The sequence below is a fragment of the Meles meles genome, chromosome X (genome assembly GCF_922984935.1).
Source record: "Meles meles chromosome X, mMelMel3.1 paternal haplotype, whole genome shotgun sequence".
NCBI lineage: Eukaryota > Metazoa > Chordata > Mammalia > Carnivora > Mustelidae > Meles > Meles meles.
The window spans coordinates 76,249,823-76,538,180 of record NC_060087.1 but is presented as its reverse complement, the minus strand read 5'-3'; the positions used below and the strand labels follow the sequence as shown (position 1 = coordinate 76,538,180).

The following is a 288,358-nucleotide window of genomic DNA, read 5'->3' as shown; positions in this document are numbered from 1 at the left end:
AGATATGTCTCCAAAGGCCAAGGAAACCAAAGCAAAAATGAACTTTTGGGACTTCAACAAGATCAAAAGCTTTTGCACAGCAAAGGAAACAGTCAACAAAACAAAAAGGCAACCCACGGAATGGGAGAAGATATTTGCAAATGACAGTACAGACAAAAGGTTGATATCCAGGATCTATAAAGAACTTCTCAAACTCAACACACACAAAACAGATAATCTATCAAAAAATGGGCAGAAGATATGAACAGACACTTCTCCAACGAAGACACACAAATGGCTATCAGACACATGAAAAAATGTTCATCATCACTCGCCATCAGGGAGATTCATATTAAAACCATATTGAGATACCACCTCACACCAGATAGAATGGCCAAAATTAGCAAGACAGGAAACAACATGTGTTGGAGAGGATGCAGAGAAAGGGGAACCCTCTTACACTGTTGGTGGGAATGCAAGTTAGTGCAGCCACTTTGGAGAACAGTGTGGAGATTCCTCAAGAAATTAAGAATAGAGCTTCCCTATGACCCTGCAATTGCACTACTGGGTATTTACCCCAAAGATACAGATGTAGTGAAAAGAAGGGCCACCTGTACCCCAATGTTTATTGCAGCAATGGCTACGGTCGCCAAACTGTGGAAAGAACCAAGACGCCCTTCAACGGATGAATGGATAAGGAAGATGTGGTCCATATACACAATGGAGTATTATGCCTCCATCAGAAAGGATGAATACCCAACTTTTGTAGCAACATGGACGGGACTGGAAGAGATTATGCTGAGCGAAATAAGTCAAGCAGAGAGAGTCAAGTATCACATGGTCTCACTTATTTGTGGAGCATAACAAATAACATGGAGGACATGGGGAGATGGAGAGGAGAGGGAGTTGAGGGAAACTGGAAGGGGAGATGAACCATGAGAGACTATGGACTCTGAAAAACAGCCAGAGGGTTTTGAAGGGGCGGGGGGGGGGGGGTGGGAGGTTGAGGAACCAGGTGGTTGGTAATAGGGAGGGCACGTACTGCATGGAGCACTGGGTGTGATGCCAAAACAACGAACATTGTTATGCTGTAAATAAACAACACCAAAAAAATAATAATAATAATAGAAAATAAAAAATAAAAAATTCAAATAAAAAAAAAAAAAGAATGGCTGTGCCAGAAAGTGTGGAGTAATTTTAGAAAGGTCTCCTTAAGTAGGTGATATTTGAACTAAGACCAATTTTTCTAATATGTGGCATTCTTCTGACTTGCATTTTTATATTGTCCTTATAATTAGATTTTTTAAAAAAATATACATTTTAGGTTGTATTTTTTAAGTTTATTTTTCTTTTATTTGAGAGAGAGAGAAAGTGAGTAAGAGAGAGCACGAGAGGGGAGAAGGTCAGATGGAGAAGCAGACTCTGCATGGAGCTGGGACTCGATCCTGGACTCTGGGATCATGACCTGAGCCAAAGGCAGTTTCTTAACCAACTGAGCCACCCAGGTGCCCCCTTATAATTAGATTTTTAAGTAAAAACATATTTACCACTTTTTTCTTTAGGTGGAGCATTAACTGTGGTCTTTAATTTTTCTTTAGATTGAATAGGAAAGGAAACATACTAATCTACTCTCTCTGGTGATTTGGAAAAGTTGCAAAAATACATTAAAAAATTAAAAAGAAAAATGATCACATTATTAAGGTAAGCAAACTTATATGAAGTACTTCTTATTTAAAAATAATAATGCTAAATTTCAAGTACATAAAGTTTATTAATTCTTATTAATAAAACATATATTTGATACACTTACAAAAATACAAAGTGAAAATATCTTAGGAGATATATAGGACATCATGAAAAGGTGTCAATATATGCATTACATCATTTCCAGAAGAAAAAAGAAGGAGAAAGAAATAGAAAATATCAAATCATAAGGGAAGAGAGCAAGAAAAAAAAGGAACAGATGAATTACAAAACAGCTAGGGAATAATTTTAAAAATGGCAATAAGTATTAGAGGAAAAGCTCTCAGTTTTTCCTCATTGAGTATGATGTTAGCTGTGGGGTTTTCATGTATGACCTTTATTACATTGAGGTATGTTCCCTCTAAACCTACTTTGTTGAGAGTTTTAAACTAAATTACAAAAAAAGAAACGCTTGGTTCAAGGCATGAATGAAAGTACATGACAGGTCTTATTTTATTTGAACAAGTTTTCTGCCTTTAATCACATCCTTACAAAACTTGATGCATACCAGTAAAATATATTTAAATGGTCTTTCTGAAGTTTCTATAACCAGACCGTACTATTTATCTCTTTCTAGAGGTCTGAAAAACCTTTTTTGACTTAGAATGTGTAGACAGCATGGGTTTCAGGAAGTTGCTAAATTTTACATTAAAATTGTTATCTTCTCATAACCTTGAATATTATTTTAAGTTCTAAAATAATAATAACATTTTCTTGATGAAAATCCATCATTGAGGGCACCTGAGTGGCTCAGTAGGTTAAGCATCTGCCTTCAGCTCAGGTCATGCTCAGAGGGGATCCTGCTGTTCCCTCTCCCTCTGCCTGCCATTCCCCTTGCTTGTGTTCTCTCTATCTCTGTCAAATGAATAAATAATCTTTAAATAAAATAAATAAAATAAAATCCATTAATGAAGTGACTGGGTGGCTCAGTTGGTTGAATAGCCATCTCTTGATTTTGGCTCAGGTTGTGATCCAGGGTCCTGGGTTTGAACCAGTCCATACTGGACTCTACTCACTGGGGAGTCTGCTGAAGCATTCTCTCTTTCCCGCTCCCTCTGCCCCTCCCCCTACTCACAAGCTTTCTCTCTTTCTAAAATAAATAAATAAATCTTTTGAAAAAACCCATCAATGAATTCTGTCATTAAAATTTAAATCTTAAATCCTTAATGTGGTTTAAAAGATTCTAAAAATTGTAGATTTCTTCCTCTCTGACCTTAGGTTGCCCATCTCTCAATCTCATTTACTTTGTTAGAGCCACCATGGCATGCAGGTTAAGCTCTTCCCTGTTTCAGTGTATTTGCACATGGTATTTTACAATGTCAATACCAATGTCATCTACTACTTTTCTGTAAAGTTGTGTACCCATAGTCACCCTCTATCAGACTGGGATACTTTAATTTTTTATAATGTTTACCAGTATATGACAATATGTCATTTATCTAGTGGTATGCAGTATATTGTTTACATTCTTCTAAATATAAGTATTATGGGGTAAGAACTTTGTCTTTCTTATTAACATGGTATCCTTTGTACCCAGAACAGTATCTTGCATACAGTAGGCACTCAAAAAATGTTTTTTGGATGAATGCAAAGGCAAACAAGTTTGTATGTTGCTTTGGATCAGTGTGTTGCCACACCACCAAATTTCATTTGTCCTTGTCTTCAAAATGATCAAGCCTATACAGTTGTTTTTTCACTTTTAATTTCATGAAAATCTGCCATAAGAAATCAATCATGAGAGTTCACAGGTCTATATGTTACTTTTATAATACCATAATTACATTGAAAAATAGGTTTTAAGATAGATGGCTATACCAATTCAGGTGGCCTTGATTTTCTTTCTTTTTTAATTTTTTACTTAAATTCTAGTTAGTTAACATCTAGTGTAATATTGGTTTTAGGAGTAGAATTTAGTGATTCTTCACTTACATATAACACCTAGTCCTCAACACAAGTGACTTCCTTAATACCCCTCACCTATTTAGCCCTTCCCATGCCCACCTCCCCTCCATCCACCCTGAGTTTGTTCTCTATAGTTAAAAGTCTCCTATGGCTTCCTTCCCTCTCTTTCTTTCCCTTCCCCTATGTTCTTTTTTTTTTCTTTTGATTCATTTCCTTATGAAAGTGGCATTTTCAACATTGTAATTGCTTATTGTTTGTTTCCCTCAATGGCACTAATTCAGCAAGTATTTATGTGTCAAATATCTTCTTAGATTTGTGATTCAAAGATAATACATACTTTATTCTTGAAGATCTCACAGTGTAGTGTAACTAAGCTTAGTGCAAAATAACATTTTGTTACCATAGTATTATAGCTTATATGGCACTTTCCTAACCAAAATCTTCACTTAACATGGGTTCTTTCTAATACAGTGGGAAAGTTAGTACTGTATTGTCTCTGGAGAATCACTGTCTGATATGTAAAATTAACCTCTGCCCCTTGCTAGTTATGAACTCATTGCTGAACTTCCATGTGTTGTATTTTTCATTTATAAAATTGGGGACAAAGAAAGTATTAGTTGAAAAAAAAAATGAGGACAATAAGAGTAGCTACCCCATAGGATTTTTATGAGGCAATTTAATGATATAATCCATGTAAAACACTTAAATTAGCACAGTGCCTAACACATAATATGTTCTTAGTAGATGATAATGGGGTTGATGATGATGATGATGATGATGATGATGGAAATGATTAAAATGGTTTCTATTTTAGAAGTACTGCTATCCAGGGCAGCTGGGTGGCTCAGCCACTAAATGTCTTCCTCTGGCCTAGGTCATGATCCTGGGGTCCTGGGATCACCCTGCCTTGGGCTCCCAGCTCTGCAGGAAATCTGCTTCTCCTACTCCCACTCCCTCTGCTTCTGTTCCCTCTCTTGCTGTGTCTCTCTCTGTCAAATAAATAAATAAAATTTTGAAAAAGTGTTAATGTTAGAAGTTCTATCATCCAAGCAGCCTGAGTCATTTGAATGGAAAAATAAAAAAAAAGAAAAGCTTCAAGAGTTAGGTTAAAAGACTTCAGAATGTTAATTCAGCTTGTAAACTACTAAAGAGCTATAGAGGCAGTTAAATTTTAACTCATTTAATTCTTAAAATTTTACCAGCCAAGTGTAACTATACATATGTTACACATGATTAAATTGCAGCTCAAAGAGATGATAGAGCTTAACCAAAGTCATACAGGTAGTTAAGTGGTAGAATCTGAATTTGAATTGCAATCTGTCTAAATCTTAACACAGTGTACTTTCCATTATAACTCTCTGCTTAGGCAGAGAATATGAAAACAAAATTAACAAAATGTAGAATGAAATATTGTATGTATCATAAAAATGCATAAATAAATTATTATGAGAATTCAGGTAAGCATATTTTGAGCCTCTTACTAATTTCACCCACATTTATTGTACAATATTTTCTAAGCACTATGTTAGGGACAAAATGCAAAACCAACATACTATGTTCTAAAATATAATATTGTGTATTTAGTTTTGAGTTACTTAAAGACATTTTGGTAGAGATGAAGACAAGATGGCGGGGAAGTAGGAGGAGGCGCCTTTTCAACCTGTATGCTTAAATGCGCTGATAATCTACCAAAGAAGTCCGATCACCCATGAAATCAGCCTGAGATCAGAATTATACACATCTGGATCTCTACAGGAGCAGAAGATGCCAGTGGGCAGGTAAAGTGGAGTGGGAACGTCGGACTGATATTGGAAGATAAACAAAAGGGGGAGGGAGCCACCAGAGGCGACTGACTGGAAAGTAATACCCCAATACGAGAGTGCCCTGTGACTGGGGACCAACATTAACTTGGAGTCTGGTTGAAAGCACTCAAAAAGAGCAAAAGATAGTGGAGGGAAAATTGTGGGAATTTGGGAGGTTAGGGAAAGGGGCTTAAGTCCCTGGACCCAGGACAGCCTCCCCTGGCACTGAGCCAGAGAGATTGCGGAGGAGAAACCAGGTCTTGGTCCCTGAGCCACCAGCGGGCCTGAGAACGCTTGGGGTCCAGCAACTGTGAGGGGCTGGGAGCCTCACCAGACAGCAAAACCTGAGATGCGCACATGCCCCACACCCTCCCCTGGGCTAGGTGCATGCCAGCTCGGTGCTCTTAGACCAGTGTGCACCACTAGGTGCACTCTGACCTGGAAGGACCAGGAACAGCCCAGCGCTCTCTGACCAAAAAGACCAGGCACTCCAGCCAGGTCAGTGGGAAAATCTCAGTGTGCGATTGTTGCTTGGAACCTCTCTGGCAGTCTGGCGCTGCCCAGACAGTTGCTGCTGCTGTGGTTTTGGGTAGAAGGAGGAGATCCTGCACCTCCAGGGACCGCGACTCAGAACCTGCTCTGCCAGCAGCTCTGCAACACCCACAGGGAGCAATCTGAGGTTTCTCTCTGAGAGGGAGGGCAGTGTGCAGTTTGCTTTCCTCTAAAACTCCAAAAACCATCAAAAACTGTCAAGGCAAGAGAAAAACAAACAAACAAACAAACATAAAAACATCCAGAGAACAAAAGCCTAAAAAACCGGTTTCCTCAGAGGCCACCCCCTTGAGGGGGGCTAGAGGACTTAACTCAGGGTACATCATTGACTGAAAACCCACGTGACAGGCCCCTCCCCCAGAAAACCAACCAGGAAGGAAGAAAAAAAAAGGACAACAAGAGAACAGCCATCACTACTTCATAGATACAACTTTTATTTTTAACTTGTTCCCACAATTCTGGTTCATTTTTTTTAAATAGATAATTTTTTTAACCTATTCACCATCACAGTGAGATGTCCAATACATCAAATTCCATAATAACCTTCTAACCTGAACTTTTTGATACATACACCCGTGTTTTTCTTTTGCTTTTCTATTTTTTTAATTTTTTAAAAAATTTTAGTTTAGTTTATTTTTTCATATTTTTATTTTCTAATATTCATATAGATTTAAACTTCAAAGTAACCCCCTTTCCCCAATGAATGCTACCCCTATAGGTAAACCAATTTTTAATCTCTCTTTATCTTAGAAAAGATGTGTCTTTTAACAATGATATCAAGATACATCCAGGAAGAATCAAAATAACCTTCCTTGCCCACAGAGAATTTATAACCACTCTCTCATCTTTTTCTTCCACCAGTGTTTCTGTGCATTTGTGTTTGTCCTGATAGTATATATATCTTGTACTTGGGGTTCTTTTTGATGAGGTTCTTCCCTTTTTTTGCTTTTATATATATATATATATTTTTCCTCTTGTCATATACTTTTATCAATCTTTTTTTTGGTCTCTTTATGTTTGTATACTTCATAAATCTTACCTTGGAGCCCATTTGGGCTGAGCCTTTTCTATCTTCCCTTTTTTTCCTCTCTCTCTCTCTCTCTCTCTTTTCTTTTTCTTTTATTTTTTCTCTCATTGGGGTGGGTAATCCTGATTGCTCAGAAGCATTCAAGGGTGCACCTTGACTGCACCACTGTCAATACATCCAGCTACATCCGTTCAGTCAGCTCTCACCAAAATGACTGAGAAGAGGAATGCCCAACAGAAGAAAAATACAGAGGATGGGCCTTCTGCAACAGAGCTAATGGCTATCGACACAGACAATATGTCGGAAAAGGAATTCAGGCTAACAATTATCCAGGCAGTAGCTAGGTTGGAGAAAACCATGGATGACCAAATGGAATTGATTAGGGCAGAACTGAAAGCCACCAGGGATGATGTTCACAGTGTTAGGGCAGAACTGAAAGCCACCAGGGATGATGTTCACAAAGCTCTCAATGAGTTCCAATCTAATCTAAATTCTCTAAAAGTTAAGGTAACTGAGACAGAAGATAGAATTAGTGATCTGGAGGACAAACAGATAGAGAGAAAGGAACAGGAGGAAGCCTGGAGCAAACATCTTAGAAGCCATGAAAACAGAGCCAGGGAAATAAATGATGCCATGAAACATTCCAACTTCAGAATTATTGGAATCCCTGAAGGGTAGGAGAAAGAAAGACGTCTAGAAGATATAGTGGAACAAGTTCTACATGAAAATTTTCCCAGTCTCACAAATGGAACCAGCATTCATGTACTAGAGGCAGAAAGGTCTCCCCACAACATAATAGATTCTAAAAAAAAACATCTAAGCACCTGATAGTAAAATTGAAAAATCATAATTGTAGATACAATCTATTGAAAGCTGCTAGGACAAGGAGGCTCCTTACCTACAGAGGAAAGCCCATCAGAGTAACGTAAGACCTGTCCACAGAGACCCAGAAAGCCAGAAATGGCTGGCAAGATATTTTCAGGGTACTAAATGAGAAGAACATGCAGCCAAGAATACGTTATCCAGCAAGACTGGCATTCAAAATGGATGGAGAGATAGAGTTTCCAAGACCGGCAAGGCTTAAAAGAAAATGCAACCACCAAGCCGACACTGCAAGAAATTTTAAGGGGGGGTTCTATAAAACAGAAAAAAATCCTAAAAATATAATTGAACAGTAATATAGAGACAATCTACAGAAAGAAAGACTTCAAAGGTAACACGATGTCAATAAAAACGTATCTCTCAGTAATCACTCTCAATGTGAATGCCCTAAATGTGCCCATAAAATGACTCAGGGTTTCAGATTGGATAAAACGATAGACCCATCCACATGTTGTCTACAAGAGACTCTTTGTGAACCTAAAGATACACCCAGACTGAAAGTGAAGGAATGGAGAAGCATCTTTCATGCCAATGGGCCACAAAAGAAGGCCGGGGTAGCGATCCTCATATCAGATAAATTAGATTTTAAACTAAAGACTGTAGTCAGAGACACAGAAGGACACTACATAATTATTTTTTTAAGATTTTATTTATTTATTAGACAGAAATCACAGAGAAGCAGGCAGAAAGAGAGGAGGAAGCAGGCCCCCCACTGAGCAGAGAGCCCGATGGGGGGCTTGACACCAGGACCCTGGGATCATGACCTGAGCTGAAGGCAGAGGCTTTAACACACTGAGCCACCCAGGCACCCGACACTGCATAATTCTTAAAGGGACTATCCACCAAGATGATTTAACAATTATAAATATCTACGCCTCCAATATGGGAATACCCAATTACATAAGAAAACTATTAATCAAGATAAAGAGTCATAATGAGTGCTCGCTTCGGCAGCACATATACTAAAAGAAGAGTCATAATGATATGAATACATTAATAGTAGAAGATCTTAATACATCTCTCTCAGTAATAGATAGATCATCGAAGCAGAAAATCTATAAAACAATACGAGCATTGAATGAAACATTGGAACAGATGGACCTCATAGACATATACAGAATGTTCCACCCTAAAACAATAGAGTACTCATTCTTCTCAAGTGCACATGGAACCTTCTCCAAAATTGACCACATACTGGATCACAAAGCAGGACACAACTGATACCAAAAGACTGACAATATTTCCTATATATTCTCAGATCACAATGCTTTGAACCTGGAGCTCAATCGCAAGGAAAAGATCAGAAGGAAATCAAACACCTGGAAGCTAAAGACCACCTTGCTTAAGAATGCTTGGATCAACCAGGAGATCAAAGATGAACTTAAACAATTCATGGAAACCAATGAGAATGAAGACACTTCGGTCCAAACCCTATGAGATACAGCAAAGGCGGTTCTAAGGGGGAAATACATAGCCATCCAAGCCTCCCTCAAAAAAATGGAAAAATCCAGAATACACCAGCTGTCTCTACACCTTAAAGAACTGGAGAATCAACAACAAATCAAACCAACTCCACATGCAAGAAGGGAAATAATCAAGATTAGAGCAGAGATCAATGAGGTAGAAATGAGAGATACAGTAGAACGTATCAATGAAACTAGAAGCTGGTTTTTTGAAAGAATCAATAAGATCGATAAACCACTGGCCACACTAATCCACAAGAAAAGAGAGAAAGCCCAAATTAATAAAATTATGAATGAAAAGGGAGAGATCACAACTAACACCAAGGAAATAGAAACAATCATCAGAAATTATTACCAACAGTTATATGCCAATAAGCTGAGCAACCTAGATGAAATGGATGCATTCCTGGAAAGCCACAAACTCCCAAAATTGAACCAGGAAGAAATTGACAACCTGAATAGACCGATATCTAGTAGTGAGATTGAAGCAGTGATCAAAAACCTCCCAAAAAACAAGAGCCCAGGACCTGACGGATTCCCTGGGGAATTCCACCAAACTTTCAAAGAAGAAATAACACCAATTCTCCTGAAGCTGTTCCAAAAAATTGAAGCAGAAGGAAAACTTCCAGACTCTTTTTATGAAGCCAGCATTACCCTGATCCCAAAACCAGGCAAAGACCCTACCAAACAGGAAAATTTCAAACCAATATCACTGATGAATATGGATGCTAAGAATCTCAATAAGATCCTAGCAAACAGGATCCAGCAGCACATTAAAAAGATTATCCACCATGACCAGGTGAGATTCATCCCTGGGTTCCATGGACGGTTCAACATTCGCAAATCAATCAGTGTGATAGAGCACATCAATAAGAGAAGAGAGAAGAACCACATGGTCCTCTCAATTGATGCAGAAAAAGCATTTGACAAAATCCAACATCCATTGCTGAATAAAAGGCTTCAAAGTGTAGGGATAGAGGGAACATTCCTGAACTTCATAAAATCTATCTATGAAAGACCCACAGCAAATATCATCCTCAATGGGTAAAAACTTGCAGCCTTCCTGTTGAGATCAGGAACACGACAAGGATGCCCACTCTCACCACTCTTGTTCAACATAGTATTAGAAGTCCTAACAACAGCTATCAAACAACAAATAGAACTAAAATGTATCCAAACTGGCAATGAAGAACTCAAACTCTCTTCACAGATGACATGAATCTCTATATGGAAAACCCCAGAGACTCCACCCCGAAACTACTAGAACTCATACAGCAATTCAGTAACGTGGCAGGATACAAAGTCAATGTACAGAAATCAGTGGCTTTCTTATACCTTAACAATGAAAATACAGTAAGGGAAATTAGAGAATCGATTCCATTTACTATAGCACCAAGAACCGTAAGATACATGGGAATAAACCTAACCAAAGAGGTAAAGGATCTGTGCTCAAGGAACTACAGAACACTCATGAAAGAAATTGAAGAAGACACGCAAAGATGGAAGATCATTCCATGCTCTTGGATCAGAAGAATAAATTTGTTAAAATATCTATACTGCCTTGAGCAATCTATACTTTTAATGCCATTCCAATCAAAATTCCACCGGTATACTTCAAAGAGCTGGAGCAAATAATCCTAAAATTTGTATGGAATCAGAGGAGACCCTGAATTGCTAAGGAAATGTTGAAAAACAAAAACAAAACTGGCGGCATCACGTTTCCTGATTTTAAGCTTTACTACAAAGCTGTGATCACCAAGACAGTGTGGTACTGGCATCAAAACAGACACATAGACCAGTGGAACAGAGTAGAGAGCCCAGATATGGACCCGCAACTCGATGGTCAAATAATCTTTGACAAAACAGGAAAAAATACACAGTGGAAAAAAGACAGTCTCTTCAATAAATGGTGCTGGGAAAACTGGACAGCTATATGTAGAAGAATGAAACTTGACCATTCTCTTACACCATACAAAAAGATAAACTCAAAATGGATAAAAGACCTCAATGTGAGACAGGAATCTATCAGTATCCTAGAGGAGAACATAGGCAGTGACATTTTCGATATCAGCCACAGCAACTTCTTTCAAGATATGTCTCCAAAGGCCAAGGAAACAAAAGCAAAAATGAACTTTTGGGACTTCATCAAGATCAAAAGCTTCTGCACAGCAAAGGAAACAGTCAACAACAAAAACAACAAAAAGGCAACCCACGGAATGGGAGAAGATATTTGCAAATGACAGTACAGACAAAAGGTTGATATCCAGGATCTTCAAAGAACTCCTCAAACTCAACACACACAAAACAGATAATCATATCAAAAAATGGGCAGAAGATATGAACAGACACTTCTCCAATGAAGACATACAAATGGCTATCAGTCACCTGAAAAAATGTTCATCATCACTAGCCATCAGGGAGATTCAAATTAAAACCACATTGAGATACCACCTGACACCAGTTAGAATGGCCAAAATTAGCAAGACAGGAAACAACGTGTGTTGGAGCGAATGTGGAGAAAGGGAAACCCTCTTACCCTTTTGGTGGGAGTGCAAGTTGGTGCAGCTACGTTGGAGAACAGTGTGGAGATTCCTCAAGAAATTAAAAATAGAGCTTCCCTATGACCCTGCAATTGCACTGCTGGGTATTTACCCCAACAATACAGATGTAGTGAAAAGAAGAGCCCAATGTTTATTGCAGCAATGGCCACGGTCACCAAACTGTGGAAAGAACCAAGATGCCCTTCAATGGACGAATGGATAAGGAAGATGTGGTCTATATACACGATCCAGTATTATGCCTCCATCAGAAAGGATGAATACCCAACTTTTGTAGCAACATGGAGGGGACTGGAGGAGATTATGCTGAGTAAAATAAGTCAAGCAGAGAGAGTCAAGTATCATATTTTTTCACTTATTTGTGGAGCATAACAAATAACATGGAGGACATGAGGAGATGGAGAGGAGAAGTGAGTTGTGGGAAATTGGAAGGATAGTTGAAACATGAGAGAGTATGGACTCTGAAAAAGAACCTGAGGGTTTTGAAGGGGCGGGGGGGTGGTAGTTTGGGGGAACCAGGTGCTGGGTCATAGGGAGGGCACGTATTGCATGGAGCACTGTGTGTGGTGCAAAAACAATGAATACTGTTATGCTGAAAATAAAAAAAAAGAAATATACTGTAGAAAAAAATAAAGACATTTTGATGTGGTAGTGCTGTGTGTGTGTGTTGTGTTTGTATGTTTGTGTTATGCTTGATTCACAGGAAAAAAGTGCTATGCGCACTCAGACATGCACACACATACACTTTTTAAACAAAGATATACAAAGAAAGAAAATTTCTTCATCCTGAAGATTATGGACTATTGGCTGTGATCTGGTGGGAATATATTAGATTTAGGTGAGAATCAGCTGAGACATATATTGAAATTGTTTATTTATTCTGGAAATAAGGAACCACAAAAAGAAAAATGGCCATCTTATCTAAGAAACATTTTAAATGTCTCTACATTTGCCTTAAGCAAAGAAGACAATCATGAGTGGTGTAGAGACTCCTTTTGGAAGTTATGATAAAGACTTCTGTATGATAAAGTAATGCACAAGTGGATTGTTATTTTTCAAAACTACAAGTTATTTTTCAATAACTACAAGTTATTGAACCTCAGCAGAATCAAATGTATTTATTGACTGTTTAACATTCTTAAATGGTTGGCTAATCTCTGTGTACCACATACTTGGAACTATAGCCCTGTTCTTTCTGACACAACACTCAAAATAATTTATAGGACAAGAGTAACAACTGACATTTACTATAGTTAGAGTGCTGTAGTAAGATACATGGATATTTCAGATGGAAATCTTTAAGAAAGGGGACTTTTTAAATTTGTTCTCAAATTTGACTTGGGTTGAAACTTACAAATCTTATTAAACAAGATAAAAAATGGAGAAGTTTTTCAGTTAATTACAGAACATTTTAAGTACCATGATGAATTCACTTCCTAGTTACATCCATTTTAATTTTATTTCTAATGAAAGATTCAGACCTCTCTTGTTACCTTTCCATTTTAACTCCTTCTCAATTCATGAATATACATAAAGAGAAAACTATTTTCATATCAACACTCCAATCTCCCAGCAATCTTTTCATCATTGGAGAGACTCCTATGATGTTTCTAATCACATTTTCCAGAAACAAAACTGTATCATGAAATCTGAATTCCCAAAATTTCATTAGGAAAACAATGTTATTTCATTTTCTTAATCTTTTGATGCGCACAATAGTATATTTGATACCAATAATAATTTTACTATGATGATTTCTCTACTAACAGAACATACTGTATTAACAAAATTCCAAGGATTATCATTTTTAGTGGAAATTACTAGGGAAGACCTATTCTATAGTATCTGATTATTGTATAATATTCTATATAATGTGGGTATAGTGATGATTTTGATTATGTTCCTCAAAGTTATTAATGATCACCATTATTTTTATTAAAATTCTGTGACATTAAAATGTCAAGTATTTTAAATTTACTTGTTTTTTAAATTTTTAAAATTTATATTATCTTAAAATGATATTTCTCATTATTGTACATTTTACAATTACATGTATTTTCTACAGTTCAAATTATACTAAATACATCATTGCTTATTTTCCTTTTCACTTTTAATGTTATATCATAGTGTTCAGTGTTTTTACAGTTTTAAAAATTATTATAATTTTAATGCATGCTTAGTTGCTTATAATGTTCATATGAAATATTTTAAGCTGTTTGCTTAAATTTAGTAATATAAGTTATATCATGATTTTTACTAATTTAAATAGCACCATGGAGGATTTTGGTGCTCTTTTTTTGCTTTTAATAATTTTTTTCTCTTTTTAGAAGAAACATCAGTGACTTGATAAGTCATGTGTAGAAAATTATGTTTGAATACATAAAAAACAACAAAACATTTAATTAGAAAAATAGCAGGCAATACTACTCAAGAGTTTAAATTTTATAAAATATGCTTCACTTTGTCCTTTTAGCAGTGTTCTTCCTTTTAACCTTCCCTGGGATTATCTGAAATTATAGACTATATCATCTTATACAAATATTTTCTGTTTAAAACATTCATTTTTTTGTTTTCTAAAGCAGAGTTCATGTATAAACACAGTACACAGTACAGACTTATATGGCAGCACTTAAATTCCACCATCCCCCAAATAATTTATCAGCAGAGCTAATGCTTCACAAATATACTTCCTTTGCATTCTATAACAAGTAAGCTTGATTACTTTTTGTTGCCTTCTTTTTCTGTCTCCAAGTCCTCTTCTGCTTCTTATAGTTCACATTCATATTCTGGTATGTGCTCTTCAAAAAAAAATTCACTACAACCATCTAAATCATCTTCACTCATTCTACCCAACAGGTAATTCTTGGGGGAGATGCCATCATTTATGAAAGGATTTCCTTTACTTTTCATTTTCATTTGTGCCATGAACTCAGTTAACATGGGGGTCCAACTTTCAAGACCTTTCTCTTTCTTCCTTTTTGTATTCCATATTGAGTGTTCCTTATTGATTCTACACACATTTGAGAGCAAGACAGATATCATGGCATTAGTACATGATGAACTGTCTAATCTTAAGCTCCCTGAAATAATTTTGCATAGTATCTTCTTTTTAATCAGGGGGCCAAAAATCAGAAATTCCCATAACCAGTCAATCACTGCTAGAGCTGCATTTCTTTGCCTGTAACAAACATCATAGGTGGCACATTTATTAAGCCTGCTGGGACATTCCATGATTGGTGCAGTATTATTCACAATATCCAAAATATGGAAATAACCCAAATGCCTATTAAAAGGTGAATGGATAAAAAATATGGGGTGCATATAAACAATGAAATATTATTCACCTATGAGGAAGGAGGATATCCTTCCACTTAGGACAACATTGATGGACCTTAAACACATTATGTTAAGCTAGATAAATCGGATAAAGGAATGCAAATAATGTATTGTATCACTTATATGTGAAATCTAACAAAGTTAACCTGCCAAAAACAGAGTGAAATGGTGACTACCAAGGGATGGAGGAGCAGATAAGACTGAAGGGTTTAAGGGTACAGACTTATAATGAATAATAAATAAACCCTAGAGATTTAGTATACAGTACAGTGAATGTAGACAATAATATTATAATTATGTAATGTGAAAAATACTGTTACAGTAACAATCATATTGCAATATACAAATGTATCAAAGTAATATGATGTATGCCTTATACAATGTTACATGGCCAATTTTTTTTAAAAAAAGATAACTCACATACGGTGCATTTCTGTGACATGGCTTTTGCATGCTTTAACTGTTCATCAGAAAGAATTATCTTCCAATATACTCAGCATACTGAATATTATTGGAAAGTTCCATGTTCAGTTCATGGATCTCAAAGTTCACTTCAAAGGTGCAAAAAAAATCTGTCAGTGCTTTATAAATAAGCCTATTCAATGCCCTTAGAAGCACATGGTTTTTCTTCTTTGTTTTCATTGAGACATTCTTCATTACTAATTCCACTTGCATGGTTTATAAGTAAAATGAGATCCCAAAGAAGTCTTTTTTTTCAAGATTTTATGTATTTATTTATTTGTCAGAGAGAGAGAGAGAGAGAGAGAGAGAGCACAAACAGGCAGAGTGGCAGGCAGAGGCAAAGAGAGAAGCAGGCTTCCTGCTGAGCAAGGGGTCTGATGTGGGACTCGATCCCATGACCCTGGGATTATGACCTGAGCCAAAGGCAGTGGCTTAACCAACTTAGACACCCAGGTGTCCCAGCAAGAAAAATTCTTTGTATCATTTTTCCGCCTGAGGCAAATTTCCTGAGCAAGTTCTTTTTGCTCTGGGATACAGAGAAGCCCAGTGTTACAGCCTTCCAGCACTGCATGAAGCCCTGCTCAGGGCCCCCATTAGGATTGTAAGTAGATGCTCACATGGTCCCCTAGCATGCCACTCACTTGCTGCCATCTCTACGCAATGTGGACTAAACACAAAACTAAAAAACTAAACAACAACAACAACAACAACAACAACAAACTTTTAAAGGCAGAGTGAGGTTTCTGGTATTCATAGACAGTTCAGGACTTGCCAAGGACAGAGGATCCTAGGGAAGGGTTGCTGGAGATGTTTGTGGGAGTGTGAGGCAAGTTGCAGGTGAGATTCACACAGATGCAGAGTAAGTGAAACATAGGCAGAATTATTTCTTGAGAGTAAAGTCCTAGAAGTGGAATTACTAAGTCAATTTTAACATAATTATGACATTCATTACAAAGATTTTACCAATTAAATTAGCCACATGAAATAAATTGCTACATCAGTTTCATTCCATTTTTGTCAGATTGAACATTATTACTTTTTTAGCTCCTGCCATTTTAGTTCTTGTAGTTCCCTCAATATAAATTTACTGAGCTTCTTTTATATGTCAGACACTATGCTAGGTGCTGGGAATAGAAATCTGAATAAGACTGGATGTCTGCCCTGGATGAAGTTATGGCCTACTAAAAAACAGTTGTGAAAATGAAAATAGACTTAACAAAAATTACTGTTATGAGACTATGAAGAAAGTACTATATAACCACCATAGATAAAGCAATTAACATCATTCATGGCAGGAGGGAGGATTTCATACTAAAGAAATACTCTCTGATTTTGGTGTTGAAAGTAGAATGATGCCAGCAAAGAAAAGGAACTTCTTTAAATGACCATTAGAGGGAATACAAAATCAAAAGCATACAATTATAAGACATTATAGAACAGAAGCACAGGGTGCCTATGGGAGAGTAGAAGATTATTGAGATTGTAGAGATTGTTTAAAGACAGATTGTGAAGGCCTGTGATAAAGAGATGTATTTCAATCTGTTGTAAATGGAGTAATTACAATGTTTTTAATGAGAGGTATAAAGATGATATTATTTTATTATAAAGATGCAATGTTTTCAATGTAAAGGATGGAAAAAGACCGGTTTAATGAAGATGAGAAGTACTTCCAAAAAGTAAAAATGAAGATTGAGAGAAAAGACCAGATTAGAGATATTGATTACATAAAATCAAAAGGATTTTGTGATCATTTGGATTTGGAAGTGTATGCCAATATTGGTGTAGTTTCTGGCTTGGAAACCTGAGTAAATAGGGATCCCATTAACTGATATCGACAGTAGAGTAAGCAGGAGACTTATGATTCTAAAGATGATGAAGTAACTTATAGCAGAATAATATTCCTGTTATGAAAAAAAATAGAAAACTGGGCACAATATAAAACCATGTGTTTAAAAGCATCATAAGAGTGTTGAGGCAATTTGAGGGGAGAAAAAGAAAAGCAAACATTTTGAGAGTCACTTTTTCCTCAGATCATTTTTCAAATCTTGCTGTAAAGATAAAGAATGAAAATTTGAATAGAAGGATATAGTTAAGAGGTAGAGAAGGTAAATAAAGTTTCAGGCAATCTAACAAAGCTGGAGAGAAAAAAAAAATTAGAGTTCAGGGATGTGAAGTCATTTGTAACTGAGAAGCCCAGCATCTTGAGAGAAAGGTAAGTACACACACACACACACACACACACACACACACACACACACACATGAATTTGACACTAGGATTTTTCCTTGAGGTATTTGTTGATTTCTTACACTATGCAATGTCAGAGGCTAAGAAACTAAACAAACAAAAATACTTTTAAAGGCAGAGTGAGGTTTCTGGCATTCATAGGGAATTAAAGTGAATTAAAACAGTTCAGGACTTGCCAAGGACAGAGGATTCTAGTAAACACCCCATACTTTCACTTGGGACCCCCAGAGTACTATTCCCCAGAGGAAGTAAAACAGGGGTAGTCTAAACTTAAAAACTGCCGCTCAATTTCAAGGCAACTCAGTCCCTAATTTGATTAATATGCAATCACACACTGAGATTTTCCTGCTGGCCTGGGCTGGGAGTTCCTGGTTAATATGATTTACTGGCAATTTTTAAATTTAAATTCAATTAGCCAAAATGTAGTACAGCATCAGTTTTTGATATAATGTTTAATGATGGATTAGTTACATATAACACCCAGTGCTCCTCACAGCACATGCCCTCCTTAATGCAAATCACCCAGTTACCCCATCCCCCCACTCACCTCCTTATCTGCAACCCTCAGTTTGTTTCCCAAAGTCAAGAGTCTCTCATGGTTTGTCTCCTTCTCTGATTTCTTTCCATTTGGTGTTTCCTACCTTCGCCTATTGTCCTCTGTGCTATTACTTATATTCCACATATGAGTGAAACCCTGATAGTTGTCCTTCTCAGACTGATTTATTTCACTAAGCATAATCCCCTCCAGTTCCAACCATGTTGATGTAAATGGTGGACATTCTTCCTTTCTAATGGCTGAGTAATATTCCATTGTATATATGAACTACATCTTCTTTATACATTCATCTGTTGAAGGACATCTCAGATCTTTCCACAGGTTGGCTATTGAGGACATTTCTGCTCTGAATATTGGGGTGCATGTGCCCCTTCTTTTCACGACATCTGTATCTTTGGGGTAAATATCCAGTAATGCAATTACTGGTTTGTTGGGTAGCTCTATTTTTTTTTAAGATTTTATTTATTTATTTGTCAGAGAGAGTGAGAGAGAGAGAGAGCACGAGCACAGGCAGACAGAGTGGCAGGCAGAGGCAGAGGGAGAAGCAGGCTCCCTGCCAAGCAAGGAGCCCGATGTGGGACTCAGTCCCAGGACGCTGGGATCATGACCTGAGCTGAAGGCAGCTGCCCAACCAACTGAGCCACCCAGGCGTCCTTCTTGAGGAACCTCCATACTGTTTTCCAGAGTGACTGTACAGCTTCCATTTCCACCAGCAGTGTAAGAGATTTCCCCTTGCTCCACATCCTTGCCAACATTTGTTGATCCCTGCTTGTTAATTTTAGTTATTCTAACTGGTGTAAAGTGATACCTCATTGTTATTTTGATTTGTATTTCCTGGATGGCAAGTGATGTGGATGTGTCTGTTGGCCATTTGTATGTCTTTTTTGGAGAAGTGTCTCTTCATGTCTTCCGACCATTCCTTGACTGGATTATTTGTTTTTTGGGTGTTGAGTTTGAGAATTTCCTTATGGATCTTGGATACCTGCCCTTTATCTATAACTCCCAAACTCATTCAATGAGGCCAACATTATCCTGATCCCAAAACCAAGCAAAGACTCCAGTAAAAGGAGAATTAAAGACCAACATACCTGATGAACATGGATATCAAGACTCACTGCCACTTTATCTGCCTACCAGGGTATAATACTATATTATGTAAATTTTCTCTAGAAAATTGAACAAAATCCAGGGCCTCTATACTTTTCCAGTCACAATATCCAGCATTTGACCAAACAGTGTTAGATATGCCAAAAAGACAAAATGAAGAGGAAAAAATAATAATAGAAACAGGTTCATAAATATCCCCATTTTTGGAATTTTCAGACAAGGACATGAAAATGTTCTTGAAGTACACATATCAAGATGGAGCTTTTTAATCAGGAAGAATTATAAAAATAACAAAATGCTAGTTATCTGAAAAAATGTAACAATTAAAGTAAATAATTAAATAGACATGTTCAGGGTGCCTGGTAGCTCGGTTGGTTAAACATCTGCCTTCAACTCAGGTCATGATCCCAGGGTCCTGGGATCAAATCCTATGTCAGGCTCCCTGCTCAGTGGGGGAGCCTGCTTCTCCCTTCCACTCTGCTCCCCCTGCTCCTGCTCTCTCTCTCAAATAAATAAATAAAATCTTTAAAAACAATAAAGTAAAATAAAATAAAATAAATAAGTTCAGTAGAATATAGAATTAATGAAATAGAAAGAGAGGTATAAGAAGTATGTAGGCTGAAGCACAGAGAGGAAAAAAAAAGAAATATATAGGAATGAGTATAAAATGTGTATGGGACATGGTGAAAATGACAGATACTTGCAATTGGAATTCTAGAAGAGAGGATAGGTTGGAAGTAATATTTGAAGAAATAATGGCTAAGAATTTTCCCAAATCAGCGGAAGATATTAAGACACAGATTTAATAAGCTCTACAAACCCTAAACAGATGAATTAGAAATAAAACCACACTAAGATATATAATGCAGTGAAATTGCTAAAAATAAAAGCAAGGAGGAAAAACTTTAAAACTTCCAGGAAAAAAATTACCTTCAAATGAGGAAACATAATACTGACAAGTGACTTAAATGAAAAATGGAAACCAGAATGCAGTAAAGTGATGTGAAGGGTTAAAGTAATTGGCAAACTAGGATTTTATACTAACAATATATCCTTAAAATATGAAGAAAAATACATTTTTAGACAAACAAAAAAGGTCAGATTATTCACTGTCAAGTTATTCTTACTAAAAAGAAGTAAGAGAATTCTTCAGGTAAAATAAAACTGGTCCCAGCTAAAATTATGGAATGCAGTTTTATTTTTAAAGCATAACAGAGAGTGTAGGTATGTGGGTAAATATATAAATGAATCTTGATAGTAGAAAATGTTAATAACATCTTAAAAAATAATTCTCAATACTGTCAGGGAACTGAAACATGCTACTCAAGAAAAAGCAGGAATTGTACCTGACCACATTTGATAAGAAGAGCTGTTTATGAGGCTAGTAAGAAGGGGTTAGTCAATGCCCTCACAGTCTTCCCCAGATGTCAAGGCAGCACATGATGTTGGTCCTCTACGTTAGACCTTAAGCTATGACTGACTTGTTGATGTTTTCCTATTAATTTAAATTTTAGTGATGAATAAGATTTTGGGTAGTAGGGTAAGTGTCTTCCTAGGAAATTAAGTAGGTACCCAATGAGGAAAGAGAGTCACAGTGTAAGTTGGTTATCAAAAATGAAGTTATGGGGTGCCTGGGTGGTTCAGTGGTTTAAGCCTCTGCCTTTGGCTCAGGTCATGATCCCAGGGTCCTGGGATCGAGTCCTGCATTGGGCTCTCTGCTTGGGGGGAGCCTGCTTCCTCCTCTCTCTCTCTCTCTCTCTGCTTGCCTCTCTGCCTACTTGTGATCTCTCTCTGTCAAATAAATAAATAAAATCTTTAAAAAAAACAAAAATGAAGTTATGATCAATAAATGCAATTGAGGGCAATGTGTGTGGCATTGGTATAAGGAGTGCATGCATTTCGCAGGGTCTATAAATTTAAGCTAATCAATGTATCTTGCAATAATGACACCTAGCTAGGGGTCCATGTGCCACTTTGTTACTTCAATGAAAGTGTTGTAGGAGCCAGTTATGCCTTTCAATTAAACTGGCTGCTGGGGCCTATAGGAGAGGTAGAAGTTCCATTGGACACCATCTTCAGGACCATAACATCGCGTGCACTGAGAATTTAAATAAGTGCCTTTATCATTACAAGTACTCGCTGAAACTGTAGAGAATATGGAGTATCCTGGTGAGATCTTGTATTAAGATCTTAGTATTTTTAAAGGCATATGTTACCTTGATTTTTATTTTGAATATTTGTAAAGCAAAAATATTTCAGGAGTTCTTTAGGCCAAACAAGATGTATCAGTTTCCTAGAGGTACTGTAACAAAGTATCTCAAACTGGGTGGTTTAAAATAGTAGGAATTTATTCTCATACAAATCTAGAGGCTAGAAGTCTATATTGAGGTGTTGGCTGGGTTGTGCTCTCCATGAAGCCTCCAAGCAAGGATAAAATTTTGCCTTCCAACTCTGGTAGCTCCGAACATTCCTTGGTTTGTGGCAACATAACTCCAATGTCTACATCTATCTTCTCGTGAAATTCTCCCTAGATCTTTGTTTATGTCTTTACTTAGATGTATTCTTGTAAGGACATATTGGATTAGAAACCCACCCTAATCCACAAAGATCTCACCTTAATTACAACTGTAATGATTCTGTTTCCAAATAAAGTCACAGCCTGAAGGACTGAGACTTAGGATAACAATGTAGCTCTTCTAAGGGACACAATTCAACTCATAACAGAGGACAACTCTTTGGGAATGACCTAAATCTTTATAAAAAAATGTATTGATGGTCCAATTGTTGGCAAAGGCATCAAGTGATAAGATGCCTGCCTGAATTTCAGTCAAGTATGGTAACACTTTAGTCCCATCTTTTATCAGGAAACTACTGGTTAAAAAAAATTGAAAATGAGCAATTTTTCTCTGAGCTTAATCATGTCTAATGACGGTCATGCCATCTGTAAAGGGTATTGATATTCACTCAGTTGATCAGTAGAGGATTCTCAGGTAGCCAAGGAATCTAAAAGAGGAATGAACTTCTCCAAAACTATAGCAAGAGACTGAGGACAGGGAAAGCCATCCTCTCCTGCAGTTGGGAAATTCCAGAGGGCTCAAGTTTGCCTCCATTCTGTATCACAGGTCTCAATAGCCATTCTAAGCTTGCAGAATGCTGCTTCCATGACTTAAGGCATAATGAACAGTGACAGATGGAGGGTAACAGGATTAGGGTTTATGAAATCCTCTATTTCCAGGAGAGCCAAGCATATGACAAGTTATTGATGCTGTAATAGAGTACAGTGTAGGGTTGAAGAGAACAGTTCTTGAATCTCTCAAGGCAACTCATGAACCCCAGAGGCAACTCATGAAGACATGAGAGGAGGTTGTTGAAGCCTATACAGTGTCCTCTGAGGGAACTGATGGTAATACATATTATATATATGCACCCCTATGTTTATAGCACCATTATCTACTATTCCCAAATTATGAAACAGACCAAATGTCTATCAATTGATGAATGGTTAAGGAAGTGGTAGATATATACAATGGAATATTATTCAGCCATAAAAAATAATGAAACCATGCCATCCATGCAAGTGATGGATGGAACTGGAGAGTATTATGCTGAGCAAAGTAAGTCCAAGAAAGACAAATACCATATGATTTTACACATATGCAGCATTTAAGAAACAAAACAAATGAGCAAAGGGAAAAAGAGGGAGAGAGAGAGAAAGAGACAAACCAAGAAAGAGACTCTTAACTATAGTGAACAAACTGATAGTTACCAGAGGGGAGTTGGGTAGGAGATGGGTGAAATAAGTGTTGGAGATAAAGGAGTGCACTTGTGATGAGCACTGTGTGATATATGGAATTGCTGAATCCCTTAATTTTACACTTGAAACTAATACAATACTGTATGTTAACTATACTGGAGTTAAAATAACATTTTTTTAAATGTGTGTAAGCAAATAAATAAGTAAATAAAATAAGGCATTCCTTCCTGTCCTCTGTTTTATATACAGATACTCCCCTAAGATTACAGAGGATACTATATTTAAATTTAATGGAATCCCAATGTATAATGTAATATGATCCCAGGATTAATTAAAGATAGATACTAAAGTTGCCAATTAGTACATTTCAGTGGATGTTAAAGTTAATTCAGAACCTATTTTGTAGAGATACAAAAGCCATTTCATGCCCTCTTATTTTTTTTATTAATAAATTATTCTACTAAATTTTAGATTGCCAATTGGACAAAACCATGGATCTCTGTTTCAGACTTTTGGTTTCTGTCCCCTGTATCCAGGTTTCTTTCTTTTCTTTTATTTCCTCTTTTGATACAATAAGAAATATACATTTGGTCTTTCTTTCTGGTTCCTAGCACATTAGTGCTCCTAAAATCCTTTGAATTTCCAGAATAATAAGAGAGTATTTTGCATGCTAATAGATTATTGGTGGTTAGAGGCCCCTAGATAGTTTTAGGATAAGGGCTTGTTGCCAAAAAGACCAAAGCATGATTAGAGGGTTGAAATTTTGAGCCCCACCTCATGACTTCCAGGTAAGGGAGAGAGGTTGGAGGTTGAACTAATTTCCAGTAATTTGATCAATCATACTGAATAAAACTGCCACAAAAACCTCTAAATGATAGAGTTCATAGGATGTCTAGCTTGGTAAACATATGAAGGCACTGGGAAGGTGATGTGACTAGAGAGTGTACGGAAGCTCTATGCCCTTTTCCTCCATACCTTATCCCGTGCATCTCATCCATTTTGCTGTTATTGAGTTGTATTCTTTTTTTTTTTTTAGCTTTTATTTATTTCTTTGACAGACAGAGATCTCAAGTTGGCAGAGAGGCAGGCAGAGAGAGGTGGGGGGAAGCTGAGCAGAGAGCCCTATGTGGGGCTCGATCACAGGACCCTGAAATCCTGACCTAAGCTAAGGGCAAAGGCTTTAACCGACTGAGCCACCCAGGCACCCCTTGAGTTGTATTCTTTATAATAAACTAGTTATAATAAATTAAATGTTTTCCCCAATATTGTCAACCATTATAGAAGATTATAAACCTGAGGATACATCTGGTTGTTCAAAAGTACACATGGTAGGAGGGAGGAGTCAAGATGGCGGAGAAGTAGCAGCCTGAGACTACATCAGGTAGCAGGAGATCAGCTCGATAGCTTATCGAAACATTGCAAACACCTACAAATCCAACGGGAGAGCGAAGAGAAGAAGAACAGCAACTCTAGAAACAGAAAATCAACCACTTTCTGAAAGGTAGGACTGGCGGAGAAGTGAATCTAAAACGACGGGAAGAAGGACCCCGGGGGGAGGGGCCGGCTCCCGGCAAGCGGCGGAGGAACGGAGCACAAAATCAGGACTTTTAAAAGCCTGTTCCACTGAGGGACATTGCTCCAGAGGCTAAACCAGGGTGAAGCCCACACAGGGTCAGCGTGGCCCCAGGTCCCGCAGGGTCACAGAAGGATCGGGGTGTCAGAGAGTCGGAGAGCTCGCAGGTATTAGAAAGGAGAAGCCAGCTGCAGAGACAGAGCCGAGGACTGAACTCTCAGCTCAGGGTTACCTTGAACTGGTCGCTGGCTGTGTGAGCTCGGAGCGCGGCTAGAGGCTGGGGATATGGGAGTGATTGGGTGCTGTCCTCTGGGGGCGCACTGAGGAGTGGGGCCCCAGGCTCTTGGCTCCTCTGGGCCGGAGACTGGGAGGCCGCCATTTTCATTCCCGTCCTCCGGAACTCTATGGAAAGCGTTCAGGGAACAGAAGCTCCCAAAAGCGAACCCGAGCCGATTACTTAGTCCGGCCGCCGGTAAGGGCGGTGCAATCACGCCTCGGGCAAAGACACTTGAGAGTCACTACAACAGGCCCCTCGCCCAGAAGATCAACAAAATATCCAGCCAGGACGAAGTTCATCTATCAAGGAAAGTAGGTTCATTTCCTAAGACAGCTGCGCAATTCCAGAGGAGGAGAAAGCAAAGCACGGAACTCATGGCTTTCTCCCCATGATTCTTTAGTCTTGTGGCTACTTAAATTTTTTTTTCTCTTTTTTCAATTTTTTTCTTTCTTTTTTTTTTCTTCTTCTGCTAAATTTTTAAAGCTTTCACCCTTTTCTTTTTTAACGTTTTTTGACTAGTTTACCTAAATATATATATTTTTTCTTTCTTTTTTATATTTTTTCTTTATTTGTTTTATTTTTTTAATTTTTTCTTTTTTTTTTCCTTTTTCTTCTTTTTTCTTTTCTTTTTTTTTTTCAGAACCTGTTTATATCCCCTTTCTCCCCCCCACAATTAGGGATCTCTTCTGACCTGGTTACAGCGCATTTTTCTGGGGTCTTTGCCACCCTTTTAGTAGTTTATTTGCTCCTTCATATCCTCTTATCTGGACAAAATGACAAGGCGGAAAATATCACCACAAACAAAAGAACAAGAGACAGTACCGAAGGCTAGGGACCTAATCAACACAGACATTGGTAATATGTCAGATCAAGAGTTCAGAATGACGATTCTGAACATTCTAGCTGGGCTCGAAAAAGGCATGGAAGATATTAGAGAAACCCTCTCTGGAGATTTTAAAGCCCTTTCTGGAGAAATTAAAGAACTAAAATCTAACCAAGTTGAAATCAAAAAAGCTATTAATGAGGTGCAATAAAAAATGGAGGCTCTCACTGCTAGGATAAATGAGGCAGAAGAAAGAATTAGTGATATAGAAGACCAAATGACAGAGAATAAAGAAGCCGAACAAAAGAGGGACAAACAGCTACTGGACCATGAGGGGAGAATTTGAGAGATAAGTGACACCATAAGACAAAACAACATTAGAATAATTGGGATTCCAGAAGAAGAAGAAAGAGAGAGGGGAGCAGAAGGTCTATTGGAGAGAATCATTGGAGAGAATTTCCCTAATATGGCAAAGGGAACAAGCATCAAAATCCAGGAGATGCAGAGAACCTCCCTCAAAGTCAACAAGAATAGGTCCACACCCCCTCACCTAATAGTAAAATTTACAAGTCTTAGTGACAAAGAGAAAATCCTGAAAGCAGCCCGAGAAAAGAAGTCTGTAACATACAATGGTAAAAATATTAGATTGGCAGCAGACTTATCCACAGAGACCTGGCAGGCCAGAAAGAGCTGGCATGATATATTCAGAGCACTAAACGAGAAAAACATGCAGCCAAGAATACTATATCCAGCTAGGCTATCATTGAAAATAGAAGGAGAGATAAAAAGCTTCCAGGACAAACAAAAACTGAAAGAATTTGCAAACACCAAACCAGCTTTACAGGAAATATTGAAAGGGGTCCTCTAAGCAAAGAGAGAGCCTAAAAGTAGTAGATCAGAAAGGTACAGAGACAATATACAGTAACAGTCACCTTACAGGCTAATAATGGCACTAAATTCATATCTCTCAATAGTTACCCTGAATGTTAATGGGCTAAATGCTCCAATCAAAAGACACAGGGTATCAGAATGGATAAAAAAACAAAACCCATCAGTATGTTGCCTGCAAGGAACCCATTTTAGACGCGAAGAAACCTCCAGATTTAAAGTGAGGGGGTGGAAAACAATTTACCATGCTAATGGGCATCAGAAGAAAGCTGGGGTGGCAATCCTTATATCAGATCAATTAGATTTTAAGCCAAAGACTATAATAAGAGATGAGGAAGGACACTATATCCTACTCAAAGGGTCTGTCCAACAAGAAGATCTAACAATTTTAAATATCTATGCCCGTAACGTAGGATCAGCCAACTATATCAACCAATTAATAACAAAATCAAAGAAACACATCAATAATAATACAATAATAGTAGGGGACTTTAACACTCCCCTCACTGAAATGGACAGATCATCTAAGCAAAAGATCAACAAGGAAATAAAGGCCTTAAATGACACACTAAACCAGACGGACATCACAGATATATTCAGAATATTTCATCCCAAAGCAACAGAATACACATTCTTCTCTAGTGCACATGGAACCTTCTCCAGAATAGATCACATCCTGGGTCACAAATCAGGTCTCAACCGGTATCAAAAGATTAGGATCATTCCCTGCATATTTTCAGACCACAATGCTCTGAAGCTAGAACTCAATCACAAGAGGAAAGCTGGAAAGAACCCAAATATATGGAGACTAAACAGCATCCTTCTAAAGAATGAATGGGTCAACCAGGAAATTAAAGAAGAATTGAAAAAATTCATGGAAACAAATGATAATGAAAACACAACAGTTCAAAATCTGTGGGACACAGCAAAGGCAGTCCTGAGAGGAAAATATATAGCGGTACAAGCCTTTCTCAAGAAACAAGAAAGGTCTCAAGTACATAACCTAACCCTACACGTAAAGGAGCTGGAGAAAGAACAAGAAAGAAACCCTAAACCCAGCAGGAGAAGAGAAATCATAAAGATCAGAGCAGAAATCAATGAAATAGAAACCAAAAAAACAATAGAAAAAATCAATGAAACTAGGAGCTGGTTCTTTGAAAGAATCAATAAGATTGATAAACCCCTGGCCAGACTCATCAAAAAGAAAAGAGAAAGGACCCAAATCAATAAAATCATGAATGAAAGAGGAGAGATCACAACTAACCCCAAAGAAATACAGACAATTAGAAGAACATACTATGAGCAACTCTACGCCAACAAATTGAACAATCTGGAAGAAATGGATGCATTCCTAGAGACACATAAACTACCACAACTGAACCAGGAAGAAATAGAAAACCTGAACAGGCCCATAACCAGTAAGGAGATTGAAACAGTCATCAAAAATCTCCAAACAAACAAAAGCCCTGGGCCAGACGGCTTCCCAGGGGAATTCTACCAAACATTTAAAGAAGAACTCATTCCTATTCTCCTGAAACTGTTCCAAAAAATAGAAACGGAAGGAAAACTTCCAAACTCATTTTATGGGGCCAGCATCACCTTGATCCCCAAACGAGACAAGGATCCCACCAAAAAAGAGAACTACAGACCAATATCCTTGATGAACACAGACGCAAAAATTCTCGCCAAAATACTAGCCAATAGGATTCAACAGTACATTAAAAGGATTATTCACCACGATCAAGTGGGATTTATTCCAGGGCTGCAGCGTTGGTTCAACATCCGCAAATCAATCAATGTGATACAACACATTAATAAAAGAAAGAACAAGAACCATATGATACTCTCAATAGATGCTGAAAAAGCATTTGACAAAGTACAGCATCCCTTCCTGATCAAAACTCTTCAAAGTGTAGGGATAGAGGGCACATACCTCAATATTATCAAAGCCATCTATGAAAAATCCACCGCAAATATCATTCTCAATGGAGAAAAACTGAAAGCTTTTCCGCTAAGGTCAGGAACATGGCACGATGTCCATTATCACCACTGCTATTCAACATAGTACTAGAAGTCCTAGCCTCTGCAATCAGACAACAAAAAGAAATTAAAGGCATCCAAATTGGTAAAGAAGAAGTCAAACTATCACTCTTCGCAGATGATATGATACTATATGTGGAAAACCCAAAAGACTCCACTCCAAAACTGCTAGAACTTGTCCAGGAATTCAGTAAAGTGTCAGGATATAAAATCAATGCACAGAAATCAGTTGCATTTCTGTACACCAACAACAAGACAGAAGAAAGAGAAATTAAGGAGTCAATCCCATTTACAATTGCACCCAAAACTATAAGATACCTAGGAATAAACCTAACCAAAGAGGCTAAGAATCTATACACAGAAAATTATAAAGTACTCATGAAAGAAATTGAGGAAGACACAAAGAAATGGAAAAATATTCCATGCTCCTGGATTGGAAGAATAAGTATTGTGAAAATGTCCATGCTACCTAAAGCAATCTACACATTTAATGCAATCCCTATCAAAATACCATCCATTTTTTTCAAAGAAATGGAACAAATAATCCTAAAATTTATATGGAACCGAAAAGACCTCGAATAGCCAAAGGAATATTGAAAAAGAAAGCCAAAGTTGGTGGCATCACAATTCCGGACTTCAAGCTCTATTACAAAGCTGTCATCATCAAGACAGCATGCTACGGGCACAAAAACAGACACATAGATCAGTGGAACAGAATAGAGAGCCCAGAAATCGACCGTCAACTCTCTGGTCAACTAATCTTCGACAAAGCAGGAAAGAATGTCCAATGGAAAAAGACAGCCTCTTCAATAAATGGTGCTGGGAAAATTGGACAGCCACATGCATAAAAATGAAATTGGACCACTTCCTTACACCACACACGAAAATAGACTCAAAATGGATGAAGGACCTCAATATGAGAAAGGAATCCATCAAAATCCTTGAGGAGAATGCAGGCAGCAACCTCTTCGACCTCAGCCGTAGCAACATCTTCCTAGGAACAACGGCAAAGGCAAGGGAAGCAAGGGCAAAAATGAACTATTGGGATTTCATCAAGATCAAAAGCTTTTGCACAGCAAAGGAAACAGTTAACAAAACCAAAAGACAACTGACAGAATGGGAGAAGATATTTGCAAACGACATATCAGATAAAGGGCTAGTATCCAAAATCTATAAGGAACTTAGCAAACTCAACACCCAAAGAACAAACAATCCAATCAAGAAATGGGCAGAGGACATGAACAGACATTTCTGCAAAGAAGACATCCAGATGGCCAACAGACACATGAAAAAGTGCTCCACGTCACTCGGCATCAGGGAAATACAAATCAAAACCACAATGAGATATCACCTCACACCAGTCAGAATGGCTAAAATTAACAAGTCAGGAAATGACAGATGCTGGCGAGGATGCGGAGAAAGGGGAACCCTCCTCCACTGTTGGTGGGAATGCAAGCTGGCGCAACCACTCTGGAAAACAGCATGGAGGTTTCTCAAAATGTTGAAAATAGAACTACCCTATGACCCAGCAATTGCACTACTGGGTATTTACCCTAAAGATACAAACATAGTGATCCGAAGGGGCACGTGTACCCGAATGTTTATAGCAGCAATGTCTACAATAGCCAAACTATGGAAAGAACCTAGATGTCCATCAACAGATGAATGGATAAAGAAGATGTGGTATATATACACAATGGAATACTATGCAGCCATCAAAAGAAATGAAATCTTGCCATTTGCGACGACGTGGATGGAACTAGAGCGTATCATGCTTAGTGAAATAAGTCAATCGGAGAAAGACAACTATCATATGATCTCCCTGATATGAGGACATGGAGAAGCAACATGGGGGGTTAGGGGGATAGGAGAAGAATAAATGAAGCAAGATGGGATTGGGAGGGAGACAAACCATAAATGACTCTTAATCTCACAAAACAAACTGGGGGTTGCTGGGGGGAGGTGGGATTGGGAGAGGGGGAGGGGGCTATGGACATTGGGGAGGGTATGTGCTATCGTGAGTGCTGTGAAGTGTGTAAACATGGCGATTCACAGACCTGTACCCCTGGGGATAAAAATACATTATATGTTTATTAAAAAAAAATTTGGAAGGGGTGGCGAACCATAAGAGACTATGAACTCTGGAAAACAACCTGAGGGTTTTGAAGGGTCAGGGGTGGGAGGTTGGGGGAACAGGTGGTGGGTAATGGGGAGGGCACGTTTTGCATGGAGCACTGGGTGTTGTGCAAAAACAATGAATACTGTTATGCTGAAAAAAATAAATAAAATGGGGGAAAAAAAAGTACACATGGTAACCTGGGACTTGTGATTGGCATCAGGAATAGAAGTCTTGTGGAACTGAGCACTTAACCTGAGAGTTCAGAGCTAATTCTGGTTTGTTAGTATGAGAATTGAATTCTGGGACATATAGTTGATGTCAGAATTGGTTGCCATGTGATAAAATGCTCACTCATTTGGTGTCAGAACTGTTGTGAAATAAAAACCATTCCCTTCCCTACCTACCTCCTTCTTTTCTCTCCTTCTTTCCTTCCTTCCTACCTTCCTTCCCTCCTTTCTTCCTTCCTTTCTTCCTCTTTCCATTCACCCCTCCTCTCCATTCCTCCTTTCCCTCCTCCCTCCTTCCCAGTTGTGCGAACCCAGTGGACTGCCTATTTCTTTCTCAAGGCAGTGCCAGTCACTCTCTCTAGAGTGCCCATAAAAAACTAGAAGTTAATTACAGGAAGAACACTAGGGAATTCAAATATAAGGAGGCTAATCACCATGATATTGAACAACTAATGGGTCAGAAAAGATGTCAAACTAGGGCCATCTGGGTGGCTTAGTAGGTTAAGTGTCCAGCTCTTGATCTTGGCCTAGATCTTGATCTCAGGTTTGTGAGTTCAAGCCTGTGTTGGGCTCCACACTGGACATGGAGTCTGCTAAATCTATATCTATCTATCTATCTATCTATCTATCTATCATCTATCATCTACCTATGGATAGATAGATAATATTTGTGTATATATAATATATATATATGTAAAAGTAGAAACCAAAAATTACATTGAGACAAATATAAAAAGAAATGTAACATACCAAGATTTTTATGATATAGCAAAAGAAGTTCTTAGAGTGAAGATCATTGTGATAAATGCCTATATAATGAAACAAGAAAAGTCTCAAAAAAAACAAAAACAACCTAACTTTATTCCATAAGGAAATAATAAGGAAGAATAAATTAAGCACTATTGCCCCACTACACCTGGCAATAACAAAGTTATTAGAAGGAAGGCAATCATAAGAATTAGTACAAAAATAAAGGAAATAAAGGAGAATAGACACATTAAAAAGAGCTTTTGAAACTAAGAGCTGTTTCTTTGAAAAGTTTTTCTTTTAACTGACAAACCTTTAGCTACACTCTCTAAGAAAAGGTGAGAGAGGACTCATTAATATAAGAAATAAAATAGGAGACTTTACAACTAATACCACATAAACTCAAAGATCATGAGGCTATTATGAATAATTAACACCAACAAATTAGACAACATAGAAGGAAGGACTAAATTCCTAGAAATATATAACTTACCAAGATTGAATAATGATGACATAGAAAATCTAACCAGACCAATCATTATTAAGGAGATTGAATCAGAGGGAAAGTCTCAGAGGATGGCAGAATGGTAGGATCTTGAGCTCACCTTATCCCACAGAAACATTGAGGCAACAGCTACATGTATACAAATAATTATGTAAACAACCTAAAGTCTGGCAGAACAGACCTTCCACAGCTACGTTGGAAAGAATGTTATATCAGAAAATGTAGGAGGAGCAGAGACATGGTAAGGAACCAAATCCCTGCTGCCACTAACCACAAATGGAAGAGATAGCACAAACATGGAGAATCAAGAGTGTCAGACCCCACACCATCTTGCTGGCACAACCATACTGGGAAGATAACTCCTCATAATGTTGAGCTTTGAAAACCACTGATAATGAAACCCAGCAGCTTTAAATATCAACAAGGCCTAACTGTGGGACCTTTAAAAATCAATAGGCTTAATTCCAGGAGAGCTGGAGGTTGATAGAAAATGGAGTCCCTGCCCATGAATTGGATGGACAAGGGTCTGCAGGAGATTTCTCCAAGAACAAAATTGCTATCAGATGCCAGTTTTCTTCCTCTATCCAAGCATGGAGAGCAAAACACTTCTGGGAGCCACTTGTAACACTCTCCAACTACCTTACTAACAATGCATGCTCCATCTAGGTGTTCTTATGTAGACCTGCCTCACCCAACCTACCAACCTGGAGAGGCATCATTCCAATAATTTTTTTTTTTTTTGCTCCTCTAAACCTGGCAAGCAGTCCCAGGCAGGACATGGAGACAAATGAAAATGAAATCACAATGGTCCAAAATCTTTGGGATGCAATAAAAGCAGTTCTAAGAGGAAAATTTATAGTGACATTACCTCAAGAAACAAGCAAAAAATGCAAATAAACAACTTAAAGTTATACTTAAAGAAACTAGAAAAGGAAAAACAAACAAAACTTAAAGCTAGTAGAAGGAAGGAAATAATAAATATTGGAGTAGAAAAAAATGAAATGCAGACTAAAAAATTTGAAAAGATCAATGGAACCAAGAGATGATTCTTTGATAAGATAAACAAAATTAATAAACTATGAGCCAGAAAATCAAGGAAAAAAGAGAACCAAATAAATAAAATCAGAAATAAAGGATAAAAAATAGCAACTCAAAACACAGAAATACAAAGAATTATAAGAGGATATTATAAAAATATATATATGCTAATAAATTGGACAACTTAGGAAAAATGAATAAATTCTTAGGAACATGTAATCACCCAAAACTAAATCAGGAAGAAATAGAAAACTTAAACAGACTAATCATTACTAATAAAATTGGATTTCTAATTAAAAACTTCCAACACACAAAAATTCAGAACAAGATGGCTTCACAGGTGAATTCTACCAAACATTCAAATAAGAGTTAATACCTATTCTAAAATTATTCCAAAAAATAAAAAAGGGAAGAAAACTCCCAGACACATTCTATAATGTCAGTGTTACCCTGATTTCAAAACCAGACAAAGGCACTACAAAAGAAGAAAACTGTAAGTTAATATCTATGATTAAGAGAGATGTAAAAACCCTAAAAAGTTATCAAACGGAATTCAATATATTAAAAGGATCATTCACCACAATCGTGTGGAATTTATTCTAAGAATGCAACGGTGGTTCAATAATTGCAAATAACTGTATGCTTATCTCAATAGAGGCAGAAAAAGCATTTTACAGAGTATAACATTATTTCATGACAAAAACTCAAAAATGGGTTTAAAAGAAACATAACATAACAAAGACCATATTTGAAAACCCGGCAACTAGCATCATATTATATGGTAAAAAACTAGGTATATTTTCTCTAATGTCAGGAATATTAAAAGGATGTATACTTTTACTATTTTTTATTAAACATAGTGCTGGATGTCCTAGCTGCAGAAATGAGACAAGAAAAATAAAGACATCTAAATTGGTAAGAAAAAATAGTACTGTCACAATCTTCAGAAGATATGGAAAAGCTAAAGATTCATTTTTTTTCTAAGATCTTATTTATTTATTTGACAGAGAGAGACACAGCGAGATAGGGCACACAAGCAGGGGGAGTGGGAGAAGGAGAACCAGGCCTCCAGCCAAGCAGGGAGCCTGATAGGAGGCTCGATCCCAGGACCCTGGGACCATGACCTGAGCCAAAGGTAGACGCTTAATGGCTGCACCACCCAGGTGACCCAAAGCTAAGGATTCTATGAAAAAAAAAATATTAGAAGTATTAATGAATCCAGTAAAGTTTCAGGAAAAAAAATCCAGGAAATTGTTATACTTCTATGCACTAATGATGAAGGAACAGCAAAAGAATTAAGAAAATAATTCCATTTACAATTGTGCCCAAAAGAATAAAATATCTAGGAATCAATTTAACCCAAGATATGAAAGACTTATATTCTGAAAACTATAAGACATTGATGAAAGAAGTTTAAGATGACACAAACAAATAAAAATATATACATTGCTCTTGGATTGGAAAAAAAAATACTGTTGTTAAAATGCCCATACTACCAAAAGCAATCTATAGATTCAGTGCAATGCTTATCAAAATAACAATAAAATTTTTCAGAAATCTAGATCAAATAATCCTAAAATTTGTATGGAATGACAAAAGACCTTGAATTGCCAAAGCAACCTTGAGGAAGAACAAAGCTGGAAGTGTCACAATCCCAGATTTCAAGATATGATACAAAACTATTGTGATCGAAACAGTACGCTGCTGGGACAAAAATAGACACATAGATCAATGGAACAGAATAATAAAGAACCCAGAAATAGAACCATATAATATGGCCAATCTATACAAAGGAGATAAGAATATTTAATGGGAAAAATGAAACTCTTCAATAAATGGTGATGGGGAAACTGTATGGCTACATAAAAGACTGGACCACTTACATAAACAAAAGTAAAATCGAAATTGATTAAATACATAAATGTTAGACCTGAAACCATAAAACTCCCAAAAGAAAAAATAGGCAATAGTTGGACTTCACTTGGACATCAACCTTAGCAATGAATTTATTGATATGTCTACTCAGGCAAGAAGGAGATAAGCAAAAGTAAACATAAAACACCAAAATAGAAAGGTTTTGCACAACAAAGGAAACAATCAACAAAACAAAAAGGCAACCTACTGAATGGGAGAAAATATTTACAAATTATATATCTCCCCAAATATATAAATAATTAATATAACTACATCAACAAAACAAACAATGAAACTGAAAAATAGGCAGAGGTCCTGAACAGATTTTTGCTTTCAAAGAAGACTTACAGGTGGTCAACCAACACATGAAAAGATGCTCAACATCACTAATCATCAGAAAAATGGACATCAAAACCACCATAAAATATCAACACACACCAGTCAGACTGGGTGGTATCAAAAAGACAAGAAATAACAAGTGTTGGAAAGGGTGTAGAGAAAAGGGAATCTTCATGTGTTGTTGGTAAGAATGTAAATTGGTGCAACCACTCTGGGAAACAATATGGAGGTTGCAAAAAATTAAAAATAGAAATGCCATATGATACAGTTAATTATACTACTGGGTATTTATTCCCCAAAATGAAAACACTAATTCAAAAAGATGTATGCATCCTTATGTATATTGAAGTATTATTTATAATAGCCAAAATATGGAAGCAACTCAAATGTCCATTGATAGATGAATGGATAATAAAGATGTGATATATACCTATATCTGTATTTATGTGATATATATCACATGTATATATTTACTACATATATTATACCATATATCATATCATATGATAAAATATATATTTATGATAACATATATACAATGTATTATGTATATGAGAATATTATTTGGCCATAACAAAGAATGAAATTTGTCATTTTCTACAACATGGATGGACATAGAGGATATTTTGCTAAGTGAAATATGTCAGAAAGTGAAAGACAAATACCATATGATTTCACTTACTTTTGAAATATAAACAAAACAAAACAAAACTCAAAGAGACAAAAATGGACTCTTAGATACAGAAAATAAACAGGTGTTTGCTAGTAGGAAAGTGGATGGAGAGATGGGTGAAATAGATGAAGGGGATTAAATGTTACAAACTTCCAGTTATAAAATAAATAATTAACAAAGCGATGAGTACAGCACAGGAAATATATTTAATAATATTATAATACTGTTGTATGGTGACAGATGGTGACTACACTTAATGTGAGCATTCAGAAATGCATATACTTATCAAATCTGTATGTTATATATCGAAAATTAATACAACTTTGTATGCCAATTATGCTTCAATTATAAATTAAAGAAAGACATTTTCCCAACAAACAAAAATCCAGGACCACCTGACTGGCTAATTATGCCTAACATTCAAAGAATTAATACAAATCCTTCTCCAATTTTTATAAAAATAGAAGAGAAGAGAATGCTTTTGAACTCATTTTAGAAGGTCAGTGTTACCCTGATACCAAAACCAGACAAGAATGCCACAAGGAAATAAAATTACAGATCAATATACCTGATAAACAGATGCAAAAATTCTCAAGAAATATAGAAAAAGAAACTGAACAATTCATTTCAGAGATCATACACCATGATCAAGTGGGATTGATTATAGGAAAGCAAGTGTGGTTCACCATTTGCAAAGCAGTCAAAGTGATACACCATATTAACAAAATCAAGGATAAAAAGGATCATCTCAATGGATGCAGAGAAAGCATTTGACAAAATTCAACTACACTTTATAAAATGTAGGTATAAAGGGAATGTTCCTCAACATAATATAGGTCATATATGACAAGTACATAGTTAACATCACACTCAAAGCTGAAATCTCTTTCTCTAAGGTCAGGAACAAGACAAGGATGCCCACACTAACCATTTTACTCAACATAGTATCGGAAATATTTGCAAATTATATATTTCATAAGGGGCTAAGACAATCCTAGCCAAACAATTAGGAAAGAAAAATAATCCTAGCCAAAACAATTAGGAAAGAAAAAGAAAAGAACATCCAAATTGGAAAAGAGAAAGTAAATATTTCACTATTTACAAATGATATGATATTATATAGAGAGAACTCTAGACTCCATCAGAAAACAAATAAATGAATTTAGTAAAATTGTGAGATATACAAAAAATGTGCTGCATATCTGTACACTAATAATTAATTATAAGAAATTAAGAAAGCAATCCCATTTATAATTATAAATTATAAATTTTTATATATACCTATATATTCATATACATATATATATGAATATATATATTATATATATACTTATATATATTTATATATATACCTAGCAATAAATTTAACCAAAGAAGTGAAAACCTATACATTGTAAACTACATGATGTTAATAAAAGAAATTGAAAGAGATGGGGGAAAAATGGAAAGATATTCCATACAAAGGGAATAGAAGAATTAATATTGTTAAAATATATATATTACCCAAAAGAACCTACAGATTCAGTGAAATCCCTATCAAAATCTCAATGACATTTTTCACAGACATAAAACAAACAATGGGCACGTGGATGGCTCAGTCAGTTAAGCGTCTGACTCTTGGTTTCTGCTCAGGTCATGCTCTCAGAGTCCTGAGATCAAGCCTTGTAATCAGGCTTCATGCTAATTTGAGAGTCTGCTTGTCCCTCTTCTTCTGCTCCCCCCCTCTGCTTTCTCTCATAAACAAATTTTAAAAATCATTGAAAAAGAGAAATAGATAAAACAATCCTAAAATTTGTAGGGAACTATAAAGACCATGAATAACCAAAGCAATAATGTGAAGAAAAATGCTGAAGGTATGACACTTCCTGATTTCTAACAATATTATAAGTCTCTAGTGATTAAAACAGTATGACCTTGGAATAAATCAGACCTTTAGTTTAATGGAAAAGAATACTGAGGTCCAAAATAAACTTACACACATCAATTAATTCATGACAAAGTAGACTTGAGTAAAGAACAGTTTCTTCAATAAATTGTGCTGGGAAAATTAGAAAGCCACATTAAAAAAAAATAAAACTGGACCACTATCTTATACCATACACAAAAATTAATAAAGATGGATTAAAGACTTGAACATAAGACCTAAAAATCATTAAACTAGAGGAAAACATAGGTAAAAAAGCTACCTCACATAGGTCTTGACAATATTTTTTTTTTAATACAACTCCATGAATTGTTTAAGTTCTCCTTTGATTTCCTAGTTGATGCAAAAATTCTTAAGCAGGGTGGTCTTTAGTTTCCACGTGTTTGAATTTCTTCCAAACTTTTTCTTGTGGTTGAGTTCCAATTTCAAAGCATTGTGGTCTGAAAATATGCAGGGAATAATCTCAATATTTTAGTATTAGTTGAGCCCTGATTGTGACACAATATGTGGTCTATTCTGGAGAAATTTATAAGTGTGCTCAAGAAGAATGAGTATTCTGTTGTTTTAGGGTGGAATGCTCTGTATATATCCATGGGTCCATCTGGCCCAATGTGTCATTTAAAGCTGTTCAACATAGTACTAGAAGTCCAAGCAACAGCAGTAAGACAGCAAAAAGAAATAAAAAATATTCAAATTGGCAAAGAAGAATTCAAACTCTCTTTCTTCATAGATGAAATGATACTTTATGTGGAAAACACAGAAGATTCCACCCCCAAACTACTAAAATTCATTCAGCAATTCAGTAATGTGGCAGGATACAACATCAATGTACAAAAATCAGTGGCTTTCTTATACACTAACAATGAAATTGTAGAAAGGGAAATTAGAGAACTGATTCCATTTACTATAGCACTGAGAACCATAAAATACCTGGGAATAAACATAACCAAAGAGGTAAAGGATCTGTATTTGAAGAACTATAGAACACTCATGAAAGAAATTGAAGAAGACACAAAAAGATGGACTATCATTCCATGTTCATGGATTGGGAAAAATAAACATTGTTAAAATGTGTATACTGTCTAGAGCAATCTCAATGCCATCCTCATCAAAATTCCACTGACATTTTTCAAAGTGCTGGAACAAACAATCCTAAAATTTGTATGGAACCAGAAAAGACCCTGAATTGCTAAGGAAATGTTGAAAAAGAAAAACAAAACTGGGGGCATCACGTTATCTGATTTCAAGCTTTACTACAAATCTGTGATCACCAAGACAGCATGGTACTGGAACAAAAACAGGCACATACCAGTGGAACAGAATAGAGAGTCCAGATATGGAACCGCAACTCTATAGTCAAATTATCTTTGACAAAGCAGGAAAAAAAATATACAGTGGAAAAAAGACAGTCTCTTCAATAAATGGTGCTGGGAAATTTGGACAGCTATGTATAGAAGAATTAAACTCAAGCATTCTCTTACACTATACAAAAAGATAAACTCAAAATGGATAAAAGACCTCAAGATGAGGCAGGAATCTATCACATTCCTAGAGGAGAACATAGGCAGTAACCTCTTCAGCATCAGCCACAGCAATTTCTTTCAAGACATGTCTGCAAAGGCAAAGGAAACAGAAGTGAAAATGAACTTTTGGGACTTCAAGATCAAAAGCTTCTGCACAGCAAAGGAAACAGTCAACAAAGAAAAGAGGCAACCCACGGAATGGGCAAAGATATTTTAAAATGACACTACAGGGGCATCTGGGTGGCTCAGTGGGTTAAAGCCTCTGCCTTCAGCTCAGGTCATGATACCAGGGTTCTGGATTGAGCCCCGCATCGGGCTCTCTGCTCAGCAGGGAGACTGCTTCCCCTCCTCTCTCTCTGCCTGCCTCTCTGCCTACTTGTGATTTCTGTCTGTCAAATAAATAAATAAAATCTTAAAAAAAAAAGAAAATGACACTACAGACAAAGGGCTGATATCCAAGATCCATAAAGAACTCCTCAAACTCAATACTCAAAAAACAAATAATCAAGTCATAAGAGGGCAAACAACATGAACAGACACTTCTCCAAAGAAGACATACAAATGGCTAACAGACACATGAAAAAATGTTCATCCTCAGTCATCAGGGAAATTCAAATCAAAACCACATTGAGATACCACCTTACACTTGTTAGAATGACCCAAATTAACAAGACAGTAAACAACAAGTGTTGGAGATGATTTGGAGAAAGGGGAACCCTCTTACACTGTTGGTGGGAATACAGGTTGGTGCAGCCACTTTGGAAAACAGTGTGGAGATTCCTTAAGAAATTAAAAATAAAGCTTCCCTAGGACCCTGCAATTTCACTACTAGGTATTTACCACAAAGACACAGATGTAGTGAAAATAAGGGCCATCTGTACCCCAGTGTTCAAAGCAGTAATGACCACAGTCATAAAACTGTGGAAAGAGCCAAGATGCTCTTCATCAGATGAATGGATAATGAAGATATGGTCCATATATACAATGGAGTATTATGCCTCCATCAGAAAGGATGAATACCCAACTTCTGTATCAACATGGACGGGATTGGGAGAGATTATGCTGAGAGAAATAAGTCAAGCAGAAAGACTGATTTATCATATGGTTTCACGTACTTGTGGAGCATAAGGAATAACACAGAGGACATTGGGAGAAGGAGAGGAGAAGTGAGTCAGGGGAAATCAGAGGGGGGGATGAACCATGAGAGACTGTGGACTCTGAGAATCAAGCTGAGGGTCTTGAAGGGGAGGAGGGTGCGGTGTTGGGTGAGCCTGGTGGTGTGTATTAAGGAGGGTACATATTGCATGGAGCACTGGGTGTGGTTAATATACAATGAATCTTGGAACACTGAAAGAAATAAAGTTAAAATAAAAATACAATAAAAATGAAAAAAAGAGAAAAAATAAGTAAATATGACTCCAAAAACAAAAGCAACAAAAGCAAATATAAATACGTGAGACTACAATGAACTAAAAATATTCTGCACAGCAAAGGAAACCATAAACAAACCGAGAAGGCAACCTACCAAATGGAAGAGAATATTTGAAGACAGTATATCTAATAAAGGGCTAATATCCAAAATATATAAATAACTCATACAACTCAGAGCAAAACAATATAATCCAAATAAAAAATGGGCAGATCTGAATAGATATTTTCCAAAAAAGACATGCAATTAGCCAAGAGACATATGAAAAGATAATCACAACATTAATCACCATTAAAATGAAAATTAAAATCCCAGTGAGCTATCACCTCACAGAATGTCTATTATTTAAAAAAAAAAGAAAAGAAAAGAAAAGAAATGTTGGTGAGGATGGGGAGAAAAGGGGGTATGTTGTACTGCTGATTGAATGCAAAATGGTGCAGTCGCTATGGAAAAATGTATGGAAGTTCCTCAAAAAATTGATAAAAATGGAACTAATATATGATCCAGCAACTCCATCTCTGAATGAGTATTTATCTGAAGAAAACAAAGGCAATTTTGTTTTTCACTAACTTGAAAATATGTATACACCATCATGTTCATTGCAGCATTATTTAGAGTAGAAAATACACAGAAATAACCTAAGTGTCCATTGATGGATAAATTAAGAATTTGTTAAATATTCATATATAATATATTAATATAAATAAATATTTATTATATTATATAATAAAATATTATTCAGGCATATAAAATGAAATATTGACATTTGGAACAACACAGATGAAACTTGAGAGCATTATGCTAAGTGAAATAAGAGAGAAAAAGACAAATACTGTGTAATCTCTCTTACATGTGTAATTTGAAAATTAAGTATATAAATACGTAAGTAAACAAACCAAGCTCAGAGATACAAAGAACTGATCAGTAGTTGTCATTGCAGTGGTGTGTAGGGTGGAAGAAATGAGTGAACTGTTTTTTTTTTTTTCATTGTTGTTAAATAAATTGAAGAAAAATCATGCTTAGTGAAATAAGTCAATCGGAGAAAGACAACTATCATATGATCTCCCTGATATGAGGACATGGAGAAGCAACATGGGGGGTTAGGGGGATAGGAGAAGAATAAATGAAACAAGATGGGATTGGGAGGGAGACAAATCATAAATGACTCTTAATCTCACAAAACAAACTGGGGGTTGCTGGGGGTTGGTGGGGTTGGGAGAGGGGGAGGGGGCTATGGACATTGGGGAGGGTATGTGCTATCATGAGTGCTGTGAAGTGTGTAAACCTGGCGATTCACAGACCTGTACCCCTGGGGATAAAAATACATTATATGTTTATTTAAAAAAAAAATTTGGAAGGGGAGGCGAACCATAAGAGACTATGGACTCTGAAAAACAACCTGAGGGTTTTGAAGGGTCAGGGGTGGGAGGTTGGGGGAACAGGTGGTGGGTAATGGGGAGGGCACGTTTTGCATGGAGCACTGGGTGTTGTGCAAAAACAATGAATACTGTTACGCTGAAAAAATAAATAAAATGGAAAAAAAATACTGATGCCTGGGTTTTACCCACAGATGTTCTCATTAAAATGTCTGGGGTCAACCTGAGCATCAAAATTTGTTAAGCCTCGAGTCAAGATGGCGGGGAAGTAGGAGGAGGCACCATTTCAACCTGTACCCTAAAGTGAGCTGATTACCTACCAAAGAACTCCGACCACCCATGAAATCAGCCTGAGATCAGAATTATACACGTCTGGATCTCTACAGGAGCAGAAGACGCCAGTGGCAGGTAAAGCAGACTGGGAACGTCCGACTGATATCGGAAGATAAACAAAAGGGGGAGGGAGCCACCAGAGGTGATTGATCGGAAAGTAACACCCCAACAGGAGAGTGCTCTGCGTCTGGGGACCAGCATTAACTTGGAGTCTGGTTGAAAGCACTCAAAAAACAAACAGCAAAGGATCGCGGGGGGTAATAGTGGGAACCTGGGCAGTTAGGGTCAGGGACCTAAGTCCCCGGACCCAGGACAGCCTCCCCTGGCGCGGAGCCAGAGAGAGTGCGGTGGAGAAATCAGGTCTCCGTCCCTGAGCAGCCAGTGCACCTGAATGCCAGCGCGCCCAAGAACGAGTGGGGTCTGGCTCCCGTGAGGGGCTGGGAGCCTGGCCAGACGGCAATCCTGAAACGCGCGTGTCCCACACCCTCCCTTGGGATAGGTGCTCATAGGCGCTAGCCTGGAGCTCTGGCAGCCAGAAAAACCAGACATTCCCAGCCCGGGACAGCGGGAAAATCTCAGTGTGCGATCTCTGCTCCGAACCTCTCTGGCGGTCTGGAGCTGCCTAGACAGCCACCGCTGCCCTGGTTTTGGGTACAACGAGGAGCTCCTGCATCCCCAGGGACAGTGACTCAGAACCAACTCTGCCAGCAGCTTTTGCAAAACAGTCTGAGGCTTCTCTATGAGAGGGAGGTCAGGGTGCTGTTTGCTCTCCTCTAAACCTCCAAAAACCATCAAAAGCTGTAAAGGAGAGAGAAAGCATATGAAAGAACATAAAAACCCCCAGAGAACAAAAGGCTGAAAAAACAGTTTCCTGAAAAAAAAAAAGAGCTCACCCCCTTGAGGGGGATGGGAGGACCTAACTCAGGGAACATCATTGTCTGAAAACCCACGTGGCAGGCCCCTCCCCCAGAAAACCAACCAGGAAGGAAGAAAAAAAAAAAAAAGACTACAAGAAAACAATCACCACTATTTCATAAATACAACTTTTATTTTTAACTCTTTACCAATATTCTGGTTCTTTTTTTTTTATACATACAGATAATTTTTTAACCTATTTACCATCACACCGAGATGTCCAGTACATCAAATTCTTTAATAACCTTCTAACCTGAACTTTTTGATACATACACCCGTGTTTTTCTTTTGTTTTTCTATTTTTTTAAATTCTTTTTTAATTTTAACTTAGTTTAGTCTAGTTTATTCTTTTTTAATTTTAATTTTCTACTATACATATAGAGTTAAACTGCAAGGTAATCCCCTTTCCCCAATCAATGCTACCCCTATAGGCAAACCAGTTTCTAATCCCCCTGTAACTTAGGAAAGTTGAGTCCCTTAACAAAAACATCAAGATACCTTCAGGAAGAATCAAAATAACCTTCCTCACCCACACTGAGAATCTATAACCATTCTCCCAATTTTTCCTTCTGTCAGTGTTTCTGTGAATTTGTTTGTCCTGATAATATATAAACCTTATACTTGGGGTTCTTTCTGATGAGGTTCTTCCCTTTTTTTTTTGCTTATATATACATTTTTTTTTCTCTTGTCATATACTTTTATCACTCTTTTTGTCTGTCTGTTTTTGTTTGTATACTCCACAAATCTTACCTTGTGGCCCATTTGGGCTGAGCCTTCTCTTTTATCTTCCCTTTTTTTCCTATCTCTCTCTCTTTTTTTTTTCCTTTTTTCTTTCCCCTTTTTTTTTTCTTTCTTCTTCTCTATTTCTTTTTCTTCTCGTTTTTCTCTCATTTGGGTGGGGAATCCTGATTGCACAGAAGCGTTCCAGGGTGCACATTGACTGCACCACAATCGATAAGTCCAGCTGCATCTGTTTAGTCATCTCTTACCAAAATGACTAGGAGGAGGAATACCCAACAGAAGAAAAATACAGAGGATGGACCTTCTGCAACAGAGCTAATGGCTATCGACATAGAAAATATGTCAGAAAAGGAATTCAGACTAACAATTATCCAGGCAATAGCTAGGTTGGAGAAAGCCATGGATGACCAAACAGAATTGATTCGGGCAGAACTGAAAGCCACCAGGGATGATGGTCACAATGTTAGGGCAGAACTGAAAGCCACCAGGGATGATGTTCAAAATGCTCTCAATGAGTTCCAATCCAATCTAAATTCTCTAAAAGCTAGGGTAACTGAGACAGAAGAGAGAATTAGTGATCTGGAGGACAAACAGATAGAGAGAAAGGATCAGGAGGAAGCCTGGAACAAACAGCTCAGAAGCCACGAAAACAGATTCAGGGAAATAAACGATGCCATGAAACGTTCCAACGTCAGAATTATTGGAATCCCTGAAGGGGAAGAAAAAGAAAGAAGTCTAGAAGATATAGTGGAAGAAGTTGTCTATGAAAATTTTCCCAATCTCACGAATGGAAACAACGTTCATGTACTAGAGGCAGAAAGATTTCCTCCCAAGATTTTAGATACTCGAAAGTCCTCACAGCACCTTATCGTTAGAATGGGGAATTTTGTTTCAAGAGAGACCCTCTTAAAAGCAGCTAGGACAAAGAAGCTTCTTACATACAGAGGAAAGCCCATTAGAATAACGTCAGACCTTTCCACAGAGACCTGGAAAGCCAGGAAGGGCTGGCAAAATATATTCAGAGTACTAAATGAGAAGAACATGCAACCAAGAATACTCTATCCAGCAAGACTGACATTTAAAATGGATGGAGAGATAAAGAGTTTCCAAGAACGGCAAGGCTTAAAAGACTATGCAACCACCAAGCCGACACTGCAGGAAATATTAAGGGGGGTTCTATAAAAGTGAAAAAATCCTAAGAATATCATTGAACAGAAATATAGAAACAATCTACAGACAGAAAGACTTCAAAGGCAACACGATGTCAATAAAAACCTATCTCTCAATAATCACTCTCAATGTGAATGGCCTAAATGCGCCCATAAAACGATACAGGGTTGCAGATTGGATAAAACGACAGGACCCATCCATATGTTGTCTACAAGAGACCCATTTTGAACCTAAGGATACACCCAGACTGAGTGAAGGGATGGAGAAGCATCTTTCATGCCAATGGGCCTCAAAAGAAGGCCGGAGTAGCGATTCTCATATCAGATAAATTAGATTTTAAACTAAAGACTGTAGTTAGAGATACAGAAGGACACTACATAATTCTTAAAGGGACTATCCGCCAAGACGATCTAACAATTGTGAATATCTATGCCCCCAATATGGGAGCACCCAATTACATAAGAAAACTATTAATCAAGATAAAGAGTCATATTGATACGAATACAATAATAGTAGGAGACCTTAATACGCCTCTCTCAGAAATAGACAGATCATCGAAGCAGAAAATTAATAAAGAAATAAGAGCATTGAATGAAACATTGGACCAGATGGACCTCATCGACGTATACAGAACATTCCACACTAAAACAACAGAATATTCATTCTTCTCAAGTGCACATGGAACCTTCTCCAGAATAGACCACATACTGGGTCACAAAGCAGGACTCAACCGATACCAAAAGATTGACATTATTCCCTGCATATTCTCCGATCACAATGCTTTGAAACTGGAGCTCAATCACAAGGAAAAGTTCAGAAGGAACTCAAACACCTGGAAGCTAAAGACCACCTTGCTTAAGAATGCTTGGATCAACCAGGAGATCAAAGATGAACTTAAACAATTCATGGAAACCAATGAGAATGAAGACACCTCAGTCCAAAACCTATGGGATACAGCAAAGGCGGTTCTAAGGGGGAAATACATAGCCATCCAAGCCTCCCTCAAAAACATTGAAAAATCCAGAATACACCAGCTGTCTCTCTACACCTTAAAGAACTGGAGAATCAACAACAAATCAAACCAACTCCACATGCAAGAAGGGAAATAATCAAGATTAGAGCAGAGATCAATGAGGTAGAAACGAGAGATACAGTAGAACGTATCAATGAAACTAGAAGCTGGTTTTTTTAAAGAATCAATAAGATCGATAAACCATTGGCCACACTAATCCAAAAGAAAAGAGAGAAAGCCGAAATTAATAAAATTATGAATGAAAAGGGAGAGATCACAACTAACGCCAAGGAAATAGAAACAATCATCAGAAATTATTACCAACAGTTATATGCCAATAAGCTGAGCAACCTAGATGAAATGGATGCATTCCTGGAAAGCTACAAACTCCCAAAATTGAACCAGGAAGAAATTGACAACCTGAATAGACCGATATCTAGTAATGAGATTGAAGCAGTGATCAAAAACCTCCCAAAAAACAAGAGCCCAGGACCTGACGGATTCCCTGGGGAATTCTACCAAACTTTCAAAGAAGAAATAACACCAATTCTCCTGAAGCTGTTAGAAAAATTGAAGCAGAAGGAAAACTTCCAGACTCTTTTTATGAAGACAGCATTACCCTGATCCCCAAACCAGGCAAAGACCCTACCAAAAAGGAGAATTTCAGACCAATATCACTGATGAATATGGATGCAAAGATTCTCAACAAGATCCTAGCAAACAGGATCCAGCAGCACATTCAAAAGATTATCCACCATGACCAGGTGGGATTCATCCCTGGGTTGCAAGGTTGGTTCAACATTCGCAAATCAATCAGTGTGATAGAGCACATCAATAAGAGAAGAGAGAAGAACCACATGGTCCTCTCAATGGATGCAGAAAAAGCATTTGACAAAATCCAGCATCCGTTCCTGATGAAAACGCTTCAGAGTATAGGGATAGAGGGAATATTCCTGAACTTCATAAAATCTATCTATGAAAGACCCACAGCAAATATCATCTTCAATGGGAAAAAGCTTGCAGCCTTCCCGTTGAGATCAGGAACACGACAAGGATGCCCACTCTCACCACTCTTGTTCAACATAGTATTAGAAGTTCTAGCAATGGCAATCAGACAACAAAGAGAAATAAAAGGTATCCAAATGGGCAAGGAAGAAGTCAAACTCTCTCTCTTCGCAGATGACATGATTCTTTATATGGAAAACCCCAAAGACTCCACCCCCAAACTACTAGAACTCATACAGCAATTCAGTAACGTGGCAGGATACAAAGTCAATGTACTGAAATCAGTGGCTTTCTTATACACTAACAATGAAAATACAGAAAGGGAAATTAGAGAATCGATTCCATTTACTATAGCACCAAGAACCATAAGATACCTGGGCATAAACCTAACCAAAGTAGTAAAGGACCTGTACTCGAGGAACTACAGAACACTCATGAAAGAAATTGAAGAAGACACAAAGAGATGGAAGACTGTTCCATGCTCTTGGATTGGAAGAATAAACATTGTTAAAATGTCTATACTGCCTAGAGCAATCTATACTTTTAATGCCATTCCGATCAAAATTCCACCGATATTTTTCAATGAGCTGGAGCAAATAATCCTAAAATTTGTATGGAGCCAGAAGAGACCCCGAATTGCTAAGGAAATGTTGAAAAACAAAAACAAAACTGGCGGCATCACGTTACCCGATTTCAAGCTTTACTGCAAAGCTGTGATCACCAAGACAGCATGGTACTGGCATAAAAACAGACACATAGACCAGTGGAACAGAGTGGAGAGCCCAGATATGGACCCTCAACTCTATGGTCAAATAATCTTCGACAAAACAGGAAAATATATTCAATGGAAAAAAGACAGTCTCTTCAATAAATGGTGCTGGGAAAACTGGACAGCGATATGTAGAAGAATGAAACTCGACCATTCTCTTACACCGTACACAAAGATAAACTCGAAATGGATAAAAGACCTCAACGTGAGACAGGAATCTATCAGAATCCTAGAGGAGAACATAGGCAGTAACCTCTTCGATATCAGCCACAGCAACTTCTTTCAAGATATGTCTCCAAAGGCCAAGGAAACAAAAGCAAAAATGAACTTTTGGGACTTCATCAAGATCAAAAGCTTCTGCAGAGCAAAGGAAACAGTCAACAAAACAAAGAGGCAACCCACGGAATGGGAGAAGATATTTGTAAATGACAGTACAGACAAAAGGTTGATATCCAGGATCTATAAAGAACTTCTCAAACTCAACACACACAAAACAGATAATCATATCAAAAAATGGGCAGAAGATATGAACAGACACTTCTCCAATGAAGACATACAAATGGCTATCAGACACATGAAAAAATGTTCATCATCACTAGCCATCAGGGAGATTCAAATTAAAACCACATTGAGATACCACCTGACACCAGTTAGAATGGCCAAAATTAGCAAGACAGGAAACAACGTGTGCTGGAGAGGATGTGGAGAAAGGGGAACCCTCTTACACTGTTGGTGGGAATGCAAGTTAGTGCAGCCACTTTGGAGAACATTGTGGAGACTCCTGAAGAAATTAAGAATAGAGCTTCCCTATGACCCTGCAATTGCACTGCTGGGTATTTACCCCAAAGATGCAGATGTAGTGAAAAGAAGGGCCATTTGTACCCCAATGTTTATTGCAGCAATGGCTACGGTCGCCAAACTGTGGAAAGAACCAAGATGCCCTTCAACGGATGAATGGATAAGGAAGATGTGGTCCATATACACAATGGAGTATTATGCCTCCATCAGAAAGGACGAATACCCAACTTTTGTAGCAACATGGATGGGACTGGAAGAAATTATGCTGAGCGAAATAAGTCAAGCAGAGAGAGTCAAGTATCATATGGTCTCACTTATTTGTGGAGCATAACAAATAACATGGAGGACATGGGGAGATGGAGAGGAGAGGGAGTTGAGGGAAACTGGAAGGGGAGATGTACCATGAGAGACTATGGACTCTGAAAAACAACCAGAGGGTTATGAAGGGGCGGCGGGAGGGGGTGGGGTGGGGTGGGAGGTTGAGGAACCAGGTGGTGGGTAATAGGGAGGGCACGTACTGCATGGAGCTCTGGGTGTTATGCCAAAACAATGAACACTGTTATGCTGTAAATAAACAAATAAAAATAAATATTAAAAAAAAACCAAAAACTAAAAAAAATAAAATTTGTTAAGCCTCCCCAGGATATTCTAACATGCAGCCAGAATTGTGAACCCTTTACCAAGAGATGAATTTGGTGAACTTTTGCAAAATTTTTCAGGCAAAGTATGTGTTCTCAGATGATTTTGATATTAAAAATCTGTATTTCCTGATCTTGATATCACTAAAAACATAAGTACTTGCAAATGTAAAAGAAAATAAAAAGAAAAATAGAAAGTAACTGAGGAGAATGTGCACATATTTGAACCAAATAAATAACAGCCTGATGACACCTTGATTCTTGGGTAGCAAATATATAGGTCATTTGAAATGAGGATCTAAACACAACTGACCCTTGAACAGCATGGGCACTGGGAGTTCTGAGCCCCCACTCAGTCAAAAATTCCCATCTAACTTTTGACTCTTGAAAAACTTTACTTCTAATAGCCAAATTTTCACCTGGACCCTAAGAAATAAGATAAACAATTGAGTAATATATATTTTATACACTGTATATATTACATACAGTATTTTATACACTGTATGTATTACATACAGTATGAAAATGAAATGAGGTAGAGAAAAGAAAATATTATTAAACAAGTCAAAAGGAAAAAAAAATACATTAACAATACTGTATTTATCAAAAGAAGTCCATGCTTCAATTTCTCAAATAGCTTCAGGAGAATAGGTGTTATTTCTTCTTTGAAAGTTTGGTAGAATTCCCCAGGAAATCCATTAGGTCCAGGGCTCTTGTTTTTGGGGAGATTTTTTATCACTGCTTCAATCTCGTTACTAGATATCAGTCTATTCAGGTTATCAATTTCTTCCTGGTTCAATTTTGAGAGTTTATAATTTTCCAGGAATGCATCCATTTCATCTAGGTTGCTTAACTTATTGGCATATAAATGTTGATAATAATTTTTGATGATTGTTTCTATTTCCTTGGTGTGAGTTGTGATCTCTCCATTTTCACTCATAATTTTATTAATTTGGGCCTTCTCTCTTTTCCTTTGGATTAGTTTGGCCAATGGTTTATCGATCTTCTTGATTCATTCAAAAACCAGCTTCTAGTTTCATTAATGTGTTCTACTGTATATCTACTTTCTATCTCATTGATCTGTGCTCTAATCTTGATTATTTCCCTTTTTGTGTGTGGAGTTGGCTTAATTTGTTGTTGATTCTCCAGTTCTTTAAGGTGTAGGGACAGCTGGTATACTCTGGATTTTTCAATTATTTTGAGGGAGGATTGGATGGCTATATAATTCCCCCTTAGGACCAACTTTGCTGTATCCCATAAGTTTTGGAGTGAAGTGTCTTCATTCTCATTGATTTCCATGAATTGTTTAAGTTCTTCTTTGATCTCCTGGTTGATCCAAGCATTCTTAAGCAAGGTGGTCTTTAGCTTCCAGGTGTTTGAATTCCTTCCAAACTTTTCCTTGTGGTTGAGCTCCAGTTTCAAAAGATTGTGATCTGAGAATATGCAGGGATTAATCTCAGTCTTTTGGTATAGGTTGAGCTGTGATTTGTGACCCAGTATGTGGTCTATTCTGGAGAAGATTCCATGTGCACTCAAGAAGAATGAGTATTCTGTTGTTTTAGGGTGGAATGTTCTGTATATATCTATGAGGTCCATCTGATCCAATGTGTCATCCAATGCTCTTGTTTCTTCATGTATTTTCTGCTTGGATGATCTGCCTATTACTGAGAGTGGCATGTTAAGGTCTCCTACTATTAATGTATTCATATCAATATTGACTCTTTATCTTGATTAACAGTTTTCTTATTTAATTGGCTGCTCCCATATTGGGGCATAAATATTTACAGTTGTTAGGTCTTCTTGGTGGATAGACCCTTTAAGAATGATGCAGTGTCCTTCCGTATCTCTGACTACAGTTTTTAGTTTAAAATCTAATTTATCTGATATGAGAATCACTACCACAGCTTCTTTTGAGGCCCCTTGGCATGAAAGATGCTTCTCCATCTTTTCACTTTCAGTCTGAGTGAATTCTTAGGTTCAAAATGGGTCTCTTGTAGACAACATATGGATGGGTCCTGTCGTTTTATCCAATTTGCAACCCTGTGTCATTTTATGGGCACATTAGAGCATTCATGATGAGTGTGATTATTGAGAGATATGTTTTTATTGACATTGTGATACCTGTGAAGTCTTTGTTTCTGTAGATTTTCTCCATATATTTATGTTCAATCATAGTCTTAGGATTTTTCCTCTTTTATAGAACTCCCCCATAATATTTCCTGCAGTATCGGCTTGGTGGTCACATACTCTTTTAAACCTTGCCAGTCAAGGAAGCTTTTTGTCTCTCCATACATTTTGAATGTCAGTATTGCTGGATAAAGTATTCTTGGCTGCATGTTCTTCTTATTTAGTGCCCTGAATATGTATCATCAGCCCTTTCTGGATTTCCAGGTTTCTGACTTTATTCTGATGGGATTTCCCCTATAAATAAGGAATTTCTCCCCTTGCTGCTTTCAAGAGCTTCTGTCTACAATTACAATTCATAGTTTTCACTATCAGGTGTCTTGAGGTCTTTCTAGAGTCTATGATCTTTGGGGGAGATTTTCTGCCTCTAGTAAATGAACACTGGTTCCATTTGCGAGATTGGGAAAACTTTCTGGAGAATTTGTTCATCTTTATCTTCTAGTCTTCTTTCTTTTTCACCCCCCTCAAGGATTCCAATAATTTTGGCATTGGAACATTACATGCCATCATTTATTTCCCCAATTCTGTTTCGTGGATTCTAAGCTGTTCCAGGCTTCCTCCTGATCCTTTCTATCTATCTGTTTGTCCTCCAGATCACTAATTATATCTTCTGCCCCAGTTACCCTGAACCTTGGAGAATTTAGATTAGACTGGAACTCATTGAAAACATTGTGAACATAATCCTGGTGGCTTTCATTTCTGCCCTAAAAATTGAAACAAAAGGAAAACTTCCAGACTCTTTATGAAGCCAGCATTACTCTGATTCCCAAATCAGGCAAAGACCCCACCAAAAAGGGAGAATTTCAGACGAATATCACTGATGAATATAGATGCTAAGATTCTCAACAAGGTCCTAGCAAACAGGATCCAACAGCACATTAAAAAGATTATCCACCATGACCAGGTGGGATTCATCCCTGGGTCACAAGGATGGTTCAAGATTTGCAAATCAATCAATGTGATAGAACAAATCAATAAGAAAAGAGAGAAGAACCACATGGTCGTCTCAATGGATGCAGAAAAAGCATTTGACAAAATCCAGCATCTGTTCCTGATTAAAATGCCTCAATGTATTGGGATAGAGGGAACATTCCTCAACTTCATAAAATCTATCTATGAGAAACCACCAGCAAATATCATCCTCAATGAGAAAAAGCTCACAGCCTTCCCATTGAGATCAGGAACATGACAAGGATGCCCACTCTCACCACTCTTGTTCAACATAGTATTAGAAGTCCTAGCAATGGCACTCAGACGACAAAGAGAAATAAAAGGTATCCAAATTGGCAAGGAAGAAGTCAAACTCTCTCTCTTCATAGATGACATGATTCTTTATATGGAAAACTCCAATGACTCCACCCCCAAACTACTAGAACTCATACAGCAATTCAGTAACGTGGCAGGATACAAAGTCAATGTACAGAAATCAGTGGCTTTCTTATACACTAACAATGAAAATACAGAAAGGGAAAATAGAGAATCGATTTCATTGACTATAACACCAAGAACCATAAGATACCTGTGAATAAACCTAACCAAAGAGGCAAAGGATCTTTACTCGAGGAACTACAGAACACTAATGAAATTCAAAAGAAATTCAAAGAAGACACACAAGATGGAAGACCATTTTTTGCTCTTGGATTGGAAGAATAAACATTGTTAAAATGTCTATATTGTCTAGAGCAATCTATACTTTTAATGCCACTACGATCAAAATTCCACCAGTATTTTTCAAAGAGCTGGAGCAAATAATTCTAAAATTTGTATGGAACCAGAAGAGACTCCAAATTGCTAAGGAAATGTTGAAAAAGAAAAACAGAACTGGGGACATCACGTTGCCTGATTTCAAGCTTTACTACAAAGCTCTGATCACCAAGACAGCATGGTCCTGGCATAAAACCAGACACATAGACCAGTGGAACATAGTAGAGAGCCCAGATATGGACAATCAACTCTATGGTCAAATAATCTTTGAGAAAGCAGGAAGAAATATACAGTGGAAAAAAGACAGTCTCTTCAATAAATGGTGCTGGGAAAATTGGACAGCTATATGTAGAAGAATGAAATTTGACCATTCTCTTACACCATAAACAAAAATAAACTCGAAATGGATAAAAGGCCTCAATGTGAGACAGGAATCCATCAGAATCCTAAAGGAGTACATAGGCAGTAATGTCTTCGATATTAGCCATAGCAACTTCTTTCAAGATATGTCTCCAAAGGCAAAGGAAAGAAAAGTGAAAATAAACTTTTGGGACTTCATCAGGATCAAAAGCTTCTGCACAATAAAGGAAACAGTCAACAAAAACAAAAGTGCTGCTCATGGAATGGAAGAAGATATTTGCAAATGACAGTAGAGACAGAAGGCTGATATCCAGGATCTATAAAGATCTTCTCAAACTCAACACACACAAAACATATAATCATGTCAAAAAATGGGCAGAGGGTCACCTGGTGGCTCAGTAGTTTAAAGCCTCTGGCTTTGGCCCCGGTCATGATCCCAGGGTCCTGGGATCGCGCCTGGTGTTGGGCTCTCTACTCAGTGGGGAGCCTACTTCCTCTCTCTCTCTGCCTGCCTCTCTGCCTGCTTGTGATATCTCTCTCTCTCTTTCTGTCAAATAAATACATAAAATCTTTAAAAAAATGGGCAGAAGACATGAACAGACTCTTCTCCAAAGAAGACATACAAATGGCTATCAGACACATGAAAAAATGTTCATCATCACTAGCCATCAGGGAGATTCAAATTAAAACCACATTGAGATACCACATTATACTGTTACAATGGCCAAAATTAACAAGACAGTAAACAACAAGTGTTGGAGAGGATGTGGAGAAAGGGGAACCCTCTTACACTGTTGGTGGGAATACAGGTTGGTGCAGCCACTTTGGAAAACAGTGTGGAGATTCCTCAAGAAATTAAAAATATAGCTTCCCTATGACCCTGCAATTTCACTACTGGGTATTTACCCCAAAGATACAGATGTAGTGAAAAAAGAGCCATCTGTACCCCAGTGTTTATAGCAGCAATGGCCACGGTCGCCAAACTGTGGAAAGAACCAAGATGCCCTTCAACGGACAAGTGGATAAGGAAGATGAGGTCCATATACCCTATGGAGTATTATGCCTCCATCAGATAGGATGAATACCCAACTTTTGCGTCAACATGGATGGAACTGGAAGAGATTATGCTGAGTGAAATAAGTCAAGCAGAGAGAGTCAATTATCATCTGGTTTCACTTATTTGTGGAGCATAAGTAATAACATTGAGGACATGGGGAGATGGAGAGGAGAAGGGACTTGAGGGAAATTAGAGAGGTAGATGAACCATGAGAGATTATGGACTCTGAAAAACTATCTGAGGGTTTTGAAGGGGCAGGGCATGGGAAGTTGGGCCAGCCTTGTGGTCGGTATTGTGGAGGGTATGTATTGCATGGAGCACTGGGTGTGGTGCATAAACAATGAATTCTAGTACACTGAAAAGTAATTAAAATATAAAAATTAAAAAAAAATAAGTCCAAGTATAAGTGGGTTCTTATTTTTCAAGCTCATGTTGTTGAAGAGTCAATGGTAAATGTTGTTATTATGTATTTCCCCCTTCACAGTCTTTAAGGTGATTAGCATCATTTTCCTATTCTAGAAATAAATTTGATCAGCTTCTCTTTGAAATGCTGCACTCTTCCTGGCTTCTATGTATAACTCCTTCTAGGTTCTCCTCTTACCTTTGGCTGTTTCTTTCTACTCAACAAGAATATCCCTAAGAAGAAGAAAAAAACATAGGAGGAAAGACATAATAGTAATGCATGAAACATAAAAACAAATATGAAATACAGTGAATCAGTGAAACCAAAAATTTGCTCTTTAAAATGACCTTCTCTCCAAATACTTTCACATTCTGAATTACTAGGATTTAGGACTTCAACATAAATTTGGGAGGTGATGGTTCAGTCTATAGCATAGACTATGTTAGAACTTTCTTCTGTTGAAGGCTGAGTAATATTTCATTCTATGTATTTATCACATTTTGCTTATATCTTATCATTTGAATGAGACGGGTTGTTTTCTCCTTTTGGCTATTGTGAATAATGCTGCTTTGAATGTGGGTGTACAAATTCCTGTTTAAATTCCACTTTCACTTCCTTTGTGTATATACTCAGAAGTAGAATGGCCATATCATATGTTAATACTGTGTTTAATTTATTTGAAAATCTACCACAATGTTTTCTACAGCAGTTGCACCATTTTACATTCACATTTCCACCAGCAGTATACAAGAGCTCTAATTTCTCTACCTTCTCACCAGCCCTTATTATTTTATTTTATTCTTCTTTTATAACTGCCATTCTGATGAATGTGAAGTGGTTCTCATTGTAGTTTTTATTTGTATTTCCTTAGTGATTAGTGCTGTTGAAAGTCTTCATATGTTTATTGGTCATTTGTATACCTTCTTGGAAGACAGGTCTACTTAAGTCCTTTGGTTCTTTTTTATCAGTATTTTGCTGTTGTTATTTAATTGTATTATTTTATTCTGGGTTAATCCCTTATCAGATATATGATGGACAAATATTTTCTCCCAATTTAGCCTTTTTCCTCTGTTTATAGTGCCTTTTAATGTACAAAAGTTTTAATTTTGATAAAGTCTAATTTACCTAATTTCATTTTGTTGCCAGTGCTTTTGTAAATAATATCCAAGAAATCATTGCCAAATCCTTTATCTTGACACTTCCCCCTATGTTTCCTTTAATCATTTTATAGTTTTAGTCTTGACTTTCAATAATTTGATCCATTTTGAATTAATCTTGCATATGAATATATTGTTCTTTTGCACGCAGATATTGAGTTTTCCCAATAGCATTTACTGAAAAGACTATCCTTTTCTCTTTTTCCTATTGAGTCGCCTTGGTACTCTTGTCAGAAATAATTTGATCATAAATGTGAGGATTAATTTCTGGAATCTTTAGTTTATTTCATTGATCTATATATCTGTGTTCATACCAGTACTAACTGTTTTGATTACCAAGGCTTTATACTAAGAATTGAATTCAGAAAATGTGAAACTTCTAATATTTTTCTTTTTCAAGCATCTTTTGGTATCATATCCCCTTGAGATTCCATGTGTATTTTAGTATTAATTTTTGTATTTCTGTGAAAAGCAAACAAACAAACCAGTGTGTTTGATAGAGATTGCACTGAATCTCTATAACTCTTTGAGCTATTTTGACATATAAAAATAAGTCTTCCAATCCATGAACATGAGATGTCTTTCCATTTATCTGTGTCTTCTATACTTTCAGTAAAATTTCAAATTTTTCAGTGTACAAGTCTTTCATTCTCTTGGTTAAGTTTATTCCTAAGAATTTTATTATTTTTGATGCTATTGCAAATAGCATCAAATTGTTTTAATTTAATTTGCTTTTCAGATTGTTGTTGTTTTAATTTCCTTTTTGGATTGTTGTTGTTACAGAAATGCAACTGACTTTTGCATGTTGATTTTATATCCTACAAATTGGCTGAATCATCTCCTCTAGCAGGATTTTATGTGGAATCTTTAGGGTTTTCCACAAACAAAATATCATCTCTGAATACAAATATATTTATTTCTTCTTTTCCAACTTGGATTATTTTTGTTTTTTGTTTCTTTTTTTTTCTTTTTCTTTCTTTCTTTCTTTCTTTTTTTTTTTTTTTTGTCTTATTGTTATGTATAGGACTTCCAGTACTATGCTGAATAGGAGTGGTGAAAGCAGGCATTTTCTTTTTCTTTATCTTATAGGAAAAGCTTTTGGTATTTCACCACTGAGTATGTTTAAGTATAATTGTGTATGGTGTTACCTGTGAGTTTTTCACATATAACCTATAATATTTTGAAATAGTTTTCTTCTATTCATAGTTTGTTGAGAGTTATTATCAAGAAGCATGTTGAAGTTTTGACACATTCTTTTTCTGCATCAATTGGAAATATTATTAAGTGGCTTTTATTTATTATTTTGTTAATGTGGTGTGTCTCAACATATGAAAATCAATCAGTGTAATGTTTTTCCATTTCAGAAGTAAGTTGACTTAGTCGTGGTATAGAATACTTTTATTTGAGATACCTGGATGTGTCATTCAGTTAAGTGTTTCCCTTTGGCTAAGGTCATGTTCCAGGATCCTGGGATCAAGCCCCATGATGGGGTCCCTGTTCAGTGGGGAGTCAGCTTCTCCCTCTCCCTTTGCCTCTCCCCCTGTTTGTGCTCTCTCTTGTGCTATCTTTCTCTCAAATAAAGTCTTAAAAATATTAAAAAGAATATTTTAATCCTTTTAATAAATTCTTTTAATAAATTAATGTTGAATTCAGTGTGCTAGTATTTCATTGAGTTTTTAGTCATCAATATTTATGATTGATTTGTAGTTTTCTTGTAGTGTCTTTTGCTGGCTTGGCATTAGAAAAATTCTGACCTCAAATAATTAGGAAATATTTCGCATTCTTAAATTTTTTGGATGAGTTTGAGAAGGATTGAGGTTTATTTTTAAAATGTTTGATAAGGAGGTGCCTGGGTGGCTCAGTGGGTTAAAACCTCTGCCTTTGGCTCAGGTCGTGATCCCAGGGTCCTAGGATGGAGCCCCGCATTGGACTCTCTGCTCAGCAGGGAGCCTGTTTCCTCCTCCTCTCTCTCTCTCTCTCTGCCTGCCTCTTTGCCTACTTGTGATCTCTGTCTGTCAAATAAATAATAAAATATTAAAAAAAATGTTTCATAGAGTTCACCAGTAAAACCATCTGGTGCAAGACTTCTATTTGTTGCATGTTTTTATTACTAATTCAATTTCCTTATTAGTAAAACTCCTATTCAGATTTTTTATCTGTTCATGATTCAAGCTAGACTGTATGTTTCTAGAAATTTGTCTATTTCATCTTGATCATTCAATTTATTGGTGTACAGTTTTAATAGGGAGCCTTTATAATGTTTTTTTTTTTTAATTGGTAGTAATGTCTCCAGCTTCATTTTAATTTTAGTTGTTCTCTCTCTTTCTCTTTTTTCTTTTTTTAGTCAATATAACTAAAGTTTTGTCAGTTCATTGATTAAAAATAAAACAACTACTGGTTTTGTTTTTCTCCATTTTTCCCTCTTTTTTTGATCTCTTCTGCAATCTGTGTCTTATATTATTTTGCAGAAGTTTTCAGCCATTATTTCTTAAAATAATCTTTTTTACACTGTCTGTCTGCCTATTTATCTCTTCCTTCAGGGACCCCCATTAATCATATATTGTTCCCTTTTATGGTATTCTATAAGTCACTTAGTCTCTGATCAGTCTTCTTTATTCTTTTTTTCCCCTTTTTGATTCCCAGACTTGATAATTTAAAATAACCTGGCTTTTCATTTGCTGTGTTATTCTTCTGCCTGTTACAGTTTGCTATTGAACTTATCTAGTGAAATTTTCAATTCAGGTTTTGTCTTTTTCAGCTCCAGAATTTCTATTTAGTTTATTTTTATATCTTATTCTTGGTCAATATTCTAATTTTGTCCATATATCATTTTCCTAATTGTATTTAAATTTTCTTATGTTTTTCTTTAGTTCCTTTAAGATTTTGTGACAGTTGTTTTGAAACTTTTATCTAGTGAATCCAATGCTTCTATTTCTGGTTGCTTTCTGGGGATTTATTTTGTTCTATTGAGTGGGACATGCTTTCTTTCTTTTTTTTTTTTCTTTGCATGCTTTGTGATTTTTTTCATTGAAAATTGTGCATTTGAAAAAAATAGCAACACCTCCCAGTCTATGCAGATTGGTGGGGAAGACTTTCACTACTTAGTGGGTACATTTTCAGCCTTAGGATCAGCCCAGAGTGAAGGTTTAAGATCTTAGGTCTTTTCTCAGCATACATCTTGCCTGGGCCTGTGTACAGATTTTTTGGACTCCCATGTATGCATGGCTGCTTTTACATGCCTTAATTTCCCTCAAAGGTTCTCGCACCAGCTTCTTGAGACTATAGATATTCTGTTGTATTCCTCTTCCTGTAATCTCTTGTCTGAGGCCCCACAGGTCAGCTGTCCATCTGTAGCTTTCACAAACTGCACTGCCTCTGCCTTCTATGGCTTTTTCTGATCTGAACTCTACTTCATTCTGAAAAGAAACCAGTAAATTAGACAACGCACAGATATGTTAAAACATTTCAAATAGGAAGGCATCCATTTATTCCAGGTTTCTTAATTTGTTGGCATATCATTTCTGATAATAATTTCTTTTTTTTTTTTACTTAATTTATTTATTTTTATTTGCTTATTTACAGCATAACAGTGTTCATTGTTTTGGCATCACACCCAGTGCTCCATGCAGTACGTGCCCTCCCTATTACCCACCACCTGGTTCCTCAACCTCCCACCCCACCCCACCCCCTCCCGCCGCCCCTTCATAACCCTCTGGTTGTTTTTCAGAGTCCATAGTCTCTCATGGTTCATCTCCCCTTCCAGTTTCCCTCAACTCCCTCTCCTCTCCATCTCCCCATGTCCTCCATGTTATTTGTTATGCTCCACAAATAAGTGAGACCATATGATACTTGACTCTCTCTGCTTGACTTATTTCGCTCAGCATAATTTCTTCCAGTCCCGTCCATGTTGCTACAAAAGTTGGGTATTCGTCCTTTCTGATGGAGGCATAATACTCCATTGTGTATATGGACCACATCTTCCTTATCCATTCATCCGTTGAAGGGCATCTTGGTTCTTTCCACAGTTTGGCGACCGTAGCCATTGCTGCAATAAACATTGGGGTACAAATGGCCCTTCTTTTCACTACATCTGCATCTTTGGGGTAAATACCCAGCAGTGCAATTGCAGGGTCATAGGGAAGCTCTATTCTTAATTTCTTCAGGAATCTCCACACTGTTCTCCAAAGTGGCTGCACTAACTTGCATTCCCACCAACAGTGTAAGAGGGTTCCCCTTTCTCCACATCCTCTCCAGCACACGTTGTTTCCTGTCTTGCTAATTTTGGCCATTCTAACTGGTGTTAGGTGGTATCTCAATGTTGTTTTAATTTGAATCTCCCTGATGGCTAGTGATGATGAACATTTTTTCATGTGTCTGATAGCCATTTGTATGTCTTCGTTGGAGAAGTGTCTGTTCATATCTTCTGCCCATTTTTTGATATGATTATCTGTGTTGTGTGTGTTGAGTTTGAGAAGTTCTTTATAGATCCTGGATATCAACCTTTTGTCTGTACTGTCATTTACAAATATCTTCTCCCATTCCGTGGGTTACCTCTTTGTTTTGTTGACTGTTTCCTTTGCTGTGCAGAAGCTTTTGATCTTGATGAAGTCCCAAAAGTTCATTTTTGCTTCTGTTTCCTTGGCCTTTGGAGACTTATCTTGAAAGAAGTTGCTGTGGCTGATATCGAAGAGCTTACTGCCTATGTTCTCCTCTAGGATTCTGATAGATTCCTGTCTCACGTTGAGGTATTTTATCCATTTCGAGTTTATCTTTGTGAACGGTGTAAGAGAATGGTCGAGTTTCATTCTTCTACATATCGCTGTCCAGTTTTCCCAGCACCATTTATAGAAGAGACTATCTTTTTTCCATTGAATATTTTTTCCTGCTTTGTCGAAGATTATTTGACCATAGAGTTGAGGGTCCATATCTGGGCTCTCCACTCTGTTCCACTGGTCTATGTGTCTGTTTTTATGCCAGTACCATGCTGTCTTGGTGATCACAGCTTTGCAGTAAAGCTTGAAATCGGGTAACGTGATGCCGCCAGTTTTGTTTTTGTTTTTCAACATTTCCTTAGCAATTCGGGGTCTCTTCTGACTCCATACAAATTTTAGGATTATTTGCTCCAGCTCATTGAAAAATATCGGTGGAATTTTGATCGGAATGGCATTAAAAGTATAGATTGCTCTAGGCAGTATAGACATTTTAACAATGTTTATTCTTCCAATCCAAGAGCATGGAAGAGTCTTCCATCTTTTTGTGTCTTCTTCAATTTCTTTCATGAGTGTTCTGTAGTTCCTCGAGTACAGGTCCTTTACTACTTTGGTTAGGTTTATGCCCAGGTATCTTATGGTTCTTGGTGCTATAGTAAATGGAATCGATTCTCTAATTTCCCTTTCTGTATTTTCATTGTTAGTGTATAAGAAAGCCACTGATTTCTGTACAATGACTTTGTATCCTGCCACGTTACTGAATTGCTGTATGAGTTCTAGTAGTTTGGGGGTGGAGTCTTTGGGGTTTTCCATATAAAGAATCATGTCATCTGCGAAGAGAGAGAGTTTGACTTCTTCCTTGCCAATTTGGATACCTTTTATTTCTCTTTGTTGTCTGATTGCCGTTGCTAGAACTTCTAATCCTATGTTGAACAAGAGTGGTGAGAGTGGGCATCCTTGTCGTGTTCCTGATCTCAACGGGAAGGCTGCAAGCTTTTTCCCATTGAGGATGATATTTGCTGTGGGTCTTTCATAGATAGATTTTATGAAGTTCAGGAATGTTCCCTCTATCCCTATACTTTGAAGCATTTTCATCAGGAACGGATGCTGGATTTTGTCAAATGCTTTTTCTGCATCAATTGAGAGGACCATGTGGTTCTTCTCTCTTCTCTTATTGATGTGTTCTATCACACTGATTGATTTGCGAATGTTGAACCAACCTTGCAACCCAGGGATGAATCCCACCTGGTCATGGTGGATAATCTTTTGAATGTGCTGCTGGATCCTGTTTGCTAGGATCTTGTTGAGAATCTTTGCATCCATATTCATCAGTGATATTGGTCTGAAATTCTCCTTTTTGGTAGGGTCTTTGCCTGGTTTGGGGATCAGGGTAATGCTGGCTTCATAAAAAGAGTCTGGAAGTTTTCCTTCTGCTTCAATTTTTTGGAACAGCTTCAGGAGAATTGGTGTTATTTCTTCTTTGAAAGTTTGGTAGAATTCCCCAGGGAATCCGTCAGGTCCTGGGCTCTTGTTTTTTGGGAGGTTTTTGATCACTGCTTCAATCTCATTACTGGATATCGGTCTATTCAGGTTGTCAATTTCTTCCTGGTTCAATTTTGGGAGTTTGTAGCTTTCCAGGAATGCATCCATTTCATCTAGGTTGCTTAGCTTATTGGCATATAACTGTTGGTAATAATTTCTGATGATTGTTTCTATTTCCTTGGTGTTAGTTGTGATCTCTCCCTTTTCATTCATAATTTTATTAATTTCGGCTTTCTCTCTTTTCTTGTGGATTAGTGTGGCCAATGGTTTATCGATCTTATTAATTCTTTCAAAAAACCAGCTTCTAGTTTCATTGATACGTTCTACTGTATCTCTCGTTTCTACCTCATTGATCTCTGCTCTAATCTTGATTATTTCCCTTCTTGCATGTGGAGTTGGTTTGATTTGTTTTTGATTCTCCAGTTCTTTAAGGTGTAGAGACAGCTGGTGTATTCTGGATTTTTCAATGTTTTTGAGGGAGGCTTGGATGGCTATGTATTTCCCCCTTAGAACCGCCTTTGCTGTATCCCACAGGTTTTGGACCGAGGTGTCTTCATTCTCATTGGTTTCCATGAATTGTTTAAGTTCATCTTTGATCTCCTGGTTGATCCAAGCATTCTTAAGCAAGGTGGTCTTTAGCTTCCAGGTGTTTGAGTTCCTTCTGAACTTTTCCTTGTGATTGAGCTCCAGTTTCAAAGCATTGTGATCGGAGAATATGCAGGGAATAATGTCAGTCTTTTGGTATCGGTTGAGTCCTGCTTTGTGACCCAGTATGTGGTCTATTCTGGAGAAGGTTCCATGTGCACTTGAGAAGAATGAGTATTCTGTTGTTTTAGGGTGGAATGTTCTGTATATGTCTATGAGGTCCATCTGGTCCAATGTTTTATTCAATGCTCTTATTTCTTTATTAATTTTCTGCTTCGATGATCTGTCTATTTCTGAGAGAGGCGTATTAAGATCTCCTACTATTATGGTATTCATATCAATATGGCTCTTTATCTTGATTAATAGTTTTCTTACGTAATTGGGTGCTCCCATATTGGGGGCATAGATATTCACAATTGTTAGATCGTCTTGGCGGATATTCCCTTTAAGAATTATGTAGTGTCCTTCTGTATCTCTGACTACAGTCTTTAGTTTAAAATCTAATTTATCTGATATGAGAATTGCTACTCCGGCCTTCTTTTGAGGCCCATTGGCATGAAAGATGCTTCTCCATCCCTTCACTTTCAGTCTGGGTGTATCCTTAGGTTCAAAATGGGTCTCTTGTAGACAACATATGGATGGGTCCTGTCGTTTTATACAATCTGCAACCCTGTGTCGTTTTATGGGCGCATTTAGGCCATTCACATTGAGAGTGATTATTGAGAGATAGGTTTTTATTGACATCGTGTTGCCTTTGAAGTCTTTCTGTCTATAGATTGTTTCTATATTTCTGTTCAATGATATTCTTAGGATTTTTTCTCTTTTATAGGACCCCCCTTAATATTTCCTGCAGTGTCAGCTTGGTGGTTGCATACTCTTTTAAGCCTTGCCGGTCTTGGAAACTCTTTATCTCTCCATCCCTTCTAAAATGTCAGTCTTGCTGGATAGAGTATTCTTGGTTGCATGTTCTTCTCATTTAGTACTCTGAATATATTTTGCCAGCCCTTCCTGGCTTTCCAGGTCTCTGTGGAAAGGTCTGACGTTATTCTAATGGGCTTTCCTCTGTATGTAAGAAGCTTCTTTGTCCTAGCTGCTTTTAAGAGGGTCTCTCTTGAAACATAATTCCCCATTTTAACGATAAGGTGCCGTGAGGACTTTCGAGAATCTAATATCTTGGGAGGAGATCTTTCTGCCTCTAGTACATGAACATTGTTTCCATTCGTGAGATTGGGAAAATTTTCATAGACAACTTCTTCCACTATATCTTCTAGACTTCTTTCTTTTTCTTCCCCTTCAGGGATTCCAATAATTCTGACGTTGGAACGTTTCATGGCATCGTTTATTTCCCTGATTCTGTTTTCGTGGCTTCTGAGCTGTTTGTTCCAGGCTTCCTCCTAATCCTTTCTCTCTATCTGTTTGTCCTCCAGATCACTAATTCTCTCTTCTGTCTCAGTTACCCTAGCTTTTAGAGAATTTAGATTGGATTGGAACTCATTGAGAGCATTTTGAACATCATCCCTGGTGGCTTTCAGTTCTGCCCTAACATTGTGAACATCATCCCTGGTGGCTTTCAGTTCTGCCCGAATCAATTCTGTTTGGTCATCCATGGCTTTCTCCAACCTAGCTATTGCCTGGATAATTGTTAGTCTGAATTCCTTTTCTGACATATTGTCTATGTCGATAGTCATTAGTTCTGTTGCAGAAGGCCCATCCTCTGTATTTTTCTTCTGTTGGGTATTCCTCCTCCTAGTCATTTTGGTAAGAGATGACTAAACAGATGCAGCTGGACTTATCGATTGTGGTGCAGTCAATGTGCACCCTGGAACGCTTCTGTGCAATCAGGATTCCCCACCCAAATGAGTGAAAAAAGAAAAGAAAAAGAAATAGAGAAGAAGAAAGAAAAAAAAAGGGGGAAAGAAAAAAGGAAGAAAGAAAAAAAAAAAAGAGAGAGAGAGATAGGAAAAAAAGGGAAGATATAAGAGAAGGCTCAGCCCAAATGGGCCACAAGGTAAGATTTGTGGAGTATACAAACAAAAACAGACAGACAAAGAGTGATAAAAGTATATGACAAGAGAAAAAAATATGTATATATAAGCAAAAAAAAGGGAAAAACCTCCTCAGAAAGAACCCCAAGTATAAGATTTATATATTGTCAGGACAGACACAAATTCACAGAAACACTGACAGAAGGAAAAATTGGGAGAATGGTTATAGATTCTCAGTGTGGGTGAGGAAGGTTATTTTGATTCTTACTGAAGGTATCTTGATGTTTTTGTTAAGGAACTCAACTTTCCTAAGTTACAGGGGGATTAGAAACTGGTTTGCCTATAGGGGTAGCATTGATTGGGGAAAGGGGGTTACCTTGAAGTTTAACTCTATATGTATAGTAGAAAATTTAAATTAAAAAAAGAATAAACTAGACTAAACTAAGTTAAAATTAAAAAAATAGAAAAACAAAAGAAAAACACGGGTGTATGTATCAAAAAGTTCAGGTTAGAAGGTTATTAAAGAATTTGATGTACTGGACATCTCAGTGTGATGGTAAATAGGTTAAAAAATTATCTGTATGTATAAAAAAAAAGAACCAGAATATTGGTAAAGAGTTAAAAATAAAAGTTGTATTTATGAAGTAGTGGTGGTTGTTCTCTTGTAGTCTTTTTTTTTTTTTCTTCCTTCCTGGTTGGTTTTCTGGGGGAGGGGCCTGCCACGTGGGTTTTCAGACAATGATGTTCCCTGAGTTAGGTCCTCCCACTCCCCTCAAGGGGGTGAGCTCTTTTTTTTTTCAGGAAACTGTTTTTTTTTTTTTTTTTCAGCCTTTTGTTCTCTGGGGGTTTTTATGTTCTTTCATCTGCTTTCTCTCGCCTTGACAGCTTTTGATGGTTTTTGGAGGTTTAGAGGAGAGCAAACAGCACCCCAACCTCCCTCTCAGAGAGAAGCCTCAGACTGTTTTGCAAAAGCTGCTGGCAGAGTTGGTTCTGGGTCACTGTCCCTGGGGATGCAGGAGCTCCTCGTTGTGCCCCAAACCAGGGCAGCGGTGGCTGTCTAGGCAGCTCCAGACCGCCAGAGAGGTTCGGAGCATAGATCACGCACTGAAATTTTCCCACTGTCCCGGGCTGGGATGTCTGGTTTTTCCTGCTGCCAGAGCTCCAGGCTAGCGCCTATGAGCACCTATCCCAAGGGAGGGTGTGGGACGCGCGCGTTTCAGGATTGCCGTCAGGCCAGGCTCCCAGCCCCTCACGGGAGACAGACCCCACTTGTTCTCAGGCGTGCTGGCGTTCAGGTGCACTCGCGGCTCAGGGACGGAGACCTGATTTCTCCGTCCCACACTCTCTGGCTCCGCGCCAGGGGAGGCTGTCCTGGGTCTGGGGACTTAGGTCCCTGACCCTAACCGCCCAGGTTCCCACTATTACCCCCCCCCACCGCGATCCTTTGCTGTTTGTTTTTTGAGTGCTTTCAACCAGACTCCAAGTTAACGCTGGTCCCCAGACGCAGAGCACTCTCGTGTTGGGGTGTTACTTTCCAATCGGTCACCTCTGGTGGCTCCCTCCCCCTTTTGTTTATCTTCCGATATCAGTCCGATGCTCCCAGTCTGCTTTACCTGCCACTGGCATCTTCTGCTCCGGTAGAGATCCAGACGTGTATAATTCTGATCTCAGGCTGATTTCATGGGTGGTCGGAGTTCTTTGGTAGGTAATCAGCTCACTTTAGGGTACAGGTTGAAATGGTGCCTCCTCCTACTTCCCCGCCATCTTGCTCCCCCCTCTGATAATAATTTCTAATAATAGTTTCTATTTCCTTGGTGCTAGTCATGATCGCTCCCATTTCATTCATGACTTAATTAATTTGTGTTCTTTCTCTTTTGTATAAGTTTGGCCAGTGCTTTGTAAATCTTATTAATTTCTTCAAAGAATAAGCTTCTAGTTTCATTGATCTGTTTTACTGTTTTTCTGGTTTTTATTTCATTGAGCTCTACTGTAATCCTTATTATTTCTCTTCTCCTGCTTAATTTAGATATTTTTTGTTGTTCTTTGTACAGCTCCTTTAGATGTAAGTTTAGTTTGTGCATTCAGGACTTTTCTACTTCTTTGAGAGAGGCTTGGATGACTCTATTTCCTCCTTAGAAACAACTTTGCAATATCCCATAGGTTTTGGATGAATGTGTTTTCATTCTTATTAGTTTCCATGAATTGCTTAAGTTATTCAATTTCCTGTTTGACCCAGTCATTCTTTATCAGCATTCTCTTTAACTTCCAAGTGCTTGAATTCCTTCCAATTGTTTTCTTGTGATTGAGTTCCAGTTTCAAATCTTTGTGGCCTGATAACATGCAGAGAATAATCTCAGTCTTTTGGTGTTGGTTGAGACCTGATTTGTGACCTACTATGTGGTCTATTCTGGAGAATATTCCGTGTGCATTTGAGAAGAATGAGTATTCTGTTTTTTGAGAGTGAAATATTCTGTATATATCTATGAAGTGAATTTGATTCAAAGTGTCATTCAAAGATCTTGCTTCTTTGTAGGTATTCTGCCTGGGTGATCTGTCTATTGCTGAGAGTAGAGTGTTGAGGTCTCCTACTATTTATGTACTATCATCAATATGATTCTTTATTTTGGTTAAAAGTTGGCTTATGTAGTTGTTTGCTCACATGTAAGGCGGCATAAATATTTACAATTGTTAGATTTTCTTGTGGGATAGACCCTTTAAGTGTCTATCTTTAAGTGTCCCTCTACATATCTCACTGGAGTCTTTGGTTTAAATTCTAATTTGTCTGATATAAGAATTGCTACCCCAGCTTTCTTTTGAGGTCCATTGACATGAAAAATGATTTTCCATCCCCTCACTTTCAGTTTGGAGGTGACTTTAGGTTCAAAATGAGTCTTGTAGTTAGCATATGGATGGGTCCAATCTTTGTATCCAATCTGCAGCCCTATGCCATTTCATGGGAGCATTTATGCTGTTCCCATTGAGGGTTACTACTGAAAGATACATCTGTACAGTCTCTGTTTCTCTGGATTGTAAATTTCTGGCCCATATTACTCTTAGGGCCTTTCTTCTTTTATAGAATCCCCCTTAGTATTTCTTGCAGGACTGTATTGGTGGTCACATATTCTTTCAGTTTCTGCTGGACCTGGAAGCTCTTTATCTCTCCATCCATTCTGAATGATAGCATTGTCAGATAAAGTTTTCTTGGTTGCCTGTTCTTCTCTTTTAGTACCCCAAATGCATCTTGCCAGCCCTTTCTGGCTAGCCAGGTCATTGTGGCATGTCTGACTTTCTGATGTTCCTCCCTTTGTATGTAAGGAATCTCTTCTCAGGTGAAACAAAAGCAAAAATGAATTTTTGTGTCTTCATCAAGATAAAAACATCTGTAAAGCAAAGGAAACAGTCAACAAAACTAAGAAGCAGCACATGGAATGGGACAAGATATTTATAAATGACATTACAGATAAATGGCTAACACTTAAGGACTATAAAGAACTTCTCAAACTCAACACCCAAAAAACTAATAACCCAGTCAAAAAAATGGGCAGAAGACATAGCAGACACTTCTCCAAAAAAGACATGCAAATGGCTAACAGACACATGAAGAAATGACAACATCACTAGCCATCAGGGAAATACAAATCAAATCCACATTGAAATATCACCTTACATCAGTTAGAATGGCAAAAATTAATAAAACAGGAAACAAAAAATATTGGCAAGGGTGTGGAGAAAGGGGAACCATCTTACACTGTAGGTGGGAATACCAGCTGTTACAGCAACTCTAGAAAACAGTATGGGGTTTCCTCAAGAAGTTAAGAATAGAGCTACCCTACAACCCAGTAATTGCACTACTATGTATTTACCCTAAAGATACAGACAGAGTGAAAAGAAAGGAAATGTGCACCTCAACGTTCATTGCAGCAATGCACCATAATAGCCAACCTGTGGAAGGAGCCAAAATGCCCTTCAACAGATGAAGGGAAAAAGAGGGTATGGTACATGTACACCATGGAATATTATTCAGCCATCAGAAAAGATTAATACCCACCATTTACATCAACATGGATGGAACTGGAGGGGATTATGTTAAGTGAAATACATTAGGCAGAGAAAGACAATTATTATATGGTTTCACTCATATTTAGAACATAAGCAATAGCATGGAGTACCATAAGGGAAGAGAGGGAAATCCAAAGGGGGAGAAATCGGAGAGGGAATTGAACCATGAAAGACTATGGACCCCAGAAATAATCTGGGGATTTCAGAGGGGAGGACAGTGGGGAGAGAGGTTAACAGGGTGATGGGTATTGAGGAGGGAATGTGCTATGATGAGCAGTGTGTATTAAACTCAACTAATGAAACATTGAACACTATATCAAAAACTAACTACTATACAGTGGCTAACTGAACATAAAAAACAAAACAAAAACAAAAAACTACAACCCCCCGCAAAAAAAAAATATATATATATATATATTCAAATAGTGTCAAATCTAAACTCCACCCGAGGTGAGTTAACCAGGAACTGGGACATTTCCTTTAGCTAATGCTGTGCCACACTGGGGAGGACATCAGACAAGGCAAAGTATAAACACCAGGAAATTTCTTACCAGTCTAAATGTGTTTTTTTCTGGATTTGACATTTGCTTGAATGGTATTTATTTATTTATTTATTTATTTATTTTAATGTTTCTATGTAGTAATAAGGGTCTGGAGCTTCCCATTACACCATCTTGCTAATGCAACTCCAAGTTGTGAGTTTCTTAAAATCTGGTATTCTTTTTGATATCACAAAAACGTTCTTTGTGTTGATAATGTCACACACCTCTGAATATCTTAAAAGGCACTAAATTTTGTCTCAGTTGTAAGTTAAGTTTATTTTATCTCAATAACTGCTAAAAAATGATACGAGGGGGTGACTGGGTGGCTCGGTTGTTAAGTGTCTACCTTGGGCTTTGGGCTGATCCTGGGGTCCTCGATCAAGCCCTTTATTGGGCTTCTTGCTCAGTGGGAAGCCTGCTTCTCCCTCTTCCACTTCCACTTCCACTGCTTGTGTTCCCCCCGCCCCGTCAAATGAATAAAATCTTTAAAAAATGATATGAGGATATTTGTGAACAACTTTGTGCCAAAAAACTGAATATTTACAAATGAGCAAATTCTTAGAAATGTAGAATTTACTGAAACTAACAGGCACACACATACACACACACACCACATACACAAAATACAAATTCATAAGAATCTTGTATATATTTAAGGAATTCAATCTGTAATTAACAAATGCACTTAAGAAATCTGTCCTAGGAAGTTTTACTCAGTAAATTATCTTTTTAAACAATTTTTTTAAATTGAAAGAACAGCAGTATTCAAAATATTTTTCAGAGAAGAAGAAAATAAAAAAGAAAACAAACTTTAAAATCTAATCTACTTAATGAAGCCAGCAAAATTTTGATATGAAAATGTGACAAGAACATATTAAGAATAAAAAAAGTCATAGAACAATCTCTCACATTTACATAGATTCAAAATATTTCACAAAATAGCAAATAAGTCAAGTAATATATAAAAAGAAGAATAGTTCATGATCAATTGGGATTTATAACACAAATTCACGGTTGGCTAAAGCTTAAAATGAATCAGTGTAATTCATCATATAAAAATAATAAAAGAAAGAAGGTAGTATGTTTATCTCAATAAATGCAGAAAAATTGTTTAGTGAAAGGCAATACAAACACTTACTTAGCTAGAAATATAATGCAACTTTGTTTTATCTGATATCTTTTAAAAACACTGTAGCATACATACTTCTTGACAAAATTTTTAAAATCTCTCCCCCTGAGATAAATAAGGCAAAGATCTTCATCTTCATTATATCTATTCATCATTGCAATAGAGGTTTTTGACAACGCAGTGCAGTATGAAGAGAAAAAGTCACATGATTTAGAAAAGAAGACATAAAATTGTCATTATTGGCATATGACATGATTATGTGCACAGAAATCAGAAGCATCTACAAACTATGCAAACTTATAAAAGGAAGTTTAGCAAATTAACTGGACATAACAAACAGATATTAAAATCAATTATAGGGATGGCTGGGTGGTTTAGTTGGTTAAGCGTCTGCCTTCAGCTCATCAGGTCATGATCCCAGGTTTCTGGGATGGAGACCTGTATCAGTCTCCCTGCAGGGAGCCTGTTTTTCCCCCTCTCTCTACTGCTCCCCATGCTTGTGCTCGCTCTCTCACTGGCACATAAATAAATAATATTTAAAAAAATAAAATAAAATAAATTAAATTTCTATATACTAGAAACAATAATTAGAAAATTAAACTTAAAATTCTACTTCAAAAATATCATATACAACTTAAAATGTCAGGAATAAATCAAGCTATATTTTTCTCACTATTTTATACTAGTAACTGACAAGCATTATTTAATAAAAATAATAAGAAACTAATTAAATAAAACATTCCTTATTAATGGCCTAGATTTATTAATGTAAACATTCATTAACTCTCTCTTAATTGATCTATAGATTGTATGTGAATCCAATCATTTTGAAAATGAGATCACAATTCCAGGATTATTTTGGAAAGGAAAATGGCCAAAAACACTCACAGCATTAAGGAAAAATAACAAGCTTTGAGGGCTTGCACTACTGGAATGAGTGCTTACTATAAAATTGTATTTAATAAGACAGGGTAGTACTGTCTAGAGAGAGAGAGAGAGAGAGAGTTATTTTACTCATGACAAAAATTTTACTATCATGAATTGGGAAGGGCTAAAATTATAAATATTTTCAGTTGATTTGCCATTTATATGGAAAATAATGACTTTTGTCCCCTACCTTACATCATGTACAGAAATCAACTCCTGATTCATCTGGAAGTGGGTGGAATTTCTCAGATTGAGTGTAAAAAAAAAAAAAGAACACAAAACCAACACACAAAACAAAGAGATATAAGAATAGGGCCTAAAATTTAATTAAATGCCAGAAGGGAAACCACGGAAGGAGACAGAGAATAAGTGCTTCCAGAGATCAAAGAAAATACTGAATAGTTTAACTGAAACAGATTAAAAAAAAAAAAGAGCAAGTGATCAACAGTACTAAATACTATGGAGTGATTAGGTGTGGTATGGACTGAAAATAAGCTTTTGAATTTAGCAAAGAGAAGGAAATTGGTCATTCTGTGGCAGCAGGCTTAATAGAAGAATGGGAAATAGAAAACATTTTATTGTGTCAACATAGTTTAACTGGAATTGTGTTTCCTAGAATTATCTGCTCTGTGTAGTTCCAGTATACTGTAGCTCCCCAGAAACACTTTTTATATTTGGAAATTGGGCATGAAATAGCAGACATCTTTTCTCAAACTCAGGGCTGGACACAAGACACTTTTATGACTCATGCATATTGTTGCTTATCTTCTGGCTCATAATCTTGTTGGCAAGTGGAAAAAGCCAGGTTTACAGAAACTCCTATTCCTGCTTAATTTCCTTCAGCTTCTCTAACTTCTAAATCAGGTGTATGTTTAATTCATAATTAAGGGTAACAAATTCTGCAGATCTTTCCTTCATCAAAATTGACTTAGACGTAGATGAGAAGAAAATAAGGGGTCTAGTCCATCGTTGTGGGTTTCAGTTCACCCTCAAAGATTACAATTTGACTTCCTTTCCCTCTTCACATGTCTTTCCTTATCACCTGCCTGTTCTGTTGACTTTTAGGCTTCTACACTAGATTCATAATCAAAAGCTTTATTATGGACTTCAACCAACTCCCACAGTTGCATAAGGTCAAATCTCACTGTGTGTGTGTGTGTGTTCTAATATCTCCTTTCTCTGATCAAATTTAATTGATATTCTATGTATAATGAATTAAGAAATCAGTGGAAAGTGAAAAGTAGGTAGTGAGGTAATTCTATTAATTTATGAAGTTTGGGAATAATAGAAAAAGGAAATAGGAAAGTAACCTGAAAATGAAGTGTGATAAAATTAGAAGTTGTTTTAGGTCAGATACATAATACATAGCTGAACTGTCAACAGTCTTACATAGTCATAATGAGATAAACACTGGATATTGTTTAATAATGATGATGTATATACATTGGAAATAAATGGAGATGATGTGGGAGTATATGTGGGAAGATGCTAATAGAGAGAGTATGTTTATGATAGCTACGTTCTTATTATCCATAGCACAAAATCACAAGATATCTATAAATGAGTAATCAAGGAGTTATAGTATTAGCATATTATTATTGAAATTTGGAGGTAAATACTGAAATTTAAAGGGAAAGGAATTTCACAGATTTATCTCCAAGAAGCAGAAAAAGGGATGGAGAAGGCTGAGGTAAGATACTACATATTTTAGTTATAAGCCTTATTGTACTATTTGGCTTTTAAAACCAAGTAAGGGTTTTAACTCAGTAAAAAATAAAAAAATACTTACAAATCAGGTTTTAAAACTGTATATGCATCAGGAGACAAGATGGCGGGGAAGTAGGAGGAGGCGCCTTTTCAACCTGTACCCTAAAGTGAGCTGATTACCTACCAAAGAACTCCAATCACCCATGAAATCAGCCTGAGAGCAGAATTATACATGTCTGGATCTCTACAGGAGCAGAAGACTCCAGTGGGCAGGTAAAGTGGAGTGGGAACGTTGGACTGATATTGGAAGATAAACAAAAGGGGGAGGGAGCCACCAGAGGCGACCGATTGGAAAGAAACACACCAATATGAGAGTGCCCTGTGACTGGGGACCAGCATTAACTTGAAGTCTGGTTGAAAGCACTCAAAAAGAGCAAAGGAGGAGTCAAGATGGCGGAGAAGTAGGAGGAGGCACCATTTCAACCTGTACCCTAAAGTGAGCTGATTACCTACCAAAGAACTCCGACCACCCATGAAATCAGCCTGAGATCAGAATTATACACATCTGCATCTCTACAGGAGCAGAAGACGCCAGTGGCAGGTAAAGCAGACTGGGAGCGTCGGACTGATATCCTGATATCGGAAGATAAACAAAAGGGGGAGGGAGCCACCAGAGGTGACCAAATGGAAAGTAATACCCCAACACGAGAGTGCTCTGCATCTGGGGACCAGCATTAACTTGGAGTCTGGTTGAAAGCACTCAAAAAACAAAGAGCAAAGGATCGCAGGGGGTAATAGTGGGAACCTGGGCGGTTAGGGTCAGGGACCTAAGTCCCCAGACCCAGGACAGCCTCCCCTGGTGCTGAGCCAGAGAGAGTGTGGCAGAGAAATCAGGTCTCTGTCCCTGAATGCCAGCGTGCCCTAGAACGAGTGGGGTCTGGCTCCCGTGAGGGGCTGGGAGCCTGGCCAGACGGCAATCCTGAAACGCCCGCGTCCCACACCCTCCCTTGGGATACATGCTCATAGGCGCTAGCCTGGAGCTCTGGCATCTGGAAAAACCAGACATTCCCAGCCCGGGACAGCAGGAAAATCTCAGTGTGTGATCTCTGCTCGGAACCTCTCTGGTGGTCTGGAGCTACCTAGACAGACACTGCTGCTCTGGTTTTGGGTACAACGAGGAGCTCCTGCATCCCCAGGGACAGTGACCCAGAACGGACTCTGCCAGCAGCTTTTGCAAAACAGTCTGAGGCTTCTCTCTGAGAAGGAGGTCGGGGTGCAGTTTGCTCTCCTCTAAATCTCCAAAAACCATCAAAAGCTGTCAAGGCGAGAGAAAGCAGATGAAAGAACATAAAAACCCCCAGAGAACAAAAGGCTGAAAAAAACAGTTTCCTCAGAGCTCACCCCCTTGAGGGGAGCGGGAGGACCTAACTCAGGGAACATCATTGTCTGAAAACCCACGTGGCAGGCCCCTCCCCCAGAAAACCAACCAGGAAGGAAGAAAAAAAAAAAAAAACACAAGAGAACAATCACCACAACTTCATAAATACAACTTTTATTTTTAACTCTTTACCAATATTCTGGTTCTTTTTTTTTATACATACAGATAATTTTTTAACCTATTTACCACCACACTGAGATGTCCAGTACATCAAATTCTTTAATAACCTTCTAACCTGAAATTTTTGATACATACACCCGTGTTTTTCTTTTGCTTTTCTATTTTTTTAATTCTTTTTAAATTTTAACTTAGTTTAGTCTAGTTTATTCTTTTTTAATTTTTATTTTCTACTATACATATAGAGTTAAACTTCAAGGTAATCCCCTTTCCCCAATCAATGCTACCCCTATAGGCAAACCAGTTTCTAATCCCCCTGTAACTTTGGAAAGTTGAGTCCCTTAACAAAAACATCAAGATACCTTCAGGAAGAATCAAAATGAACTTCCTCACACACACTGAGAATTTATAACCACTCTCCCAATTTTTCCTTCTGTCAGTGTTTCTGTGAATTTGTGTTTGTCTTGATAATATATAAATCTTATACTTGGGGTTCTTTCTGATGAGGTTCTTCCCTTTTTTTTTTTTTTTTTTTGCTTATATATATATTTTTTTTCTCTTGTCATATACTTTTATCAGTCTTTTTGTTTGTCTGTTTTTGTTTGTATATTTCATAAATCTTACCTTGTGGTCCATTTGGACTGAACCTTCTCTTTTTCTGCCCTATTTTTCCTATCTCTCTCTCTCTCTCTCTCTCTCTTTACTTTTTTCTTTCCCCCTTTTTTTCTTTCTTCTTCTCTATTTCTTTTTCTTTTCTTTTTTCTCTCATTTGGGTCAGAAATCCTGATTTTACAGAAGCATTCCAGGATGCACATTGACTGCACCACAATCGATAATTCCAGCTGCGTCTGTTCAGTCAACTCTTACCAAAATGACTAGGAGGAGGAATACTCAACAGAAGAAAAATACAGAGGATGGGCCTTCTGCAACAGAGCTAATGGCTATCGACATAGACAGTATGTCAGAAAAGGAATTCAGACTAACAATTATCCAGGCAATAGCTAGGTTGGAGAAAGCCATGGATGACCAAACAGAATTGATTCGGGCAGAACTGAAAGCCACCAGGGATGATGTTCACAATGTTAGGGCAGAACTGAAAGCCACCAGGGATGATGTTCAAAATGCTCTCAATGAGTTCCAATCCAATCTAAATTCTCTAAAAGCTAGGGTAACTGAGACAGAAGAGAGAATTAGTGATCTGGAGGACAAACAGATGGAGAGAAAGGATCAGGAGGAAGCCTGGAACAAACAGCTCAGAAGCCACGAAAACAGAATCAGGGAAATAAACGATGCCATGAAACATTCCAAGGTCAGAATTATTGGAATCCCTGAAGGGGAGGAGAAAGAAAGAAGTCTAGAAGATATAGTGGAAGAAGTTGTCTATGAAAATTTTCCCAATCTCACGAATGGAAACAACGTTCATGTACTAGAGGCAGAGAGATTTCCTCCCAAGATTTTAGATTCTCTAAAGTCCTCACTACACCTTATAGCTAGAATGAGGAATTATGTTCCAAGAGAGCCCCTCTTAAAAGCAGCTAGGACAGAAAAGCTCCTTACGTGCAGAGGAAAGCCCATTAGAATAACGTCAGATCTTTCCACAGAGACCGGGCACACCAGGAAGGGCTGGCAAAATATACTCAGAGTACTAAATGAGAAGAACATGCAACCAAGAATACTCTATCCAGCAAGACTGACATTTAAAATGGATGGAGAGATAAAGAGTTTCCAAGACCGGCAAGGCTTAAAAGACTATGCAACCACCAAGCCGACACTGCAGGAAATATTAAGGGGGGTCCTATAAAAGAGAAAAAATCCTAAGAATATCATTGAACAGAAATATATAAACAATCTACAGACAGAAAGACTTCAAAGGCAACATGATGTCAATAAAAACCTATCTCTCAATAATCACTCTCAATGTGAATGGCCTAAATGCGCCTATAAAACGACACAGGGTTGCAGATTGTATAAAACGACAGGACCCATCCATATGTTGTCTACAAGAGACCCATTTTGAACCTAAGGATACACCCAGACTGAGTGAAGGGATGGAGAAGCATCTTTCATGCCAATGGGCCTCAAAAGAAGGCCAGGGTAGCGATTCTTATTTCAGATAAATTACATTTTAAACTAAAGACTCTAGTTATAGATATAGAAGGACACTACATCATTCTTAAAGGGACTATCCACCAAGATGATCTAACAATTGTGAATATCTATGCCCACAATATGGGAGCACCAAATTACATAAGAAAACTATTAATCAATATAAAGAGTCGTATTGATATGAATACCATAATAGTAGGAGATCTTAATATGCCTCTCTCAGAAATAGACAGATCATCAAAGCAGAAAATTAATAAAGAAATAAGAGCATTGAATCAAACATTGGACCAGATGGACCTCATAGACATATACAGAACATTCCACCCTAAAACAACAGAATACTCATTCTTCTCAAGTGCACATGGAACCTTCTCCAGAATAGACCACATACTGGGTCACAAAGCAGGACTCAACCGATACCAAAAGACTGATATTATTCCCTGCATATTCTCAGATCACAATGCTTTGAACCTGGAGCTCAATCACAAGGAAAAGTTCAGAAGGAACTCAAACACCTGGAAGCTAAAGACCACCTTGCTTAAGAATGCTTGGATCAACCAGGAGATCAAAGATGAACTTAAACAATTCATGGAAACCAATGAGAATGAAGACACTTTGGTCCAAACCCTATGGGATACAGCAAAGGCGGTTCTAAGGGGGAAATACATAGCCATCCAAGCCTCCCTCAAAAACATTGAAAAATCCAGAATACACCAGCTGTCTCTACACCTTAAAGAACTGGAGAATCAACAACAAATCAAACCAACTCCACATGCAAGAAGGGAAATAATCAAGATTAGAGCAGAGATCAATGTGGTAGAAATGAGAGATACAGTAGAACGCATCAATGAAACTAGAAGCTGGTTTTTTGAAAGAATCAATTAGATCGATCAACCATTGGCCACACTAATCCAAAAGAAAAGAGAGAAAGCCCAAATTAATAAAATTATGAATGAAAAGGGAGAGATCACAACTAACGCCAAGAAAATAGAAACAATCATCAGGAATTATTACCAACAGTATATGCCAATAAGCTGAGCAACCTAGATGAAATGGATGCATTCCTGGAAAGCCACAAACTCCCAAAATTGAACCAGGAAGAAATTGACAACCTATATCTAGTAACGAGATTGAAGCAGTGATCAACAACCTCCCAAAAAACAAGAGCCCAGGACCTGATGGATTCCCTGGGGAATTCTACCAAACTTTCAAAGAAGAAATAACACCAATTCTCCTGAAGCTGTTCCAAAAAATTGAAGCAGAAGGAAACCTTCCAGACTCTTTTTATGAAGCCAGCATTACCCTGATCCACAAACCAGGCAAAGACCCTACAAAAATGGAGAATTTCAGACCAATATCACTGATGAATATGGATGATAAGATTCTCAACAAGATCCTAGCAAACAGGATCCAGCAACACATTAAATAGATTATCCACCATGACCAGGTGGGATTCATCCCTGGGTTACAAGGATGGTTCAATATTCGCAAACCAATCAATGTGATAAAGCCAATCAATAAGAGAAGAGAGAAGAACCACATGGTCCTCTCAATTGATGCAGAAAAAGCATTTGACAAAATCCAGCATCTGTTCCTGATGAAAACGCTTCAAAGTATAGGGATAGAGGGAACATTCCTGAACTTCATAAAATCTATCTATGAAAGACCCATAGCAGATATCATCCTCAATGGGAAAAAGCTTGCAGCCTTCCCGTTGAGATCAGGAACAGGACAAGGATGCCCACTCTCACTACTCTTGTTCAACATAGTATTAGAAGTCCTAGCAACGGCAATCAGACAACAAAGAGAAATAAAAGGCATCCAAATTGGCAATGAAGAAGTCAAACTCTCTCTCTTCGCAGATGACATGATTCTTTATATGGAAAACCCCAATGACTCCACCCCCAAACTACTTGAACTCATACAGCAATTCAGTAACGTGGCAGGATACAAAGTCAATGTACAGAAATCAGTGGCTTTCTTATACACTAACAATGAAAATACAGAAAGGGAAATTAGAGAATCGATTCCATTGACTATAGCACCAAGAACCATAAGATACCTGGGAATAAACCTAACCAAAGTGGTAAAGGATCTGTACTCGAGGAACTACAGAGCACTCATGAAAGAAATTGAAGAAGACATAAAAATGGAAGTTTTGAGGATTTTTTCATGTGTCTGTTAGCCATTTGTATGTTTTTTTTGGTGAAGTATCTTTTCATGTTTTCTGCCAATTTTTTGACTGGGTTCTTATTTTTTTGAATGTTGAGTTTGAGAAGTTTTCTATAAATCTTGGATATTTGTAATTTCACTTGCAAACATCTTCTCAGATTCCGTGGGCTGCCTCTTACTTTTGTTGACTGTTTCCTTTGCTATGCAGAAGCTTTTTATCTTGGTGAAGTGCCAAAAGTTCAGCTTTTGTTTCACTTGCCTTTGGAGATGTGTCTTGAAAGAAGTCATTGTGCCTGTTGTGAAGATGTTAAGTGTTTATGCCCTCCTCTAGGATTTTAATGGGTTCCTCTCTCCGACTGGGGTCTTTCATCCATTTTTAATTTATCTTTGTGAATGGTGTAAGGGAATTATCTAGTTTCATTTCCCTACATGTAGCTCTGCAATTTTCCCAGCACCACTTATTGAAGAGACTGTGTTTTCTCCATTGGGTATATTTCCTGGTTTGTCAAAGATTAATTGATCATAGTGTTGAGGGTCCCTTACTGGAGTCTCTATTTTATTCCATTGGTCTGTTGTCTGTTTTGTTTTTTTTTTTTTGCCAATACCATTCTGTCTTGGTGATCACATCTTTGTAATATAGCTTGAAGTCAGGCAACATGATGCCTTCAGCTTTGGTTTTCTTTTTTATCATTCCCTTGGTGATTCAGTGTCTTTCTTGGTTCCATACAAATTTTAAGATTGTTTGATCGAATTCCTTGAAAACTATAAATGGTACTGAAAGTGTAGATTGTTCTGGAAAGGATGGACATTTTAACAATGTTAATTTTTCCAACCCATGAGCATGGAACGTCTTTCCATCTTTTTGTTTCTTCCTCAATTTCTTTCATGTTCTGTAGTTTTAGAGTATAAAACCTCTACCTCTTTGGTTAGGTTTATTCCTAGGTATCTTATAGTTCTTGGTGCTATTTCAAATAGAAATGATTCCCTGATTTCTCTTTCTACAGTTACATTGTTAATGTATAAGAAAGCAACTGAATTCTGTGCATTGATTTTGTATCCTGCCACATTGCAGAATTGCTGTATGAGTTCTAGTAATTTAGGGTTGGTGTCTTTTGAGTTTTCCACAAAAGTATCATGTCATCTGCAAAGAAACAGAGTTTGACTTCTTAATTGCCAGTTTGGATGTCTTTTACTTCTTTTGTTGTCTGATTGCTGAGGCTATGACTTCTAGCACTATGCTGAACAAGACTGGTGAGAGTGGGCATCCCTGTTGTGGGACCTCAAGGGAAAAGTTCTTAATTTTTCACTATTGAGAATGATATTCACTGTGCGCTTTTCATAAATGGTTTTTATGATATTAAGGATTGTTCTCTCTATCCCTATACTCTGAACAGTTTTTTTTCCATTTTATTTATTTTTTCAGCGTAACAGTATTCATTCTTTTTGCACAACACCCAGTGCTCCATGCAAAACGTGCCTCCCCATTACCCACCACCTGTTTCCCCAACCTCCCACCCCTGACCCTTCAAAACCCTCAGGTTGTTTTTAATAAGGAAAGAATGTTGTATTCTGTCAAAAGATTTTTCTGCATACATTGAGAGGATCATATGGTTCTTGACTTTTCTTTATAATGTACTCTATCTCATTGAATGATTTGTGAATATTGAACCACCTTTGCATCCAGGAATAAATCCCGATTGGTCATGTTGGATCCTGTTGGATCCGACTGGCTAGCATCTTGTTGAGTTAGAATGACAAAAATTAACAAAACAGGAAACAACAAACATTGGCGAGGATGTGGATAAGGATAAAGGATACCTCTTACATTGTTGGTGGGAATGCAAGCTGGTACAGCCACTCTGGAAAACAGTATGGAGGTTCCTCAAGATGTTAAGAACAGAGTTATCCTATGACCCAGCAATTGCACTACTAGGTATTTGCCCCAAAGATACAGATGTAGTGAAAAGAAGGGACACATAGCAGCAATGTCCACAATAGCCAAACTGTGGAAGGAGCCAAGATGCCCTTCAACAGACAAATGGATAAATAGGGTATGGTACATATGCACAATGGAATATTATTCAGCCATCAGAAATGATGAGTACCCATCATTTGCACTGACGTGGATGGAACTGGAGAGGGTTATGCTAAGTCAAGCAGAGAAAGCCAGTTTTCATATGGTTTCATATATATGTGGAACATAACCAATAGCATGGAAGACCATAGAAGAAGGGAGTGAAATCTGAAGGGGAAGGGGAAGAAATCAGAGAGGGAGACAAACCATGAGAGAGTATGGACCATGGGAAACAAACTGAGGGTTTCAGAGGGGACAAGGTTGGGAGGCAGTAACAGGTTGATGGGTATTGAGGAGGGCATGTGTTGTGATGAGCACTGGGTGTTATATGTAGCAAATCATTGAACACTACATCAAAAACTAATGATGTACTATGCAGTGGCCAACTGAACATAATAAATTTAAAAAAAGGAATTTGTCTATTTTACCTAGATTATTGAATGAATTGGCCTACAATTGTTTATAGTACTCTCTTGTAATCTTTTTTTTATATTAGTAAAATCAGAAGTATTTTTACTTTAATTTCTGACTAGTAACTTGAATTGTTTTAGTTGAGTCAATCTACCTAGAGGTTTGTCAATTTTGTTGATCTTTTCAAAGAACTGACATCTGGTTTAGTTGACTGTCTTTATTTTTTATTTTAATTCTCTATTTCATTTATTTCTCTCCTAATATTTGTTATTTTCTTCTTTTTTGCTTGCTTTAAGTACATTTTTCTTTTCTTTTTTCAGTTTCTCTAGGTGAGAAGATAGATTATTTACAGAAGGTATTTTTTTTCTTCCTTCATATAGGTATTTAAAGATAAAATTTTACCTCTAAGCACTGCTTTAGCTGCATTTCATAAGTTGTATAATGTTATGTTTTCTCTTTTTTAAAGAAATTTTATTTATTTATTTGACAGAGAGAGAGAGAGATCATAAGTAGGCAGAGAGGCAGGCAGAGAGAGAAGGGATAGCAGGCTCCCTGCTGAGCAGAATGCCCAATGCGGGGCTCGAACCCAAGGACCCCATGACCCTGAGTTCATGACCTGAGCTGAAGGCAGAGGTTTAACCCACTGAGCCACCCAGGTGCCCCGTGTTATGTTTTATTTTCATTCATCTCAAAATATTTTACTATTTCCCTTCTGACGTCTTCTTTGATATATTCAAGATTGTTTTGTTTAATATCTATGTATTTTTGAATTCCCTAAATTTCTTTATGTTATTGATTTCTAGAATCATTCAGTTGTATTCAAGAATATGCTTTGTATGAGGCGCCTGGGTGTCTCAGTCAGTTAAGCATCTGCCTTTAGCTCAGGTCATGATCCCAGGGTCCTGGGGTCAAGCCCCACCTGGGGTTACCTGCTCAGCTGGAAGTCTGATTCTTCCTCTGTCCCTTCTCCCTGCTCATGTTCTTTCTCACTCTCAAATAAATAAATAAAATCTTCAAAATAGAATATGGTTTGTCTTACTTATTTTCTTTTAAACTTCTTGAAGATTGTTTTTTATGATTTAACATATAGTCTATCCTGGAGAATTTTCTATTTCCACTTGCAGAAAGTGTATTTTAAGTTGTTGTTGGTTGGAATACTCTATAGATGTACACTAGTTCTAGTTGGTTTGTAAGATTATTTCAGTTTTCTGTTTTCTTGTTGATTTTTTTTGCCTGTATCTCTCTTTACTATTCAAATTGGAGTATTGAGGTCTTTAAATATTTTTGTTATATTTTCCATTTCATATTTAATTTCTGAGTTTGGTTCATGTATTTTGGTGCTCTGTGTATGTATGTATACACACACATACATATATACATATACATACATACATGCACAGATATAGATATAGATATAGATATAGATATAGATATATTATTGCTATATCTCCTAGATAGGTAGATTTATCATTATGAAATGTGTTATCTCAAGAAATATTTTGTTTTGCTTTGTTGTAAAGTTTATTTCATCTGATATTAATATGGCCTCCCTAACTAACTTTTGTTGCTTCTTTCAGGGAATATATTTATTTATCTTTTCACTTTAAACCTACATGTGTCTTTGGAGATAGGTAGTTTCTTATATACAGAAACTTGTTGAATCATGTTTTCTTTTTAATCCATTTTGGCAATCTCTGCCTTTAGTTAGAGTGTTAACTCATTTAAAATTAATTTAAATACTGATAATGAACGAATTTCTTCAGCCAATTTTCTACATATCATATCTGCTTAGTTCTCAATTCCTTCATCACTGCTTTCATTTGTGTTTAATTGATTTTTTTTTCGTAGCATACTACTAGATTTCCTTCTTTCCTTTTCTGTATATTTTTTAGTTATATTCTTAGTGGTTATTTTGTGGAATACAATTAAGGTCTTAATTTTGTAAAATCTAGTTAGAATTTATAGCAATTTTGTTTTGGGATTATACACAATTTCTGTTCTTATACAGATCTGTTCTCTCGTTATGTTTTTACTGTCAAAAATTACATATTTATGTATTATATGACCATTAACATATGTTAATAGTTATTGATTTATGAATTTTCCTTTTATTTATTTCTTTGAATTTATTATTTAAAATCTAGTTAGTTAACATACAGTGTGTAATGTTACCTTCAGGTGTAAAATTTAGTGATTCAGCACTTCCATACAACACTTGTGCTCATTACAAGTGCACTTCTTTATCCCCATCACCTATTTAGCCCATTCCCCACCCACTTCCCCTCTATTAACTATCAGTTTGTTCTCTATAGTTATAGAGTCTGTTTCTTGGCTTGACACTTTTTCCCTATGAATTTTATTTTTTTTATTTTTAAAGATTTTATTTATTTATTTGACAGACAGAGATCACAAGCAGGCAGAGAGGCAGGCAGAGAGGAGGAAGCAGGCTCCCTGCCAAGCAGAGAGTCCCTATGAATTTTAGTTTTAAATCACAATGAAAAAATAGTAGTTACATACCAAAAATGGAATAATACTGTCTGTTGTATTTGCTCACATAGTTACTTTTACCTTCTTCTTTTTTTCTTTATATGCCTTTGAATTACCATCTAGTGGTCTTTCATTTTCAGCCTGATGTATCCCCATAGCATTTCTTACCGGCCAGGTCTTCAAGGGAAGTTTTTTCAGCTCACTTATTTCAAAATGATTTTATTCCTATGTCATCTTTGAAGGATAATTTTGCCAAATATGAAATTCATAGTTAACAATATTTTTTTTCTTTAAGAACTTTAAAAAAATACCACTTCACTGTCTTTTTCAGCTCCCAAGTTTCTGCTGAGAAATTGGTTGTAATTCTTATTGAGATGCCCTGGACATGAGTCATTTCTCTCTTGCTGCTTTCAAGATTCTTTTTTCTTTATCTTTGGCTCTGGACAATTTCATTATAATTTGTCTCAGTGTGTAATTCCCTTTGTTTATTAGCCTTTAAGATTTTGACCTTCTTGAATGTGCACATTTTTCATCAAACTGGGGTTTGAAAATCAGGTTTTTCATCAAACTGGGGAAAATTTAACCATTAATTTTTCAATATTCTTTCATATCTTTTCTCACTCTCCTTTTCTTCTTGGACACAGTGAACATTAACCTATCTAAAATTAGTTTCTATCTCTCTGTGTCTGCTTTAACCTAAATGTGTTGATTTCATGGGTGTATATATACAACAAAACTTAACAAACTTACTATTAAGTTTGTCAATTTTACCTCAGTAACAAAAGTTTGAAAATGTGGTCTGTAAAGTGTCCTCACATGTAAACCTCCTTGTGTATATTGAGAAGAGATAGAAGCCAAAAGATTATTTATTTGTAACAAATGTCTTAGTGGGCTGGGAACCACAAAGAAAATAAAAGTGTTCCCAAAATGTGGAACTAAAGAATAATCTGCACAATTGGAGGGACAGAATGTGGAAGATTGTGAGGTTTAGAGCCTTGAATTGTCAGGGAGAGAGAGAAAGAGAGTGGGAGAGTGCAATGGGTAAGGTTCATATAATAAGCCAAGGGGAGGAGATCCCGTGAGTTGCACTGGGAGATATCTCTGCTCCCCTTACTGGGGTACATTGGAAAGAGCATATTTTACCTCTTCAGGGACAAAAGGCCAATTGAGGGCCATTAAGTTGTGAATAACTTCAAGAACAGAGGTGCGAGCAGAGGGCAGATAACCTGGTAGCATCTTCTCACTATCAGCCACAATAGTCTCAAGCCACTGTACATACTCTGAATGGCTACTTTTCTGGGACAGAACAATAGGGAACAGAAACGTGCAAACTGCACACAACCTGATTGCAGTTTTTTTGTTGTGTGCCACAATATACTCAAGCTGCTGTACAACTGCTTTTCTGGAAGAGAACAGAGTAGGGTATTGAGATACACATAAATGGCAGATAACCTGGTTGCAGTTTTTTGCTGTACATCACAATACACAATAGCCATTGTGTGTACACTGCACAACTACTTTTCTGGGACAGCACAGTGCCAGGCATGACACAAAGCCCTCCTCTGGAGAGTGGAGTGGGTCTGCACCTTGCCATGCCCATTAATATTTGAACTTTTGAATCCCAGTCACTAGTCAGAGATAAATACAGATCTGTGGTGCCTGGTGCTCAGATGGCCAAGACACCAAAAGATTAAGGGCAGGGATCTGAAGAAACCCCAAACATAGGATATTATTCACCTTTCTATGAGGGCCTCCTGTACAGCTGTGTTCCTGAATTCCCCTCCCCAGTGAATAGAGGGTGGAGTGACACTATCTTCCTCCTCTACCAAGTCTCCCTCCTCCCATCCACTGGCATGATCAGACCTCAGAGAGAAATACAGTGCCTCCAGTGAAGTCTGGAGTCCCTTCCACAAAACCCTGCACTCATATTCCTGGCAGGGGCATCTTTACAAGGTCAAGTCTGTTTGTAAGCCAATCCACCAGGCCTCTCCCTCAGAAGCCCAACACAGACCCTCCACATGGACCAAGTCTGCTGATTAAAGAGTGCCCAAAGTGTCAGTTTTAGTTCTGGAGGAAATAAGACTAAGTTTTGCTTTTATCTAATTTAATTTTTTTTACATTTTTATTTCTTTTTTACTTGTTTGTTTATCTTTTATTTTATACATTTCACCTTTTTAAAATTATATTTTTATGGCATCAGGTTAATAATTTTTTTCATTTTTAAGTTTATTTGTTTCCTTCTCTTATTTCTTCTTTTATTCTTCTCTCATTACTCTTTATTCTTTTTCTTTCTTTCTTTCTTTCTTTCTTTCTTTCTTTCTTATTATTTGGATACAGGCTTTTAATTTTTTGTTTATCTGCTTGAATTTTTGTTCCTTTTCCTCTTCTCTTAATTTGGATAAGGTTTTTTTTTCTCTACACTTATCTTAACAAACAAATGAAAGGAAATCCAGTTAAAGGTCCAAACATTCCCCAATACAAGCAAGGAAAAAAATGCTTTATAGGATGGTCCATTGGGAAAGAGCAGCCAAAACACAATAGCAGAGTGCATACAGCATTTACAAGAAACACTTCCTGAAGTGCTAGGCTCTGGGCAGTGTATGACCTCTTTTTAATATAATATTGCTCTGAGTATAACAAGCTTCCATAACACACAAAAGATATAAAATTATCAAAAATGAAAAGACAGAAGAATTCTCCCCAAAAGAAAGGTCAGGAAAATTTCACAACCAGGAATTTGCTCAAAGCTGATATAACCAATATATGCAAACAAGAATTTAGATAAACAGTTATAAGACTACTAGCTGGACTTCGAAAAAGGCATATAAGACAGCAGAGAAACTCATGCTCAAGAGATAAAAGACCTAAAAACTAATCAGGGCAAAATAAAAATTGCTATAACTGAAATAGAAAACAGATTGAATATAATTACTCTGAGAATTGAAGAAGAAGAGGATAGGATAGGTTATATAGAAGATAAAATTATGGAAAATCATGAAGCTGAAAAGAAGAGAGAAAGAAAAATATTAGATCACCAATATGGACTTAGGGAACTAAGCAAGTCCATAGAGAGAAATAATATCCATATCATAGGAGTTCCAGAAGACAAAGAAAAGGAAAAGGGGGCAGAAGGTTTATTTGACTAAATTATACCTGAGATATCCTCCAAATTGAAGAAGTAAAAAAGCATTCAGTTCCCAAAAGCAGAGATAACTACCCCCAAATCAACAAAAACTGGTCAACACCAAGATGTGTTATAGTGAAACTTGCAAGATACAAAGATAAAGAGAGAATCCTGAAAATGGCCTGGGTGGACACATAAGATTTACAAGGGTGGATGCATAAGATTGGCAGCAGACCTGTCCACAGAGATCTGACAGGTCAAAAAGGACTGGCATGATATATTCAGCATGCTAAATGGGAAAAATATGTAGCCAAGAATACTTTATCTAACAAGTCTACCATTCAGAATAGAAGTAGAAATAGAATTTCCCAGACCAACAAAAACTAAATGAGCTCATGAGTACTAAACTTTAAACCCTGCAAAAAATATTAAAGGGGACACATTGTGTAGGTAGGAAAGACCAAAAGCCACATTGGCTAGAAAGGAAGAGAGAAAATCTCCAAAAACAGTGACTTTACAAGTAATGCAATGGCAATAAGTTCATATCTATCAATAATTACTTTGAATTTAAATTGCCTAAATTATCCAATGAAAAGATAAATGATGTCAGAGTGGATAAAAACGTGGATAAAAAAAAACAAGACCCATTTATATGTTTCTTACAAGAGACTCCATTTAGACTCAAAGTCACCTCTAGATTGAAAACTAGGAGCTGGAGAATAATTATCATCTTAAATGACATCAAAAGAAACCTAGAGTATTCATCTTTATACCAGAAAAACCAGAGTTCAAACCAAAAACTGTAATAAGAGATGAAGAAAGACATTATACCATAATAAATCGGCCAAATACAAGAAGCTCTAGCAATTGTAAATATATATGCCCTTAACTTGGGAGCACTCAAATATATAAATCAATTAATAACAAACTTAAAGAAACTCATTGACACTAATATAATAGTAAAGTACATTAATACCCCACTCACAGCAATTCCTATATCATCTAAGCAGAGGATCAACAAGGAGTCAAGGACTTTGAATGATACACTGAACTGGATGGACTTAACAGATATATGCAGAACATTTAATCCTAATGGAGCAAAAAACACATTTTTATTAAATGCCCAAGAAACATTCTTCAGAATAGATCACATATTGTGTCACAAATCAGGCCTGTACTGGTACAAAAAGTTGGAGATCCTACCATGAGTAGTTTCAGAACACAATGCTATGAAACTTGTTGATAATAACAACAACAAAAATGGAAGTACCACAAATGTATGAAGGTTAAAGAATGTATTAATAATAAATGGATCAACCAGGAAATTAAAGAAGGTTTTTTTAAAAATTCATGGAGTCAAATGTAAATGAAAACATGGGTGCCTGTGTGACTCAATTAGTTAAGTCTGCCTTCAGCTCAGGTGATGATCCCAGGGTCCTGGGATTGTGTCCTGCATTGGGCTTCTAGGAGGTGTCTTGCTTCTCTTTCTCTCTTTGCCCCTCCTCATTGCTCATGCTCTCTCTTTCTCATATAAATAAATAAAATCATTTAAACCAAAAAGAAAATGAAAACACATTTGAAAACCTTCAGGATGTAGCAAAGATGGTCCTAAGAGGGGAGTACATACTAATACAGGCCTTCTTCGAGAAGCAAGAAAATTCTCCAATATACAACCTAAACTTACACCTAAAGGACATGCAAAGGACAAAAAAATAAAGCCTAAATCCAGTGGGAGAAGGAAAATAATAAAGGTTAGGGCAGAAATCAATGCTGCAGAAATTTAAAAAAAATAGTGGAACATATCAATGAAACTAGGAGCTGGTTCTTTGAAAGAATTAATGAGAATGATAAACCCTTAACTTGACTTAACAAAATGAAAGAAGAAAGGATCCAAATAAATAAAATCATGAATGAAAAAGAGAGAACACAACAGACACCACAGAAATTCAATAAGAATATAATATTATGAAAACTATATGCCAACAAATTAGGTAATCTGAAAGAAATTGATGCATTCCTAGAAACTTATAAACTACCAAAACTGAAACAGGAAGAAATAAAAAAACCTGAACAGACCCATTACTAGCAAGAAAATAGAAGCAGTAATCAAAAATCACCCAACAAACAAGAGGAAACAAGAGTCCAGGGCTGGATGGCTTCCCAGAGGAATTCTACCTAATATTTAAAAAAGAAGTAACACCTACTCTACAGAAGGAATTAAGAAGAAGAAGAAGAAGAAGAAGAAGAAGAAGAAGAAGAAGAAGAAGAAGAAGAAGAAGAAGAAAGGAAAGAAAGAAAGAAGAGAAGGAAAACTTCCAAACTCATTTTATGAGGCCAGAATTACCTTGATCCCAAAACCAAAGACCCCATCAAAAAGGAAAATTACAGACAAATATCCTTAAAGAACATGGATGCCAAAATTCTTACCTAGATACTAGTCAATAGGATCCAACTGTACATTAAAAGGATTATTCACCACAACCAAGTGGGACTTTTTTTTCCTGCGCTTCAAGAGTGGTTCAACATTTACAAATCAAACAACATGATACATCACATTAATACAAGAAAGGACAAGAACGTATGATCTTCTTGGAGCACCTAGGTAGCTCAGTCAGTTAATGTCTGCTTTTGGATCAGGTCATAATCTCAGGGTCCTGGGATTGAGTCCACTTTGGGCTCCCTGCTCAGCAGGGGGCCTGCTTCTACCTCTCTCTCTGCCGCTCTCCCTGCTTGTCCTATCTCACTCTCTCTCTGTCAAATAAACAAATGAAATCTTTAAAAGAATAAAGAATGATAAGCTCCTCTCAATTGATGTAGTAAAAGCATTTGACAAAATATAACATCATTTCTTGATTAAAACTCTCCATAATGTGGGGATAGAGGAAATATACCTCAATATCATAAAAGCCATCTACAAAATGTTCACAGAGAATATTGTTCTCAAGGGGCAAAAACTGAGAGCTTTTACCCTAAGGTCAGGAACACAACAAGGATGCCCACTCTCAGAACAGTTGTTCATCAGAGTACTAGAAGTCCTAGCCTCAGCAATCAAACAACAAAAAGAAATAAATTACCTTTGAATTGGCAAAGAGAAAGTCAAATTCTCTCTCTTATCAGATAACATGATACTTTAGGTGTGAAAACTAAAATACTCCACACAAAAATTCCTAGAACTCATAGAAGAATTCAATGCACAGAAATCAGTTACACTTCTATATACTAACAATGAGACAGAAGAAAGTGAACTTAAAGAACTGATCCTTTACAATTGCACCCAAATCCATAAGATACTTTGGAATAAACCTAACCACAGTGGTAAAGGATCTGTACTCCAAAAGCTACAGAACACTTATGAAAGAAATTGAGGAAGACACAAAGAAATGGAAAAACTCTCATGAAATGAAAGAATAAATATTGTTAAAACATATATGGTATCCAGAGCAATCTACACATTCAATGCAATCTCTATAAAAATTGCCTCAATATTTTTCACAGAGTTGTAACAAATAACCCTAAAATGTGTATTGAACCAAAAAAGACCCTGAGGAAAGTTGTTGTTTTTTAAATTTATTTTTAAAAAAGTATTAATTTGACGAAGACAATGAGCAAAGAGGGAGCAGCTGGCAGAGGGAGAGGGAGAAGCAGGCGTTCTGGGAACCTGATGTGGGGCTCAATCCCAGGACACTGGAATCATGGCCTGAACTGATGGCAGAAATTCAACTGACTGAGGGACCCAGGCGCCCCTAGCTAGAAGAATGTTGAAAAAGAAAACCAGCACTGGTGGCATCACAATGCCAGACTTCAAGCGATATTACAAAGCTGTACTCATCAAGATGGTATGGTACTGGCACAAAAATAGACACAAGAAACAGTGAAACAGAACAGAGAACCCAGAAATGGACCTTCAACTCTATGACTAACTAATCTTCAATAAAGCAGGAAAGAATATCCAATGGAAAAAGAAAAGTCTCTTCAATAAGTGGTATTGGTAAAATTGGACAGCCCCATGTAGAAGAATGAAATAGGACCATATTCTTACACCATACACAGAGATTAACTCAAATGGAGGAAAGACCTAAATGTGCAACAGAAATCCATCAAAATACTAGAAGAGAATATAGGCAGCAACCTCTTTGACCTCAGATGCAGCAACTTCTTGCTAGACATCCCGCCAAAGGCAGTGGAAACAAAACAAAATAAAGGCAGTGAAACAAAAACAAAAATGAAGAATTGGGACTTCGTCAAGATAAAAAGCTCCTGCACAGCAAAGAAAACAATCAACAAACCTCAAAGTCAACCTAAAGAATGGGAGAAGATATTTGCAAATGACATCCCAGATAAAGGGCTGATATCCAAGATCTATAAAAAACTTAAGAAACTCAACACCCCAAAAATAAATAATCTAGTCAAGAAATGGGTAGAAGACATGAACATATATTTTTCCAAAGAATATGTACACATGACCAACAGATACTTAAAAAATGTTGAAAAAATGTTGCATCATGGATATACAAATCAAAACCCAATGAGGTACCATCACACAACAGTCAGAATGGCTAAAATTATCAAGACAGGAAAAATCAAATGTTGGCAAGGATTTGGAGAAGGGGGACCCTCTTACACTGTTGGTGGGAATACAAGCTGGTACAGCCACTCTGGAAAAGGGTATGAAGGTTCCTCAAGAAATTAAAAATAGATCTACACACAACCCAGAAATTTCACTACAAGGTATTTACTCCAAAGATACAAATGGTAGTGATCCAAACGGGCACCTGCACCCCAATGTTTATAGCAGCAATATCCATAATAGCCAAACTGTGAAAAAAGCTGAGATGTCCTTTGACAGATGAATAGATAAAGAAGATGTGGTATATATACATGATTGAATATTATTCAACCATCAGAAAGGATGAATGCTTACCATTTTCATCAGTGTGCCTGGAACTGGAAGGTATTATGCTGAACCAAATAAGTCAATTAGAGAAAGACAATTTTCATATGGTTTCACACATATGTAGAATATACAAGAAAGAGGTCAGAGGACCATAGGGGAAGGGAGGGAAAACAGAAAGGGAGAAAAACCATGAGAGATTTTTAACTATAGGAAACCAACTGAGGGTTGGTGGGGTTGTGGGTGGGGGATGTGGTAACTTAGTGATGGGTATTAAGGAGGGCTTGTGATGTGATGAGCATTGGGTGTTATATGCAACTGATAATTTATTGAACACTGCATCTGAAACTAATGGTATAATATAAGATAGCTAATTGAATTACAAATATTTTCTGCATTAATAAAAAATAGCAATGATAATAGACCATGTCCCTAATCCTTTTCCATCCTTGAAAGTAATCATGCAAGTTGATTAATGGCTGGTTTTAAAATGTAAATAAGGGATGTATATTTTACTAAAGATTTTATACATCTGTAACAATGTATTTACATACATATATAGATAGAAATAGATCCCTCAGATAATAGAAGTGCAGTAAAATAATTCTAGCTAAGAAGATGAGTTCTAATAACAATCTTAGAATATTAGCTCTGGACAGTACTTTAGAATGAATATGAAATCTGAATTGTAGATCACTGCTAAGGAAGTTCTGTTTACTATATTTTAACCATAGTCCATAATATTAAAATAAAATAATGTAAACTAATTTTAAAGTATGTTAAAATAATTGATCACCATACATAATAAGATATTATAAGCAAAAATATTTTAATGCACACCATTTACTTGTACCTTTCTGAACATTATTTGCCAATATTGTGCTTTTAAAAATCACATAATTGGAAATTAAAAATTTATAAAATAATGTGTTTTATGATAATGATGTATGTTCATATATATACCTGGGAGGAAATGCCAACTCAGATATTCTCCATCATAAAGGCAACTGGAAGATTATTCTGTATTTCCTGGTTATATTGTAAAACTATAAAGTGAAAAAGTAGAAATAAGGTGAAAGAAACAACAAAAGAAATCAAAATATTTCCCCTTTAGACAATTTTGTTTGGTGTAGTGTTGAATAGATGATCTTTCCACTATGTGAAGGTAATTGTAGGAATTCTAAACTATTGCAGTTCCCATTTTTTCCCTATAGACACAGACTATATTCATAGATCACTAATTTTTTGGTTGTAAAAGCAAAAACAAAAACAATTTTGTGCTGCCAAAAAATTGAATTTCTTTTTTTTTCCCTTTTTATTAATTTTTTCAGCGTAACAGTATTCATTCTTTTTGCACAACACCCAGTGCTCCATGCAAAATGTGCCCTCCCCATCACCCACCACCTGTTCCCCCAACCTCCCACCCCTGACCCTTCAAAACCCTCAGGTTGTTTTTCAGAGTCCATAGTCTCTTATGGTTCGCCTCCCCTCCCCAATGTCCATACCCCGCTCCCCCTCTCCCAATCCCACCTCCCCCCAGCAACCCCCAGTTTGTTTTGTGAGATTAAGAGTCATTTATGGTTTGTCTCCCTCCCAATCCCATCTTGTTTCATTTATTCTTCTCCTATCCCCCTACCCCCCCATGAAGCTAGAACTCAATCACAAGATGAAAGCTGGAAAGAACCCAAATACATGGAGACTAAACAGCATCCTTCTAAAGAATGAATGGGTCAACCAGGAAATTAAAGAAGAATTGAAAAAATTCATGGAAACAAATGATAATGAAAACACAACAGTTCAAAATCTGTGGGACACAGCAAAGGCAGTCCTGAGAGGAAAATATATAGCGGTACAAGCCTTTCTCAAGAAACAAGAAAGGTCTCAAGTACACAACCTAACCCTACGCGTAAAGGAGCTGGAGAAAGAACAAGAAAGAAACCCTAAACCCAGCAGGAGAAGAGAAATCATAAAGACCAGAGCAGAAATCAATGAAATAGAAACCAAAAAAACAATAGAAAAAATCAATGAAACTAGGAGCTGGTTCTTTGAAACAATCAATAGGATTGATAAACCCCTGGCCAGACTCATCAAAAAGAAAAGAGAAAGGACCCAAATCAATAAAATCATGAATGAAAGAGGAGAGATCACAACTAACACCAAAGAAATACAGACAATTATAAGAACATACTATGAGCAACTCTACGCCAACAAATTGGCCAATCTGGAAGAAATGGATGCATTCCTAGAGACATATAAACTACCACAACTGAACCAGGAAGAAATAGAAAACCTGAACAGGCCCATAACCAGTAAGGAGATTGAAACAGTCATCAAAAATCTCCAAACAAACAAAAGCCCAGGGCCAGACGGCTTCCCAGGGGAATTCTACCAAACATTTAAAGAAGAACTCATTCCTATTCTCCTGAAACTGTTCCAAAAAATAGAAATGGAAGGAAAACTTCCAAACTCATTCTATGAGGCCAGCATCACCTTGATCCCAAAACCAGACAAGGATCCCACCAAAAAAGAGAACTACAGACCAATATCCTTGATGAACACAGACGCAAAAATTCTCGCCAAAATACTAGCCAATAGGATTCAACAGTACATTAAAAGGATTATTCACCACGATCAAGTGGGATTTCTTCCAGGGCTGCAGGGTTGGTTCAACATCCGCAAATCAATCAATGTGATAGAACACATTAATAAAAGAAAGAACAAGAACCATATGATACTCTCAATAGATGCTGAAAAAGCATTTGACAAAGTACAGCATCCCTTCCTGATCAAAACTCTTCAAAGTGTAGGGATAGAGGGCACATACCTCAATATTATCAAAGCCATCTATGAAAAACCCACCGCAAATATCATTCTCAATGGAGAAAAACTGAAAGCTTTTCCATTAAGGTCAGGAACACGGCAGGGATGTCCATTATCACCACTGCTATTCAACATAGTATTAGAAGTCCTAGCCTCAGCAATCAGACAACAAAAAGAAATTAAAGGCATCCAAATTGGTAAAGAAGAAGTCAAACTATCACTCTTTGCAGATGATATGATACTATATGTGGAAAACCCAAAAGACTCCACTCCAAAACTGCTAGAACTTGTCCAGGAATTCAGTAAAGTGTCAGGATATAAAATCAATGCACAGAAATCAGTTGCATTTCTGTACACCAACAACAAGACTGAAGAAAGAGAAATTAAGGAGTCAATCCCATTCACAATTGTACCCAAAACTATAAGATACCTAGGAATAAACCTAACCAAAGAGACTAAGAATCTATACACAGAAAATTATAAAGTACTCATGAAAGAAATTGAGGAAGACACAAAAAAATGGAAAAATGTTCCATGCTCCTGGATTGGAAGAATAAATATTGTGAAAATGTCTATGCTACCTAAAGCAATCTACACATTTAATGCAATCCCTATCAAAATACCATCCATTTTTTTCAAAGAAATGGAACAAATAATCCTAAAATTTATATGGAACCAGAAAAGACCTCGAATAGCCAAAGGAATATTGAAGAACAAAGCCAAAGTTGGTGGCATCACAATTCCGGACTTCAAGCTCTATTACAAAGCTGTCATCATCAAGGCAGCATGGTACTGGCACAGAAACAGACACATAGATCAGTGGAACAGAATAGAGAGCCCAGAAATCGACCCTCAACTCTATGGTCAACTAATCTTCGACAAAGCAGGAAAGAATGTCCAATGGAAAAAAGACAGCCTCTTCAATAAATGGTGCTGGGAAAATTGGACAGCCACATGCAGAAAAATGAAATTGGACCACTTCCTTACACCACACACGAAAATAGACTCCAAATGGATGAAGGACCTCAATGTGAGAAAGGAATCCATCAAAATCCTTGAGGAGAATGCAGGCAGCAACCTCTTCGACCTCAGCCGCAGCAACATCTTCCTAGGAACAACGGCAAAGGCAAGGGAAGCAAGGGCGAAAATGAACTATTGGGATTTCATCAAGATCAAAAGCTTTTGCACAGCAAAGGAAACAGTTAACAAAACCAAAAGACAGCTGACAGAATGGGAGAAGATATTTGCAAACGACATATCAGATAAAGGGCTAGTATCCAAAATCTATAAGGAACTTAGCAAACTCAACACCCAAAGAACAAACAATCCAATCAAGAAATGGGCAGAAGACATGAACAGACATTTCTGCAAAGAAGACATCCAGATGGCCAACAGACACATGAAAAAGTGCTCCACGTCACTCGGCATCAGGGAAATACAAATCAAAACCACAATGAGATATCACCTCACACCAGTCAGAATGGCTAAAATGAACAAGTCAGGAAATGACAGATGCTGGCGAGGATGTGGAGAAAGGGGAACCCTCCTCCACTGTTGGTGGGAATGCAAGCTGGTCCAACCACTCTGGAAAACAGCATGGAGGTTCCTCAAAATGTTGAAAATAGAACTACCCTATGACCCAGCAATTGCACTACTGGGTATTTACCCTAAAGATACAAACATAGTGATCCGAAGGGGCACGTGTACCCGAATGTTTATAGCAGCAATGTCTACAATAGCCAGACTATGGAAAGTACCTAGATGTCCATCAACAGATGAATGGATCAAGAAGATGTGGTATATATACACAATGGAATACTATGCAGCCATCAAAAGAAATGAAATCTTGCCATTTGCGACGACGTGGATGGAACTAGAGCGTATCATGCTTAGTGAAATAAGTCAATCAGAGAAAGACAACTATCATATGATCTCCCTGATATGAGGACATGGAAAAATTGAATTTCTAATTTAAACTTTACTTAGATTCAGCCAAATGATTTGTTATCTTATTGCTTTAGTTTCTCAATGTGTAGAATAGACATAACATTTTTTTAAAACTCAGTGGGATGTGTATCAAATCAATACCAGACAGAAGAGTGTGCAGGAAAAAAGTGAAAATACAGTACAGTTCCAAGGGATAATTATTAATTTTTACATAGAAGCCTGAAATTTTTTATTAGAGATGAGAAAGGGATTATATTTTGAATGTGATGTAAGAGTGTAGTTGTGTCTCTTGCTTTTGTGGTATAAGTGCAGTATCTTTGCATATAGCAAATTCAGGTATGAGTGTGGTGTATCTGTGATGTATGTGGTGATTGTGTGCTGTATGTGGTTTGCGTGGTGTATGTGCATTTTGTGCTGTATGTGTGTTTTGTGTTTGATTTATGTGAAGTGTGTGTGGTATACGTTTGGGGTGTGTGTGTGTGAGTATGTGTGTTGTAATTGTGGTATGTTTTATGGGTGAGTTGTATATGTAGTGTTTTTGGCATATGCATAATTAATGTGTGGTGTGTGGTTTGAGTGTGGTATATGTGTGGTGTGTTTGGTGTATATGTGCTGTGTTTGGTATATGTGTGGTATCTGTGTGTGTTGTTTGTGATGGATGTGTGTTGTGTGTGTGAAATCTGTTTCATGTGTGATGTGTGTACTGCACATGAGTGTGTCATATGTGTGGTATATGTGCAGTGTATGTGTACTGTGTATTTGGTATATATGTGATATATGTTTGTGGTGTTGGGTGCATGTTGTGTATGTGTGTGTGTATGCTGTATGTGTTGTCTCTGTGTGATGTAGGAGTGATAGGTCTCTGTTGTATGTGTAGTGTATGTGTGTTCTATGTTTGTGGGTAATATATTCAGTTGTGAGTTTGGTATATGTGTTTTGTATGTGTGGTATTTCAGTGATGTTTGTGTATTTTGTGTTGTATGTTTTATGTTATTATGTGTGTTCTGGAAATATAGTTTGTGTGTTATATTGTGGTGTGGGTGATGAAAATGGGTGTGCATGCTATCTTTTCACTGTGTTTGTGATATATATGTGATATGTGTGGTGTTAGTGTATTTGTGTAGTCTCTGTGTAAGTGTGTTTGGTATGTATGTTGTCTGTGTGTGTGTCACACATGTGGTGTTTGTATTATATATGTGATGTTTCTGTGATATATGTGTATATGTGTGTTCAGTGTGTTGTTTTGTGGGGTGTGTGTATTTTGTATGTGTGCATATGTGTGTATATGTTTAGAGATTGTATTGGATGTGCTGTATGCCTGTTAGGTGTCTGTTGTTTCTGTGCTATTGCACTCTATGTAGTCTGTATGTTGAATATATGTAGTGTGTTCATGGTACATTCTTTTCATGTGTTATTTGTGTGCTATGTGTGTGGTGCATGTGCAGTGCTTTTTTGTGTGGTATATGTTGTGTGTGGGTAGTATATATGTGGTGTTTGTGTTATGTGTGCTGTGCATGTGTATAATATGAAGCATTTATACTCTATATTGTGTTTGTGTGGTAAATATATGTATTCTTGGTGTATGTGTGGTGTGTGTGTAACATATGTGTGGTATTTTGGTGGTAAGTGAGGGATGTATGTGGATTGTGTGAGTGATATATATGGTATGTTGGTGGCATATGTGGGGTTTGTGGAAATTGTATGTGTGATGATTGTGTGTGTTGTGTGTGTGTGTGGTATAATTATGGTGTGTTTTTGTAGATGTTTAATGTGTATGTGGTATATGTGTGCTGTGTTTGTGTTTCCTATATATTTGGTGTGTATGGAGTGTATGTATTTGTTTGTAAACTATGTGTAGCATATGTGTTATATATGTGGCATGTATTGTTTATGTGATTATTGTATGTTTCTATGGTATATGTGCTATGTGTTATATGTGTTTGTGATGTACATGTGGCTATTGCTTCAAATATGTGTGGTGTGAATGTGGTGTGTGTATGCATTATATTAAGGCATGTGTTGCTTACATGTGGGATGTGTGTGGTGTTTGTGATATGAATTGTAGTATGTGTAGTGCATACTGTGTGTTCTACCTTGTATGTGTGGTATGTATTGTGTGTGTGCTGTGGTTTTGTTGGTCTCTGTTAATTTTATTATAATTCTAGTACAGTTATCAATGTTATATTACTTTCAGGTGTATAATATAGTGATTAAACAATCCTATACATCACCCAGTGTTCTTCACGACAAGAATATTCCTTAAATCCTATCACCAATTCCACCCATCCACTCATTCACCTTCCCTCTGATAACCATGACTTTCTTCTAAATTATTAGAATTCTGTTTCTTGCTTTGTCTCTCTTTTTTCTTTGTCCTTTTTTTAACTTTCTAAAATTCCACATTATGAATGAAATTATATATTTGTCTTTCTCTGACTTGTTTGCTTAATATTATACTCTCTAGCTCCATCCATGTCATTGCAAATGGTAAGATTTCATCCTTTTTATGGTTGAATAATATTCTATATTTACCACACCTTTATCCATTAATCTATTGATAGACATTTGGACTGAATCCATAATTTGGTTATTGTAAATATTGCTACAATAAACATAAGGGTGCATGTATCCCTTTGAATTAGTGTTTTTGTATTATTTGGGTAAATATCCAGTAGTGCAATTACTGGATTTTAGGGTAGTTCTAATTTTAACTTTTTGAGGAACTTCCATACTATTTTCTAGCAGTCTGTACCAGTTTGCATTCCCAGCAACAGTGAAAGAGTATTGGCAAGGAAGAAGTCAAAGTCTCTCCCTTCACAGATGATATGATACTTTATATGGAAAATCCAAAAGACTCCACCCCCAAATTACTAGAAGTCATACAGCAATTCAGTAATGTAGCAGAATACAAAATCAATGAACAGAAATAAATTGCTTTCTTAGATACTAACAATGAAACTGTAGAAAATGAAACTTACTAAAGCACCAAGAACCATAGATACCTTGGAATAAACCTAACCAAAGAGGTAAAGTATCTGTACCCAAGGAACTACAGAACACTCATGAAAGAAATTGAAGAAGACACAAAAAGATGGAAAAGAATTCCATGCTCATGTGTTGGAAGAATAAACATTGTGAAACTATCTATAGTGCCCAGAGCAATCTATACTTTCCATGCCATCCCAATCAAAATTCCACTGGCATTTTTCAAAGTGCTGGAACAAACAATCGTAAAATTTCTATGAAACCAGAAAAGACCCCAAATTGCTAAGGAAATGTTGAAAAAGAAAAACAAAACTGGGGGGAATCATGTTGCCTGATTTCAAGCTTTACTTCAAAGCTGTGATCACCAAGATAGCATGGTACTGGCACAAAAACAGACACATAGACCAATGGAACAGAGTAGAGTCTAGATAGAGACCCACAACTCTATAGTCAATAATCTTTGAAAAAGCAAGAAAAAATATCCAGTGGGGAAAAAATACAGTCTCTTCAATAAATGGTGCTGGGAAATTTGGACAACTTTGTATAGAAGACTGAAACTCAACCATTCTCTTACACAAATGTTATTCCGTATACAAAGATAAACCTGAAATGGATAAAATACCTCAATGTGGGGCAGGAATCTATCAAAATGCTAGAGGAGAACATAGGCAGTAACCTCTTCGATATCAGCCACAACAACATCTTTCAAGACACGTCTCCAAAGGCAGAAGAAACAAAAGTGAAAATGAACTTTTGGACTGCATCAAGATCAAAAATTTCTTCACTGCAAAGGAAAAAGTCAACAAAACAAAGAAGCAACCCATGGAAAGGGAGAAGATATTCGCAAATGGCACTACAGACAAAGGGCTGATATCCAAGATCTATAAAAACTCCTCAAACTCAACACACACAAAACAGGTAATCACGTCAAAAAAAGGGCAGAAGACATGAGCAGACACTTCTCCAAAGAAGACATACAAATGGCTAACAGACACATGAAAAAATGTTCATCATCATTAGCCATCAGGGAGATTCAAATCAAAACCACACTGAGATACAAACTTACACTAGTTAGAATGGCCAAAATCAACAGGACAGGAGACAAGTGTTGGAGAGGATGTGGAGAAAGGGGAACCCTCTTACACTGTTGGTGGGGATGCAAGTTGGTGCAGCTACTTTGGAAAACTTTGGAGATTCCTCAACTGCAGAGAGAGAGAGAACCAAGTGGATTCCATGCTGAACATGGAGCCTGATACAAGGCTGGACACCATGACCCTGAGATCATGACCTGAGTCAAAACCGAGAGTCAGAAGCTTAACCTAAGTGTGCCACCCAAGCTCCTCATAAAGTAGACACATAAATTGATGAAAAAGAATAGAAAACCCAGAAATTAACCCATAATTTTATTGTCAATTAATGTTTGACAAAAGAAGCAAGAATATAAAATGGGAAAATGACTATCTCTTCAATAAATGGTATTGGGAAAAATGAACAGCAACACCCAGAAGAATGAAACTGGACCACTTTCTTACACAACACACATACACACACACACACAGACACACACACCCATCAAAATGGATTAATGGACTAACTGTGGGATGCAAAACCATAAAAATCCTGGAAGATACACAGGCAGAACTTCTTTGATATAGGCTGTAGCGAATTCTTACTAGATATTTCTCTTCAGACAAGAGAAATCAAAGTAAAATAAACCACTGGGACTACATCAAAATAAGGTGTTTTGGCACAACGAAGAAAAAATAAACAAAACAAAGACAATCTGCTGAATAGAAGATATCTGTAAATGGCATATCTGATAAAGGGCTACTATCTAAAATATGTAAAGAACATATACAACTCAACAACAAATAAAGGAATAGTCCAATTAAAATGGGCAGAAGACATGAACAGACCGTTCTCCAAAGAAGACATCCAGATGGCCAACAGACGCATGAATACATGTTCAACATCATTCATCATCATCAGGGAAATCCAAATAAAAACTACAATGAGATATCATCTCATAACTCCCAGAATCACTAAAATCATAAACACAGGAAACAACAAGTTGTTGGCAAGGATGTGGAGAAAAAGGAACTCTTCCACTATTTGTGTGAGTACAAACTGGTAAAGCCACTGTGGAAAACACTATGCAGGCTCCTCAAAAAGTTAATAGTACTACTCTAAAATCCAGTTTTTTGCACTGGTGGATATTTACTCAAAGAAAACAAAAACACTAATTCAAAGAAATATAATATAACCCTGTTTAGTGTAGCATTATTTACAATTGCCAAACCACTGAAACAGCTCAAGTGTCCATCAACAGATAATGGACAAAGGAGACATGGTATATAGATATAATGGAATATTTATCAGACATTAAACAGAACAAAATCTTGTCATTTGTAACAATATAGATGGAGCTACTAAGTATAATTTTAAGTGAAATAAGTCAAACAGAATACCATATTATCTAAGCTATATGTAGAATTTAAGAAACAAAACAAATGAGCAAATGGAAAAAAGGGAGAGAGAAGCCAAGAAACAGATTCTTAACTATTGAGAAAAAACTGATGGTTACCAGAGGCAAGCTGGGTATAGGGATGATTGGAGTAGATGATGGGGATTAATGACAACCTTTACCATGTTGAACACTAAGCACAGTATAGAATCGTTGAATCACTATATTATACACCTAAAAGTAATATTACATGTTAATTATACTGGATTTAAAATAAAACCTTAATAAAAAAAGATGAGTATACTCTTGATGTAAGCGGGTGTTAAAGTCCAGTACTGTGATCGTTTTACTATGGATTCCTTCCTCTCTGTTTGTTATTAACTGCTTTATGTATTTGGGTGCTCCCATGTTGGGTGCAAAAATATTTTCAATAGTTATATCTTCCTGTTGGATTGTTCCTTTTATGACAAATTTTGTTCTTTGTCATTTATTAGTCATTTTAAAGTTTATTTTTCCAATATAAATAGTCCTACCCCAACTTTCTTTCCACAACTATTTGCATGTTAAATACTTCTCCAACCCTTCACTTTCAATCTGCATATTTATTTAGGCCTGAAGTGAATCTCTTGTAGACAGCGTACAGATGATTCTTGTATTTGTTTTTCTGTTTTATCCATTCCATGACCTATGTCTTCTAGTAGGAACATTTAGTTTACTTACACTGAAAGTTATTATTGATATGGTATGCATTTTTTGCCATTTTCTTACTTGTTTTGTGGTTGTTTTTGTAGATCTCCTTTGTTCCTTTCTTCCTTTTCTCTCATCTCTTGTGATTATTTGACCTTCTTTAGTAATATACTTGGATTTCTGTCTCTTGAATTTTTTTTGCATATTCATTACCGGGTTTTGATTTGAGGTTACCATTATGTTTGCATATAACATCTTTTTCATATAAGCTTTCATATTAATTTGATGGTCACATAAGTTTGAACCCATAATTTACTCCTCTCCTCCCCCTCCAATTTTTAGGTGTATGGTGTCATTATTTATTTATTTATTTATTTATTTTATTTTATTTTGTGAGTCCCTTGATTGATTTTTACAAATGTACTTATTTTGAGTGCTTTTGTGCTTCCTGCTTTTCTTACTCCTACTTAAGGTGTCTCTTTTCTACTCAAAGAGACACATTTGAATTTCTTGTACAGCTGGTTTAGTAGTGATGAATGTCTTTATCTTCTGTTTTTCTTTGAAACTCTATCTCTCCTTTTCTTCTGAATAATAGTCTTGCTGGATAGACTATTCTTGGCTGGTTTATTTATTTATTTGTTTGTTTATTTATTTATTATTTATTTATTTTCCTTTTATCGCTTTGAATATATCATGCCACTCCCCTCTGAACCACAAAGTTTCTCCTGAAAAATCAACTATTAGCTTTATGGGATTTCCCTTCATATGTAACTTCTTTCTTTTATCTTGCTGCTTTTAAAATTCTCTCGTTATCACTACTTTCTGGCATTTTAATTACTCTGTGTTTTGTTGTGGAACTCCCTGAGTTGATTTTGTCCAAGAATATCTGTCTCCTGGATCTGGATTTGTTTCCTTCCTCTAATTACAGAAGTATTCAGCTTTTATTTCTTTATGTAAATTTTCTTCCCCTTTACTCTCTTTTCTCCTTCTGGAATCCCTGTAACACAAATGTTATACTTGATGGTGTAGCTTCTTTCATCTTTTTCTTTTTTCCTCTCACCTGCTCATCTTGACTCCTTTGCATTACTCTGTCCTTTAGGTCACTACTCTGTTTTTCTGCTTCATCTCACTTACTATTTATTCTACCTACTATATTATTAACTTCATTTATTGAGTTATTCATCTCTCACTGGCTCTTTTTTTGTGTGTTTTCCATGTCTTTGTTAACATCTCACTGATGCCCTCGACTTCTTTCTCCAATTGAGTGAGGATGTTTATGATCATTACTTTAAATTCTCTATCAGGCATATTATGTGTATTTCAGTTAGGTCTCTTGCTGTGTTTTTTGTCCTGTTCCTTCACTTGAGACACATTCTTCTGTGTCCTCATTTTGTCTAACTCTTTTTGTCTATTTCTGTGTGTTAGGAAAGTCTACTATGTCTCCTGCTCTTGAAAGTAATGGCCTTACCAAGAAGGGATCCTGTAGTGCCATGTGATGTTGGTCCTCTCAATCAACATAGCCTGGTGCTTCAGAGAGTATGTTCTATGTGCTTTGCTTATGGCCTGCTATTTTGGCCTGGCTATTTTTTCCTTCAGTCCAGTCACCTTCAGAGGTTCTCCTTGTCTGTTTTGGGTAGTTTTTGGTCTCCAGCCAGGGTGGGATGTGCAATTTTAACAAGGTGCATGCAAGTCTGCATATGAAATGAGACCTATGGTGGCAGCAGTGGGGACTGGGAGGCCAGAGTAGATCTACAAAGCACACAAAGTAGGAGTACGCAATTTAGGCCAAGTGCTTCTTGGGCTACCACATGGCCCACCACTGTCATTGCTGCTGCTGCCTGGATCAAGGGCCCACAAAATGCATGAGTCAGGAGACATAGTGTTGACAAGGTTTACACAGTTCTTCTGGGGGAGGGGAACGGAGGCAAGCTGAGCCGGAGGTGGTGGGGCACGGTGTAAGCAAGTTAGATAGTGGGTGCTAGTCCTACACTGGTTCTTACAAGTGGCTGTGTGTTTATGCTGTGGTACAGGGAAAGGATAAGATGCCAAGCAGTTACTTTGATCCTAGAGAAGTCCCACAGAAATCCCTGCCCCTCCAGGATATTCCTCACATTTAGTAAACTACTTTTTTCCTATATGTCCCAGGTGTTTTCTAAACCTCTACTTCTATGCTGTAACTCCACGGGTTGTACATGTGCTATCTCTTTAAGGATGGTGACTCAGCTTCCTATCTATTGCCCTCTGTGTTCTCCTAGTACCAAGCAAGCTGATTTTTAAAATTCCAGGCTTCAAATTCTACTGATTGTAAGAACACTCTCATATTTAAAGTCAAATATTTTGAGGTTTCATCTCCCCTTAGTGGGCTCCCCGGTAGGATAGTCTCTTTCTCCCCCACTCCACGCCTATGGCTTCCTTCCCCCCCAGGGAGAACAAAGTTCTATTTCAATCTCCAGAGTGTCTACACCCTTCCTTTCTTCTTTGATATGACATCTTCCCTAATTTTAACTGTGAAATTTGTTCTTCCAGTCTCTGTGTTGTTGTCTGAATTATTTATGCTGATATGAATATTCTCTGGTTGTATCAATGGAACAAAGAGAACTTAGAGTCCTCTTACATTGCTTTCTTCCTTGTGATGACTTTTATCCTTTTTGCTTTCTTCATACTTTTTCAGTTAGACAATGGATTAGACCCCTGCTATTCAAAGTAAGGTAAATATCACCTAGTGTGTGAGCAATGCAGAATTTTAGGCTCTATTCCAAACATACCAAATTAGAGCCTGCATATTAGGGTTCATTCATATGTAAATTAAAATTTAAAAAGTACAGGTGGATCAGTGTCTAGTTTATGTTAGATGCTGAAATAAATAATGGAATGAATAAAATAAAATATCACAAATGGATATAAGAAATTGTGTAATATTGGTTTTAATTTAATTTATATAACAAACAAATGTTCAAATAATATTTATTTATTTTTTATTTTTATTTTTTTAATTTATTTTCAGCATAACAGTAGTCATTGTTTTTGCACCACATCCAGTGATCCATGCAATGCCTGCCCTCCCTAATACCCACAACCTGGTTGCCCCAAACTCCCATGCCCCGCCCCTACAAAACCCTCAGGTTGATTTTCAGAGTCCATAGTCTCTCACGGTTCATCTCCCCTTCCATTTTCCCTCAACTCCTTTCTCCTCTCCATCTCCACATGTTCTCCACGATATTTGTTATGCTCCACAAATAAGTGAAACCATTTGATAATTGACTCTCTCTGCTTGACATACTTCACTCAGCATAATCTCTACCAGTCCCATCCATGTTGCTACAAAAGTTGGGCATTCATCCTTTCTGATGGAGGTATAATACTCCATCTTGTATATGGACCACATCTTCCTTATCCATTCATCCGTTGAAGGGCATCTTGGTACTTTCCACATTTTGGCGACCGTGGCCATTGCTGCTATAAACATTGGGGTGCAGATGGCTCTTCTTTTCACTACATCTGTATCTTTGGGGTAAATACCCAAGTAGTGTAATTGCAGGGTCATAGGGAAGCTCTATTTTTAATTTCTTGAGGAATCTCCACACTGTTCTCCAAAGTGGCTGCACCAACTTGCACTCCCACCAAAAGGATAAGAGGGTTCCCCTTTCTTCACATCCTCTCCAACACACGTTTTTCCTATCTTGCTAATTTTGGCCACTCTAACTGGTGTAAGGTAATATCTCAATGTGGTTTTAATTTGAATCTCCCTGATGGCTAGTGATGATGAACATGTTTTCATGTGTCTGATAGCCATTTGTATGTCTTCACTGGAGAAGTGTCTGTTGATATCTTCTGCCCATTTCTTTTGATATGATTATCTGTTTTCTGTGTGTTCCATTTGAGGAGTTCTTTATAGATCTTGGATATCAACCTTTTGTCTGTACTGACATTTGCAAATATCTTCTCCCATTCTGTGGGTTGCCTTTTTGTTTTTTTTTTGTCTGTTTCCTTTGCTGTGCAGAAGCTTTTGATCTTGATGAAGTCCCAAAAGTTTATTTTAGCTTTTGTTTCCTTTGTCTTTGGAGACATGTCTTAAAAGAAGTTGCTGTGGCTGATATTAAAGAGGATACTGCCTATGTTCTCCTCTAAGATTCTAATGGATTCCTATCTCACGTTGAGGTCTTTTATCCATATCGAGTTTATCATTGTGAATGGTGTAAGAAAAAGGTCGACTTTCATTCTTCTACATATAGCTGTCCTATTTTCCCAGCACCATTTATTGAAAAGACTGTCTTTATTCCACTGTATATTTTTCCCTGTTTGTCGAAGATTATTTGATCATAGAATTGAGGGTCCATATATGGGCTCTCTACTCTGTTCCACTGGTCTATGTGTCTGTTTTTAATGCCGGTACCATGCTGTGTTGGTGATCACAGCTTTGTAGTAAAGCTTGAAATCAGGGAGCGTGATGCCGCCAGTTTTATTTTTGTTTTTTTCAGCATTTCCTGAGCAATTCAAGGTCTCTTCTGATTCCATACAAACTTTAGAATTATTTCTACAGCTCTTTGAAAAATACCAGTGGAATTTTGATTGGAATGGCATTAAAAGTATAGATTGCTCAAGGCAGTATAGACATTTTAACAATGTTTATTCTTCCAATCCAAGAGCATGGAACAGTCTTCCATCTTTATGTGTCTTCTTCAATTTCTTTAATGAGTGTTCTGTAGTTCGTTGTATACAGATCCTCTACCGCTTTGGTTAGGTTTATTCCCAGGTATCTTATGGTTCTTGGTGTTATAGTAAATGGAATCAATTCTCTAATTTCCCTTTCTGTATTTTAATTGTTAGTGTCTAAGAAAGCCACTGATTTCTGTACATTGACTTTGTATCCTGCTACGTTACTGAATTGCTGTATGAGTTCTAGTAGTTTGGGGGTGGAGTCTTTGGGGTTTTCCATATAAAGAATCATGTCATTGGTGAGGAAAGAGAGTTTGACTTCTTCATTGCCAATTTGAATACCTTTTGTTTCTCTTTGTTGTCTGATTGCCATTGCTAGGACTTCTAATACTATGTTGAACAAGAGTGGTGAGAGTGGGCATCCTTGTGTTCCTCATATCAATGGAAAGGCTGCAAGCTTTTTCCCATTGAGGATGATATTTGCTGTGGGTCTTTCATAGATAGATTTTATGAAGGTCAGGAATGTTCCCTCTATCCCTATACTTTGAAGTATTTTAATGAGGAACGGATGCTGGATTTTGTCATATGCTTTTTCTGCATCCATTGAGAGGATCATGTGGTTCTTCTCTCTTCTCTTATTGATTTGTTCTATCACATTGATTTGCGAATGTTGAACCAACCTTGTAACCCAGGGATGAATCCTACCTGGTCATGGTGGATAATCTTTTTAATGTGCTGCTGGATCCTGTTTGTAGGATCTTGTTGAGAATCTTATCATCCATATTCATCAGTGATATTGGTCTGAAATTCTCCTTTTTGGTAGGGTCTTTGCCTGGTTTGGGGATCAAGGTAATGCTGGCTTCATAAAAAGAGTCTGGAAGTTTTCCTTCTGCTTCAATTTTTTGTAACAGTTTCAGGAGAATTGGTGTTATTTCTTCTTTGAAAGTTTGGTAGAATTCCCCAGGGAATCCGTCAGGTCCTGGGCTCTTGTTTTTTGGGAGGTTTTTGATCACTGCTTCAATCTTGTTGCTGGATATCGGTGTATGCAGGTTGTCAACTTCTTCCTGGTTCAGTTTTGGGAGTTTATAATTTTCCAGGAATGCATCCATTTCATCTGGATTGCTTAGCTTATTGGCATATAACTGTTTGTAATGCGTTCTGATGATTGTTTCTACTTCCTTGATGTTATTTCTGATCTCTCCTTTTCATTCATAGTATTATTAATTTGGGCTTTCTCTCTTTTCTTTTGGATTAGTGTGGCCAATGGTTGATCGATCTTATTGATTCTTTCAAAAAACCAGCTTCTAGTTTCATTGATATGTTCTACTCTATCTCTGGTTTCTACCTCATTGATCTCTGCTGTAATCTTGATTATTTCCCTTCTTATGTGTGGAGTTCGTTGGAATTGTTGTTGCATCTCCAATTCTTTAAGGTGTAGAGATAGGTGGTGTATTCTGTATTTTTCCATTTTTTTGAGGGAGGCTTGGATGGCTATGTATTTCCCCTTTTGGACCGCCTTTGCTGTATCCCATAGGTTTTGGACCATAGTGTCTTCATTCTCATTGGTTTTCATGAATTGTTTAAGTTCTTCTTTGATCTCCTGGCTGATCCAAGCCTTCTTAAACAAGGCAGTCTTTAGCTTACAGGTGTTTGAGTTCCTTCTGAAATTTTCCTTGTGGTTGAGCTCCAGTTTCTAAAGCATTGTGATCTGAGAATATGCAGGGAATAATCTCAGTCTTTTGGTATTGGTTGAGTCCTGCTTTGTGACCCATTATGTGGTCGATTCTGGAGAAGGTTCCATGTGCACTTGAGAAGAATGAGTATTCTGTTGTTTTAGAGTGGAATGTTCTGTATATATATATGAGGCCCATCTGGTTCAATGTGTCATGCAATGCTCTTGTTTCTTTTTTGATTTTCTGCATCGATAATCTGTCTGTTACTGAGAGAGGCATGTTAAGATCTCCTACTATTATTGTATTCATATCAATATGACTCTTTATCTTGGTTAATAGTTTTCTTATGTAATTGGGTTCTCCCATATTGGGGGCATAGATATTCACAATTGTTAGATCATCTTGGTGGATAGTCCCTTTAAGAATTATGTAGTGTCCTTCTGTACCTCTGACTACCATCTTTAGTTTAAAATCTAATTTATCTGAAATGAGAATTGCTACCCCGGCCTTCTTTTGAGGTCCATTGGGATGAAAGATGCTTCTCCATCCCTTCACTTTCAGTCTGGGTGTATCTTTAGGTTCAAAATGGGTCTCTTGTAGACAACATATGGATGGGTCCTGTGGTTTTATCCAATCTGCAGCCCTGTGTCATTTTATGGGTGCATTTAGGGCATTGACATTGAGAGTGATTATTGATAGATACATTTTTATTGACATCGTGTTACCTTTGAAGTCTTTCTTTCTGTAGACTGTCTCCATATATTTCTGTTCAATGATATTTTTAGGATTTTTTTCTCTTTTATTCATGCCCCCTTAATCTTTCCTGCTGTTTCAGCCTTGTGCTTGCATAGTCTTTTAAACCTTGCCTGTCTTGGAAAATCTTTATCTATCCATCCATTTTGAATGTCAGTATTGCTGGATAAAGTATTCTTGGCTTCATGTTCTTCTCATTTAGTGCCCTGAATATGTCTTGCCAGCTCTTTCTGGCTTGCCAGATCTCTGTGGACAGGTCTGACATTATTCTGATGGGCTTTCCTCTGTAGGTAAGGAGCTTCTTTGTCCTAGCTGCTTTCGAGAGAGTCTGCCTACAATTATAATTCTTCATTCTTACCATTAGGTGTCTCAAGGACTTTCAAGAATCTATAAAGTTGGGAGGAAACTGTTCTGCCTGTAGTACATGAATGCTGGGAAAATTTTCATGGACAACTTGTTCCACTATATCTTCTAGACTTCTTTCTTTCTCCTCCCCTTCAGGGATTCCAATAATTCTGATGTTGGACTGTTTCATGGCATCATTTATTTCCCTGATTCTGTTTTCATAGCTTCTATGCTGTTTGTTTCAGGCTTCTTCCTGATCCTTTCTCTCTATCCGTTTGTCCTCCAGATCACTAATTCTATCTTCTGTCTCAGTTTCCCTAGCTTTTAGAGAATTTAGATTAGATTGGAACTCATTTATAGCATTTTGAACATCATCCCTGGTGGCTTTCAGTTCTGCACTTATTTCAGTTTGGTCATCCATGGATTTCTCCAACCTAGCTATTGCCTGGATAATTGTTAGCCTGAATTCCCTTTCTGATATATTGTCTATGTCGATAGCCTTTAGCTCTGTTGCAGAAGTCCCATCCTCTGTACTTTTATTCTGTTGGGAATTCCTCCTCCTAGTCATTTTGGTGAGAGATGACTGAACGATGTACCTGGATGTATCGACCGTGGTGCAGTCAAGGTGCACCCTGGAACGCTTCTGAGCAATCAGGATTCCCCACCCAAACGAGAGAAAAAAGAAAAGAAAAAGAAAGAGAGAGAGAGAGAGAGAGACATGGAAAAAAAAGGAAGATAAAAGAGAAGTCTCAGCCCAAATGGGCCCCAAGGTAAGATTTATGAAATATACAAACAAAAAGAGACAAAAAAAAAAAGACTGGTAAAAGTATATGACAAGAGGAAAAATAAAATATATGTATATATATTAGCATAAAAAAAGAAGAAGCTCATCAAAAATAACCCCAAGTATAAGATTTATATACTATCAGGACAAACACAAATACACAGAAACACTGGCGGAAGAAAAAGTTTGGAGAGTGGTTATAAATTCTCAGTTTGGGTGAGGAAGGTTATTTTGATTCTTCCTGGATGTATCTTGATATCTTTGTTAAAGGACTCAAATTCCTAAGGCAAAGGGGGATTAAAAATTGGTTTACCTAGAGTGGTAACATTGAATGGGGAAAAGCGATTACCTTGAAGTTTAACTCTATATGAATATTAGAAAATAAAAATAAAAAGAGAATAAACTAGACTAAACTAAACTAAAATTTTTAAAAAAATTAAAAAATAGAAAAGCAAAAGAAAAACACGGGTGCCTGTATCAAAAATTTCAGGTTAGAAGGTTTTTATGGAATTTGATGTACTGGACATCTCACTGTAATGGTAAATAGGTTAAAAAATTATCTATATAAAAAAATGAACCAGAATTATGGGAACAAGTTAAAAATAAATGTTGTATCTATGAATTAGTTGTGGTTGTTCTCTTGTCTTTTTTTTTTTTTTCTTTCCTGGTTGGTTTTCTGGGGTAGGGGCCTGCCATGTGGGTTTTCAGTCAAGAATGTTCCCTGAGTTAAGTCATCCTGCCCCCCTCAAAGGGGTGAGCTCTGAAGAAACCGGTTTTTCAGGCTTTTGTTCTCTGGAGGTTTTTATGTTTGTTTGTTCCATTTTTTTTTTCTCTCGCCTTGACAGCTTTTAATGGTTTTTTGAGGTTTAGAGGAAAGCAAACTGCACCCAGCCCTCCCTCTCAGAGAGAAGCCTCAGCCTGCTCCCTTGTGGTGTTGGAGAGCGCATAAATTCCCCCTTGGCTGCTGGCAGAGTGGGTTCTGAGTTGCGGTCCCTGGGGACACAGGATCTTCTGCTTGTATCCAAAACCACGGCAGCGGCAGCTATCTGGGAAGCTCCAGACCGCCAGAGAGGTTCCAAGCAGCAATCACACACTGAGATTTTCCCGCTGGCCCAGGCTGGGAGTTCCTGGTCTTTCTGGGCCCAAGAGCTCCTGGCTGGCGCCTGTGTGCGCTCTCCCAGGAAGGGTGTGGGGCACGCACTTCTCAGGTTTTGATGGTGCTGCGTGTGTTAAGAGCAAGCACCAGGCTGGTGCCAGCCCACACCTCTCTCAAGGGAGGGTGTGGGGCGCATGTGTCTCAGGCTCTGGAAGCGCAGCCCGGGATTCTGCCATCTAACAAGGCTCCCAGCCCCTCACAAGAGCTGGACCCCACGCATTCTCGGGCACGCTGGCAGCTCAGGGACCAAGACCTGTTTTCTCTGCCACACTCTCTCTGGCCCAGTGCCAGGGGAGGCTGTCCTGGATCCAGGGACTTAAGCCCCTCTCCTTAGCTGCCCTGATTCCCACAATTTCCCCCCACTGTCCTTTGCTCTTTTTGAGTGCTTTCAACCAGACTCCAAGTTAATGCTTATCCCCAGTTGCAGGGCACTCTCTTATTGGAATATTACTTTCCAATTGGTCACCTCTTGTGACTCCCTCTGCCTTTTGTTTATCTTCTGATATCAGTCCGATGTTCCCACTCTGCGTTACCTGCCCACTGGCATCTTCTGCCTCTGTAGAGATCCAGACATGTGTAATTCTGCTCTCAGGCTGATTTCATGGGTGATCAGAGTTCTTTCGTAGGTAATCAGCTCACTTTAGCGTACTTATTGAAATAGCGCCTCCTCCTACTTCCCCGCCATCTTGTCTTGGAATAATTTTTAACTTAAAAAAAAAAACTTTAAACATTCAGAAAAAGAATAGATCATTTCCAGAGATAAGTTTTAGTCTTGCATAAAAGAAAATTGAATGAATCATAAATGTTGTATGGATTTAAATTTATAAGTTATATTACCAAATAGCATCATCTGATTATTTTTTGAAAAAAGATACAACTGTGGAATAAATAATTACAAGGTAGATATATTGTAACCAAAGCTGTCTGTTTACCTGATGCTCAGCAAAGCCTATCACTGAGACATCAGTTATGTAGCAAGGAAAAGCTTTATTTGAGAGTCAACTAAATGAGAAGATAGTAAGGCAAGCCTCAAATCTGCCTTCCCAAAATGGGAGAGATAAAGATTTTTTGGTTTTGTTTTGTTTTTATAATCATGGGGTTGAGTTACATACATGTTGATGAAAATGGTGGGGGAAATTTTCATGAGGGAAGATGGTGCATGCTCATCGACCAAAAACATATATATGACATATATCCCATGTTCACTTTGGTGTGGAGACCTAACACTGGAAGGAGGAAACATTAAGCCCCTGATATCAGAAAAATATAATGGGAGAAAGAGAACGGCTTTGGGCATGCTCTGTGAGGTGATATAAACTGGATGGGGTCTTGGGATCATTATTTCTGGTAAGCAATGGAAGACCTTGCTTATTCATGGCCTAGAACTATACCAGTTGACCTTGAGCCCAGGTTTCTGTAGAGACAGCTAGGATATTTACTATTGAAATATGAAAACAAACTTTAGCTGATTAGAGAGAAAGATTTTTCGGAAAAACAAGCTTTCAGTTTTTTGCTAGTTTCAATCTCATTATCCCTATGGTGTGTGATTTCATTCCCTGTAAGTGAAGTTATGATCATTTTGATATACTGCAAGTTCCACTCAAGTATGTAACCAAACACTTTCTCTGCTTTTTCTGTTGTGGTCTGTATATAATTCCTGATTCTGGCTCTCTTCTTTCTCCATAGGGATCAAAATTATAGCATGGAACTGACAGAAGGGGAAGAAGACAAGTTTTATAAATAAAGATTGATTCAGATCATTAAGTAGGTGATACAATGGAACAATAAATGGACAGTAATTGCTTGAACTATCAGTAGAGGAATTTATTATTATTTTAGAAAATACACAGGTAAATCTGATCCACTTGAAGCCCTTAACAGATTAAATGTGAGTGTCTATTCCAGTGTAAATAAGTGAATAAAACCAGTGTGTTAAAATTATGTGAAATATTATTTGTATTAGCAAGGGATATTTAAAATAAAGTCTAAAAATTTCAACTTGTCATTTTCCTTGTCCAACACTCTTTTAAAGAACTCTTAATAAAAATAGAATAACTGGGACACACAAATAACAAAATAAATTATATTTTTATAAAATGGTGATTTTCAAAGAAACTTTTAAATTTGCCTCTTTAAAAGTAATTGGCACAGACTGATTGAAACTGGTAAGGCCTTCTGGATTTGCTTTAAGTCTTCGGTGACAGCTAGAGTTCAGATCAGTCTTCTATTTTTATAAGTGATATGCTATCTTGAATTAAAATCAGAATTTTGCCTTATGGGCCTTCTTAGGAACCACTTAGAAAAAAATATACACACATATTTTAAAATGGAGTTCTGTGGAATGATGATTGTCAGTTTTGTTTTAAGAAATTATAATCTTATGTAACTCTTTTTTTTTAATCTTAGGGAAATTATTGTGAATAGCAGGAAAATCAGAGAATAATATGCTGATGACATTGCAACAATATAAATCCGTGTCTTTCTTCCTCTAGCTTTCTCATTCAAATTTTCTATCCCTGTCAGTGATTCTCCAGTTTTATCTCACTCTAGAATCATCTGAGGAGATTGGTAAAATGCATTTTGCTGGGCCCAAGTAGGTCTCAGTGAGGCTCAGAAATCTCCATTTGAAAATGACAAACTCCTTAGGCAATTGTGATGCTACATAGGAGATTTTGAAGGGCATTTCTCTAAAATATTAATACCCTCTTTTTTCTTACAGGTAAAAGTCTTAGGGAAGGACTTTTTTTAACTCTATGTAATTGCCTTTGATTCCAAAACATACACTGGAATGTTTATTATTTAGAAATGTCATGGACTTCCCAAAATATATTTTATTTAAGGTCATAATGTCTGTTTTATTCAGAAATCAGTATTACAACAATCAATTTTACATATCTCAAATAAGTAGAAAATATTGAAAACTTTTCAGGGAATTATTATTAGACTGCAAATTTAAAACATTATTAGCTGATTCAGTGCCTTATATACATGTTAAAAATACATTGTCAAACACAGTTTAATGACTCAAGAGTTCATGACAATTTTTCCCTGATAATATTGGTGTCTTTAGTAAGATTCATGGTGCTAATTCTGGAATGCATGAAGCAACAACAACAACAAGAAGAAAACAAGAACTGAGAATTCTCTACCAGTGGGTTAGTGCAAAATTCATATTAGTTGTTCAGGAAAAAAATCAGAGGCATAATTAAGTATTGTAAATATGCCTTTATATGTTCTGATTTCTAAACTGCTAAGCAATGAAAATTTTATGACTTCTTAGATACTGTCCCACAGAAAACACACATATAAGCTGCTTTGGAAATATCCTCGTAGAGTTTCACCTCATTTCTTCTTTTGGACTTTTTTCTTCTTGCCGTTTAAACTTTAGAAATCAATGTGGACTTCTTGTCTTTATTTTGTGAACACTTCCTTTGACAGTCACACCTGTTTGGTTAACATTGTAAAGTTTTGATCTCTTGAAATATTAAGGGCTAGATACTTTTTTTTTTTTAGTTTGAATTTCTGGGAAAGCTAGGGGTTAAATTAAAAAAAAACATTTTATCGTGTAATTTGTACTGAAAATCTTTGTAAAATGTAGTCATCCGTTTTCTGGTTCTAAAGCACTCTGTATGTGTAAAGTAAGTGTGCCTGTATGTCTTTGTTAGTAGAATGTCTTATAGGACCATCTGAACATTAATAAGCCATGTGTAACACTATATATTTAGAAGGAGTAAGATAATGGGCTAATTTCATACTGATCTTACAGCTGCAGAGCTTTGACCAAATTGTGTATATGTGTATGCTACTGGTTTGCTCAAAGTTCTGAGAATTTGAAATATAGCCTATTAATATTTTTGAAAAACAATAATAGAGAAGAGTTGTGTGAAAGAGACCAAAAGAGAAACAAATATTGAGCTCAAAGCATTCATTTCTTTATTCCAAGTCTGGAGTAGGAAATTTACTTATTTGTGGATATCCTAAGGAAAATATATACAAATTAAACACTTTGTGGAGGTAAAAGATCTATATTATGAAAACTATAAAACACTGATGAAAAAAATTGAAGATGACACAAAAAATGGAGGAAAAATTCCATGCTCCCGGATTGGAAGTACATATATTATTAATATGTCTATGTTCCCCAAAGCAATGCACCTTTAATGCAATACCTATCAAAATACTAATAGCATTATTCACAGTATTATATCAAACAGTCCTAAAATTTGTATGGAACCAAAAAAGACCCACAATAGCCAAAGAAACCTTAAAAAAGAAAAAAAAATGGGAAGCATCATGGTTCTGGAATTCAAGCTATATTACAAAGCTGTAGCATCAAGACAGTATGATATAGGCACAAAAACAAGCACATAGATCAATGGGATAGATTAGAAAACCCAGAAATGAACCCACAACTATATGGTCAATTAATCTCCCACAGAGTAGTAAGAATATGCAATCGAAAAAAGACAGTATCTTCAAAAAATGGCTTTTGGAAAAGTAGACAGTAATATGACAAAACTAAATGACAACTTATAGGATGGGAGAAGATATTTGTACATTCCATAACTGATAAAGGGTTAGTATCTAAAAATCTAAGAACTTATCAAACTCATCACCCCCAAAACAAATAATCCAATTAAAAATGGGCAGAAGACATGAATAGACATTTTTCCAAAGAAGACATTCAGATAGCTAACAGAAACATGAAAAGGTGCTCAACATTACTCATCATCATCTGGGAAATACATGTCAAAAACTACAATGAGATATCACTTCTCACCTGTGAAATGGCTAAAATCAACAACACAGGAAACTACAGGTGTTGGTAAGGATGTAGAGAGAGGGAAACCTCTTACACTCTGGGTGGGAATGATTACTGGGGCAGCCACTCTGGAATACAGTGTAGAGTTTCCTTAAAAAGTTAAAAATAGAACCACCTTAGGACCCAGCAACTACACTAAATATTTACCCAAAGGAAACAAAACTACTGATATGAAGGGGAACATGAACACTGATATTTATAGCAGCACTGTCAACAATAGCCAAATTATGGAAAGATCCCAAATGTCTATTGATTTATGGATAGATAAGAAGATGTGAGATATATATATCTCATATATATGATAGTATATATATTATATATATATGATAGTTTAGATAGATCAATAGATAGATGATAGATAAGTGATTGATTGATAGATGACTGATAGATACAATAAATTGATAGATGACTGATAGATAAAATAAATTAGATAGATAGATCTATCTAATGGGATATTCCTCAACCATCAAAAGAATGGAATTTTGTCATTTGCAACATAATGGATGGAGCTTGAGTCTATTATTCTAAGTGAAATAAATCAGTTAAAGAAAGACAAATACCATATGAGTTCACTCATATGTGGATTTTAAGGCAAAAAAAAAAAAAGAATAATGAGCTAGGGGAAGGGAAAAAAGAGAGAAGGAAGGAAAACTTAATATAATCTTAACTATAGAGAACAAACTCCACAGTCAGTAGAGGGCTGTGTCAGAGAATGGGTTAAATAGGTGATGGGTATCAAGGATGACACTTGTAGTAATAAGCACTGGGTAATATACATAAGTGATGAATAACCAAATTCTACACTTGAAACCAATTTTACCATATATTTTAACTAACTAGAATTTAAATAAAAACTTGAAATAATACAATAAGGTCTTCAAAAGAAAATAAAAGTGATACATAAGTGTAAAAACTGTATTTATATAGCAGTTTTCCAGGAATTCACAGCAAGGATATCTACCCGTGTCATGATTTAAAATTGGATTTGTTTCCAATCCATTGTGCTAAACTTAGTCACCAAGAAAAGTATTTGCCATTACTCAAGCAAACACAATTTAGTTGTAAATTTCATTATCAAGAAACAGTCTTATGAAATTCTGTAATCTTCTCCTGGTTAGCAGCCAGATAAAACAAAATATCCCCTAAAGATATTTCAGTACTTTAAAATTACCAGTTTCCTAACAATTCATAGTAATCCAGTAATCAAAATGCAAAATACAAACATACTTCAAAACCTGCAACCAAAATTAGTTATCTCTAAAACTAGCTACCATTTCTTTTTGTTTGTTTGTTTTAAAGATTTTATTTATTTATTTGACTGATTGAGATCACAAGTAGGCAGAGAGGCAAGCAGAAAGAGAGTGAGAAAGGAGGAAGCAGGATCCCTGCTGAGCAGAGAGCTGGATGTGGGACTCGATCCCAGGACCCTGGGATCATGACCTGAGCTGAAGGCAGAGGCTTAATCCACTCAGCCACCCAGGTGCCCCAACTAGCTACCATTTCTTAATTGCTACATCTTACTTAAAACTTTAAAAGGTGTGCCAGAACATTCTATGCGAGTTTAGCAGTTTCTTCCACCCCTTAGGCAATGTCGCCGCTTGCTCGACAAATCAACCAGGAAACTTGAGGGTAAGAGGATGGTAAGAGGGTAAAAGGGTAAGAGGGCAGGAGGAGCACTGAGGAGGATGTCCAACAGTGCCGAATTTATTCAGGGCAGCGAGGCATTATATAGCTAACAGAAATAATTACAAAGTATCTATCATTAGCTAATTACGAAAGAATTTGTTACATATGCATGAAACCCTCCAGACTTCCCCATTAACTACTTCTCAAGGTCTAAACGCAGATCTTCCAAGGCCAGTGGTCTTTGTCTTCAGATAATAATTACAAAGAAGTAACAACAAACCTGAGAGTGTTCTTTGAGCTGTGCCAGAACAGCAAGGACCAGTTAAGAATTTATGACCCCACCCAAATTTCTCTCATCTAACTAGTAAACTTGTGGGAAGTCACATAGGCGAGCGCACAACACATAGCACAGACCCTTTCTCAGAGCAACTCAACTTTTCCATCCTAATAAGCCTTTTGTTAGGCTATTCTGACTTTAAAGGAGACACAAGTCAGGGCCTGGTTTGGTCCTCCTCTCAAGCCTTATCGTGGCCTCCCACAAGGCAATTCACAGATCTCAGGCACATGAGACTTAAAGGCACAGCCCTCGTGTTTGTCTTAAATTGGGGCTAGAAAGCAGGTGAGTGATGGAGAAATGGCTGGCATGTTTTATTTCTTCCAAAGAAAGAACAGCAGCCTCAGCCCTCTCCACTTGGTCCACTGTTTCCCAGGGACCCTTGGGAGGTAGGGAAAAAATAGGAATAACAGTAAGATTTGGGGTTGAATAGGATATCAGAGCAAGCTGATGATTGTTTTGTTGCCATGGAAAACCTTGGGGCTGTTAGGACTGTGCCAGAAGCTCAAAGCACAGCCAGGGCTCAGAAGCTTCCTCCATGTACAGCTGTGCCTATAAGGACAAGAGAAGCTGCCTGTGCTCTGGGATCATGCTGTTGAGAAAATTACCCCCTAGGCTAATTCACATTGTGTCCAAATCATGGAAATGTTCATCTGTCGTTTTCTTTTCCCAAGGCCAGCCACAGCTACCACCACAGTCAGGAAAACCAGCCAGCACCTGATGCTCTGTAATTCAGATTATAAACCATTATTTTCATTTAAATTGCACTATTCTATATAAATAAAGTATGTACTTAAAAAAAACTTTAAAATGTGTGGTCTTCTTTCTTAACTAGTTTTGTTGAAATTGGTATTTGCCTAATATTCATTCATTCGTATAGTCAAAATCCCTTCTAATTAATATTAGATTTATGGCTGCTGGGATATTTTAACATTTCTTCCCAATAAATACAGAAAAGGAATGCTATGATTTCCTTTCAGTGCATTTTCTAAACAGTCAGATGCATCTACAGATTGCCTTACTTTTAATTGTTTTTTTATTCTTAGATACTCTGTCTTTGTCCTATATTTCTGTTGTGGTTCTCATTAGCCTTGCATTATGGATTTTTGAAATAATTCTATCCCCATCATTAAATCACTGCATAAAACTTGTCTCTTTGTGAACCTTTCCAGGGAAGCCACACATTCATCATTGTCAACTGCATTCCAATTTCTCAAGACATGTGTAATATTTCACCAATCTGATATATATTAAATAAAAAAGAGCCAATTCTGTTTCATAAGTTTATTTTTCTAGGCTAACAGTCACAATATAAGGTCAACTTTTTGGTACTCAAATCATAAGAATCATAGCATGTTTTTGAAATTTGTATCAAACTACTAAGTGCTCCAATGACCTATTGGATGACATCATGATATAATAAAGTTTTACTTCAGTAATTTGTTTCAATCATGCTGTCAAAAGTAGTGATTGTGAGAATTGTTCTAAGAGGACTCTAAGAATGTTTACTGATGCAACGAATACATCATTAAAGTTTCCACACTTATATTGATAAGTTGGTTTGCACACTGCAATATGAATACCAATTTTAGAAAGGATCAGCAAGCACATCAATGCACATTTCATTTCTGATCCCTTATTCTAGGTTGTACTAAATATGACAATAAAGTAGAATAAAATTTCAATAATTGTTACCCATATTCTTTGTCAGGTGTCTAAGCTAGAAGAGCACATAAAATAAATTTGGCTAATAAATCATATTCATAGTATCAGATATAATAGACCTATGAATCCCCCAGTTTTAATTAATTAAAAGTATCAGCTCATTTAGCACTCAAATGTATCTATCATCAGATCGAATGATAGCATCAGGAAGCAGGACCCAGCAATACTGTGAAGTTAAAAATATCTAGAGACACTAGAAATAATTATGGCTGCCAGCTCTGAATCTTTAAGGAGACAATAACAACTTTTGGCTTATAAGCAGTAGAGTAGGATAAGTTCACTATTAAGAAAAATGATAAACCAGGGGGAGGAGTCAAGATGGCAGAGAAGTAGCGGGCTGAGACGATATCAGGTAGCAGAAGATCAGCTAGATGGCTCATCAAACCATTGCAAACACTTTCAAATCCAATGGGAAATCGAAGAGAAGAAGAACAGCAATTCTAGAAACAGAAAATCAACCACTTTCTGAGAGGTAGGACGGGCGGAGAAGTAAATCCAAAGCAATGGAAGATAGACCGCGGGGGGAGGGGCCAGCTCCCGGCAAGTGGCGGAGCAACAGAGCACTAAATCAGGACTTTTAAAAGTCTGTTCCACTGAGGGACATCACTCTAGAGGCTAAACCAGGGTGAAGCCCACACAGGGTTAGCATGGCCCCAGGACCCACAGGGTCACAGAAGAATCAGGGTTGTCTAAGTGTCACAGAGCTCGCAGGTATTAGACCGGGGAAGCCAGCTACAGAGACAGAGCTGAGGAGTGAGCTCTCAGCTCAGGGTTACCTTGAACCGGTCACAGGCTGCGTGAGCTCAGAGCACGGCCAGAAGCCAGGGAGATGGTAGTGATTGGACTCTGTTCTCTGAGGGCGCACTGAGGAGTGTGGCCCCGAGCTCTCGGCACCTCCGGGCCGGAGAATGGGAGGCCGCCATTTTCAATCCCATCCTCCGGAACTCTACGGAAAGCGTTCAGGGGACAAAAGCTCCCGAAAGTGAACCCGAGCAGATTACTTAGTGGGGAATCTGGTAAGGGCAGTGCAATTCTGCCTTGGGCAAAGAAACTTGAGAATCACTACAACCCCCCCAGAAGATCCCCCAGAAGATCAACAAGAAATCCAGCCAAGACCAAGTTTACCTACCAAGGAGAGCAGTGTAATTCCAGAGGAGGAGAAAGCAAAGCACAGAACTCATGGCTTTTGCCCCATGATTCCTTAGTCTTGCTGTTAATTTTTTTTAGTTCATTTTTTTTCTTCTGCTAAATTTTTAAAAACTTTTACCCTTTGCTTTTTAAATGTTTTTAAAATAGTTTATCTTATATATATATATATTTTTTTTTTCTTTTTTATATTTTTTCTTTTTTTAATTATTTTTTCTGAACTTCTTTTTATCACCTTTATCTCCCCCATGATTTGGGATTTCTTCTGATTTGGTTAGAGCACATTTTCCTGGGGTCTTTTACACCCTTTTAGTATTTTATTTGCTCCTTCATATACTCTTATCTGGACAAAATGACAAGGCAGAACAATGCACCACAGAAAAAGAAGAAGAGGCAGTACCAAATGCTAGTGACCTAATCAATACAGACATTGGTAATATGTCACATCTAGAGTTGAGAATGACAATTCTCAAGGTTCTTGCCAGGCTCGAAAAAGGCATGGAAGATATTAGAGAAACCCTCTCAGGAGAGATAAAAGCCCTTTCTGGAGAACTAAAATCTAACCAAGTTGAAATCAAAAAAGCTATTAATGAGGTGCAATAAAAAATGGAGGCTCTCAGTGCTAGGATAAATGATGCAGAAGAAAGAATTAGTGATATAGAAGACCAAATGACAGAGAATGAAGAAGCTGATCAAAAGAGGGACAAACTGCTACTGGACCACGAGGGGAGAATTTGAGAGATAAGTGACACCATAAGATGAAACATTAGAATAATTGAAATTCCAGAAGAAGAAGAAAGAGGGAGGGGAGCAGAAGGTATATTGGAGAGAATTATTGGAGAGAAGTTCCCTAATATGGCATAGGGAACACGCATCAAAGTCCAGGAGGTACAGAGACCCCCCCCTCAAAATCAATAAGAATAGGTCCACACCCCGTCACTTAATAGTAAAATTTACAAGTCTTAGTGACAAATAGAAAATCTTGAAAACAGTCCAGGAAAAGAACTCTGTAACATACAATAGTGAAAATATTAGATGGGCAGTGGACTTATTCACAGAGACCTGGCAGGCCAGAAAGAGCTGGCATGATATATTCAGAGCACTAAACGAGAAAAACATGCAGCCCGGAATACTATATTCAGCTAGGCTATCACTGAAAATAGAAGGAGAGATTAAAAAAAAAAAAACAAATTCCAGGACAAACAAAAACTGAAAGAACTTGCAAACACCAAACCCACTCTACAGGAAATATTGAAAGGGGTCCTCTAAGCAAAAAGAGAGCCTAAAAGTAGTAGATCAGAAAAGAACAGAGACAATATACAGTAACAGTCACCTTATAGGCAATACAATGGCACTAAATTCATATCTCTCAATAGTTACCCTGAATGTTAATGGGCTAAATGCCCCAATCAAAAGACACAGGGTATCAGAATGGATAAAAAAACAAAACCCATCAATATGTTGCCTTCAAGAAACTCATTTTAGACCCAAAGACACCTCCAGATTTAAAGTGAGGGAGTGGAAAACTATTTACCATGCTAAAGGACATCAAAGAAAGCTGGGGTGGCAATCCTTATACCAGGTCAATTAGATTTTAAGCCAAGGACTATAATAATACTTGAGGAAGGACACTATATAATACTCAAAGGGTCTGTACAACAATAAGGTCTAACAATTTTAAATATCTATGCCCCTAACTTAGGAGCAGACAACTCTATAAACCAATTAATAACAAAATCAAAGAAACACATCAACAATAATACAATAATAGTAGGGAACTTTAACAGTCCCCTCACTGAATGGACATCATCCAAGCAAAACATCAACAAGGAAATAAAGGCCTTAAAGGACACACTGGACCAGATGGACATCACAGATATATATAGAACATTTCATCTCAAAGCAACAGAATACACATTCTTCTCTAGTGCATGTGGAACATTTTCAACATAGAACTAGAAGTCCTAGCCTCAGCAATTAGACAGCAAAAGGAAATTAAAGGCATCCAAATCGGCAAAGAAGAAGTCAAACTATCACTCTTCGCAGATGATATGATACTATATGTGGAAAACCCAAAAGACTCCACTCCAAAACTTCTAGAACCTGTATAGAAATTCAGTAAATTGTCAGGATATAAAATCAATGCAGAGAAATCAGTTGCATTTCTCTACACCAACAACAAGATGGCAGAAAGAGAAATTAAGGAGTCAATCCCATTTACAGTGGCACCCAAACCCATAAGATACCTTGGAATGAACCTAACCAAAGAGGCTAAGAATCTATACAAAGAAAACTATAAAATACTCATGAAAGAAATTGAAGACACAAAGAAATGGAAAATGTTCCATGCTCCTGGATTGGAAGAACAAATATTGTGCAAACGTCTATGCTACTAAAGAAATCTACACATTTAATGCAATCCCGATCAAAATCCCACCCATTTTATTTTCAAAGAATTGGAAAAAAATAATCCTAAAATTTATATTGAAGCAGAAAAGACTTCGAATAGCCATGGGAATATTGGAAAAGAAAACGAAAATTTGTGGCATCACAATTCCGGACTTCAAGCTCTATTACAAAGCTGTCGTCATCAAGACAGCATGGTATTTGCACAAAAACAGACACATAGATCAATGGAACAGAATAGAGACGCCAGAAATAGACCCTCAACTCTATGTTCAACTAATCTTTAACAAAGCAGGAAAGAATGTCCAATGGAAAAAAAAAATAACAGCCTCTTCAATAAATGGTGTTGGGACAGCAATCAGAAAACAAAGAGAAATAAAAGGTATCCAAATTGGCAATGAAGAGGTCAACCTCTCTCTCTTTGCAGATGAAATGATTCTTTATATGGAAAACCCAAAAACTCGACCCCCAAACTACTAGAACTCATACAGCAATTCAGTAACGTGGCAGGATACAAAGTCAATGTACAGAAATCAGTGGCTTTCTTATACACTAACAATGAAAATACAGAAAGGGAAATTAGAGAATCGATTCCATTTACTATAGTACCAATAACCATAAGATACCTGGGAATAAACCTAACCAAAGAGGTAAAGGAACTGTACTCGAGGAACTACAGAACACTCATGAAAGAAACTGAAGAAGACACAAAAAGATGGAAGACTGTTCCATGCTCTTGGATTGGAAGAATAAACATTGTTAAAATGCCTATACTGCCTAGAGCAATCTATAATTTTAATGCCATTCTGATAAAAATTCCACCAGTATTTTTCAAAGAGCTTCAGAAAACAATCCTAAAATTTGTATGGAATCCGAAGAGACCCCAAATTGATAAGGAAATGTTGAAAAACAAATATAAAACTGGCTGCATCACGTTACCCTATTTCAAGCTTTACTACAAAGCTGTGATCACCAAAACAGCATGGCACTGGCATAAAAACAGACACGTAGACCAGTGGAATAGAGTGGAGAGCCCAGATATGGACCCTCAACTCTATGGTCAAATAATATACGACAAAGCAGGAAGAAATATACAATGGAAAAAAGATACTCTCTTCAATAAGTGGTGCTGTGAAAATTGGAGAGCTATATGTAGAAGAATGAAACTCGACCATTCTCTTACACCGTACACAAAGTTAAACTCGAAATGGATAAACGACCTCAATGTGAGACAGCAATCCATCAGAATACTCGAGGAGAGCATAGACAGTAACCTCTTCTATATCAGCCACAGCAACTTATTTCAAGATATGTCTCCAAAGGCAAAGGAAACAAAAGCTAAAATGAACTTTTGGGACATCATCAAGATCAAAAGCTTCTGCACAGCAAAGGAAACAGTCAACAAAACAAAAAGGCAACCCACGGAATGGGAGAAGATATTTGCAAATGACAGTACAGACAGAAAGCTGATATCCAGGATCTATAAAGAACTCGGCAAACTCAACACACACAAAACAGATAATCATATAAAAAATGGGCAGAAGATATGAACAGACACGTCTCCAATGAAGACATACAAATGACTATCAGACACATTAAAAAATGTTCATCATCAATAGCCATCAGGGAGATTCAAATTAAAACCACATTGAGATACCACCTGACACCAGTTAGAATGGCCAAAATTAGCAAGACAGGTAACAACGTGTGTTGGAGAGGATGTGGAGAAATGGGAACCCTCTTACACTGTTGGCGGGAATGCAAGTTGGTGCAACCACTTTGGCGAACAGTGTAGAGATTCCTCAAGAAATTAAACATAGAGCTTCCCTATGACCCTGCAATTGCACTGCTGGGTATTTACCCCAATGATACAGATGTAGTGAAAAGCAGAGCCATCTGTATCCCAATGTTTATAGCAGAAATGACCACGGTCGCCAAACTGTGGAAAGAACCAAGATGCCCTTCAACGGACGAATGGATAAGGAAGATGTGGTCTGTATACACAATGGAGTATTATGCCTCCATCAGAAAGGATGAATACCTAACTTTTGTAGCAACATGGACGGGACTGGTAGAGATTATGCTGAGTGAACTAAGTCAAGCTGAGAGAGTCAATTATCATATGGTTTCACTTATTTGTGGAGCATAACAAATAACATGGAAGACATGGGTAGATGCAGATTAGAAGGGAGTTGAGGGAAACTGGAAGGCGGGGTGAACCATGAGAGATTATGGACACTGAAAAGCTACCTGAGGGTTTTGAAGGGGTGGGGGACGGGAGCTTGTGGGAGCCAGGTGGTGGGGTTTGGGGAGGGCATGTATTGCATCGAGCACTGGGTGTCGTGCAAAAACCATGAATACTGTTATGCTGAAATGAAAAAATAAATAAATGTTTTTGGAAAATTGGACGGCCACATGCAAAAAATGAAATTGGACCATTTCCTTACACCACACATGAAAATAGACTCAAAATGGATGAACGACCTCAATGTGAGAAAGAATCCACCAAAATCCTTGAGAAGAACACAGACAGCAACCTCTTTGACCTAAGCCACAGCAACTTCTTCCTAGAAACATCGCCAAAGGCAAGGGAAGCAAGGGCAAAAATGTACTATTGGGATTTCATCAAGATCAAAAGCTTTTGCACAGCAAAGGAATCAGTTAACAAAACCAAAAGACAACTGACAGAATGGGAGAAGATATTTGCAACCGACATATCAGATAAAGGGCTAGTGTCCAAAATCTATAAGGAACTTAGCAAACTCAACACCCAAAGAACAAATAATCCAATCAAGAAAGGGGCAGAAGACATGAACAGATATTTCTGCAAAGAAGACATCCAGATGGCCAACAAACACATGAAAAAGTGCTCCACATCACTCAGCATCAGGGAAATACAAATCAAAGCCACAATGAGATATCACCTGACAGCAGTCAGAATGGCTAAAATTAACAAGTTGGGCACTGAGAGATACTAGCGAAGATATGGAGAAAGGGGAACCCTCCTACACTGTTGGTGGGAATGCAAGTTGGTGCAACCACTCTGGAAAACAGCATGGAGGTTCCTCAAAAAGTTGAAAATAAAGCTACCCTATGACCTAGCAATTGCACTCCTGTGTATTTACCCTAAGTATACAAACGTGGTGTTCTGAGGGGCATGGGCACCCGAATGTTTATGACAGCAATGTCCACAATAGCCAAACTATGGAAAGAACCAAGATGTCCATCAACAGATGAATGGATAAAGAAAGGTGGTATATATACACAATGGAATACTATGCAGCCATTAAAAGAAATGAAATCTTGCCTTTTGCGACAACCTGGATGGAACTAGAGGGTATCATGCTTAATGAAATAAGTCAATCGGAGAAAGACAACTGTAATATGATCTCCCTGATATGAGGAAGTGGAGATGCATCATGGGGGGTTAGGGGGATAAAGAAGAATAAATGAAACCAGATGGGATCAGGAGGGAGACAAACCATAAGTGACTCTTTTTTTTTTTTTTTAATTTGACACAGAGAGAGAGAGATCCCAAGTAGGCAGACAGGCAGGCAGAGAGAGAGGAGGAAGCAGGCTCTCCATGGAGCAGCGATCCTGATGCGGGGCTCAATCCCAGGACCCTGGAATCATGACCTGAGCCAAAGGCAGAGGCTTTAACCCATTGAGCCGCCCAGGCACGCCCCATAAGTGACTCTTAATCTCACAAAACAAACTAAGGGTTGATGGGGGGAGGGGTATTGGGAGACGGGGGTAGGGTTATGGACATTGTAGAGGGTATGTGTTATGGTGAGTGCTGCGAAGTGTGTAAACCTGGAGATTCACAGACCTGTACCCCTGGGGATAAAAATACATTATATGTTTATAAAAAAAATAAAAAATAAGTAAATTAATTTAAAAAATAAAAAAAAACAAATGATAAACCATGATAAGTAAATTCCAGAAGAATGCAGAGTAGGTGCCTAGTTAATTTAAAAGGTTTATTTTCCAGAAAGCAACCATTTTTCTTGCAAGACTGTATAGCTCTTGACTCACCTAAGATTTAAATTCAAAATATTTTTCTAATATCTCAAAGGGGAGAGGCAAGATGACAGCGGGATAGGGGACCATGTTTCTGCTGGTTCCCTGAATTTTGCTGGATATCTACCAAACCATTCTGAACACCCATTAAATCAGCCAGAGATGTAAGAATATATATCGGGATTTCTACGAGCAGATAAAATGTAGCCTGTCGCAGGTAAGAAGGGTGGAGTCCTGAATCTATGGAGAGATATCAGAAGATAAACAGAAGAGGGAGGGAGCTATCATAAGCTGGCACCCAGAAAGTGATATAACACCAGAGCACAAAAGCATCCTGTGCCAGGGACCATGCAAAAACTCACAGAGTGGTAATGGCTAGGAAAGGGCTCTAGGGCAGTTAAGGGAGGATCCAGGAGCTCTGGGTACACACGCACAAGCCCAGGGTTGTTCTTGGTTTTAGATGAACAAAGGGCAGAGACATACCCATGCTGGGGTCAACCTCTAGGAGAGTCACTGTGGGTATGCAAGTCAGAGGACTGCAGTTTTCAATGGGGCATACAGAAACAGATCATCCTAGAGAGTTCAGTGAAGAGCAGACTATGATTTCTCTCCTCCGGGACAGAGGTGTGGGTGTGGCCATTTGTGCTCTGACCCTGCAAGAGGTGTGGAAAGCCACCAGAGAACAAAAGCTCAAAAAAACTAAACAAACAAACAAACAAACAAAAACAAAACAAAAAACAGAACAAACAAAAAACAGTTTCCTGTGAGAACAGACTCTGACAGGGGGCAGGGCAACTATGTACAAGAAAGGTACACTGAGAATAGCAAGGCAGACCACTCCCGCAAAAGACAGGATGGAAGAACAAGAGGATGACAAACTCAGGGTCTCTATAAAACTATAAAATCCCAACAGCAGAGGAAAATAGTATATTGCCAACCAGGTGTTACCTCACAGCTTATTTTTCAGATACAGGTCTCTTTTTCTTTTTAGTCTTTCTCTTATTCTTCTTTGTTTTTGGTTTTTACTTTTTTCTCATACCAGCTAAATGTTTGATATATCAGCTTATATCTTATAGTAGCTTTTGTAACTTATATTTCACAACTATGCTTTTATAGATATATGCCTCACTGTAATCATTTTATGTATTCAATATTACCATATATATATATATATATGGTATATATATTACTATATATATTACATATATTACAGAAAAATAACATATATATATGTGTGTGTGTATATATATATATATGGTATATGTGTGTATATATATATATATATATATATATATATATATATATATACAAGTTTTATTTTTCTGTAATTTTGTGAAGTAATGTCCTTTCTTCAGAACAAACTACACCCAGGGATGCCTGGGTGGCTGAGTGTGTTAAAGCCTCTGCCTTCGGTTCAGGTCAGGATCCCATTGTCCTGGGATCGAGCCCCACATCGGACTCTCTGCTCCGCAGGGAGCCTGCTTCCTCCTCTCTCTCTGCCTGCCTCTCTGCCTAGTTGTGATTTCTCTCTGTCAAATAAATAAAATATATTTAAAAAAAGAACAAACTACACCCAGGAACAACAGAAACATTCTACTTTGCCCACACTGAGAAATTATAGACCGCTTCCCCTAACTCCCACTTTTAAGAATATTTTTTAAATTTTGTTTTATTCTTGTGTTTAATTTTGGCTTTGTTTTTTTCAGTGGTGGCTTCCAACTGCTCTGGATTTCCCTAGGGTACATCTTGCTTGGTTCAGGGTTGATATTTTGGAATCTGTACATTCCCTCAACCACCCCTCAACAGAATGACAAGGAGGAGGAACTCCTAACAAAGAAAAAGAAAAAAAAAAAGAGAGAGAGAGACAGTGACCTCTGCTATGGATATAATTGATATGGATATAAGCAAGAAGTCAGAGGCAGAATTCAGGGTAGCAGTTATGAAGTCAATATCTAGACTTGAGAAAACCATTAGTAATAATATAGACTCTTTAAGAGCAGAAGTGAGATCTAATCAGGCCAAACTTAAAAATGCTATGAATGAGGGTCACCTGGGTGGCTTCGTGTGTTAAAGCCTCTGCCTTTGGCTCAGGTCATGATCCCAGGGTTCTGGGATCAAGCCCCACATCAGGCTCTCTGCTCAGCAGGGAGCCTGCTTCCTCCTCTCTCTCTGCCTGCTTCTCTGCCTACTTGCGATCTCTATCTGTCAAATAAATAAATAAAATCTTTTAAAAAATGCTATGAATGAGATGCAGTCTAAACTGGAGACTCTACCAGCCAGAGTGGATGAGGCAGAAGAATGAATTAGTGATCTAGAAGATAAACTGATAGAAAGGAAAGAGGCTGAGGAGGATTGGGATAAACAGCTAGATGCCAATGAGAACAGACTTAGAGAAATCAAAGAGGCCATGAAATATTCCAGTGTCAGGATTATTGGGATCCCTGAGGGGGTGGAGAGAGTGAGAGGACTAAAAGGTATACTTGAATAAATCATAGCTGAGAACTTCCCTAATCTGGGGGAGAAAATAAGCATTCCTGTCCAAGATGCAAAGAGGATCACTCCCAAGATCAATAAATAACAGACCAACACTACAGCATATAATAGCAAAACCTGCAAATCTTAGAGCCAAGGAAGCTGTCCCGAGAGCAGGTTGGGGGAAGAGATCTCTTACATAGAGTGGGAGGAACACCAGAATAACATCAGACCTATCAACAGAGACCTGAAAAGCCAGAAAGGGCTGCAAAGACATATTCAGGGTACTAAATGAGAATAACATCAAGCCAAGAAGATGTTATCCAGCAAGGCTGTCATTCAGAATGAACAGAGAGACAAGGAGCTTCCAGGATTGGCAAAAACTGAAAGAATATTTGATCACCAAGGCAGCCCTGCAAGAAATATTAAGGATGGATCTATAAATGAAGAAAGACCCCAAGAGTAATATAGACCAGAAATTTACAGAGACAATGTATATAAACAAGGACTTCACTGGCAATATCATGGTACTAAATTAATATCTTTCAATAGTCACTCTGAACATGAGCAGCCTAAATGCTCCCATGAAATGGCACAGGGTTGTATATTGGATAAAAAGACAAGACCCATCCATATGCTGTCTACAATAGATTCATTTTGAATTTAAAACACCTCCAGATGGAAAGTGAAGGGATAGAGAACCATTTGTCATGCCAATGGTCCTCAAAAGAAAACTGGGGTAGCAATTCTATCACACAAATTAGATTTTAAACCAAAGACTGTAATAAGAGATGTAGAGGGACACTATATTATACTTAAAGGGTCTATCCAAAATAAGATATAACAATTATAAACGTCTATGCCACCTACTAGGGAGCAGCCAACTATATAAGCCAACTTGCAACCAAAATAATCATCCTGGTAATAATACATTAATAGTAGAAGACCTCAACATGCCACTCACAACAATAGACATCATCTAAGCAGAACATTAATACAATACAAAACAAAACAAACAAACAAACAAAAAACCAAAGAAAAAAAAAAGAGCTTTGAATGACACATTGGACCAGATAGACTTCGTAGATATATAGAGCACATTCCACCCTAAAACAGCAGAAAACTCATTCTCCTCAAGTGCACACAGACATTTCACCAGAATAGACCACATACTTGGTCACAATTTAGGTCTCAACTGACACCAAAACACTGAGATTATTCCTTGCCTGTTATCAGACCACAATGTTTGAACCTGGAGCTCAATTACAAGAAAACAACTGGAAGGAATTCAAACACTTGGAAATTAAAGAGCATCCTGCTAAAGAATGACAGGAAATTAGAGAAGAACTTAAACAATTCATGGAAACTATAAAGAATGAAAACACATAAGTCCAAATCTTACGGATACAGCAAGGCATTCCTACAGAGTCATCCAAGCCTCTCTCAAAAAAATTAGAAAAATCTGGGGTGCCTGGGTGGCTCAGTGGTTTAAAGCCTCTGCCTTCAGCTCAGGTCATGTTCCCCGGGTCCTGGGATCGAACCCCACATCGAGCTCTCTGCTCAGCGGGGAGCCTGCTTCTCTTCCTCTCTCTCTACCTGCTTCTCTGCCTACTTGTGATCTCTGTCTGTCAAATGAGTAAATAAAATCTTTAAAAAAATTCAAAAAATCCTGAATGCACAAGCTAAACTCATGCCTAAAGGAGCTGGATTAAAAAAATAAATAAATAAATAAATAAAGCCTAAACCAAAGAGAGGAGAAATAATGAAGATTAGAGCAGAGATCAGTGAAGTAGAAACCACAAAAACAGAACAGATAAACAAAAATAGAAGTTCTTTGAAAGAATTAATAGGATCAATAAACCTTTGCCCAGACTTATCCAAAAGAAAAGAGAAAGGACCCAAATTAATAAAATCACAAATGAAAGTGGGAGAGATAATAATTATAAAATTTTTGTCAGAGACTATATGCCAATGAATAAAGCAACCTGGAAGAAATGGGTGTCTTCCTGGAAACTTATAGACTACCAAGACTGAAACAGGAAGAGACAGACAATCTGAATAGACCAATAACCAGCAAAGAAATTGAAACAGTAATCAAAAACCTCCCAAAAAACTAGAATACAGGGTGAGATGGTTTCCTGGGGGAATTCTACCAAACATTTAAAGAAGAAATAATGTTGATTCTTCTGAAGCTGCTTCAAAAAATAGACACAGAAGGAAAACTTACAAACTTGTTCTATGAGACCAGCAGTACACTGATTGCAAAACCAGACAATGACCCCATCAAAAAAAGAATTACAGACCAATATCCTCGATGAACATGGATGCCAAAATACTCAACAAGGTCCTAGCCAATAGGATCCAACAGTACATTGAAGTGATTATTCATCACAACCTGGTGGGATTTATTCCTGGGATGCACGGGTGGTTCAACATTTGCAAATCAATCAACGTGATAGAGCACATTAATAAAAGAAAATTAAAGGATCATATGATCTTCTCAATTGACGCAGAGAAAGCATTTGACAAAAATACAACATCCTCTCCTTGTTAAAACTCTTCAGATTATAGGGACAGAGGGAATATTTCTCAATATCATAAAAGCCATCTATGAAAACCCACAGTGAATATCATTCTCAGTGTCCCAATGACCCTTAAGGTCAGTAACAGGACAGAGATGCCCACTTTCATCACTCTTGCTCAACATAAGGCTAGAAGTGCTAGCCTCAGTAGTCAGAGAACAAAAAGAAGTAAAAAGCATTCAAATTGGCAAAGATATAGTCAAACTGTCTCTCTTCACAGATGACATGATACTTTATATTGTACATGTATATTATACATGATACTTGATATTTTATACCAAAAGACCACTGGAACTCATTGGGACTCATACAGCAATTCAGCAATGTGGCAGGATACAAAATTAATGTACAGAAATCTGTTGCTTTTCTATACACTAACAATGTAACTGCAGAAAGAGAAATTAGGGAAGCGATTCCTTATAATAACACTAAAAAACATAAGATACCAAGGAATAAACATAACCAAAGAAGTAAAAGATCTATAATCTAGAAACTACAGACCACTTATGAAAGAAATTGAGGAAGACACATAAAGATAGAAAAACATTTCACGCTCATGTATTGGAAGAATAAACATTGTTAAAATGTCTATCCTGCACAGAGTAATCTACACTTTCAGTGCAATCCCTATCAAAATAAAATTGACATTTTCATAAAGCTATAACAAAAAATTTTAAAATTTGTTTGGAACCAGAAAAGACCCCAAATTGTGAAGTGAATGTTGAAAACAAACAAACAAAAACAAAAACAAAAAAACAAAACCAGTGGCATCACGTTGCCTGACTTCAAGTTATATTATGAAGTTATGATCACCAAGATAGCATGGTATTGGCACAAAAACGGACACATAAAATCAAAATAGAATCTCCAGAAATGGGCCCTCAACTCTATGGTTGACTAATCTTTGACAATTCAAGAAAAATCTATCCAATGGAAAAAAAGACAGTCCCTTCATCAAATGGTGCTGGGAAATTTGGACAGCTACAAACAGAAGAATGACTCCCAACCATTCTCCAACAAAATACACAAAGATAAACTCAAAGTGGATGAAAGACCTCAATGTGAGGCAGGAATTCATCAAAATCCTAGAGGAGAACACTGGTAACTCCCCCTTTGACCTTGACCACAGTAATTTCTTTCAAGGTACATATCTAAAGACAATGGAAACAAAAGCAAGAATGAACTTTTGGGGCTTCATCAAGATTAAAAGCTTCTGCACAACAAAGGAAACAGTCAACAAAACTAAGAGTCTACCAATGGAATGGGGGAAGATATTTACAAATGACATTACAGACAGAAGGTTAGTATCCAAGATATATAAAGATCTTATCAAACTCAACACCCAAAAAACAAATAATTGATCCAATAAATGGGCAGAAGACATCATCACTTTGCCAAAAAAGACATACAAGTGACTAACAGACATAAGAAAAAAAATGTTCAACATCATTAGCCATCAAGGAAATTCAAGTCAAAACAACATTGAGATACCACCTTACACCTGTTCAAATGGCACAAATTAACAAGGCAGCAAACAACAAATGTTGGCAAGGATGTGAAACAAGGGGAACCCTCTTACACTGTTGGCAGGAATGCAAGTTGGCATAGCCATTCTGGAAAACAGTATGGAGGTTCCTCAAGATGTTGAAAATAGATCTACCCTACTACTCAGCAATTGCAGTATTTGGTATTTACCACAAAGATAAAGATGTATGGAAAAAAGGGGCACCTGCACCCCAATGCTCATAGCAGCAATGTCCACAATAGCCAAACTGTGGAAGATGAGATGCCCCTCAAAAGATTAATGGATAAAGTAGATTTGGTACATATATCCAATGAAATGTTACTCAACCATCAGAAAAGTTAATACCCATCATCTGCATCAACGTGGGTGGAACTGGAGAGGATTCTGCTAAGTGAAATAAATCAATCAGAGAAGGACGACTATCATATGGTTTCACTCTTATGTGGAATGTAAGGAATAGCACAGAGGACAATAAGGGAAGGGAGGGAACACTGAATGGGAAGACATCATAGAGGGAGAAAAGCCATGAGAGACTATGGACTCTAGGAAACAAGCAGAGTTTTGGAGTGGGGAGGGGATGGGTTTGCCAGATGATAGGTAGTAAGGAGAACAGATGTTGTGATGAGCACTGGGTCTTATAGGAAACTAATGAATGATTGAGCACTACATCAAAAACTAATGATGTATGGTATTGTAGCTAACTTAGCATAATAAAAATTAAATTAAAAAAGAAGGATGACTTATTTGTCATGATGAGGATGACTTATTTCTTTACCTCTCTCAAATTCCTTAACCCAACAATAGTTGACTTTATAAGACACTTATTCAGTCAAAAACCAAGGATGATTCTTGAAGGCCCATCCAAACCCAACCTCTTATAGAAAAACAATACCTTAGTCTAGAATGCTCTTGTGGAATTACTTATTTCAATTTCCTAAAACCAACTGAAGAAGGGGAACATGGATTACTCAAGTGCAGCAATTAGGTGATCAAGTTAGGACTATAGAGTCTAAGCATCTTGAGTCTCAGCCTAAAACATTTTCTATTTTATTGCCTATTTTATCATCACTACTGAGGAGAATAGTCACCGAGATGGAAAATCAGATATCCAGTACTTTTTTTCTATATACCATTAACTTTCAAGTTTCCCTTATACAAATTACATTTACCTTTACTAAATTATATTTTAAAAAATCATGATTGAAATGGTGGTTTAAAATGGAGGTTGACATAATTTAATAACTAGCATACTTACTGAGCCACACAATGACATCACTGACACTGTAGACTACTTTTCCTTGTAAATATCTTAAGTGTTTAGATTCAAAACTATTATGATAGACTTTATTGGCTAATAAAACATTTGGTAATTGTCCATGTCATTGACAATTCAGTGGTGGGAGTAGAAAATATTATCTAGATAAAGTACTGTAGAAATGACTGTCTCCATGCAGAATTAATGAGGATGCCAAGGTGGAAATTGTAGATAAATGGAGTATTAAGAAACAAATGAAGCAAAACTTGAATTTATTTCTTTATTGCATAAGAGAAAAGCAATTGAGACTGTATAGAGAAGGAACCTCAAACTCAGCGATCCCTGACTACCTGATTTACAACTACAACTAACTTACAAAACACGGAAAGACAAGGACATATGAAATTGAAGTATTTTGAGAAAAAAGTAAACAGAAGAAATAGTTGAGAATAATTAAACTGGTTAAAGATGAATGGATAAGGAAGATGTGGTCCATACATACTATGGAGTATTATGCCTCCATTAGAAATGATGAATACCCAACTTTTGTATCAACATGGATGGGACTGGAAGAGATTATGCTGAGTGAAATAAGTCAAGCAGAGAGAGTCAATTATATGGTTTCACTTATTTTTGGAGCATAAGGAATAACACGGAGAACATGGGGAAATGGAGAGCAGAAGGGAGTTGGGGAAAATTGGAGGGGGAGAAAAACCATGAGAGACTATGGACTCTGAAAAACAATCTGAGGGTTTTGGAGGGGTGGGGGATGGGAGGTTGGGTGAGCCTGGTGGTGGGTATTATGGAGGGCTCATATTGCATGGAGCACTGGTTGTGGTGGACAAACAATGAAATCTTGGAACACTGAAAAAAGTAAAATAAATTAAAATTAAAAAAAATAAAAACATACAAAGCATGATATCAAATGTGGTAATCACAAGCTTAAAAAAAAAGAAAGTAAGAGTCACTGAAGTTTTATGAGACACTGTTCCTATTTTTGTGAATGGAATGAAATGAGAAAAAGAAGAACCTAGAGACTGGGCTTCACTCCTTTGTAACAATGTAAAAATTATCCTTACTGAATATGACAATGTCAGGAGAAACTAGGGCATAAATATACAGTTAGTCAATACCTGTCTAAAAAGAGATAAAGGTGAAAAAGGAATGAATTCATTCAAGTCAAGAGGCCTATAAAGAAAACTAAAAAAAAAGAAAAAAAAAGATTTTGTAATTATACCAGAAATTCTAAATAAAAAGTAGGCCAACGAGTATTTAAATAAGGAAGAAGAAAATAAAAAACAAAAAGTGACAAATCTGCCTTTCATGAACTGCCTATATCAAATTCAAGATTGTTGTTCTTAAATATTATGCACCAAAATTATAAGACACCTTTCAAAGTATTCAGATACAGATATAGCATATATACTGTTTTTTCAATGTAAAACAAAACAAAGTATAGCTTTCCAAAAAAGAGAAACAAGGGGAAAAATTAAACTAATGAACTTAAAGGTTATAAGCAATTTTAAGAAGCAATTAAATCAATAATTAACTAGACCAACACCAAATGGGAAAATACAAAATTGATAAAAATAGTATAAATTTAAAATATTGGAATGGTTATGAATTCAGACAAGTTATTGCTAAATAATATACAATCCATAAGGATATTAGAACATTAAACTGAAAAGTCATATATGAAGATAATAATGGGCAGAGTTAACTTCCTTTACTGCAGTACAGAAAAAAAAGACTTTTAAATGTAGGATTTTAATGATAAAAGGAAAATATATATAAAAAATGAAAAGATCTACCACATAGCAAGAAATGTTGCCTTTATTTCCATCTATGTTTGCTAAACTTTTTATAGACTGATACTTGAGAACCCGAATTAAGCATTAGATCTTGTATTTTTCTTAAGATTTTATTTATTTGACACAGAGAGAGAGAGAGAGAGCACAATCAGGGGTGTGACAGGCAAAGAGCAAGGGAGAAACAGGGAGAGCAAGGAGCCCAATGTGGGGCTCCATCCCAGGACCCTGTGTTCATGACCCAAGCTGAAGGCAATCGCTTAACCAACTGAGCTACCCAGGAACCCGAATCTTATATATTCTAGCATAATTGTATTTCATTTCTCCACAAAGTGTTAATTTTTTTTAAATTTTAACTTTAATTCCATTTGATTTACCTACAGTGTGATATTAGATTCAGGTATACAATTTAGTAATTCAGCACTTACACATAACACCCAACACTCATCACAAGTATACTCATTAATCCTTATCACCCATTTAACCCATCCACCTACCCACCTCCCCTCTGGTAACCATAAGTTTGTTCTCTATAATTAAGTATCTGTTCCTTGGTTTGCCCCTCTCCTTCCCCCCCCCCGATCATTTGGTTTGGTTCTTAAATGTCACATATGAGTGAATTCATATGGTATTTGTTTTTCTCTGCCTGACTTATTTCACTTAGCAGGCTATTCTCTAGTTCCATCCAAACTATTGTAAATGGCAAGATTTCATTCTTTTTTATGGCTGAGTAATAACCCAGTGTGTGTGTGTGTGTGTGTGTGTGTGTGTGTGCTTTTTCTTTATTCATTCATCACTCAATGGATACTTGGGGCGTTTCTGTAATTTGGCTATTGCTGATAATACTAATATATTAATTTAGGTGCATCTATCCCTTTGAAGTAATGTTTTTGTATCCTTTGATTAAGTGAATACCTAGTAGTGCAATTGCTGGATCATAGGGCATTTCGATTTTTATCCTTTTGAGGAACTTCCATATTGTATTCCAGAGTGGCTGCCCCAATATTCATTCCCACCCAGAGTGTAAGAGGGTTCCCCTCTCTCTACATCCTCACCAACACCTGTTTTTTCCTGTGTTGTTGATTTTAGCCATTCTCATAGGTGAGAAGTGATATCTCATTGCAGTTTTTTGACATGTATTTCCAAGATGATGAGTGATGTTGAGCATCTTTTCATGTTTCTGTTAACCATTTGGATGTCTTCTTTGGAAAAAAAATGTCTATTCATGTCTTCTGCCCATTTTTAATTGGATAATTTATTTTTGGGGATGTTGAGTTTGATAAGTTATTTACAGATATTGGATGCTAATCCTTTATCAGATATGGCATGTACAAATATCTTCTCCCATTCTGTAGGCTGTCATTTAGTTTTGTTTACTCTCACTGGGCAGAAGCTTTGTGTCTTGTTGAAGTCCCCATAGTTCATTTTTGCTTTTGTTTCCCTTGCCTCTAAGACATATATAATAAGAAGTTGCTAATGCTGAGATCAAAAAGGTTGCTGCCTGTGTTCCCTCTAGGATTTTGATAGTTTCCTGTGTCACATTTAGGTCTTTCATCCATTTTTACTTCATTTCTGAATATGGTGTAAGAGTGTAGTCCTGTTTCATTCTCTTGCATGTTGCTGTCCAATTTTCCCAACACCATTTTTTGAAAGGACTGTCTTTTTTCCATTGCATATTACTTCTACTTCATAGAATGAATATATATATATATATATATATATATATATATATATATATATAACCATATAGTTTTAGGTTCATTTCTGGGTTTTCTATTCTGTCCCATTGATCTATGTGCTTGTTTTTACCTATGCCATACTGTCTTGATGCTATAGTTTTGTAATATAGCTTGAAGTCTAGAACCATGATGCTTCTCATTTTTTTTTCTTTTTTTTAAGGTTGCTTTGGCTATTCTGGGTCTTTTGTGGTTCCATACAAAGTTTAGGGTTGTTGATCTAGCACTATGAATAAAGTTGCTAGTATTTAGATAGAGATTGAATTAAATGTGTAGATTGCTTTGGATAGTATAGATATTTTTAACAGTATTTTTTATTTCAATGAAAGACCATGGATTTTCCATTTCTTTATGTCATCCTCAATTTCTTTCATAGGCCTTCTATAGTTTTCAGAGTATATTTTACCTCTTTGGTTTGGTTTATTCCCAGTACATTACAGTTTTGCGTGCAATTTTAAATAGAATCAATTCCATGATTTCTCATTCTGCTGCATTATTATTGTTGTGTACAGATGCAACTGATTTCCATACATTGCTTTTATATCCTGTGACTTAGGAGAATTCTTATATCAGTTCTAGCAATTTTTTGTTGGAGTCTTTTGGGTTTTCTACATAGAGTATTATATCATCAGTGAAGAGTAAAAATTTGACTTCTTTGCCGATTTGGACGCCTTTTATTTATTTTTGTTGTCTGATTGCTGAGGCTAGCATTTCCACTACTATGTTAAATAACAATGATGATAGTGGATATCCACGTCTCATTTTTATCCTAGGGGAAAACCTCTCAGTTTTCCCCAATTGATGATGATATTAGCTGTTGTTTTTTCATATATAGCCTTTCTTATGTTGAGTTATGTTCTCTCTGTGCATACCTTCTTAATGGTTTTTATCAAGTATGTATCCTATACTTTGTCAAATGCTTTTTCTGCATTTACTGAGAGGATCATATGGTTCTCACTATTTCTGTTAATAATGTGAAGTATCATTGATCAATTTGCCAATATGGAACCATCTTTGCAGTCCAGGTATAAATTACAGTTGTTCATGACAAATAATACTGTTGGATTATTATCCTGTTGAGAATTTTTACATCTATGTTCATCAGGGATATTGGCCTATAATTGTCTTTTTTAGTGGGGTCTGCTGGTTTGTAGTCAAAGTAATGCTTGCCTAATAGAATGAGTTTGGAAGTTCTGTTTCCAGTTCTGGTTTTGGGGAAAATGTGAGGAGAACAGCTACTAACTCTTCTTTAGATATCTGATGGATGGGACACCTAGGTGTCTCAGTTGATTAAAGTCTACTTCCAGCTCATGTCATGATCCCAGGGTCCAGGAATCAAGTCCTGCATCAGGCTCCTTGCTCAGCAGGGAGCCTGATTCTCCCTCTGCCTGCTGCTCCTCATGCTTGTGATCTCTCTCTGGCAAATAAATGAATAAATAAATAAATAAATAAATAAATAAATAAATAAATATTTTAAATTAATCAATTAATTTCTGGTGGAATTGCTGTGGGAAGCCATCTAGTCCTGGGCTTTTGTTTGTTGGATTATTTTTTATTACTGTTTCAATTTCTTTACTGCTTATTTGTTTGTTCAAATGTTCTACTTTCTGTCTCACTTTTCCTGGTTTGTATATTTATTCAAATTTATCCATTTCTTCCAGATTTCCCATTGTTGGCATGTAGTTTTTCATACTATTCTCATATATATATATATATATATATATATATACATATATATGTATATATGTATATATATATATATATATTGCATTCCCATATGGTTGGTTGTGACCTCCTTTCTCATTATTAATTTTATTTATTTAGTTCCTTTTTCTTTTCTTTTTGATAAACCTGCCTCAGTGTTTATCAATTTTATTAATTTCTTCATAGAACCGGCTCTTAGTTTTCTTTTGCTGTTTTGTTCTACTGTGTTTTTTGTTTGTTTGTCTCCAGATCATTTATTTCTGCTCTAATCTTTATTACTTCTCTTCTTCTTCTGGCTTTAGGCTCCATTTATTTTTCTTTTCCTACCTGATTTAGGTGTATGGTTAGATTGTTTGAGACTTTAATTGCTTCCTGAGGTAGGCTTTTATTGCTATTTACTTCCCTCTTATGACCAGTTTTGCTGCATTCCAAAGGATTTATACTGTCATGCTTTAATTTTAATTTGTTTCCATGTATTTTAATTTTTTTTTGAATTTCCTGTTTAATCCATCAATTCTTTAGGAGGATGTTCTTTATCCTCCATGTATTTGTGCTCTTTCCAAATATTTTCTTATAGTTGACTTCAAGTTTCATAGTGTTATGGTCTGAAACTATGCATGGTATGATATTAATCTTTTTGTACTTGTTGATGGATGATTTGTGACCCAATGTCTGATCTGTTCTGGAGAATGTTTGATGTACACTTGAAAAGAAAGTGTATTCTGTTGCTTTAGGATGAAGTGTTCTGAATATATCTGTGAATTCCATCTGGTCCAGTGTGTCATTCAAAACCATTGTAGACTTAAGGGACTCAGTGACTCCATAAAGCATAGTAAGACTCAGATCATTGGAGTCTCAGAAAAAAGAAGAGAGGACAAAAAGAGTAGAAGTTTTATTTGAAGAAATTATTGCTGAAAACTTCCCTATTCTGGGGGAGACAAAAGACATCCTAATCCAGAAGGAGCAGAGAACTCCTACCAAATTCAACAAAACCTGGCCACTACCATGATAAGATGTAGTAAGCTTTGCAAGTTAGGGAGATAAGGAAAGAATTATGAAAGCAGAAAGGGAGAGGAAACTCCTAAACTAGAAGGAAAGCCAAATTAAGTTAGCAGAAGATCTCTCCAAAGAAACCTGGAACGCCAGAAGGGAGTGCCATGCTGTATACAAAGTGCTGAAGGGGAAAAATATGTACCCAAGAATACTCTTTCCAATAAGAATGTCATCTAGGATAGAAGGAGAAATAAAGAGTTTCCCAGACAAACAAAAGCTAGGGGCGCCTGGGTGGCTCAGTGGGTTAAGGCCTCTGCCTTTGGCTCAGGTCATGATCCCGGGGTCCTGGGATCAAGCCCCATATCAGGCTCTCTGCTCCACGGGGAGCCGGCTTCCTCCCTCTCTGCCTAGTTGTGATTTCTCTCTGTCAAATAAAAAAAAAAAAAAAAAGCTAGAGTAGTTCATGATCACTAAATCAGCCCTGCAAGAAATATTAAAGGGAACCATTTTGTGGGAAATACCAGAAACAACAAAGATTAGAAAGTAAGAGAGAAAAATTGCCAGAAACAGTGACTTTACAGGTAATATGATGGCACTAAATACATATCTGTCAATAATTACCCTGAATGTAAATGGACTAAATGCTCCAAATTAAAAATATACAGAATTAAAATGAATAAAAATAATAAAAGACAAGTCCCATCTATACACTGCTACAAGAGATTCATTTTAGACCTACAGAGGGAGGGTCTCACCATGCTGTGGCTTGTGCTGGTTTGTCCCAGAAAATCAGTTGCACAATTGTGCAAGGGCTTGGAGTTTATGGCAAAGTGCAGCAAAAAGCCAGAAAGATGTTATTTCTTAGAGCAGTTTTAGATTTATAACAAAGGTGAGAGGAAGAAACAGATATTTCTCAAAAATCCCCTGCTCTCATACATACACAGCATATCCCATTATTAACATCATTCACCAGAGTGGTACATTCTTTTATCAAAGATGAACTTATATTGAGACACCATAATCCTCTACAGTCACTAATTTACCTTAGATCATTAGATTAGTGATCTAATGTTCTCTAATGTGTCATGTATTCTATCGTCTTAGAAAAATATATAATGAGATATAGTGATCATTATACCATAGAGAATATTTTAAAATCCACTCTGCTTTGATCATTTTTTCTCCCCCCATCCACTTTTGATAATCACTGATCTTTTGATTGGCCTTATAGTTTTGCTTTTTTCCAGAAATTAATATAATTAGGATTGCACAATACATTGTCTTTTCAGATTGACTTTGTTCAGTGAGTAATATGTGTTTAAGGTTCTTCCCGGTCTTTTCATGGTTTGGCAACTCTTCTTTTCTTTTCCTTTCTTTTCATTCTTTTCTTTCTTTCCCTTTTTTATCTTTCTTTATTTCTTTTTCTTTTTCTTTTGTTTTTAGTGCTGAAAAATATTTCATTGTCTAAAAGTACCATAGTTAATTTTTCTCCTCACTTCCTTTTTTATTATTTTTTATAAACAAACAATGTATTTTTATCCCCAGGGGAACAGGTCTGTGAATCTCCAGGTTTACACACTTCACAGTACTCACCATAGCACATACCCTCCCAATGTGGATAACTACACCCCCTTCTTCTGACTCCCCTGCCCCCAGCAACCCTCAGTTTGCTTTGTGAGATTAAGAGTCACTTATGGTTTGTCTCCCTACTGATCCCATCTTGCATCATTTATTCTTCTCCTACCCCCCAAACCCCGCATGTTGCATGTCTACTTCCTCATATCAGGGTGATCATATGATAGTTGTCTTTCTCTGATAGACTTATTTTGCTAAGAATGATACCCTCTAGTTCCATCCATATTGTCACAAAAGGCAAGATTTCATTTCTTTTGACGGCTGCATAGTATTCCATTGTGTATATATACCACTTCTTCTTTATCCATTCATCTGTTGATGGACATCTAGGTTCTTTCCATAGTTTGGCTATTGTAGACATTGCTGCTACAAACATCCAGGTGCACGTGCACCTTTGGATCACTACGTTTGTATCATTAGGGTAAATACCCAGTAGTGCAAATGCTGGGTCATAGGGTAGTTCTATTTTCAACTTTTTGAGGAACCTCTATAATGTTTTCCAGAGTAATTGCACCAGCTTGAATTCCCACCAATGGTGTAGGAGGGTTCCCCTTTCTCTGCATCCTCGCCAGCATCTGTCATTCCCTGACTTGTTAATTTTAGCCATTCTGACTGGTGTGAAGTGATATCTCATTGCGGATTTGATTTGTATTTCCCTGATGCCGAGTGAGGTGGAGCACTTTTTCATGTGTCTGTTGGCCATCTTCTGCCCATTTCTTGATTAGATTATTTGTTCTTTGGGTGTTGAGTTTGCTAAGTTCCTTACAGATTTTGGACACTAGCCCTTTATCTGATATGTTATTTGCAAATATCTTCTCCCATTCTGTCAGTTGTCTTTTGGTTTTGTTAACTGTTTCCTTTGCTGTGCAAAAGCTTTTGATCTTGATGAAATCCCAATAGTTCATTTTTGACCTTGCTTCCCTTGGCTTTGGCAATGTTTCTAGGAAGAAGCTGCTGTGGCTGAGGTCGAAGAAGTTGCTGCCTGTGTTCTCCTCAAGGATTTTGATGGATTCCTTTCTCACATTGAGGTCCTTCATCCATTTTGTGTCTATTTTCATGTGTGGTGTAAGGAAATGGTCCAATTTCATTTTTCTGCATGTGGCTGTCCAATTTCCCCAACACCATTTATTGAAGAGGCTGTCTTTTTTCCTTAGGGCACTCTTTCATGCTTTGTCGATGATTAGTTGACCATAGAGTTGAGAGACTATGTCTGGGCTCTCTATTCTGTTCCATTGATCTATGTGTCTGTTTTTGTGCCAGTACCATGCTGTCTTGATGATGACAGCTTTGTAATAGTGCGTGAAGTCTGGAATTGTGATGCCACCAACTTTCATTTTCTTTTTCAATATTCCCATGGCTATTCAAAGTCTTTTCTGATTCCATATAAATTTTAGGATTATTTGTTCCATTTCTTTGAAAAAAATGGGTGGTATTTTGCTAGGGATTGCATTAAATGTGTATATTGCTTTAGATAGCATAGACATTTTCACAATATTTGTTCTTCCAATCCAGGAGCATGGAACATTTTTCCATTTCTTTGTGTCTTCCTCAATTTCTTTCATGAGTACTTTATAGTTTTCTGCATATAGATTCTTAGCCTCTTTGGCTAGGTTTATTCCTAGGTATCTTATAATTTTGGGTGCAATTGTAAATGGTTTTGACTCCTTAATTTCTCTTTCTTCTGTCTTGTTGTTGGTGTAGACAAATGCAACTGATTTCTGTGCATTGATTTTATATCCTGACACTTTACTGAATTCCTGGACAAGTTCTAGCAGTTTTGGAGTGGAGTCTTTTGGGTTTTCCACATACAGTATCATATCATCTGTGAAGAGTGATAGTTTGACTACTTCTTTGCCAATTTGGGTACCTTTAATTTCTTTTTGTTGTCTAATTGCTGAGGCTAGGACTTCTAGTACTATGTTGAATAGCAGTGATGATAATGAACAGCCCTGCTTGTGTTCCTGACCCTAACGGAAAAGATTTCAGTTTTTCTCCATTGAGAATGATATTTGCGGTGGGTTTTCCATAGATGGCTTTGATAATATTGAGGTATGTGCCCTCTATCCCTACACTTTGAAAAGTTTTGATCAGGAAGGGATGCTGTACTTTGTCAAATGCTTTTTCAGCATCTATTGAGAGTATCATGTGGCTCTTGTTCTTTCGTTTATTAGTGTGTTGTATCACATTGATTGATTTGCGGATGTTGAACCAACCTTGCTTCCCTGGAATAAATCCCACTTGGTCGTGGTGAATAATTCTTTTAATGTACTATTGAATCCTATTGGCTAGTATTTTGGTGAGAATTTCCCCATCTGTATTCATCAAGGATATTGGCCTGTAATTCTCTTTTTTGATGGAATCCTTGTCTGGTTTTGGGATCAAGGTGATGCTGGCCTCATAAAATGAGTTTGGAAGTTTTCCTTCCATTTCTATTTTTTGGAACGGTTTCAGGAGAATAGGAATTAATTCTTTAAATGTTTGGTAGAATTCCCCTGGGAAGCTGTCTTTCCCTGGACTTTTGTTTGTTTGGAGATATTTGATACTGTTTCATTCTCCTTACTGGTTATGGGTATGTTGAGGTTTTCTATTTCTTCCTGGTTCAGTTGTGGTAGTTTATATATCTCTAGGAATGCATCCATGTCTTCCAGATTGTCAAATGTGCTGGCATAGAGTTGCTCATAATATGTTCTTATAATTGTTTGCATTTCTTTGGTGTTGGTTGTGATCTCTCCTCTTTCATTCATGATTTTATTTATTTGTGTCCTTTCTGTTTTCTTCTTGATAAGTCTGGCCAGGGGTTTATCAATCTTATTTATTCTTTCAAAGAACCATTTCCTAGTTTTGTTGATTTGTTCTGTTGTGGGTTTTTTTTTGTTGTTGTTGTTTGTTTGTTTGTTTCTATTTCATTGCTTTGTGCTCTGATCTTTATGATTTCTCTTCTGCTGCTTGGTTTAGGCTTTCTTTCTTGTTCTTTCTCTAGCTCCTTTAGGTGTAGTGTTAGGATTTGTATTTGAGACCTTTCTTGTTTCTTGAGAATGTCTTGTACCACTGTATATTTTCCTCTCGAGACTACCTTGGCAGTGTCCCACAGTTTTTGAACCATTCATTATCATTTGTTTTCATGAATTTTTTTCAATTCTTCTTTAATTTACTGGTTGACCCATTCATTCTTCATTCTTTAGAAGGATGTTGTTTAGTCTCCATGTATTTGGGTTCTTTCCAAATTTCCTCTTGTGATTGAGTTCTAGCTTCAGAGCATTGTGGCCTGAAAATATGCAGGGAATGATTCCAATCTTTTGATACCGGTTGAGACCTGCTTTGTGACCCATGATGTGATCTATTCTGGAGAATGTTCCATGTGCACTAGAGAAGAATGTGTATTCTGTTGCTTTGAGATGAAATGTTCTATATATATCTGTGATGTCCATCTGGTCCAGTGTGTCCTTTAAGGACTTTATTTCCTTGTTGATGTTTTGCTTGGATGATCTGTCCATTCAGTGAGGGGAGTGTTAATGTCCCCTACTATTATTGTAATATTGTTGATGTGTTTCTTTGATTTTGTTATTAGTTGGTTTATATAGTTGGCTGCTCCCATGTTAGGGGCATAGATATTTAAAATAATTAGATGTTCTTGTTGGATATACCCTTTGAGTATGATATTGTTTCCTTCCTCATCTCTTATTATAGACTTTGGCTTAAAATCTACTTGATTGTATATAAAAATTGTCATCCCAAATTTCTTCTGATGCCCATTAGCATGGTAAATTATTTTCCACCCCCTCATTTTAAATCTGGAGGAGGTGTCTTTGGGTCTAAAATGAGTTTCTTGTAGGCAACATATTGATGGGTTTTGTTTTTTTATCCATTCTGATACCCTGTGTCTTTTGATTGGGACATTTAGTCCATTAACATTCAGGGTAACTATTGAGAGATATGAATTACGTGACATTGTATTGCCTGTAAGGTGAGTTTTACTGTCTTTTGTCTCTGTTCCCTTCTGATCTACTACGTTTAGGCTCTCTCTTTGCTTAAAGGACCCCTTTCAATATTTCCTGTAGAGTTGGTTTGGTGTTTTCATATTCTTTCGTTTTTGTTTGTCCTGGAAGCTTTTTATCTCTCCTTCTATTTTCAATTGTCGCCTAGCTGGATATGGTATTCTTGGCTGCATGTTTTTCTTGTTTATTGCTCTGAATATATCATGCCTGTTCTTTCTGGCCTGCCAGATCTCTGTGGATAAGTTTGCTGCGAATCTAATATTTTTACCATTGTACGTTACAAACTTCTTGTCCCAGGCTGCGTTCAGGATATTCTTTTTGTTGCTAAGACTTGTAAATTTTACTATTAGGTGACAGGGTGTGGAGCTATTTTTGTTGATTTTGAGGGGGATTCTCGACACCTCCTGGATTTTCATTCTTGTTCCCTTTCCCGTATTAGGGAAATTCACTCTAATAATTCTCTCCAAAATAACATCTGCTTCCCTCTCTCTTTCTTCATCTTCTGGAATCCCAATTATTCTAATGTTGTTTCATCTTATGGTGTCACTTATCTCTCAAATTCTCCCCTCATGGTGCAGTAGGTGTTTGTCCCTCTTTTGATCAAATTCTTTATTCTCTGTAATTTGGTCTTCTATATCACTAATTCTTTCTTCTGCATCATTTATCCTAGCACTGAGAGCCTCCATTTTTGATTGCACCTCATGAATAGCTTTTTTGATTTCAACATGGTTAGATTTTATTTCTTTTATTTCTCCAGAAAGGGCTTTTATCTCTCCTGAGAGGGTTTCTCTAATATCTTCCATGCATTTTTCGAGCTGGCAAGAAACTTGAGAATCGTCATTCTCAACTCTAGATCTGATATATTACCAATGTCTGTATTGATTAGGTCACTAGCCTTTGGTACTGCATCTTCTTCTTTTTTTGTGGTGCATTGTGCTGTCTTCTCATTTTATTCAGATAAGAGTATATGAAGGAGCACATAAAATACTAAAAGGGTGTCAAAGACCACAGGAAAATGTGCTTTAACCAAATCAGAAGAGAACGCAAATCGTGGGGGGGGGAGGGGATAAAAAGAAGTTCAGAAAAGAAAAATTTAAAAAAGAAAACAAATAAAGAAAAAAATATAAAAAAATATATATATATACATACACACATATTAGACTGGTGAATAGAACAGTGTCACCCACTTAATTTTGGGAGTATTTTGGTCCCTCAGAAGAAACAATGTCCCCCCAATTATTTTTTATTCATTTATTTGTTTATTTACAGCATAACAGTGTTCATTGTTTTGGCATCACACCCAGTGCTCCATGCAGTACGTGCCCTCCCTATTACCCACCACCTGGTTTCTCAACCTCCTACCCCCCCCTGCCCCGTCAAAAACCTCTGGTTGTTTTTCAGAGTCCATAGTCTCTCATGGTTCATCTCCCCTTCCGGTTTCCCTCAACTCCCTCTCCTCTCCATCTCCCAATGTCCTCCATGTTATTTGTTATGCTCCACAAATAAGTGAGACCATATGATACTTGACTCTCTCTGCTTAACTTATTTCGCTCAGCATAATCTCTTCCAGTCCTGTCCATGTTGCTACAAAAGTTGGGTATTCATCCTTTCTGATGGAGGCATAATACTCCATTGTGTATATGGACCACATCTTCCTTATCCATTCATCCGTTGAAGGGCATCTTGGTTCTTTCCACAGTTTGGCGACCGTAGCCATTGCTGCAATAAACATTGGGGTACAGATGGCCCTTCTTTTCACTACATCTGTATCTTTGGGGTATATACCCAGCAGTGCAATTGCCTTTTTGTTTTGTTGACTGTTTCCTTTGCTGTGCAGAAACTTTTGATCTTGACGAAGTCCCAAAAGTTAATTTTCGCTTTTGTTTCCTTTGCCTTTGGAGACATATCTTGAAAGAAGTTGCTGTGGCTGATATCGAAGAGGTTACTGCCTATGTTCTCCTCTAGGATTCTGATCGATTCCTGTCTCACATTGAGATCTTTTATCCATTTCGAGTTTATCTTTGTGTACGGTGTAAGAGAATGGTCGAGTTTCATTCTTCTACATAGAGCTGTCCAGTTTTCCCAGCACCATTTATTGAAGAGACTGTCTTTTTTCCATTGAATATTTTTTCCTGCTTTGTCGAAGATTATTTCACCATAGAGTTGAGGGTCCATATCTGGGCTCTCCACTCTAATTCCACTGGTCTATGTGTCTGTTTTTATGCCAGTACCACACTGTCTTGGTGATCACAGCTTTGTAGTAAAGCTTGAAATCAGGTAACGTGATGCCGCCAGTTTTGTTTTTGTTTTTCAACATTTCCTTAGCAATTCGGGGTCGCTTCTGATTCCATACAAATTTTAGGATTACTTGCTCTAGCTCTTTGACAAATACCGGTGGAATTTTGATCAGATTGGCATTAAAAGTATAGATTGCTCTAGGCAGTATAGACATTTTAACAAAGTTTATTCTTCTGATCCAAGAGCATGGAACAGTCTTCCATCCTTTTGTGTCTTCTTCAATTTCTTTCATGAGTGTTCTGTAGTTCCTTGAGTACAGGTCCTTTACCTCTTTGGTTAGGTTTATTCCCAGGTATCTTATGGTTCTTGGTGCTATAGTAAATGAAATCGATTCTCTAATTTCCCTTTCTGTATTTTCATTGTTAGTGTCTAAGAAAGCCACTGATTTCTGTACATTGACTTTGTATCCTGCCACGTTACTGAATTGCTGTATGAGTTCTAGTAGTTCAGGGGTGGATTCTTTGGGGTTTCCCATATAAAGAATCATGTCCTCTGCAAAGAGAGAGAGTTTGACTTCTTCCTTGCCAATTTGGATACCTTTTATTTCTCTTTGTTGTCTGATTGCCGTTGCTAGGACTTCTAATACTATGTTGAAAAAGAGTGGTGAGAGTGGGCATCCTTGTTGTGTTCCTGATCTCAATGGGAAGACTGCAAGCTTTTTCCCATTGAGGATGATATTTGCTGTGGGTCTTTCATAGATAGATTTTATGAAGTTCAGGAATGTTCCCTCTATCCCTATACTTTGAAGTGTTTTAATAAAGAACGGATGCTGGATTTTGTCAAATGCTTTTTCTGCATCCATTGAGAGGACCATGTGGTTCTTCTCTCTTCTCTTATTGATTTGTTCTAACACATTGATTGATTTGCGAATGTTGAACCAAACTTTCAACCCAGGGATGAATCCTACCTGATCATGGTGGATAATCTTTTTCATGTGCTGCTGGATCCTGTTTGCTAGGATCTTGTTGAGAATCTTTGCATCCGTATTCATCAGTGATATTGGTCTGAAATTCTCCTTTTTGGTGTGGTCATTGCCTGGTTTGGGGATCAGGGTAATGCTGGCTTCATAAAAAGAGTCTGGAAGTTTTCCTTCTTCTTCAATTTTTTGGAACAGCTTCAGGAGAATTGGTGTTATTTCTTCTTTGAAAGTTTGGTAGAATTCCCCAGGGAATCTGTCAGGTCATGGGCTCTTGTTTTTTGGGAGGTTTTTGATCACTGCTTCAATCTCGTTACTAGATATTAGTCTATTCAGGTTGTCAACTTCTTCCTGGTTCAATTTTGGGAGTTTGTAGTTTTCCAGGAATGCATCAACCCAAAATTTTAATGAATGAAAAACATATATAAGGGTAAATACTATGAAGGGATGGAATACGTCTATAAAGATAAAAAAAATTTTATATCTAAAAAAATGAATTTATAAAGTATGTTGGTTGGGATAAAAACGAAAAAGAAAGTGGAGAGAATTCTCTTGAGCTGGAGACTAGAACAAGCCCGGAGCTAGATTTAGGGGATGTTTTGATCAATTAGAAGTAGTTTTACCCCAAATTTTTTTAGAAGAAAATTCCCTCTCTGTATACAAAAAAATAAAGTAAAATACAATGAAGGATAATATATGACTATAATAATGAAGGTTCAAAAAAGATTATTATTCTTATTTTTTATGAAAGGTACTGTTAAGATAAACTAGTTTAAAAATGTTAAAAAAAGAAATGGGTAAATGTTAAAAAAAAATCTAGCAGGAAAAAAAATAAATTAATAAAAAAGAAAGCCAATGGCAAGATTTCATTTCTTTTGATGGCTACATAGTATTCCATTGTGTATATATACCACATCGTCTTTATCCATTCATCTGTTAATGGACATCTAGGTATCATGCTTAGTGAAATAAGTCAATCGGAGAAAGACAACTATCATATGATCTCCCTGATATGAGGACATGGAGAAGCAACATGGGGGGTTAGGGGGATAGGAGAAGAATAAATGAAACAAGATGGGATTGGGAGGGAGACAAACCAAAAATGACTCTTAATCTCACAAAACAAACTGGGGGTTGCTGGGGGGAGGTAGGATTGGGAGAGGGGGAGCAGGCTATGGACATTGGGGAGGGGAGGCGAACCATAAGAGACTATGGACTCTGAAAAACAACCTGAGGGTTTTGAAGGGTCAGGGGTGGGAGGTTGGGGCAACCTGAGGGTTTTGAAGGGTCAGGGGTGGGAGGTTGGGGGAACAGGTGGTGGGTAATGGGGAGGGCACGTTTTGCATGGAACACTGGGTGTTGTGCAAAAAGAATGAATACTGTTACACTGAAAAAATAAATAAAATGGGAAAAAAAATAAAAAAGAAAGCCAATGTTGGTGGCATCACAATTATGGACTTCAAGCTCTATGACAAAGCTGTCGTCATCAAGACAGTATGGGACTGGCACAAGAACAGACACATAGATCAGTGCAACAGAAAAGAGAGTCCAGAAATAAACACTCAACTCTATGGTCAACTAATCTTCAACAAAGCAGGAAAGAAAGTCCAATGGGAAAAAAAAAAACAGTTTCTTCAATAAATGGTACTGGGAAAATTGGACAGCCACATGCAGAAAAATGAAATTGGATCATTTCCATACACCACACATGAAAATAGACTCAAAATGGATGAAGGACCTCAACGTGAGAAAGGAATACATCAAAATCTTTGAGAACACGGGCAGCAACTTCTTCGACCCCAGCTGGAGCAACATCTTCCTAGGAACATCACCAAAGGCAAGGGAAGCAAGGGCAAAAATGAAAGATAGGGATTTCATCAAGATCAAAAGCTTTTGCACAGCAAAGGAAACAGTTAACAAAACCAAAAGACAACTGACAGAATGAGAGAAGATATTTGCAAACAACATATCAGATAAAGGGCTAGTGTCCAAAATCTATAAGGAACTTAGCAAACTCAACACAGCTCAAACACAAACTCAAACAAATAATCCAATCAAGAAATGGGCAGAAGACATGAATAGACATTTCTGTGAAGAAGACATCCAGATGACAAACAGACACATGAAAAAGATCTCCACGAATCAACAACAAATCAAACCATCTCCACATACAAGAAGGGAAATAATCAAGAATAGAGAAGAGATCTGTGAGGTAGAATCCAGAGATATAGTAGAAGGTATCAATGAAACTAGAAGCTGTTTTTTTGAAAGAATAAATAAGATCAATAAACCATTGGCCACACTAATCCACAAGAAATGAGAGAAAGCCCAAATTAATAAATTATGAATGAAAATGGAGAGATCAAAACTAACATCAAGATAATAGAAACAAGCATCAGAAATTATTACCAGCAATTATATAAGCTAAGCAACCTAGATGAAATAGATGCATTCCTGGAAATCTATAAACTCCGAAATATGAACCAGGAAGAAATTGACAAACTGAATAGACTGATATCTAGGAACGAGATTGAAGCAGTGATCAAAAACCTCCCAAATAACAAGAGCCCAGGACCTGACAGATTCCCTGGGGAATTCTACCAAACTTTGAAAGAAGAAATAACACCAATTCTCCTGAGGCTGTTTCAAAATAGTGAAGCAAACGGAATACTTCCAGACTCTTTTTATGAAGCCAGCATTACCCTGATCCCCAAACCAGGCAAAGACCCTACCAAAAAGGAGAATTTCAGACCAAGATCACTGATGAATATGGATGCTAAGATTCTCAACAAGATCCTAGCAAACAGGATCCAGCAGCACATGAAAAAGATTATCCACCATGACCAGGTGGGATTCATTCCTGGGGTACAAGGATGGTTCAACATTTGCAAATCAATCAATGTGATAGAACAAGTCAATAAGAGAAGAGAGAAGAACCACATGGTCCTCTCAATTGATGCAGAAAAAGCATTTGACAAAATCCAGCATCCGTTCCTGATGAAAATGATTCAAATGATAGGGATAGATGGAACATTCCTGACCTTCATAAAATCTATTTATGAACGACCCACAACAAATAACATCTTGAATGAGAACAAGCTCACAAACCTTCCCACTGAGATCAGGAACATGACAAGGATGCCCACTCTCACCATTCTTGTTCAACATTGTATTAGAGCCCTAGCAACAGCAATCAGACAACAAAGAGAAATAAAATGTATCCAAATTGGCAATGACGAAGTTAAACTCTCTCTCTTCAATGATGATATGTTTCTTTATATGGAAAACCCAAAGACTCCACCCCCAGACTACTAGAACTCATACAGCAATTCAATAATGTGGCAGAAAACAAAGTCAATGTACAGAAATCAGTGGCTTTCTTATACACTATCAATGAAACTACAGAAAAGGAAATTAGAGAATCCATTCCATTTACTATAGCACCAAGAACTATAAGATACCTGTGATTAAACCTAACCAAAGTTGTAAAGGACCTGTACTCAAGGAACTACAGAACACTCATGAAAGAAATTGAAGAAGACACACAAAGATGGAAGACCATTCCATGCTCTTGGATCAGAAGAATAAACATTGTTAAAATGTCTATACTGCCTAGAACAATCTATACTTTTAATGCCATTCCAATCAAAATTCCACTGGTATTTTTCAAAGAGCTGGAGCAAATAATCCTAAAATTTTATGGGATCAAAAGAGACCCCAAATTGCTAAGGAAATGTTGAAAAATAAAAACAAATGTGTTGGCATCACGTTACCTGATTTCAAGTTTTACTACAAAGCTGCGATCACCAAGACAGCATGGTACTGGCATCAAAACAGACATATAGACCAGTGGAACAGAGTAGATAGCCCAGATATGGACCCCCAACTCTATGGTCAAATAATCTTCAACAAAGCAGGAAAAAATATACAGTGGAAGAAATATAGTCTCTTCAATAAACGGTGCTGGAAAAACTGGACAGCTCTATGAAGAAGAATGAAACTCGACCATTCTCTTACACCATACACAAAGATAAACTCTAAATGGATAAAAGACCTCAATGTGAGACAGGAATCCATCAGAATCCTAGAGGAGAACATAGGCAGTAACCTCTTCTATATCAGCCACAGCAACTTCTTTCAAGATATGTCTCCAAAGGCCAAGGAAACAAAAGCGAAAATGAACTTTTGGGACTTCATCAAGATCAAAAGCTTCTGCACAGCAAAGGAAACAGTCAACAACAACAAAAAGGGAATCCACGGAATGGGAGAAGATATTGACAAATGACAGTACCGACAAACGTTGATATCCAGGATCTATAAATAACTCCTCAAACTCAACACACACAAAACAGTCAATCATATCAAAAAGTGGGCAGAAGATATGAACAGACACTTCTCCAATGAAGAGACACAAATGGCTCTCAGACACATGAAAAATGCTCATCATCACTAGCTATCAGGGAGATTCAAATTAAAACCACATTGAGATATCACCTTACACCAGTTAGAATGGCCAAAATTAGCAAGACAGGAAACAACGTGTGTTGGAGAGGATGTGGAGAAATGGGAACCCTCTTACACTGTTGGTGGGAATGCATGTTGGTGCAACCAGTTTGGAGAACAGTGTGGAGATTCCTCAAGAAATTAAAAATAGAGCTTCCCTATGACCCTGCAATTGCACTGCTGGGTATTTACCCCAAAGATACAGATGTTGTGAAAAGAAGAGCTATCTGTACCCCAGTGTTTATAGCAGCAATGGCCACGGTCGCCAAAGTGTTGAAAGAACCAACGTGCTCTTCAACGGACGAATGGATAAGGAAGATGTGGTCCATATACACGATGGAGTATTATGCCTCCATCAGAAAGCATGAATACCCAACTTTTGTAGCACGATGGACCGGACTGGAAGTGATTATGTTTAGTGAACTAAGACAAGCAGAGAGAGTCAAGTATCATATTTTTTCACTTATTTGTGGAGCATAACAAAGAACATGGAGGACATGGGGAAATGGAGAGGAGAAGGGAGTTGAGGGAAATTGGAAGGGGAGATGAACCATGAGAGACTATGGACTCTGAAAAACAACCTGAGGGTCTTGAAGGGGTGGTGGGTGGGAGGTTGTGGAACCAGGTGGTGGGTAATAGTTATGACTGTATTGCATGGAGCACTGGGTGTCATGCAAAAACAATGAATAGTGTTATGCTGAAAAGAAATTTTAAAAATAGTGTAAAAAATAAGAAAAGAAAAAGTGCTCCACATCACTCGGCATCAGGGAAGTACAAATCAAATCCACAATGAGATATTACCTGACGCCAGTCAGAATGGCTAAAATTAACAGGTCAGGAAACGAGTGATTTTGGCGAGGATGCAGATAATGTGGAACCCACCTACACTGTTGGTGGGAATGCAAGCTCTTGCAACTACTCTGGAAAACAGCATAGATGTTCCTCAAAAAGTTGAAAATAGACCTACCCTATGACCCAGCAATTGCACTACTGGGTATTTACCCTAAAGATACAAACGTAGTGATCCGAAGGGGCACGTGCACCTGGATGTTTATAGCAGCAATGTCTACAATAACCAAACTATGGAAAGAACCTAGATGTCCATCAACAGATGAATGAATAAAGAAGAAGTGGTATATATACACAATGGAATACTATGCAGCCATCAAAAGAAATGAAATCTTGCCTTTTGCGATGACGTGGATGAAACTAGAGGGTATCATGCTTAGTGAAAAAAGTCTATCGGAGAACGACAACTATCATATGATCTCCCTGATGTGAGGAAGTGGAGATGCAACACGGGGGTTTAGGGTGGTAAGCGAAGAATAAATGAAACAAGATGGGATTGGAAGGGAGACAAACCATAAGTGACTCTTAATCTTACAAACAAACAGGTTTGCTGGGGGGAGGGGTGGTTAAGAGAGGGGGAGGGGGGTTATGGACATTGGGGTGGGTATATACTATCGTGAGTGCTGTGAAGTGTGTAAACCTGGTGATTCACAGACCTGTACCCCCAGGGATAAAAATACATTATATGTTTATAAAAAAATAAAAAAATATATATAAAAAATAAAAAATAAATAAATTAACTGCAAGAGTAAAGAATCATGGGGAGAAAGCCATGAGTTTTTTGCTTTGCTTTTTCCTCCTCTGTAATTCTGTTGTTCTCTTTGGTAAGTGAAGTTGGTCTTGGCTGGATTTCTTGTTGGTCTTCTGGGGGAGGGTCCTGTTGTAGTGATTCTCAAGTCTCTTTGCCCAAGGCGGAATTGCACTGCCCTTACCATGGGCCTGGCTAAATAATCCGCTTGGGTTCACTTTTGGGAGCTTTTGTTCCCTGAACACTGTCCGTAGAGTTCCGCAAAATGGGAATGAAAATGGCGGCCTCCAAGTCTCTGACCCAGAGGAGCTAAGAGCTCAGGGCCCCACTCCTCAGTGCGCTGTCAGAGAAAAGCACTCAATCACTCCCATCTCCTTGGCCTCTGGCTGCTCTCCAAGCTCATCCAGCCTGCAAACAGTTCAAGGTAACCCCGAGCTGAGAGCCTACTCCTCAGCTCTGTCTCTGTAGCTGGCTTCCCCGCTCTAATACCTGCATGCTCTGGGACACTCAGACACCCCTGATCCTTCTGTGACCCTGCAGGACCTGAGGCCACACTTACCCCACGTATGCTTCACCCCAGTTTAGCCTCTGTAGTGATGTCCCTCAATGTAGCAGACTTTTAAAAGTCCTTATTTACTGCTCTGTTTCTCTGCTGCTTGCTGGGAGCTGGCCCCTCCCCCCGCAGTCTTTCTTCCCATCACTTTGGATTCACTTCTCCACCAGTCCTACCTTTCAGAAAATGGTTGATTTTCTGTTTCTTGAATTGCTGTTCTTCTTCTCTTCGATCTCCCATTGGATTTGTAGGTGTTCAGAATGGTTTGATTAGCTATTTAGCTGATCTCCTGCTACCTAATGTAGTCTCAGCCTGCTACTTCTCCACCATCTTGACTCCTCCCCCCTCTCTTCACTTCTTAAAAGGCATGTTGGTTGTTTTCCAGTTTTGGCAATTATGAATAAAGCTTCTGTAACTATCTGTGTGAAGCTTATGTGGACATAAATTTTCAACTCTTCTGGGTAAATTCCAAGGAACGTAATTGCTGGATTTTATGGTAAGAATATGTTTAGTTTTATAAGAAACTTCCAGGCAATGAAAAGTGGCTAAACCACTATGCATTCCCATCAGCAGTGAAAGAGAGTTCCTATTGCCCCACAATCTTGTCAATTTTTGGAGCTTTCAGTGTTCTAGATTTTGGTTATTCTAATAGGTGAATAGTACCATCTTATTGTTGTTTTAATATGCATTTACCTGAAGACACAATGTGGCACCTTTTCATATGCTTATTTGCCATCTGTATGTTTTATTTGATGAGGTGCCTGTTAAGGTTTCCAACTAATTTTTTAATCAGGTTGTTTATTTTCTTATTGTTGATTTAAGAGTTCTTTGTATGTTTGGAATAGCAGTCCTTTATCAAATGTTGCACTGGGGTTTTTTTTGGCAAATATTTTCTCCCACTTGGTGGCTCATCTTCTAATTCTCTTCATAGTATTTTGCACTGCAAAATGTTTAATTTTAATTAAGTATTGCTTATCCATTATTCCTGAGAATCAAGAGTGCAAAGGGCAGGAGAAGGTTGATGTTTCAGCTCAAGCAATAAGGTAGGAATGGCTGAGTCTGACTACTTCCTTCTTTTGTCTTAAAATATTCTGGTTTACAAAAAATTGGATTATGTCCCTGCATTAACATATAGATCGGTTAGGGAGACTTATAGGATCTCAGCTACATTCATTTTAGGAGTAGAACACACATACTTCATGACACAAGTGGTCACAAGTAAGATATTGATATTTCTGTTGATCTTTGATTGGAATTGAGAAGTAGTGACAATAGATACCACCAACGTGCCCAACTGTAGACATTCCTGGAGGTAAAGACCTGTTTATGATCTTTATATGGCCCCAAGAAGCATTATGCCTCACAGAAAAAATAATGTTTTGAGAATTCAATTTTGCATTGCTTCACTAAGTCCACCATTTCAAAGGCTATCTTTATCTGGAATTACCTTTACAGACACACTGAGAAATAATATTTAGCCAAATATTTGGGTATTGTGTGGTGCAATCAAATTGATATGTAAAAATAAACAACACAGCTGTTAGGGTAAACTGATATTTTTTATATCTATTAATATTTACATTTGATTTTGAAATATCCATTGGACTAGTGAAATTCTTAGTACTGAATAATCATGAAAGTTATACTTGTATCTGATAGTATATATGCCATCATCGGATTTGAAAAAGAAACTATAGGATATCAGGGTATGTAGATGGGGATATAAAGAGTTATAGACAAAATATTACTATTTTGTGTGTATTCATTTGTTGCATACTTTGAAGACTTCTCAGCATAAATGCACATATCTTCAGATTGCACATATACATCTTTTCTTCTAGGGTAATTTACTAGTTCCTATTGCTGCTGTAACAAATTATGACACTTAGTGGCTTGAAAAACACAGTTTATTATCATCCAGTTCTGGAGGTCAAAAGGGCTTCACAAAAGGGCTAATGTCATGGCTTTATTCCTGTCTAAAGGCTGAGGAAATCTATTTTCTCATTTGTTTCATTTGTTTGTTTTGTTTTTCAGCTTCTAGAGGTCACCTGCATTCTTTGGTTTATGGTCCCTTTCTCCATCTTCAAAGCCTACAATGACTGGTCAAATTATTCTCATGATACCATATATCTGTTTATGATTATTCTACCTCCTTTTTCTTCATATAAGCATCTTTGTGATTACTTTGGGACCATCTGGATTATCAAAGGTAATTTTATCTTAAGGTCAACTTATTAGGAATCTTAATTCCATCTTCAACCTTAATTACCCATTGCTATGAAATATAATATATCCACAAGTTCTGGGAATTAGGATGTTGCCTCTTCAGTGAGGGTGGAGAGGGGGTGGAGCATTAATCTTCTGTACTAAATCACCACAGACTTAGTGGCCTTTAAGAACAGATATTTAGAACAGATATTTACTCTCTTACTGTTCTGGATACAAGAAATCTGGAATTGACATCATTGGGCTGAAATCAAGGTATCAGCTGGTCTGCAGTCCTTCTGGGGGAAAAATTATTTTCTTGCCTCTTCTAGCTTTTGGTGGTTGTTGGCATTCCTAGTCTTGCTTGCCTTATTGCCTGCATCACTCTAATCTCCACCTCCATTGTTGAATTACTTTATCATCTTGTATGTGTTAAATCTCCCTCTGCCTTTCTCACTTGTAATTGGATTTGGGGCCTACCTGGATAATACCAGATAATCTTTCCATTTCAAGATCCTTAATTTAATCACATCTGTTGATTCTGTTCCCTAAAAGTACCATTTACAAATTCTAGGAATTATGGCCAGATATCTTTGGGTCGCTTTTATTCATTCTGCTATGCATAGTCTTTGAATTTGTTGTGTTTGTAGAATCTAGTAGAGAAATCAGAAAAATCTGCTTTAGACTACCCTGCTTCCTATAGTTTCAGGATCTTTGGGAAGCTTTCACATCTAAGGGAATGAATATAAAATGACAATAACTTATATTGTCATGAAATTCTAACATAAATTACTTCCAAATATCAAAAATATGCTGGATAATTCAAGGCATTTGTTGACTTTTGAAATGTTCCTGTTGAAATTGTCCAAATACTATGAACCTAACTCCTCTCTGAATGTTATGAAAAATGAGAATGGGATTATATTCTCAAACTGCCATTATTTGTTCTATTCTCACTAAATGGCTAGAGCAATGTTTACATCTTACTCTGAAACTTTCCTGCTCAAGAAAAATGAAGGTATGTCTATAATATGTAGGAATTCAGGCTATGTATCTACCATGCCCCCTAACAGCCTAAAGCAAAATTGAATTCTCAAAACATTATTTCTTCTGTGAGGCATAATGCTTCTTGGGGTCATATAAAGATCATAAACAAGTCTTTACCTCCAGGAATGTCTACAGTTGGGCACGTTGGTGGTATCTATTGTCACTACTTCTCAATTCCAATCAAAGATCAACAGAAATACCAATATCTTACTTGTGACCACTTGTGTCATGAAGTATGTGTGTTCTACTCCTAAAATGAATGTAGCTGAGATCCTATAAGTCTCCCTAACCGATCTATATGTTAAATCCTTTTTTTTTTTCCTGAGCATGGCAAAATGAAGGGAGAAGTCTCGACCTTTATCTGTATTTATGCTTTCTACATCATTTGGATCTTGCTTTACCTCACTATTTCAGCTTATCCTTAATCATGATGCTTTGTCTTTTCAGTTTTTCTTCTTAAAAAGAATAGTCTTTCCTCTCCCCTACAATGTTACTAGCAGTAGGAGAAGTTATGTGTATCTGTCAGAAGTAAAACAAAAATGGAATTTTAATAGAATAATAAGAAACATGTTATATAGAATAAGTATACATAGAGAGTAAATGGTGACCTCTATTTATTTTTCTGAACCAAATTACAGATAAAAACTCATGCATCAGTAATAACAGAGATTGTATACATTGCATTTGTGAGTGGAAACTTTGTGAGAACTAATCTAAAACGGATCTAAGCTTTTTTTTTTTTTTTAATAGGGGAAAGTGCGAACGCAGTCCCCCACTACCACAAATTATGCAGTCGAGTTTCCCACATTTGGGGAAATCGCAGGGGTCAGCACACCCGGAGTGCAATGGATAAGCCTCGCCCTGGGAAAACCACCTTCGTGATCATGGTGTCTCCCCTGCCAGGTATGTATCGGATCTAAGCTTTTATCATGAAGTCCTGATGGTAATGAAACTCATTTAGAGGAGCTGGATGGCTCAGTCGGTTAAGTGTTAGACTCTTGATTTTGGCTCAGGTCATGATCTCATGGTCATGGGATTGAGCTCCATGTTGGGCTTCGTGTTGGGCAAAGAGCCTGCTTAGGATTTCCTCTTTCTCTCCTTCTGTATCCCGCTCATGACTCTCACTCTCTATCTCTCTCAAAGTAAAATTTATAATAAATAAAAATAAAAATAAAACTCATTTGCACTGATGAGATCCTATAATTTCAAATCTTATAAAGAGGTTGTGATCCAGACAGTAATTAAGATTTTCTGTAGCTATTTAAAAGCATGTCTAGAAATATATCTAGCAGTTCTTCTAAACACTTTATATGAGATCATATATTTATTTATTTATTATAATATATAAATTTATAATTTTTAAATATAGTAATAATTATAAATTTATATATTTATATATAATATACTATATATATATTTTCAAACATGCTAAACTGCCTACTTTCTGATTCATGTGTACTTTAGGCATCATTGAAATGTGCGGGTTCTCAGACCACATTTTTTTGCATTTTCTTCTCCATATTTTGTTCACATTTGTTTATTTTCCTATAATTTTTGGAAACTTACTTTATCAGTGATTGAAAACTACCTCTCCAGCCCAGGTACTAAAATGGAGCATTTATTTGAAATATCATAGATGCCAAAAGAAATCATAGAAAATGAAAGAGAAGAGGAGGCTTTTTCTGGTCAAATTAAATCTCTCTATATTACATATATAATATATACATACATTATATAATGTATTTATACAATATAAATATTTACATATGCATATCATATATAATACTTACATATATTATATAGTCATATTTATATATGCATTGCATATAATATTTATATCTTTAATACATATTAGATAAATTTAATAAATATATAAAATATATTTAATATATTATATTTTAAAAATACTTCAAAATATGTTTATATATTTTATAATTATTTATTATATATGTATCTATTTATTTATTTTGAGGAAGACATCAAGTATTTTATAGGCCTTTTAATTTTTAGATAAAATGATCCAAAATAATGTATGAGTCAAATTCTACTATTTATTACTAAGAAACAGCTACTTTTTATTTAGGAAGAAAGTAAAAGGAAAGGAAATAGGATCTAAAATTTAAACAATGAATTTTACCTTTTTTTTAAGATTTATTTTATTTTATTTATTTGAGAGAGAGAGAGAATAATAGAGAGAGAGAGCATGAGAGCAGAGAGGTCAGAGAGAGAAGCAGACTCCCCGCTGAGCAGGGAGCCCGATGTGGGATATGATGCTGGGACTTTAGGATCATGGTCTGAGCCGAAGGCCATTGCTTAACCAACTGAGCCACCCAGGCGTGCAGGACTTCTATTTATTGCTTAAATATTTTGAAATAACAAAATGATAGATTTTAGTAGGAAAAGTAGATGATGCTCTCTGTCTCTGTTATACAAAAATGTGAGTGTGTGTGATGTCTTTAATACCATGGTGAATTTAATTATTCAGTATTCAGTACTTTCACTGATGTGAGGTATTATAAAGATTATATTACAGCATTCTTAAAAAGATAGATTAATCTTTTCTTCACAATTAGATGTTGCCACTGTACGACAATTGTTTAGTCAATGAGGCAAGCAAGAAATGAGATAACAGGAAAATTTGTCATTCAAAGCTTAAAGAGGTTGTGATCCAGACAGTAATTAAGATTTTCTGCAGCTATATAAAAGCATGTCTAGAAATATATCTAGCAGTTCTTCTAAACACTTTATATGAGATCATATATTTTATTTATTTATTTATTATATATAATATATGAATTTATAATTTTTAAATATAATAATTATAAATTCATATATTTATATATAATATACTATATATATATTTTCAGAATATATATATATGTATTGAATATAATTCAGAATATTCAATTCAGAATTGAACTTGTGTATCCCATAGGTTTTGGATCAAGGTGTCTTCATTCTCATTGGTTTCCATGAATTGTTTAAGTTCATCTTTGATCTCCTGGTTGATCCAAGCATTCTTAAGCAAGGTGGTCTTTAGCTTCCAGGTGTTTGAGTTCCTTCTGAACTTTTCCTTGTGATTGAGCTCCAGTTTCAAAGCATTGTGATCGGAGAATATGCAGGGAATAATGTCAGTCTTTGGTATCGGTTGAGTCCTGCTTTGTGACCCAGTATGTGGTCTATTCTGGAGAAGGTTCCATGTGCACTTGAGAAGAATGAGTATTCTGTTGTTTTAGGGTGGAATGTTCTGTATATGTCTATGAGGTCGATCTGGTCCAATGTTTCATTCAATTCTCTTATTTCTTTATTAATTTTCTGCTTCGATGATCTGTCTATTTCTGAGAGAGGCGTATTAAGATCTCCTATTATTGTATTCATATCAATATGACTCTTTATCTTGATTAATAGTTTTCTTATGTAATTGGGTGCTCCCATATTGGGGGCGTAGATATTCACAATTGTTAGATCGTCTTGGCGGATAGTCCCTTTAAGAATTATGTAGTGTCCTTCTGTATCTCTGACTACAGTCTTTAGTTTAAAATCTAATTTATCTGATATGAGAATCGCTACCCCGGCCTTCTTTTGAGGCCCTTTGGCATGAAAGATGCTTCTCCATCCCTTCACTTTCAGTCTGGGTGTATCCTTAGGTTCAAAATGCGTCTCTTATAGACAACATATGGATGGGTCCTGTCGTTTTATCCAATCTGCAACCCTGTGTCGTTATATGGGCGCATTTAGGCCATTCACATTGAGAGTGATTATTGAGTGATAGGTTTTTATTGACATCGTGTTGCCTTTGAAGTCTTTCTGTCTGTAGATTGTTTCTATATTTCTGTTCAATGATATTCTTAGGATTTTTTCTCTTTTATAGGACCCCCCTTAGTATTTCCTGCAGTGTCGGCTTGGTGGTTGCATACTCTTTTAAGCCTTGCCGGTCTTGGAAACTCTTTATCTCTCCATACATTTTAAATGTCAGTATTGCTGGATAGAGTATTCTTGGTTGCATGTTCTTCTCATTTAGTACTCTGAATATATTTTGCCAGCCCTTCCTGGCTTTCCAGGTCTCTGTGGAAAGGTCTGACGTTATTCTAATGGGCTTTCCTCTGTACATAAGGAGCTTTTTTGTCCTAGCTGCTTTTAAGAGGGTCTCTCTTGAAACATAATTCCCCATTCTAACTATAAGGCGCCGTGAGGACTTTCGGGAATCTAAAATCTTGGGAGGAAATCTTTCTGCCTCTAGTACATGAACGTTGTTTCCATTCGTGAGATTGGGAAAATTTTCATAGACAACTTCTTCCACTATATCTTCTAGACTTCTTTCTTTATCTTCCCCTTCAGGGATTCCAATAATTCTGACGTTGGAACGTTTCATGGCATCGTTTATTTCCCTGAATCTGTTTTCGTGGCTTCTGAGCTGTTTGTTCCAGGCTTCCTCCTGATCCTTTGTCTCTATCTGTTTGTCCTCCAGATCACTAATTCTATCTTCTGTCTCAGTTACCCTAGCTTTTAGAGAATTTAGATTAGATTGGAACTCATTGAGAGCATTTTGAACATCATCCCTGGTGGCTTTCAGTTCTGCCCTAACATTGTGAACATCATCCCTGGTGGCTTTCAGTTCTGCCCTAATCAATTCTGTTTGGTCATCCATGGCTTTCTCCAACCTAGCTATTGCCTGGATAATTGTTAGTCTGAATTCCTTTTCTGACATATTGTCTATGTTGATAGCCATTAGCTCTGTTGCAGAAGGCCCATCCTCTGTATTTTTCTTCTGTTGGGTATTCCTCCTCCTAGTCATTTTGGTAAGAGATGACTAAACAGATGCAGCTGGACTTATTGATTGTGGTGCAGTCAATGTGCACCGTGGAACCCTTCTGTGCAATCAGGATTCCCCACCCAAATGAGAGAAAAAAGAAAAGAAAAAGAAATAGAGAAGAAGAAAGAAAAAAAGGGGAAAGAAAAAAGGAAAAAAAAAGAGAGAGAGACAGGAAAAAAAGGGAAGATAAAAGAGAAGGCTCAGCCCAAATGGGCCACAAGGTAAGATTTGTGGAGTATACAAACAAAAACAGACAAACAAAAAGAGTGATAAAAGTATATGACAAGAGAAAAAAATACGTATATATAAGCAAAAAAAAAAAAAAAGGGGAAGAACCTCATCAGAAAGAACCCCAAGTATAAGATTTATATATTATCAGGACAAACACAAATTCACAGAAACACTGACAGAAGGAAAAATTGGGAGAATGGTTATAGATTCTCAGTGTGTGTGAGGAAGGTTATTTTGATTCTTCCTGAAGGTATCTTGATGAACTTGTGTATTTTATGTTACTGCAGATGAATTTTATTTTATTTTTTTATTAGGTTATTTTCAGCATAACAGTGTTCATTGTTTTTGCACCACACCCAGTGCTCCATGCATTACGTGTCCTCCCTATTACCCACAACCTGGTTCCTCAACCTCCCACACCCCCACCCCTTCAAAACCCTCTGGTTGTTTTTCAGAGTCCACAGTCTGTCATGGTTCTTCTCCCCCTCCAGTTTCCCTCAACTCCCTCTCCTCTCCATCTCCCCATGTCCTCCAAGCTCTTTGTTATGCTCCACAAATAAGTGAGACCATATGATACTTGACTCTCTCTGCTTGACTTATTTCGCTCAGCATAATCTCTTCCAGTCCCGTCCATGTTGCTACAAATTTGGGTATTCATCCTTTATGATGGAGGCATAATACTCCATTGTGTATATGTACCACTTCTTCCTTATCCATTCATCTGCTGAAGGGCATTTTGGTTCTTTCCACAGTTTGGTGACCGTGGCAAATGCTGCAATAAACTTTGGGGTACAGATGGCCCTTCTTTTCATTACATCTGTATCTTTTTTTTTAATATTTTATTTATTTAACAGAGAGAAATCACAACTAGGCAGAGAGGCAGGCAGGGAGAGAGAGGAGGAAGCAGGCTCCCTGCTGAGCAGAGAGCCTGATGCGGAGCTTGATCCCAGGACCCTGGGATCACGAACTGAGCTGAAGGCAGAGGCATTAACCCACTGAGCCACCCAGGCACCATACTACATCTGTATCTTTGGGGTAAATACCCACCAGTGCAATTGCAGGGTCATAGGGAAGATCTATTCTTAATTTTTTGAGGAATCTCCACACTGTTCTCCAAAGTGGCTGCACCAACTTGCATTCCCACCAACAGTGTAAGAGGGTTTCCCTTTCTCCACATCCTCTCCAACACACGTTGTTTCCTGTCTTGCTAATTTTGGCCATTCTAACTGGTGTCAGGTGGTATTTCAATGTGGTTTTAATTTGAATCTCCCTGATGACTCGTGATGATGAACATTTTTTGATGTGTCTGATAGCCATTTGTATGTCTTTGTTGGAGAAATATGTGTTCATATCTTCTGCCCATTTTTAAAATTTTTTTAATTTGTTTATTTACAGCATAACAGTGTTCATTGTTTTGGCATCACACCCAGTGCTCCATGCAGTACGAGCCCTCCCTATTACCCACCACCTGGTTCCTCAACCTCCCACCCCAACGCCCCTTCAAAACCCTCTGGTTGTTTTTCAGAGTCCATAGTCTCTCGTGGTTCATCTCCCCTTCCAGTTTCCCTAAACTCCCTCTCCTCTCCATCTCCCCATGTCCGCCATGTTATTTGTTATGCTCCACAAATAAGTGAGACCGTATGATACTTGACTCTCTCTGCTTGACTTATTTCGCTCAGCATAATCTCTTCCAGTCCCGTCCATGTTGCTACAAAAGTTGGGTATTCATCCTTTCTCATGGAGGCATAATATTCCATTGTGTATATGGACCACATCTTCCTTATCCATTCATCCGTTGAAGGGCATCTTGGTTCTTTCCACAGTTTGGCGACTGTAGCCATTGCTGCAATAAATATTGGGGTACAGATGGCCCTTCTTTCCACTACATCTTTATCTATGGGGTAAATACCCAGCAGTGCAATTGCAGGGTCATAGGGAAGCTCTATTCTCAAATTCTTCAGGAATCTCCACACTGTTCCCCAAATTGGCTGCACTAACTTGCATTCCCACCAACAGTGTAAGAGTGTTCCCCGTTCTCCACATCCTCTCCAACACACGTTGTTTCCTGTCTTGCTAATTTTGGCCATTCTAACTGGTGTCAGGTGGTTTCTCAATGTGGTTTTAATTTGAATCTCCCTGATGGCTAGGGATGATGAACATGTTTTCATGTGTCTGATAGCAATTTGCGTGTCTTTGTTGGAAAAGTGTCTTTTCATATGTTCTGCCCATTTTTTGATATGATTTTCTGTTTTGTGTGTGTTGAGTTTGAGAAGTTCTTTATAGATCCTGGATTTCAACCTTTTGTCTGTACTGTCATTTGCAAATATCTTCTCCCATTCCGTGGGTTGCCTTTTTGTTTTGTTGACTGTTTCCTTTGCTGTGCAGAAGCTTTAGATCTTGATGAAGTCCCAAAAGTTCATTTTCGCTTTTGTTTCCTTGGCCTTTGGAGACATATCTTGAAAGAAGTTGCGGTGGCTGATATCGAAGAGGTTACTGCCTATGTTCTCCTCTAGGATTCTGATGGTTTCCTGTATCACGTTGAGGTCTTTTATACATTTCGAGTTTATCTTTGTGTATGGTGTAAGAGAATGGTCTAGTTTCATTCTTCTACATAGAGCTGTCCAGTTTTCCCAGCACCATTTATTGAAGAGACTGTCTTTTTTCCACTGTGTATTTTTTCCTGTTTTGTCAAAGATTATTTCATGATAGAGTTGAGGGTCCATACCTGGGCTCCCCACTCTGTTACACTGGTCTATGTGTCTGTTATGCCAGCACCACGCTGTCTTGGTGATCACAGCTTTGTAGTAAAGTTTGAAATCGGGCAACATGATGCCGCCAGTTTTGTTTTTGTTTTTCAACATTTCCTTAGCAATTCGGGGTCTCTTCTGATTCCATACAAATTTTAGGATTATTTGCTCCAGCTCTTGGAAAAATTCTTGTGGAATTTTGATCAGAATTGCATTAAAAGAATAGATTGCTCTAGGCAGTATAGACATTTTAACAATGTTTATTCTTCCAATCCAAGAGCATGGAATGGTCTTCCATCTTTGTGTGTCTTCTTCAATTTCTTTCATGAGTGTTCTGTAGTTCCTCGAGTACAGGTCCTTTACCCCTTTGGTTAGGTTTATTCCCAGGTATCTTATGGTTCTTGGTGCTATAGTAAATGGAATCGATTCTCTAATTTCCCTTTCTGTATTTTCATTGTTAGTGTATAAGAAAGCCACTGATTTCTGTACATTGACTTTGTATCCCGCCATGTTACTGAATTGGTGTATGAGTTCTAGTAGTTTGGGGGTAGAGTCTTTGGGGTTTTCCATATAAAGAATCATGTCATCTGCAAAGAGACAGAGTTTGACATCTTCCTTGCCAATTTGGATACCTTTTATTTCTCTTTGTTGTCTGATTGCCGTTGCTAGGACTTCTAATACTATGTTGAACAAGAGTGGTGAGAGTGGGCATCCTTGCCATGTTCCTGATCTCAACGGGAAGGCTGCAAGCTTTTTCCAACTGAGGATGATATTTGCTGTGGGTCTTTCATAGATAGATTTTATGAAGTTCAGGAATGTTCCCTCTATCCCTATACTTTGAAGCGTTTTCATCAGGAACGGATGCTGGATTTTGTCAAATGCTTTTTCTGCATCAATTGAGAGGACCATGTGGTTCTTCTCTCTTTTCTTATTGATTTGTTCTATCACATTGATTGATTCGCGAATGCTGAACCATCCTTGCAACTCAGGGATGAATCCCACCTGGTCATCATAGGTAATCTTTTTCATGTGCTACTGGATCCTGTTTGCTAGGATCTTGTTGAGAATATTTGCATCCATATTCATCAGTGATATTGGTCTGAAATTCTCCTTTTTGGTAGGGTCTTTGCCTGGTTTGGGGATTAGGGTAATGCTGGCTTCATAAAAAGAGTCTGGAAGTTTTCCTTCTGCTTCAATTTTTTGAAACAGCCTCAGGAGAATTGGTGTTATTTCTTCTTTCAAAGTTTGGTAGAATTCCCCAGGGAATCTGTCAGGTCCTGGGCTCTTGTTATTTGGGAGGTTTTTGATCACTGCTTCAATCTCGTTACTAGATATCAGTCTATTCAGGTTGTCAAATTCTTCCTGGTCCAATTTTTGGAGTTTATAGTTTTCCAGGAATGAATCCATTTCATCTAGGTTGCTTAGCTTATTGACATATAACTGTTGGTAATAATTTCGGATGATTGTTTCTATTTCCTTGGTGTTAGTTGTGATCTCTCCCTCTTCATTCATAATTTTATTAATTTGGGCTTTCTCTCTTTTCTTGTGGATTTGTGTGGCCAATCGTTTATTGATCTTATTGATTCTTTCAAAAAACCATTTTCTACTTTCACTGATATGTTCTACTGTATCCCTGGTTTCTACCTCATTGATCTCTGCTCTAATCTTGGTTATTTCATTCTTGCGTGTGGAGTTAGTTTGATTTGTTGTTGATTCTCCAGTACTTTAAGGTGTAGAGACAGCTGGTGTATTCTGGGTTTTTCAATTTTTTTGAGGGAGGATTGGATGGCTATGTATTTCCCCCATTGGACTGCCTTTGCTGTATCCCATAGGTTCTGGACCGAAGTGTTTTCATTCTTATTGGTTTCCATGAATTGTTTATGTTCATCTTTGATCTCCTGGTTGATCCAAGCATTCTTAAGCAAGGTGGTCTTTAGCTTCCAGGTGTTTGAATTTCTTCTGAACTCTTCCTTGTGATGGAGTTCCAGTTTCAAAGCATTGTGATCTGAGAATATGCAGGGAATAATGTCAGTCTTTTGGTTTCAACTGAGTCCTGCTTTGTGACCCAGTATGTGGTCTATTCTGGAGAAGGTTCCATGTGCACTTGAGAAGAATGAGGATTCTGTTGTTTTAGGGTGGAATGTTCTGTACATTTCTATGAAGTCCATCTGGTCCAATGCTTCATTCAATGCTCTTATTTCTTTATTTTTCTTTATTTCTTTAATTTTCTGCTTCGATGATCTATTTCTGAGAGAGGCTTATTAAGATCTCCTACTATTATTGTATTCATATCAATATGACTCTTTATCTTGATTAATAGTTTTCTTATGAAATTGGGTGTTCCCATATTGGGGGCATAGATATTCACAATTGTTAGATCATCTTGGTGGATAGTCCTTTAAGAATTATGTTGTGTCCTTCTGTATCTCTGACTACAGACTTTAGTTTAAAATCTAATTTATCTGATATGAGAATCGCTACCCCAGCCTTCTTTTGAGGCCCATTGGCATGAAAGATGCTTCTCCATCCCTTCACTTTCGGTCTGGGTGTATCCTTAGGTTCAAAATTGGTCTCTAGTAGACAACATATGGATGGGTCCTGTCGTTTTATCCAATCCGCAACCCTGTGTCATTTTATTGGGCACATTTAGGCCATTCACATTGAGAGTGATTATTGAGAGATAGGTTTTTATTGACATTGTGTTGCCTTTGAAGTCTCTCTGTCTGTAGATTGTTTCTATATTTCTGTTCAATGATAATCTTAGGATTTTTTCTCTTTTATAGGACCCCCCTTAATATTTCCTGCAGTGTCAGCTTGGTGGTTGCATACTTTTAAGCCTTGCCGGTCTTGGAAACTCTTTTTCTCTCCATCCATTTTAAATGTCAGTCTTGCTGGATAGAGTATTCTTGGTTGCATGTTCTTCTCATTTAGTACTCTGAATATATTTTGCCAGCCCTTCCTGGCTTGCCAGGTCTCTGTGGAAAGGTTTGACATTATTCTAATGGGCTTTCCTCTGTATGTAAGGAGCTTCTTTGTCCTAGCTGCTTTTAAGAGGGTCTGTTGTGAAACATAATTCCTCATTTTAACTATAAGTTGTCATGAGGACTTTCGAGAATCTAAAATCTTGGGAGGAAATCTCTCTGCCTCCAGTACATGGACATTGTTTCCATTCGTGAGATTGGGAAAATTTTCATAGACAACTTTTCCACTATATCTTCTAGACTTCTTTCTTTTTCCTCCCCTTCAGGGATTCCAATAATTCTGAAGTTGGAATGTTTCATGGCATCATTTATTTCCCTGATTCTGTTTTCGTGGCTTCTGAGCTGTTTGTTCAGGCTTCCTTCTCATACTTTCTCTCTATCTGTTTGTCCTCCAGATCGCTAATTCTATCTTCTGTCTCAGTTACCCTGGCCTTTAGAGAATTTAGATTAGATTGGAACTCATTGAGAGCATTTTGTACCTCTTCCCTGGTGGCTTTCAGTTCTGCCCTAACATTGTGAACATCATCCCTGGTGGCTTTCAGTTCTGCCCTAATCAATTCTGTTTGGTCATCCATGGCTTTCTTAAACCTAGCTATTGCCTGCATAGTTGCTAGTCTGAATTCCTTTTCCACATATTGTCTATGTCGATAGCCATTAGCTCTGTTGCAGAAGGTCTATTCTCTGTATTTTTCATCTGTTGGGTATTCCTCCTCCTAGTCATTTTGGTAAGAGATGACTGAACAGAAGCAGCTGGATGTATCGATTGTGGTGCAGTCAAGGTGCACCCTGGAATGCTTCTGTGCAATCAGGATTCCCCACCCAAATGAGAGAAAAAAGAAATAGAGAATAAGAAAAAAAAAAAAGGAAAAGAAAAAAGGAAAAAAAGAGAGAGAGAGTGAGAGTCAGGAAAGAAAGGGAAGATAAAAGAGAAGGCTCAGCCCAAATGGGCCCTAAGGTAAGATTTATGAAGTATACAAACAAAAATAGACAAACAAAAAGACTGATAAAATTATATGACAAGAGGAAAAAAAAAATATATATATATACATATATATATATATATATATATATAAGCAAAAAAAGGGAAGAAACTCATCAGAAAGAAGCCCAAGTATAAGATTTATATATTATCAAGACAAACACAAATTCACAGAAACACTGACAGAAGGAAATATTGGGAGAGTGGTTATAAATTCTCAGTGTGGGTGAGGAAGGTTATTTTGATTCTTCCTGAAGGTATCTTGATGTTTTTGTTAAGAGGCTCAACTTTCCTAAGTTACTGGGGGATTAGAAACTCGTTTGCCTATAGGGGTAGCATTGATTGGGGAAATGGGATTACCTTGAAATTTAACTCTATATGTATAGTAGAAAATAAAATTTAAAAAAGAATAAACTAGACTAAACTAATTTAAAATTAAAAAGAATTTTAAAAAAATAGAAAATCAAAAGAAAAACACAGGTGTATGTATCAAAAAGTTCAGCTTAGAAGGTTATTAAAGAATTTGATGTACTGGACATCTCAGTGTGGTGGTAAATATGTTAAAAAATATCTGTATGTATTTAAAATAAAGAACCAGAATATTGGTAAAGAGTTAAAAATAAAAGTTATATTTATGAAGTAGTGGTGGTTGTTCTCTTGTAGTTTTTTTTTTCTTCCTTCCTGGTTGGTTTTCTGGGGGAGGGGCTTGCCACGTGGGTTTTCAGACAATGATGTCCCCTGAGTTACATCCTTCAGCTCCCCTCAAGGGGTTGGGCTCTGAGGAAACTGGTTTTTTTCAGGCTTTTGTTCTCTGGGGGTTTTTATGTTCTTTCATCTGTTTTCTCTCGCCTTGACAGCTTTTGATGGTTTTTGGAATTTTAGAGGTGAGCAAACTGCACCCCGACCTCCTTCTCAGAGAGAAGCCTCAGAATACTCTGCAGAGCTGCTGGCAGAGTCAGTTCTGAGTCATGGTCCCTGGGGATGCAGGAGCTCCTCGTTGTACCCAATACCAGGGCAGTGGTGGCTGTCTAGCCAGCTCCAGACCGCCAGAGAGGTTCCAAGCAGAAATCTCACACTGAGATTTTCCCACTGTCCTTGGCTGGGAATGTCTGTTTTTCCGGATGCCAGAGCTCCATGCTAATGCATATGAGCACCTCTCCCAAGGGAGTGTGTGGGATGCGCGCGTTTCAGGATTGCCATCTGGCCAGGCTCCTAGCCCCTCATGGGAGCCAGACCCCACTCGTTCTCAGGCATGCTGGGGGGTCAGGTGCACTTGAGGCTCAGGGATGGAGACCTGATTTCTCCGCCGCACTCTCTCTGGCTCAGCACCAGGGGAGGCTGTCCTGGGTCTGGGGACTTAGGTCCCTGTCCCTAACCGCCCAGATTCCCACTATTTCCCCCCGTGATCCTTTGCTCTTTGTTTTTTGAGTGCTTTCAACCAGAGTCCACATTAATGCTCATTCCCAGACTCAGGGCACTCTCGTATTGGGGTATTACTTTCCAATCGGTCACCTCTGGTGGCTCCCTCCCCCTTTGGTTTATCTTCCGATATAAGTCCAAGGCTCCCAGTCTGCTTTACCTGCCACTGGCGTCTTCTGCTCCTGTAGAGATCCAGACATGTATAATTCTGATCTCAGGCTGATTTCATGGGTGGTCGGAGTTCTTTGGTAGGTAATCAGCTCACTTTAGGGTACAGGTTGAAATGGTGCCTCCTCCTACTTACCCGCCACCTTGACTCCCCCCTGCAGATGAATTTTCTTAATAAAATGCAACCTCACAGAGGATTTCAAGAGGAATAACTATGACTTTAGTAAATGCCAAATATATTTGACTTTCAAATGATTCTACATAGAAGAAAAATTGGAAAATTACCAGATTTTAAATGGTTAAAAGAAGTTATGCAGGAGCAAAAGAGATGAACTATATTTTTGTGGCACCAAATAAAATTTTGGTAATGGAAAATTGTGTGATATTAAGTAGCATAGAGCTTTCCTTTACAAGTAAATATTAAATGTACATGGTATGATTTTTTTTCTGATTTTTTTATTAGGTGGGTCATATTCCCAAGCCTTAACTGTTGTTTTAAAAAAGTAACTTTAAAGAATGTACTCTTCACAAGGCCTCTGTTTAATTGCAATTATTTAACACCATATAGCATTAGGATTCTAGAAGGATGTTGAAGAAGCCTTGAGAATTTTCCTCAATGGGGGAAAACTGAGAGCTTTTCCTCTGTAGTCAGGAACAAGACAAAGATATCTACTCTCACCAATGTTATTTAAAATAGTACTGGAAGTCCTAGCCACAGCAATCAAACAACACAAAGGAATAAAGCCCATGCAAATCATCAAGGAAAAAGTAAATCTTTCACAATTTGCAGATAGTAAAGTTCTCTGTAGAACGTCCAAAAGACTCCACCAAAATATTTCTAGGATGGATACACAAATTCACTGGTCACAGGATACAAAATCAATGCATGGAAATCTATTGCATTTTTATACACCAGTAATGAAGCAGCAGAAAGAGAAATTAAGGAATCACTCTCATTTATAATTGCACCAAATACATTAAGATATCTAGGACTAAACCTGACCAAAGAACTTTGAAATAACAGCATGCCTCACTAACAGTGTTTACACCATTCATAGTTTATTTGTTACCAATCACAGCTAAACCAAACTCTAGTCTTAGAGTGATTAAATTGGTGATTTATGTTAGGTTAGACTGAATAGTATTCTTTGTGTTCATCATTCGCTAAGCCCTCCAATCTGGGTTTTTCCTATATGGCCATTATGACGTTGAGGTATACTTCCTTTAAACCTACTTTGTTGAGGGTTTTTATCATGAATGGAGGTTGCAGTTTGTCAAATGCTTTTTCTGCATCTATTAAAAGGATTACATGGTTCTTATCCTTTCTTTTATCAATGTGGTGTATCACATTGATTGACTTGCAAATATTGAACCATTCTTGCAAGCCAGAGATACATCCCACTTCATCATGGTAAATAATTTTTTGATGTACTTTTGGATTCAGCTTGCTAATATTCATGTAGTCACTCTGGAAAACAGTATGGAGTTCCCTCAAAAAGTTAAAAATAGAATTATGGTACAATCCAGTAATTTCGCTACTAGGTTTTACCCAAAGAATACAAAAATACTAATTCAAAGAGATACTTGCACGCCAATGTTTACAGCAGCATTTTCTAAAAGAGCTAAGTTATGAAAACAGCCCAGTGTCGTCCATCAACTGATGAATGGATACAGAATATGTGATACACACACACACACACACACACACACACACATATACACACAAGGAATATTACACAGTCATAAAAATGAAATCTTGCTATTTGCAACAACATGGAGAGAGCTAGAGAGTATTCTGCAAAGCAAAATAAGTCAGTCAGACAAAGACAAATACCATATGATTTCACTTATATTTGGAATTTTAGAAACAGAACAAATGAACAAAGGGATAAAAGAGTGGGAGGCAAATGAAGAAATAGACTCATAACTATAGAGAGCAAACTGATGGTCACCAAGAGGGAAGTTGGAAGGAGGGAATGGGTTAAATAGGTTATAGGGATTAAGGAGTGCACTTGTGATGAAAACTGGATGTTGTATGGAAATTTTGAATTACTATATTATACAAATTGAAACTAATATTACACTGTATGTTAACTGACTGGAATTTAAATAAAAATTTTTAAAAATAAACAGTTGAATATTTATGCTTACATGGTATGACTCACTGAACTGCAAGAATTCCCTGAAATACTAAATATTCTACAGGCAAACCTAATTTGCTACTAGTAAACAATCAGATACTGAATAATCCAGTGTCAAATAAGGATAAGCGATATTTATGTTAATTAATAACTTGCTTTACTAATGATTTCAAAGATTTTCTAAAATAATCTTGAAAATAATTTAAATCTGTGTTGTTCATTGCAGAAATAATGATCAACTCTCTAAAACTTCTTCTTAGGGGAGGGTTAGTTGTTCTCAAGCACAAATCATGTACGTTGGTCATCCACAAGGCAAGTGCTGGTAATTGTTAGGGCAGCCAAACAACAGCTGTTAGATCATTTTAATGCAGAGTCAATTGAGAGCCTCTTCACATTTAGAAGTTGAGTCAGTCAGCCATCAAGGAAACACTAGAGGAAATATAGTCATGTTTTCTTCTAAGATTAAACAAAAGTATAAATAAAATCAATATTTATTACTTAATATTGGCTTCAATTTACTATGAATGCATACTTTATTCATTTATTCAAAAGTTATTTTTGGATGAGGTGTAGCTAAGATGGCAGTGGAGTAGTACTTTAGGCTCATCTTATCTCTCTACCACAACTTGACAACGATCAAATCATTGTAAATACCCCAGAAATCAACCAGAAGAATGACTGAACAAACTCCATAAAGGAAAGAAGAGAAGAAGCCACATCAACGAAGGTAGGAAGCATGAAAACTGGTTTGGGGGAGAAACTAATTGTCGGCGCTGCATAGCATGAAGTGATACATGCATCCTGATCCTTATAGCAGCATTATCAAATCATCTGGAAAGAGCCCAAACATCCATCGATGAATGGATTAAGAAGAAGTGATGTGTGTGTGTGTACCTGTGTGTGTGTGTGTGTGTGTGTGTGTGTGAGAGAGATTTGGGAACTTGTCAGAACAGTAGATTTTAAAAATAAACTACTTTTCCTAGCATTAGGAAATTTTTCTGATGATTTGTTGATGCAATCCAAAATCTTAATGTGCTATTATTTAAGAAAACTGCTAGACAGAAAATTGAAAAGTCTGTTTTCCCTTCAAGGCTACTTTCTACAGCCCTTATAACTCCTTTATTTTCAAAATAGATTACTACATGGTTATAGACATTTGTAAATTATTTTCCCCATGAATATCACCGTGTCTTTTGTTCTTATAGGAGAAAAGCTTTTTTTTTTCCCCCATAACCAGTACATGAAATTTTAAGGATATCTAGTTACCATATGAAAAAGAGAATTAACTTACTATCTTTATCATGCTGGAATTCTGAAATTTTTAGATTCTATCAATCTGAGCTATCAGTAGATTATGAATTTCCTTCTTGCTAATATGCCAACTCTTTAATAAGAGACACCAGGGTTTTATTTTATCTTACCACAGTCCCAGATGCAATACCTTATAATGAATGAGTTCTGAGATATTAGGAAGTTTACACAGATGAGCTCGAGATTTTAATAATGTTTTTAGGTCACATATATTGTGAGCACTCAGTTCTTTTACAGGCTTCTGTATTTGTTGAGTAAGAAATGAGAAGAACACGGATGACTAAGAGTCATCTTAGCATTTTGATTACTTTTTCAATTCCATTAAATTTTATGTTATATGTCTTTCCAACTAAATTTGAGCTCTAGGAAGGACAGACACCATGGTTATCTTGTTCACTGTTGTTGCTCCAACCCCAGCTCATGCTCTCCCTTCCATGGAATCATTTTGCTAATTTCCATGATTGGTGATTGGTTTTAAAGGGAATGGGTCTGGCTTGGGCACAATTTTTCTAATTGAAGTTTTGAGGAATCCCAGGTGCTGAAAGGATAAGGTTAAAATATTTGAAAAATAACAAAACTAAGTACATAGGATCCAAAATGAAGATTTGATTTAGGATCAAAAGGCTTAGATTAAAAACAAAACAAAAAAAACTGAGTTTAAAGCCCAGTGGGGATGGGTTCAGGGTACAGAAAGGTTAGTAATAACCAAGGGAAGCTGTAAGAGAATTCTGGAGTGAACATTTCAAATACTACTTGCCAGAAATGGTGGGACCGAATCAAAGCCCAGAGCCACAAAGAACAGTTATTACCTTTCTGAACAATATCAAAATTCAGTTTAGAAGTGCAAGCTTCATATCATGAAGTATTGGGAATCACTAATTTTTTCATATAACACTTCCATCTGTGTAATGTTTGTGAATTCCAAAATTAGTTTTGTGGAATATTTCTATAGTTTCTGGGAATATGCAAGATATAAAAAGACACTTTTGTTACAAAGTTATATTAGTAAACTAACACCAACTGCTAATATAATACATATGTAGTTCACCCATAAACACACCATTTTACAAATAAAAAAGGAGGAAAAATGGGCAGAAAGCACACAGGTTTTATCCCAATATGAGGATTAGAGCTCCTTTCATTCTACTTTCCATTTAAGACCTTTGACTCTTTTTTTTTTTTCTTTTTTTCTTCTTAACCTACTGTGGTCATGTCTCTCTGTATCCAACCATTTTGGTAGTGCTTTTTACATTGACTCTGGTCTTGGTCATGTGTCTTTCTTTCACCAATAGGTCATTGCAAGATTCATGCAAGCAGAGACTCAAAAAGTGCTTATACATTTTTGTTTCCTCTCTTTGACCTTGTCAAAATCATGACAAATTGCCTGAGCTAGCTTGCTGAAAAGATGTGAGAGATACATGGATAAGAGCCGAGTTATCTAAAAAGATTCCATACTACACAAGCTAGCCCCTGTTAACCCATCAGCTAATTATTGCATGAGTAATCCCAGAAAAAAAAATCATCAAATTATGGCCTAGATTAGCAGAACCACCTATTGACTCATAAACTGATAATTTTACTTATTTTAGGAGGTGAACAGCAATAGCTGATATACTTACTGCATTTAGAGCCATTTTGTTTTTGTCTTTATATGTAAGAGCTTCCACCCCCTCAAACCTTGGATAGTTCTTTAAAATTTATATATTGTTCTGAACTGTAAGAATTTAAGATTGCCCAGATGTCTGGGCTTCTAGTTTGTACACTGCCAAACTGTCTACCTATGGCTTCATTTAAATTCTCAGATTCTCTGTCCTAACCCTGCTTGAAAACTCAGCTGTCTTTTTTCCAAGTTTTCATTTTGGCTTTTATCTGTAGAGACAGAATGGGGTGTCTTCAAAACTATGGGGAGATGTTGTATTTGACATGGTAGACAATAGTATTCTTCGGTAGAGAAGTAACATTACACAATTTTTATTCAAATAAAATCTGGAAGCCATGAGCCTGGTCGATTTGAGTAGAAAGAGACTCAAGACCTTAACTTTTTGTAGAAGAGGGAATGCCTATACATCAGTGACCTGGAGAAGATGTTGGGAAAGTGAGACTAAAACATCTGGATTTTTGCTGGGGAGGTAGATGAATACACCCTTGTTCACTTCTAATATGAATAATTGCTTAAAAATTGTTGTTAATTTTTTTCTGAACTCCCTAATGCAACACATATTTTCTAAGTAGTTTTCTAAGTAGATCACAGTCCTGGGATTTGCACTGTAAACTTTCAATTAGCCTAGCATGAGATCACATAAGGTTAAAACAGCAATATTCATGTGAATAATTAATGCAAGGGAAAAGCCTTCAGACTTTAATTATTGTGATAAATTAAAACCAACCCAACCAGCAACTTGAGATGTAGATGTAGTATTGAGTCTTTTTAATAGAGGAATTTGCTCCTCATTTGGTATTGAAGAATTTCATGTAATCTGAAATAGATGTAACCTGAAAGCATTAAGGTTTTTGACAGGGAAGTTTCAAAATTAACTAACATGTTAATAATGATAACTTCTGAACTTAGTCTAGTGTAACAAGCAGCCTCTCTCCAAAATAGTAAATAATAATGAAAATGAAGTGATTGAGCAAGATATCTGGTCTATCATTCACTAACTTCTACAGATTGAGAAATAACTGGTTTATTTCCATTGTGATGCTCCTGCCCCTTTTCAATAGTTTTTTTTTTTTCTGTGATAATATTGTCAAATGAGTAAGTTACCTCAGAAATACATAGTCCAATTTTCATTTCGAGAGTTATATTTTGTGACTGGCATTTTATTTTATTTCATCATTTATTTATTTTTTAAATTTTATTATTTTTAAAAGATTTTATTTATTTATTTGACAGAGAGAGAGAGAGAGAGAGAGAGCATAAGCAGGGGGAGTGGCAGGGAGAATGAGAGGGAGAAGCAGGCTCCTTTTTGAGCTAGGACCCTGGGATTATGACCCAAGCTGAAGGCAGACACTTGACTAACTGAGCCACCATGGTGACTCTGCTCCTCATATTTCACAGACAAGTCACATCCCTGATTTTTTTTTTATTATTGTTTGTTTGCTTGCTTCTTTTGGTAGAGAGAAGGTCAAATTCAAGATCACTCTAGGAAGAGACAGGCTATGGTCCAAGTATTACAAGTGGATACACAAGCATTGTTGAGGTCTTCCTAACAAAAGTAAAATCCAGAAGATAATGTAATCATGTGATGCTTAAATAGGTCATCTCTTCAATTAAAACATATTTGGGGGTGCATGGGTGGCTCATTGGGTTAAAGCCTCTGGCTTCAGCTCAGGTCATGATCCCAGGATCCTGGGATTGAGCCCGACCTTGGGGGGTTGGTCTCTGCTCAGCAGGGAGCCTGCTTCCCCTTCTCTCTTTCTGTCAGCTTCTCTGCCTACTTGTGATCTCGGTCTGTCAAATAAATAAATAAAATCTTTGAAAAAAAGTCTTTGAATAGAATAGGATATTTTTTGTCAGCTTTTCTAAATGGCCTTGACAGATAGTGAAAATAGTGGTAGAATTTGGATGTAAATTTGTAGTCTAATGCACTACAGCAAGGTATCTCTTACTCTATAGGCATGGAAAGACTACTGTAAATGTGCGTAGAATAAATACTATAAATGTAAATGTAACCAGAAAATGGAAGATTTAGTACAAGCTAAATATTAGCAAAATAAGCATAGACTGATTGATATGATCCTAAAATTCTTCAGGACTTATTTGTTCAATTTGTCTAGTTAAGACCCAAGAAAGTGATTCTATAGCTTGTGCCCCAGAGATAAGGGAAGAAAGAGGCATTTTAAGATAATTATTTTAATTTGTCTTGTATTTTAAAAAGCATAATCATTTCTCATCTGATTTTTTTTTCCATTTGGCTAGACATTGAATTCTGCCAAAATTTGTAACTCTGTATGAGGTTTAGAAACAGAATGTGACACAAATTTAAAGGGGATAATAAAAGAAATTGGGATATGGAGAATATCCATATATGCGGATATGTTTTCTAAGGATGACCATATAAGTATTATAATTCTATATATGTCAATAAAAATCTTTGCCAAAATAATAGGGACATATTCACTCTTACAAAATGATTCACAAGTAGTCTGCATCCATATATAAATGGTGTTTTTTTTTTCACAATTGGTGTCAAACACCTAATGATATTGAAGATCTAATTCAATTCAAATATTTACTGAATACCAGTAATTGATACCCAGGGTGTGATGATGAACAGGACAGCATCCCGCCTCTTAAGATGTTGCAATTTATTTGGGGATACAAAGAAACATGTAAGTAATTTCAGTAAAATTCTACTTGGGCCATTAATGAAAAATATTTTAAAATGTTGGTGAATATTTCTCCATAATACCCTTAATTGTTAAAGTATAACAAATTTCACAGTTTTTCAGACTTATGCTAAACCATCTCAAAAGCTTATTATTATCTAGGATGTAGGGATTATAAGGAGCATTTATACTGAGTCTCTTTAAACTAATCATGTTCAGCGCAGAGAATGCTTCTATTTCCAACTCTCAGCTTGATTGAAACAAATAACTGAAAAATAAATAACCTGTCTAATTATTGTTGTACCATTGATGCTAGACATATAGCAAAATATAAAGGCTATACTTTGCCTGGTTTGGGGATCAGGGTAATGCTGGCTTCATAAAAAGAGTCTGGAAGTTTTCCTTCTGCTTCAATTTTTTGAAACAGCTTCAGGAGAATAGGTGTTATTTCTTCTTTGAAAGTTTGGTAGAATTCCCCAGGGAATGCGTCAGGTCCTGGGCTCTTGTTTTTTGGGAGGTTTTTGATCACTGCTTCAATCTTGTTGCTGGATATCAGTATATTCAGGTTGTCAATTTCTTCCTGGTCCAATTTTGGGAGTTTATAGTTTTCCAGGAATGCATCCATTTCATCTAGGTTGCTTAGCTTATTGGCATATAACTGTTGGTAATAATTTCTGATGATTGTTTCTACTTCCTTGGTGTTAGTTGTGATCTCTCCCTTTTCATTCATAATTTTATTAATTTGGGCTTTCTCTCTTTTCTTTTGGATTAGTGTGGCCAATGGTTAATTGATCTTACTGATTCTTTAAAAAAACCAGCTTCTTGTTTCCCTGATACGTTCCACTGTATCCCTGGTTTCTACCTCATTGATCTCTGCTCTAATCTTGATTATTTCCCTTCTTGTGTGTGGAGTTGGTTTGGTTTGTTGTTGATTCTCCAGTTCTTTAAAGTGTAGAGGCAGCTGGTGTATTCTGGATTTTTCAATTTTTTTTGAGGGAGGCTTGGATAGCTATGTATTTCCCCCTTAGGACCGCCTTTGCTGTATCCCATAGGTTTTGGACTGAAGTGTCTTCTTTCTCATTGGTTTCCATGACTTGTTTAAGTTCTTCTTTGATTTACTGGTTGATCAACGCATTCTTAAGCAAGGTATTCTTTAGCTTCCAGGTGTTTGAGTTCCTTCCAAACTTTTCTTCATGATTGTGCTTCAGTTTCTAAGCATTGTAATCTGAGAATATGCAGGAAATAATGTCAGTCTTTTCATATTGTTTGAGTCCTGCTTTGTGAACCAGCATGTGGTCTATTCTGGAGAAGGTTCCATGTTCACTTGAGAAGAATGAGTATTCTGTTGTTTTAGGGTGGAATGTTCTGTATATATCTATGAGGCCCATCTGGTCCAATGTGTCATTTAATGCTATTATTTCTTTATTGACTTTCTGCTTGAGTGATCTGTCTATTACTGAGAGAGGCATGTTAAGATCTCCTACTATTAATGTATTCATATCAATATGACTCTTTATCTTGATTAATAGTTTTCTTATGTAATTGGCTGCTCCCATATTGGGGGCATAGATATTTACAATTGTTAGATCATCTTGGTACATAGTCCCTTTATGAATTTTACAGTGTCCTTTTTATCTCTGACTACAGTCCTTAGCTTAAAGTCTAATTTATCTGATATGAGAATCACTACCCCTGCCTTCTTTTGAGGCCCATTGGCATGAAAGATTCTTCTCCATCCCTTCACTTTCAGTCTGGGTGTATCCTTAGTTTAAAAATGGGTCTCTGGTAGACAGCGTATGGATGGGTCCTGTCATTTTATCCAATCTACAACCCTGTGTCATTTTATGGCCACATTTAGGCCATTCCCATTGAGAGTGATTATTGAAAGCTTTTTATTGACATCGTGTTACCTTTGAAGTCTTTCTTTCTGTAGATTTTCTCCATATTTCTGTTCAATGATATTCTTAGGATTTTTCCTCTTTAATAGTACCACCCTTAATATTTCCTGCAGTGTCCACTTGGTGGTCGCATACTCTTTTAAGCCTTGCTGGTCTTGGAATCTCTTTATCTCTCCATCCATTTTGAATGTCAGTCTTGCTGGATAAAGTATTCTTGGCTGCATGTTCTTCTCATTTAGTGCCCTGAATATGTCTTTCCAGCCCTTTCTGGCTTGCCAGGTTTCTGTGGACAGGTCTGACGTTATTCTAATGGGCTTTCCTCTGTACCTCAGGAGCTTCTTTGCCCTAGCTGCCTTCAAGAGGGCCTGTCTACAATTAAAATTCCTCATTCTTACTATTAGGAGTCTCTAGGACTTTCAAGAATCTATAATTTGGTGGGAGACCGTTCTGTCTCTAGTACATGAACAATGGTTCCATTCCTGAGATTGAGAAATTTTTTAGGGACAATTTGTTCCAGTATATTTTGTAGACTTCTTTCTTTCTTCTCCCCTTCAGGGATTCCAATAATTCTTTTTTTTTAAGATTTTATTTATTTGACAGACAGAGATCACAAGTAGGCAGAGAGACAGGCAGAGAGAGAGGGAAGCAGGGAAGCAGAGAGCCCGATGCGGGGCTCGATCCCAGGACCCTGAGACCATGACCTGAGCCGAAGGCAGAGGGTTAACCCTCTGAGCCACCCAGGTGCCCCAGGGATTCCAATAATTCTGATGTTGGACCACTTCATGGCATCACTTATTTCCCTGATTCTGTTTTCGTGGTTTCTAAGCTGTTTGTTCCAGGCTTCCTCCTGAACCTTTCTCTCTATCTGTTTGTCCTCCAGATCACTAATTCTATCTTCTGTCTCAGTTACCCTAGCTTTTAGAGAATTTAGATTGGAACTCATTGAGAGCATTTTGAACATCATCCCTGGTGGCTTTCAGTTCTGCCCTAACATTGTGAACATCATCCCTGGTGGCTTTCAGTTCTGCCCTAATTCATTCCATTTGATCATCCATGGCTTTCTCCAACCTAGCTATTGCCTGGATAATTGTTAGCCTGAATTCCCTTTCTGACATATTGTCTATGTCAATAGCCATTAGCTCTGTTGCTGAAGGCCCAGCCTCTGTATTTTTCTTCTGTTGGGCATTCCTCCTCTGAGTCAATTTGGTGAAGGGATGGCTGACTGGATGTACCTGGACGCACCGACTGTGGTGTAGTCAAGGTGCACCCTGGAATGCTTCTGAGCAATCAAGAGTCCCCACCCATAGGAAAGAAAATAGAAAGAGAAAAAAAGAAAAAACAGAGAGAGAGAGAGAGAGGGAGAGAGACAGGAAATCAAAGAAAGATAAAAAAGAAGGCTTAGCCTAAAGGGGCCCCAAGGTAAGATTTATGAATTATACAAACAAAAACAGACAAACAAAAGGACTGATAATATTTTATGAGAAGAGAAAAATATATATATATATATATATATAAGAAAAAAAAGGAACCTTGTTATAAAGAACCCCATGTATATGATTTATGTACTAGGAGGACAAACACAAATACACAGAAACACTGGCACAAGAAAAAGTTGGGAGAGTGGTTATAAATTCTCAGTGTGGGTGAGGAAGGTTATTTGATTCTTCCTGGATGTATCTTGATATCGTCATTAAAGACTCAACTTTCCTAAGATAAGGGGTTATTAAAAATTGGTTCACTTATAGGTGTAGCATTGATTGGGGAAAGGGGATTACTTGAAGTTTAGCTCTATATGAATATTTAAAATATAAAAATTATTGGGAGGGAGACAAACCATAAATGACTCTTAATCTCACAAAACAAACTGGGGATTGCTGGGGGGAGGTGGGGTTGGGAGACGGGGAGGGGGTTATGGACATTGGGGAGGGTATGTGCTATCGTGAGTGCTGTGAAATGTGTAAACCTGGCGATTCACAGACCTGTACCCCTAGGGATAAAAATACATTATATGTTTATAAAAAAAAAATTGGAAGGGGAGGTGAACCATAAGAGACTATGGACTCTGAAAAACAACCTGAGGGTTTTGAAGGGTCAGGGGTGGGAGGTTGGGGGAACAGGTGGTGGGTAATAGGGAGGGCATGTTTTGCATGGAGCACTGGGTGTTGTGCAAAAACAATGAATACTTTTATGCTGAAAAAAATAAATAAAATGGGAAAAAAAAAAGAGAGTATGGACTGAAAAACAACCTGAGGGTTTTGAAGGGTCAGGGGTGGGAGGTTGGGGGAACAGGTGGTGCGTAATAGAGAGGGCACGTTTTGCATGGAGCACTGGGTGTTGTGCAAAAACAATGAATACTGTTATGCTGAAAAAATAAATAAATTTAAAAATAAATAAATAAATAAATAAACGAAAAAAAATTAAAAAATTAAACTAAACTAAAATATAAAAAATTTAAAAAATTAATCTAAACTAAAATAAAATTTAAAAAGTTAAAAAAATAGAAAAGCAAAAGAAATACACTGGTATATGTATCAAAAAGTTCAGGTTAGAAGGTTATTATGGTATGTACTTGAACTTATTGATGTACTTGACATCTCACTGTGATGGTAAATAGGTTAAAAAATTAGCCATATAAAAAATTAACCAGAATAGTGGGAACAAATTAAAAATAAAAGTTGTATCTATGAAGTAGTGGTTGTTGTTCTCTTGTTGTCTTCACCTCCGCCCCGTTGGCTTTCTGGGGGAGGGGCCTGCAACATGGATTTTCAGGCAGTGTTCCCTGAGTTAAGTTGTCCCACATCCCTCAGGGGGGTGGGCTCTGAGGAAACCGGTTTTTTTGCCTTTTGTTCTCTGGAGGTTTCTATATTTGTTTGTTCATTTGTTTTCTCTCGCCTTGACAGCTTTTGATGGTTTTTGGAGGTTTAGAGGAAAGCAAATTGCATTCAGACTTCCCTCTCAGAGAGAAGCCTCAGTCTCTTCCACTCTGGGTTCTCCAGAGCATGGGGACTGCAAAAACTCTGTGCTTCTGCTGGCTGGCGAGACTCCCAGCCCTCACAGGAGCTAGACTCCATGCACTCTCAGATATGCTCATGGTTCAGGGACCAAGACCTGGTTTCTTTGTCACATTCTTTCTGGCTCAGTGCCAAGGGTGGCTGTCCTGGGTCTGGGGACATAAGCCCCTGTCCCTAACTTCCCTGATTCCCACAATTTCTCACTGTGATCCTTTGCTCTTTTTGAGTGCTTTCAACCAGACTCCAAGTTAATGCTGGTCCCCAGACCCAGGGCACTCTCTTATTGGGGTATTACTTTCCAATGGGTAGCTTCTGGTGGCTCCCTCCTCCTTTGTTTATCTTCCGATATCAGTCCAATGTTTCAACTCCGCTTTACCTGCCCACTGGCATCTTCTGCCCCCGTAGAGATCCAGACGTGTTTAATTCTTATCTCAGGCTGATTTTATGGGTGATCAGAGTTCTTTGGTAGGTAATCAGCTCACTTTAGTGTACAGGTTGAAACGGCGCCTCCTCCTACTTCCCTGCCATCTTGTCTCCCCTACATTCTAGATTTTTATAGAATTATAGATTATAGATTTTTCAGAGAATTGATAGATGATAGATAGATATTGAGCATTTTTAGAGAATTTGGCAATGCTTGAAGACAGTAGCAATAAATAAATTTTCCCTAATCTGCACAATGTTTTTCAGAAGCTTCCTGGAAGTCTAGCAGTTTGCTAGACATTGATGAGAACAGGGAATGGTAAATAATATAGTGATAAGAACAGGGGACTGAATAAAAAAAAAGAACAAGGGATTGCTAATCAAGAGATCAAGATCTTAGTCTTATAATCTTTTCTGGATCTCCATTGTCTGAATGTGTAGAAAATGAAGAAAGGTGAGAGGATGACCTGAGGACTTTGTAGACCTAAGGTCCTATGGTTCTGACTCAAGAGAAATAAAAGACATTGATTCCTAACCCAGGCACACTAAAACTATTTTAGAGAAGATAGACAAACATGAATCTATTAGTGAAGTATTTAAAAGGTAACATGACCATGGGTAGAAAATACAGAATACGATATAAGAGGTATTAAATAACAAAATCCAACCAAGTAAATTGAAATATCTAATTGGCTTTATCAAATTATTCATAAATTGTGAAGCACCCCATCTAGCAAGCAGTGAGGAATTCCCAGGAGTTGTGAAAAATGGAAGGTTTTTATAGAAGGAGGGTGGGGGCAAAGGAAGTTAGTAGCAAAAGAAAACTATTGTCCTAGCTAAGGCTGTTTGTTAGGGGATAAAAGAAAGGTGTCCTATAATGCAAATACCTCACATTTCGTTGGGAGATAAGGAAAACCCTGTGACAGACTCATTGGTTCTGTGATAGATTCATTGGTCCTGATGGAAAGAAAATTATTTCTGACTGACTGGTTAAGGCCAGATTTCTGGGGGAGATTGAAACTGAAATTAGATTGGGTGTTTGGGAACTCAGACTAAGTGACACCATTTTGACCCTACAGCAGCTGTCTTCTTCTTCCTCTTCTTCTTCTTCCTCTTCTTCTTCTTCCTCTTCTTCTTCTCCTTCTTCTTCTTCTCCTTCTTCTTCTTCTTCTTCTTCTTCTTCTTCTTCTTCTTCTTCTTCTTCTTCTCCTTCTCCTTCTCCTCCTCCTCCTCCTCCTCCTCTTCCATCTTCTCCATCTCCTCCTCCCTCCTCCTCCTCCTTCTTTTTCTTCACTTTCTTCTTTTTTCCACATGGATGAAGTAAAATTTATAATCAGTGTTGCACATGAAAAAATGTTCATCATCACTAGCCATCAGGGAGATTCAAATTAAAACAACATTGAGATACCACCTGACACCAGTTAGAATGGCCAAAATTAGCAAGACAGGAAACAACGTGTGTTGGAGAGGATGTGGAGAAAGGGGAACCCTCTTACACTGTTGGTGGGATTGCAAGTTAGTGCAGCCACTTTGGAGAACAGTGTGGAGATTCCTGAAGAAATTAAGAATAGAGCTTCCCTATGACCCTGCAATTGCACTGCTGGGTATTTACCCCAAAGATACAGATGTAGTTAAAAGAAGGGCCATCTGTACCCCAATGTTTATTGCAGCAATGGCTACAGTCGCCAAACTGTGGAAAGAACCAAGATGCCCTTCAACGGATGAATGGATAAGGAAGATGTGGTCCATATACACAATGGAGTATTATGCCTCCATCAGAAAGGATGAATACCCAACTTTTGTAGCAACATGGACGGGACTGGAAGAGATTATGCTGAGCGAAATAAGTCAAGCAGAAAGAGTCAAGTATCATATGGTCTCACTTATTTGTGGAGCATAACAAATAACATGGAGGACATGGGGAGATGGAGAGGAGAGGGAGTTGAGGGAAACTGGAAGGGGACATGAACCATGAGAGACTATGGACTCTGAAAAACAACCAGAGGGTTTTGAAGGGGCTTTGGGGTGGGAGGTTGAGGAACCAGGTGGTGGGTAATAGGGAGGGCACGTACTGCATGGAGCACTGGGTGTGATGCCAAAACAATGAACACTGTTATGCTGTAAATAAACAAATAAAAAAAAATAATCAGTGTTGCAGTGGGAGGACTTTTTGAAGAATATAGTTTACATTTTGACTCTTGCAAGTTGAGTAGAGAACAGGAAACATTATTGGTGAAAACAAACCATGGAACAACATAGACTTACACCCTTATACTTAAGTATTATTAGAGTGACCTAGTAACTTAAATTTGTCAACAAGAAATGAAGGCAATTTTCAGTATTTTGTAAGTGAACTAAATGTTTTCAGAACTTAAGTATTGTGTAGCATCACTTACTCTTACCGTGGTGTTTCTCTTTAATACAAGTAGAAACTATTTTTGCCCTCTAGAACACGTTTTCTACCAATTTTTGAAGTCATAAGTAATTATTCTGAAAATAGAATAAGAAAATACTAGGTTAATTATGTGAGATGAAAATACTAAATATTAGGGGAAGGATTAAATTATGATTTCAATATACATAAGATTCTTCAGTGTATATGTGCATATTTTTGCATGAATAATTTAATTTTATAAATTTGTTTAATACAATTAGTAGAGACTGATAAAAGTGTGACAAATAGCTAGAGTGAAACTTTCTATGTTAGGTATAATTTTAAAAAGATATTTGACATCCTTTCTATCATTTTTAAATATTTGGCCATTATTTCCATATAAAAAGACATCTAATGTCTTTTTACATGCATCATAATTAGAATGCTTGTTTATATTTTCTTCTGGATGCTACTGATATTTTTTAACAGAATTGCTTTTATTTTATTTTTAAATACTGATGATAAATTTGTTGCCTAAAATGTATAGCTTTCATGGTGCAAAATATTGTAAATAAAGATAAATGATTAATGGCAAATTAGGCAATGCATTTCATAATATATATGACAGATACTAGGTTAAGATCCTTAACAAAGAAAGAATTCTCAAAAGTTGATTTTTGTTAAAGATTTTATTTATTTATTTATTTATTTATTTGACAGAGAGAGAGAGAGAGCAAGAGCAGGAATACAAGCAGGGAGAGAAGGAGACTGAAAGCAGGCTTCCCACCAGGCTTTACAGCCTGATATGGGGCTTGATCCCAGGACCCTGGGATCATGACCTGAGCTAAAGGCAGAAGCTTATCAACTGAGCCACCCAGGCACTCAGTTGCAAGTTGACTTTTAAGAAAACATGATCACCTCTATGGAAGAAACCACTATATTACCTCTATAGAAGAAAGAATAAATGATGCATTTGTCAGAAAAGCAATGGAAAAACTGTGGCACAAACTATGAAACAGAATACTTTACAGCAACTAGAATGAGCTCTTAGGAAATAGATACAATAATGGTTGTTTCCAGTTTGCAGTTTTATGGATACTCTCTCCTAGTCCTACCTACTACACATTCACTTGTCAAATGTACACACTACATACATACTACAAATATTTTCTCCCACTTTGTAAATGAACAGAAGATCTGAATCTAAAGGTAGTCAAATTTTTCAATCTTTTTCTTCATGGTTAGTGAGTTTTGGGGTGCTGCTTAATAAACCTGTCCATGAACCTCCTAGAACTTTTATTGTTTGCTGTTCATAGAGCTTTAATTAATTTGAAACTATTTCTTTGGGCATATGTGAAGAAGGGGTCAAATTTCAATAGTTTTTTACATCCTGTTACATTGCCAAATAGCTGTATGAGTTCTAGCAATTTGGGGGTGGAGTCTTTTGGGTTTTCAGGATACAAAATCAGTGCAGAGGAAACAGTTGTTTTTCCATACACTAACAATGTAACTGTAGAAAGATAAATTAAGGACTCAATTCCATTCACAAATAGCAATAAAAATCATAAGATACATAGGAATAAGCCTGACTAAAGAGGTAAGGATCTATATCTAGAAACTAAAGAACACGTATGAAAGAAATTGAGGAAGACACAAAAGGATGGGAAAATACTCCATGTTCATATATTGGAATAATAAACATTGTTAAAATATCTATCCTCTCCAGAGCAATTTACACTTTCAATGCCATCCCCATTAAAACACCACTGGCATTTTTTTCAAAGAGCTGAAACAAAAAAAAAATCCTAAAATTTATATGGAACCAGAAAAGAGCCTGGATCATCAAGGGAATGATGAAAACACAAACAAGCAAACAAACAAAAAACAAAGTGGGGGACATCACATTGCCTGACTTCAGGCTATAATACAAAGCTCAGATCACCAAGACAGAATTGTATTGGCACAAAAACAGACACATAGACCAATGGAATAGAATAGAGACACCAGTAATGGACCCTCAACTCTATGGTCAACTAATCTTTGACAAACCAAGAAAAAGACATCCAATGGAATAAAAGACACTCTCTTCAATAAGCAGTGCTGGTAAAATTGGAGACCTACATGTAGGAGTATGACAGTGGACCATTCCCTTATACCATATATAGAGATAAAATGGATCATTTCAAAGTGGATGAAAGACCTCAGTTCCAGAGAGGAATCCATCAAAATCCTAGAGAACATAAGCACTTACATCTTCAACAATCGGAACTGTAACTTATTTGGAGACACATCTCCAAAGGCAAGTGAAACAAAAGCAAAAATGAACTTCTGTGACTTCATCAAGATAAAAAGCTTCTGCACAGCAAAGGGCACAGTGAACAAAACTAAGAGGCAGCCCATGGAATTGGAGAAGATATTTGCAAATGACATTACAAATAAAGGGCTGATATCCAAGATCTATAAAGAACTTCTCAAACTCAACACTCAAAAAACTAATGACCCGGTAAAAAATAGGCAGAAAACATGAAAAGACACTTGGCAAAAAAAAAAAAAAAAAGATATACAAATTACTAACAGAGATGAAAAAATGCTCAAAATCTCTAGCCATCAAGGAAGTACAAATCAAAATCCCAATGAGATACAGCCTTACACCAGTTCGAATAGCAAAAATTAAAACAGGGAACAACAAATGTTGGTGAGGGTGTGGAGAAAGGGAAACGCTCTTACACTGTTGGTGGGAATGCAAGTTGGTACAGCCACTCTGGAAAACATTATGGAGGTTCCTCAAGATGTTAAGAATAGAGCTGTCTTATGACCCAGCAATTGCACTATTGAGCGTTTATCCCAAAGATACAGATATAGTGAAAAAAAGGGGCACATGCACCTCAATGTTTCTAGTAGCAATGTCCACAATAGCCAAGATGCCCTTTGTCACATGAATGGATAGAGAAGATGTGCTTCATGTACACAATGGAATGTTACTAAGCCATCAGAAAGGATGAATACCTACCATTTGCATCAACATGGGTGGAACTGGGGGGATTATGTTAAGTGAAGTAGGTCAAGCAGAGAAAGAAAATTATCATATGGTTTCATTCATGTGTGGAACATAAGCAAAAACACAGAGGATCATAGGGGAAGGGAGTGAAATCTAAAGGTGAGGAATAGGAAAGGGAGATGAACTATGAGAGACTATGGACACTGAGGATCAATCTGGAGGTTTCAGAGGGGAGGACAGTGAGAGAAGTGGGTAATAGGGTGATGAGTATTGAGGATGGTATGTGCTGTGATGAGCACTGGGTATTATTCTTAATAACATATAATGTGTTATTAGCCCCAGGGGTACAGCTTTGTGAATTGCCAGATTTACACACTTTACAACACTCAATAACTGGGTGTTATTCTTAACTAATAAATCATGGGACACAACATTAAAAGCTAATTATGCACTATACAGTGGCTAAATGAATACAATAAAAATAAAAATTAAACAATAAAAAAGTAAAAATTAAAAAATATAAAACTTAGAAATACAATTATAAAAATCTTTAAAAGTCAAATTCTTTTAAAAATAGCTTTCTTCCTCTGGCCAGACTGGAAAGGACCCAAATAAATAAAATCATGAGTGAAAGAGGAGAGACCACAACTAACACCAAAGAAATACAGACAATTAGAAGAACATACTATGAGCAACACTGTGCCAACAAATTTGACAATCTGGAAGACATGGATGCATTCCTAGAGACATATAAACTACCACAACTGAACCAGGAAGAAATAGAAAACCTGAACAGACCCAAAACCAGTAAGGAGATTGAAACAGTCATCAAATATCTCCAAACAAACAAAACCCCAGGTCCAGACGACTTCACAGGGGAATTCTACCAAACATTTAAAGAAGAATTAATTCCTATTCTCCTGAAACCATTCCAAAAAACAGAAATGGAAGGAAAACTTCCAAACTCATTTTATGAGGCCAGCATCACCTTGATCCCAAAACCAGACAAGGATCCCATCATAAAAAACAACTACAGACCAATATCCTTGATGAACACAGATGCAAAAATTCTCACCAAAATACTAGCCAATAGGATTCAACAGTACATTAAAAGGATTATTCACCACGACCAAGTGGGATTTATTCCAGGGTTGCAAGGTTGTTTCATCTGCAAATCAATCAATGTGATACAACACATTAATAAAAGAAAGAACAAGAACCATATGATACTCTCAATAGATGCTGAAAAAGCATTTGACAAAGTACAGCATCCCTTCCTGATCAAAACTCTTCAAAGTGTAGGGATAGAGAGCACATACCTCAATATTATCAAAGCCATCTATGAAAAACCCACCGCAAATATCATTCTCAATGGAGAAAAACTGAAAGCTTTTCTGCTAAGGTCAGGAACATGGCAGGGATGTCCATTATCACCACTGCTATTCAACATAGTACTAGAAGTCCTAGCCTCAGCAATCAGACAGCAAAAGAAAATTAAAGACATCCAAATCGGCAAAGAAGAAGTCAAACTATCACTCTTCGCAGATGACATGATACTGTATGTGGAAAACCCAAAAAGACTCCACTCCAAAACTGCTAGAACTTGTACAGGAATTCATTAAAGTGTCAGGATATAAAATCAATGCACAGAAATCAGTTGCATTTGTCTACACCAACAACAAGACAGAAGAAAGAGAAATTAAGGAGTCAAAACCATTTACAATTGCACCCAAAATTATAAGATACCTAGGAATAAACCTATCCAAAGAGGCTAAGAATCTATATGCAGAAAACTGTAAAGTACTCATGAAAGAAGTTGAGGAAGACACAAGGAAATGGAAAAATGTTCCATGCTCCTGGATTGGAAGAATAAATATTGTGAAAATGTCTATGCTACCTGAAGCAATCTACATATTTAATGCAATCCCTATCAAAATACCATCCATTTTTTTTCAAAGTGAAACAAATAATCCTAAAATTTATATGGAACCAGAAAAGACCTCGAATAGCCATGGGAATACTGAAAAAGAAAATGAAAGTTGGTGGCATCACAATTCCAGACTTCAAGCTCTATTACAAAGCTGTCATCATCAAGACAGCATGGTGCTGGCACAAAAACAGACACATAGATCAATGGAACAGAATAGAGAGCCCAGAAATAGACCCTCAACTCTATGGTCAACTAATCTTCGACAAAGCATGAAAGAGTGCCCGAAGGAAAAAAGACAGCCTCTTCAATAAATGGTGCTGGGAAACTTGGACAGCCACATGCAGAAAAATGAAGTTGGACCACTTCCATACAACACGAAAATAGACTCAAAATGGATGAAGGACCTCAATGTGAGAAAGGAATCCATCAAAATCTTTGAGGAGAACACAGGCAGCATCCTCTTCGACCTCAGCCGCAGCAACATCTTCCTAGGAACATCGGCAAAGGCAAGGGAAGCAAGGGCACAAATGAACTATTGGGATTTCATCAAGATCAAAAGCTTTTGCACAGCAAAGGAAACAGTTAACAAAACCAAAAGACAACTGACAGAATGGGAGAATATATTTGCAAATGACATATCAGATAAAGGGCTAGTGTCCAAAATCTATAAGGAACTTAGCAAACTCAACACCCAAAGAACAAATAATCCAATCAAGAAATGGGCAGAAGACATGAACAGACATTTCTGCAAAGAAGACATCTAGATGGCCGACAGACACATGAAAAAGTGCTCCACATCACTCAGAATCAGGGAAATACAAATCAAAACCACAATGAGATATCACCTCACACCAGTCAGAATGGCTAAAATTAACAAGTCAGGAAATGACAGATGCTGGCGAGGATGCAGAGAAAGGGGAACCCTCCTACATTGTTGGTGGGAATGCAAGCTGCTGCAACCACTCTGGAAAACAGCATGGAGGTTCCTCAAAATGTTGAAAATAGAACTACCCTATGACCCAGCAATTGCACTACTGGGTATTTACCCTATAGATACAAACGTAGTGATCCGAAGGGGTACGTGCACCCGAATGTTTATATCAGAAATGTCTACAATAGCCAAACTATGGAAAGAACCTAGATGTCCATCAACAGATGAATGGATAAAGAAGTGGTATATATACACAATGGAATACTATGCAGCCATCAAAAGAAATGAAATCTTGCCATTTGTGACAATGTGGATGGAACTAGAGGGTATCATGCTTAGTGAATCAGTAAATCAGAGAAAGACAACTATCATTTTATCTCCCTGATATGAGGAAGTGGAGATGCAACATGGGAGTATAGGGGGGTAGAGGAAGAATAAATTAAACAAGATGGAATTGGGAGGGAGACAAACCATAAGTGACTTAATCTCACAAAACAAACTGAGGGTTGCTGAGGGGAGGTGGGGTTGGGAGAGGGGGAGGTGGGTTATGGATATTGGGGAGGGTATGTGCTATGGTGAGTGCTGTGAAGTGTGTAAACCTGGCGATTCACAGACCTGTACCCCTGGGGATAAAACCACATTATATTTTTATAAAAAATAAAAAATTTTAAAAAAAGCTTTCTTTTTTAGTTTACGTATTTATTTATTTTAGTAATCTCTACACCAAATGTGGGGCTCACACTTAAAACTCTCAGATAAAGAGTTGCATGCTTTACCACAGAACCAGCTGAAATATGCCTTTTTCTCTTTTTATTTACTTATTTAAATTCATTTAGCCAACATATAGTACATCTTTAGTTTCAAGTGTAGTGATCAGGGACGCCTGGGTGGCTCAGTTGGTTAAGCAGCTGCCTTCGGCTCAGGTCATGATCCCAGCGTCCTGGGATCGAGTCCAACATCAGGCTCCTTGCTCATCGGGGAGCCTACTTCTCCCTCTGACTCTGCCTGCCACTCTGTCTGCCTGTGATCCCTCTCTCCCCTCTATCTCTCTCTCTCTCTCTCTGACAAAAAAAAAATAAATAAAATAAAATAAAAAATAAAATCTCAAGTGTAGTGATCAATAATTTAACAGTTGCATATAGAACTCAGTGCTCATCACAGCACATGCACTCCTTAATGCCCATCACCCAGTTACCCCATCTCTCCACCCACCTCCCTTCAGCAACCCTCAGTTTGTTTCCCAGAGTTGAGTCTTTCATGACTTTCTTTTTCCTATTTGATTTCATCCCATTCAGTTGTCTCTCTCTTCCCTTATGATCCTCTGCACTTTTTCATCCATTCAATGAGTGAAACCATATGATAACTGTCTAATTCCAGTTTACTTACTTCACTTAGTGTCATACCCTCCAGGTCCATCCATCTTGATGTAATTAGTAGGTATTTGTCCTTTTTGATGGCTGAGTAATATTCCACTGTTGATACATACTTCATCTTCTCTATCCACTCAAGTGACAAAGGGCATCTTGGCTCCATCTACACTTTGTCTTTTCTGAACATTGCTGCTATAAATATTGTTGCTAAAACACTGGCGTGCAGATGTCCCTTCATTTCACTAAACTTTTATCTTTGGGGTAAATACAAAGAAGTGCAATTGCTGGGTTGTGGGTAGCTCTACTTTTTACTTCTTGAGGAACCCTCAAACTGTTTTCCAGAGTGGCTCTACCAACCTGCATTCCCAACAACTGTGTAAGATGGCTCCCCTTTCTCTACACCCTCGCCAACATTTGTTGTTCCCTGTCTTGTTAATTTTAGTCATTCTAACTGGTGTAAGGTGGTATCTCATTGGGGTTCTGATTTGTATTTCCCTGAGAACTAGTGATGTTGAGCATTTTTTCATGTCTGTTAGCCATTTGTATGTCTTTTTTATAGAAGAGTCTGTTTATGTCTTCTGCTCATTTCTTGACTTGATTATTTGGTTTCTGGGTGTTGAGTTTGAGAAGGTCTCTATCGAACATGGGTACTAGCCCTTTATCAGATATGTCATTAGCAAATATCTTCTCCCATTCTGTAGGTTGCCTCTTAGTTTTGTTGACTTTTTCTTGTGCAGAAATTTTTATCTTGGTGAAGTCCCAATAGTTCATTTTTCCTTTGTTTTCCTTGCCTTTACGGACATGTCTAGAAAGAAGTTGTTATGGCCAAGGTCAAAAAGGTTGTTGCCAATGTTTTCTTCTAGGATGTTGATGGATTCCTGTCTCATATTTAGGTCTTTCATCCATTTTGAGTTGATCTTTGTGTATTCTGTAAGAGAATGGTCCAGTCTCCTTCTTCTGCATGTGGTTGTCCAATTTTCCCAGAACAATTTATTGAAGAGTTTATCCTTTTTCCACTGGAGATTTTTTCTTGCTTTGTCAAATATTACTTGAACACAGATTTGAGGGTCCATTTATGGTTTCTCTATTCTGTTCTATTGATCTATGTGTCTCTTTTTGTGCCAGTATTATGTTCTCTTGATTTTCACAGCTGTGTAATGCATCTTAAAGTCAGGTATTGTTATTCCCCCAGCTTTGCTTTTCTATTTCAACATTCCTCTGGCTATTCAGGGTCTTTTCTAGCTCAATACAAATTTTAGGATTATTTATTCCATCTCTGTGAAAAATGTCAATGTTATTTTGGTAGGGATTGCTTTCAATGTGCAGATTGCTTTTGGTGTGATGGACATTTTAACAATATTTATTTTTTCCAATCCATGAACATGGAAAGTTTTGCCATCTCTTTGTGTCTTCCTCTATTTCTTTCATTAGTGTTCTGTAGTTTTTAGAGTAGAGATACTTTACCTCTTTGGTTAGGTTTATGCCTAGTTGTCATGGTTTTTGGTACAATTGTAAGTGGGATGGATTCCTTAATTTCTCTTTCTTCTGTCTCATTGTTAGTGTATAGAAATGCAACTCATTTCTGTGCATTGATTTTATATCTTGCCACGTCAGTGAATTGCTGTATGAGTTCTAGCAATTTTGGGTGTGGAGTCTTTTGGGTTTGTCACAAAAAGGATCATGTCATCTGTAAAGAGTGAAGATTTGACTTCTTATTCACGAAATTGAATGCCTTTTATATCTTTTTGTTGCCTGCTGAGGATAGGACTTCAAGTGCTGTGTTGAACAACATATGTGAGAGTAGGCATCCCTGTACAGGTCCTGTCCTTTAGGGGAAAAGTTTTCAGTTTTTCCCCAGTAAGAATATTTGCTGTGAGTTTTTGTGGATGGCTTTTATATTATTGTGGTATGTTCCTCTATCCCTACACTGTGGAGAGTTTTAATTGAGAAATGATTCCATTTTTTGTCAAATGCTTTTTCTGCATCAATTGCGAGGATAGTATGGTTCTTGTCCTTTCTTTTATTAATGTGATGTATCATGTTGATTGACACGTGAATGTTGAACCACCCTTGCAGCCCAGGAAAAAATCCCACGTGGCTGTTGTGAATAATCTTTTTAATACACTGTTGGTTCTATTGGCTTGTGTCTTGGTGAGAATTTTGGTATCCATGTTCATCAGGGATATTGGTCAGTAATTTTCCTTTTTGATGGTGTCTTTTCCTAGTTTTCAGATAAAGGTAATGCTGGCCTCATTGAATGAGTTTGGAAGTTTTTCTTCCATTTCTGCTTTTTTTGAGAGGGTTATTTATTATTTTTTTCTTTATCCATTCTTTTATTTTGTTTTGTTTTGTTTTGTTTTATTTCAGGGGTACAGGTCTGTGATTCTTCTACTTCTATTTTTTAAAGCAGTTTCAGTAACATAGGTATTATTTTTTCTTTAAATGTTTGGTAAAATTCCCCTGGGAAGCCATCTGACCCTGGAATGCTTTTTTGGGGGAAGTTTTTGATTATTGTTTCAATCTCCTTATCTGACATTTTACTCATATTCATATCAGTTGGCTCTGTGGCAGGGTATATTACCTCTGGTTATTTTCTTGTAACTTTTTCCTTCTGTTCATTTTACCCAGAGAATGATGGATGAATAAGTGAACAGAATCAAAAATTTCAACCATGACCCAAATAAAAGACATACTAAAGAAATCCAAACAAAACTTACCCCAAGGATACAGATGTAGTGAAAAGAAGGGCCATCTGTACTCCAATGTTTATTGCAGCAATGGCCACGGTCGCCAAACTGTGGAAAGAACCAAGATACCCTTCAACGGATGATTGGATAAGGAAGATGTGGTCCATATACACAATGGAGTATTATGCCTGCATCAGAAAGGATAAATACCCAACTTTTGTAGCAACATGGACGGGACTGGAAGAGATTATGCTGAGCGAAATAAGTCAAGCAGAGAGAGTCAAGTATCATATGGTCTCACTTATTTGTGGAGCATAACAAAGAACATGGAGGACATGGGGAGATGGAGAGGAGAGGGAGTTGAGGGAAACTGGAAGGGGAGATGAACCATGAGAGACTGTGGACTCTGAAAAACAACCAGAGGGTTTTGAAGGGGCGGGGGGGGGTGGGAGGTTGAGGAACCAGGTAGTGGGTAATAGGGAGGGCATGTACTGCATGGAGCACTGGGTGTGGTGCAAAAACAATGAACACTGTTACGCTTAAAATAAACAAATAAAAAATAAATTGAAAAAAAAGAAAAAAAACAAAACAACAACAAAAACACACAAAAAAAAAGGGAAAAGGGGGGGGAAGGGGGAGATAAGAGAGAACATACTCTCACCAGGTGGTCAAAAAAAAAAAAAAAAAAAAACAGGGTGATACCCTTGGCCCTGAGTGTATTTTGATCTATATATTAGAATACATTTAATTCCAAAATTGTAAAGAAAGCCAAAGTTATATATATACAAAAATAAAATTGAATAGAGTGAAAGGAAGCCAAAAATGAAGAATACGTCTGTAGAATATAAATGTAAAAAAGTGAAAGTAAGGGGCGCCTGGGTGGCTCAGCGGGTTAAAGCCTCTGCCTTCGGCTCAGGTCATGATCCCAGGGTCCTGGGATCGAGCCCCGCATCGGGCTCTCTGCTCCGCGGGGAGCCTGCTTCCTCCTCTCTCTCTGCCTGCCTCTCTGCCTAGTTGTGATTTCTCTCTGTCAAATAAATAAAATAAAAAAAAATGTGAAAGTAAGAAAAAATTAAAAACAAAGAATTGATAAAATAAGAAACGAATTGAAAAGCGAAAAAAATATATAAAAAATTGAAAATTTTAACCTGAAAGATAAATAATTCAGGAGAATAAACCTCAATTCTATATACTCTTTTCCCCCTAGTTCTACAGCTTTACTTTTGTGTGGTCTGTAAACTGGCTGTGCCCCTGTTCTCCCAGTTGGTCTTCTGAGGGAGGGGTCTGCTACTCTGCTATGCATGGGTGGAGTTGTACCTTTCCAGGGGACCAGACTCAGTGTAGGTTGGTCCTCTGTGGCTTTTGTTCCCTGAAGGAACTTTCTGAGTCCTTTAGAAGATCAAAATAAAAATGGCCAGACACCAATCTCTGGCCTCTGACCTCTAAGATCATGGTCTCCTCTTTTCATTAAACCCTCAAGGATAAAAGGTCTTCAATTTTGTGTGTGCCAAACTCTGCAGCTTCTTGCCCTGCATGCCCACACTGATCCTACTGGGGAAGGCAGATGGTCCCATCTTATTGAACCCTGTAGAGTCCTGACTTAGAACATGGACACTGGATCCTGCATGCACCCACTTTGCCCCTCCTTGGGGAAGCTGGGCCATTGCTGCATTCCTATTTTTCACAGAGCTCCAGCACTGAGAGCTCTCCCCAGGTAGTCTGTCACACTGGGTCTGTCCCTCCCAGAGGAAGACAAACAGGACCCATCTTACTCTCTTTTCATGGTTCCCATACAGAGAGTGGTCATTCTATCAAGTCTTGGCTTGTGGTTTATGGTGAACTAGCTGCGATTCGCCCCCCGCCCAGTCTCACTGACTGTAACCAGTTTCTCTGCCCCAATGGTTGGTAACTCTACTGGCTCAGATACTCTCATTTTTTTCTGTGACTCAGAATCCTAGGACCACACTGTCGCACCTAGAATTCTCCCCCCTTTTCACCATCTAAGCACCTTTCAGGCAGGGATGTCTCTCACTGGACTAGATTTCTAAGGTTTCTGATTTTTCCCTCCTGGACCATATCACTTTCCAGTAGCCAGCTTACTGAAGCTCCCTCCCCTCATCATTTATCTTTTGATATACCCACTCAGATACATTCTCCGTGTCTTTTACCTTGCAGAAATTGGTCACTTTTCTACTTGTAAAAATTTTCTTCTCTTACATCTCAGGTTGAATTCATGGGTGTTCAGAATGATCCAATAGTTATCCAGCTAAATTCAAGGGACTGGATGAAATGAAGTCCCCTGCTCTTCCATCATCTTGCCTCTCAGCTTGCCTTTTATTCTTAATGAAATATATCCCTAGTATTCTAATGAATTAAAATATAAAAATAGTGACTTACTTTTATAAAAACAGAACAGAAATTACTATTGAGTAGACGACTGATTTTAGGATATATATACTCATGTGATACTTTACAATTAACTTTTGTTAAAAACTCAACAGAGTTTTGTGTATGAAGATACCCATTGATTTTGCTACTAAGGTGAGAAATGAAAACTAAAGGATAATTTTGCTACCCACTTTAGGGTGCCTTATTCAGTGAATGCTGAAATTGATTACTCCTGAAATATTTGAGAATTTCTAGCACTAAGTCAGTTGTTTTTGTTATGTTTCCTTATAAAGCTATATAATTACATGAAGAAATATTTCAGTTTCCAGAGAATTGATATGAAACTGTGTACATTATTGAGTCACAAACCATGTGACTATGTGAAGGTATGTTAGAGTTGTTGTGATTTAATTTTAAACTCTACCTTCATAAAAGGACCTATTTTGTTGGTGAGGAATTGGTATATTTTTTAGGACTCATGAGCATGAGGTCATGTTCCTGGGACACATTCTTCAGGGGTTTTTCAGGTGAGAGATCAGGCCAAGAACACAAGGTGATTCTTGTCTAGAGGCAGAGAAATATCCTTTTATTGAACAAACTCGTGTTTCAACTTAAGCTTTATATCAAGTGAAGTCCACAAGGGGTTTGTTCTAATGACTCAGTTTCCCTATTAATTAATGATCAACAATGACTGAAAGTTATATAACATATAGTAGATAACCACTTCTTCTATTGTTTTTGAATAAATTTGTCATATATCATCATGTAAGTTTAAGATATATGTTATTTGATACATTTGTATATTGTAATATATAAAATATATATATATTATATGTATTATATATTTGTTATATGTGATTGTTATTATAGTGATATTTATCACATTACACAACCATAGTACACTATTATTGTCTATATTCATTATACTGTCCAAAGATCTCTATGGCTTATTTACTACTTATTACAATAATACTACTTATTACAAGTTTGTACACTTAGATAACATCAATATCCCCTTTCCATTCCTTGGTAACCACCATTTTACTCTCTGTTTTGTTTCGTTGGTTGGTTGATTGTTGTTGTTGTTCTGGCTTTTTTAGATTGCACATATAAGTAGTTTTATACAGTACTTATATTTATTTGATTTATCATGCTTGACTTGATGTGTTCAGGGTCCGTCTATGTTGTTGTGAATGGTAGGATACCCTCCTTTCTTGTGGCTGAAGAATATTCCTCTATGTATATGTACCACATCTCTTTTTACCATTCATTCATTGATGGGCACTTGGGTTATTTCCATATCATGGTTATTGTGAATAATGCTGCAGTAAACATAGGAACGCACATATGATGTCAAAATCCTGTTTTCATTTTTTGGGTATATGCCCAGAAGTGGAATTGCTGGATTAAATGATAGATTTATTTTTATAAAGGTCAAACAATTAAAAATAACTGCATAGGCCTTCCTCTAGAAGCAAGAAAAATCTCAAATAAACAACCTAGCCTACAAACAAAAAGGCTTGTAGTGCTATGTATTTCCCTCTTAGGAACACATTTGCTACATCACAAAGATTTTGAACGTCCATGCTTTTGTTTTGATTTGCTTGCATGTATTTTTTTAAATTTTTTTAATTTCCTCATTGATCCATTCATTCTTTTTTTTCAAATCCTGCCAACACCATTTTTTTTAAAATTATTTATTTATTTTTTATTCAGCTTAACACTATTGTTTTTGCATGACAAACAGTGCTCCATGCAATAAAAGCCCTCGCTATTACCCACAACCTGGTTCCCCAAAACTCACACCTCCGCCCCTTCAAAACATGCAGGTTCAGTTTCAGAGTCCATAGTCTCTCATGGTTCAACTCCCCTTCCAAATTCCCTCAACATCCTTCTCCTCTCCATCTCCCAATGTCCTCCATGTTATTTATTATGCTCCACAAATAAGTGAAACCATATGATACTTGACTCTCTCTGCTTGACTTATTTCACTCAGCATAATCTCTTCCAGTCCCGTTCATGTTGCTACAAAAGTTGGGTATTCATCATTTCTGATGAAGGCATAATACTCCATTGTGTATATGTACCACATCTTCCTTATCCATTCATCCGTTGAAGGGCATCTTGGTTCTTTCCACAGTTTGGCGACCATGGCCATTGCTGCAATAAACATTGGGGTACAGATGGCTCTTCTTTTCACATCATCTGTATCTTTGGGGTAAATACCCAGCAGTGCAATTGCAGGGTCATAGGGAAGCTCTATTTTTAATTTCTTGAGGAATCTCCACACTGTTCTCCAAAGTGGCTACACCAACTTGCATTCCCACCAACAGTGTAAGAGGGTTCCCCTTTCTCCACAACCTCTCCAACACACATTGTTTCCTGTCTTGCTAATTTTGGCCATTCTAACTGGTGTCAGGTGGTATCTCAATGCGGGTTTAATTTGAATCTCCCTGATGGCTAGTGATGATGAACATTTTTTCATGTGTCTGATAGACATATGAATGTCTTTATTAGAAAAGTGTCTGTTCATATCTTCTACCCATTATTTGACAAGATTATCTGTTTTGTGTGTGTTGAGTTTGAGGATATCTTTACAGATCCTGGGTATCAGCCTTCTGTCTGTACTGTCATTTGCAAATATCTTCTCCCATTCCGTGGGCTGCCTTTTTGTTGTTGTTGACTGTTTCCTTTGCTGTGCAGAAGATTTGGACCTTGATGAAGTCCCAAAAGTTCATTTTTGCTTTTGTTTCCTTTGCCTTTGTAGACATATCTTGAAAGAAGTTGCTGTGGCTGATATCGAAGAGCTTACTGCCTATGATCTCCTCTAGGATCAGAAGAGGTTACTGCCTATGATCCTGTAGGATTCTGATGGATTCCTGTCTCACGTTGAGGTCTTTCATCCATTTCGAGTTTATCTTTGTGTAGGGCAAGAGAATGGTTGAGTTTCAATCTTCTACATATAGCTGTCTAGTTTTCCCAGCACCATTTATTGAAGAGACTGTCTTTTTTCCACTGTTTATTTTTTCCTGTTTTGTCGAAGATTATTTGACCATAGAGTTGCGGGTCCATATATGGGCTCTCCAATATGTTCCACTGGTCTATGTGTCTGTTTTGATGCCAGTACCACTCTGTCTTGCTGATCACAGCTTTGTAGTAAAGCTTGAAATCAGGTAACATGATGCCACCAGTTTTATTTTTGTTTTTGAACATTTCCTTAGCAATTCAGTGTCTCTTCGGATTCCACACAAATTTTAGGATTATTTGCTCCAGCTCTTTGAAAAATACCGGTGGAATTTTGATTGGAATGGCATTAAAAGTATAGATTGCTCTAGGCGGTATAGACATTTTAACAATGTGTATTTTCCTGACCCAAGAGTATGGAATGGTCTTCCATCTTTGTATGTTTTCTTCAATTTCTATCATGAGTGTTCTGTAGATCTTTGAGTACAGATCCTTTGCCTCTTCGGTTAGGTTTATTCACAGGTATCTTATTGTTCTTGGTGCTATAGTAAATGGAATTGATTCTCTAATTTCCCTTTCTGTATTTTCATTGTTAGTGTCTAAGAAAGCCACTGATTTCTGTACATTGACTTTGTCTCCTGCCACATTACTGAATTGCTGTATGAGTTCTAGTAGTTTGGGGGTGGAGTCTTTTGGGTTTTCCATATAAGGAATCATATCATCAGTGAAGAGAGAGAGTATGACTTCTTCATTGCCAATTTGGATACCTTTTATTTCTCTTTGTTGTCTGATTGCTGTTGCTAGGACTCCTAATACGATGTTGAACAAGACTGATGAGAGTGGGCATCCTTGTCGTGTTCCTGATCTCAACGGGAACACTGCAAGCTTTTTCCCATTCAGGATGATATTTGCTGTGAGTCTTTCATCGATAGATTTTATGAAGTTCAGGAATGTTCCCTCTTTCCCTATACTTTGCAGCCCTTTAATCAGGAACGGATGCTGGATTTTGTCAAATGCTTTTTCTGCATCAATTGAGAGGACCATGTGGTTCTTCTCTCTTCTCTTATTGATTTGTTCTATCACATTGATTGATTTGTGAATGTTGAACCAACCTTGTAACCCAGGGATGAATCCTACCTGGTCATGGTGGATAATCTTTTTAATGTGCTGCTGGATCCTGTTTGCTAGGATCTTGTTGAGAATCTTTGCATCCATATTCATCAGTTATATTGGTCTGAAATTCTCCCTTTTGGTAGGGTCTTTGCCTGGTTTGGGGATCAGTGTAATGCTGGCTTCAAAAAAGAGTCTGGAAGTTATCCTTCTGCTTCAATTCTTTCTAACAGCTTTAGGAGAATTGGTATTATTTCTTCTTTGAAAGTTTGGTAGAATTCCCCAGGGAATCCGTCAGGTCCTGGGCTCTTGTTTTTTGGGAGGTTTTTGATCACTGCTTCAATCTCGTTGCTAGACATCGTTCTATTCAGGTTGTCAATTTCTTCCTGGTTCAATTTTGGGAGCTTATAGTTTTCCAGGAATGCATCCATTTCATCTAGGTTGCTTAGCTTATTGGCATATAACTGTTGGTAATAATTTCTGATGATTGTTTCTACTTCCTTGGTGTTAGTTGTGATCTCTCCCTTTTCATTCATAATTTTATTAATTTGGGCTTTCTCTCTTTTCTTTTGGATTAGTGTGGCCAATGGTTTATCGAACTTATTGATTCTTTCAAAAAACCATTTTCTACTTTCATTGATACGTTCTACTGTATCTCTCGTTTCTACCTCATTGATCTCTGCTCTAATCTTGATTATATCCCTTCTTGTGTGTGGAGTTGGTTTGATTTGTTGTTGATTCTCCAGTTTTTTAAGGTGCAGAGACAGCTGGTGTATTCTGGATTTTTTCAATTTTTTTGAGGGAGGCTTGGATGGCTATGAATTTCACCCTTAGTACCGCTTTTGCTGTATCTCACCACTCTTGTTCAACATAGTATTAGAAGTCCTAGCTACGGCAATCAGACAGCAAAGAGGAATAAAACGTATCCAAATTGGCAAGGAAGAAGTCAAACTCTCTCTCTTTGCTGATGACATGATTCTTTATATGGAAAACACCAAAGACTCAACCATCAAATTTCTAAAACTCATACAGCAATTCAGTAACATGACCGGACACAAAGTCAATGTACAGAAATCAGTAGCTTTCTTATACACTAACAATGAAAATACAGAAAGGGAAATTAGAGAATCAATTCCATTTACTATAGCACCAAGAACCATAAGATACCTGGGAATAAACCTAACCAAAGAGGGTAAAGGACCTGTACTTGAGGAACTACAGAACACTCATGAAAGAAATTGAAAAAGACACAAAAAGATGGAAGACCGTTCAATGCTCTTGGATCAGAAGAATAAACATTGTTAAAATGTCTATACCTCCTAGAGCAATCTATACTTTTAATGCCATTCTGATAAAAATTCCACTGGTATTTTTCAAAGAGTTGGATCAAATAATCCTAAAACTTGTATCGAATCAGAAGAGACTCCGAATTGCTAAGGCAATTTTGAAAACCAAAAACAAAACTGGCGGCATCACGTTGCCCGATTTCAAGGTTTACTACAAAGCTGTGATCATCAAAACAGCATGGTACTGTCATCAAAACAGACACATAGACCAGTGGAACAGAGTGGAGAGCCCAGATATGGACCCTCACCTCTATGGTCAAATAATCTTCGACAAAACAGGAAAAAAATATACAATGGAAAAAAGACAGTCTCTTCAATAAATGGTGCTGGGAAAACTGGACAGCTATATGTAGAAGAAAGGATCTCGACCATTCTCTTACACCATACCCAAATATAAACTCGAAATGGATAAAAGACCTCAATGTGATACAGGAATCCATCAGAATCCTAGAGGAGAACATAGGCAGTAACCTCTTCAATATCAGCCACAGCAACTTCTTTCAAGATATGTCTCCAATGGCAAAGGAAACAAAAGCTAAAATGAACTTTTGGGACTTCATCAAAATCCAAATCTTCTGCACAGCAAAGGAAACAGTCAAAAACAAAAAAAAGTCAACCCACGGAATGAGAGAAGATATTTGCAAATGACTGTACAGACAAAAGGTCGATATCCAGGATCTATAAAGATCTCCTCAAACTCAACACACACAAAACAGATAATCATATCAAAAAATGGGCAGAAGATATGAACAGACACTTCTCCAATGAAGACATATAAATGGCTCTCAGACACATGAAAAAATGTTCATCATCACTAGACTTTAGGGAGATTCAAATTAAAACCACATTGAAATACCACCTTACACCAGGTAGATTGGCCAAAATTAGCAAGACAGGAAACAACGTGTGTTGGAGAGGATGTGGTGAAAGGGGAACCCTCTTACACTCTTGGTGAGAATGCAAGTTGGTGCAGTCACTTTAGAGAACAGTGTGGAGATTCCTCAAGAAATTAAGAATAGAGGTTCCCTATGACCCTGCAATTGCACTGCTGGGTATTTTCCCCAAAGATACAGATGATGTGAAAAGAAGAGCCATCTGTACCCCAATGTTTATTGCAGCAATGGCCACAGTCACCTAACTGTGGACAGAACCAATGTGCGCTTCAACAGACCAATGGATAAGGAAGATGTGGTCCATACACACGATGGAGTATTATGCCTCTATCAGAAAGGATGAATACCCAACTTTTGTAGCAACATGGATGGGACTGGAAGAGATTATGCTGAGCGAAATAAGTCAAGCAGAGAGAGTCAAGTATCATATGGTCTCACTTATTTGTGGAGCATATCAAAGAATATGGAGAACATGGGTAGATGGAAAGGAGAAGGGAGTTGAGGGAAACTGGAAGGGGAGATGAACCATGAGAGACTCTGGACACTGAAAAACAACCAGAGTGTTTTGAAGGGGCATGGGTGAGAGGTTGAGGAACCTGGTGGTGGGTAATAGGGAGGGCACATACTGCATGGAGCACTGGGTGTTGTGCAAAAACAATGAATACTCTTACACTGAAAATAAATAAATAAACAAACAAATAAATAAATAATTAAAGTAAAAAAAATGGGTGAAAGACATCAACATGAGACAGGAATCCATCAAAATCCTTGAGGAGAATACAGGAAGCAACTTCTTCAACTTCGGCCACAGCAGCTTCTTCCTAGAAGCATTGCCAAAGGCAAGGGAAGCAAGGGCAAAAACGAAGTATTGGGATTTCATCAAGATCAAAAGCTTTTGCACAGCAAAGGAAACAGTCAACAAAACCAAAAGATAACTGACAGAATGGAGAATATATTTGCAAAAGACCTATCAGATAAAGGGCTAGTATCCAAAATCTATGAAGAAATTATCAAACTCAACACCCAAAGAACAAATAATCCAATCAATAAATGGGCAGAAGCCATGAACGGACATTTCTTCAAAGAAGACATCCAAATGTCCAACAGACATGTGAAAAAGTGCTCAATATTCCTCAGCATCAGGGAAATACAAATCAAAACCACAGTGATACCACTTCACATTATTCAGAATGGCTAAAATTAACAAGTCAGAAAATGAAAGGTGTTGGTGAGGATGTAGAGAAAGCGGAACCCTCCTGCACTGTTGGTGGGAATGCAAGCTGGTGCAGGCAGTCTGGAAAACAGTAAGGAAGTTCCTCAAAAAGTTGAAAATAAAACTACCCTATGACCCAGCAATCACACTACTGTGTATTTACCCTAAAGATACAAATGTAGTGATCCAAAGGGGCACATGCACCCAAATATTTATAGCAGCAATGACTATAATATCCAAACTGTGGAAAGAGCCTAGATGTCCCTCAACAGATGAATGGATAAAGAAGATGTGGTATATATATATATATATATATATATATATATATATATATATACACGCACACACACACACACACACAATAGAATGATATGCAGCCATCAAAAAACCAAAATCTTGCCATTTGTAAGGACGTGGATGGAACTAGAGGTCCTTATGTTAAGTGGAATAAGTTAATCAGAGAAAGACAATTAACATATGATCTCACTGATATGAGGAATTTGAGAAATAAGACAGAGGATCATAGGGGAAGGGAGGGAAAAAAGAGCAAGATGAAACCAGAGAGGGAGACAAACCATAAAAGACTCTTAATCTCAGGAAACAACTAAAGGTTACTGGAGAGGAGGGGCATAGGAGGGATGAGATGACTGGGTGATGGACGTTGGGGAGGGTATGTGCTATGCTGAGTGCTGTGAACTGTGTAAGACTGATGAATCACAGACCTATACCCCTGGAACCAATAATACATTATATGTTAATTAAAAAAAACTTAGAAAAAAAATTGATAAATTCAACTGATGTACCTTCTTCTGTTGAGGACATTGAAAGAACCAATCTACTGTGCCAGAAATGAAGTCATTTAATTACATAGTCCATAGGTATGGTTTAAATTTATGACTTTTCTCTTTCTGTTTTTTGTTTTTGCTTTCCTCCAAATAGCATCATTCCAGTGAATTTTAAGGTGTTTGTTTTTAGTAGCATTCTATTTTCTGCGGGTTTTCATTTTCTATGGATATGAACAATTAGAGTGTGCAATAACTATCAAAATAAAAATATCTTTCTATGAATAAGGTAGAAATATAAATTTGAACTCTGACCCTCAGACTTTCAATCTTTTTCTGATACCTTATTATATTAGTTTTTGCTCTTAAAATAAGAAGGTGTTTAAGTTATTATAAAAATTTTTACTATTTATACCATATTGAAATGGCACTTAATGATTTTTAGGAGTGGCAGTAAACTACATTTTACTAATCTCATTTTATCAGTCACAATACATCTTTAAATATGAGATACCAATTCATTCTGCTGAATGTAGTTGGTTCTATAGATGATAAATATCACATAGGAGAGAATAGGTTCTCTATAAAACTGTTCTCACCTTATTTCAGGAGAGTTAATAAATAAGTCATGAAAAAAGTAAAATTAAGGATATGTATGTTTACATTCTGTGTGTGAGATTAAAAGCATCCACCATCAGCTATAATATTGAAATAGCAAGCAATTTACTTATTGCTTATTTTTCCATGGATCAAAATAAATTCTCCAAACTGTGCTCCTATTTCTGTATGTTTCATTTTTTTTACTTCCTCTTTGACTAGAACTTCTCTTCTATACATGCACAATGATTAAGTAGTATATGAGCTTAATTTATGGACATGAGATGTGCCAAATGCCCCATAAAGTAGGCCCAAATATCACTTAATCACTATCAAGTAGAACTTCAAAATATTATCTAAGCAATTATCCTGTTATTACAGTGATATTATTCCATAATTTTTGTTATAAATGACTGTCACCTTGATTTAAAATTACAGTGAATCCTAGTGTTCTAAATTCCACACACAAAATCTTAATAGTGACAATTGAAATGTGATATCATTTGCCCATTTTATATATACTGGGCTTGATCATTTATTCTGCCTTAATTAAGGGAAAGGTGCCTTTAACAAAAACCTAGGCAGCACAACTTTCACAACTTGGACAGACAAGCACAGCTCACTAAGAATGTCAATTTTGCAGTAGACTGAATATAGGATGTAAAATTTCTTTTTTTTTTTTTTTTTTTTTTATTTTATTTTTTTTTATTTTTTTTCAGCGTAACAGTATTCATTCTTTTTGCACAACACCCAGTGCTCCATGCAAAACGTGCCCTCCCCATCACCCACCACCTGTTCCCCCAACCTCCCACCCCTGACCCTTCAAAACCCTCAGGTTGTTTTTCAGAGTCCATAGTCTCTTATGGTTCGCCTCCCCTCCCCAATGTCCATAGCCCCCTCCCCCTCTCCCAATCCCACCTCCCCCCAGCAACCCCCAGTTTGTTTTGTGAGATTAAGAGTCATTTATGGTTTGTCTCCCTCCCAATCCCATCTTGTTTCATGTATTCTTCTCCTATCCCCCTACCCCCCCATGTTGCTTCTCCATGTCCTCATATCAGGGAGATCATATGATAGTTGTCTTTCTCCGATTGACTTATTTCACTAAGCATGATACGCTCTAGTTCCATCCACGTCGTCGCAAATGGCAAGATTTCATTTCTTTTGATGGCTGCATAGTATTCCATTGTGTATATATACCACATCTTCTGTATCCATTCATCTGTTGATGGACATCTAGGTTCTTTCCATAGTCTGGCTATTGTAGACATTGCTGCTATAAACATTCGGGTACACGTGCCCCTTCGGATCACTATGTTTGTATCTTTAGGGTAAATACCCAGTAGTGCAATTGCTGGGTCATAGGGTAGTTCTATTTTCAACATTTTGAGGAACCTCCATGCTGTTTTCCAGAGTGGTTGCACCAGCTTGCATTTGCAGTTAATTCCATTTACCCCTGGCAATACTGATCAGGCTTGGCATATATAGATCACGTGTGTATAAATGTGATTTTTGGGAGTATAGTACCTGTTCATCACTTTTCCCTAATTGTATGAGAGCACCAAACTATTTAAATACACTTATATGACAATTTGTATCCCTGTTATTGAGGTTAGGGTAGGGTTTTATTCCCTTAAGGGAAGATCCCAGATGAGGATACCTTTTTGATATTATAGTTATATGACCAGCTCAATTCAAAATAAGTATTCATTTGCAACTGAGATTCAAGTTCTAACCCCATCAGAGTACAAAAGGACCCTCAAATCTATCTTATAGGATGCAAGGAAAGTAAATATTGGCTAACATCAGATTTGTCACACTAATTCCATTGTTCAAGAAACCCAAAAAAAATGTTAAATCACGTAAAGGATTGTAGCTGAAGTAAGGCATAGAGATTTTGTTTTAACATCATCACATCAAATTTCATAAATAGTTTTCAGAAAAACAGTGAAAATGAAGCATGCACATTTTAACATTTGTACATAAAAGGCATCAAAGCATTACACATAGACAAACTAGGATTACAAATTAAGTTTGGGAGAAAAGCAACAGAACAGTTCTGCATGAACAGAGACTAATTTTCAGCCAAAATAAACTAAGGTAAACAAAATACAGCAGTAATTGAAAGTATGGATTCCATTAAAAAAAGACTTCCACTAAACAAGAAAAAATGTAGAATATATATTTCTCATGGGCTAGTCAATGTTTATTCATGGAGAATTTGTGTGATAGATACCTTTACCTCACTAATCTTAGATCTTACTTAATGTATTATCCCCTTTCCCCAGTGGTAATTGTCAGAGATTCATTCCCAGGAAGGAGCAAAGAATGTTGGATGCAGACTAGGTCAGGGATAGCATTTGACCTCAAAGGAGTAGTCATGTCAATTATGGAATTAAAATGTTGCTATAAACCAAACCCAACAGTCCAAAATTGGAAGAGTAGACTAGAATAAAAAGCTAAGGAACTTCTTCTAGCTTACAAAGCCATGCCTCAGTTATAGCAAGGAGTTTGTTTAGGTGAATTGTCTTTCAAACAAAGATAAGGAACAAATAATTTGAAAACAGTGACAGGCATGATGAAGGCTTTAGCAACAACAAATTGTAATGAAATGATTGGGAATTTGAGGACAGTCTATGCAGATATGCAGAGTACATCCATAACCACTTACTTAATGCCAGTTCCTTTTTGGTCTAGTGCAATTACTTGTTGCAGAGCTTGAGAAATGAGCAAAAAATGAAAAAAAAAGAAAATAAAATGAATCCTACTATTTACATATAAAATCTTTAGGACAAAGATCAGTAAGATATACCAGATAAGGGCGCCTGGGTGGCTCAGTGTGTTAAGCCTCTGCCTTCGGCTCAGGTCATGATGTCAGGGTCCTGGGATCAAGTCCCGCATCGGGCTCTCTGCTCGGCAGGGAGCCTCCTTCCTCCTCTCTCTCTGCCTGCCTCTCTGCCTACTTGTGATCTCTCTCTGTCAAATAAATTTTTAAAAAAATTAAAAAAAAAAGATATACCAGGTAAATTTTAATTTGAAAGAAAATCATTATCAAATACTATGTAAAAGTTTATATTCACATGGATCTTATTAAGATGTGGGATCTTATTCATGATTAGGGAGATTGATTTCAAGCAGTTTCGAGGGTAAGAAGGCAACCTCAAAGGCATATTAACAAATATACATAAATTTCATGTACATGGATGTTTAACTGTTTGTTTGCCACAGCAGAAGTACATTTTAATTGTCCCTCTTATTTCACTCTGGCTTATTCCTGATACATTACCTTAGTTAGATCACCCAAGTTTCCCTTACCAGTATGACTACCCCAACACACAAAATAAACAAAACCACCTTGGACAAACCTTGGAAAAATAATGCATGTAGTTAAACATTTATTAAATTAGATGACACTATAACATGAGATGGACAATAACATGAACAAACTGAGAGGGATAACCATTATATAGAGAGATAATAAACAACATTATGTTGTATATATGGGGTATAGAAAGAAGACTTAAAGAAAGAAGACAGAAAAGACACCTGAAAGACAAACAATAAGGTTACAATCAAATAAATTAAGAGTAATTCTATCTTGTCTTCTCTATTCTATTTCCCTGTAGGTACCTCTGTACATCAGTCTGTATCTTGAGGTTTTCATCTCTATTTTTGCCTTTATCACAAACTCCTAGATAAACCTCCCCAATATTTTTGTCACCATTACCTAACTTAATACAGAACAACAAACTCCAACACTCAGTGAAGCAGTGATTTTTCAACTATGACACCTCAAAGAACATGGGAAGATTTTACATCTGCCTATGCCTGGGACCAATACAACAGAGTCTCCATTAATTGAGTGGGACCTCAAGATTGGTATTTAATAAAGATTAACTTATTTATTCGGGGGTGAGGGACAGAGAGAGAGAGAGACCTGAAGGCTACCTCCCACCCTGAGCAAAAAGCCTGACAAGGTGTTCAATCTCACCACCCTGGGATCATGACCTGAGCCAAACCCAAGAATTGACCACTTAAACAACTGAGCCACACAGAGACCTCTAGAGACTGTTATTTTTTTTAAGTCTATCTAGTTAAATCTAATGGCCAGCCAGGGTTATAAACCAGCATTAACTCATTTGTTCTAAAATTTTACGTGCAGAAATAATTCTCTGGGAACTTCTTAAAAATGTAGATTTCTGAGCCCTAGAATTTCACATCTAATAGACCTGAAAAGAGGCTTTGAACTTCATATTTTTAGTAAGTACCTAAGTGATATAGATGCAGATAGTCCAAAAGGCTATTTTGAGAAATCCTAAATTAAGGCTTTTCTGTTTCACATGCTCCAAAAACTTCAGTGTTCACTATATAATATGTGAAATGTGACTGCAAAATAAATGTAATTCATGAGCCTCATTGAAAAATCCTCCCTCATTGTCATATCTAAGTAAACAGATTTTGTAATTGTCTTAGGTGGTAACCATTATTTAAAAAAATTCAACCAAGTAAATTTGGAGATCTAATTGGCTTTATTAAGCAACTTATGAATCAGGCAGCATCCCAACTAGCAAATAGAGAGATGCTCTGAGGAGCTGTACAAACTGAAAGGGTTTTATAACCAGGAAGCCAGCGTGAAGAAGTAATTAGTTAAAGAAAAGAAAGGACTGTTTCATGCCAGGACACTTTCTTTTTGGGGGAGGGAAATGTCAGGGTTTTCATCATGCAATTTACTTTTCTATGGCAGATTAGGAAATTTCAGATTGACTGGTAAATGGTCACATTTCTGAGATAGGTTGAAACTGTAATTAAATTTTGGTTTGTTGTATTTTGGGGGCAAATAATTCCATTTGGAGATATTTTTTAAGACTATTTAGAAACTTTGGAAATTTTTTAATCCATCATCCTTTTATTTAAGATAAGGTTCTTAGCCAAATTTAATTAATTGAAAAAATGAAAGGTTTTTATTTTTTTTAATTTATTTATTTGACAGACAGAGATGACGAGTAGGCAGAGAGGCAGGCACAGGGAGAGGGGGAAGCAGGCTCCCCACTGAGCATGGAGCCCGATGTGGGGCTCGATCCCAGGACCCTGGGATAATGACCTGAGCTGAAGGCAGAGGCTTTAACCCACTGAGCCACCCAGGCACCCCTTTAATTTTATTTTTATTTTTTATTTAAATTCTTTATTTTTATGAACATACAATGTATTATTAGCCCCCAGGGTACAGGTCTGTGAATCGCCAGGTTTACACACTTCACAGCACTCACCATAGCACATACCATCCCCAGTGTCCATAAGCCAACCACCTTCTCCCTACCCCCCTAACCCCAGCAACCCACAGTTTGTTTTGTGAGATTAAGAGTCTCTTATTGTTTGACACCCTCCCAATCCTATCTTGTTTCATTTTTTCCTTCCCTACCCCACAAACCCCCCACATTGCCTTTCAAATTCTTTATATCAGGAAGATCATAAGATAATTGTCTCATATTATAATTGTCGTTCTCTGATTGACTTATATCACTCAACATAATACTCTCTAGTTCCATCCACGTCTTTGTAAAAGGCAAGATTTCATTTCTTTTGATGGCTGATTAATATATATATATATATATATATATATATATATATATCACATATTCTTTATCCATTCATCTGTTGATGGACATCTAGGTTCTTTCCATAGTTTGCCTATTGTGGACATTGCTGCTATAAACATTCAGGTGCACATTCCCTTTTAGGTCACTACATTTGTATCTTCAGGGTAAATACCCAGTAGTGCGATTGCTGGGTCATATGGTAGATCTGTTTTCAACTTTTTGAGGAACCTCCATGCTGTTTTCTAGAGTGGGTTCACCAGCTTGCATTCCCACCCACAGTGTAGGAGGGTTCCCCTTTCTCCGCATCCTCGCCAGCATCTGTCATTTCCTGACTTGTTAATTTTAGCCATTCTGACTGCTGTGAGGTGGTATCTCATTGTGATTTTGATTTGTATTTCCCTAATGCTGAGTGACATGGAGCTCTTTTTCATGTGTCTGTTGGCCATCTGGATGTCTTCATTGCAGAAATGTGTGTTCATGTCCTCTATTTCTTGACTGGATTATTTATTCTTTGGGTGTTGAGTTTGATAATTTCTTTATAGATTTTGGATACTAGCTCTTTATCTGATATATCGTTTGCAAATATCTTCTCCCATTCTGTCAGTTGTCTTTTGGTTTTGTTAACTGTTTCCTTGGCTGTGCAAAAGCTTTTGATCTTGATGAAATCCCAATAGTTCATTTTTGACCTTGCTTCCCTTGCCTTTGGCGATGTTTCTAGGAAGAAGTTGCTGTGGCTGAGGTCAAAGAGGTTGCTGTCTGTGTTCTTCTCAAGGATTTTGATGAATTCCTTTCTCACATTGAGGTCCTTCATCCATGTGGAGTCTATTTTTGTGTGTGGTGTAAGGAAATTGTCCAGTTTCATTCTTCTGCATGTGGCTGTCCAATCCTCCCAACACCATTTATTGAAGAAGCTGTCTTTTTTTCCATTGGGCATTCTTTCCTGCTTTGTCGAAGTTTAGTTGACCACATAGTTGAGGATCTATTTCTGGGCTCTCTATTCTGTTCCATTGATCTATGGGTCTGTTTTTGTGCCAGTACCATACTCTCTTGATGATGACAGCTTTGTAATAGAACTTGAAGTCCTGAATTGTGATGTCACCAACTTTGGCTTTCTTTTTCAACATTCCTCTGGCTATTTGACATCTTTTCTGGTTCCATATAAATTTTAGGATTATTTGTTCCATTTCTTTGAAAAAAATGCATGGTATTTTCATAGGGGCTGCATTAAATGTGTAGAATGCTTTAGGTTGCATAGACATTTTCACAATATTTCTTCTTCCAATATATGAGCATGGAATATTTTTCCATTTCTTTGTGTCTTCCTCAAATTCTTTCATGAGTATGCTATAGTTTTCTGAGTACAGATTCTTTGCCTCTTTGGTTAGGTTTTTTCCCTAGGTTTTGGATGTAATTGTAAATGGGATTGACTCTTTAATTTCTCTTTCTTCTGTCCTGTTGCTGGTGTATAGAAATGCAACTGACTTCTGTGCATTGATTTTATATCCTGACACTTCACTGAATTTCTATACAAGTTCTAGCAGATTTGGAGTGGAGTCCGGGTTTTCCCCATAAAGTGTCATATCATATGCAAAGAGTGATAGTTTGACTTATTTGCCGATTTGGATGCCTTTAATTTCTTTTTGTTGTCTGATTGCTGAAAAAAATGAAAGGTTTTTAAAAGTGAGAATTCTGTGACTCTGAATTTTCCTTTTTAAAAATTATGTTCCATTAATTTTCCATCACTGTTTAACAAATTATCATAAACTTAGTGACTTGAAAACAACATATATTTTTCACAGTTTTCATAATTCAGGAATCTTGATATGGTTCTAACTGATTCAGAAACTCTCTGATCTTAGTCAAAGGATCAGAGATCTCAGGATCTCACAACACTGCACTGTAGATGTTGCCCAGGCTGCATTTATTTCTGGAGGAAAAAAAGCTGTGATGTTATTTGTAATAAGAAATATATATTTGTTCCCTGTGTTCTGTCTTAAGGAAGGTAAAATCAAAGTTAGATTCCTTTAGATTACTTCATAAATTGAATGTATTTGAACCAACTATCCGATAATGCTATTTGCAATATGACCCTGAGTGTGAAACCACTATTTTCTTCTTGCCCAATCTGGGTTGAATTTAGAACAGAGTTCTGTACCTAAACACATGGAGAATTGACAATTGTCATTCTCTTACACAATTACCAATTCAGTAAATATAACAAAAATGGATATTTTATTTTTGTTTTATTTTTTACATTTATTTTGTGAATAGATGCACATGGCTCAAAGATGACCAAGTATAAACAGTACTTGGTGAAAGTCGGCCTTCCACCCTTGTACCTAGAAGACGTAAACTTGCAACCAAATAAGGTATAGAGTACAATAACAATCCAAATCAATAGTTTGTGTGTGAATGTGTGTGTGTATGTGTGTTGTATAGGGTAAGAAAAAAGGTAATAAATTCACTCATGTTTTTACTTTTATTTGGTAATAACTTCAAACATTGAGAAAAGTTGCAAGGAGACAAACCATGAGAGACTGTGGACTCTGAGAAACAAACTGAGGGTTTTGGAGGGGAGGGGGGGTGGGGTGTTGGGTGAGTCTGGTGGTGGGTATTATGGAGGGCACGTATTGAATGGAGCACTGGGTGTGGTGCATAAACAATGAATTTTGGAACACTGAAAAAATTAAATTAAATTAAAAAAAAGAATAGTATTGGGGCGCCTGGGTGGCTCAGTGGTTTAAGCCTCTGCCTTCGGCTCAGGTCATGATCTCAGGGTCCTGGGATTGAGCCCCGCATCGGGCTCTCTGCTCGGTGGGGAGCCTGTTTCTCCCTCTCTCTCTGCCTACTTGTGACCTCTCTCTCTGTCAAATAAATAAATAAAATATTAAAAAAAAAGAATAGTATTAAAAAATCTGAGTATCCTTTGCCAGATTCACATATTAACAGGTTGCCTCACATGTTTTGCCTCATTTGCTTCCCTCCTACACACACACACACACACACATACACACACACACACACTTCTGAATCACTGTTATGTAAATTACAAACATCATACTTCTTTCCCCTTCATTTCTAAATACTTCAGTCCGTATTTATTAAGAATAAGAACAGTTCCTTTCCTAATTTACCATACTTACTGAGATTTTTTCCAGTTTATCCAATCACATATTTTTAGTTAGAAACGGTTCCTCAGCCTTTCTTTCTTTCTTTTTTAAAAGATGCTTACAGTTTTTCTTTAAAATATTTATTTAAATTCAATTTAGTTAACATTATTATTGGTTCCAAGGGTAAAACTTAGTGATTTATCAGTACATATAACATCCAGTTCTCATTACACCAAGTACCATCTTTAATGCCCATCACCCAACTATCCCTTCCCCCCACCTACCTCCCCACCAACAATTCTCAGTTCGTTTTCTAAAGTTCAGCATCTTTTATTGTTTGCCTCCCTCTCTATTTTAATTTTTATTTTTTATTCTCTTCCCCTATGTTCATCTGTATTTTTCTTAAATTCCACATATGAGTGAAATCACATGACATTTGTCTTTCCCTGCCTGACTTATTTCTCTTAGCATAATACTCTGTAATTCCATCCACATCATTGCAAGCGACAAGATTTCATTTTCTGATGGCTGTGTGTGTGTGTGTGTGTGTGTGTGTGTGTGTGTGTGTATCACATAAGATGTTTACAGCTTTAAGAATGCAGGGCTTTAAAAATAATAATATTCAGGGCACCTGGGTGGCTCAGTGGGTTAAATCCTCTGCCTTCAGCCCAGGTCATGATCCCAGGGTCCTGTGATTGAGCCCCAGGTTGGACTCTCTGTTCAGCAGGGAGCCTGCTTCCCTTCCTCTCTCTCTTTGCCTGCCTCTATGCCTACTTGTGGTCTCTGTCAAATAAATGAATAAAATCTTAAAATAATAAATAATAATAATAATAATAATAGTGTTCTTCATTTGGGTTTGTATCTTGTTTTCTGATGATTAGATTTGACTTTTATCTCCTGGGATGAAATGCCAAATAAATGATGGAAACAAACAATGCATATTTATACTTCGTGTTGATGTTAATTTTATCATTTATACATGGTGTTGCTTATTTCTGAATAGCATAGTTACTATTTTTCTCCTGAAATTATTAAATATTAGTGGAAAGACCATGGAAAGTTTTTCATTTTGAGACCATGAAAATATCCTACTCTTGCCTTATCAAACTGGTGGACTTTCCAGATTTCGTGTCCTTTGATCATTTTTAATTAATATATAATATATTATTTGTATCAGGGGTACGGGTCTGTGATTCATCAGTCTTATATAATGCCCAGTGCTCATTACAACACATACCCTCCCTAATGTCCATCACTCTGTTACCCCATCGCAACACCTCTCTCCCCTCCAGAAACCCTCAGTTTGTTTCCTAAGATTAAGAGTTTCATATGATTTGCCTTCCTCTTTAATATTAACTCTGAGGGCTGCAAATGATTTTTCTAACTGCAGAAATCCCTACAACTTTATCAGAAATTATAGTAATCTTCAACTATTTTTAGGTATTTATTTATGTATTTATTAGTAATGTAGTGGTTACTTATTCCTTCAATGGTTTGTAAACCAGCAAAGAATTCATTTTGGATATATTGTTGTGATGACTGTGTGGGTGTGTTTTCTCTCCAGCTAAGTTGTAATCTTCCCAACAGTGGGAACGATACTCTGCTTCTATTTTATTCCTATCAAATTTCTTTATTCTTACTCTCTCTCTCTTAATCCAGAACTCTGTTTATTACTTACTAAAGTCACTTACTAAAGACTGAATAAATGACCAAATGCTTTGAGCATTCTGGCAATGACATTTGTAGCTTCAAGCCATAGATCTCATGTAGCTGCCCTCCATGGATCATTGTAGTCACCAAATCAAATATTGGAAATTTATTAGAGAATTAGCATTTTTATATTAAATATACTTCAAAGGCTATCTTCATTAGACACCAAATTGCTGCATGTGATTAATTATGCATATTTCACTAAAATCTCTAACTCTAATTTTGTTTATATTATGTATAAAAAGTCACAAAGCTAAGTTCGGTTTTAATTTATTTTATTACCCTGTAGAGTCTAATGCTCCTTCTACTTCACTATTGTTTTTTAATGTAAAATTTGCTCTGATTCTCATTTCCTATTTAAATCTCCCTGTTTTTTTTTCTCCCCCACGATATTCTCTAGGGCCTCAGAAACAGATAATATTTTTCCTGATAAGTCCCAAGTCAATGTAGGACATTAATTTTAGAGACACCACATTGCTGGTGGATTAAAATTAAATCACCCTTTTCAGTTAATTTTCAAAGATATGAGTTTTTCCTATATCATAGAAATTACTTGCATAGGCTCTTGAGACTTCTGATGTTCTTTAGGAAATTTGTGTTTGTGGATATATATATGCAAACATACATCTTTCTATGCCCTGCTGTTGTATATCAGTTCATATAGGACACACAGAAATATGTTTTTTTTTCTATCTACTTTATTCATTATTTCCAAGATGACTCAGTAGCAGGAGTATTTCAACTTCAACAAATCCCTCTTTTTATTATAATATCTCCCTTCTTCTATATTAGCTCAGTTTGTGGGGGAAGGTATTCTCCAAAGACATTAGATGTTTGTACTTGTTCTAAGAGACTTCTGAGTCCCTGTTCAGGGATTTTAACATACTATGTTTCAAGCTTCTAAAACTAGCATCTCCTGACATTTTTAAAAATGTGTTCTCTATTTTACTGGAGAAACTTCATATGATCTAATATTTCCTGAAAACTTCAGGTTTGGAATAAAGCTTTTTAAACACAAATACACACATATATGTCCATGAACACAGGCACTAATGAAAGATTATTTTAAAGGAAATCATTGGCCAAAACAACAACAACAATAGTCCTAGCTTTGAGCCATCTTAATGTTAACATGATTGGTGTGGCATAAGGGTCACCTCTTTATATATAGATGAGGATATCTGTTAGAAGTAACATATAAGCTGGTATAGTTGGTGATACCATTGTATGAGACATTTTTTAACAACATTATTTAAGGTATATCCCCAAAATAAAGATAATTCAACAAACAGACTAACATATTGGAATTAGAATTGTTTCCTGAATGGCATATCATGGAGCTCAATTTGCTTTCTCTCTCCAGTTTTTCACAAACTTACTCTTCTGCTTTTTTATCTGTATTTTGGGAATATTAGAAAATTATATTTGACAAAGTTTAAAGATGAAGCTTCCTATCACAAGAGAAAATACTTATTTTAGTCCTTTTAAGCCTAATTTTGGTATTATATCCCCCCTTTTTGGTACCAGCATATTTTTCTATAGCATATTTTTGTCCAGTTAAGCATTCAAAACCAAACATCAAAAGTATTGTATCATTTTTTCTTGGACTTTTTTTCATTAAAAAAACCTGAATGTCATGATAGTTCCACAATATGAAAATGTAACATTTATCTACATTTCAAAGTAGAGTCTTTTGTCTCTAATTTATTTTTACTATTGTTACCACTACTATTTCACCTCATGTCCTAGGTACTTTGTGTTCAATCTATATGTTTATGAATTTTATTCTTATCTTTACTTGACTATTTCTTTCAGAAGATTATGAAAATGTTAGTCTGACTTAGTTTGCATATTATGTTATGCCAAGAGTAACAGCATCAATACAGCAAAAAGCATGCAGGCCCCAGAGAATTAGAGATGCATTTACAACCTGTGTCTGCCACTGACTAGCTGCATTTTTATTATTTTTTAGAGATGAAAGGAGAGAGTGGAGGGAGGGGCAAGGGCAGAGAGAGAAACTTAAGCAGACTCCACATACAGTATGGAGCCCAAAACAGGGCTAGGTCTTACATAACTGAGATTATGACCTAAGCCAAAACCAAGAATCTAAAGCTTAACCAATCCAGCCAAACAGGCACACCTGACTAGTTGTGGTTTATACACAAATAACTTAACTATGGTGTCCTTATTAAGCAATTGCTGATTTCTTCAAATAGTCATTGTGAGGGTTAAACTAAATAAGATAATACGTGTAAACATCTAGTTCAGTTCTGGCAAATAGACAGTACTTGAAATATGGTAGCTCCTATTATGTTTTTAAAATTTAATTTAATTTATTTTTTTCAGCTTTCCAAAACTCATTGTTCATGCACCACAACCAGTACTCCATGAAATACATGCCCTCCATAATACCCACCACCAGACTCACCTAACCCCCATCCCCCTCCCCTCCAAAATCCTCATCTTGTTTCTCAGCATCCACAGTCTCTCATGGGTTGTCTCCCCCTCCCATTTTCCCCCACTCGCTTCTCTCCATCTCTCAATGTCTTCCATGTTATTCCTTATGCTCCGCAAGTAAGTGAAACCATATGATAATTGGCTCTGCTTGACTTACCTACTATTATTTTTATTATTACCAGTTTTTTTTTGTTTGTTTGTTTTAGTTTATTTTAGATTGTGAGACCAGGGAGAACTAATCAGCTTGATCTACTGTTTGATACAAGTAGTTGCAAATGTATTTCAATACTGTCACTGAGTACTTCCAAGGGCTAGGAAAATTACTCAAATCTTTCTTTCTGTATGACATAAATAAATCATCTACCTAGGGAATATTAGTGATGGCTCTTAACTGGTTATTTTTCTCCGATGATGTTGACCTTATAGTGATGTATAAATACTAGGTAGTGGTTATTTATTTTTTCCAAATGAAACATTTCTTAGGGTTTTAATAGATCAGTTAGAAGTCCTGTGTATTCATGGATTATATAACCAAAATTACATGAGAGAAATTCCAGAAAAAAAAAAAGGAGACAGCTACCATGTTTGGTGCTGTTGTTTTTTCCCTCTATCTTCTTATGTCTTCATGTCTTAGGAGCATTTTACCACTTCTGTGACAATCCTTCCTCTAAGCAAATCAGGGTATATCAAAGAGCAGTGGGGACTGTTAAAAATGGTATTCTGGAGCACCATTCTAATTTTCACTAGGGAACCATTTTGACATATTATCAGATTGTGTTTAGTAGTATATAGAATTTTTATTTATATTTAAAACTTAAAATTAATAAAAATCAATTGCATTTTGTTGCACATATACATTGATCCTTTAATATATTTTGTATCATAGTCCTTTTATAGACCAATGAGTTTTATATAGTTTTATAGCAATGACTATAGTTAGCAAAATTGAGAACTATTATTTGTGGAAGTTCCTCTTTTACACATTTCTGTATGTGAGAAGGAATGTTGTAGATTATGGAAAAGTGTAAATGGAGAGGAATTAATTAACATCTATCAGTTACTGTCTTTCAATGTAAATGATCATACAATATATTATACTGAATAAAAGGATATTAAAGGATTTTTTAATCAATTCAGGCAACCAATTTATCTCAAGTATCATCACATCAGAGCGTTCTTCCATAGTATTATCTTGGGCTTTTGGTCAGGATCTATTTCTAGAGATGGCAAAAATTTATTCACAACTTGTACCTGGACTCTTGACTATAAAAGGAATATTGGAATATATAAAGGAATAAATATATGTAATATATAAAGGAATATATAAAAGGAATATTTGAAAGCTATGATTCACTAAAAAGGATTCTACCAGTCATTAACATAAATTACTGCACTTCCAGGCTAGTTTCACAGCAGAAAATTGGGAAAATTTACCATGTATTTGTAAGACTATGAATTGTGGAATCAGCAAATGAGAAATCTAATGGATTGGAGGCAGGAAAAGAAAGGAGACAGTCTATAGAAAATGTAATTTATTCCATAAATTATGAGTTTCAGTATTTTCTAAATTAAATTCCATCTCCAAGTTTATCTTTAAAAAAAAAAAAAACACTATTGCATGCCTTACAATACTATTGGATCAGTGTATTCACTATCAGGAATCCTGTTGGTCTCCTCTGCTTTCTTTGAAAAGAGATGTTTGATCTTCTTTCACATAATGTATATTTAATACAAATATGCCTCAAGGACTACTGTAAGAACTTTTAGCCAATGTTATCTTATACAGTTGAGGATCTTTGGGGTATATATGAGGCAAAAACTGACTGGTTCATAGCTGTATATTAATCCTTTAAAAATAATCATAAAACACAATAGCTGGGGGCGCCTGGGTGGCTCAGTGGGTTAAGCCGCTGCCTTCGGCTCAGGTCATGATCTCAGGGTCCTGGGATCGAGTCCCGCATTGGGTTCTCTGCTCAGCAGGGAGCCTGCTTCCCTCTCTCTCTCTCTGCCTGCCTCTCTGCCTAAAAAAAGAAAAAAAAGAAAAAAAACAAAACAAAACACAATAGCTGAATGAACTTTTCATAGAACTTTTATGAAGGAATTAAGAATCTGAGAGTTAAAGTGTTCCTGTCATATACTAAATGTGCTCCCTCACCCCAATTCACTTGTTGAAACTTAGTCTCTAATGTGATGGAATTTGAAGGCAGGGCCTTTTGGGAGGTGATTAAGTCACTAGGTCAGAACCCTCAGGAGTGGGATTAGACCATTACAAAAAAAGACCAGAGAGCTTCCTTCCTCATTCTGCAATGTGAAGAGAGCTAAAAGAACCATCTCTGAAGCAGAAAACTGGTGCAAGCACCAAATCTACTGGCACCTCAATGTTAGACTTCCGTATAGATACTCCATGGTTCTCATCTGGCTCATAATTAGAATCCAACTCAGGAGTTTTGCAAAATAGGTTATTGTCAGGTTTGTTCAGCAAACCCTAAGACAGCAAATGAAAAGATTACTCCAGGCACCTAAATAGGAGAAAGGAGAGGGCCTGGGAACCAGATGTTCTAGTGGCAAAAGGCCCTTAACCAAGCTCTACCTCCATTTTTATTATTCATGTTATCAAAATATCAATACTAGAAAGGAATGTAAAGTTTCAATAGCAAGGGCATGACATTTATGGGCATTGTATGATTAGAACCATCTATTATCCTGGCTTGCAGGCAAGGAGTAGGTGACTACTAAGGATTTATGTCTAATTTAGACATCTATCCTCTGGGAGATAGTGTTGAGCCACAAATAGGATCTGGAAACCCAAAGGAGGCCCAGTTTTCTGATCAATCTTTTGCTTTTCAACTAGCCTCTTCCAAGGAGGACTATGTTTATCATATCTTAGCTAGCCAGGCATTGTGAATTCCTACAGACTACAAACCAGACCTGCTGAATCAAATTTTCCAGGAATAGCAGAGAGAAGGAATTTTTTTCTAGTGCCTCATAAGGCATTCTTTTTTTTAAATTTTTATTTATTTATTTGATAGACAGAGATTGCAACTAGTCAGAGGGGCAGGCAGGGAGAGAGAGGAGGAAGCAGGCTCCTTGCTGAGCAGAGAGCCTGATGTGGGGCTTGATCCCAGAACCCTGGGATCATGACCTGAGCTGGAGACAGAGCCTTTAACCCACTGAGCCTCCCAGGCGCCCCCTCATAAGGGATTCTTATGAAAAGTCAGGTCTGAGAACCTTGAAATTTGACCAAACTCAATCAAATGTGGTATTTTGTTTCTAAGCATATTCATAAATGGAGATTCCACCAAGTCCATAGATAATGTATATTTGGAATTAATTACATTGTCAAGAGGTCATTTTAAGTGTCTTTTTACTGAAAACAAAATTATAATCTCCAGTTTGACTCTCCTTAAAAAATGTTATCCAGCTTTGCTCACTCTCTCTCCCTTTAATTAGCTATCCAAAATGTTAGAGGGTTTTATTTAATTTTCTTTCAGATAACCCCTCCCCCTTATTTTTTTTTCTTATAAGCCTCAGTTTTTTTTAAGGGTGGAATTTAATCTTTATTTACAGACACTGCAAGAGAGGAGATTCCACATAGAAATAAGAAACCCACTGGGAGGAGGAGCTTCATACAGTTTGTACAGTTTGGAACTGGTCAAGTAGAGTTTTGTTGTAAAAAGTGCTACAATAACAAAACACATTTAAAAAGAGTTCTTAGTAGAGAAACAGTAAGACAAACTTCTACCAAACAGAGCACACCACAAACAACGTTCTACGTCGGCTGCACAAGCTAAAAGTTAAAGGTCCCAGCAGTGCCATCCTGAACCTGGAACGTATAGCCTTCAGAGGTAGTTTCTGGCACAACATTCTGATCTTCCTCTTCCTCTACAGAGAAATACTTCTCAATCAAGTTTAATGAAGCTTTGTACACAGACTCATTTTCATGGTTTTGTAGAGCCTCGATTTTGTCCAAACCTCCACATTCTTCGACCATTATACTAAGTTTCTTGGTTTCACCTAATTTCTCAGCAGCCTGAAAGATATTGGAAATGGCATCCAGAATGACCAAAATAATTTTGGTATCCTTTGCAGTTAAGAGGTTCATCAATGGTTCTATTATGCCACAATGGATGAGGTATACAATCTGTTCAACTGTCCCACCACTTGTATAGTTGGTCACAGCCCAGACAGCTTCCTTTTGTGTCTTAAAGTCTGCCTTAGAGAGAACACCAACGAGGAATGGGACTAATCCATGATTCACAATTTGCTGAATCTGGTCCTGGTGTAAGCCTTATTTTTTTAACTATTTGATGGCTTTTGTTCTTCTCAGGAATCTAGTTTCTCCAAATATGGAAATGTGGATTCCAATAGCATACAAACACTTAGAAATATAAAGTTGACTAATAACTACTTTACTAGACTATCCATTTCTAATATCAGGAAATTAAACTGGGCTGTTTCAATTTTGGTCAGTCATTAAGTCATATAATTATTACTACATAAGCATTTCTAAGGTCAATCCAGACCTTAGGAAAATATAACCCAGCAATTATCTTTTATAAGCACAATAACAAAACTTTTTTTTAAAGTAATCTATACAGACAACATGGGTCTTGAATTCATATCCCTGTGATCAGGAGTTACATGTTCTACTGATTGAGACAGCCAGATACCCCTAGTAACAAAATTTTGAACTTGGACTTTGCCATTTTTTTAACGATAACATCTAAACATACTCATATATATAAACACATGCATAGCTCTCTGAGGGTTAATTGCACTACTATAATCATAAGTATTTGATTTCACATAACTAATAATATTGTATAACCTAACTTCTAACACTAAAAATAAGATTAAAAAAATCTTTTTTTTTTCTTTTTTTTTCTTTTTTCATTTTATTTATTTTTTCAGTGTAACAGTATTCATTCTTTTTGCACAACACCCAGTGCTCCATGCAAAACGTGCCCTCCCCATTACCCACCACCTGTTCCCCCAACCTCCCACCCCTGACCCTTCAAAACCCTCAGGTTGCCCCAACCTCCCACCCCTGACCCTTCAAAACCCTCAGGTTGTTTTTCAGAGTACATAGTCTCTTATGGTTCGCCTCCCCTCCCCAATGTCCATAGCCCGCTCCCCCTCTCCCAATCCCACCTCCCCCCAGCAACCCCCAGTTTGTTTTGTGATCTTGAACTAATCATGAGCTCTACACACAAAGAAAAATAAATTTAAGCTATTTTTTTGAAATTACCTAATATGCTGAAATCTGTACCATTATTTCTTTTCTACTGATTTTTTTAACCTAAGTGGAGAAATTAACCAGCTGTAACTACAAAAAAAATAAATCTATATAACATCTATAGTTTCTGAAATATCTATACAGAGCAAAACTGAAATATCAAAACATCTGCTACATTCATTCTAAATTGGCTGAAATTTTATTTAGTTGAATTGCTTAGTCTAAACAGCCAAGTGTGGATATCTCTGTATTTTGTTTGACCCCAAAGACCAGTTAATTCTCAGGGAGAACAGGAACAGAAACTCTTAGTCAAAAATCACCTGGCTTTATCTCATTAACTCTGGTGAATTAAATTCTGGTAAATCCTAAATTCTTTCTTTTGAATGAATCTGTATGCTTGTTCTTCAACCTGAACACATAAAGACAGACATACTCATAATTTCAATTGCATTGACTAGTGCATTATACCATTTAATTTTATGAATTCTTCATTGTTGTTAGGTTTACCTGGGGATACTCTTTTACTTTGTGGCAACACAGCATGCCTGTTTTGTAGATTTTCTAATAAGGAAATATCATGTGGAACAATATTTAAATTAATTCAGTCGATGCCCTGATATTTTCAAACCGAGGTTCAATGTAATATACTTTAAACTTATGTTGGCTAACTGAGCATAAACAAACAAGCAAAAAAACCCATGCGTCCACACACACAGACATAGAAAAATATATACTTTAAAACCAAAGGGCAATTAGCATCAAATTCCCCATTGCAACCCTATTCTGTGTGTGTGTGTGTCTGTGTGTGTGTGTGTGTGTCTGTGTGTGTGATAGACATTTTAACTTTTCAAAGTAGTTTCATGTCTAGTATTCCATTTAATTTCCATATTTTTAACAAGGTATATTTACATATTATATATTCAAAATTCCTCACCATCAAAGCAATACAACTTACTCAGATATTGAAATAACAAACATTTCCTAAAAACTGAAAACAAAATATTTTGTGTTCTTTCTTTGTCTTCCATTCTCTCCTCTTGGTCATAATCACATATATATTTATGAGGTTTGTTCCTGTGTCATCATTTAATATTTGTTTTTAAGTCCCTGCAATGTGCAGGAGACTTTGCTACCTGCTTAAGAGAATTAAAAAAAAAAAAGTGAAATATTGTTTGGCCTGAAGATATTTTAATTCTAATAAAGAAAGTAAATACATATTAAATACATACATTTCTAAGTAAAATTGACTTCTTCCTCACATTTTAGTTTTTATTTTTTTAAGATTTTATTTATTTATTTGAGATAGAGAGTGAGAGATCAGGAGCTGGGGCAGGGTGGGGGAAGGGTAGAGGAAGAAGCAGAATCCCATTGAGCAGGAAGTTTAATGTGGAACTCCATCCCAGGACCCTGGGATCATGACCTGAGCCTCAGGCAGACACTTAAACAACTGAGCCACCCAGGTGCCCCTCCCTCCTCACATTTTTTTTAAAGATTTTATTTATTTCACAGACAGAGATCACAAGTAGGCAGAGAGGTAGGCAGAGAGAGAGGGAAGCATGCTCCCTGACAAGCAGAGAGCCTGATGCGGGGCTTGATCCCAGGACTCTGGGATCATGACCCGAGCCGAAGGCAGAGGCTTTAACCCACTGAGACACACAGGCGCCCCCCCTCACATTTTAAATTTAGTCCCACTAAAATCTTGGTTTCATATCTGTCTTCTCTTCTTTCAGTTAATTACTTAAGGCAGATATTGAGTCTCACTGATTTTCAAATCTTTGCATAGAGCTCAGTGTTGGGCATATCTTAAATGTTTGCTGTTTCTTGTCACCCCCAGTTTTAAATTCTTTAATTTCTCTGTATTGCCTTAAGGACAGAACTCAACCACTCAGCATGTAATCTAGGCAATTTGTGCTTTATGTCTGTACTGTCGTATATAATGGCCACTGTGTCATGAATTGAGCACTTGAAATGTAACTAGTTTAAAATGAGATTTGCTGTTAAAGGATACAAAATTAGTGATGGAAGAGGCACATGAAGGATACAGAAGTAGAACCAGATCTTAGTTTCATTGATCTATTTTTCTGTTTGTTTTTTTCCCTGTATCATTTTAAGTTCTGCTCTGATCTTTATTATTTTCCTTCTTCTGTCAGTTTAAGGCTTTATTTGTTATTCCTTTTTCAGGTCCTTTAGTTATAAGGTTAGGTTCTGTGTTTGAGAGTGTTTTGCTTTATAAGGGGAGTTTCTATTTTTATATCCTTCCCTCTTAGGACTGCCTTTGCTGCATCCCAAAGATTTCAGACTATCGTGTTTCATTTTTATTTGATTGCATGCATTTTTTTAAATTTCTACCTTAATTTCCTGGTTAACCCATTCATTCTTTAGTAAGATTTTTTTATTATTGATGTATTTATCATCTTTCCAATTTTTTATCAATGGTTGACTTCAACTTTCATAGGGTTGTTGTCTAAAAATATGCACGGTATGATCTCAGTCTTTTTGGATTTGTTGAGGACTGATTCGTGACCCAGTACGGGATCTATTTTAGAGAATGTTCCATTGTTCCATGTGCAATCAAAAAGAATGTGTGTTCTGCTGTTTTAGGATAAATGTTCTGAATATAACTGTGAAGTCCATCCAGTCCAGCATGTCATTCAAAGCCATTGTTTCCTTGTTGATTTTCTGTTCATCTGATCTGTCCATTGCTAAAAGTGGTATTAAAATCCCCTACTATTGACATATTGCTATCAATGAGTTTCTTTATTTTTGTTATAATTCAGTTATATATTTGAGTGATGGCAATTTGGTAGCACAACTATTTATAAGTGTTAGATTTTCTTGTTGGATAGACCGTTTTATTATTATATAGTGCCTTCTTTCACCTTCTGTTACAGTTTTCGTCTTAAAAGCCTAGTTTTTTTTTTCTGAAATAAATCTATCTTTCTTTTGATGCCCATTAATTTAATGGATGGTCACTTTCAATCTGGGATTTTCTTCATATATTTATTTTTTAAAATTAATTTTATTTCTTCAGTGTTCCAAGATTCATTGTTTATGCACCACACCTAGTTCTCCAATAAAAACGTGCCTTCCTTAATACCCACCACCAGGCTCACCCAGCGTCCAACCACCTCCTTTCCAAAACCTTCAGTTTGTTTCTCAGAGTCCACAGTCTCTCTTGGTTGGTCTCCCCGTCAAATTTCTCCCAATTCACTTTTCCTTTCCTTCTCCTAATGTCCTCCATGTTATTCCTTATGCTCTACAAGTAAGTGAAACCTTATGATAATAACTATCTCTGCTTGACTTATTTCATTCAGCATAATCTCCAATCTCGTCTATGTTGATACAAATGTTGGGTATTCATCCTTTCTGATAGAGGCATAATATTCCATTTATAGATGAACCATATCTTCTTTATCCATTCATCTGTTCAAGGGCATCTTGGCTCTTTCCACAGTTTGGCAATTTTGGCCATTGCTGCTAAGAATATTGGAGTACATATGGCCTTTCTTTCCACTGAATCTGTTTCTTTGAGGTAAATACCCAGTTGTGCAATTGCAGGGTCATAGGGTAGCTCTATTTTTAATTTCTCAAGAAATCTCCACACTGTTCTCCAAAGTTGCTTCACCAACTTGAATTCACACCAACAGTATAAGAGGGTTCCCTTTCTCTACATTCTCTACAACACTTTTTGTTTCTTGTCCTGTTAAATTGGCCATTCTAACTGGTGTAAAGTGGTATTGCAATGTGGTTTTGATTTGAGTCTCCCTGATGGCTAATGACGATGACCATTTTTTTCATGTGTCTCTTAGCCATTTGTATGTCTTCTTTGGAGAATTGTCCATGTTTTCTGCCCATTTTTTACATGATTATCTGTTTTGTGGGTTTTGAGTTTGAGGAGTTCTTAATAGACCTAGGATATCAGCCCTTTGTCCATGGTGTCATTTGTGAATATATTCTTCCATTCTGTGGGTTGCCTCTTTGTTTTGTTGACTGCTTCCTTTGCTATGTAGAACCTTTCTATCTTGATGAAGTCCCGAAAATTTCATTTTCATTTTTGGTTCCTTTGCCTTTGGAGACATGTCTTGAAAAAAGTTGCTGTGGCCAATGTCAAAGTGGTTATTGCCCATGTTCTTCTCTAGAATTTTGATAGATTCCTGCCTTACATTGAGGTCTTTTATCCATTTCAAATTTATCTTTGTGTATGGTGTAAGAAAATAGTTTAGTTTCATTCTTCCATATATAGCTGTCCAATATTCCCAGCACCATTTACTGAAGAGACTGTCTTTTTCCCACTGGATGTTTTTTCATTGTTGATATATTCAGCTATATATTCCCTCAACCAACTCTCACCAAAATGACTAGGAGGAGGAACACCCAACAGAGGAAAAATTCAGAGACTGTTCCCTCTGCCACAGAACCATTGGATATGGACATAATCAATATGTTGAAAGGGAATACAGGGTAACAGTTATCCAGGCAATGTCTAGGTTGGAGAAAACCATTAGTGACAACATAGAATCTCTAATGGTTAAGTGAGAGCCAATCTGGCAGAAATTAAAAATGCTATTAGTGAGATCCAATCTAATCTAAATACTCTAAAACCTGGGGTAACCAAGGCAGATGATAGCATTAGGGATCTAGATGACAAACTGATAGAAGAGAAGGATCAGGAGGAGTCCTGGAACAAACAGCTTAGAAGCCATGAAAAAAGAATTAGGGAAATAAATGACATCATGAAACATTTCAATGTCAGGAATATTGGGATCCCTGAGGGGCTGGAGAAAGAAGACTAGAAAACATAGTTGAATGAATTCTAGATGAAAATTTCCCCAATCTGGGAATGGAACAAGTGTTCATGTCATAGAGGCACAAAGGACACCCCCAAGATCAATGAGTCCAGAAAGAACCCTAGATACTTAATTGTGAGATTCATGAATCATAATTTCAAACAGGAGACCTTAAGAGAAGCTAGAGGGAAAGCATTCCTTACTTACAGAGAAAGGGCCACCAGAATAATGTGAGACCTGCCACACAAACCTGGCAACACAGAAACAGCTGGAAAGACATTTCAAGGCATTAAATTAGAAAAACAAGCAGCCAAGAATACTTTATCTAGCAAGGCTGGCATTCAGAATGGATGGAGAGATAAAGAGCTTCCAAGACCGGCAAGGTCTAAAAGATAATGTGACCACCAAGTGGCACTACATGAAATATTAAGGGGGTTTCTATAAAAGAAGAAAGAACCCAAGAGTGACATAGAACAGAAATTTACAGAGACAATCTATAGAAACAAGGACTTTTCAGGCAACATGATGTCAGTAAAAACATATCTTCCAATAATCACTCTCAATGTGAAGAGCCTAAATTCTCACATAAAAAGCACAGGGTTGCAGACTGGATAAAATGACAGGACCCATCCATATGCTGTCTACAAGAGACACATTTGGTAGCTAAAGATACATCCAGACTGAAAGTGAAGGGAGAACCATCTTTCATGCCAACAGGCCTCAATATAAAAGCTGGGGTAGTGATTCTCATGTCAGATAAATTAGATTTTAAGCTAAAGATTGTAGTTAGTGATACAGAAGGACACTTCATCATTCTTAAAGGGTCTTTCCACCAAGAAGATCTAACAATTGTAATTATTTATCCCCCCCCCAACGTGGGAGCAACTAACTATATAAGCCAACTGTTAATCAAAATAAAGAATCATATTGAGATGAATACATAATTTTAGGGGATCTTAACACACAACTCTCAGTAATAGATGGATCATTTAAGCAGAAAATCAATAAAGAAACAAGAGCTTTGAATGACACATTGGACCAGGTGGACCTCATAGATATATACAGAACATTCCACTCTAAAACAACAGAATACTCATTCTTCTTGAATGCACATGGAACTTTCTCCAGAATAGACCACATACTGGGGCACAAATCAGGGCTCAACTGATACCAAAAGATTGAGACTATTCCCTGCATATTCTCAGACAACAATGCTTTGAAACTGGAACTCAATCACAAAAAAAAAAAGTTTGGAAAGAATACAAACACTTGGAAGCTAAATACCATCTTACTCATGAATGATGGATCAACCAGGAAATCAAAGAAGAACTTAAACAATTCATAGGAACGAATAAGAAGGAAGACATATCTGTCCAAAACCTATGGGATATAGCAAAGGTGGTCATATAGGGTAAATACATAGTCATCCAAGCCTCATTCAATAACTTGAGAAATCCAGAACACACCAACTCTCTTTCTACTTTAAAGAACTAGAAAATCAACAACAAATTAAGCCATCCCCATGCACAAGATGGGAAATAATTAAGATTAAAGCAGAGATCAATGAGTTAGAAACTAGAGATACAGTAGGACACATCAACAAAATTGGAAGCTGGTTCTTTGAAAGAATTATAAGATCGATAAACCATTGGTGAAACTAATCCAAAAGAAAAGAGAGATGACCCAAATTAATCTGGAATTGTCTTTAGATCTAAATGGGTGTTACATGCAACTGATAAATTGGTGAACACTACATCTGATATTAATTGTGTTCTATATGTTGGCTAGTTTAATTTAAATAAAAAATAAAATGGGTTTCTTACAGGCAGCATATAGATGGGTCTTGTTTTTTGTTGTTGTTGTTATTTTTGTTTTTGTTTTCCATTCTGGTACCTTATGTCTTCAGATTGGAGCATTTGGTTCATTTACATTCAGAGTGATAAAGTCAGATATTACTTTAGTGCCATTGTATTACTTGTAAAGTCATTATTTCTGGAGATTTTCTCTAGGAATCTAGATTTTTCTAGATTAAAATAAAGTTAGATTTTCTAGTCTTTCTTGTCTTTGTTGTTACTTTCCCACTCAAATAGTACACTTTAATACTTTTTGCAAGACTGCTTTAGTTGACAGGGAGTTCTTTAGTTTTTCTTTGTCAGGGAAACTATCTGTCTATTCTGAATGACAGTCTTGCTGGATAAAGTATTCTTGGCTAAATATTTTTTTTTCTCTTAATCCTGTTGAAAATATAATGCCAAGCTGATTTGTCTTGCCTTGTAGGTTAGGGATTTTTTTCCCCTTGGTGGTTCCAGGATTCTGACCTTATCTCTGAATTTTAGAAATTTTACTATGAAATGTCTTGGTATTATTTGTTATTGTTGTTGATTTTGTTGTTGTTGTTGTTTTTTAAATGTGATTCTCTATGCCACCTGGATTTGGGTGTCTGTTTCTTTCCCCAGATTAGGAAAATTTTCTGCTGTAATTTCCTCAAATAAACTTTTCTCCCCTCTTCTTCTGTTTGGACTCGTATAATACAAATTTTATTATGCTAGATGGAGACACTGAGTTCCCTATATCTACATTTTTGACCCAATGTTTTCTTTCCCTCCTCATCGTCATTATTTTCTATAATTTTATCTGATGTGTCACTTATTCATTTTTCTGATTCTTCCATTTTTATAGTCATTACAACTAGTCAACTAGTCAGTTTTGCATCTTTGTTGTAGCTTTTTTTTTTTTTTTACTATATTTACTATATTTTTGACTGTTCATCTCTGCAGTGTGTCTCTAGTTTCTTCTTTCCTGAAGCCTGGCTAGTCTGGTCATGATTGTTATTTTAAAAGTCTTGTTCAAGCATATTACTTATATCTGTTTTGATTAGTTCCCTGGCCTTGACCTCTTCTTGTACTTTGTTGTTGGATGAATTTTTCCATCTTAGCATTGTGCCTAGACCTCTATCTTTTATGTGTTAGGAAAGCCTGTTATGAGTCGTATTTCCAATATGGCTGAAGCTTTGCAGCATTCTATGGATTTGTGCTGCTCATCTGGGCAAGGGGCTTCCTGCTGTTCTGGCTCTCAATCACACTTACCCTATTAAAAGAGGCACATGCAGATAGTATCAGGGAAGGGCTTGCTGAAAGCAGCTCAAGTCCCCACTGTGTGTGCTGTTCCTCTCACTGAAATCTATTTGTGCTGATAGAAGGGGTGAAAAATGGCATTGACCTGCTTTCTTACTCAGAGGGGAGTTTGTGCCTGCCACTCTACAGGAAATGCTCACAGAAGAGGAAATAATCTCCCCTCTTGTGTCCCAGGCTTCTGGCAAGATCTCTTCCTTCATTCTGTCTATATATGTGCCATATACCCACCCTGCAGCACAATGTTACTGTTTTATCATAGGCATGTGGCTTTGTTTCAAAACTTCAAATTTTAGGGACCTCGTGCAGCACAAATCCATAATGATCCTCTCAGGAGAGTCTTTCCAGGATGTCTGCCACTCGTTGGTCCCAGAAAATCAGTCACATGACCACACAAGAAATTGGGTTATATGGCAAAGCACAGCAAAAAGCTGACATCGAGGTTAGCTGCACTCAGTAAATGCTTGTGCTCATATGCTAATCAGTGGACCATCTCAGTGTTGCCCATCAGTTCTTTTGTCCCCTGAGAGGCTCTCTCTGAAAGGTTGTCTCTCCCAAATGGACTCCAAGAAGGGGAAACATTTCTCCCAGTGTGACCCAGGGAATCCTCAGACCATGTTGCCCACTCCTGGGCCTCTGCCTTCTTTCTTCACAGAAACACTGTGGAGAAACTCCCACTAGCCTTGACCATGGCTATGGCACAGACTTCTAAAACTTCAGACTCTCATGTCTGTTCCTTGTAAAAGCTTGCAATAATCAGCCCTTCTCTCTTTCCCAGTCAATGGTTTATGGGAAATATTTTTCTTATGCAATCCCCTATGTGTTGCTTTATCTCTCTCTCTCTCTCCCTCTCTGGATATGTGTGTGTGTGTGTCTCTGTGTGTGTGTCTGTCTGTCTGTCTGTCTGTCTGTCTGTCTTTCTCTGTCCTTGTCTCTCTCTCCTGTTTCCATGATCATGCCTCCATCTCCTCCAGAGCATCTGCAATTCTTTTCTCCCCCAAATCACATCTCTGAACAGCTTACAATTCCATTATATGGCTTCTTTTATCTCCCTGTAGTGGTGAAGTTTGTTCTGTCAGTCCTCATGTAGATTTCCTTGGCATTCAGAATGATTTGATAATTATGAAGTTGTGTTTAAGAGAGGAGACAGGGGAGACAAGATGTTGGGGAATTAGGAGGAGGTGCCATTTCAACCTGTACCCTAAAGTGAGCTAATTACCTACCAAAGAACTCTGATCATCCATGAAATCAGCCTGAGATTAGAATTATATACTTCTGGATCTCTAAGGGGGCAGAAGACGCCAGTGGGCAGGTAAAGCAGAGTGGGAACATCGTACTGATAATGGAAGATAAACAAAAGGGGGAGGGAGCCACCAGAGGCGACACATTAGAAAGTAATACACCAATACGAGAGTGCCCTGCAACTAGGGACCAGCATTAACTTGGAGTCTGGTTGAAAGCACTCAAACAGAGCAAAGGATCATGGGGGGAAATTGTGGGAATCGGGACAGTTGGGTACAGGGGCTTAAGTCCCCGGGCCCTGGACAGCCACCACTGGCACTGAGCCAGAGAGAGTGTGATGAAGAAACCAGGTCTTGGTCCCTGAGCCGTGAGCATGCCTGACAGCGCCTGGGTGGTGGTTCCCATGAGGGACTGGGAGCCTTGCCATCCAGCAGAACCACAGACTTTTGCACTATCCACATGCGCGCTGCACCCTGAGTCACGCCCACCACCTTCCCCTGAGAGAGGGGCATGCAGGCTTCAGCCAGCAGAACCACAGCCTTTTGCACTCTCCATGCACACAGGTCACATGACCAGAGTCTGAGTCGCACCCCATAACCTCCCCTGAGAGAGGTGCATGCAGGCGCCAGCCCAGCACTCTTGGACCTGGACCCAGGAATACTGAGCACTCCCAGCCCAGGCCAGTGGGAAAATCTCAGTGTGCTATCAGTGCTTGGGACCTCTCTGGTGGTCTGGAGCTGTGCAAATAGCCACCGCTGTCATGGTTTTGGGTACAAGCAGGAGTTCCTGCGTACCCAGGGACCATGACTTGGAACGTGCTCTGCCAGAAGCCAAAGGAGAATTTATGTACTCTGGAGTACCCAGAGGGGAACAGACTGAGGCATCTCTCTGAAAAGGAGGTCGGGGTGTAGTTTGCTTTCCTCTAAACCTCCAAAAACCATCAAAAGCTGTCAAGGCAAGAGAAAACAAATGAACAAACAAACAAAAAACTCCAGAGAACAAAAGCCTGAAAAACTGGTTTCCTCAGAGCCCACCCCTTGAGGGGGGTGGGAGGACTTAACTCAGGTAACACTGCCTGAAAACCCATGTGGCAGGCCCCTCCCCCAGAAAGTCAAACAAACAAACAAACAAACAAAAACAGGAGAACAACCACCACTACTTCACAGATACAATTTTTATTTTTAATTCGTTCCCAAAATTCTGGTTCATTTTCTTTTATAGATTTTTTTTCATTTTTTTTAAATTTATTTTCAGTGTAACAGTATTCATTGTTTTTGCAACACACCCAGTGTTCCATGCAATACGTCCCCCCCATTACCCACCACCTGGTTCCCCAACCCAACCTCCCACCCACTGCCCCTTACCCACCACCTGGATCCCCAACCTCCCACCCCCCCCGCCCCTTCAAAACACTCAGGTTGTTTTTCAGAGTCCATAGTCTCTCATGGTTCATCTCCCTTTCCAATTTCCCTCAACTCCCTTCTCCTCTCCATCTCCCCATGTCCTCCATGTTCTTTGTTATGCTCCACAAATAAGTTAAACCATATGATAATTGACTCTCTCTGCTTGACTTATTTCACTCAGCATAATCTCTTCCAGTCCCGTCTATGTTGCTACAAAATTTGGGTATTCATCCTTTCTGATGGAGGCATAATACTCCATCGTGTATATGGACCACATCTTCCTTATCCATTCGTCCATTGAAGGGCACCTTGGTTCTTTCCACAGTTTGGTGACCATGGCCATTGTTGCTATAAACATTGGGGTACAGATGGCTCTTCTTTTCACTACATTACAGATAATTATTTAACCTATTTACCATCACAATGGGATGTCCAGTACATCAAGTTCCAAAATAACCTTTTAACCTGACCTTTTTGATACATATACCTGTGTTTTTCTTTTGCTTTTCTATTTTTTTAAATTTTTAAATTTTATTTTATTTTAGTTCAGTTTATTATTTTTTGTTTTTATTTTTAAATTTTCATATAGAGTCAAAATTCAAGGTAATCTGCTTTCCCCAATCAATGCTACCCCTATAGGTAAATCAATTTTTAATCCCCCTTTAACTTAGGAAAGTTGAGTCCTTTAACAAAGATATCAAGATACATAATCTCTTCCAACTTTTGTAGGGGTGGGGGGTGGGAGGTTGGGGAACCAGATGGAGGGTAATAGAGAGGACACGTATTGCATGGAGCACTGGGTGTGGTGCAAAAACAATAAGTACTGTTACACTGAAAATAAATAAATTAATTAAAAAAAGATATTAAGATACATCCAGGAAGAATCAAAATAAACTTCTTCGCCCACACTGAGAATTTATAGACATTCTCCTATCTTTTTCTTCTGTCAGTGTTTCTGTGTACTTGTGTTTGTCCTGGTAGTATATAAATCTTATAGTTGGGGTTCTTTTTGAGGAGGTTCTTTTTTTGTTTTCTTTTATATATATATTTTTTCCTTTGTCTTCTACTTTTATCAGTCTTTTTGTTTGTCTGTTTTTGTTTGTATGCTTCATAAATCTTACTTTGGGGCCCATTTGGGCTGGGACTTCTCTTTTATTTTATCTTTATTTTTTCCTGTCTCTCTCTCTCTTTCTCTCTCTCTCTTTTTTTCTTGTTTCTCTCTTTCCTTTTTCTTTTGTTTTGGTGGGGACTCTTGATTGCTCAGAAGCATTCCAGGGTGCACCTTGCCTGCATCACAGTTGATACATTCAGCTACATACGTTCAGCCATCTCTCACCAAATGACTAGGAGGAGGAATGCCCAACAGAAGAAAAATTCAGAGGATGGGCCTTCTGCAACAGAGCTAATGGCTATTGACATAGACAATATGTCGGAAAGGGAATTCAGGGTAACACTTATCCAGGCAATAGCTAGGTTGGAGAAAGCCACGGATGTCAAAATGGAACTGATTAGGGTAGAACTGAAAGCCACCAGGGATGATGTTCAAAATGCTCTCAGTGAGTTTCAATGTAATCTAAATTCTCTAAAAGCTAGGGTAACTGAGACAGAAAATAGAATTAGTGATCTGGAGGACAAACAGATAGAGAGAAAGGATCAGGAGGAAGCCTGGAACAAACTGCTTAAAAGCCATGAAAACAGAATTAGGGAAATAAATGACACCAGGAAAGGTTCCAATGTCAGAATTATTGGAATCCCTGAGGGGGAGGAGGAAGAAAGAAGACTAGAAGATATAGTGGAACAAATTCTCCATTAAAATTTTCCCAATCTCGTGAATGGAACCAACGTTCATGCACTAGAGGCAGAATGGTCACCCTCCATGATTTCACAATCTAGAAAGACCTCAAGACACCTGATAGTAAGAATGAGGAATCATAATTGTAGACAGGAGCTCTTGAAAGCAGCTGGGACAAAGAAGCTCATTACGTACAGAGGAAAGACCATCAGAATAACGTCAGACCTGTCCACAGAGACCCGAGAAGCCATAAAGGGCTGGCAAGATATATTCAGGGCATTAAATGAAAAGAACATGCAGCCAAGAATACTTTATCCAACAAGACTGACATTCAAAATGGATGGAGAGATAAAGAGTTTCTAAGACCAGCAAGGCTTGAAAGACTATGCAACCACCAAGCTGACACTTCAGGAAATATGAAAGGGAGTTCTATAAAAGAAGAAAAATCTTGAGAATATCATTGAACAGAAATATATGGAGACATTCTACAGAAAGAAAAACTTCAAAGGTAACACGATGTCAAAAAAAAAACGTATCTATCAATAATCAATCTCAATGTGAATGGCCTAAATGCACCCATAAAATGACACAAGGTTGCAGATTGGAAAAACAACAGGACCCATCCATGTGTTGTCTATAAGAGATCCATTTCAAACCTAAAGATAAAACCAGACTAAAAGTGAAGGGATAGAGAAGCATCTTTCATGCCAATGGACCTCAAAAGAAGGCCAGGGTAGTGATTCTCATATCAGATATATTATATTTTAAATTAAAGACTATAGTCCGAGATACAGAAGGACACAACATAATTCTTAAAGGACTATCCACCAAGAAGATCTAACAACTGTAAATATTTATGCCCCCAATATGGGAGCAGCCAATTACATAAGAAATCTATTAATCAAAATAAAGAGTCATATTGGTATGAATACATTAATAGTAGAAGATCTTAACACGCCTCTCTCAGTAATAGACAGATGATCAAAGCAGAAAATCAATAAAGAAACAAGAGCATTGAATGACACATTGGCCCAAATGGACCTCATAGATATATGCAGCACATTACAACCTAAAACAATAGAATACTCATTCTTCTCAAGTGCACATGGAACCCTCTCCAGCATAGACCACATACTGGGTCACAAATCAGGACTCAACTGACACCAAAAGACTGAGATATTCCCTGCATATTCTCAGATCACAATGCTTTGAAACTGCAGCTCAATCACAAGGAAAAGTTCAGAAGGAACTCAAACACCTGGAAGCTAAAGACCACCTTGCTTAAGAATGCTTGGATCAACCAGGAGATCAAAGAAGAACTTAAACAATTCATGGAAACCAATGAGAATGACGACACTTCAGTGCAAATCATATGCGATACAGCAAAGGAGATCCTAAGGGGGAAATATATAGCCATCCAAGCCTCCCTCAAAAAAGTTCAAAAACCCAGAACACACCAGCTGTCTCTACACCTTAAAGAACTGGAGAATCAACAACAAATCAAACCAACTCCACACACAAGAAGGGAAGTAATCAAGATTAGAGCAGAGAACAATGAGGTAGAAACTAGAGATACAGTAGAAGATATGAATGAAACTAGAAGCTGGTTTTTTGAAAGGATCAATAAGATCAATAAACCATTCGTAACACTAATCCAAAAGAAAAGAGAGAAAGCCCAAACTAATAAAATAATGAATGAAAAGGGAGAGATCACAACTAACACCAAGGAAATAGAAACAATCATCAGAAGTTATTATCAACAGTTATATGCCAATAAGTTAAGCAACCTAGATGAAATGGATGCATTCCTGGAAAACTATAAACTCCCAAAATTGAACCAGGAAGAAATTGACAACCTGAGTAGACTGATATCTAGAAACAAGATTGAAGCAGTGATCAAAAACCTCCCAAAAAACAAGAGCCCAGGACCTGACAGATTCCCTGGGGAATTCTACCAAACTTTCAAAGAAGAAATAACACCTATTCTCCTGAAGCTGTTTCAAAAAATTGAAGCAGAAGAAAAACTTCCAGACTCTTTTTATGAAGCCAGCATTACCCTGATCCCCAAACCAGGCAAAGACTCCACCAAAAGGGAGAATTTCAGACCAATATCACTGATGAATATAGATGCTAAGATTCCCAACAAGATCCTAGCAAATAGAATTCAACAACACATTAAAAATATTATCCACTAGGACCAGGTGGGATTCAACCCTGGGCTACAAGGATAGTTCAACATTCACAAATCAATGTGATAGAACAAATTAATAAGAGAAGAACGAAGAGTCACATGGTCCTCTCAATTGATACAGAAAAAGCCTTTGACAAATGCCAGTACCCATTCCTCTTTAAAATGCTTCAAAGTATAGGGATAGAGGGAACATTCCTGAACTTCATAAAACCTATCTATGAAAAACCCACAGCAAATATCATCCACAATAGGAAAAAGCTTGCAGCCTTCCTGTTGAGATCAAGAACACAACAAGGATGCCCACTCTCACCACTCTTATTCAACATAGTATTAGAAATCCTAGCAACAGCAATCAGACAACAAAGAGAAATAAAGGGTATCCAAATTGGCAAGGAAGAAGTCAAACTCTCTCTCTTCGTAGATGACATGATTCTTTATATGGAAAACCCCAAAGACTCCACCCCCAAACTACTTGAACTCATACAGCAATTCAGTAACGTGGCAGGAGACAAAGTCAATATATAGAAATCAGTGGCTTTCTTATACACTAACAATGAAAATACAGAAAGGGAAATTAGAGAATTGATTCCATTGACTATAGCACCAAGAACCATAAGATACCTGGGAATAAACCTAACAAAATAGGTAAAGGATCTGTACTCGAGGAACTCCAGAACACTCATGAAAGAAATTGAAGAAGACATAAAGATAGAAGACAATTCCATGCTCATGGATCGGAAGAATAAACATTGTTAAAATGTCTATACTGCCTAGAGCACTCTATATTTTAATGCCATACCGATCAAAATTTCACTGGTATTTTTCACAGAGCTGGAGCAAATAATCCTAAAATTTGTATGGAATCAGAAGAGTCCCCGATTTTCTAAGGAAATGTTGAAAAACAAAAATAAAACTGACCACATCATGTTCCCTGATTTCAAGCTTTACTACAAAGCTGTGATCACCAAAACAGCATGGTACTGGCATCAAAACAGACAAATAGAACAGAGTAGAGAGCCCAGATATGGACCCTCAACTCTACGGTCAAATAATCTTCGACAAAAAAGGAAAAAAATATACAATGGAAAAAAGACAGTCTCTTCAATAAATGGTGCTGGGATAACTGGACAGCTATATGTAGAAGAATGAACTCGACCATTCTCTTACACTGTACACAAAGATAAACTTGAAATGGATAAAAGATCTCAATGTGATACAGGAATCCATCAGAATCCTAGAGGAGAACATAGGCAGTAACCTCTTTGATATCAGCCACAGCAACTTCTTTCAAGATATGTCTCCAAAGGCAAAGGAAACAAAAGCGAAAATGAACTTTTGGGACTTCATCAAGATCAAAAGCTTCTGCACAGCAAAGGAAACAGTCAATCAAACAAAGAAGCAACTCACGGAATGGGAGAAGATATTTGCAAATGACAATACAGAGAAAAGGCTGATATCTAGGATCCATAAAGAACTTCTCAAACTCTCAGGTTGCCCCAACCTCCCACCCCTGACCCTTCAAAACCCTCAGGTTGTTTTTCAGAGTACATAGTCTCTTATGGTTCGCCTCCCCTCCCCAATGTCCATAGCCCGCTCCCCCTCTCCCAATCCCACCTCCCCCTAGCAACCCCCAGTTTGTTTTGTGAGATTAAGAGTCATTTATGGAGCACTGGGTGTTGTGCAAAAAGAATGAATACTGTTACGCTGAAAAAATAAATAAAATGGAAAAAAATATATAAAAAACAAAAACAAAAACAACAAAAAAAAGAGTCATTTATGGTTTGTCTCCCTCCCAATCCCATCTTGAGGGTTTTGAAGGGTCAGGGGTGGGAGGTTGGGGGAACAGGTGGTGGGTAATGGGGAGGGCATGTTTTGCATGGAGCACTGGGTGTTGTGCAAAAAGAATGAATACTCTTACACTGAAAAAATAAATAAAATGAAAAAAAAAAAGAACTTCTCAAACTGAACACACACAAAGTGGATAATCATGTCAAAAAATGGGCAGAATATATGAACAGACACTTCCCCAATGAAGACATACAAATGGCTATCAGACACATGAAAAAAATATTCATCATCACTAGACATCAGGGAGATTCAAATTAAAACCACATTGAGATACCAACTTACACAATTTCAAATGGCCAAAATTAGCAAGACAGGAAACAACGTGTGTTGGAGAGTATATGAGAATGGGGGACCCTCTTACAATGTTGGTGGGAATACAAGTTGGTGCAGCCACTTTGGAGAACAGTATGAAGATTCCTTTAGATATTAAAAATAGAGCTTCCCTATGATCCTTCAATTACACTCCTGGGTATTTACCCCAAAGATACAGATGTAGTGAAAAGAAGGGTCATCTGTACCCCAATGTTTATAGCAGCAATGGCCATGGTCACCAAACTGTGGAAAGAACCAAGATGCCCTTCAATGGACGAATCGATAAGGAATATATGGTCTATATACACTATGGAGTATTATGCCTCCATCAGAAAGGATGAATACCCAACTTTTGTATTAACATGGATGGGACTAGAAGAGATTATGCTGAGTGAAATAATGCAAGCACAGATAGGCAAGTATCTTATGGTTTCATTTATTTGTTGAGCATAACAAATAACGTGGGGGACATGGGGAGATGGAGAAGCGTTGGGATTTCAGGGCAATTGGAAGGGGAGATGAACCATGAGGGACTATGAACTCTGAAAAACTACCTGAGGCTTTTAAAGGAGCAGGGGTTGAAGGTTGGGGGAGCCAGGTGTTGGGTATTAAGGAGGGCAAGCATTGCATGGAGCAGTGGGTGTCGTGCATACAATGAATTCTGTTATGCTGAAAGGAAATAAGAAACAAAGAGATTGGAGACAAGCATAAAGTTCTACTACTTCACCAACTTTACACCTCCTTCAGTGAAACTATCATTAAAAAGCACAAATCCAAATCCCCTGGATAGTCCACTCTGGGTAGGTTTCAATAATAAAATGTACAATATTACTAAATTGAATTAAGTATTTAAAAAGAGCTTGTTTACCGATATTAGATATTCTCCTGATGAACATTTTTACTGATATTCTGCGGAGTCTAGCCAGCCTCAATTCTAAACCCCTCAAGGAATTATTTTATTTCCTTCAATTTGCACATAACAAAGGTGATATAATTTCTGGAATTAAGGCTGTTGGTTGTGCATGACATTGAGAACTGTGGCTGAGGGTCAACTGGCAGAGAGATTGGATATGGAAATTGTGGTGGGAGGTGATAAAACAGGCAGATAGTGATGTGGACCATGGGAATGAGTTGTTTAAATTTTGAAATGGATAGTTAGAAGAGTTCCAGATTTTAAAATAACTGTATGTGTCCCACAGAAGTTGACTTGGCTCCAAGCCCATTTTTCCCTCCTTAAAGCAATAGTTTGCCATGGGCAACAACAAGTACTAGTTTTCTTCTCTTCAGATTGTATCTCTTCAAGTTTTGTTAAACCAATTTTTTCTTTCAAGATGGAGCTTATGTGCCTAAATGTCCACTTGTTTATTGCATCCGTTAGATAATTTTGCTATTCTTTTTTTTTCTTTTATTTTTTTTTCATTTTTTCGTTTTATTTATTTTTTCAGTGTAAGAGTATTCATTCTTTTTGCACAACACCCAGTGCTCCATGCAAAACGTGCCCTCCCCATTACCCACCACCTGTTCCCCCAACCTCCCACCCCTGACCCTTCAAAACCCTCAGGTTGCCCCAACCTCCCACCCCTGACCCTTCAAAACCCTCAGGTTGTTTTTCAGAGTACATAGTCTCTTATGGTTCGCCTCCCCTCCCCAATGTCCATAGCCCGTTCCCCCTCTCCCAATCCCACCTCCCCCCATCAACCCCCAGTTTGTTTTGTGAGATTAAGAGTCATTTATGGTTTGTCTCCCTCCCAATCCCATCTTGTTTCATTTACTCTTCTCCTATCCCCCTACCCCCCCATGTTGCTTCTCCATGTCCTCATATCAGGGAGATCATATGATAGTTGTCTTTCTCCGATTGACTTATTTCACTAAGCATGATACGCTCTAGTTCCATCCACGTCGTCGCAAATGGCATGATTTCATTTCTTTTGATGGCTGCATAGTATTCCATTGTGTATATATACCACATCTTCTTTATCCATTCATCTGTTGATGGACATCTAGGTCCTTTCCATAGTCTGGCTATTGTAGACATTGCTGCTATAAACATTCGGGTACACGTGCCCCTTCGGATCACTATGTTTGTATCTTTAGGGTAAATACCCAGTAGTGCAATTGCTGGGTCATAGGATAGTTGTATTTTCAACATTTTGAGGAACCTCCATGCTGTTTTCCAGAGTGGTTGCACCAGCTTGCATTCCCACCAACAGTGGAGGAGGGTTCCCCTTTCTCCACATCCTCGCCAGCATCTGTCATTTCCTGACTTGTTAATTTTAGCCATTCTGACTGGTGTGAGGTGATATCTCATTGTGGTTTTGATTTGTATTTCCCTGATGCCGAGTGACGTGGAGCACTTTTTCATGTGTCTGTGGGCCATCTGGATGTTTTCTTTGCAGAAATGTCTGTTCATGTCCTCTGCCCATTTCTTGATTGGATTGTTTGTTCTTTGGGTGTTGAGTTTGCTAAGTTCCTTATAGATTTTGGATACTAGCCCTTTATCTGATATGTCGTTTGCAAATATCTTCTCCCATTCTGTCAGTTGTCTTTTGGTTTTTTTAACTGTTTCCTTTGCTGTGCAAAAGCTTTTGATCTTGATGATCAACAAAATATCCAGCCAGGACGAAGTTCATCTATCAAGGAGAAAGCAGATTTAATTTTGCTATTCTATTGACGTATTTGAGGGGCACAGATGAGAAAGTAGGTAAATGACATACTCTAGAAAATAGACTACAGAGAAAGGCATGCCTCTGGGTTTGTAGATTTTGTTGATAAGGTCTAAAATAACATTTCTTTTTATTTATTTATTTATTTATTTATTTGTTTGTTTGTTTGTTTATTTACAGCATAACAGTGTTCATTGTTCTGGCATCATACCCAGTGCTCCATGCAGTATGTGCCCTCCCTATTACCCACCACCTTGTTCCTCAACCTCCCACCCTCCCGCCCCTTCAAAACCCTCTGGTTGTTTTTCAGAGTCCATAGTCTCTCATGGTTCATGTCCCCTTCCAGTTTCCCTCAAATCCCTCTCCTCTCCATCTCCCCATGTCCCCCATGTTATTCCTTATGCTCCACAAATAATTGAGACCATATGATACTTGACTCTCTCTGCTTGACTTATTTCGCTCAGCATAATCTCTTCCAGTCCCGTCCATGTTGCTACAAAAGTTGGGTATTCATCCTTTCTGAGGGAGGCATAATACTCCTTTGTGTATATGTACCACATCTTCCTTATCCATTAATCTGTTGAAGGGCATCTTGGTTCTTTCCACAGTTTGGCGACCGTAGCCACTGCTGCAATAAACATTGGGGTACAGATGGCTCTTTTTTCACTACATCTGTATCTTTGGGGTAAACACCCAGCAGTGCAATTGCAGGGTCATAGGGAAGCTCTATTCTTAATTTCTTGAGGAATCTCCACACTGTTCTCCAAAGTAGCTGCACTAACTTGCATTCCCACCAAAAGTGTAAGAGGGTTCCCCTTTCTCCACATCCTCTCCAACACACGTTGTTTCCTGTCTTGCTAATTTTGGCCATTCTAACTGGTGTCAGGTGGTATCCCAATGTTGTTTTAATTTAAATCTCCCTGATGGCTAGTGATGATGAACATTTTTTCATGTGTCTGATAGCCATTTGTATGTCTTAATTGGAGAAGTGTCTGTTCATATCTTCTGCCCATTTTTTGATATGATTATCTGTTCTGTGTGTGATCAGTTTGAGAAGTTCTTTATAGATCCTGGATATCAACCTTTTGTCTGTACTATCATTTGCAAATATCTTCTCCCATTCCGTGTACACCAGCTGTCTCTACACCTTAAAGAACTGGAGAATCAACAACAAGTCAAACCAACTCCACATGCAAGAAGGGAAATAATCAAGATTAGAGCAGAAATCAATGAGGTAGAAATGAGAGATACAGTAGAACGCATCAATGAAACTAGAAGCTGGTTTTTTGAAAGAATCAATAAGATCAATCAACCATTGGCCCCACTAATCCAAAAGAAAAGAGAGAAAGTCCAAATTAATAAAATTATGAATGAAAAGGGAGAGATCACAACTAACACCAAGGAAATAGAAACAATCATCAGAAATTATTACCAACAGTTATATGCCAATAAGCTAAGCAACCTAGATGAAATGGATGCATTTCTGGAAAACTACAATCTCCCAAAATTGAACCAGGAAGAAATTTACAACCTGAATAGACCGATATCTAGTAACGAGATTGAAGCAGTGATCAAAAACCTCCCAAAAAACAAGAGCCCAGGACCTGACAGATTCCCTGGGGAATTCTACCAAACTTTCAAAGAAGAAATAACACCAATTCTCCTGAAGCTGTTCCAAAAAGTTGAAGCAGAAGGAAAACTTCCAGACTCTTTTTATGAAGCCAGCATTACCCTGATCCACAAACCAGGCAAAGACCCTACCAAAAGGGAGAATTTCAGACCAATATCACTGATGAATATGGATGCAAAGATTCTCAACAAGATCCTAGTAAACAGGATTCAGCACACATGAAAAAGATTATCCACCATGACCAGGTGGGATTCATCCCTGGGTTGCAAGTTTGGTTCAACATTCGCAAATCAATCAATGTGATAGAACAAATCAATAAGAGAATAGAGAAGATCCTCTCAATTGATGCAGAAAAAGCATTTGACAAAATCGAGCATCCGTTCCTGATGAAAACGCTTCAAAGTATAGGGATGGAGGGAATATTCCTGAACTTCATAAAATCTATCTATGAAAGACCCACAGCAAAGATCATCCTGAATGAGAAAAAGCTTGCAGCCTTACCGTTGAGATCAGGAACACGACAAGGATGCCCACTCTCACGACTCTTGTTCAACATAGTATTAGAAGTCCTAGCAACGGCAATCAGACAACAAAGAGAAATAAAAGGTATCCAAATTGGCAAGGAAGAAGTCAAACTCTCTCTCTTCGCAGATAACATGATTCTTTATATGGAAAACCCCAAAGACTCCACCCCCAAACTACAAGAACTCATACAGCAATTCAGTAACGTGGCAGGAGACAAAGTCAATGTACAGAAATCAGTGGCTTTCTTAGACACTAACAATGAAAATACAGAAAGGGAAATTAGAGAATCGATTCCATTGACTATAGCACCAAGAACCATAAGATACCTGGGAATAAACCTAACCAAAGAGGTAAAGGACCTGTGCTCGAGGAACTACAGAACACTCATTAAAGAAATTGAAGAAGACACAAAAAGATGGAAGACTGTTCCATGCTCTTGGATTGGAAGAATAAACATTGTTAAAATGTCTATACTGCCTAGAGCAATCTATACTTTTAATGCCATTCCGATCAAAATTCCACCAGTATTTGTCAAAGAGCTGGAGCAAATAATCCTAAAATTTGTATGGAATCAGAAGAGACCCCGAATTGCTAAGGAAATGCTGAAAAACAAAAACAAAACTGGCGGCATCACGTTAGCCGATTTCAAGCTTTACTACAAAGCTGTGATCACCAAGACAGCGTGGTACTGGCATAAAAACAGACACATAGACCAGTGGAATAGAGTGGAGAGCCCAGATATGGACCCTCAACTCTACGGTGAAATAATCTTCGACAAAACAGGATAAAATATTCAATGGAAAAAAGACAGTCTCTTCAATAAATGGTGCTGGGAAAACTGGACAGTGATATGTAGAAGAATGAAACTCGACCATTCTCTTACACTGTACACAAAGATAAACTCGAAATGGATAAAAGACCTCAACATGAGACAGGAATCTATCAGAATCCTAGAGGAGAACATAGGCAGTAACCTCTTCTATATCAGCCACAGCAACTTCTTTCAAGATATGTCTCCAAAGGCCAAGGAAACAAAAGTGAAAATGAACTTTTGGGACTTCATCAAGATCAAATGCTTCTGCACAGCAAAGGAAACAGTCAATAAAATAACATTTCTTAAAAAAAGAAAATGACAGCTTTGTGAAGGCCTAATTTGCATCTCAAAATATTCATCTTTCTTACATTTTTACTATATATGCAGATTTGCTCAATTATTGCCACAACCTAGTTTTATATTTTTAAAGATTTATTTATTTTATTTTGAAAGAGAGTGCATGAGCATGTGAGCAGGGTGGGAGGGGAAAAGAGGGAGAGGAGATTTTCAAGCAGACTCTCTACTTTGTGCTATACACAACATGGGGCTCTACCTCATAACTCTGAGATCATGACTTCATTAAGCAGCCCTTCCTCTTTTTCCCCTCCACCCTCCCAAATCATACATTTTGTGGCCTCTCATGTCTGGCATTTTTACTTTGCTTTATGTTTTCAAGTGTCACACACGTTGTGGCACATTTCAGTATTTCATCTTTTTTTTTTCTTTGAAAGAGAGAGAGAGAGCAAAGAGGGGAGAGGCAGAGGGAGAGGGAGAGAGACAATATTAAGGAGTCTCCATACCCAGCACAGAGCCCAATGTGGGGCTCGATCTCACAACCCTGAGATTATGACCTGAGCTAAAATCAAGAGTAAATGTTTAACTGACTGAGACACCCAGGAACCCCTCATCCTTTTTTAATGTCTGAATAATGTTACATTGTATGGATCCAACATAATTTGTTTATCCATTTCTCTATAATAAATTTTGAAAGCATTAATATTATATTATATCATATCTGTGTCACAATTAAGATAAGTATAAAGGATTTTTCCAGATGTCATTTGCATTTATGATTTCTGGCAGTCAGTTACTATAATAAGTAATAATAATAATAATAAACTGACTGGCAGTCAGTTAGTATATATAATAATCATCACAACTGTACAGACTATTGAGATAATAATAGCTTATAATTTTACCTAAATAATATTTAATATTAGCTTAATCTCTCCTTGAATCTGAAGCCCAAAGGTCAAATTTTGAATGCTTAGTTTGGTAACTTCCATTTTTGGTCGGTATCTATCCAATAAAACCAAGTAATCTGTGTTTGTCTCCCTATTTTAGATATTAGTTTTATTGAAGAAAAGATCTTTAAATTCCTCCACAGCACCGCCCCTCAACAGACTCTGTATATATTTGCATTCAATGAATTTCTGCAATGACCCATATCTATCTCTCTCTCTATATATATATATATAGATAGATAGATAGATATACATCTATATATATAGAGAGAGATATATATGTAATCTTACTGTTAATAGTAATGCCTGCTTAGTTCTTTCTGCAAATATGTGTACTCAATCATTTGGAGATAAGGGAAAGTGGACTCTATTTTAAAAACATCTTCAATGAAATTAAACCACAGGGAAAATGAATTATTTCACAACAAATGTAAGACTAAAATCTTTGGGAAAATATCCCTACCTCACACTTTAATTATAAATGATTTGAAGCCTCATCTACTCCCACATTTTAGATGCTATTCCATGTCCTTGTGTCTTTGTTTATTCTGATCCTTCTTCACCAAATGCCTTTGTTTTCTCCTCAACCAACCACCCTGTTCCCATTCTATCTGCCTAGTCCTTATAGCCTCCTCTAAGAGACTTCCTTCTATAAATCTATTATACCCTTGTTATACAATTCTATCAAAGTGCTTCTTTGTGTGTCTATCAGTGAGCTTGCCATGGACAGACATGGTACCACACTTAAAGACCTTAACACATAGCACAATTCATAGAATATCTGGCACGTCAAAAAAGGGATGGAGGGACTAACTAAATGCTTGTTGAAATAAACAAAGCAGTGGAGTTCTAAGGGCCACATTTTCAAAAATCCTTGGTCTAACTGGCCTCTGGGAGGAGGATAAGCCACTTGCAAATTACTTTCTAAATGCTAATCTGTCACAGTTTTGGAATTATCACCTATTTTTCTTATGAAAGGGCTGCAAGTTTCAAATTTTATTATTTCTGGGTGATTTGTAAAACAACTGAAAGAACTACAGAATAGCCAGAGCTCTCTTCTGCTCCTCATTTCACTAGAATAAAAATCTTACAGAAATTATAGTTTCTGGGTGTTTCTAAACTAATGAGGCACCTTGATGGCCAATTATTTATCTGTGGCTACTTTTTTTTAATAGGCCATGACTGACATCAAAATTTTGGCCTTTTCATGAGCTGGTTTGCTTTATTCAATTACATGGCTACAAGCAGCATGCATTACCCCAGTACTCAATCTTATAAATGCATGCTCCTGTTCACAAGGAGCTACTAGGTCTGAGCTCATCAATGAATCAGTGAAAAGTCTATCCTCACTTCTAGATGCACAATTCAAAGTATTTAACCTATTGATGCTAGGTCAATAGTGTTATCTTGGTTTACGAAAGACAACATATTATTACTGAAATTACTTTTGAGGCAGAAAAAAGAGGGGACTTTTTAAAAATTTATTTTCAGCATAACAAAATTCATTGTTTTTGCACCACACCCAGTGCTCCATGCAATACATGCCCTCCTTAATACCCACCACCTGGCTCCCCCAACCTCCCACCCTGGCCTCTTCAAAACCATCAGATTGTTTTTCAGAGTACATAGTCTCTAATGGTTCACTTTCCCCTCCAATTTCCCTCAACTCCCATCTTCTCTCCATCTACCCATGTCCTCCATGTTATTTGTTATGCTTCACAAATAAGTGAAACCATATGATACTTGACTCTCTCTGCTTGACTTCTTTCACTCAACATAATCTCCTCCAGTCCTGTCTGGACTACAAAGTTGGGTATTCATCCTTTCTGATGGAGACATAATACTCCATAGTGTATATGGACCACATCTTCCTTATCCATTCGTCCGTTGAAGGACATCTTGGTTCTTTTCACAGTTTGGTGACCATGGCCATTGCTGCTATAAACATTGGGGTACAGTTGGACCTTCTTTTCACTACATCTGTATCTTTGGGGTAAATACCCAGGAGTGCAATTAAAGGGTCATAGGGAAGCTCTATTTTTAATTTCTTGAGGAATCTCCACACTGTTCTCCAAAGTGGCTGCACCAACTTGCATTCCCACCAACAGTATAAGAGGGTTCAAAAGGGTACATATTTAAGAAGATTTTGTCTACTGCTGGTCACCCAATGAAAATAATGATGATCACCAAGATACACCCTTCCCATATACGTGCTCCATGATCTTTACATGTCTACAAAGTTCTTGTCATTATTTCCTACTTTAATATCTGAAGAAATTAAAATGTCTGCTTTTAGCTTTAGTTTTCCATGGCAATGGTATCACACAAATTAATATATTTTAGTTATTGAAATACTGTCATCAGATTCCTAATGTAAATTTTCCTTATGGAATAGTACAATAATAATAATTCTACCCAGTAATTTATTCTTATCACACATTATGTTAAAATACATATTTATCAAAATGAGGCAACAGGAGATTCCTTTGTCGAGAATTGAATCAGTGAATGCATTATTGTTAGGTAACCAGACAATTACCAAAGATATTTTACAGATATGGACTATATATAACAACAAACACTCTAAATAAAAACAAATGATGTATAAACATTAAATAAGAATTTTGATGCTTCTAGAGATAGGGGGTCCAAGTGCTGTAATACATGTAGGTTATCATAATTTTTGTATCTTAGTAAACATGGCTGCCTAATTTGGTTCATTTTACTGTGATCTACACCATGCCTGCAGATTTTGTAGCTCTCAATTGGATTATCCCTTAGACATTGATATCTCATTTATAATTGTTGAAGAATTGTTGAGGATGACATATGCTTTCAGAATTAATTTCCCTCTCTTATCATGGGATTCAACCTTGGTAGACAGATGCTATGGGATCCATAAATCAGAAAGGTAACATGGATGTATCCTGATTTGATATGCTGGCATGGATATGTCTCCCTGGTAATATTTCTTTAATGCTCTATTGAGCCTGTTCTCTTTAGTTAAATGAAAATGCATGTGCTTGACATACTTGGTCTAGTTGATTGTTTCATAAAATGAAATATCCCTTACTCTTCTTTCCTCTTCATTTTCCACAAAACTGCCAGAGCCCATTACTTAAATTAGGTTGAGAGTGCTAGCAGATAGCTTGGAAAATGATCATTTAGGAAATACTGTTCTCTAATAACTCTGAGGGTATCCAAATAGTGATCCAGCTCAATGTAGAATATTGGACATAGAATAAAAATAAATTTAACTTCAAAAGTTTTGAGCCGAATCCAGCTGCTGGATTTCTGCCTAAGTGAGAGTCATTTAACCCATTTTGCCATCTACAAAGAAGGCAAATGTGCCTGGTTGTAGGAAGACTACATAAACTTGGCAGTTTCAAGTACTGCTTGACAAGACACATGTAATATTAAAACGTGCATTTATCTTCAGAATACCACTTAAAATAGGAAATTCAATTTCAAAAACATCTTATTTAAAATTTATTTGTTGTTTTGTTTTTGTTTTGAGGGGCATTTGATACACTCATTCTTTTTCACCATGCACTGAATAATATACAGTGCCTGGAAAAGGGAAGTCTATTGTGATATCCTCTCTGCCTACCAGTCTTCAGGATAATTGCCATCGTGTACTTCAAAGGCTACCTGGTTGCTAGTTTGTGTAGGATTTACCACAGAAAGAATGAGAATCCATTCCCAAGCACCTGTGCATAACCTGGAGAGTATTGGAACAATGTATACTTATACTTCTCTTTTTCCCTCTGTACCTACTTAGCCAGTGTCATGTCAAAGAATGGGGGTGGGCCCCATGAATGAATGGATGAAAATATAAATTCCCAAATTGCTATTTATTTATTTATTTATTTATTTATTGCATGCAGATTGGAATTCCCATGCCTGTTGAGTTGAATTAAAATTCAAAAGATTGCAGCCTATTTTGATGTTTTGCATCATTTAATTTTTTAAGATTTTATTTATTTGATGGAGAGGAGAGAGAGAAAGAATGAGCAGGGGGAGGGGCAAAGGGAGAAGAAGGCTCCAAGCTCAGCAGGGGGCCTGATTCAGGGCTTGATCCAAGGACCCTTGGATCATGAACTGAGCCGAAGGCCAATACGTAACAAACGTATGGATGGAACTAGAGGGTATCATGCTTAGTGAAATAAGTCAATCAGAGAAAGACAACTATCATATGATCTCCCTGATATGAGGATGTGGAGATGCAACATGGGGGGTTAGGGGGATAGGAGAAGAATAAATGAAACAAGATGGGATTGGGAGGGAGACAAACCATAAATGACTCTTAATCTCCCAAAACAAACTGGGGGTTGCTGGGGGGAGCTGGGGATGGGAGAGGGGGAGGGGGTTATGGACATTGGGGAGGGTATGTGTTATCGTGAGTGCTGTGAAGTGTGTAAACCTGGCGATTCACAGACCTGTACCCCTGGGGATAAAAATACATTATATGTTTATAAAAAAAAATTGGAAGGGGAGGCGAACCATAAGAGACTATGGACTCTGAAAAACAACCTGAGGGTTTTGAAGGGTCGGGGGTGGGAAGTTGGGGGAACAGGTGGTGGGTAATAGGGAGGGCACGTATTGCATGGAGCACTGGGTGTTGTGCAAAAACAATGAATACTGTTACGCTGAAAAAATAAATTTAAATACTTAAAAAAAAAGATTTGGTTAGATTTTTTTTTCCCTTGAATTAATGGAATATATATATTTATGCTTGTACATAAACTCATAAAATCATAAAGGTAACCATGCATGCATATGGATCACACGAATTTGGAATTAAGATATTATTGATGTGCAAATATAGATATGAATAACATCAAAATCAACTTATACACTATAGAGAAGTCTGTGCATATAATGTTCACTAAAGACCTCTAAAGAAAGTTTGATTATTCATACACTATTTAATATAAATTTATTTCCAGTTATTTTTGCTGAATTAAACATCTATATTACATATTCATATACTCTGAACCTTCAGCCTAGGAAATAAATACAGAGTATAAGTCTTATTTCTGTAGTGTTTTTTGTTTGTTCATTTTGTTTTTGTTTTTGTTTTTTCTTAGCTCTCATAAATAATTTTTCACTTATCTCCTCTAGGGAAAATACAATAATCAATAATTTCCAGTTGTAATTATTTTATGGCTATAATTCTTGATTTTATTGAGAACATGTTCAAAAATAAAAATGCACAATATCTGTATCCCATATGTCTAAACCCCTCCCGTTTACAATCCACACACAATATCAAAACTGTTCACAGGAGTAATAGTTTTAAAGTTAGAGAATTAGAGGTTCGTGCAGACTGCATAGAACATACAGAAATTATTTAAGCATATAATCCATGCAAACTGGGGTAGTATTGAGAATAGACTGACTTGGATGGACAAAGAAAGGTTAATGTTGCTTCATTGAAACACTTGGGTAAGTTACTGAGACAGGAGAGATTTTAGGTACATCTAGTAGTAGAAGAATCTAAGAAGGTAAATGTAAATTTAAAAGAATGTCTTTCAGAGTGGTTGGACCAGCTTGCATTCCCACCAACAGTGGAGGAGAGTTCCCCTTTCTCCACATCCTCTCCAGCATCTGTCATTTCCTGACTTGTTAATTTTAGCCATTCTGACTGGTGTGAGGTGATATCTCATTGTGGTTTTGATTTGTATTTCCCTGATGCCGAGTGACGTGGAGCACTTTTTCATGTGTCTGTTGGCCATCTGGATGTCTTCTTTGCAGAAATGTCTGTTCATGTCCTCTGCCCATTTCTTGATTGGATTGTTTGTTCTTTGGGTGTTGAGTTTGCTAAGTTCCTTATAGATTTTGGATACTAGCCCTTTATCTGATATGTCGTTTGCAAATATCTTCTCCCATTCTGTCAGCTGTCTTTTGGTTTTGTTAACTGTTTCCTTTGCTGTGCAAAAGCTTTTGATCTTGATGAAATCCCAATAGTTCATTTTCGCCCTTGCTTCCCTTGCCTTTGCCGTTGTTCCTAGGAAGATGTTGCTGCGGCTGAGGTCGAAGAGGTTGCTGCCTGCGTTCTCCTCAAGGATTTTGATGGATTCCTTTCTCACATTGAGGTCCTTCATCCATTTGGAGTCTATTTTCGTGTGTGGTGTAAGGAAGTGGTCCAATTTCATTTTTCTGCATGTGGCTGTCCAATTTTCCCAGCACCATTTATTGAAGAGGTTGTCTTTTTTCCATTGGACATTCTTTCCTGCTTTGTCGAAGATTAGTTGACCATAGAGTTGAGGGTCGATTTCTGGGCTCTCTATTCTGTTCCACTGGTCTATGTGTCTGTTTTTGTGCCAGTACCATGCTGTCTTGATGATGACAGCTTTGTAATAGAGCTTGAAGTCCGGAATTGTGATGCCACCAACTTTGGCTTTGTTCTTCAATATTCCTTTGGCTATTCGAGGTCTTTTCTGGTTCCATATAAATTTTAGGATTATTTGTTCCATTTCTTTGAAAAAAATGGATGGTATTTTGATAGGGATTGCATTAAATGTGTAGATTGCTTTAGGTAGCATAGACATTTTCACAATATTTATTCTTCCAATCCAGGAGCATGGAACATTTTTCCATTTTTTTGTGTCTTCCTCAATTTCTTTCATGAGTACTTTATAAGGTTCCTCAAAATGTTGAAAATAGAACTACCCTATGACCCAGCAATTGCACTACTGGGTATTTACCCTAAAGATACAAACATAGTGATCCGAAGGGGCACGTGTACCCGAATGTTTATAGCAGCAATGTCTACAATAGCCAGACTATGGAAAGAACCTAGATGTCCATCAACAGATGAATGGATCAAGAAGATGTGGTATATATACACAATGGAATACTATGCAGCCATCAAAAGAAATGAAATCTTGCCATTTGCGACGACGTGGATGGAACTAGAGCGTATCATGCTTAGTGAAATAAGTCAATCGGAGAAAGACAACTATCATATGATCTCCCTGATATGAGGACATGGAGAAGCAACATGGGGGGGTAGGGGGATAGGAGAAGAATAAATGAAACAAGATGGGATTGGGAGGGAGACAAACCATAAATGACTCTTAATCTCACAAAACAAACTGGGGGTTGCTGGGGGGAGGTGGGATTGGGAGAGGGGGAGTGGGCTATGGACATTGGGGAGGGGAGGCGAACCATAAGAGACTATGGACTCTGAAAAACAACCTGAGGGTTTTGAAGGGTCAGGGGTGGGAGGTTGGGGGAACAGGTGGTGGGTGATGGGGAGGGCACGTTTTGCATGGAGCACTGGGTGTTGTGCAAAAAGAATGAATACTGTTACGCTGAAAAAATAAATAAAAAGGGAAAAAAAAAATAAAAAAAAAAAATAAAAAAAAGAATGTCTTTCAGACCAAAACAGAAAGATGAAGATAAATTCTATGTCCGTTAACGAGAAACATAGTATGGTGAATCAGTAGTCAACTATAATTTTAGGTTTTTCAGTGTTTCCTCTGGCAATGTCCTGCTTCTTTCTGAAAGTATTATCTGCATTAAGTGATACAAAGTAAACAATCCAAATATCAAGGATTTATATCCTGCTGGTTGTTTTTTTTCCTATTTTTGTTGACTTGTTTATGCAAATAAGAGGTTTTAGAATTTTAAACAGTATAGTTCTTAGTATTTTATGAATATTAGGACAAATAATCTTTATGTGACAATCCTGTCTGTCAATATCCAATTCATTCTTTAACCAGTGTGTATTCTACCTGCAATCAATAACAGTTTTTTTTTTTGATCTCTGATAATCAGGGCTTCATTTTATTCTTTGAAAATTTAATATCCTAATTATCTGTGCTTTCTGTCTGTTAATATTCTTTCCTAGAAAATTATCTATTATGGTCTTGATATCCATTACTAGGTTTTTCAGAGGCTAAACTTAAGGAAGAGTGTGGCACTTGTATGAATTCAGTGTTTTTGAGCATTCAACCAACATGTAATTAGCATCAGATAGAGAAGGGGGCAATGGTATCTCAGACAGAAAAAAACAGTGTGCCAAAAAGATTTGTTCTAAGAGCAATAGTGGAGCTGGGGTATCATTTCCATATAAACATATGATAGGAGATGAAATTGCAATTTGGGCCTTTTTGGTTATTTCAAAAACAATTTGAACCCTCTTATTTGTCAGGCACTGTATTATAATTTATGGATACAAAGATTAATAGAATGTTTTTATGAACTAATATAAGATGATAGTACACTTGTAAACAGAAGCTCTACTACAATTTAAATACAGTGATAGAGGTAAACACAGGTTGTTCTAAGAGTGAAAGAGGGGGACACCAGTCATAGCCTGGAGACAGAAATGTCTAAAATGTGCCTATGAAAAAGAATAGGGAAGCCAAGGGAGGCCCGCACTAAGCCCTGAAATGCTCCAGCATTTAAAGGACCAGAGAGCGTTTCACAGTCTATAGAGTTTATGACAATTGAAACTTGAAAACCATTATTTGGTTTTTAGAACTCTTTAGAAAGTGCTTCCTCTTTGGAGATTCAGGAAATGATGAAACTACAAATTTACCATATTTAGTTGATTTCCCCATAGGGTATTATGTCTTTGTATGATAACTTTTGTGTATCTTCATTACTGAATATGAATGAACTAAAAATGTGGGGGGATATTTGGATTAAGAGCTATTTATTTAAATAAAGGTCCCCAAAATCAGAATAAAAGAAAAAATTGAAATGTTAGACATCGTCAAAATAAAACATTTGCATCTCAAAAGACACCATTAAGAAGTTGGGTGACCCTGGTGGTGGGTATTATGGAGGGTACTATTGCATGGAGCATTGGGTGTGGTACATAAACAATGAATTCTGGAACACTGAAAATAAATTAAAAAAAAAAGTAAAAAAGAAAAGCCACAAACTGGTAGAAAATACACTCAAAGCATATATGACTTGCATTCAGAATATATTAAGAATATTTATAGTTTACTTATAGGAAAACAAACCAATTAAAATGGGGGAAATATGAATAGAAAGTTTACTAAAGAAGCTATAGAAATAGTCAATAGACACATGGAAAGTTTTGCACTAGGGGAATGCAAATTAAAATCATATTCAGATAATTTTTTTTAAACCCACTTGAGTGACTATAATAAAAACACACATACATACTTCTGGGAAGTCAGTGAGGGAGGAAATAAAATAAAAAAGAAAAGAAATAAAGAAGATTGGAGCAGGAATAAATTAAATAGAAATTAAAGAAATAAAGGAAAAGATCAATGAAACCAGGAAGTGGTTCATTAGAAAGATCATCAAAATTGATAGACCTTTAGACTGACTAATTGGGGGGGAGATTCCAACTGGGGGGGAGAGGACTCCAGAAATGAAGGAAGAGAAATAACAACTGACAGCACAGAAATACAAAAGATTATAAGAGAATATTATACAAATTATGTGCAAAAGTTTTAGGAAATCTAGAAAAAAATGCATAAATTCCCAAAAACATACCTTCCAAAACTGAATCAGGAAGAAATATAAATTTTGAACAGACTGATTAACACCAATGAATTTGAATCCTTAATTAAAAAATCCCAATAAACTAATGTCTAGGGTCAGATGACTTCACAGGGAAATTCCACCAGATTTAAAGAATAGTTAAACCTATTTTTCCCAAAACTATTATAAAAAATAGAAGAGGAAGAAAAACTTTCAAGTTTACTCTATGAAGCCAGCTTTACTCTGATAACCCAAAACAAATACACTACACTTAAAGAGAATCACAGCCTAATATGCTTGATGAACATAGTTGCAAAGATCTTCAAGAAAATCCTTGCAAACTGAACACAACAACATCTTTTAAAAATTGTTCACCATGGTCAAGTAGGATTTATTCCTATGATGCTGGGTTGGATTAATATTCACGAATCAATCAACTTGACACCTCACATTACCAAGAAGAAGCTAAAAAACATATCTCAATAAATACAGATAAATAATTTCTCAAAGGATAACATCCATTCATGATACAAAAATCCTAACAAAGAAAAGTTAAAGAGAACATAGCTCCACATAACAAAGACCACATATGAAAAATCCACTTCTAACATTGTATTCAATGATGGAAAACTGAGAACTTTTCATCTAGGCACAGGGACAAAACAGGGATGTCCACCCTTACCATTTTTATTCAAAGGGGCCTTGAAGTCTTAGCCACATCCATTAGACAAGAAAAAAAATTAAAGTCCTCCAAAATGGTAAGGAAAAAGTAGTACTGTTAGTATTTAGAGATAACATGATACTGTATACAGAAAATCCTAAAGACTCCACAAAAATGTCTAGAACTGATAAATTCAGTAATGTTGCAGGATACAAATTAATATACAGAAATCTGTTAAATTCATATATCCTAATCATGAAACAGAGGAAAAAGAAATTAAGAAACAATCCAATTGACAATTGCACCAGAAAGAATCAAATACCTATGAATCAACTTAATAAGGTCAATGACCTGTACTCCAAAAACTATAGACTATTAATCAAAGAAACTGAAGATGACACAACCAAATGGAAAGACATTCTATGCTCATGGATTAGAAGAATAAATATTGTTAAAGTGTCCATACTACCCAAATCATTCTACAGACTTAATGCAATCCTTATCAAATTACCTTTTTTTTTTTACAAAGCTAGAAAAATAATCCAAAAATTAGTATGGAACCACAAAATACATCAACTAGCCAAATCAATCTGAGAAAGAACAAAGTGGCAGGTATTATATTTTCAGATTTCAAGACATATTACAATTCTGCAGAAATCAAACCCATATGGGAACAGAAATCAAAATAGTAAGGGAATGAAAGTAGACACACAGATAACTGAAACAGAATAGAAAGCCCCAAAGTAAATCCACACTTATATGGTCAATTAATCTATGACAAAGGAGGAAAGGATATACAATGGGTAGTTCAGTTTTGGAAGGTATGTTTTTGGGAATTTATGCATTTTTTCTAGATTTCCTAAAACTTTTGCACATAATTTGTATAATATTCTCTTATAATCTTTTGTATTTCTGTGTTGTCAGTTGTTATTTCTCTTCCTTCATTTCTGGAGTCCTCTCCCCCCCGAGTTGGAATCTCCCCCCCAATTAGTCAGTCTAAAGGTCTATCAATTTTAATGATCTTTCTAATGAACCACTTCCTGGTTTCATTGATCTTTTCCTTTTTTTTTAATTTCTATTTAATTTATTCCTGCTCCAATCTTCTTTATTTCTTTTCTTTTTTTTTTTTTCTATTTCCTCCCTCACTGACGGGGAAAACTAGACAGCTACATGTAAAAGAGTGAAATTGGACAACTTACACCATACACAGAAATAAATTCAAAATGTATTAATAACCTAAATGTGAGATCTGAAACTATAAAATTCCAAGCAAAATATACTGGCAATAATTTATCTGTCATTTCTCTAGATATGTCTCCTCTGACAAGGGAAACAAAAGTAAAATGTTGGGACTACACCAAAATAAAAATTTTCTGCACAGTGAAAGAAACCATCAACAAAACAAAAGGCAACCTATGGAATGGGAGAAGATATTTTCAAAGATTATATCTGGTAGGGGGTTAATATCCGTAATATATAAATAACTTAACAAATCAATACCAGAATAAAAAACCAACAAATAATTCAATTAAAAGATGGACAGAGAACTTAAACATTTTTCCAAAGACTACATCCAGATGACCAACAGACATAAAAAGATGCTCAACACCACTAATCATCAGGGAAATGCAAATTAAAATTATACTGTTATATCACTTTATACTTGTCAGAATAGTTAAAACCAAAAACAGGAAATAACAAGTGTTGGTGAGGATGTGGGAAAAAAGGAACCATTTTGTACTGTTGGCAGGAATGAAAATTGGTGCAGCCAATACAGTAACAGTATGGAGGTTTTTTAAAATAAAATAAAGTTACCATATCATCCAGTATTTCCACTACTAGGTATTTAGCCCAAAGAAAACCAAAAACACTAATTTGAAAAGATACATGCACATCTCTGTTTATTGCAACATTATTCCCAATAGCCAAGATATGGAAGCAACCCAATTATCCATCTATAGATGTAACGTATGTATACAGCAGAATATTACTCAGCAACAAAAGAGAGTGAAATCTTGCCATTTGCAACAACATGGATGAATCTAGAGGGTGTAATACTAAATGAAACAAGTTAGTCAGATAAAGACAAATACCATATGATTTCACTCACATGTGGAATTTAAAGAATGAAATGAACAAAAAAAAAGAAACAAAAAAGACATATTCTTGGGGGGAGTCAAGATGGTGGGGAAGTAGGAGGAGGCACCATTTCAACCTGTACCCTAAAGTGAGCTGATTACCTACCAAAGAACTCTGACCACCCATGAAATCAGCCTGAGATCAGAATTATACACGTCTGGATCTCTACAGGAGCAGAAGACGCCAGTGGCAGGTAAAGCAGACTGGGAGCTTCGGACGGATATTGGAAGATAAACCAAAGGGGGAGGGAGCCACCAGAGGTGACCGATTGGAAAGTAATACCCCAATACGAGAGTGCCCTGCATCTGGGGACCAGCATTAACTTGGTGTCTGGTTGAAAGCATTCAAAAAACAAAGAGCAAAGGATCGCGGGGGGTAATAGTGGGAACCTGGGCGGTTAGGGTCAGGGACCTAAGTCCCCAGACACAGGACAGCCTCCCCTGGCGCTGAGCCAGAGAGAGTGCGGCGGAAAAATCAGGTCTCCATCCCTGAGCCCCCAGTGTGCCTGAACGCCAGCGCGCCCGGGAACGAGTGGGGTCTGGCTCCCTTGAGGGGCTGGGAACCTGGCCAGACTGCAATCCTGAAACGCGCGCATCCCACACCATCCTTTGGGATAGGTGCTCATAGGCGCTAGCCTGGAGCTCTGGCATCCAGAAAAACCAGACATTCCAAGCCCGGGACAGCGGGAAAATCTGAGTGTGCGATCTCTGCTCCGAACCTCTCTGGCGGTCTGGAGCTGCCCAGACAGCCACCACTGCCCTGGTTTTGGGTACAACGAGGAGCTCCTGCATCCCCAGGGACAGTGACTCAGAACCAACTCTGCCAGGAGCTCTTGCAAAACATTCTGAGGCTTCTCTCTGAGAGGGAGGTCGGGGTGCAGTTTGCTCTCCTCTAAACCTCCAAAAACCATCAAAAGCTGTCAAGGCGAGAGAAAGCACATGAAAGAACATAAAAACCCAGAGAACAAAAGCCTGAAAAAAAACAGTTTCTTCAGAGCCCACCCCCTTGAGGGGAGCGGGAGGACCTAACTCAGGGAACATCATTGTCTGAAAACCCACGTGGCAGGCCCCTCCCCCAGAAAACCAACAAGGAAGGAAGAAAAAAAAAAAAGACTGCAAGAGAACAACCACCACTACTTCATAAATACAACTTTTATTTTTAACTCTTTACCAATATTCTGTTTTTTTTAATATATACAGATAATTTTTAACCTATTTACCACCACACTGAGATGTCCAGTACATCAAATTCTTTAATAACCTAACCTGAACTTTTTGATACATACACCCATGTTTTTCTTTTGCTTTTCTAGTTTTTTATATCTTTTTAATTTTAACTTAGTTTAGTCTAGTTTATTCTTTTTAATTTTAATTTCTAATATACATATAGAGTTAAACTTCAAGGTAATCCCCTTTCCCCAATCAATGATACCCCTATAGGCAAACCAGTTTCTAATCCCCCTGTAACTTAGGAAAGTTGAGTCCCTTAACAAAAACATCAAGATACATTCAGGAAGAATCAAAATAAACTTCCTCACCCACACTGAGAATTTATAACCACTCTCCCAATTGTTCTTTCTGTCAGTGTTTCTGTGAAATTGTGTTTGTCCTGATAATATATAAATCTTATACTTGGGGTTCTTTCTGATGAGGTTCTTCCCCTTTTTTTTTTTTTTGCTTATATATATTTTTTTCTCTTGTCATATACTTTTATCAGTCTTTTTGTCTGTTTTATTTTTGTTTTTTTTTTTTTGTTTTTTTTTTTTGTATACTTCACAAATCTTACCTTGTGGCCCATTTGGGCTGAGCCTTCTCTTTTATCTTCCCTTTGTTTCCTATCTCCCTCTCTCTTTTTTTTTCCATTTTTCTTTTCCCTTTTTTTTTCTTTCTTCTTCCCTATTTCTTTTTATTTTATTTTTTCTCTCACTTGGGTCGGGAATGCTGATTGCACAGAAGGGTTCCAGGGTACACATGGACTGCACCACAACTGATAAGTCCAGCTGCATCTGTTCAGTCATCTCTTACCAAAATGACTAGGAGGAGGAATACCCAACAGAAGAAAAATACACAGGATGGGCTTTCTGCAACAGAGTTAATGGCTATCGACATAGACAATATGTCAGAAAAGGAATTCAGACTAACAATTATCCAGGCAATAGCTAGGTTGGAGAAAGTCATGGATGACCAAACAGAATTGATTAGGGCAGAACTGAAAGCCACCAGGGATGATGGTCACAATGTTAGGGCAGAACTGAAAGCCACCAGGGATGATGTTCAAAATGCTCTCAGTGAGTTCCAATCTAATATAAATTCTCTAAAGCTAGGGTAACTGAGACAGAATATAGAATTAGTGATCTGGAGGACAAACACATAGAGAGAAAGGATCAGGAGGAAGCCTGGAACAAACAGCTCAGAAGCCACGAAAATAGAATCAGGGAAATAAGCGGTGCCATGAAACGTTCCAACGTCAGAATTATTGGAATCCCTGAAGGGGAGGAAAAAGAAAGAAGTCTAGAAGATATAGTGGAAGAAGTTGTCTATGAAAATTTTCCCAATCTCACGAATGGAAACAAGGTTCATATACTAGAGGCAGAGAGATTTCCTCCCAAGATTTTAGATTCTCGAAAGTCCTCACGTCACCTTATAGTTAGAATGAGGAATTATGTTTCACGACAGACCATCTTAAAAGCAGCTAGGACAAAGAAGCTCCTTACATACAGAGGAAAGCCCATTAGAATAACGTCAGACCTTTCCACAGAGACCGGGCACACCAGGAGGGGTTTGCAAAATATATTCGGCGTACTAAATGAGAAGAACATGCAACCAAGAATACTCTATCCAGCAAGACTGACATTTAAAATGGATGGAGAGATAAAGAGTTTCCAAGACGGGCAAGGCTTAAAAGACTATGGAACCACCAAGCCGACACTGCAGGAAATATTAAGGGGGGTCCTATAAAAGAGAAAAAATCCTAAGAATATAATTGAACAGAAATATAGAAGCAATCTACAGACAGAAAAACTTCAAAGGCAACATGATGTCAATAAAAACCTATCTCTCAATAATCACTCTCAATGTGAATGGCCTAAATGCGCCCATAAAACGACACAGGGTTGCAGATTGGATAAAACGACAGGACCCATCCATATGTTGTCTACAAGAGACCCATTTTGAACCTAAGGATACACCCAGACTGAAAGTGAAGGGATGGAGAAGCATCTTTCATGCCAATGGGCCTGAAAAGAAGGCCGGAGTAGCGATTTTCATATCAGATAAATTAGATTTTAAACTAAAGACTGTAGTCAGAGATACAGAAGGACACTACATAATTCTTAAAGGGACTATCCGCCAAGATGATCTAACAATTGTGAATAACTACGCCCCCAATATGGGAGCACCCAATTACATAAGAAAAGTATTAATCAAGATAAAGAGTCATATTGATATGAATACAATAACAATAGGAGATCTTAATACACCTCTCTAAGAAATAGACAGATCATCGAAGCAGAAAATTAATAAAGAAATAAGAGCATTGAATGAAACATTGGACCAGATTGACCTCATCGACATATACAAAACATTCCACACTAAAACAACAGAATACTCATTCTTCTCAAGTGCACATGGAACCTTCTCCAGAATAGACCACATACTGGGGCACAAAGCAGGACTCACTCGAAACCAAAAGACTGACATTATTCCCTGCATATTCTCAGATCACAATGCTTTGAAACTGGAACTCAATCACAAGGAAAAGTTCAGAAGGAATTCAAACACCTGGAAGCTAAAGACACCTTGCTTAAGAATGCTTGGATCAACCAGGAGATCAAAGATGAACTTAAACAATTCATGGAAACCAATGAGAATGAAGACACTTTGGTCCAAAACCTATGGGATACAGCAAAGACGGTTCTAAGGGTGAAATTCATAGCCATCCAAGCCTCCCTCAAAAACATTGAAAAATCCAGAATACACCAGCTGTCTCTACACCTTAAAGAACTGGAGAATCAACAACAAATCAAACCAACTGCACATGCAAGAAGGGAAATAATCAGGATTAGAGCAGAGATCAATGAGGTAGAAACGAGAGATACAGTAGAACGTATCAATGAAACTAGAAGCTGGTTTTTTGAGAGAATCAATGAGATAGATCAACCATTGGCCACACTAATCCAAAAGAAAAGAGAGAAAGCCCAAATTAATAAAATTATGAATGAAAAGGGAGAGATCACAACTAACACCAAGGAAATAGAAACAATCATCAGAAATTATTACCGACAGTTATATGCCAATAAGCTAAGCAACCTAGATGAAATGGATGCATTCCTGGAAAATTATAAACTCCCAAAATTGGACCAGGAAGAAATTGACAACCTGAATAGATCAATATCTAGTAACGAGATTGAAGCAGTGATCAAAAACCTCCCAAAAAACAAGAGCCCAGGACCTGACGGATTCCCTGGGGAATTCTGCCAAACTTTCAAAGAAGAAATAACACCAATTCTCCTGATACTGTTCCAAAAAGTCGAAGTAGAAGGAAAACTTCCAGACTCTTTTTATGAAGCCAGCATTACCCTGATCCCGAAACCAGGCAAAGACCCTACGAAATGGGAGAATTTCATACCAATATCACTGATGAATATGGATGCAAATATTCTCAACAAGATCCTAGCAAACAGGATCCAGCAGCACATTAAAAAGATTATCCACCATGACCAGGTGGGATTCATCCCTGGGTCGCAAGGTTGGTTCAACATTCGCAAATCAAACAATTTGATAGAACAAATCAATAAGAGAAGAGAGAAGAACCACATGGTCCTGTCCTCTCAATGGATGAAGAAAAAGCATTTGACAAATGGAGCATCCATTCCTGATGAAAACGCTTCAAAGTATAGGGATGGAGGGAACATTCCTGAACTTCATAAAATCTATCTATGAAAGACCCACAGCAAATATCATCCTGAATGGGAAAAAGCTTGCAGCCTTCCTGTTGAGATCAGGAACAAGACAAGGATGCCCACTCTCACCACTCTTGTTCAACATAGTATTAGAAGTACTAACAATGGCAATCAGACAACAAAGAGAAATCAAAGGTATCCAAATTGGCAAGGAAGAAGTCAAACTCTCTCTCTTCGCAGATGACATGATTCTTTATATGGAAAACCCCAACGACTCCACCCCCAAACTACTAGAACTCATACAGCAATTCAGTAACGTGGCAGGAGACAAAGTCAATGTACAGAAATCAGTGGCTTTCTTAGACACTAACAATGAAAATACAGAAAGGGAAATTAGAGAATCGATTCCATTGACTATAGCACCAAGAACCATAAGATACCTGGGAATAAACCTAACCAAAGAGGTAAAGGACCTGTGCTCGAGGAACTACAGAACACTCATGAAAGAAATTAGGAAGACCCAAAAAGATGGAAGACTGTTCCATGCTCTTGGATTGGAAGAATAAACATTGTTAAAATGTCTATACTGCCTAGAGCAATCTATACTTTTAATGCCATTCCGATCAAAATTCCACCGGTATTTTTCAAAGAGCTGGAGCAAATAATCCTAAAATTTGTATGGAATCAGAAGAGACCCCGAATTGCTAAGGAAATGTTGAAAAACAAAAACAAAACTGGCGGCATCACGTTACCCGATTTCAAGCTTTACTATAAAGCTGTGATCACCAAGACAGCGTGGTACTGGCATAAAAACAGACACATAGACCAGTGGAACAGAGTGGAGAGCCGAGATATGGACCCTCAACTCTATGGTGAAATAATCTTCAACAAAACAGGAAAAAATATTCAATGGAAAAAAGACAGTCTCTTCAATAAATGGTGCTGGGAAAACTGGACAGCAATATTTAGAAGAATGAAACTCGACCATTCTCTTACACCATACACAAAGATAAACTCGAAATGGATAAAAGACCTCAATGTGACACAGGAATCTATCAGAATCCTAGAGGAGAACATAGGCAGTAACCGCTTCGATATCAGCCACAGCAAATTCTTTCAAGATATGTCTCCAAAGGCCAAGGAAACAAAAGCGAAAATGAACTTTTGGGACTTCATCAAGATCAAAAGCTTCTGCACAGCAAAGGAAACAGTCAACAAAACAAAAAGGCAACCCACGGAATGGAAGAAGATATTTGCAAATGACAGTACAGACAAAAGGTTGATATCCACAATCTATAAAGAATTTATCAAATTCAATTCACAAAACAGATAATCATGTCAAGAAATGGGCAGAAGACATGAACAGACACTTCTCCAAGGAATACATACAAATGGCTATCAGACGCATGAAAAAATGTTCATCATCACTAGCCATCAGTGTGATTCAAATTAAAACTACATTGAGATACCACCTGACACCAGTTAGAATGGCCAAATTTAGCAAGACAGGAAACAAGGTGTGTTGGAGAGGATGTGGAGAAAGGGGAGCCCTCTTACCCTTTTGGTGGGAGTGCTAGTTATTGCAGCCACTTTGGAGAACAGTGTGGAGATTCCTGAAGAATTTAAGAATAGAGATTCCCTAGGACCCTGCAATTGCACTGCTGGGCATTTACCCAAAGATACAGATGTAGTGAAAAGAAGGGCCATCTGTACCCCAATGTTTATTGCAGCAATGGCTACGGTCACCAAACTGTGGAAAGAACCAAGATGCCTTTCAATGGATGAATGGATAAGGAAGATGTGGTACATATACACAATGGAGTATTATGCCTCCCTCAGAAAGGATGAATACCCAACTTTTGTAGCAACATGGACGGGACTGGAAGAGATTATGCTGAGTGAAATAAGTCAAGCAGAGAGAGTCAAGTATCATATGGTCTCACTTATTTGTGGAGCATAACAAATAACATGGAGGACATGGGGAGATGGATAGGAGAGGGAGTTGAGGGAAACTGGAAGGGGACATGAACCATGAGAGACTATTGACTCTGAAAAACAACCAGAGGGTTTTGAAGGGGCGGGGGTGTGGGAGGTTGAGGAACCAAGTGGTGGGTAATAGGGAGGGTATGTACTGCATGGAGCACTGGGTGTGATGCCAAAACAATGAACACTGTTATGCTGTAAATAAACAAATAAAAAAATAAAGAGTTGGGAAAGTCAAAAAAAAAAGGACATATTCTTAAATTCATTGATAAAATTAGTTGTCAAAGACAGGGTTGGTGGGGTTGAATTAAATAGATTAAAGGGAATAAGAGTGTACCTATCTTGGTGAACATTGAAAAATATATAGAATTGTTAAATCACAATATTGTATACCTGAAACTAAGATAACACTTTGTTAATTATCCCCAAATTAAAAAAAAATAGACAGACAATCATAAGTATTGATTAAGCTGTGGAAAAATGAGAAATTTCATAATTAATAATTGGAATTTAAAACAGGAATCTGCCTTATAAGAGTTTGGATGTTTCTTAAATAAACATTTACAATATGACCTAGGAAACTTACCCCTGTGGTCTACCCATAGAAATGAAAACTTATGCCTTGCAGAGAAGTGTTTATATTCACATTTTTCAGAATATCTCAAAAGTGAAAAATAAAATGTCTATAAACTTGTAAAGGTATAATAAAAGTGGTATATTCATATAATGAAATAAAAAAGAACAAAATAGGGCACCTGGGTTGCTCAGTTGGCCAAACAACTGACTCTTGATTCAACTTGGGTCATGATCTCAGGGTTCTGAGGTTGAGCCCCACCTCAGGCTCTGCACTGGACATGGAGTCAGCTTAATATTCTCTATTTCCCTCTCCCTCTAACCCCTCCCCTCACCTCTCCCTCTCAAAGAAATTAAAAAAAAAAGAACAAAGTAATAATACTGGCTACATTGCTGAGTTTCAAAAACTTTATTGAATACAAGATGTCAGATGTAAAAGATCAAATATTGTAAAATTTTATTCATGTGAAATCTCCACATAAAGGAAATCTATAGAGACAGAAAATATAATAGTGGTTGCTTGAGTTAGGGTAGAATAGGGAATGACTGCAAATGGGCATGAGTAATTTTGGGAGGATGATTAAAATGTTCTAGAATCATATCATGTGATAGCTTTATGATTCTTCAAACTTACTAAAAACATAAAATTATACACATCAAATGGTTTCATGGTATACAAATTACATTTCAATAAACTTATTAAAAACAATACAAAACAAAATGTCAGTTATAAAACATGCCTGGCACCTCCCATACATGAGAATTCAATGGTTAATTATATTTAAATTGTTAAAAAATAGATATTGATGTATTATATAATAACCATAGAAAAATTACCAAACATTGGAGAATCTAAACTTGACATGAATTTTGAAATTCTGGAATTAGCTGTCCTTACTTTAGTATTTTGAATTTTATTTATATTTTTGTTATACATATGTTGTTTCAGTTTCCTTCAGGTTTTTCTTCATGCTCTTGTGTTTTTAATCCTAGAATATTAAAGGAATATTTTAATATCAATAAAATGTTAATAAAATACAAAGAAAATCTTTGATTTTGGCATAAGATAATTTTGAGTACATTTTCATAATCTATTTGAAATATTTTATATATAAACACACACACACACACACACACACACACACACACTAAAACACAACTTGGTTCCAGCATGCAATTCATAACAATTCTTTAGGCTATCCTGTAAAATATTTCAAAATATTTTAAGCTTCATTTATATTGTAGTGGCAAATATATATTGATAGAAATGCAACATTCAAATTCTAGAATGTTTCCTTCTGCAATGGAAATTCTGTATTGAAATTCAAAGACTGAAGTTCTGAAATAATTATCTCTTCATTGGAGAAGTCTCTGTTCATATTTTCTGCCCATTTTTTGATATGATTATCTGTTTTGTGTGTGTTGAGTTTGAGGAGTTCTTTATAGATCCTGGATATCAACCTTTTGTCTGTACTGACATTTGCAAATATCTTCTCCCATTCCGTGGGTTGCCTCTTGGTTTTGTTGATGTTTCCTTTGCTGTGCAGAAGCTTTTGATCTTGATGAAGTCCCAGAAGTTCATGTTCGCTTTTGTTTCCTTTGCCTTTAGAGACATATCTTGAAAGAAGTTGCTGTAGCTGATATTGAAGAGGTTACTGCCTCTGTTCTCCTCTAGGATTCTGATGGATTCCTGCCTCACATTGAGGTCTTTTATCCATTTCAAGTTTATCTTTGTGTACAGTGTAAGATAATGGTTGAGTTTCATTCTTCTACATATAACTGTCCAGCTTTCCCAGCACCATTCATTGAAGAGACTGTCTTTTTTCCACTGTATATTTTTTCCTGCTTTGTCGACGATTATTTGACCATAGAGTTGAGGGTCCTTATCTGGGCTCTCTACTCTGTTCCACTGGTCTATGTGTCTGTTTTGATGCCAGTACCATGCTGTCTTGGTGATCACAGCTTTGTAGTAACGCTTGAAATCATGGAACGTGATGCCACCAGTTTTTTTTTTTTGTTTGTTTTTCAACATTTCCTTAGCAATCCAGGGTCTCTTCTGATTCCATACAAATTTTAGGATTGTTTGCTCCAGCTCTTTGAAAAATACCGGTGGAATTTTGATTGGAATGGCATTAAAAGTATAGATTGCTCTAGGCAGTATAGACATTTTAACAATGTGTATCTTCTGATCCAAGACCATGGAATGGTCTTCCATCTTTCTGTTATCTCTGTGTATGTTATGAGTACCTTAGATTACTTATTTTAATAACTTTTAAAGTACAATATAGACACAGAAATGTATACTGTACCTATAATAGAACTGTACAAGATCAATTTTTGACAAACTAAACATTTAAGTTTTTAGTTACAATTCTCAGGTGAAAGATGAATTTGGAACTATATGGTAAGTGCTTTAAAAACCTAATAATGTAAGTAACACAAAATAATCATCTATTTTGTTATTCTGAGGACTGTTAATGCTCTTTAATGTCAGTCAGATACAATATTCTCCTGAAATGGAGATTCACAGTTAGCCCAGGGTGGAGGTGTATTTTTCTTACTTTATTTTATGATTTTTGGATTTGTCTTACTGGATTTCAAGCACAGAGGTATATCTAGAAGCATTAAAAATCCTCAGAGGATTTTGTGAATAATTAAAGAAATTTTCTAAGAATATATGTAGAAAACTATTTTTATCAAACAGTTATATGTTGAGAAATCACCATCTAAAGCAATAGAAAACAAGAAATAATCTCCTGGGTTTGTTTTCCATTAACAGAACAATATGTGTAAAATAATTCCCAAAATGGATGTCAAATCATTGATAGAATTGCCTGCTTCTCATTTTGTTTTCTGAGGTTCAATGGTAATCCCTCTGAAGCCTCGTGATAGAAAAATTTTCTAGCTTTCCAATGTTTCATTCTAAGGAGATGATAAAGAATCAGAAAGGGGTCTAATTTTTCTACACTTAAAAGAAGCAAAAACAAATTCTCTAGATTAGGCTTCTATCCTGGCCTGTTTCAACTAGATTTCTGCTAGGTACATTCATCTATATTCCAAAAGATTATCTGAAAAAAATATGCATACAGTGGATACTCTGGAAATACATATATAGAGATAAATACATCTAAATATAGATAACTACTTGGGGGTAAGCCATGATTGAAAGACTCAGAAAGTTTTTTTTTTTCTTAACTTTTATTATTGAAGTGTTGTTGATATATATTATTTTCAGATGTACAATGTAAGGATTTGACAATTCTATACATTATCAATGCTCATCACATAAAGTGGTGGTTACCTTCTCTTATGATCCAATGTTATTACAATATTTTTTTTTAGTATTACAAATCTTAGTTTATTTAGGTAATCTAAATACAAATCAAATTTTATTTTTCTTTCATCTTCTTATTTAATTTCCAGTTAATTAGCATACAGTATAAACTTAGTTTCAGGTGTAGAACTTAGTAATTCAATACACAAATGTCTGTTCTGTGTTCATCACAACAGGTGCTCTCCTTAATCCCCATCACCTATTTAAACTATACCCTGATGCACCGCTCTTCTGGTAACCAGCAGCTGTTCTCTACCATTTCTTGGATTTCTTCTCCTCATCTTTCCATGTCCATTTGTTGGGTGGCTTAAATTGCACATATGAGTAAAATCATATGGTATTTGTCCTTGTCTATTTCACTTTACATAATACTCTCTAGTTCCATCCACTTCCTTACAAATGGCAAAATTTCATTTTTTTTGATGGCTAAGTAAAATTGCACTATATATATATATATATATATAGTATATACATATATATATGACTCAAATGTCATTTGAGTGATGAATGGATAAAGAAGATGTGGCATATATATATATATATATATATGCCGCATATATATATGTGCAAATATATATATAAATATATATATTTATGTGCATATATATATATAAATATATATATATGTGCATATATATATGTGCCACATATATATATGTGCAAATATATATATAAATATATATATTTTTATATATATATGCGGCATATATATATATATATATATATATATGCCACATCTTCTTTATCCATTCATCACTCAAATGACATTTGGGATCTTTCCATAATTTGGTTACTGTAGATAATGTTACTATAAACACTGGGCTGCATGGATCCCTTCTGATTCAGATTTTTGTATCCTTTTCCTTTATTTTTTATTTTTTTTAAAGATTTTATTTATTTATTTGACAGAGAGAGATCACAAGTAGACAGAGAGGCAGGCAGAGAGAGAGAGAGGGAAGCAGGCTCGCTGCTGAGCAGAGAGCCCGATGCGGGACTCGATCCCAGGACCCTGAGATCATGACCTGAGCCCAAGGCAGCGGCTTAACCCACTGAGCCACCCAGGCGCCCCTCCTTTATTTTTATAAAGAGTTTATTTATTACACAGAGAAGAGGAGAGGCAGAGGGAGAAGTAGACTACCTGCTGAGCAGGGAGCCCAATTAAGGGCTCAATGACAGGATGCCAGGATCATCCCCAAAGCTGAAGGTCGCTGCCCAACCAACTGAGAAACCTAGGTGCCCCAGGTTTTTGTATCCTTTAGGTAAAAACCTAGTAGTGCAATTTCTGGATTGTAAAGTAGTTCTATTTTTTAATTAATTTACTTTTAAAAAATATTTTAATTTAAATTTTGGGTAGATAACATACAGTGCAATATTTGTTTTTGGAATAGAAGTCAGTGATTTATCACTTACATACAACAGCCAGTACTCACCATAACAACCGTTCTCCTTAATACCCATCATCCATTTAGTGCATCCCCCACCAAACTCTGTCCATCACCCCTCGGTTTGTTCTCTATCGTTAAGAGTCTCTTAGGGCTTGTTTCCTTCTCCTTTCTTTCCTTTCCACCTTCTTATATGTTCATTTGTTTTCTTTCTTAAATTCGAAATATGAGTGAGATCATATGGTATTTGTCATTCTCTGAAAAACATATATCACTTAATATAATACATTCTAACTCCAACCATATCATTGGAAATGACAAGATTTCATTCTTTTTGAATATTTCATTATACATACATACACACATACATACATACACATCACCTCTTCTTTTTTTTATTTTTAAATTCTTTTCAGTGTAACAGTATTCATTGTTTTTGCACACACCCAGTGCTCCATGCAATACGTGCCTTCCCTAATACCCACCACCTAGTTCCCCCAACCTCCCACCCCCTGCATGTTCAAAACACTCAGGTTGCTTTTTAGAGTCCACAGTCTCTCATGGTTCACCTCACCTTCCAATTTCCCTCATGTCCCTTCTCCTCTCCATTTCCCCATGTCCTCCATGTTCTTTGTTATGCTCCACAAATAAGTGAGACCATATGATACTTGAATCTCTCTGCTTGACTTCTTTCACTCAGCATAATCTCTTCCAGTCCCGTCCATGTTGCTACAAAAGTTGGGTATTCATCCTTTCTGATGGAGGCATAATATTCCATTGTGTATACGGACCACGTCTTCCTTATCCATTCATCCGTTGAAGGGCACATTGGTTCTTTCCACAGCTTAACGACTGTGGCATTTGCTCCTATAAACATTGGGGTACAGATGGCTCTTTTTTCACTACATCTGTATTTTGGGGGTAAATACCCACCAGTGCAATTGCAGGGTCATAGGGAAGCTCTATTTTTAATTTCTTGAGGAATCTCCACACTGTTCTCCAAAGTGGTTGGACCAACTTGCATTCCCACCAACATTGTGAGAGGGTTCCCCTTTCTCCACATCCTCTCCAACACACGTTGTTTCCTGTCTTGCTAATTTTGGCCATTCTAACTGGTGTAAGGTGGTATCTCAATGTGGTTTTAATTTGAATATCCCTGATGGCTAGTGATGATGAACATGTTTTCATGTGTCTGATAACCATTTGTATGTCTTCATTGGAGCAGTGTATGTTCAGACCTTCTGCCCATTTCTTGATATGATTATCTATTTTGTGTGTGTTGAGTTTGAGGAGTTCTTTACAGACCCTGGATATCAGCTTTTTGTCTGTACTGTCATTTGCAAATATCTTCTCCCATTCTGTGGGTTGCCTCTTTGTTTTGTTGACTGCTTCCTTTGTTATGCAGAAGCTTTTGATCTTGATGAAGTCCCAAAAGTTCATTTTTGCTTTTGTTTCTTTGGCCTTTGGAGACATATCTTGAAAGAAGTTGCTGTGGCTGGTATCGAAGAGGATACTGCCTATGTTCTCCTCTAGGATTCTGATGGATTCCCGTCTCACATTGAGGTCTTTTATCCATTTTGAGTTTATCTTTGTGTACGGTGTAAGAGAATGGTCGAGTTTCATTCTTCTACATATCGCTGTCCAGTTTTCCCAGCACCATTTATTGAAGAGCCCATCTTTTCTGCACTGTATATTTTTTCCTGTTTTCTCAAGGATTATTTGACCATAGAGTTGAGGGTAGATATCTGGACTTGCTACTCTGTTCCACTGGCCTATGTGTCTGTTTTGATGTCTGTACCATGCTGTCTTGGTGACACAGCTCTGTAGTAAAGCTTGAAATCAGAGAACATGATGTCGCCAGTTTAGTTTTTGTTTTTAAAAATTTCCTTAGAAATTCGGGGTCTCTTGAGGTTCCATCCAAATTTTAGGATTATTTGCTCCAGCTCTTGGAAAAATTCTTGTGGAATTTTGATCAGAATGGCATTAAAAGTATAGATTGCTCAAGGCAGTATAGACATTTTAACAATGTTTATTCTTCCAATCCAAGAGCATGGAATGATATTCCATCTTTATGTGTCTTCTTCAATTTTTTTAATGAGTGTTCTGTAGTTCGTTGAGTACAGATCCTCTACCGCTTTGGTTAGGTTTATTCCCAGGTATCTTATGGTTCTTGGTGCTATAGTCAATGGAATCAATTCTCTAATTTCCCTTTCTGTATTTTCATTGTTAGTGTCTAAGAAAGCCACTGATTTCTGTACATTGACTTTGTCTCCTGCCACGTTACTGAATTGCTGTATGAGTTCTAGTAGTTTGGGGGTGGAGTCTTTGGGGTTTTCCATATAAAGAATCATGTCATCTGCAAAGAGAGAGAGTTTGACTTCTTCCTTGCCAATTTGGACACCTTTTATTTCTCTTTGTTGTCTGATTGCCGTTGCTAGGTCTTCTAATACTATGTTGAACAAGAGTGGTGAGAGTGGGCATCCTTGTCATGTTCCTGATCTCAACGGGAAGGCTGCAAGCTTTTTCCCATTGAGGATGATATTTGCTGTGGGTCTTTCATAGATAGATTTTATGAAGTTCAGGAATGTTCCCTCTATCCCTATACTTTGAAGCGTTTTCATCAGGAACGGATGCTCAATTTCGTCAAATGCTTTTTCTGCATCCATTGAGAGGACCATGTGGTTCTTCTCTCTTCTCTTATTGATTTGTTCTATCACATTGATTGATTTGAGAATGTTGAACCAACCTTACAACCCAGGGATGAATCCCACCTGGTCACGGTGGATAATCTTTTTAATGTGCTGCTGGATCCTGTTTGCTAGGATCTTGTTGAGAATCTTAGCAACCATATTCATCAGTGATAATGCTCTGAAATTCTCCTTTTTGGTGGGGTCTTTGCCTGGTTCAGGGATCAGGGTAATGCTGGCTTCATAAAAAGAGTTTGGAAGTTTTCCTTCTGCTTCAATTTTTTGAAACAGCTTCAGGAGAATATGTGTTATTTCTTCTTTGAAAGCTTGGTAGAATTCCCCAGGGAACCCATTAGGTCCTGGGCTCTTGTTTTTTGGGAGGTTTTTGATCACTGCTTCAATATCGTTGTTGGATATTGGTCTATTCAGGTTGTCAATTTCTTCCTGGTTCAATTTTGGGAATTTATAATTTTTCAGGAATGCATCCATTTCATCTAGGTTACTTAGCTTATTGGCATATAACTGTTCATAATAACTTCTGATGATTATTTCTACTTCCTTGGTGTTAGTTGTGATCTCTCCCTTTTCATTCATATATATATTTTTTTTAATTTGGGCTTTCTTTCTTTACTTTTGCATTAGTGTGGCTAATGGTTTATCAATATTATTGATTTAAAAAAAACCAGCTTCTAGTTGCATTGATATGTTCTACTGTATCTCTAGTTTCTACCTCTTTGATCTCTGTTCTAATCTTGATTATTTCCCTTCTTATTTTGTGGAGTTGGTTTGCTTTGTTGTTGATTCTCCAGTTCCTTAAAGTGTAGAGACACCAGGTGTATTCTGGATTTTTCCATTTTTTTGAGGGAGGCTTGGACGGCTATATATTTCCCCCTTAGGACCGCCTTTGCTGTATCCCATAGGTTTTGGAGCGAATTCTTCATTCTCATTGGTATCCATGAATTGTTTATTTTCTTTTTTGATCTCCTGGTTGATCCAAGCATTCTTAAGCAAGGTATTCTTTAGCTTCCAGGTGTTTGAATTCCTTCCAAACTTTTCCTTTTGAATGAGCTCCGGTTTCTAAACATTGTAATCTAAGAATATGCAGGCAATAATCTCAGTCTTTTGGTATTGTTTGAGTCCCGATTTGTGACCCAATATGTGGTCTATTCTAGAGAAGGTTCCATGTGCACTTGAGAAGAATGAGTATTCTGTTGTTTTAGGTGGAATGTTCTATATATATGTATGAGCCCCATCTGGGCCAATGTGTCATTCAATGCTCTTGTTTCTTCATTGATTTTCTGCTTGGATGATCTGTCTTTTACTGAGAGCGGCATGTTATGATCTCCTACTATTAATGTATTCATATCAATATGACTCTTTATCGTGATTAATAGTTTTCTTATGTAATTGGCTGCTCCCATATTGGGGGTGTAGTTATTTACAATTGTTAGATTATCTTGGTGGATAGACCCTTTATGAATTATGTAGTGTCCTTCTGCATCTCTGACTACAGTCTTTAATTTAAAATCTAACTTATTTGATATTAGAATCGCTACCCTGGCCTTCTTCTGAGGCCCATTGTCATGAAAGATGCTTCTCCATCCCTGCACTTTCAGTCTGGGTGTATATTTAGGTTCACAAAGGGTCTCTTGTAGACAACATATGGATGGGTCCTGTCGTTTTATCCAATCTGCAACCCTGTGTCATTTGATGGGCACATTTAGGCCATTTACATTGAGAGTGATTATTGATAGATAGGTTTTATTGACATTGTGTTACCTTTGAAGTCTTTCTTTCTGGGGATTGTCTCTATATTTCTGTTCAATGATATTCTTAGCATTTTTTCTCTATTTTTGAACCCCCCCCTTAATATTTCCTGCAGTGTCGGCTTGGTGGTTGCATAGTCTTTTAAACCTTGCTGGTTTTGGAAAATCTTTATCTCTCCATTCATTTTGAATGTCAGTCTTGCTGGATAAAGTATTCTTGGCTGCATGTTCTCATTTAGTGCCCTGAATATGTCTTGCCGGCCCTTTCTGGCTTGCCAGGTTTCTCTTGAAAGGTCTGACATTTTTCTGATGGGCTTTCCTCTGTACATACAGAGCTTCTTTGTCCTAGATGCTTTCAAGAGATCCTGTCTACAATTATAATTCTTCATTCTTACTATTAGGTGTCTTGAGTACTTTTGAGAATCTATAATCCTGGGAGGAATCCGTTCTGCCTCTAGTACATGAACGCTGGTTCCATTCATGAGATTGGGAATATTTTCATAGACAACTTGTTCCACTATATCTTCTAGACTTCTTTCTTTCTCTTCCCCTTCAGGGATTCCAATAATTCTGACATGGGAACATTTCATGGCATCATTTATTTCCCTGATCCTGTTTTCGTGGCTTCTAAGCTTTTTGTTCCAGGCTTCCTCCTGAACCTTTCTATCTGTTTGTCCTCCAGATCACTAATTCTATCTTCTGTCTCAGTTACCCTAGCTTTTAGAGAATTTAGATTAGATTGGAATTCATTGAGAGCATTTTGAACATCATCCCTGGTGGCTTTCAGTTCTGCCCTAACATTGTGAATATCATCCCTGTGGCTTTCTGTTCTGCCCTAATCCATTCCATTTGGTCATCCATGGCTTCTCCAACCTACATATTGCCTGGATAATTGTTAGCCTGAATTCCCTTCCAACATATTGTCTATGTCGATAGCCATTAGCTCTGTTGCAGAAGGCCTGTAATCTATATTTTTCTTCTGTTGGGCTTCCTCCTCCTAGTCATTTTTGTGAGAGATGGTTGAATCGATGTAGCTCGATGTATCGACCATGGTGCAGTCAATGTGCATCTTGGAATGCTTCCAAGCAGTCAGGATTCCCCACCCAAATGAGAGAAAAAAAAAAGAAATAGAAGAGAGAGAGAAAGAGAGAGAGAGAGACAGACAGGGAAAAAAAGTGAAGATTAAAGAGACATTTCAGGGGCGCCTGGGTGGCTCAGTGGGTTAAGCCGCTGCCTTCGGCTCAGGTCATGATCTCAGGGTCCTGGGATCGAGTCCCGCGTCGGGCTCTCTGCTCGGCAGGGAGCCTGCTTCCCTCTCTCTCTCTCTCTCTCTGCCTGCCTGTGATCTCTCTCTCTCGCTATCAAATAAATAAATAAATAAAATCTTTAAAAAAAAAAAAAAAAAAAAAAAAAAAAAAAAGAGACATTTCAGTACATATGGGCCCGCAGGTAATATTTATGAATTATACAAACAAAATCAAACAAAAAGACTGATAAAAGTATATGACAAGAGAAAAAAAATATATATATATATATTAAAGCAAAAAAAGGAAGAACCTCGTCAAAAAGAACCTCAAGTATATGATTTATATACTTTCAGGACAACACAAATACACAGAAACACTGGCGGAAGAACAAGATGGGAGAGTGGTTATAAATTCTCAGTGTGGGCGAGGAAGATTATTTTGATTCTTCCCAGATGTATCTTGATATCTTTGTTAAAGGACTCAACTTTCCTAAGATAAAGGGGGATTAAACATTGGTTTACCTATAGGGGTAGCATTGATTGAGGAAAGGGAATTACCTTGAAGTTTAACTCTATATGAATATTAGAAAATAAAAATAAAGAAAATAATAAACTAGACTAAACTAAACTAAATTAAAAAAAATGGAAAAGCAAAAGAAGAACACAGGTATATGTATCAAAAAGTTCAAGTTAAAAGGTTATTATGGAATTTGATGTACTGGACATCTCACTGGGATGCTAAATAGGTTAAAAATTATCTATATAAAAAATGATCCAGAATAGTGGGAACAAATTAAAAATAAAAGTTGTATCTATGAAGTAGTGGTGGTTGTTCTCCTGTCTTTTTTTTTTTTTCTGGTTGGTTTTCTGGAGGAGGGGCTTGCCACGTGGGTTTTCAGCCAATGGTGTTCCCTGAGTTAAGTTCTCCTGCCCCCCTCAAGGGGGTGGGCTCTGAGGAAACCAGTTTTTCAGGCTTTTGTTCTCTGGAGGTTTTTATGTTTGTTCATTTGTTTTCTCTCTCCTTGACAGCTTTTGATGGTTTGGGGAGGTTTAGAGGAAAGCAAACTGCACCCCGACCTCCCTCTCAGAGAGAAGCCTCAGTCTGCTCCCCTGTGGGTGCTGCAGAGCACATAAGTTCCCCCTTGGCTGCTGGCAGAGAAGGTTCGGAGTCACAGTCCCTGGGGACATAGGATCTCTTGCTTGTACTCAAAACCATGGCAGTGGCGGCTGTCTGGGCAGCTCCAGACCACCAGAAAGGTTCCAAGCAGCTATCGCACACTGAGATTTTCCCACTGGCCTGGGCTCGGAGTGCCTGGTCTTTCCGGGTCTGAGAGCACCGGGCTGGCGCCTGCACAAGCTTCTCCCAGGGAAGGGTGTGGGGCGGATGCATCTCAGGCTCTGATAGCCTGGTGCGGCATTCTGCCATCTGATGAGGCTTCCAGCCCCTCATGGGAGCTGGACCCCACGCATTCTCAGGAGCGCTGGTGGCTCAGGAACCAAGACCTGGTTTCTCTGCCTCACTCTCTCTAGTCAGCACCAGGGGTGACTGTCCTGGGTCCAGGGACTTAAACCCCTGTCTCTTCTGCCCGGATTCCCACAATTTCCCCCCCATGATCCTTTGCTTTTTAAAGTGCTTTCAACCAGCCTCCAAGTTAATGCTGGTCCCCAGACACAGGGCCCTCTCGTATTGGGGTGTTACTTTCCAATTGGTCGCCTCTGGTGGCTCCCTCCCCCTTTTGTTTATCTTCCATTATCAGTACGATTTTCCCAGTCCACTTTACCTGCCCACTGGTGTCTTCTGTCCCCGGAGAGATCCAGACATGTATAATTCTGATCTCAGGCTGATTTCATGGGTGATTGGTGTTCTTTGGTAGGTAATCAGCTCACTTTAGGGTACAGGTTGAAACGGCGCCTCCTCCTACTTCCCAACATCTTGTCTCCTCTACCACCTCTTCTTTATCCATTCATCAGTCAGTGGACATTTGGGCTCTCTCCATAATTTGGCTATTGTTGATAATGTTGCCAGAATCATTATGGAGAATATATCCCTTCAAATTTAGGTTTTTGTATCCTTTGGGTAAATACCTAAAAGTGCAATTGCTGGATCATAGGGTAGTTCTATATTTAGTTATTTGAGGAACCTCCATACTATTCTCCAGAGTGGCTGCATCAGCTTTCATTCTCACCCAGTAGTACAAGATGGTTTCCCTTTCTCTGTATCCTCACCAACACTTGATGTTTCTTCTTTTGTTACTTTTAGCTATTCTGACAATGTGAGGTAGTATCTAATCCAGATGGCTAACAGACACATGGAAAGATGTTCAACATCATTCATCATCAGGGAAATACAAATCTATTCTAAAATGTTTGAGAAAGTTCTATACTATTTTTCAGAGTGGCTGAACCAGTTTGCATTCTCCCCAAAAGTGTAAGAAGATTTCCTGTTCTCCACATCTTCACCAACACCTGTGGTTTCCTGTGTTGTTAATTTTAGCCATTCTGACTGGTTATAGTTCATTGTAGTTTTTACTTGTATTTACCTGATGATGAGTGGTGTTCAGCATCTTTTTCATGAGTCTGTTAGCCATCTGGATGTCTTGTTTGGAAAAATATCTATTCATGTTTTCTAACCATTTTTAAACTGGAGTATTTGTTTTTTGAGTGTTGAATTTTATAAGTTCTTTATATACTTTTGGATACTAGCTCTTTATCAGATGTATCACAAGCAAATGCCTTCTCCCTTTCCATAGGTTGCCTTTTAGTTTAGCTGATTGTTTCCTTTGCTGTGAAAAAGGTTTTAATTTTGATGATACAGCAATAGTTTATTTTTGTTTTTGTTTTCCTTGCCTTAGGAGACATATCTAGGAAAAAGTTGTTAAGGCCAAAGTCAAAGAGGTTACTGCCAGTGTTCTCTAGGAATTTCATGGTTTTGTGACTCCCATTTAGATCTTTAATCCATTTAAAATTTATTTTTGTGTATGGTTTAAGAAAGGGGTCTAGTTTCATTATTTTGCATGTTGTGGTCCAGTTTTCCCAACATTATTTGTTGAAGAGAATGTCTTTTCTTCCACTGGATACACTGGATATTCTTTCCTGACTTGTCAAAGATTAATTGACCATATAGGTGTGGGCTCATTTTTGGGATTTCTATTCTGTTTCATTGGCCTATGTGTCTATATTTATGTCAATACCATACTTTCCCGATCACTACAGCTTTGTAATATAACTTAAAGTCCAGAACTGTGCCCCCATTTTTGATTTTCAAGACTGCTTCCACTATTCAGAGTATTTTATGGTTCCACACAAATTTTAGGATTATTTGTTTCATGTCTGTGAAAAAAATGCTGTAGGTATTTTGATAAAGATCAATTTAAATGTGAAGATTGCATTGGATACTACAGATATTTTAATGACATTTGTTATTCCAGTCAATGAATATGGAATGTTTTTCCATTTCTTTGTGTCATCTTCAAAATTCTTCATCAACATGTTACAGTTTTCAGAGTACAGATATTTTCCTCTTTGGTTAGGTTTATTCATACATATCTTATGACTTTCAGTTCAGCTGTAAGTGGAATTGATTCCTTTATTTCTTTTACTCCTGCTTCATTATTGTTGTATAGAAAGGGAACATATTTCTTAAAAAAATGATTTTATTTATTTATTCATGAGAGACAGATAGAGAGACAGAGGCTGAGGGAGAAGCAGGCTCCCTGCAGAGCAGGGAGCTTGATGAAGGACTCAATCCCAGGACTGTGGGATCATGACCTGAGCTGAAGGCGGACACTTAAATGACTGAGTCACCCAGGTGCCCACAAAGGGAACAAATTTCTATAAATTGGTTTTGTAAACTTTGACCTTACTTTTGAATTACTAACTTTTGAATATAAGTATCAGTTCTAGCAATTTTTTGGTAGAATATTTCGGGTTTTCTATATAAATTATCATGTCATCTCTGAATAGTGAAAAGTTTATTTCTTCCCTGCTGATTTGGTCGCCTTTTATTTCTTTATGTTGTCTGATTGCTGAAGTTTGACTTACAGTAATATGTTAAACAACAGTGTTGAGAATGAAATCCCTGTTTTTTTTAAATTAATTAATTAATTAAATTTTATTTGTTTATTTTCAGCATAACAGTATTCATTGCTTTTGCACCACACCCAGAGCGCCATGCAATATGTGCCCTCTCTATTACCCACCACCTGCTTCCCCAACCTCCCA

At 37.2% G+C, this 288,358-nt stretch overlaps 1 non-coding gene across 1 annotated transcript; it reads right to left on the bottom strand.

The window, feature by feature from the left end:
• Window positions 1-163,016: 163,016 nt before the first annotated feature.
• Window positions 163,017-163,180, bottom strand: LOC123935737. The gene has a single exon (XR_006817009.1). It is a non-coding gene; the product is annotated as a U1 spliceosomal RNA (small nuclear RNA).
• Window positions 163,181-288,358: the final 125,178 nt, after the last annotated feature.